At 40.6% G+C, this 288358-nt stretch overlaps 13 protein-coding genes across 19 annotated transcripts in view; 6 read left to right on the top strand and 7 right to left on the bottom strand.

Annotated features, from left to right (window-relative positions):
• Nucleotides 1-4910: 4910 nt before the first annotated feature.
• ankrd49 (ankyrin repeat domain 49) lies at nucleotides 4911-11913 on the bottom strand. Its single transcript, XM_069166690.1, has 3 exons — nucleotides 11750-11913; nucleotides 10455-10685; nucleotides 4911-9004 (listed from the first exon to the last, which is right to left on the bottom strand). The coding sequence occupies exons 2-3, from the start codon at nucleotides 10677-10679 to the stop codon at nucleotides 8528-8530; spliced, it is 702 nt and encodes a 233-aa protein (XP_069022791.1). The 5' UTR covers nucleotides 10680-10685; nucleotides 11750-11913; the 3' UTR covers nucleotides 4911-8527.
• Nucleotides 11914-15236: 3323 nt separating this feature from the next.
• LOC138209417 (G-protein coupled receptor 83-like) lies at nucleotides 15237-21183 on the top strand. Its single transcript, XM_069167992.1, has 4 exons — nucleotides 15237-15677; nucleotides 16196-16321; nucleotides 19653-19786; nucleotides 20466-21183. The coding sequence occupies exons 1-4, from the start codon at nucleotides 15237-15239 to the stop codon at nucleotides 21181-21183; spliced, it is 1419 nt and encodes a 472-aa protein (XP_069024093.1).
• Nucleotides 21184-36056: 14873 nt separating this feature from the next.
• Nucleotides 36057-42178, top strand: cdk2ap2 (cyclin dependent kinase 2 associated protein 2). Of its 2 annotated transcripts, none has more exons than XM_069167060.1 (5): nucleotides 36057-36122; nucleotides 37836-37991; nucleotides 38328-38419; nucleotides 39369-39489; nucleotides 41476-42178. In XM_069167060.1, the coding sequence occupies exons 2-5, from the start codon at nucleotides 37937-37939 to the stop codon at nucleotides 41541-41543; spliced, it is 336 nt and encodes a 111-aa protein (XP_069023161.1). In that variant the 5' UTR covers nucleotides 36057-36122; nucleotides 37836-37936; the 3' UTR covers nucleotides 41544-42178. The 2 variants fall into 2 exon arrangements, with proteins under 2 accessions (XP_069023161.1, XP_069023160.1); XM_069167059.1 differs by lacking the exon at nucleotides 36057-36122 and adding an exon at nucleotides 37471-37519.
• A 726-nt stretch (nucleotides 42179-42904) lies between these two features.
• On the bottom strand, nucleotides 42905-47604 carry aip (aryl hydrocarbon receptor interacting protein). The gene is made up of 7 exons (XM_069167058.1): nucleotides 47469-47604; nucleotides 46686-46868; nucleotides 46407-46595; nucleotides 45641-45817; nucleotides 45356-45497; nucleotides 44147-44376; nucleotides 42905-44019 (listed from the first exon to the last, which is right to left on the bottom strand). The coding sequence occupies exons 1-7, from the start codon at nucleotides 47565-47567 to the stop codon at nucleotides 44014-44016; spliced, it is 1026 nt and encodes a 341-aa protein (XP_069023159.1). The 5' UTR covers nucleotides 47568-47604; the 3' UTR covers nucleotides 42905-44013.
• Nucleotides 47605-48870: 1266 nt separating this feature from the next.
• tmem134 (transmembrane protein 134) lies at nucleotides 48871-56436 on the bottom strand. Of its 2 annotated transcripts, none has more exons than XM_069168218.1 (8): nucleotides 56350-56436; nucleotides 54614-54867; nucleotides 54454-54521; nucleotides 54259-54345; nucleotides 54089-54165; nucleotides 52867-52911; nucleotides 50977-51030; nucleotides 48871-50858 (listed from the first exon to the last, which is right to left on the bottom strand). In XM_069168218.1, the coding sequence occupies exons 2-8, from the start codon at nucleotides 54821-54823 to the stop codon at nucleotides 50776-50778; spliced, it is 624 nt and encodes a 207-aa protein (XP_069024319.1). In that variant the 5' UTR covers nucleotides 54824-54867; nucleotides 56350-56436; the 3' UTR covers nucleotides 48871-50775. The 2 variants fall into 2 exon arrangements, with proteins under 2 accessions (XP_069024319.1, XP_069024318.1); XM_069168217.1 differs by lacking the exon at nucleotides 56350-56436 and adding an exon at nucleotides 55317-55645.
• Nucleotides 56437-57235: 799 nt separating this feature from the next.
• serping1 (serpin peptidase inhibitor, clade G (C1 inhibitor), member 1) lies at nucleotides 57236-62752 on the top strand. Its single transcript, XM_069166782.1, is given in 13 exon segments — nucleotides 57236-57371; nucleotides 57656-57703; nucleotides 57866-57974; nucleotides 58068-58235; nucleotides 58398-58457; nucleotides 58460-58533; nucleotides 58535-58700; nucleotides 58942-59157; nucleotides 59938-60081; nucleotides 60218-60421; nucleotides 60513-60652; nucleotides 61707-61929; nucleotides 62228-62752. Coding segments are annotated over 12 exon segments (1800 nt in total). The 5' UTR covers nucleotides 57236-57371; the 3' UTR covers nucleotides 62476-62752.
• Nucleotides 62753-62832: 80 nt separating this feature from the next.
• doc2g (double C2-like domains, gamma) lies at nucleotides 62833-99940 on the bottom strand. Its single transcript, XM_069166783.1, has 11 exons — nucleotides 99775-99940; nucleotides 97128-97533; nucleotides 96581-96660; nucleotides 95964-96038; nucleotides 90548-90657; nucleotides 81690-81816; nucleotides 81412-81468; nucleotides 79760-79884; nucleotides 71177-71258; nucleotides 70918-71014; nucleotides 62833-66416 (listed from the first exon to the last, which is right to left on the bottom strand). The coding sequence occupies exons 2-11, from the start codon at nucleotides 97513-97515 to the stop codon at nucleotides 66277-66279; spliced, it is 1281 nt and encodes a 426-aa protein (XP_069022884.1). The 5' UTR covers nucleotides 97516-97533; nucleotides 99775-99940; the 3' UTR covers nucleotides 62833-66276.
• Nucleotides 99941-118196: 18256 nt separating this feature from the next.
• cabp4 (calcium binding protein 4) lies at nucleotides 118197-137464 on the top strand. The gene is made up of 7 exons (XM_069166752.1): nucleotides 118197-118252; nucleotides 119183-119315; nucleotides 126238-126268; nucleotides 126660-126803; nucleotides 132656-132765; nucleotides 134143-134290; nucleotides 137382-137464. Exons 1-7 carry the CDS (start codon nucleotides 118197-118199, stop codon nucleotides 137408-137410), a joined length of 651 nt encoding a protein of 216 aa, XP_069022853.1. The 3' UTR covers nucleotides 137411-137464.
• A 501-nt stretch (nucleotides 137465-137965) lies between these two features.
• Nucleotides 137966-150529, bottom strand: lonrf1 (LON peptidase N-terminal domain and ring finger 1). The gene is made up of 12 exons (XM_069167288.1): nucleotides 149778-150529; nucleotides 147130-147248; nucleotides 145881-146003; nucleotides 143570-143764; nucleotides 143238-143451; nucleotides 142943-143048; nucleotides 142693-142807; nucleotides 142462-142583; nucleotides 142164-142322; nucleotides 141775-141937; nucleotides 141422-141574; nucleotides 137966-139878 (listed from the first exon to the last, which is right to left on the bottom strand). The coding sequence occupies exons 1-12, from the start codon at nucleotides 150379-150381 to the stop codon at nucleotides 139720-139722; spliced, it is 2232 nt and encodes a 743-aa protein (XP_069023389.1). The 5' UTR covers nucleotides 150382-150529; the 3' UTR covers nucleotides 137966-139719.
• Nucleotides 150530-157808: 7279 nt separating this feature from the next.
• On the bottom strand, nucleotides 157809-237694 carry dlc1 (DLC1 Rho GTPase activating protein). Of its 4 annotated transcripts, XM_069166890.1 has the most exons (18): nucleotides 236948-237694; nucleotides 233722-235666; nucleotides 228235-228369; nucleotides 227855-227968; nucleotides 213557-213590; nucleotides 174483-174554; nucleotides 172819-172900; nucleotides 171664-171727; nucleotides 167914-169577; nucleotides 166999-167178; nucleotides 165220-165379; nucleotides 164074-164281; nucleotides 163290-163506; nucleotides 162757-162871; nucleotides 161259-161474; nucleotides 160054-160271; nucleotides 159766-159939; nucleotides 157809-159679 (listed from the first exon to the last, which is right to left on the bottom strand). In XM_069166890.1, the coding sequence occupies exons 2-18, from the start codon at nucleotides 235612-235614 to the stop codon at nucleotides 159574-159576; spliced, it is 5652 nt and encodes a 1883-aa protein (XP_069022991.1). In that variant the 5' UTR covers nucleotides 235615-235666; nucleotides 236948-237694; the 3' UTR covers nucleotides 157809-159573. The 4 variants fall into 4 exon arrangements, with proteins under 4 accessions (XP_069022991.1, XP_069022992.1, XP_069022993.1 ...); XM_069166891.1 differs by lacking the exons at nucleotides 233722-235666; nucleotides 236948-237694 and adding an exon at nucleotides 233041-233311; XM_069166892.1 differs by lacking the exons at nucleotides 213557-213590; nucleotides 227855-227968; nucleotides 228235-228369; nucleotides 233722-235666; nucleotides 236948-237694 and adding an exon at nucleotides 204259-204664.
• Nucleotides 237695-245629: 7935 nt separating this feature from the next.
• On the top strand, nucleotides 245630-255223 carry slc44a1a (solute carrier family 44 member 1a). Of its 2 annotated transcripts, none has more exons than XM_069167610.1 (16): nucleotides 245630-245878; nucleotides 246155-246241; nucleotides 247580-247722; nucleotides 248291-248427; nucleotides 248594-248687; nucleotides 249146-249315; nucleotides 249962-250051; nucleotides 250170-250312; nucleotides 250532-250718; nucleotides 251511-251679; nucleotides 251813-251969; nucleotides 252097-252180; nucleotides 252263-252400; nucleotides 252618-252854; nucleotides 253148-253234; nucleotides 253443-255223. In XM_069167610.1, exons 1-15 carry the CDS (start codon nucleotides 245855-245857, stop codon nucleotides 253229-253231), a joined length of 1944 nt encoding a protein of 647 aa, XP_069023711.1. In that variant the 5' UTR covers nucleotides 245630-245854; the 3' UTR covers nucleotides 253232-253234; nucleotides 253443-255223. The 2 variants fall into 2 exon arrangements, with proteins under 2 accessions (XP_069023711.1, XP_069023710.1); XM_069167609.1 differs by having other exon boundaries at nucleotides 245631-245878; nucleotides 253148-253222.
• Nucleotides 255224-257758: 2535 nt separating this feature from the next.
• spock3 (SPARC (osteonectin), cwcv and kazal like domains proteoglycan 3) lies at nucleotides 257759-274652 on the bottom strand. Its single transcript, XM_069167007.1, has 11 exons — nucleotides 274546-274652; nucleotides 274270-274392; nucleotides 265610-265649; nucleotides 263906-264014; nucleotides 262941-263049; nucleotides 262696-262804; nucleotides 262316-262429; nucleotides 261961-262182; nucleotides 261069-261131; nucleotides 260788-260925; nucleotides 257759-260111 (listed from the first exon to the last, which is right to left on the bottom strand). Exons 2-11 carry the CDS (start codon nucleotides 274390-274392, stop codon nucleotides 259954-259956), a joined length of 1185 nt encoding a protein of 394 aa, XP_069023108.1. The 5' UTR covers nucleotides 274546-274652; the 3' UTR covers nucleotides 257759-259953.
• Nucleotides 274653-285223: 10571 nt separating this feature from the next.
• The window catches only part of ugt8 (UDP glycosyltransferase 8), an 18784-nt gene continuing 15649 nt past the window's right edge, over nucleotides 285224-288358 (top strand). Inside the window, exon 1 of the mRNA XM_069166876.1 lies at nucleotides 285224-285404. The gene's annotated coding sequence lies outside the window, so the exon portion shown is untranslated. The remainder of the gene's footprint in view (nucleotides 285405-288358) is intronic.

Here is a 288358-nt window from a genome sequence, read left to right as displayed (position 1 = left end):
GGTTGGTGACCGAAAGAATGAGATGGCGAATGCAAGCAGCTGGAAAGAGTTTCCTCTGCAGGGAGGCCAGGCTCAGCCTTAAACATTAGGTATGAACGCTGACATTGGGGAGAGGCTTAGCTTGCGTGCAAACATGGACGAATGGAAATTATAAGACACTCCAATGAAGCCAGATTTAAACAGATGGGTTTTCAAAAATCTATATTTTCGGTTCATCTCAGATCATGTAGAGGCTGTTCTTAGCTGCTGAACAGAGAAGAGAAGAACCAGAGGATCTGAGGGACCTTCCCCATAAATCAAAATGATTTACCATGGACTGATAAAAGAACTTTAAAACGAACGTGAACGCTAATAGGCAACCACTTTACGTATGCTCTTCTTCTGGTTTTATCACTCCTGCTGCAGGATTCTGGATTAAAAGTGCAGTGGATTTATTTACATGTTTGAAGGACCAGAAGAAGACATTGCAGTTGTGTGGTTTGCTGATAAATAAGTACGCGTTAGTCTCTCTGCATAGTTCAGAGAAATAAAATTCACCTTAATTTCAAAATTTTCTTTAAACCATCAACTGCTATTTTTGTGACACTTTGCACGTGAACTTTGAAATAAAACATTTTGAAATAGGAGGGGTGAAGTCCCGAGCTGCTTCACTGATTAAATGTTAAACAATTCATCAACCACTCCTTTTTCCCCCCCAAAGTAAATAATGACATAAATACGACTAATTATTGCCTCATCATACACACATCGCAGGTGTGCTAATATTTGTGTGTCTATGTGTATGTGGTGGTGGTGTAAGGGCTAATAGTTTTGGAAACCTGCTTTTTTAGAACTTTTTTTCTGTACATGCTTTTATGTTTTTACTGCGTACGTGTTTAATTGGTGTGCCGAGGCTTTTACTGCATCACAGAGTTATGTGTTTGCACCTTGCCATCTGCTTAAAGCAGCACAAATTTCAAAATTGTCACAAAAAATGTAAATAACAGATGTGAGAACTGGGAAACAAGTCACTATAGATCTGCATATAATTATCACTCAACTGCTCTGCAGCTCTATCAAGCAGCTTTCCATTAGTTTCACCGCTCACGGTGTCACTGTATTGGCTCACCTACAGTTCTCAAAGCGTTACATTCTGCTGCAGTTGTTCACAATGAAAAAGCTCTGATAAAGTTACAGTATTTATTGTACCAAAACAGCAGGTGAACATAGTTATTGACTAAGTGGTGAACACAATGAAGCTTTTACCCCCTAAAGTGTGTATTCAAAAACTTAACATATGCACAGGTTATACAGTGATAAGGAAAGATTATTTTAACCCTTGTGTTGTCCTTGGGTCAAAATGACCCGCAGCTGTGTCCAACCAAGTTCTATTTTATTTCTATATTTTTTGGGATCATTGGTCATCATTCTTTAAATAAACCCTCCCAGCCTCCTTGTCACCAATGATCCCAAAAAATATGAAAATAAAATAGAACTTGGTTGAGCACAGCTGCGGGTCATTTTGACCAAAGGACAACACGAGGGATAATTATGCTCAAGTGCTTGTAAGGACCCATTACTGTATGTCCTGTTATATTCTAGTCCTTCATTTGAACATTGATTATTGCCACAAACATGCTCCAACCCTTTTCTCAACAAAAACCTTCGGTAATTCTACCCGAAACTATGTCGCAGTTCCCAAACAGCTCTCGATGAGAGAAAAACACTTTATCATCTTCAAGAACAAAATGTCTTCACTCTTAATGAGTCACAATGGCCCTCACAAAGACATACAAGAGCACACACGTACTCTATATCAGGTATTCACAGTGCTGCTAGTTTTTTTTTTTTTTAACAATCTCTGGACTAAAAGCACTGAAGGAAAGCATCAGGATGCTGTAATGGAAAGGCACTCGAAGAAAGAATGGCCGGGCTATTCCTAAGACCTCCAACTGCTTAATGTTCAATTAGCCCTTCATGGCATGAAGAACTGAAAGCAAACTTCCTACCTGTTTGCCACCGCAAGAAGCTCACAGGCTACGATAGCATGTTGCCAAATTCAGGTTTAATGTACAACTTATTGTACAAATTAAAGTAACCCGATGACTAACTACTAACAGACAAACTTTTCACTCAAAGCATATTTAATCAGTTTTTTGCAACTTTGAAAAGTCCCACAATTTTATTTGTATTAAAGCTATTTGTGACAAATTTCCTTGAGAGCACAGTTAACATTTTCATGATTGGAGAAAACTGAAAATATATTACACAAATTTTGACTTATTTGTTGGGAATTTTACTCACCCTATTTTTTTAAAAGAAATATCATCCTGTAATATAAACCTATGCAGAAGAAAGGCATTTGCATTTCACATTTCTGCATTCTTGCACTCCACTGTCCTCAAAATTCCAGGACCAATTTCAGGGATCAGTTATTTGCTGGGAATTCCCTCTCAAAACTTTGTTAAATTTTTTTTAGGAAATGAATAGGAAACTCTGAGGCATTATGCTGGTGGCGCTCCTGTCTTGAGTGCATGAGAACAACATGTTTAACCAGGTGTATTACCACATCATTAAGCCTGTATCACTGCATGTGCAGTGACTGTTTAATGTTCTGATGCATCTTCACTTCATTATAATAAAATGCCATTAAATAAAAGACACCTGTGGCTGCACAGCAGCAGCTTCGAAAAATGTTTCTCTGGCATTAACTCTGTGAAAGGAAAAAGGATGCATGAAACACCCCTGCAGTGCAGATTCTTTTTTTCTTTTCCATCACCTATAGACAGACTTTTGAGTCTGACCTTTGTTTTTTCCTTAGACTAAAAAGTCATTTGTTTTCCGCATTTATTACTGCACACTTGCACCCAGTACTATTTGCTGGCTGCCACCGGCTGCTGGTATAAATGTCTTTTTGTAATTAATTTACACAAAGATACATTTTGATTTGATAGGAGTTACAATAAAAAGCTGCTCAGAAACACCAGGCTGTGAGAAAAACATAAAAAAAAAAAAATCAATGCCTTTGTTCTTGAATTGATATATTTTTATGTTTAGCCTGCTGAGCTTGTGTAAAGTATAATTGATAGATAGGACAGAACAATGCTTGTGCTGTTTACTTAGTTTTACTTAATGAGTCAGTGAGAAGCCAGTAATCACTTTTTTCATACCGAGAAAGCAAACCTTGGACGCAGGTAACAATGAGCAACATATTTCAATGTTGGAAGTGTTACCTGGACAGAAAGACGAATCCAAGCAGGAGAGAGATGAATGAAAACCGTATTCAAGTTGATATGCTCCCACCCACCCTGTAAATGAGCATTCTCATTGAGACAATCAGTTTATTTCTGTGCTGTTTCATGAATACACCCAAATCTCTGACCAAGCATCACATTGTAGGCTCTTTCCAATTACAGTAAAAAGTAAAAGTTTACCCAAGTCACTGTTAGCCAATTAGTTAGTGAATAGAAAATAGTCTCAAACCATTCTGAAAACTGGTTAATTAAGTTGCTATATTTGAATGCAAATGCTGACATTTAAAGGTTCCAGCTGGTTAAATATTGTAAGAGGATTTTCTGATCTTTTTCATTTTATAAGATACATATCTTTTGACTGTTGACCTTTTGGATGAATTAAAAAAAAAAAGAGTTGAAAGACACCATGTCTCTGGTAAAAATGTATTTAATTTTTCACTTTTTCCAAATGTTTTAAAGTCCAAATGGTAAAGGAAATAAATTAAATTTGGAAATCATTTTTGAATTTCTACTCCTGATTAAAAAAAAAAACCCTATTTAAAGCATTATCAAACTGTAACAAAGTACTCTTAATAAGTCTCGAAATAGTAATCGTACAATAACAATTGGTTACTCCAGATGTCGCTGTTCAGCAGAAAATTCAACTGTCCCTTTTTTCCCCTTCAATAGAATTCAAACAAGACCAATGAGACATTTCTCATCCATTAGGCTTGCTGACATCATCAGCTAGATGTGTACATCCACATTGGGTTATAAGCTACTCATAACAAAATCATTTTCCAATCTTCCCCTGAAGACAAGTTTTCTGAAGCAGGGTGCAGTTAAACAGACTCCCTGAACTGCCTGCTCACTACTGTTATTTTATACAGTGAATCTTGTACAGTAAAAAAAAACTTTCAGCAATTGTCCACAGTATCAACATCATTCAGTGACTATTTTGTATGCATTGAGAGGGCAATAGAATTTAGAGGGATCTAGTGGCAGGAATTGAATATTATATTCATGATTATGTTTTCATTAGTGTAAAATCCACCTGAAACGAGGAGTCACTGAGATTTCATTGCCTTAAAACAAGCCCTTCATCTACGTAGGGAGTTGGTCCTTTCCGACAGAGGACGCCATGTTTCTACCGCCGTAGACTTTCCTACGCACTTGGAAGGGGAGGGTGAGGTGAGGGGTGTCAGATCACACACATTGGTCCTTTAACAATAAGGGTGGACATTTATCTCATATTCACAGGACATAAAGCATTTACTGTTGTACTTATACAACTCTTAACACGCACACACACACACACACACACACACACACACACACAGATTCGGTTACATCTCGAGGAACTCAGCAACATTAACTTAACCTCATGTGCTTTGACACCTCTTAAAAACTTTGTGCCATTCATCTCAAGATAATTTCTCTTTAAGAGAAGGATTCTGTGGCATGTTTCACAACCTCTGCTTTAAGTGCCTTGCTGAACTAGAAGAGGAAAAAAATAATGTGTGACATGGCTCCGGGTGAGGCTCTACAAAAAAAACAACAACAGTGATGCCTGCTGCGCCTTAGAAAAACTCCAAAAATAATCCTCTGAGGGAGATAGGTGTAGAAGCCAAGGCGAACACGTAATCAAAGACAGATTCTACATAATGACAACCAGAAGGGCAATCTCCTTTAATTCCTTGAGTTCCTGCATTAAAAAAGACCACTTAGTGAGCAAAGAATTGCTTCAGAGACACAGCATGCACACACAGTCCTTGTTAGTACATGAAACAACCTCTCAGCTTTGAGAGAGCCTTGTTTGAGCTCACTGTCTATTGTTTAGATAGAAGAAAGAAGCAAGGTTGCATTTCATTTCCAAGAAGACCAATAATGCAAAGAATACATTTATCCAAAGATATCACATTCATTTATTATGATGCTCGAACGGGGAACATAATCATGACACAAATGGTACCAACCTCCGAGCATTTTCACATTCTCCTGCACAATGGTCCGTTTCACATACAAATGAACGCGAGCCTCCAGTTCACGTCGGTTTTATGTGCAACATCTTTAACCCACCGTATAGCTGCAACAAATCTGGAATTACTAACATATATACTGAAAAAAATATATTATATGTTAGTAAACTGGATATCTTTTAAGTTTTGGACTGCTGATTGGATGAAACAAGACATTTCCTGATGTCACCTCGGGATGAAAATTATATCAGGCAACATTTTTCTGACTTTTAACTAGGGATCGACCGATATTTAGCATTTTTACGATTATCGGTATTTTTTGTGTTCAATCGCCGATAAAATCTATTAATTAATTAAAACTGCAAGCAGTGATGTACGGGTCCTCGCACTCCCGAAAAATTTCATATTCTAGTGGAGTCGCGAATGGGCGCGGCCAAATGGCTCGAGAGCGCCCCCTAAAGAGATGCCCCGGCGGCCATATTTACCTAAATTCACGAAATCCGGTGGACACGTGTATCGCACCTAGACGCACAAAAAAGCTACATTGCACCGTTATGTCAACTCGACAGGAAGTCCACCATTTTGAATTTAGTCGTCATTTTGACACGTTGTACTTTGTCGAACTAGTCCGAGGAATTTTGTCAGACCGACTTCAATTTAGGGTCTGTGGATTGATCACATGTTTGGGATTAAAAGTTATCAAAATAATTAGTTTTCGTCGATGTGTGCCAGTGGCGTCGTGGACAAAAAGTGACCCAAAAGTCATGCTATGGCATGTTGTTCAAAAAAATAACCGGCATTTTCAAAGTCAGAAATGACTAATGTTCTTTTTTGTAAGTCATGACAAAAGGGCAGAATTGAACCCCAAACCGTCTGGCTGAGAGGCAGCAGTGTTAACCACTGCACTACCAATCTTCCCAGGAGTTAGACAGCATTGTGACAAATCTTTGGCTCACTGCAACCTGTACCTCCACCGTCCACAAATGTTCATTCAAATGCGACCAAAATTGCCGCAGACATTCTTTGGATAGTAGATATACATGTTTTCAACGGGGTCTGCAGTGATACTAAATATCTTCCTGTAATGTGTTGTGAATGCAAAACTTTTTCAATTTCCCCAAATGTTTCAACTTCACTAAAAGTTGAATCACCATCAACAGGTGGAATCTGAACCATTGATAGTAACCTTGGTGAAGTAGAATCTTTTACCCGTTGAGTTAACCAGACTGTCGGCTGAGTCTCTGGAAGCTCAGAGTGAACTCCGTGGTACACTTTCTCCTGCCGCGACTCGCTCTCCGGCACAGAAGATAGTCCTGCGGTCAACGACCCCGACTCCCAGCTGGAAACGACCTCATGAAGACACGGGTTCGAGCCCCGCCGAGGTAATACAGCACGCATTGTTCACGGTTTACCCGCCGAGGTAACGCAACACACACGGTTTACCCGCCGAGGTAACACAACACACACGGTTTACCCGCCGAGGTAACACACGAGGTTCACGGTTTACCCGCCGAGGTAACACAACACACACGGTTTACCCGCCGAGGTAACACACGAGGTTCACGGTTTACCCGCCGAGGTAACACAACACACACGGTTTACCCGCCGAGGTAACACACGAGGTTCACAGAGGGCGAGTCCCTGTAAGGGTAAGCCACAGCTTCAAATCAAAGGTAAAAAAAAAAGTCCAAAAGAGACTTTTTTTTTTTCATTGTGTACTGGTTGAGTTGCCTCACAGTGAGAAGTAACTTGAGGCATGTCAGTTCAGAAAAAGGTCATACTCCAAAAAGTCATACTATAGCATGTCTAAAATATGGAAAAAATATCATACTATAACATGTCGTCAAAAATATGATTAAAAAAAACAAACAAGTTGTACTATAGCATGTCGGCTAAAATATGAAAAAAAAAAAGTCATATTTTGCACGACATGCTATAAGTATGACTTCCGTTCAAGTTATGGAAGCCAGCATAGTGGTGCACCTGTCAATGTTGTCGTCGCTCAGTGTGAAGGTACCAGGTTCAATTCCCACTTGGAATGTTACATGTGGAATTTGCATGTTCCTGCAAAACTAATAACCTAAAAGTAAAGTTAGTCATCCATAATATGGATGACTAACTTATGCATGTAGTCCATAATGTAAAACATTACATTCAAGCAAGAACATGCAATAAGCTGTTTCATTCTGTTCCACCTAAACATGTAGTTGATGATATATTGAGACATTCGTTCGACTTTGTCAATGGGCGTCGCCGTGACGATGCAGCAAAGTTGGATGTCTCGCCGTGACACAGGAAGTTGATGTTTAAGGTCAAGGGATGCTTGATTGGTTACATCTCATGAGTAATAGCCAATCAACGGTGAGAACTTCTCTGCTTCAGAAGAAGCTCAGGTGGCTTCAGTAGCAGAGAAGCTCCCAGCAGCTCAGAGGACTTTGTCAAAGACAGGAAATATGGCAGAAGTTAAAAAAACATGACAGTCCTCTCCGCTTAAGTTGTAAAAACACCACAATCATGTCATATTTACTTGTTCTTTTTAAAAGCTTAACGGCACACATTGTGTTTCATTAAAGTTCGTTTCAGACCGAAAGCGACTCGTCATCCCGTGTTTCTCCTACCACTGTCTGGGGGGAGGGCGGCCCCGCCCGACGGGGACCTCCTGCCCCGCCAGAACCAAACAAGATATTATGGTATGTACTGCGTCCCTATGATCCCGCTTCATTACAGCTCAGCGAGACTGGCTCGTGCATTTTTCTGTCACCGAAAGTCGCGTTAATTCCTGTGCTGCTGCTCTTCTGTTCGCTCTCTGTGTTTCATGAAGGTTTGTGTGTCGCTCTCAGACACACTGCGGCAGAGCAGAGAGGAGACGCAGGTGGACGTTACGGCAGTTTATAACAACTACGCTCGTTACGTAACTGTAAAAAAAAAAAAAAAAAAAAAAACCTAACAGAAAATTAATAAATTGGAGTGACTAATGAATGACATAATTATGACTTGTAGAATTTTTTTTTTATTGACTTTGTATTTCATGAGAAGTTCAATACGAGTCTGTAGAGCCTGAGCCTTTTTGGAGGCAACCTAGTGGCCATCAGCAGCGTTGCTGTATAGGTCACTTCCGCATCAGCCTAATTTTTCAGACCCAGAAGCTACGTCCACTTTTATATGCAGTCTATGCTTCTGACAACATTCTGACTTTTACTATGACAAAAAAGGACCGGTAGAGAAAATGACAGCGTGAATTGTTACCTGGAGCCCGAATGTATCTGGTGTGCGCTGTGCTAATGGTAAAAACGTCATCGCTTTAATGTGAGAAATTGTGTAGGGCTGTGATTTTGTTCATAATATTGGTACCACATTGACACAGTCTTCGACCATCTCAAACAGAAAGTGATGTGGGCCACTACGTCGGGCCACCTCACTGGCCGTTTCCCCGCTGCTGCTGAGGAGCCCTGGCTTCAGGTGGCGCTGAGAGAGGAGGAGCTCTAAGGTGTGCGCCGAGTCTGTTTTTGAGGGGCTTGTGTAGGAAGCGGCGAGGTGTAGTGGCGTGAGCCCACCGTTCGTCTGGGCGTTCAGCTCGGCTCCGTGCTGCAAGAGACAACTCGCCACAGCGACGCGGCTCCAGCGGCAAGCGCTGTGAAGGGGCGTCCAGCCGTCGACGGTACGAGGGTTCACGTTAGCGCCGCTGGCCAGGAGAGCCGAGACAACTTCAAAATGGCCGCTGTATGCTGCACGGTGCAATGGAGTGTAACCATCCTCGTCGCAGCAGTGCACCAGCAAAGGATCAGCAGTTAACAAACTGTGGACTGTTGACAGCTGAAAGAAAACCACGGAAATGATGAGCTTCAGAACGTTAAAAACTACTCGTCTTATTCCACGTTTTTGCTTGAGAAGCTTTTATAGCTGCAACTTCAGTGTGATCATTGCCTGTTGGCGTACTAACAATTCTCCTCTATTGAGATAAACTCTATCCTCACAAGGTCGTTTTTGCTTAAAGCTTGAATGCTTCTTGCAAGCCGTAAATACTTACTTTTAAAAGAATCATCTCAAAGAAGGATTGCAGTGAAGAAACTTCGCTCAAGCATGAGCAAGGCAGAGCAAATTGTTTACTACTGCTCTGTCCAATTGGAAAGGGTCAACACTTAAAGGGGCATTCAAGCACTTAATATTGTGCTTCTAGTATGTTGCATTTACACAACTGTTATAATAGGCTGAGTAGCGCTACCCAGCAGACTGAAATCAGCAGCTTGCCATATTCAAAGGATTAAGTTCAAGTTCACAACAGTTATAATTGACACCGGCACTCTTTTTAATCACGTTTCCTAGCACCTGCCAGTCCATAAGCTGCATGACGTTTTTTAACCAATTAACCACGGCGTACATTGTTTTTTCATAGCTTTGATACATTTGAAAGGTTTTAGGGTGCATTAAATCTCTCGAGAGGAATTTTTGCATTTGCTTACACAACTAAACGTTGCGTTAACACAGTATTCACATGGGTTGTTTTCTACAGTGGTTTATTTCTGGCTTCTTACAGTTCAAACGTAAGGTGTAAATTTTATTCAGATTTAGTAACATTACATGACCTTCTGTGTAATTAATTACCCGACTCTGATCTTGACCTCCCGACCTTTCAAAAAACAGTTGCTCTCCATTGTCCCAGATTTGTTCACTGGTGAATCTGCCTCCACAATTAGATTCATATTTAAAAACAAACAAAAAAACCCCGGTAAGATCAACTTGTTTCCTGACAAGACAACTTTGTGGACGACACTGTTAGAAGGTCCTGAATTCGTACAGCATTTCTCCGGACTGAAGCTTGTCTGTGTTTTTACGTTTTATATCTTTTTCAGCATTTCAAAAGAATCAGATTTTTAGTAATGGATAATTTTAATTCCCATTTAGTGACAGATGCCACAGTTCGCATCTGAATATTTAAAAAAAGCTCCACGAAAATCTTGCTCCGTAGACGCCCATTCAACTTCTCATGAAATACAAAATTGATCATTTTTTTTGCAGTCGTTGACGGCATTAATGGCCATCTGAAAATAATTCCATAATTAATTCTTTATTAGGCTTCAAAAAGTGGTATGCTTAGGGGCGTGTCTGGTTGGATAGACGTGCCTGGTGTGCAGTCAAAAAACTACTAAGAGAGAGCAAGTGAGGAATGATCTCAAACTCAATTAACACCCGCTGACCACCAGTGAAGCAAAACAGCTGAAGTTTGGTGGTAAATAATTAGGTGCTTGAACAAAACAGCACTTACACGATTGTTTTCCGCTGCCCACAGCACGAGCTCCTTCGGGTTTTCTTTGAGAGCTTCCTGCTTTTCCAGATACCACTCCTCACTGCGGCCTGCCTCCTCCACCTCTTCCTCCTCCTCCTCCTCCTCTTCCTTGCTTCCAGCCCACAGACTGCTGGCTCCTCGAGGGATCAAGTGTCCGTGCGTATCAAGAAGTTCAAGTTGGTTAAAATCTTCTGGAAACTCCATCACTTACTGTTTTTGTCACAGAAAACCAGGACAAACGAGACAGTGAGGAATTAGACAGATCAGAGGGACCAAAGTGACTGAGGAGAAACTAAAATCAGAGCTGGAGAAGAGGGTATTAGAAAATAGTGTGCTAATTAACGAAAACACGACAATTCAGAGCAATGTTACCATTTATCACTTCCTCCCTCCAGGTGCCCCAGGCTTTAATTTGACACTCTTGACCCCCACTGATCAACCAAATGTGCCAATTCATAATTTCTACCAAGTGTCTGGTGTAAAACATCACATCGAATGCATCTGAAATGTCCCTTAAAAAAAAACACTGAGTTGCCTCAGGATGTCTTTTTTTTTTTTTTTTCCCACTCAGTTTTAATATGATGTCTGGATTGTGTGTAAAGTCAGACTCATCCTCATAAATTACCTAATTTGAAAACTACCACCCCTCCTGTGTTGTTCCTTTGTTAACATGCAAGTTATTCACCGAAGCAGATCATTACGGGCGTGGCTGTCACTAAATGTTATAAGTATAAACAACAAACTTTTGCGCAGGTGCTGCCTCAAGAGGCAAGTATGGCTGCGCGGTTATTTTTGTCTTCCTTTTTGCTCTCTAAATGTGATTCTTACAAAGACACAAAATAAGCATTACAAGTCTTTTTTTTTGTTTTGTTCTGCCTGTTTTAACTGGCAACTGTTTGATAAATGAACAATGTTTGAGTCCATTTTTTAAACGTGAATTATTGTCCTTTGCAGGATTAATGCCATCATATGGGTCTTACTAGTGTTTTCAAACCAGTTAGGTGCAGCCTGTGTTTTTTTTTTTTTTCTGTCACGACCAACAGTTACACCCAAAAGATATATTATCATGGAGGACTGCAGGAAACAAGAAAATATTTACATTTCACAAGCTAGAATCGGATAATTTAACCCCTTTTACCATTAACACATAGCTATGAAAACAGGTAGCGATTCATCTACTACTGATTAAACACAAACGCCTTGTTTTCACTGAAAATATGAGAAAGAAAAGCATAAAATCCTCATATCTGTATGTATCTATATCATGTACATACCCCAAGTTGTGAATTTAGTCGCAGACAATGGACGCCAACAAGTCCGTTTACGTTGACTTAACGCAGCCTGCTGCACAACAGTTAAGTGTTGACAAACATTTCGTCAACATTTCTCGTGGCAAAGACGAGCAGCTTACTCGAGAGGTTTAAGAAATGCAGCTAGCACAGTTCAGCCGCACTTGTCAAAACCACCAAATCAAACCGGCTGTCGTGAAGACACACGGGAAGTGTAGTTGGTTGTCAAGTTATCGTAAAGGGAGGCACGCTGTTAAAAGACTACACTACCCATAAGTCCTCGCGGCCGTTCGCTTCTTCTGTGGCAACATTTTTGGTATTCCCAACGGCGCTTCCGCCTGTTTCAATTTTGGCCCGCAGACTCCCGAATTAAGGCTAAATATAACCATATTACATACATATCTATTTAGTAAGGCAGTATAGTCCATAGCACAGCCTGCAAATGGAGATCTCTGTTAGTGTAAGCACACAAGATGGGCTAATTTATTGGACATAGATAGATAGATAGATAGATAGATAGATAGATAGATAGATAGATAGATAGATAGATAGATAGATAGATAGATAGATAGTTACAGTTATAGATAGATAGATAGATAGATAGATAGATAGATAGATAGATGGATGGATGGATGGACGGACGGACGGACAGATGGATAGATAGATAAATAATAGATAGATAGATAGATAGATAGATAGATAGATAGATAGATAGATAGATAGATAGATAGATAGTTACAGTTATAGATAGATAGATAGATAGATAGATAGATAGATAGATAGATAGATAGATAGATAGATAGATAGATAGATAGATAGATAGATAGATAGATAGATAGATAGATAGATAGATAGTTACTTTATTAATCCCACAAGGGGAAACATGTCAACCTTATTTGCATGGAGAGTAGCTAAATCCATCATATCAAGAAGCACTACAACAACAAAAAACTGAAAAGGAAGACAAAAACTCAGACTCTAATTACTGCATTAGCAACAGGTGCACTCAGCTGGTTGGGATTAGTCTGGCATGTTTTAATCAATGTGTAATGGAACCTTTGACATATCAAAATCTTATCCACCATTTTATTGATATTTAGAAAGCTCTGATTTATTGTCACTCAATGTTGAAGTGTGCAAAAATGTGTTTCATACTGCAACAGGAAGAGACCACTTAGGGTTGCTGGTAGGCTACTTTTTCATGCAGAACCAGGTTGGCTGTTTCCAACTGTTTTCAGTCGTTGCGTAAATATAAGCGAAGCAGCTGCTGATTAGAGCCTTATATTTAGTGTTCAAATGTGAGAGTGGTATCACTCTTCTCGTGTAACTCCCTGTCAGAAAGTGCATAAAAGTATTTCCCAACATTTGGACCTATTGATTAAAAAGTGATGGAATATATTAACCCGACCACGGTAAATAAAGCATATAACAGTATAGTACAGTGTCATTTAATTGCAATTAATTGTAGTTAACCCGAGTGCCTTTGGCTGAGATGGTTAAACGTCATGACACACGACCACTGTCTGATTCAAATCCAGGCCTTGATCATCTTGATCCACAAAAAAAGCTGCATGAACATGCCAGTGCAACTGGATTTGTGCTGCGCTGCAGTTAGAGGGCGACCGATACTAATAGAACGAAAGTTACATCCATCAATTCTAACTCTATTTTCAGCTTCCCGCTGCAAGAAAGCAAGGATCAGCCAGTTGTCTAAACAGTATGTCAAGATCCTCACTCTTTTTTCCTGAGTGAGATTGGCACCCTCTTCACACATTTGGAGAGAGTATGTGGTTCCAGTGAGTATCTGAATCAGGAGTGGCAGTACTAATGAATTCCTTCTCCTACTGCACAGTGCACATACTCCTTGTACAACCGCATAATGGGAACATAAAAATGTCTGTCAAATTTATGGATTTTATTTAGTTGATCGACTGGATGCAATACAGTAGATGTTTGAACATTGCGAACAGGATGCTGCGCAACATGGCTATTGAGCGTGAGCAGGTATAATATTGGCTTTATGCCATTGGATTTTATGGATGGAAAAAATGAAATGAAAATAATCTTTTCTGTTCCTATGACAAAGAAACTGCAGTTATTGTTCCGTTCATTAAATACCAGGCTAAGGACAGAGATGTTCGCAGAATGCTGATAAAAGGTGGAAACTGACAGCAGAACTGTAACTGTTGAATATGAGTGGAAGGTCTCGCTGTGTCTCAATCCCTTTGATCAGCCATACTGCACAAAGCAGGTAAACAGAGTGGTTCACCTCTTCGGTTCAGCGGTGTAACTATTTTGGGGAGCTGTGTTGCCCATTAAGGCGTCACCAGTTTGATTAACTGTGCGATTATGTTGCACTGTGGGTGATGTGGGCAATATAGGTTTTAAGAAGGAAGAGGAATGCATGCACTAAATATCTCGTACTCGTGTTGATGCAGAAAACCTGGTGAAGCTGAGGTCCCTATGGGTTTGGCAGTCCATCCAGTACTATATCTTACTTGGTAGGTTACATATAATGTGTCTACTATAGGCACTGGACACAAACTGAATTTACATAACATATTCAAACACATGTCTGCCTGAGGGTGAATTCATCCCCAGGCTGCATTTGACTTGGCTGAGTGTACACTTAATTAAGAAAAAGGCACAACCAAGGCAGAGTGTGAAGGAAATCTGGCCACCAAATTGATTGTCTGTGGGCCAAAAAAATACCTAAACACATCCTGGCCGGTCAATCTGTCAGTCAAGCCAGACAAGAGTCTCCTTAGATTGTGTCTCAAAACATGATGTTAAATAAAAAAAATTCACACAGAGATAAATATGCACATTAAATAAATAAATACGGCTTTCAAATACATCACAATACCATAATAACTTCTAGAAATTTCACTGACTTTTTATTTCATGATTGAAGTTGAATGGCAGTTTGAGGATTCAGAGGCTTTTTGGAGTCAATCCCTAGCTGCACTCGGAGGTATTGCAAGTTTATAGCGCCTCAGCATTGGCGTCATTTTTCAGACCCGCACGCGACGTCCACCTTTATAAACAGTCTATGTTAATTACCAAGGATCCGGTGTGTTCGCAACTGAACTACAGTTTTTCTCCAAAGGGCTAAAATAACTTAAAAAAAATAAAGATCAAGACACTGTCTTTGTTTTACGCGCGGTGAAAACACCTTACCTTTGTTGGTGAAAGCTGCTTGAATACTTACACTAGTGTAAACAGATAGAGAAATAATTTCTTCAAATCCTCCAACATGGTCTCTCTCTCTCTCTCTTTAACACACACACACACACACACACACACACACACACACTACCAAACAGCAGCCGCTGTTGAGTCGCATCACACAACTTGTTGCTCATGGTTCAGCCTCTCTGCATCACTTCAGTGACACCGGTGACGGAGCGCGTGTGCAGCTCCATCAAGTTACACAAAGACTGGAGAAAAGAAAAAAAAAACCAATCATAAAATGAGAGGAGTGTGTGTTTGGTTATCGATGGTCCTCTGCATGAGCACCTCTGACAGGACAGCAGCGGGACAGAGACTTAACGACTCCTCACTTCTGGGAGATGCGGTGTTTTCTTACAAGGAGCGTTTCCTTAATGTTTCGGGACAGTTGGGTAACCGGACCTCGGGAGTTTTCCTCCTGGACTTTGACGAGGGGATGCTGGAGGACTGGCACTCTCTGGCCAGTAAGAAGAGCGGTGGAGGGCAGTCACAGGACGGCAGCGTCAAGGCGCTTCTCGTGGCAGCCTACTGTTTGATCATCGTGATCTCCCTGTTTGGGAACACACTGGTGTGCCATGTAGTGGTCAAAAACAAGCGCACTCAGTCTGCCACCAGCTTGTTTATTTTGAACCTCGCGGTGGCTGATATCTTCATCACGGTCCTCAACACACCTTTTACCCTGGTAAGATCACTTTTAACCCTGGTTGGAGATTTGACAGCTTGATGTGTGTGTGTGTGTGCTGTTCCCTTGCACTTATGGCTCATGTGAACACCACCCAATATGTTCCATAATAGGGAACTCTCAGTCTTTACAATTAAAAAAATAAATAGTAAAACTAAATTAAATCATGAATTCAATGGGGCACTGCTCCTGCTCCCTCCTCTCCACATTGCTGTATTTGAGCATTATGTAAAGGACATACATAGTGTGTGATTAAGACTGTTGACACCAAAAGATGGCGCCAATGGTGTTATCTCTGTGTGTTAGTAATCAATGCTCGAAGTCCTACTTATACTGAAACAGAAAACATATTCCCATTGGCAATTTAATATTACCTCAGAGACTTTATGAGCATTCATTTGTGTTTAATCAAGTGGTTTTAGTAATTTGACGGTATTGAAAAATGTCTTATATTGACGGCTGGATGAGGTGACACAATGTACACTACCTACACTGTGTGTGCATGTGTATTTTCTCAGGTCCGCTTCGTGAACAGTACCTGGGTGTTTGGGAGGACAATGTGTCACATCAGTCGCTTTGTACAGTACTGCTCCCTGCATGTCTCCACTCTCACTCTCACGGCCATTGCCCTGGACCGGCGACAGGTTTGTTTACATCAGGAGAGGAAGCAGCAATGCTCCTCTCTAAACGTCAGCTCGTTCACCATCAATGCTCAAAGTCCTACTCACACTGAAACAGAAAACATATTCCGGAATTATTGAGCTATTGGAGCCCAAACATGGAAGCGCTAGAGAGAAGAGGTGTTGGACATAAATCCTGAGATCTCCTTGACTTTATGGCTTTATGTTCAGTTCGGTGGTAACACAATTCTTTTTTTTTAAGTAGGGTAGCATTAAGAGCAATAAAGAGACAGACAAACTTATAAAGTGAAACCATATGATGACTAACGAGTTAGGGATAACTGCAAAAAGTAAGAAAGCTTGATGTCCAAGGAACCAAGAGGCAGTTCAAAAATATTTTAAGTAGGTATATTATCTACAGTGCTACCTTATTCTACCTCATCTTTATAATCATCTATCTCTGAACAGAGAACAAGATGTCTAACTATGTGAACTGAAATTGGTCTGGATTTCCAAAGATTGGATGAAAAGGAAGCCCGCTGCTTACTGATTTTACTGGCCAGCCTGACAACGTTGCCCAGTTTATACTTGTTGTATGTGGTGCCATTAAAAATACACAAAGCATGAATCAACTTGAAATTTAGAAAGTAGCTGCATACTCAAATATAAGCAGGTAGCTGGTCTCCCCTGCTGCGGATTCCTTTGCACTGGACCACTTGAATAAGACCAAAACAAATTCGAGCAACAGCTTTGTCTCTTAAACTGAAGATAGTTGAAATGTTTTTGAAGCCACATTTTAAACATTCTTCTTGTGTCTGAAGGTAACAGTGAAATTGACCTATTGTGTTGTGGTTATACAGAGCCACAGCACATTTGAAGCAACTGTGCAGGTTTTAAACTGAAATCTTGTTTTGTAGCAGTGTCTGAAATTTCCCTGCATGAATCAGAACAATTTAGACTTCACACAGTAAAAGCCCCCAATTAAAAAACAACAACAATGACCACTACCAAACAATCCCCACATAGGAGTACTGCACTGAATAGTAAACAGACTGTCATTCATTATTTGTGTCACTGCTGAGAGAGTGATGCAAAACTGTGATTTATGACCATTTCCTCTTAAAACAAAGTAGTGCACACATGAGCACCACATTTTCTGAGTTAATTCCTAATAAAGCCCAAATACTGTTTAGTTGCTGTTAATCGTGTGGGGATTTTAGTCAATGAGTTGCAAACTTCTCATATAGTCAAGCTCCATTTTTAAAATCAATATTCCCTGCATTGCCACAGGAACACCCCTTTGATGAAAACTCATAGGCAGACCAACAAAAGCTAAAACTTACACTTTTGATCAGAACATTTGCTTATTTTTTAAGTAATATCCAGTAGATAACAATGTAAATCACAGGTTCATAGAAACCCCTGGAGACTTGTAAATAATAAATAGCATGTCTAATAAGCATGGTTTGCAACAATGTGACATAACATAGTATTTTTCAATTGAATATGAAACAAGCAATTGCTTATTGAGTGGATATAAGTGATCAGTGATATTTTAAGTTAAATAGTGCAACGTAAGCATACACTTGTGTTTCAGTATAATTAGCATTGTCGCCTCACAGCAAAAAGGTTCCGGATTCGAATCCGGTCCTGGGCCTTTCTGTGCGGAGTTTGCATGTTCTCCCTGTGCTTGCGTGGGTTCTCTCCGGGTTCTCCGGCTTCCTCCCATCATCCAAAAACATGCACCTCAGGTCAGGTTACCTGGCGCCGCGCTAGTGGCAGCCTGCTGCAGCAGCTCCCCCCTGAGAGCCCCCCTGCTGTAGTGAAGAAATTTCCCCTCGGGGATTAATAAAGTGTATAAAATCAAAATAAATTTTTTTTTTTTTTTTTTTTTTTTTTTGCAGTAACATACTGCTGCAGCTGTTAGCACTCTGAGCACATCGAAAACATCGGTAAATCAGTATTTATGTCTGTTCTTAAAATAAGTAGAATATTCATACTCGCAGATATTGTGAAAAATATGTTATATGCAATAGAAACAGAAGAGTGAAGCTAAACTGCTGGCATAATTATAATAGAAGACAGAGTTTTGGTGAATTGAAAATACAGTATGTAGTGTGAATATGTACTCCTGGAAGTGAGGACAGGTTCTTTGTGAGTTCATGGTCATGGACTTAGTAGAAAAGGGCTGAGTTGGTGAGTCATGTTTTTGTATAAAAAAATGTTTTTCAGGCATCCTATGATATCAGAGATGTGGGTGTATACCTGAATGTCAGTGCTGTCCACACCAAGCAGTGCAAATTAAATACTGTATATTTCGACTCACACTCGCTGTCAAGATAAGAACGTAAGAAAAAAGCTGTGAGTGGAAAACAGATGTGTTTAAGGTCAGTTTAAGCCTTGAATGTCAGTGTGGCAACAACCACAGAGAATATTAATGCGGACTTCTGGAATTTTTCTCCCTATACTATAACAAATGACAATAACTTGGTCAAAATCGCCATACCACCAACTACAAAAGAAAGCCACACAGCTGTGCCAGACTGAGAGAATAAACTCCCCTGAGCACCTCCATCTCCACTCTCTTCTTTGCCCCTTCTTCCATTTACATCCATGAAGACAGTTGTCTCCCGAAAAGGTTTGTTTTAGTTAATTATTAAGGTTCGTTATGTTATTTTGATCAGTTTTTATTTTTAAAGATCTCTTGAAACCAGCTTGAACTGTGAAGTTCTGTTCGGTGGGCATTGTATATAAATCCTTTGGGGGTGAATCAAAAGAGTATGAACAGTGCGCTGCACCGTGGAAAGCAGGAGGAAGCTTTTGTTGTGTAAGTATTCCAAGTTATATTACTTGATTAGCACCTGAGTTACGTGTCTTTTTGTGGCCACTGGCATGTGTGCATTTGCAATTTAACGATGGACTTGAGCAGAGAGCGCACATAAAATGTTGTGTAAACTGGAAAAATCGGTAAAGGAAAACTTTGAAAGGCTGTGTCAATGAAGCAATGAGATGGGCGAGATGTTTTAAGGAGCATTCGTGTTTCAAGAGGGGCAGAATGTCACTGTCTTAGACCGAAGAAGGTGCATCATGGGCAGGAGCCCGTAAAACAATAATCACGTTAAAGCACACCCTCTCGTGTAATAATACTTAATTGTAATCTTTATAGTCAGTACAGCAGGAATGTTGTGTTTCCACTGTAACACCTCTGTTCATCACTAAATAGAATTCACATTCACAGTAAGCAGTCATGTCAAGACCTTCTCCCTGTGACATTTTGTTCCAGAGCAAACCAAATATAGAAGTAATCTGATGTGTAGTTTGTTTGATATTTGTGGTCATTATCTTTTCTTCTCAGCTGATTTTACATCCTTTGAGACCTCGCATGTCTCCAGCACAAGGTGGTGTCTGGGTCGCTGTTATCTGGATTATGGCCAGCTGCTTCTCCCTCCCACATGCAATCTATCAAAAACTCCTGACTTTTACATACAGGTAAAAGGATACAGAGTTGTACCTATCCATAAAGAGAAGTAACATTTTATGAGGTTTGCAACAGAGAAAGATGATTAGACTCCATTGATGTGACTTGTCTTCTTCAAGTGTAGGCTAATACAAAGACATGAACTAGGAGGTTTAGGCACAAACATTATTTGGTAAGGGAAAGATAACGATTTAAGTTAAAATCACAAATTTGTTCATGTTTGGGATCCCTCATTGCTAGTTACAATAGCAAAGAGTGAGGATTGGAAAATGAATGACATCCCTGCTTCCAAGGGGCAATACTTGTACTTCCTGCAGTCCTGCTATGATGTAGTGAAGTGCAGAATTCTAAATGTAGGGACTTATAGACTCTGTCTATGAGTCTAACTATATAACTATAGAAAATGTGAGTCAGTTTTCAAGAAAAAATGCCTCAAATTATCTTGTTCCAGCTGCTCAAATGTGAGAATTTTGTGTTTTTGGACTGTTGATTCCATTAAAGCATCTGTCTCTTTGGGCACTTGGGGGATATTATAATTTCACTACATTTTCAGACATTTTATAGACAAAACAATGAATCAATAAAAGTGGAAGGTATTCGCAGTCTTACACTAACTTGTGTCCTACGTCTGACCTTGTCTACTTTCCTCTAATCTGTCTTGCCTCCACTGTAATGACTTTCTCTCACCAGTAAGGACAAGGAGCGAAGCCTGTGTGTTCCTGACTTCCCAGAGCCTTCAGATGTCTACTGGCAGTACATTGACCTCCTGACCTTCATATTGCTTTACATGCTCCCACTTATCATCATCACTGCCTCCTACACCACAGTGGCCCGACGGCTGTGGCGCCACAATGCCATTGGTGACACCACAACCGCTCAGCACGCCACCCACAGGAGGAAGCGGCGGCGAACGTTGGCAATGTTGCTCCTGGTGGTTGCGGTGTTTGCTGTCTGCTGGTTTCCCCTTAACTGCTACGTAGTGCTGCTGTCCAGCCAGGCCATCCACTCCTCTAATGCCCTGTACTTCTGCTTTCACTGGCTGGCTATGAGCTCCACCTGCTACAACCCTTTCATCTACTGCTGTCTGAATCCCACCTTCCGCCAGGAGCTCCGGCTCCTCTTCGACAGGTGCAGGAGGAGACAGAGGGCGGTGGTCGGGTTGGAGCGCGAGGTTCACCCTGCAGTTGCTTGCGCTCCCTGTCACAGAACTGCCTGGCCCGACAACAACGAGTCTTCAAGACCAAGACGCGCTTTGTCGCACCCGGACCAGGCCTCCTTAGAGCAGAGTCACGCTTCTTCTAGTCAGTCCCACAACCTGAAAGACACACATGTGCTCTTCACTGCCAGGCAGGCCCTCACAGGGAGGACAGACATCCTCTCAGTGCAGCCCATCGTGACTGTGAGCTAACTGCAAACAGCTGCTTCAATTCAAATAAGGCTGAAATTAGTTTTGGAGATCTTTAATTCTACTTTAGGAAGACAGGAAATCTGAAAATCTCCCAGATGTTTGGCGGGGCCAACACGGGACTTCAGAAGCCGCACGGCGAGAGGAGAAGGCTTCTGTGAAAATTAGAAATTAGAAGATCATTAAATTACTTCTCCATGGTCAAATCTGGGTTTTCTCTTTTCATGGGGTCCATTTAGCAGGTGTTCTGGAGCCTTTGATTATTTCATATGACCTTCCGAAGCAGATGGAGTCTGCTCATTTTCAGATATCCTTTTTTTAGCACTAAGGGCTTTTTGTCCATTGCAATGAGTGGGGAGCAAAAAAAGAAATAAGTCTATAAGTACAAGGCTGTCTCTGCTGTAGGATGGTGTCGGTGTGTGAAAGGACATGGAAATTCAATCTATATCTCATTTAAAAAACACCTTCATCCACTGGTTTATGAACAGCCGTTCTGAAGGAGTTCGGATTTTGGCCGTCCCCTTCTTTCTATTCTGGAGCCAGAAGTGACCATATTTGGACAAGCTGGGAAGGAACGAGAGGTGGATGTGACTCAATCTGATCGCGAACCTGAGGACACCCACAGCGTAAACCTGACTTCACCACAGGCCTGTCAAAACAAGCATACCGCTTTTTGAGGCTTAATTTTGAATAAGTGCTGGATATAAATTTTTAATGGGAACTAATGGGAAGGAGGGACTTTAGCGAATGACACCGTTATGACATGTGTTAAAATTGTATTAACTTTGTATTTCATGAGAAGTTGAATCAGAGTGTATGTGCCCACATCCTTTTTGGGGCCAACCCTTCACGGCCCTTGGTGGTATTGCAGTTTAAGGTAATTCCGCATCGGCCTCATTTTTCAGACCCCAAAGCTATGACCACTTTTATATGCAGTCTATGGTTAAACCTGAAGTTACCTTGACAACTGCAAATCCTACTTTGTAGGCCACTGTTCTTGCTTGTTTTGTTTTTTTGATGTAGCATTGTCAGTTCCAGCCAACTATATAAGCACCGAGAGGTCTGAGGACTGCTCTTGTTTTTATTAACATTGATTGCGAAAAAGATGTTTTCTAAAAATCAAACAATAGATGATACAAAATACGCTAGCCATTGCAACATTCCATAGGTGCCGGTTTTTACTAAGTTCAAGGGGTTGTTTCTGATGAATTCTTTAAAATGTAAGAGCTCTCATAATGCACTTTTTAGAAACTCAAAAGTTTTAGAAACACATGAGTGAGTGAGTGAGTGAATGAGTGACTTACTACGCCACTCATTGTTCAAATTCTGCGTAATTAAGTTGACCAATTTAAAAACCCTGTTTCAGATTAAAAGGCCTCCAGCATTTCATTGACAGGGTCCTGATCCACCCTCGCAGATAGAAGGCTCTCCTCTGCTGCGATAAGATGCAAAACAACAAAAACATTATTATATAAGCTTTTTAGAAAAAAGAATAGTAACTAATTAAATTGCACATTTTTTCTTAATAACATTTTGAACACTTTAGTATCAATTATAATTTAAATACGTAACTGGTTTTGAGAAAACTAGTTATTTCCCAACACTGCTTTAAGGGTCATTGTTATTGCACAGTCTAAGCCTCTTGCCAATTGAAAATGAATTGCAAAACAATAGATACCAGTTAACATTGCAACTTTTGTCAACCTTAGGAATTTGAACATGTATTTGGTGCACAAGGTTGATAATTTCAACATAACATGCAGGCCAAACGTGACCACCTTCTTTATCGCACATTGTGGACATATTGAAATAATCGCATGCATTCAATATGTAAGCTTGAAATGACAAAATACAGTAAACATAAAATAACCAATAATGGTACAGAGGATGTCAAGTTGGTGGGAAAAATGCACATCCAGAATATTTTTGTGTTTAACTCATGTACACATTCACAACTTCAACAGTCTCTGCAAAAAGTATCACAAGTGAGCATATAGTTATACAATTGACAGCAACAATCTCTGAAACTTTCATTCAAAGACAGAATGCAACTTTTTCCATCTTTTTAATATTCATAGACAGGAGTGATGTTCGTACCCTTTGTAGGGATAACGAACGTGGTTACTTTACTTTGTGTGTGAAAGAAAGCAAACTGGGAGCACATGCAGTCATCTCATTCATCTAGAAAACTGCATTCAATAAACAACAATTGTATGCCATATTTTCATAAACATTATAGAGGTATGTTAAAAAATGTGGGTAAAAAATATGTTTCTTCAGAACATTACTGTGTTGCAACATTGTTAAATGAAATGGTTATTTAATCTTTTACTCAGGCTTCTTCACAATGCTGGTTAACATGAAGTGAAAAATGCATACTGAAAAAATATTGTTGTGAGTGTTCAGTGTTTCTTGTGAAAAACATATTTTATGCCTCAGGTAAAAATAGTTAAAAAAAAAATGTGTTCATGTGGGTGTACATGTATTTATGTATAAGAAAAACGGGGACTTTTGCAAGGTTTTTGCTCCCTGTAACTATTCAAGTGTTTGTTTACGTCATGGACAACAAAGAAAATGATCAATGTGCCAAAATAAAATCTTTGCAACTTCAAGTCTACTTTTCATGGAGTTATATTTTGTGTTTTTTTTTTTAGTGTCTACTGTTTTAAACATCTGTTAATTAAATGGCCAAAACTGCCTTGTGTAAATTTCCCTGAACATTTTGTGCTGAAATGAAACAGTTTCACATTCTGTGGTATTGCACAACTGTCTAGATTACTAAACTAGATGAGTAGGTGAAAAGGGTTTTGAAGTTTTACTCATTTTTGTGTAATTTCATTGCAATTCTTTTGTCGGTAACCTGAGTGCCTTTTATGACTAAGATTGACTACTGTGCCATGACACGCAATAGCTGCTTGATTCACATCCAATTCAGTAGACAAGAGTCAGCTTAATTTTGTATATGATTAACTGAATCAGAAGGTTGCATCCAAAAAAAATTGTTTTAATTACTAATGTAAGTGGCATTAAATACATACAACATCCACCAAATCGGTCCATAGGATTTTGGACACGTCTGTTTATGTGCACTCTTGCTCACTGAGGCCACAGAAACAGCCCTGCTGCATTGCACTTGGGCCTAGTTTCAGGTGGTGGAAGTGCAAGCCTGATTTCACCTCAGAATTGACATCAGAATTGCACTGCACCAACACATCTTTACAGAAACACCCCTTGTTGTACCAATTCACCCATCTCAGTGCATGTTGAGCCACAAAAAAAAGCACAGAAAAAAGGCCCTTTTACTGCATCCAAAGGCAAATGTGCCTGGATATGTGCTTTGACCAACTTTGCGCTGGCCTTCACACCAGGGGAATGTTGACCCTTTAAATGACTTTTGTTTGCTGTATGATTCAAACTACAGAAATACTGATGGAGTTGAGGCAATTCTATTACTAGTGTCCAACTGAAAGTTTTTGAAAAAGGATTTGACCTTATGTCTTCAGGGGAGTGAACACTAGGTACATTATTTCTATTGAACAGTTTTTTTTTCTAAACTTCATAATATATAGTTGTTTTACGGGTTACCTTTTTAGAACCAAGAAAGTGGCCATGGCAAACAAATTTTGTATCTATTCATATTGACACCACTCACTAACTCCACTCAACCACATAACTTGTTGATAATAATGAGAAAAAAATAATAGAAATACCGATAACAATAAGAACAAGTTTTTTTCTCCTTTCACACTAGACAAAGGCTTCTGCTTTCAGTTTTTGTTGCTCAGAACATACCATTAGCTATCCTATCCAGTAGTGAGACACGACAAACATTCTCGTCATTACTCTGTAACACAACGTGAATGAATTAATGAAAGCATATTTACTGTGAGATATGCTGAGGCACAATCCCACCTGTTTAAATATAATGGAGCCATATGTTGATATTGACAAATTAGAGCAGATATGTAAATTACTGCATCAACAGACCACGGTATTGAGGAGCCTCACAGCAAGCAGGAAGAAGCTATTGCACAGTCTGCACTTTACTTTTTGAAAGAGTGATTTATAACAATAAAATTTTAGTACATCAATTATTCAGTAGTAGAGAACCTCTTTCTACTTATTTGAAAACCTAAGTTAGCCTTGGTCTTTGATGCAATCCCTTCCTGGTTTACGGTTGCTCATGAAGGGATGTAATCTTTCCTACAATTTATGTTCTCTTGACCTGAACAATACAAGAAGACATCAGCCCACTGTGACAGCACGGATAAGAGAGTCGGGTAGGAAAGAGCAACTCTCCCTGCAGCATTTTAACAGCCAAACCATGAAAGATGCAGCATTTCAGCCAATGATTAAAGTACTTGAGCTGCATTATAAAACCCTCTTCTGCCAACATTAGCAGTGCAGTAACTCACAGAACTTTATGAAGAGACAAAGCAAGGACTTGTCAAAGAAAATGTCAACGCAGCCTCGATAACTCTATGGATAGATGGGCCTCCAGGTTTACTGAAGGTTACCTATCTATTACTGCTTACTGCATCACTTCGGAGTGGGAAATAAAAAGAAACGCCCCTTCGCTACAGAGACGAGCATCTCTCTGATGCTCTTTTAATGTTGGCCTTTTTCTATAATGCAAGTACTCTCTATGTTTGTTTGTCCCTCGCATATCTTGACACCCATTCCTCCCATCTGCTTCAAACTTGGTGGGTGTATTATTGATTTTCCAGGGATGTCGAATTTGGTGCGTCTGCGATGGCTTACTTGAGAAGAGAGCGAACATCAAAGCCTCACGCCTCAGAACATCACAGCAGAGCTCAGTGATTTCACTTTGACCCTCTTGAGGCTGAATTCACAGTGCACAGCCTTGCCAATGTCAAAGAAAACCCACCTGGTTGCGAACCTGACCTGGTGCACCTTTTTCAGTTTTGTACAGTGATGTTCTGCCCCTCGGAAACGTGAATGTCACTCAGAACATATCTCCAGGCTCATTGCTTCATTGTCGCAGCCGTCCTGTAACATTTTAAGGGTCTCTGTTGCTAATTTCCAGAGTTTGATACAAAATCTGACCTGCGCCCTCTGGTCATGTCCACGAAGTAATCGCCGACGCACCCGGTCCACTGCTCACAAAAATTGTAAGTAACTCAGGAACTGATGATGATCAAGAGATTCAATTAAAAAAGTATTCATCAAATTTGAAAAAAAGGGGACCGCAGCTCTGTTCAGCAGCAGGGGCGGGTTCACCGCCACATAGACGCAGTTCCATACAGCATCGCAGCGGTCGTAGTTGGGCATGTGTACCTACGTCTGCAGCGAGCTGTTCTCGTGAAAGCAACACAACAATAATACAAACAGGCAATCATACTATCAAACAGCCTATTTTCAAGAAGCGTTGCACTAGTGTCTTTAATGTGGCCATTTTAATTTAATTTTAATCAAAATTTTAAGTTAAAATAAACTTTTTTTTGTTTATGTTCCAGAAGTTCTTAGCCTGAATATTGTTAAGGAAAACAGTTGTGAACTTTTTTTGCCAAGTAAATAAAAAGTAAAAAGAAGGTTGACACAAAAAAAATGGTCACCGCACATACTCTACCAAAAATGTACCAAACTGAGCCAAAAACCGTCACCACAAAACCATGATAGAAACCGAACCGTAAATTTTGTGAACCACCCATTTTTGTTATGTTGTGGAAGGTTAGGGTTAGGGACTAGTTGTCTTCGGTTAAACCAATCCAGCACCAACCCTGTCCAAACATTAGACTTAAAAACTCTGTATCCTGTGAGAGAATTATCTTGTGGTGATAGACTTCATCAGCATTGCATGGACTCATTCGTGAAGGGCTTGAATTTAATGTGCAAAGTTCAGTTATGTAAAAATCCTGCACTATGGCTGTAAACAAAATATATTTTAAGAGTTGAGATGTCATGGCCCTGCCCCAAGACTTGAATATGATTCTGCCTGTTGCACTTAGATGTTCCTACTTTCATAAAAGAAGTGAACAGCTCTGGAAAAAAGGTCGCAAAAGTACATGGTGAACAAAGAGCTATTTGCAGAGAATGATGATTGCATATAATTAAAGAATGATGGGACAGAAGCACTGCTCTCAATTTGAGTCTGCCTGACCTTCAGTGCATTTGTCTATTATCAAAATGCCACAACCAAGTTTTATATTTTTCGTAATGATAGGAAAAATTACGGAACAAAAATTACTCTGGAAAAAGCAGCATGTTAGTTTCAAAAGTGTTTCACATTTTATCCTTTTGGTATTTGCCTCTGGACTGCAGTGCGTCATCTCCCTGTCGTTTACCTGTTGTGTACTTAAACACAGAAGCAGCAATATACACACTGCCGCAGCACACCGTCATGACACCTCACCACTTTTTTTGTCAAGGTGACAAAACAACTTGTTCACAGTTATTTTGATCTGTTTTTGTTTGCAGGAATCTGTTGTGTTTACACAACCTTAGAAATCAGCTGCAGCATGTCACAGGAACGCTCCGGTACTTAAACAAATAGAACTACAGTCCTGGCTGTCGTGTAAGGAGAGCCAAGTAGTGCCCGATACCAAATCTAAACAAGCTCCTATATTTATACTTATAAAACACGAATAATGAAAAAATAACTATCAAGTACACTATAAACGCTACATGTTTTCAGATAAGCCACTAAGGAGCCTTGAGGCCAGACCTGGGCATTGTACGGCCTGCGGGACCGGCCCGCGTGAGTTCGATGGTAAATTAGGAATCAAACGTAAATAAGTGTACATCATGCATGTGTAACCCAGGTAATGTTCAGTAGCCCAATTTACAGACGTTCCCTAAACATCTCACCTCACGAGCTAGTGGTCTGAACGTCCTGGCGTTGCATGTAGCAGAGCCCTTAGCCCAACAGCTAACACATAGCAGCTATGTAATAGCTGTTATGAAAGCCACATTTACACATTGTCTTGATGATAAAAAGTATCGAAGACCGACATTTAGTATTCACAGACAAAGCAAGAGACCATCTACTAACAATAAATAATAGTCTGATTGTCATTTATAGGCAGACTGCGTAGTGGCATCCGAGGCATATTTTACTTTCTTATTTTTTAATTATGTGTATTTCTAACTCTTAGAGACCTACCATTGACCCGATTCTTTTCTGGGTGGTGTGGATGTGGGGAGTGGTCTGGCTGCCCCGCTGTTGATTCTGAACTACTGGTTTTTGCTTTTTTGATGGCTTCCTGAAGAAATCCGAAAGTCGGTTTTACGTTGCCATTTGCATCAGCTGTTGGGGTCACCTTAAACCTTTGACCTTTCTATCTGAACTTCAACGTCATTTACCAGGCCGTAAGTTGGAATCATAAAATTCTGCTCTTAAACCGCTTACTGGAATAAAAATATCATTAAAATATGAACATACCCAACAAATATTAAATACAACTTTTATCTATTGGTTTTCTTTCTTTATAGCTGTGGATCTGCCAGAAGGTTCTGCAGCACAGCAGCAATCTGCGCACCCCAACTCCCAAAGCCTTGATTAATAAAGATTGTATTACACATTTGATTTATTCTGTCAAAAGACTCATTCTGATGGTTCACATTTAATTTATAAAACCGTGTAAAGCTTCACAAAGTCAGCATGGTTTAATCATTGGGATTGCCACTGTAAATGTAATCATATATACATTGTAAAAGTAAATAAGGGACCTGTTACTAATTCACTTGTGTTTTTTTAACCCTTAATAATTATCATCCAAATATAAATGTGATTATTTGTTGTTTTTAATTCAACGAGAGGAGCAAAGTAAAGCAGGTAAAAAGTGAAAAAGAATGTTTAATTTCAACCATTTCTCCAAAAAAATAAAATACTTCTAACTCTCTCAGAGCTGTAAGGCACCCCAAAGTTGCCAATGAGAGAAAAAAAAAAGTTTAACTGTGCATGAAATAGAAAATCAAAGCCACAATTTGTTCAGCAGACTTGTTCAGCTAGAGTTGGAGAAAGCTCATCTTATATGTGAAAGGAAAGGAACAAACACTGCAGTGTTGGGTTCCCAAGAAAGCTCTCGAATATGATGGAGGTAGTTCTTCCATCCACTCAGGCCAGCAGCAGCAACATGTGGGCCAGTGTATGATTCTAAGAAGGAAATGGAAGCAATGAAATGGAAATATATCAATTTGATTTAGCTCAGTTAGTGTGTACAGTACAAGCCTATTTGGGTTGGAAAAATGGAGTTGTACCATTTTTACAAAAAACACGTCACAGTAAGAAAAGTGCATATATTAAAACGTAATCGGGGCAGCGTGGTGGTGCAGTGGTTAGCAATGGCACCTTACAGCAGGATGGTTCATGCTTCAAACCTGCCAGTCAGCTGGGGTTTATCTGTGAGGAGTTTGCACGTACCTGCGTGTGTTTTCTCCAAGTGCTGCAGCTTCCTACAGTTCAAGGACCTGCATGCTCGGTTAAATGTGATTCGAATGTGTCAATTTGATCCTGATTAGTTATCTTTTTTTCTGTGTTGGCCCTTTGATGGCCTGGCCGCATGTAACCCTGCCTTACTAAGAAAAATGTGATCCCGTACAGGATGTAGCAGGTATAGATAATAAATGGAGTTTCAAGGTCCTTGTATTGTTCAGGTTAACTCCCTGGCTGGCTTGCTGGAACTGAAAAGAACAATTTTTCATGTTGTTAGTGTGCTCTCCCAAGACTGTGTACTGTAAAGAGAGAAAAAGACTTAGAGTTCATGATTTAATAAGTGCATGATGAATGGGCGGCCTTCATTCTAAGGCAACAAGAGTAATGATAGAGATGAATAACTATTCATTAGACACATAAGCCTAGAAGCTATACTTAACTGATAACATGGAGAAAGTTTACAACTTCTCTGTAGATATACACAGCACACATATGGATAAATTACATAATATGAGATTAGATGTTGAGTCTCGCTACAGAACTTGAATCAGAGCGTTACAAATATGCTTTCGGAATCTTTTCCAGCACCATTAATCTAAATGTGTGCAGCCCTTGTTTAATAAAACACTCTATGGCCTCAAGTGACAGTTGGCTGGGGGTAGCAGTGAAAGTGAAATGCCTGGTAAAGAAGAACCTTTTAATGGGAAAATGCATATAAATATTTTTTTGTAATTAGTGTATTTAGGCCAAAATTATACAATTTCAGATGTGTCCTCCAAGATACAGACATTCAATTCCTTATTATCAAAGGTATGAAAATGAAATTCATGATTTTTCGATAACAACACATAAAATCATCCTTAATGTATCGTGAGTGCTGTTGATAATACAGTAATTAAAGCTAAGTATCATATAGAGCAAGGAAACTGAAGCCACAAAACACCTCTGCAGTGGTGGAAAGTGCATTTACTCAAATATTATATGCCTACTTTAGTACCATTTGCAGGTACTTGTACTTCCCATATCTATGCTACATTTTAATGTTTTTATTTTAATCAGATGGTACCATAAATCTCTCATAAGAAGACAACTGTAGGTGAAAGTAAACTTAACTCTCTGACATAAAAGTTATAAATACTAGAGCTCCTCAAGGCTGTGTAAGCTGCCCCCCTAATTTTTGCATTATATATGAAATATAAGTACACAAACAACTACATCATCAAGTTTTATGATGATTGACAAAAGTTTCAGACATATAAGTCAGAGACAAAAAAGATCGTTGAGTGTTTTCACAACTTGATGGTAAAAGTTTAAAAAAAATAAAATTATAGAAATGGTATTCGATCCCAGGTCTGCGGGGGATTACAGCCCAATTTCAATCAGCAGGGAGAGCTGAGAGAATAATAACTTTCAAGAAATTTCAGTTAAAGTGTGCTCATCGAGCAAAGTGCTGTCTGGTTGGTCCCAAATCCGTGAGTGTCTTTAATGTCTGCAAAGATTCAGGTAGCTATTAAATGTATCATTTGTTTTTGTATTACAACATGGTTTGGTAACCTTTGTGTCAAATCTCAACTCCGAAACTGATTTGACAAGCCAGAAAAATAATTGGCATGCTGCCCCCATGTCCTCTCAAGGAGATAGTGAGGAGGCAGAGCCGTAAATTATCTGTGACCCAAACCACATTCTTCAAAAAGTGTCGGAGCTCATGCCTCTGCACAATAACGCAAAACTGATTGTGAGGAAACTCAAAAGTTATCTTCAAACAAATTCTTTCAATTCAGCCTTTTGAGGGCTCTTTACTTCAATAATCTTAAGCCAGCCTAGTTGTCCTTGACTTAGCTCTTTCATATAGTAGAAAAGGTCAAATAGTTATTACAAAAGTATATAACAGAACCTTCTCATTTTTTTCTTTCTTTCTTTTTTTGTCACTCATAAAAGTCACCCTACCCTAACTAAACTATTTAGCTGTATCAAAAGAATATAAGACTTCAGCTCCACCACTATCAATATGACCAATCTAATAATGTCATATCCTCTGAGAAAGTCTGAGACCTCTAAATTCAACACTGTTTTTACAATCTATTGGAGTTCTACTGTAAAGTCAAGAGTACATCCTGGGCTTTCCTGTGGAGCCACATTTGTAAAGGAAGTGGTTAACAGAACACACTGACTTTCATTTTAAAAAAATCCGGACTTTGCAGCTTTCTCATTTTCTGGCGAAAAAGGTATTAAGTGATTCATTTTTTTGCCGTTATTATGTTTCTATTTCAAAGGATCAAATTGTCATCAATTCATCAATATTTGAGTCTTAACTTCAGCTTAGTAAGATTCCATAAGTGCACAAAAATTGTAACCCTTTCTAAACACAACTTTTATTTAATGGCCTTTGTAGTAGACAGAAGGATTTACTAACTACTAACTTTTAACCAATCTCAAACAAAGTGTACAGGTCCTTGTGAAGGAGTATACTTTGCATGCCGAGGCTGGACACAACCACCAAGACAGGGGAACCTCTGAGCACCTCAAATGAGAACATCTGGGTCTCAGGAGGATATAAAATAGTATAAGCCAGAGCAAGTAGTTTTGTTTTTGATGCTTTTGATTGTTTTTATTTTAGCAGATAATACTTTAATACTATGATTTTGAATGCATGACTTTTACCTGTGGTAAGTTACACTTATTTAGTTAGCAAAAGATCTGAGTACTTTAAAGATTTTTTTTTCAAAAGAAATTGCTTTAAGCCTCATCACGTCAAGCATTCAATTCTGATGATAAGCAATCTATGATTCATCTCCGGGTAAGATATGAAAAAACTATTTTTCTGCGTTCAGATCAACCCACTGCTATTCCCGAGTGTAATATTTGATCCTGCACTATTACCCTCACGCATCTAATTTTTCTTCTTTGTACAATATTCAGGATGCTGAAATCTACAAACACTTTGGGGAATAACCAGTGTTAATGCATGTATGCATGTATTTTCACAGGAACAGGTTTACACATACCTTATTTAGCATAATGCAACTTTTACCACAAAACATCACCTATTTATTTCCCCTCCTTTTTAGCCCTGCCAGAGACAAAGAAATATCCATAAGCATGTCACTTGTGTTTTTTTAATTGGTCTCCTTCTGACAGGTCCTTTGAATTATGAACCCTACAATAGGCCATTGTACCATCTTAGCCATTTTTTTCTAATTGCATCATCTTTTAAATCATTCTAAATAGATACTGTCCAAATCTTTTTCTTCTCCTTTGTTGCAGAGAAACTATTACATCATCCCTCTTGCCCCTACAGTACCACACCTTTCTACATTTTCTTGTTTTAAGAATCCTTAAATCAGGTCCCAGCTACAGTTGTAACTCTAGTATGAGTGCAGACACTTTACTTTGCACATGCACATCTTCAGCTCTTCAGTCACTTAGATCTACATTCAGCTGCAACTGCTGCTGATATTGCTTTGGTTTGAGGTGCACAAACAGCTTATTGATTATAAGTATATTGAGGTCACCTACTAAATGACCCACATTTACTAACACACATACTTATAAGTGAGCAAGCATTGTTTGAGTTAGGGGTCACACTGCAGAAGTGTTTGAGGGCCTATTTCAGTCCAGAAAGCAGATAGTGATCCACTGGTTAGGCTCACTGCTGAACATCTACTGGCCTACGTTTTTTTTTCTCACAACCATCCCTGTAAGAGAGAATTTGTTTGTAACCCAAATCATTTTGTTAATTGAATTTTGAATGTAGTATGAGGAATTCACTCAAGAAACAGTTTTTTAGTGTTTGCATAAAAAGACACAAAACTACCTTTATAACTGCCTAATTAGGACACCAGAAAGCACCACAAACACTTACTGTCACTATTAAAGACACGATACTGGTCAGTGGGTAGAACAATTTGTATGGTTTTCGTAAAATCAACAAATTTGATCTGTTCTCACTTGAACTCAGCCGAGAAAAAAGGATCCACTGGGTTTCTACGACTTTGTTCTACCTTCTTTATTGATGTAATAGTACCAATATGAAAAGAAATTGAAGTCTTTTTAACTTTCCTTTCATTATGGAGTTTCAAAGTGAATTCTGAAATGGGGAATACTTCTTTGTCATTCTAGTTTTTAACAGAAATACATCAACGAAAGCTTTTAATCTGCCGCGAGCCCAATACCTGTTTTTAATTCATTAAAATTCATACGAATGCCGGCCTAAATGTCTCTCAGGAAAAACCTCAGAAGCCACTGCTCTGCGTTATTAATCCGGCTCTAAGTGTCTGCTCAAGTAAATTAATTTCCTTATTTCAGCTGATCTATCTTAAGACCTCATTAACTAAATGTCATATTTTAAATTAAATATTATAAATATTACATTGCCTATTATAATATTCTGATATTGAATATTGTCAGTCAAAGAGAAGAACAGAATCAAATGAACAAGAAACATATCGAATGTTTTTCTCAGTGATTGTTCTTGCTGATTGTCATTGGTTAAAAACCATGTTAAAGTATTAGTAAATACTGTAACACATTCAAACCCTTGAGAACAAGGCCTTATATGATAAATCCAATCATGTTCAAAAACCTAAGGAGTGTCCAGAATCTGCCAATAAATGTAATTTACAGTACTACGTAGAGTTAAAAAAAAAAAAAAAAGACTGACACTGCTGTCATCACTGGCACAAGGCAGGAGATTAGATGAGATTAGATGAGACCAGACTATCTAATAGATCACTTGTTGCATTTTGGGAAAGATGACACACTCATTAAACAGTGAATGATACCACAAGGGGTCAAACAAGGAGCACTGTGTTCTACTCTTTTTTCTTGTCCTTGTTCATGTCCTCTTAGCCAGGAACCATATTTTATAAACACTTGTTATAGGTCACCTGGTTAAAGCTAAGGTCGCCACATGAGGGATAGAAAAGACCTTTCTTGCAATACAGGAATAGAATCGTGACAGAAAGGCCTTTTTTTTTTATAGAAAAGAAATGTGACAGAAAGCTAGTTTCCATATGAAAGACTTTTATATCACATTTTGTGATGGACGTTTGCGTTTTCACTTTCCTTTACGTCTCCAGGACTTCCTGCAAATCATTTTTATATTAAACTTTTACATTGCAAACAGGGACATTATCAAAACAACATCGGTGGTTTGCTCGTTTGGTTAAAGATAATTTGTCTCATTTGATGTATCTTGAAAAAACACATGTCAATGAACAGCCAGTTGATCCAAGAGGCCAAACAAAAGAAGGGCGACCTAACAATCGTCTGGTTAGATCTCGCAAACGCCTATGGGTCAATCCCACACGACCACTACTACATCCCAGCGGCTATTCAAGAAATGATCACCAGCTATCTCGCAGGGATCAAACTCAGATTCCCATCAGCCTTGAACCTTCTAATAACGGCAGCAGAGGGCATAACCCGAGGCCCCACAGTGGAATTGGGCATCATCCAGCAGGTAATGCGAGGGTTCATGGACAACTTAACAATAACTATGGTGTCACATGTCCAAGCAAGATGGGTGCTGGAAACCCTGGACAACATAGCCACCTGGGCAAGGTTGTCCTTTAAGGCCAGGAAATCCAAAAGGTTGGTGATCAAGAAAGGCAGTTACCAGCAAGTTCAGCCTCCACGTTCAAGGTGAGATCATTCTATCCATTGAGGACAGCCCGTTGAAGTGTTTGGGGAAGTGGTTCAACGCGTCACTGACAGATGGAGCCAACGTTGCAGATGCTGTAAAGCAGACCGAAGGAAAGCTGAAGAAGATTGACAGGTCAGGACTGCCCGGCAAATTTAAAACCTGTCTGTACTAGCATGGCCTTCTGCCCAGTCTTCTTTGGTTCTTCACAATCTATGAGTTCCCCATGACGGCTGTAGAAGGTATCGAGAGGAAAACCAACAGGCACCTGCAGAGATGGTTGGGAATTCCCCCAATCTTCTCCTCGGTGGGTCTGTACATCCCTTCTGGGCAGCTGCAGCTCCATCTGTCATCAGTTGAGGAGGAATTCAAGGTGGCAAAATGTAGAGTCTTGTTAAGCCTAAGAGATTCCAGCAGAGACCAGGAAAAGCAAACAGGCGTCCCAACAAGATCGGGCCGTAAGTAGGCAACCAATACAGCAGGTGATTAGATAGAAAGTTCACTGAAGCCTTAATGAATCTTTTTTTTCCCACCTAAATATGCTAAATTTGTTTGACAGAAGAAATTGTAATAGATTAGTTACTGTTTATTATGTCTCTCTTAATTTGTGAAGTTCTATCTATCTATCTATCTATCTATCTATCTATCTATCTATCTATCTATCTATCTATTATCCATCTATTATCTATCTATCTATTATTTATCTATCTATCTAGTTGTCCTGTATTTTATTTTGTTAGGAACATTTAGAACCGACGTCATAGGTTCCTCTATTAACCAATCATCTTGCTCCAAAAGTAAAAAAAACAAAACAACAGTCCACTTGTTCTCTTCTGCGCAGACTCACGCACAGAGGAAGAGCCGGGGCTCACCGTTCATACAAGATTTTTTTGTCTCCTTAAAAAGGTAAAAAAAAAATATCCAACTCTATTGACTATTTTGTGGTCTTCTCAATGGCCAGAAGCGTCGTTAGCCCTTTCACCATTCACTGTCTGTACGTAGAACATCAAACGCGCCATCACGACTAATTTTTCTGCCTTTTTACTTTTTTTTTTTTTTTTGTTATGCTAACCGGCAAGAGCTAGCTAAGCCAGCTAACGTTAACAAGTGGTGGTTAGCTCGGCACCTTCCTTCGGATTTCAAGCTCACGTCAGCTTTTGTTTCGTTTAGCACCTCCGGGCTCTGCTCGTTTCACTTTGAACGCTCACGGTCAGGTGATCCGCGCTCCGAAAGGCTTCATTAGACCCCGCACACTTGAGCAAATCAAGTGAAATCCATATCTAACTTAACACGTGACCCAGATGGCTGTCAGACCCTTGAATGATGAGTGAAGACCAGTCTTGAGTGTTTTATACCATTCACAAACAACGTTAATACACCGATTTAAAAGTAGCATCACTGAGGATTTATTATAATATTTTGTGGCTCTAAAGGGATGGCTGCTACAAGATGACATGACAGGGTTGTTATGGATTGGTTTCTAGAAAAAGCAGCACTGATTTAAAATGCTTTGGATTTTAATGGATTTTCGAATCCACTCTTGTTTAAAAGTGGAATTTAAGTCCTCTTCCCATTTAATTGTGAATTTACCTAAATTAAATCTCTTGGGAGTCGTAAACAACTCTTCAGTTGCTGTCGTTAATTGTAGTTCTACTTGAGTTATTGCAGCTGGTATTTCACAACTGATCTGAGGAAGAGAAAACTGCAGCGGCATTAAGAATAAATCCTGTCGTGCATCAAGCCGGAAATCTTTACATTTAAAGTTCAAATGTTGACGTTTTAACCGTTACAAGCATTTAAGGTTCAGACGTCATGAACCACAGCAGGGACCTTGGTTGCATCTTACTCTTTAACTTGTTTTGTGCCGTCGCCGCTTTCCGTTTTAAAGGCACAAAATCGATCATGAAACTGAAATGTCAAACGCCGATTGGTCAGTCTGGTGTTGCACAAGTGAAGTCGTTGAGATTTAGCCTTGATGTTGGTAGAGCTTTCTCACATTGTTGGGAGTCACTGAATGCCCCAAGATAGGATATTATCACGACACTTTAGTCACAACATGGATATTATTGCCGTTTTAAATATTTTGCAATATGCTGGGTATTGGTGTAACATATTGCACGACACCATGATTTATTACCTTTTTTTTTTTTTAACTCAAAATGATGTGCCCAAAGGAACACTTTGTGAACATCTTTTTTGATTTCATAAAATAAAGTTTGCAGTCTGTTCATCTCACTTCAATCATTTTTATTGCAGCAAAATGGGATTGTGAAGCAGACCAATGGATCAACACTGTCATAAAGGTTGCATTCACCTGACAAATTTAATTATATCATTCAATGTCAATCCTCAGCATTCAAAATTGCAACGCAAAATATTGTGATTCTATTGTTTGATTTGATTTGATTTTTTTTCCTAACTCTCCTTTCCCATATGTAGTCAGAAGTATACAGTATACAAAGGCTTGAACATTGCTGTTAGAATTTTTTTTTTTTTTTTTAGATCGCTTTGCATCCTACAAACTGGCGGGAAAGTGCTTCCTTCCCGTTATTCTGAAGCTGCATCTGAATTTCATTTTGTTTTACTGTTATTTCTTTGTATTTATGTTCTTTGGATCAGCTCTTAGGAGCTCATCATCAACAGTAAAGCTGTATAAGCACCGGGTTGACGGGACCGAAGGAAGCAGCGTATCGTACGGGGAGCTGCCTGCTGAAATCGCCATGAGCTACAAACCCATCGCTCCGGCGCCATCTGGCTCCAACCACACTCCCCCAGGTACTCTTGAGACCGCACGGCCTTCAATGATGCGCGCGCAATTATTGGCTCGTTGTCATTTCTGTGTGTTAAGGATATAAAACATTTCACACCGTGACCACAGAAAACATGGTTTGAAAACGATAACCGGATCCGGTAGTTAAACCGGAAGAACATTAAACCGAGTGATGATGATATCGATATTTAAAAACAAAATGACCCCGGCATTTGAATTTTTACAAACCTTACAGTGTTTATTAATGACTTGTACCTCGCATAGATTAAATCAAATGTTTCAGATGGTAATTCCTCGTCATCATTTCTCTTTATGTGATACGTCTATTCTCTTTTGACCAGGCTCCTCTGTGCCGTCTCCTTCTCTCCCCTCGTCGTCTAACTTCAGGCCAGCTTTCAGTGACTTCGGCCCCCCCTCCATGGGCTTTGTTCAGGTATGTCTGTAATACACTCTGCTCGTACTTTGGTTAACACTGCTTGTTACAAACTGGGGAATGTTTCTCGATGCGATAGGGCACCTGGCATGTGATTACCAGGAGATGAGCTTGTATAATACCAGCTAAGCAAATTAATAAATAATAAAAAAAAATGATTTATTTGTCTGGAACAGAGCAAAAATGTTTCAGCCCACGCTGGGCCAAAGGTACCTCATGACTATTAATTCATATAAGAGGATTAATTGTTGCTTATTTTATGATGAACGTTTCCTTCATTTGCAGCTCATGCAACAGATCGTGTTATAATTTCGTGGAGATTTGTTCTTATGCATCCAACAAAAAGATAAAAAAAAAAAAAAAAAAAAAGGGGTCAAGACTCGGTCAACAGGAGAGTTTTTAAGTTGAATTTAAATCAGAGCATTCAAATATCCAAGAAATGATTTTAAGATATCTAAAGTCAAATTCCTTTCTGTACCAGATGTTTCTCCACATCTATGCTGTATTGAAGTGCAGTAAATATTGACTGTCAGGGAAGGCTGTTACTGAGGCAGCTGCAGATAAACATAGCGAGAGCGCTGAGGGAGCCATGGTGCATGTAAATGAAGAAAACAAAAAAAGGCACATTATTGTTGGCATAAATTGAAAGGGTGGAAAGGAGAGCTCGATTTCATTACAGTTCTGAAAGCATGACGGTGTGGAAGCGATTAAATGGCAACAGTTATGTATTATCTATCATGTGAAAGAATCAATACGTCAAAAACACTTCAACCCAGGTCATGCGCTTTTACATTAAGTTTGCATTGCGCAGTGTCCTGGAACTAAAAGTCGACATTTATAATGCTGTTTCTTTTCATTTCTGATGCAAATATTTCAGCTATGACAAGTCTTGATGGATCTTTTTATTTATTTTTTTATTTCCCCGAACATCATATGTTTGTGAACACAGCCTGTCAAAGTGTCCCAGGGGTCCACCTACAGTGAGCTTCTGTCTGTCATTGAGGAGATGAGTCGTGAGATCAGGCCTACATACGCTGGGAGCAAGAGCGCAATGGAGAGGCTAAAGAGAGGTATGTTTCACTTGTAAAAGACGCATCTGTTGTCGGAATACATTTGCGTGTTGTGAAAAGGTAAACCGAGTCCTAAAGGCGGTGCAGCACGCTGCCTGTACTCCTCTTGCTTTTACGATGTAAATGGGCGACGACGCTGGTCATCGAGTAACAGAAATAAAACAAGACTTCTGCTCTTACTCTTCAGTACAGGCAGATCTGTTCTGTAAATATTGAATTATTTGGTGTAATAAAAGTGCTTGGAGCCTGACAGACACACACACACATCCCCTCTTTCGCGGTTGAATTGCTCAGGTAGTATTCATCACCGCGATGTGCGGCGCCTATCAAATGAAACGGCACAAGTTGACCTTACCTGCATCTCCAATGGCAACGTAGCGGCCTGAGCAGGGAGTTCCTGGTCCAGCCGAACATTTTGCTGCATGTCCATTCCCCTGCTTTCTTTTTTCCTCATTTTCCCGTCAATCTCCACCGTCGAATAAAGACAGAAAACGCCCGTAGAAATCAAGACAAATGAATGATGCGTTTGCTTGTCATAGCAGTCATTCAAAAGTTATTACCAAGAGACGTCGGTCCATAAACATAACAATGACGTTTATTTCCACCATGCACTGAGCACATATTTTCTCATATTGCCAAGTCACAGTGTCCCACCATCATGGTTCCACTACGTAATTATTAAAAACGATATCGCTACTGCCAGTATTTTATGTTGTGATGCATATAAAAACATATTAGTTTCATCTGATGAAATCCTTTTTTCTCCTTGATGTACATTATAATATAAGATGATGTAAGATCTGGATAGCCTTGACTGCTATGAAAAAAAAAAAATACATGTATCCTTAAAGTAGTGAAATTACCCTAAAAATAGACCAGAATGTTTTGGGGTCAAAGTATCTTGAACTGTAATGGTTAGTTGATCAACAGAAAAAAAAAAAATCACCAACTCCTTTGATAATTGATTAAATGTTTTGAGTCATTCATAAAAAATTCTCTTGATTCCATGTACTTAAATGTGAATATTTTCTGCTTCCTTCAGTCCTCCATGATAATAAATTAAATATCTTTTAGTTGTGACTGTTGAAAGGAACAAAACAAAACATTTCAGGCTGCACCTCGGACTTTGGGAAACACTTTTATTTATTTATTTTTTTTACCATTTTCTGACATCCATCCATTATCGATACCCGTTTTATCCTGAACAGGGGAGGCTGCAGAAGATCCCAGCTCACTTTGGGCGAGGGACAGGTTGCAGGGTCAACACAAACAGACAGACAAACAAAGACCACTCGCGCGCTCATTCACCCCTAAGGGAAATTTGTAGAATCACCAAATTAACCTGCCGTGCATATTTTTGGATGGTGGGAGGAAGCCGGAGTACCCGGAGAGAACCCACGCAGGCGCAGGGAGAACATGCAAACTCCGCACAGAAAGGCTCCGGGCCGGGATCCAACTCGGAGCCTCCTCGCTGTGAAGCGACAGTGCTAACCACTGCACCACCGTGCTGCATTTTTACACATTTGTTATCAAATGAATCATAAAATGAATCAAGGAAAAAAAATAAATTGCTAGATTAATTGTTGATTGCAGCCGTAAACACTTCCGTCTTTGTAATTAAAATGCTAGTCTTTCACTGAGGCTCTTCATTAAACGGTAATTAAACGGTAATTATCCTCCTGAATGACGAATTGTATACAGATGTGGCTTCATTGGGGTCATGAGGCACGGTTTCCCCCGTTTATGGGAAATGTGCCAGCTTGAAATAAGCTGTAATTATCCGTGAACTCGACCAGCAGTTTTCTTGCTCAACAGACCTATTGTTATTTCAGCAAAAAAAAAACAAAAAAAAAACAGGTTTTGGGTGCATTAGTTTCTTCACGTTGGGGTCGACTGACGCTGAACATTTCTACATATTGATTTTTTTTTTTTTTACCTTAATCTATTTGTCCCTTTTTTAATTGACCTCATGTTTGTATTGTCCAGGTATAATCCATGCCCGTGCACTGGTCAGGGAGTGTCTTGCAGAGACTGAGAGAAGCGCCCGTACATAACCTTTTGGGAAAGTCCCCTCACCCGTCACTGTTTCCCTGCAGAAGCCTGCCCTCATCATGATCCTCACTGTATGTTTTATGACCACTTTTTATCCTCTCACCTTGAGCTTTCTTTGCTGGCTTTTTACAGAAGCATTATGTCCCTCTCGTGTCCTCTGTCCACTGCATTTGACCACATCCATTTTTCATGATGACAAACTTTCTGTGACCTCCGGGCCGAATGCAAAACCACGTTTTTTTACCTATTTTAAAAAAGAAAAAAAAAAAAGAGTGGGGCATTTCAGCAGTTTTTGTGTCAAACTCTGGGTAAAAACGTAGTAAAATGGATGGGAATGTTTCTATTACTCTTTGTTCAATAATGGCAATTGATCAAGAAAGTTGATTTCTTTTCTTTAACAATGACATCGCTGTTCAAACTTCACTGATCCTCCAGTTTCTCCAGTCTGATCTTGAATATACCCTTTTTTTTCCCATTCACCCTTGCTTTGTTTTCATCATGTCTTGTAGTACAACCACACATTAGATTCTCATTCCCATGAACTCTGTACATCAAGTCAGTTTGTTAGTATGGAAATTTTGTAAACCAGATTTTTGCAGTTCGGTATGTATATCTTAATTAAATAACAAAAAAACGATTTTGTGTTTTTTCTTTTTAATCATCTGTGAAACATTTTCAGCTTTCTATTAAATTGGTGGATACATTTTAGACTGTTATAGCTGTAGAGACACCCTTCTGTGAATTTTTTTTTTTTTTTTTTTTAAAGTTGAGGTTAAATGTTTTTTTACTGACCTCGGCAAAAGCAGTTTGACAAACAAACTGTAAACACAAAGTTCACTTGCTGGAAACCTTTCAGGGCTCGCTGTCACCAAACCCAAATTCTCAGAGTAAATGGGGTCTTGCCTTCCTCTGTAGGGAATCATTTCCGCTCGTCGCATCCTACTTGGCGTAGACTTCGGGTTAATTTGGAAACTACTGCTGCAGCCTTCAACCAAGGAGCATTGAAACTACCGGTGCTGCAAATATATTCAGGAAAAAATGTAGGATGACTTCAACGTTATCACTCTTAACCAGACATTTGATTGGTCCATCCTTGAGTCCTTGAGAGTGGTTGAGGAAACATTAATGCAAACAGTTTCTAGACTGCAAAGGAAACTGAAACTGTGAGCAAGTCTCTTTAACACCAGGCAATACTTAATCTGACAAACGCCACAACACCTGAACGCTCTGAAAGACTCGAAGAGAAACTTTTTTTTTTTTAAATTTTGAAGGATTATCCAATTGATACAAGAGGACACCGATACAAATCATCTGACTGGAGGTATCGTATTTAAAAATAAAAAATAAAAAAAAAAATACAACATGGGGGATAAACATTTATTTCAAGTTACAATTATCACACCCTCAGTAAGATCTCACCTCAGACAGGCTTGGGCTAATGATTCACTGCTTCTCATGAACAGTGGTGAGTAGCTCTTCCTAAAGCGAGTGAGGGAGATACTGTGGCGTTTTTGCCGAGTACATCTCGACAAAAACAATATAATGGCGCTATTTATTACATATGTGAAATAAGTACATCGGGGGGAAAACAAAGACAATACAAGTCCGTGTGTTTTATATAATGATTGTCACAGACAGTTCAGTTTCATGAGCCACCAACCACACGGAGCGATGCGACTGCTATGACCAGGATAGAAAAGGGGAGTCTGGCTATGCGAGGCAGAGGTCTGAATGTGAGTGTGTGTAATGTGAGTCCATGCTCGAGGAGAAAAAAAAAAAAAAAGATTTTCTGAATGGAGAGCAGCACTTCAGTCTGGAATTGGACTCTGCTGTAATCTCTCCTCGTTGATTACGAAGAATTTTAAGGATTGTCATTGACATCTTTGCACATATTTCAGATAAAAGCAACAAAACATGCTTAACCTACTTGTTACTAATACTACGGGAAACTGGTGTTTGCTGTATAAACCAGAAGGTAAGCTCGTAATGATGTGAAAAGGAAAAAGACTCTCCCCGCTGTGGATCTTGTTAAAGCTTGTGCTAAGGATAACATTCTGCGGGATGTCCACGACTGGGAGCGAGTCGTTCACTGAGAAACGTTCCGAATCTGTACGAGGTTCAAGTGAAAACTCTGTATCGAGGGTTCCCTTAAACAATGAATATGATGCACTGAATATACGGCCCTGCTGGCCAGTACAGATGTGACGTTTCCATGGGGTTTGGATTTCATTCGTGCAGCTGATAATATCGGCACGTTCTTAACAAAGCCTTCAATTTTACATTTAGAAAGAGGGAGTTGAGAAGCATAATGCAGGAATGCAGGCTGCGTTTGTGTATATGACCTGACGGTGTGTACCACGGAGAGCAGGATTGCTGAGTGTTTGGCTTGGGTTCATTGGATAAAACTAAAACCCCAGGTGCTGTTTCTCCTCCATCTTGAAATGCGTAGGCATTCTCTCGGCATAAAGAGCTTCAACCCTGTGAAGAGAATAAAGGACATAAGGTGCTTCATCAAAACGGTTTCATCACACAAGCTTCTCATTTTAACTCGGTATCTGTCCATAAAGTGGATAAAAGTAATGAACAGAACTCAAAGTGGACTGACTGTGGTGGCAGTGGCTGGCGGCGTGTTGTAGTTGAACAGGCCTTTGTAGCGACCCTTTTCCTCCTTTTCCTTGGAGCGGATCTTCCCCTCCATGAGCCTCACCTCCTTGGCCACAGACGGACCCAAAGAGGGGTCCAAATCCAACACCTTAGCAAAGTCCGCTCGCGCCTCTGTCTCATTCCACACCGCGGCGTGAGCTTTAGCCCGCTTGTAGAAGGCCTTCACGTTGTCTGTACATACAAGATCAGAGCAAACCAAGAACAGCGGTAAACGAGGCTTTCTGTACAAGATGACAAAACAAAAACAACAAAAAAAGTAGAGAGGATAGTCACGTCTAGGTTCTAATGAACCTGCAGGATCTGAAACTCTCCAAAACAACATGTCACCGAGCAACGTTACAGTACACTTGTGTGACAGACACATGAACCGTGATGCAACTCAGCTGCTGTTAGTGACTACAAACAGTTTGTGCGGGAATCACCCGGTAACCTGAATAAATGCAGTAGAACAATCCATGTAAAATCTATTACGCTAGAAATTATACTATGCAGTGAATATAGTTACTTTCTGGTGGTGCTGTAGGTCCTCTTAGGTCTTCTTAGGCAGTTTGGCATAATTATTAAAAATGTATCACTGTTTTACTGCTAAAAACTGGGCTACATTTTTCATTGTGCTAACTACAAACTACAAAAGTCGCTGTAAAAATAAACCAAAGGGGAGAGACTAGTTTTTACGAATGCGGTATGCAAGAATTTCTGATCTGCAAACCGATCTGTCCACACGAGTCGGATCCAAAAGATTTTACACTGATTCACAAAATCGCACGTGAAAGATGACGCTTTGAAGGACGATGTGATGATTTGTTCCTGTTACTACAGATGAGTGATAAAAAAAAGAATAACAACACAAAGTATAAGCAAATATTGTGGAGGACACCACAGCAGCTTCAGTGAGCTTTGGTAGAGAATCTCTGAGCTCTACTGGAGGGATTGACACTATCCAGCCGCAAGATATTCCCTCATTTGACGTGTTCGTGATGATGAAAGCAGCAGCTTTCCCCCACATTCATTTTGTTTTTGTGTTTCACTCGTTTCCTAATTTAAAATCAATCCTAAATATTGCGCTCCCTGTTTGAACTCATAAATAATGGTAATCTGTGGTAGCAGCAAAAATGTTTCACCTCTGCTTGTACCAACAACAAAGCCATACCTTCATATTTGAAGAGCAAGGCGGTGCAGTGTTCGATGACTTCGTAGTACTGGCCCTGGAGTAACTGGCACTGACAGTAGTTGAGAAGCAGCGGCGTGATCATGTGGTCCAACTTCACCCAAGCTTCATCTCCAGGATGCTCCTGAAGGAAGAAACAAAAGCCACGAATTCTTTTAATTCCAATTTACTCAAGAACTAAAAAAAAAAAGAAAAAAAAAAAAGAATTTGATATTAATATATTCTTGCTTACAGTAATGAAATACAAAGTACTGACTGACACCTAACCTTCATCTGTAGATTTTTGAGACAGGCAATGCCATTGTAGTACTTGTCTGTGGCCTCCTTAATCTGTCCCTGTTTGAAGAGCGCGTTGCCATCCCCGTGGATCTGAGGCACGAGATCAAGTTTCTCTTCATCTGTCATTGCCCACACGTCCAGCTGGAACGACCCGGGACGAAGAACCTGAGCAGAGAGAGTGCAGCGGTAAATCTGTAGTTCTTCTTCGTAACACATACAAATTCTTCAGCGTTCACACTGTATAGTTTACTTTTTGAGTTTATTAGGCACAGCAGGAGTTGGAATGGAACTGTGGGCACTTCCCCCCACCCCCAAGTAATCTACCTAATTTGTACAAATGGAGCATTTTCCTATACATTACTATAAGTTCTGTGTTCACAGCACTACTGCTAAAAACAGCAGAAAATGTAGTACTTTAAACTCCACATTCATCTAACAGCTTTAAGACACTATTTGCTAAACAATTGTCAACATTTTACAATTTTCTTACATTTTAAAGACCAAACAGCAAATCGATTGGGAAAAAAAAAAAAAATCAACAGATAATGAAATAATTGTTATTTGCAGCCCTTCTTCTTCAGTTACATTTTTTTTAAAAGGCTCTAAAGAAAATGTTTATATTTACATTTATGTTCTAATTAAAATCGCAAGTAAGAAAAAAGGTATTGCTGGCAAAACTCTGGCATTGTGTTGGTTCCATGCTTAGCCCCGACTGCAATGATGTTAAACTCTGGTTTCGCTCCATCCTGCTCACCTCCAGCAGGTCGATGCTGAAGACCAGAGGCTGTGGACTGGCTTGAAGCTGGTCCAGGTCTTTGTGGCCCAGAGAGTGGTGGGAGTGGATCTGGGCAATGCCGCAGCAGTGCCTCTGACCTTCCAGAGGATCCTTACCAGCACTTATGTTTCTCAGGGACTGGGACACGAGCGGGTACAACGATGTGTGCTGACGAAATAGGAGGCAAACAATACAAATCAGCAGTGAATAAGAACAAGACAGCCGACCTATCAAGTACAGGATTTGCTGTTCACCAACCTTGGTGTCGCAGTTAAATTCTGCAACTTCGCCTTGTCTCATGGTGATGATGACTCTTTCCCACACAGCTAGTTTAAACTTCTTGCCCAGGATGAGCTCCATGGGTTTGCTACGCCCCCCCATAGTTCTGGAGTCATCCAGTACAGTGCCATCACACAGGCTGGTGCGGTAGTGAAAGATCACCTGGTAATTAAAAACAAAAAACAATATATATATATGTATATATATATATATAAAAACACAGACAAACTACTCGGTTAAAACGACTATTGCGACACTTCGCTTTAATGGTCAGGAGATCGATGCATGCTTGTTTATCCGGAAAAAAAAAAAAAAAGAAAGAGAGAAATCTGCACTTCTCGGACGGGCCTGGAGAGCGTCGACGCTCCATTATATTCTGACCACTCATAACGACGGAAAATTGATTGACACGGTTTACCGACGAATCAGAATTCACAAACACATACCATCCTGTCCCGCCCCCTATCTTTCTATCAGATGGAAGAAAAAAAAAACGGGAAAAATGGTGCCAGGCTAAAAAAACAACAACAACACACGAACCACAGCTAATATTGTATCACCGCGAAGAAAGCCAAAAGTCGCAAGCTTGTCCTATGTACGGACGAAAGGCATTTGGCGTCACATTAATCTTAACTAATTGAGCCCGGTGCGTTAGCAAAGACACCACCGCTGGTAGCATTAGCTCACGCGCATCGTCGCATTCTTTAGACTAATTTAGAAGACAGGACTCAAAACATTCAACACGTAACACTGTAGTTTTACCTTGGTCCCATTGGGGAAGGTCGACAGCTCTCCTTTACCAGGACTGACCAATTTCTTTCTTATTCCTTCTTCGAAAAGCTGGCGTGCCTCTTCCTCCATCCTTGACCCGAGTCTGAGCTCACGACTAGTGACGATGTTTGCCGAAGGGAGGTGTTTCGTAAGACTTCGCCTCGTCCTCGGGCGTCACTGCAGAAGCGACGACGAATAACCAGAAACAGTTTTAACACCTGTTGGAGGTTATTTTTTTTTCTCACAGCAGAAAAAAAAAAAAAAAAAACATCTGCCAAGATCTTTGCAGATGTGTTATTAAGCGTATTTTAAGAACTCGCTATGGAAAAACCCAAAGAAGACATATTTCTTAAAACACATTTGAAACAACAGTAGTAATGTCAAATAATCATAAATGTAAGTAATGTAAATTTTGCAATCAAGACTGTATTTTGTTTTCCTCCTGAAGAATGTTGAGCAGTGTCAGACTAATTGTTAATTTGACCAACAAGATTGTTGTCAAAACACATCATTTCTGGATGTGTTGTAATACTTTTGTCTGGTGTGATATAGCTCTGGTTCTTTTCTAATTGTTATACTTGTATATTATACTCTGTAAACCGATTTTTTTGTTATCTTTGTAATCTCTGTCTCTTTAAATTAAAAAAACAAACCCAAAAAAACCAGCATCAACAACAACTAATACAACATGCAAAATACCCAGTTTCTTTCTAATTCATGAGAATTCACATAATCAGGTCTTAGTCCACCGCACATTGGATTTTTAGTTTTTATGGGATGGCTCGTACATTTTTTTCAAAATGCACATCTCATTCTTCATCACCAATAGTAGAACATTAACTCGATTATAATTCAGGTAGCCCACTTGTGTGTAGGTTACTTAAGTAGTATAAAAACATAATAATTAAACTGGAATGAGCCATTCTGATGCCTAATGAGTACATTTTTATGTGAATGATTATGTACTCTTACCTTCGAACAGTGGTTAGTCCAAGACTTGTTGAATATTTTAATAGCTGTATTTCTACTTTTAATTAAAGGTTGGAATACTTTTATCATTCAATAGACAGCTTCACATGGTGGTCTGGATGCACATATCTTTCTGATTGGATAGAAAGTGTGCATTAAAACTATCTGCACAAAGACTCTCAAATCTACATTCAAATCCAAATCTAGACCCAAGAAAAGCAAAAAAAACCAAGTGAATATATTTATTCTTTTTTGATCTATGTAGGGTGAGAGCACAATAAATAAAATAAACTTTGCCTCTGTATTTGGCTTTGCAAGTTTTCGACTTAGCTGCAGGTTAGACACCAGCCCAGGCTATAGTTTGCAGCAAGGCATGATGTGCGCGACATTCAACTTTTCCTAATCGGAAAACTACTCACGCAAATTAAAATATACAAACATTTTATTGTAATTTCACAGTCATTATTCACACAACATGGAAAACACAGGCAAGACCAATTTCCTGTATACAGTGCATCCGGAAAGTATTCACAGCGCTTCACTTTTTCCACATTTTGTTATGTTACAGCCTTATTCCAAAATGGATTAAATTAATGTTTTCCCTCAAAATTCTACACACAATACCCCATAATGACAAAGTGAAATAAAAAAAAATTGAAATTTTTGCAAATCTATTAAAAAAAAAAAATAATAATAAAAAAAAAAATCACATGTACATAAGTATTCACAGCCTTTGCCATTACACTCAAAATTGAGCTCAGGTGCATCCTGTTTCCACTGATCATCCTTGAGATGTTTCTACAACTTGATTGGAGTCCACCTGTGGTAAATTCAGTTGATTGGACATGATTTGGAAAAACACACACCGTCTATATAAGGTCCCACAGTTGACAGTGCATGTCAGAGCACAAACCAAGCCATGAAGTCCAAGGAATTGTCTGTAGACCTCCGAGACAGGATTGTATCGAGGCACAGATCTGGGGAAGGGTACAGAAAAATGTCTGCAGCATTGAAGGTCCCAATGAGCACAGTGGCCTCCATCATCTGTAAATGGAAGAAGTTTGGAACCACCAGGACTCTTCCTAGAATTGGCCGCCTGGCCAAACTGAGTGATCGGGGGAGAAGGGCCTTAGTCAGGGAGGTGACCAAGAACCTGATGGTCACTCTGACAGAGCTCCAGTGTTGCTCTGTGAAGAGAGGAGAACCTTCCAGAAGGACAACCTTCTCTGCAGCACTCCACCAAGCAGGCCTGTATGGTAGAGTGGCCAGACGGAAGCCACTCCTCAGTAAAAGGCACATGACAGCCCACCTGGAGTTTACCAAAAGGCACCTGAAGGACTGTCAGACCATGAGAAACTAAATTCTCTGGTCTGATGAAACAAAGATTGAACTCTTTGGCCTGAATGCCAAGCGTCAATACTGGAGGAAACCAGGCTATATATATCACCTGGCCAATACCATCCATACAGTGAAGCATGGTGGTGGCAGCATCATGCTGTGGGGATGTTTTTCAGCGGCAGGAACTGGGAGACTAGTCAGGATGGAGGGAAAGATGAATGCAGCAATGTACAGAGACATCCTTGATGAAAACCTTCTCCAGAGCGCTCTGGACTTCAGACTGGGGCGAAGGTTCATCTTCCAACAGGACAACGACCCAAAGCACACAGCCAAGATCACAACGGAGTGGCTTCAGGACAACTCTGTGAATGTCTTTGAGAGGCCCAGCCAGAGCCCAGACTTGAACCCGATTGAACATCTCTGGAGAGATCTGAAAATGGCTGTGCACCGACGCTCCCCATCCAACCTGATGGAGCTTGAGAGGTCCTGCAAAGAAGAATGGGAGAAACTGCCCAAGAATAGGTGTGCCAAGCTTATAGCATCATACTCAAAAAGACTTGAGGCTGTAATTTCTGCCAAAGGTGCTTCAACAAAGTATTGAGCAAAGGCTGTGAATACTGATGTACGTGTTATATTTTCGTTCTTTATTTTTAATAGATTTGCAAAAAATTTGAAACGAACTATTTTCACTTTGTCATTATGGGATATTGCGTGTAGAATTTTGAGGAAAAAAATGAATTTAATCCACTTTGGAATAAGGCTGTAACATAACAAAATGTGTAAAAAGTGAAGCGCTGTGAATACTTTCCGGATGCACTGTACATACAGCAATGTCAGTTCGTGTAGTGGAAACATAGCCAAGGCACTGAGTGGTTGAAGTAGCAGTGGTCATTACAATGACAAGAAAAAAAACAACCATGTGACAAAATACAATTCATTTAAACATAGACAACAAAGAAATGCAGTGGATATGTAGTGTGGCATTAAAATGTCATTTTTCAAAATAAGGTAGGTAGAACAGTTTGAAGCCTCTTCTGCCACGGACAGCACAGCTGATGTATATCACATGGTACACTGGTGGAAACACAGGGAATGACTCTGTTATTGTCACCAAAACAAACTACGTGTTTACTGGGACCAAAAGTCAAAGTAGAAAGTAAAAAACATTGTAAGAACTAAGTGATCAATTTACCTCCAGGGATGAAGAGAAGAAATCCAGGTACAAAGAAAATAGCACTGGAAACACCTGTACAGACAGTTTCATTGGTTACAACCAGTCAGTCACCAACACTACGAGTCACCAATACTAATCAATTGAACCGTACTTTAAAGCAGTAGCTTGTGAGCCACTGGTTTAGTATGTGTTGAGCATCAGTTTGTTATTATTCACATAAAATAAGCTTATTCAGCTGGTTTGGTGGAGCTCAGCTTTGTGAATAAATGTTACAGTTTACAAGAGCTACATTAAAAGTTTTAAAGGCTTCAAAGGAATAGCTCGACATTTTGGGGGTTGATATGCTTATTTGTTTTCTTCCCAGGAGTTACAGGAAAAGATTGATACTGTTTTCTTTGTAGAGCAGTTTACTATTCGTCTTGGTCCGTTTGGCTTTGCACCAAGACTGGAAACGCATGAAAATATCTAGACCAGTTGTGTCTGAGGGTCGCAATGTTAACATGCTGTCACAATGTTTGGCTTTAGTTGGCCTGAAGAAAAATAATATGATTAATTTAACTGATTTATTATAATTATCTTTGTTTTATGCTCATTGAGGTGAATAAAGTTGCAAGAAATCCAAAAGCAATAAAAAAAAAAACTAAAAAAAACACTCTTCTAAGGTGGCCAAACAGAAACCTGTGGGATGGACAGGAAGATACTGTATAACTATAAATCATCAGCACATAGATGAAACTATATATTATGATTACTAATTATGTGGCCAATACGAAGCATGTAAATGCAGACAAGAATGGAGCCCTGAAATCGTACCTTGGGGTACACCGCAGAATGGCTTCTTCAAGGAAGATATGGGGTTTACAAGTTTGACTGATAATTGGCCATCAGAAATACATGGTTTAGACAACTGTAGACCCAAACTGCATATTGTAATGTCCTCGTTGATCTTAATCGAGTGTCGGTTCAACAGAAAACTTTTAGTTTAGGAGACTGATAACGCAGTAGGCAGAATGCTATTGCATTGCAATCAATAAACATGTTCGTTCCAGTTGTAAAAGGAAACTAGCAGGACGGATTGACTTTGACGACTAGATTGAAAAAGACATCTCTATCTCAATAAAGGAAGCTGCTGCTTCTTCACCACATCCCAAACTGTGTGTGTGTGTGTGTGTGTGTGTGTGTGATGGAAAAAAAGATTTGTCTCTTCCTCTTGTTTGCATTGTGGCTCCAGAAAGACTCTTCTGTTTTCTCACTTATTTGCAAGTGATTCCTTTTTGTTTTACTTTCCACATCTAATTGACGACTCCCCTTCTCTTCTCTACCATACGAAAGCAGATACAAAGGGAATGGGGGTGACTGTCAACTGTTTGTCACACTGTATGAAAGCTGCCCTACGAGGAGATCTGGGAGAACAGTGTGTTTGATGGTTTAGCAGGTACAATATTAAGGCAAGATAATACAAAGAGCTGCTAACAACAAACAAATATTTTTAGACTCCAATAAAACACAACTGTTGTAGATAGATAGATAGATTAGTTTCATTATATAAAGGTGCATTGTAATTTGGTTGTTTCATTTCCAATTTATTCATGTTTTTTGAGTTTGTAATTTTAAATTTTAAACCCCTGATTTGTGTACGATTAGGTAACTAGTTTATTGTGCTGGTAAAAACCATTTTGTCACGTTTTTTTCATATACACTTTCATCGGACTCACAGATTGTACAAATTCAAATAATCTAAACAAGAAGTGTTCGGCTACAAAGATGTAAACAGAAGAAGAAGAGTTTGACGGACAAGTCGACAGACTCATGCTGAAGCTCAGACAGTCTTGATGGACCAATCACAGCCCAGCGAGGATTGTACACAAAAAAACAAAAATAGTCCATCTTAACGGTTTCCTTCCTTACCTGCATTTGGATTCAGCTGTATGACAATACCTGTGAAAATAAGAGCTAAAAAGAAACGATATGAAAATACATCAGTGAGGAGGGGAGACAAACCAGTGCATTTAGAGAGCGTACAGAAATACTTTTTCTTTTTTTCATTAACTCTGATTTAATCTGTGGATCCTTGTGGGAACAAAGTTCACTGTGCAAAATGCCAAGGATGTCACTGACTGACACAACACTAAGCAAACTACATGGTGTAAAATTGCAAAACTGTTTGGAGAGATGCATTTGTGTTTAAATAATGGAGCATGTTCAGAGTTTCACAAAGCGCCTTTTATATCTATAAAAGACTGTATGCTTTTTCATTTTACCTTGTTAATCTGTAATTGTGTGTTTCTTCTTAGTTAAAACCATTATACAAGGGGAAATAATAAAAAAAAAAAAACATTTACAGTGAGTGGGAGTCATTACAGCCAGTCTTTATTATTGTGAGACTACAACAGTCAAAGTCCGTCACAATTATTACTTAAAGGCCTGATCGCAATTATTTGAGCTTATTGCAATTATTTCAGCTGACTGCAATTATTTAAGATGACTGCAATTATTTTGGTTTGTTGTTAAAATCGTTTACATTTATCTGTACAGTGACAGCTAGAACACACAAGTTCTTATTCCTATCACTATTTCTACGTTCTTTACTCTGGTTTGAGGTTTGACTGCCGCTCTGTTTATGACGTCTTTTTGTTGTGCCTACCTTTTATTCTATGGTTAATTGGTACATTAGTGAAGAATTAGCACCACCAGAGTACATTGCTTATTTTGATTATTGGTACCTGTTATTGAAAGTATTTTCATCATATATTTTAGTAATAAGCTTTGTATATTAAAGTTGATATTTATGTCAAATCTGTCTGGTATAATGTATTGTTTACAAAACCTAAAAGCAAACGGAAATGTAATTTTTATTTATATGTTAAATATAAATTAATATTTATTGTTCAATGCTGTTCCTCCCCGTTGTATCATTCAATTACAATATGGGCTTATACTATAATAGTGGCATAAAATCAACAGAAGAAGACAATTAAATCAGTGAACATTATTTGGATGACAAATTGTTGCCTTACAACAATCAAGAAAAAAATTCAAAGAAAACGTGACAAAAACAGGAGAAGACTGTTCTTTTTAAGAAAGCAGTAAAAGTACGGCAGAATATTTGATAGCACACAAACAGACTCACCAACTCCCGTGATGAGGAGAAGGAATGAAGCGAGAACAACTCGTCTGTTTTTCTTCACCAGCGGATGGGACACCCACCTGTTTGCAAAGTAATTCTGTTTATTTCGGTTTCTTTGTGTGTGTGTGTGTGTGTGTGTGTGTGTGTGTGTGTGTGTGTGTGTGTTTGCTCACCCGCAGCAGTGTGCTGAAAGCTGCGTGACAGAACTCAGGGTGCTGAAGGACCACTGGGAGCTGCAGTAAGACAGGTTCGCCGGGTCACTGTGAAGAGAGCAGAGACACACTCCATCTCTGGTTTAAAGACCAGGCAGGCAGAAAAAAACAACAACCCGGTAAAGGTACATCGAGACCCGCGTCTGTAGGACCCACCTGATTTTGAAGAAGTTATTGAAAGAGGAATTGCCACTGTAGCCCAAGGCGTCTTCATTTTCCAGATTCTACAGGTGACAATGGGCAACGGGTTAAAAACAGCGAAACGACAAACAACTTAAATCCCGCAGTCGGGTGGTGTGTACGGGCGTGTGTGTACCTGATACTTCAGGTTACTGTGTTCGGGGGAGCCGGCGGCAGCAGTCGAGGGATGAGTCTGAGGTTTAGAGAAACTCAGAGGACCAAATGTCATCTCTCCCTCTCTGTCCTTGTCTTTGCCCTTCCACCCCTCGGCCTCTCCATCCGAGACAACTCCCTCCTCGTCTCCGTCCAACACAAAGGCATCGTCGATAGTGAACTGCGTTGCCATGGTGATTGCCTCTTACACCCCGAGGACCTCCTGCTTGAAGCTCACTGCGGTGCAAGAGTAGAAATCCATATTTAACCTCAGGTCTGTGAAAGAAAAGCATCTCATGGTATCTTGTAAAGTTAACATCCATTGTAAAACAAGTTTTTTTTTTTTTTTTTTTGTATGGCAGGCCAATAGTACACGACATGTTGGTAATAAACTCGATACACTTTTTTTGGACTTTAGGTTGTCTTTTTTTTTTTTTTCTACTTAGCTTGTGTATTTCTCTAAACATTTAAAGTGCGCAAACATACCTACTAAATAAACTACTGAAATTAAACGGGAAATGCAGCCATAAAATCATCACTGAGCTCCTCGACTTTACCTACATATCAGAGCGGATGGGACCAAAGCAGACTACAACAAACCGGCAGCTAACTGGCTCTTTTGTCGGACCCTGCCATTGTTTGTCCGCTTTCCGCTTCTCGATCAGATGACCAGGAGGAAAACTTACTGTCTTAAGTAAATCTTTTTTTTTTTTTTTTTTTTATCTTCTCTCCAGCGAGGCGAAACTCGACTTCAAGTTGTTTAGACACGGGTCACATTGTTGTTCACTCTGTGACAAGTCTGTCTCCAGCTTTCCTGTAAATCTTTTTGTTGTTCTCCGGAGCGAAAAAAAAAAAAAAAAAGCTTTGGTAGAAGTTTGGACTCCTTTCTTCTTTCTTTAGCACCCGGCTTTCGATTGGCCACGACTGATTCCGCCCTAAAAGCTCTCTTCTGATGTCAGCCGGCTTAATCGAGTGTCGGTTCATCGATCGGCCGCTAACTTTAGGTTACACGAAAGACTTTCAAGCAGATGAGTGTCAGTAATATAACACCTTGAAAATGTCCTTATAGTTCAAAAATGTACTCCAGTGAAACAGCAGGACTGTCAGTGATTAAAACGTCTAAAAGTAGAGAAACTGTTATTCTTTATAAACTATTATAGGTTTTAAGATGGGGATCGGGTTGAGTGGGAAACTTTATGGTTTATTTAGGCATATAGCTAATGTGAAAGTGTTAATAATAATAATAATAATAACTATCCTTATGTGTGCTGAATGTATGCTGGATATAAACAGAGGTCTTCTTTAGTGTAATCACATCGGTGATTAAGGTGTCACTTTTAAAGCAGCCACACCAACCAAATAAATGCAATAAGGTTGGTTAATTCAATTCAGTGTTATAACTACTTAACATAACCTTACAATAGTGAGGAACTGTTAGACAAATTACTCAAGAGGCTCAAGGACACAGGGGAGTCATCAATTAGATGCAGAAAGTAAAACAAAAAGGAATCACTTGCAAATAAGAGAGAAAACAGAACACTTTCACACTCTACTAAATCACGACCGTTTGCTGTCCTTGCTCCTAAATGGTGGAATGAGCTCCCCACCGACATCAGGACAGCAGAAACTCTGTACATCTTCCGCCGCAAACTAAAAACACACCTCTTCCGACTTCACCTTGAACAGTAGAACTTTAGTAGCACTTAAAATAACACTTACTGATAGCACTTTGTAGTTTGGCTTTCTTGAAGAAATTGTATTTTCTCGATTCCTGTTGTTCTGGGTTTTGTACCCCTATGGTTGAAATGCACTTATTGTAAGTCGCTTTGGATAAAAGCGTCAGCTAAATGAAATGTAATGTAAAAGAGACTTTTCGGAGCCACAATGCAAACAAGAGGAAGAGACAAATCTTTTTTTTTTTTTTTTCCATCAGGAAACCAACAATTCAACAATTGCAACATGAGCGACAGCTGGAAGAAAAAAAGAAGTCCCTTTTATCAGGGAAAAAACAGAAAAGATCGTAATGTTCCGCACAATTTCAATTAGTTCTATGAAGTGAGAGTAAAGTGAATCAAACTGGTTTGGGTCAATATCCTCTCATATGGATAAAACACTAAACTTGATAAAAAAGAAAGAAAGAAAGAAAGAAAAGTAGCTAAATTCGGTAAATCCAATAACACTGCTGAATGATGGATGTCCGCAAATGTAACACTGTTTTCTGCTAAGTTGTATCTTTCGCCCACTATGTCCTTGTCTGTACCCCACACAACCCTTGACAAAATCAAATTACGTAATACACTTCAGGCAAAAACATTTTATAATGCAAATTGGAAAGAGCTCAAGTGGAACTGCTAATCTAACTCCATCTAATCATTCCCATGTTTCACCTGTCCAGATTGAGTATAAACTAAAACCCTGATCCCAGAATAGTTGAAATATCATGTCTTTTTTTTGTCAAAATAAGTGTAATGAAGGCAAAACAAATACGAGAATACAAATCTTTGCACTTAGTATCTGTTGCCAGCATGTGAAATCATGTGATTTCCAGCAAGTCAGAGGAGCTCCATTATGCAAACAAACATCTCTGAACCATCAATCGCAGATGAGTCATTGTTAGTTGCTGTTCGGAGAAGCAGACAGTCAGAGGTGATTAATGAAGTGAGCTGTGGTCGAATGTTGGAGAAATATTACTGCTAAAAACTTGTACAATTACTGGATTTGGACACTTGCAAACTCTAGAGGTGAGTTATGCATTATTTTGCTGATGTTTTTATTTTTATTTTTTATTAATCACTTAACTGAAGTACTATTTTTTTCAGTGCACTATAATTATAAACATCTATATTTTATCTTCTGATGTTTTGGGGATTAATCTTTGATAAACTTAATGCAAGTGGAAGCTGTAGATGAACGATTTCACTTTTACAGTTTTAGTGGTGGGGAATTGCGCCACATATTGATCTTTTCTCTGGCTTGGGGCCATATTTGTTTTGAAATCTTCTCTACTTATTTCCTCCCTTTGCAGATGAAACGACAGGCCACACTCTGCCTCCTGCTGCAGCTCATTTTTGAGGTAAACCTGGGAAATGTAATCATCTCTTTATGGCTCAGGCAGAATGTTTACTTGTATCTTCCATAGACATTCATTGGTTGACAAGGGCACTTAAACCTCATCCTTTCTGACTTTTAAATTTGCTTTTCATCTGATGTTTGATATTCTATTCCTCTGGTTCAGCTTTCTTCATGTACACATCTCCTGGTGACACCGGGTTCGACTTTAGAGCTGCCCTGTCTCTCATTCCAAACGGACTTCTCTGGAGCTGATATCACCTGGAAATTCAATGGTCCTTTTACGTTACATGTTTTCACTGTATTGCAAATGTACACCCACACATATATACATATTTAATTTGATCCCTTTTTTTTTTTACATACAGGTAACGATATTAGTTATGGTGTTCAGTCACCTGGCTCAGCTACAGTTAAAAACAACGGCATGTACCTTTCCATATCCCCTGTATCTGCTGTCAATGAGGGCGAGTACGTCTGTTTGGTAAAGGATAACATTATGGAGATCATAAGAACATACAACATCACAGTTACTGGTGAGACAGTTCTCTTTGATCATTCATACATGCAAAGTCTGTTTTCAACACGATCACAGTCGAGCATTTTGAACATTTATAACATATATTTGTAATGTTTAAAAAAAAAAATGTTGCGCCGAAAAAAGTTTGAAATGTTTGTTTTTTGTTTTCTTCCTGCAGCATTGATTGGCTACACCATTAAAGTGCCTGAAGGCTCCAATGTGAACCTGCCGTGCTATTTCTCACCTTCCAGCCAAGTCAAGGCCAATGCATTGTGGTTCAAAGGGACAGACGTGGGAAGGAGAATAAAGCTGAATATTGAGAATGACTCCACAGATGGTGACAAAAAACTGGAGCTGCTTTATCCTCTTGACCAGGACCAGACCATCATACTCAAACACACCGGTATGGAGGACGCTGGAACTTATCACTGTGAATCTGCAGAGGGAGAGAAACTCAGCACTATAACCATTATTGTCGAAGGTAAGTGGCAAACTTCTCCCGTACTGCATGTTTAATAAAATAAATGCTTTTTGGAAAATATTTATGCAAGTGCTGAAACTGAATCACGCTAAATTTACATTAAAGGCTTTTCAGATTAATATTAGTGTAAATAGTAAACGTAGTAAATGAAACAGTGAACTAAATAAACATTTCACTTTCTGTTGAGGTCTTGATATAGAAGCTGTAGTTTTTGATCTTGTGTTTAATCATTTTTTTTCAGTTACTCCTACCTTTGCCCCTCACTCATGTGAAGGCTTCACCACAGCGTGGGAGCCCTGCCAGGACGAGAACAGTCGTACAGGCGAACCCACGCTGCAGGAGTCCATGACAGAGTTCGCTATGCTGCTGTATTCTCACCTCAAAGAGTTATATCCTTCTAACAACTTGCTCTTCTCTCCTGTCAGCATCAGCGGGGTGCTCTCCCATTTGTTGTTAGGTAGGAAAATTAACAACAACAACAACAACAACAACAACAACAAAAATCAAAAACTTTGGCTGCTTTTATTATTTCGTAAACTCTTAAGTGTTATCAAATTAAAGAATAAGTAAGGTGATATTTTATAACTTTTTTATTGTCAGAAATAATTAAACTGCGTGTGTTAAAGCTTATTTTGCTGTGCCTTTGACTGACTGTTGTTCAAAAGCTATCAAAAACACATCAGGAAGCTTCACTGCTGCACTGGCTGAACATGTTTCTTTAGTGAACATGGGCAATGTTGTCTGTTTTCAGTCAATCACACAGAGAATCCTGCTGCTGTAAACGTTATTAACCAAATCTGTCTTTGGAAATAGTTCCCAACAAAGCCAATACGTTATTAGTGTTTGTTTTCCCATCTGTTTTAATATGATCTAAATTAGATAATATGTTAAACATATTACATGTCATTACATAAATGATCTTTTTGTAAAATTTGGAAACAATGACTGTTTTCATATATTTACATCCTAAGAAGGAACAAACAGGCTTAAAGCTGGAGAAGTCTGGAACTATCAAGAGAATAATAGATAACGACACCCTTTAACATTCTTCAGTCAAATAAGCACTCGCACACAAGAGCCCTGCCAGGAAAAGAAAAAACTTTGATAGGACTTGGAAGTTTGATAAAAACCCTTTCTCACTTTGAAATGTCACATGTCAGACATAAATTGCAGTTCATACCACTGTAACGTGCGCCACTCTCCATGGTATGTCTTTTTTATTGTTCTGTTTCTTCAGGTGCCAGGGACAACACCCGCAGAGCCATTGAGAGGGCCGTCTGTGTGCCTCATGACTTCCACTGTGTTCATTTCCAAATGAAGAAGCTGAGAGAAAAGTTGGCCAGCTCTTTGCAAATGGCTTCTCAGATCTACTACAACCCACGTATTACTATCACAGTGAAATGCACAAAATAACCAGACAATAAACTGCAGTAAAGGAGAATGATTCAGAAATGTAGTGCAGACATAGCTGAAACAATTTCTGCAGCTCATGCTGGTTTCTCTGTTCTCTTCTTCAGAAATGAACCTGAGTGAGGCCTTTACTCAGCAGTCAATCCAGTTCTACGAAGCGGAGCCCACCAAGCTGCTGGAAACCAGTGAGGAAAACGCACAAATGATCAACAGCTGGGTGGCAAATAAAACCAAAAATAAAATCACACATTTGGTTGACTCCTTATCTCCCAGTACCCAGCTGATCCTGCTCAACGCTGTCTCCTTCAGTGGTCAGTAGTGTGTGTGTGCTGAAGTGTGAGTATGAGCAATTGGAAATAGCGGGAACTGACAAACTCTGTGTGCATACTGTATGTGCATCAGGTCAGTGGAAGGTCAAGTTTGAGCTGAAACCCAAGAAAGGACTTTTCACCAAACTGAATGGTGATATGGTGAAGGTGCCTATCCTCTATCACCAGAAATACATGACGACTATGATGTACGCTGTCGAGCTAAAGGCACAGGTAAGTGGCAGCCATCTTAAACCATTCATTCACAAAGTACACAGCTAAGAGTGTTTGTCCGAATCCTATCCAGACCGTTCTGCCACTAGATCAACACAGACAGCCACTATTTGCGAATGTTATGGAAAATACAACAGGAAACAAGTGTGTTAATATAAAAAGATAAAAAGATTGCTTTTTTTTCCATAAAATATTCAAACACATTAGGTGCAGCAATCGCACCCAGGACAGCCAAAATGTCCAAAGATAACCTGACGAGGGGGCGAGAGACCGCCTGAGATGAAGGGTACTTTAAGCTACTAAAACCCAAAGCTCAACAGTTGCCACTTGTGTCAAAATTGATTAAAATATGCATAAAAATTCCAACTAAAGTAAAACTAACAGAAATATTAGCAGCAAGTATTAAAAGTAAAAGTACTGGTTTGGTCCCTCTGACTGATTTATTATTATATATAACAGAATTCGAGGATTATTGTTGACGCATCAGTGTGTAAGCAGCATGTTGCTGTTATAGCTGCTGCAGGTGGAGCCAGTTTGAACTACGAAGGTTGACAACAAAATTCAGAGACTGCTCCTGTTGTGCGCGAACCTTGACGTGCACAGAGCACCGAGAAGCTGTAACTTCTGTGACCTGAGTTACAGAAGCTTTTTATTGTCAGTGGTCCAGGTGCATCTGCAATTCTTTACGTACCTAAACAAGGGCCTCACATCAAAGTCTGTGTCAAACATAGACCTTGGAAATGGTTCAGGAAGCCCGGAATACAATAGAACAATGACCCTGGGAAGGTGTTTTGAGTCACAGCGTATTGAAAATGCACAACTTTCTTGGCCACAATAACATAGTCCTCACTTCCAACCACATCAGGATTTGGCTTCCTGACACTTCTTTCTGTTCCCCAATAATTTATTATTGTGTTGTTTCACTCTGTGCACCATTCACGTGTAACAGGAGCAGTCTCTGAACACTTTTGATCCACCTTTCTTCTTGTCTCAATTTAATCTGAAGGGGTGCACTATGTCAAACTGTGGATTTTCTTTTATATTTTGCCAACAGGTGGCGAAGTTTGCTCTCACAGGCGACAGCAGTCTTTACATCCTGCTGCCTCGCTTCAACAAAGCGACTGACCTGCAGCAGTTGGAAGCGAGAATGACAGACACAGCTGTGCTCCAAATGATAGAGCAAATAAAAGCAACATCTCCTCAACAACTCGAGGTCACTTTGCCCCAAATCAAGCTGGATGTCCAGCCAGACATGAACATGCTTCTCAAGAAATTAGGTTTGCTCATGTTCTATGTTCTTCTCTGTCTGTCAAACTCAAATTCTTCTTTTGAAATAGGCTAAATGCCACACATGCTTTCAGATTGTATACCATGAATAGAGACATTAACCAATTTAATCCAAAGTGTTTTCTTGCAGTTAGAGTATATGAAATGTACTTCTCTAACAGGCACATTTTTAATTTTTTAATTTTATGTTGTTTCAGTCACTGAATACTTTTTACTTGGTCACAATATTGACCTTTAATAAAAACCTCTTTGCTCTAATGAGCACCCTTGCTTTTCCCCCCCTAACAGGACTGTCATCACTCTTCGAGGGTGGTAACCTGTGTGGCCTCTACGCTGAAGACGAGTTGGTTCTGGACGATGCCAAACACAGGGCCTTCCTTGCGCTGACCGAACAAGGAGTTGAGGCGGGCGCCGTCACCAGCATGTCGTTCTCTCGCTCCTTCCCATCCTTCTCTGCCCTGCGGCCCTTCGTCATGTTGCTGTGGAGTGACCAGGCTAACGTGCCGCTCTTTATTGGCAGAGTGACTGACCCATGAGAGAGAGGGAGAGAGAAAAGAGGGACAGGAAGGGAGAGTGGAGATGTAACAGGGGCAAAATGGGCAGGAAAGATGTTGTTCACAAAGTCTGCCTCAAGATCTTTTTGATAATTTCCTGAAAATTAAGTAGCTTTTTAAAAAAAAATTGACATAAAACAATGTTAGTTTAGCGTCAGTTTTTCTTCAAGTAATCAGTTTACAAAAACATCTACAGGCTCGGATCATATGGATTGTCTTCAGAGATGACGATGATGAATAAACACATATTTACACATCACATATGCCGCCTGTCTTGTGTTTTTGAACAGTAACACATAACATGGATCACATGTCATTCAAAGGAGGACAGACGACCACTGAAACAGCTTCGATTTATTTTGCGAAGTAGTTACACAAACCCACCACAGGATGGCAGCCATACTGTGCGGTTGACATTGACAGTGAATACACAGGGACTGCAAGAGTGAAATCCCATCTAATTCCCATCTCAGCCCTCCTGCATCATTACCACTGATATCAATTTAAGGAAGACAAGTGTCAAAGTTGTTCGTTAAAGCAATAGCTCGCTTGGTAAAGCATAGCAACTGAGCGAAAAAATACCCTGAATCATCGTATTCACAAACAAACAAATACACGCTGATGGTGGGAGACTGAATGGATGGCAGAGACTGTAAACACATCACCATTCAGAATGATCAGCTAAGGTTGCACTCTATTATACAAGCTGATGGTGACTGCTAAACATGCAGTTGTATTGCAGATAAAATGATTACATAAGCGAAGCGGGGTCAATAGACAAGAGTCAGAAAATGATGTGGCTGTAAACAAAACCAACAGATCCAGAGACAGGAAAGAGTAACCATCCAGCCAGTAATGTGAACTCTATTTGATCACAATCACCCATCCAAGCCACAAACAACACACTGAGTATTCCCAGAAATGCATCCCTAATGCCTGGATAACATGATAATGTTGTTTTGGTTTGATTATCTCACTGCTGACGTTCTGGGAGTTTTAATGTGCATAGAGAAAGTACAGAATAAACCCACCCTCCTTTCCCAACCCCTCTTGTTAAAGTCATTTAAGATCTAACTGAAAATGTGTTTAGTATCATGCTTTTAATGTCCAAGCCCTTTTTATGCTGAGCCTAATACACCACCGAAAGATCAATTTTTTTGCAGTCAACAATCAGACATTCACAAGGTTGTCGAAGGACACCAAGAATATGAGCAGCCAGATCGATTCAACAGTTAGAAAACTCCCGGAGGCCACTGATCGACTGTGGGTGTGCTTTTGTGGACAAGCTTTATGGCCCGGGCTGTCGTGACAGATGAACCGAGGGACGACATTAGATATGCTGTGGCAGGCATTTAGACGATTCATCGACAAGTTTTATATACCATCAATATGCAGACATGTGCATCAAGATGCATAACATCTCATAACATGTAGGTTAAAATGTGTGTGACCTAGTGTAGTTTCTCAGTATCTCGGACTCTGTGTGTCCACTGAGGGCGGGAGGGGGCTCTATTCTCTACGTCTGTATTTCTACAAACTGCACAATTTCCCTCAGCAGGAAATCCTGTGTTTGACAGACATGGATGTACAGTCCCAGTGGTCTAGTGTCTTGTCCAGAGGATAAAATACTGTACCGTACAAATGCTGCACAAGACCTGTTAAATGATGGGTGTTAAGTAATGGGATTAATGGACAATATATCACAGCAATGACTCCATCTGATGGTTAATGTTAATTTCAGCCTCAATTTTTATTCAATTTCTATTCTCTTTAGATCCTTAGACTGAGAGTTTGGCATGTAAAGCATTGGGCAGATGTTTTTACACAGATCTGTGTGTAAATTCGATGGAAGAACATGCTGCTTCATGTGTTTCTCTCTTTCACCAGACCAGGAGTTACTGTGGTAAAGTCAGTTGAACCCAGTTGTCACGCAACAAACTAAAGTTGCAAGGAGTACTTCACCAAGCAATGTCTGTCTGATGGGGGCTTAACCTTCAGCCTTTCATCTGGAAAGTCAGAAGTTATCTATCGAGATATATTCCTCTCTTAGAGTTGCTCTGTGACTGTCTGGCAGTGGAAGGAGAGAGATGGCATAGCCCTGGCACACATGACTGACAGTTTGTCAGTGTCCTTCATCCAGTAACTCTCACACCACTGAGGCCTGCGGTGGTAGCAGAGGATTTCTCTCTTGTACGCCTCTCTTGACCATTTTTTTTTTTTATATTTCTTCGCACCTCTGTGCTTCTGAAGTTGGGTGGAGACACTTTGAATGGGGCGTGATGTGAGTACAGATAAACAAACACTGCACAGACAGAAAATGTAGGCACTCATTTTCTCATAGCCCTCATGCACACACACACAGACACACAAACGCTCACACACACGTCTGCTGACACATGACTGTCTGATAGGAAGGTGGATAGACAACCACTGTCACTCAAAAGACAATGAGAAGACATAAGAACACTGAAAAGGTAAAGGTACAAATCCACCAAATGGATCATTTTGTGCTTTATAATATGGTGTGTTGTTTTGCATCAGAACGACAGCCACTAAAATAGAGACCTATCATGACCCGTCAATAACACCCCCACCCCTGTAACTATGTACCACATTATGAGTCACAGACCCTGTTTACACCTGGTATTTTCAATCGATCCTGATCCGTCCTGGAGTGACCGGATCACAAGTGGCCAGCTTTAAGATGTCTTTTCACATCTGGGATCATCATGCGTCTCGAGTGATCGGATCTCACTTTCCTTCTCTACATGCAGATAGACACGTATTACACAAAAATATTCAAGTAAATGAGCACAAGAACACAAACAGAAACGGAAGGAGATGAGTTTTAGCAACAGACATTGATCAGCCGTCTGTTAGAAATTTCTGATGTATTTCACGTTTGCAGATGTCTGAACACAGTTCAGTGAGTTTGTAATTCTCAAGGTGAACTGTCAGGACCCTCTCGGTTCAGGTATGATTACTTAATTGTTTGAAGCCTTGAGTAGCAGCCTGTGTTTTAAATCACATAACAGATGCTTCTTTGCAAAAGTTTGCAGGTAGATCAACAATTGGGGCTGCGCGAAAGAGGGGAAAAGATGAAATATTGAATGGAGGAAAAATAACACTGCTAAAAAACTGTGGCCACATGCGTCCCAGACCACCCTTGAATGTGGCCTGAGCCGATCGGATCTCAGTGCATCCTGGGTGCATTCATTCCTGAACTTTAAGCAAACCACTTGTGATCCGAACACTCAAGGAAGGATCACATTGGCTCTTGATGTCAGGTGTTTACAGGGTCAAAGGGTGCACATACTGTTGGGCACTTCCACTGAATGAATTTTGAGTACATTAATCTCAAATCTCTTCATCAAGTGTAAATTTGAATGAATATGAGCCACTTCCACAATACAGTAAGGTCTAAAGCACAATTTTGTGAGTATTGTTTTGTTACGCCACCACTTTAATGAGGACATTGTCACAATTTGGTTCACCTTGAAAAAAAATGGATTCAGATTACACCTTATCACTAATATTAGTGTGAATATTTAAATATCATACTAATACTTTGTGCTGTATTTACTGGCATTATATGACAAATTTTTACTTTTAACAATATTATTATTGCATTTTTTATTCTTTGCTGTTATCACTGCTTTACTTGGACTCGTTACTTGAACTTGTTATCAACTATCGTTCAATGACATAAATGTGTGTGTGTGTGTGTGTGGTAGTGCATATATGTCTGTGTGTGTGCTTGTATGCATGAATGTCTTGTATAATCTAGTCCGGTTTGTCACTGCTCGGGGCTCCTTGCTGTGTGAGCGTATGCCAGTACTCGACTTTCTTCCCTTTGTTTTTGAGACACTCGAACCAGTGTTTGAGTCTCTGTCCGCTTGCATTGATGCCCAGCTCCACTCCACCTGCAACCACAAAGGGAAAAGCAGAAACGGAGGAGAGTCAAGAAGTGATGGGAAATTGTCAGTTGGTGAGAAGGATGGGTGACAAAAGGAGACAGAAAGCCCGTTCATATCTGGTATTAAATCTGTCCCGGATGATCCGATCCCAAGTGGACAGCTATAAGTACGCCTCTTTTTAATGTGCAGACAAGGATAAATTTATGACATATTTTACATTCTTAAATGTCCAAACACAGTTCAGTTTTAATACACAACCTAACAAATCGGGCCTGACCCAATCACATCTGTTCAGCGTCTGATTATTCAATTATTCCATATTACTTGTTTGAGAGGGTTGGGCTCTGCTCTGCGGTGAATAACTGAACTGTGCAATGTGGTACAGTTCAGTTATTCTCCTACTTTCTGTGTCAATGGTATATCTCTATTGCTTACAAAATATTACAAAATGTTTATACTGATGAATCCAAGCATGTGTAGCAGTTCACTGTTGTAGCTGGAAAGTTTATTTTACCTACTACTTTATATATATCTTTGTGTTTTAAGCGAGTGGTTCCAAACCTCTAGAGATTATTCCCTTTCACATGTGTATCTTTCTTTCTTTTTTTTTTTTTTTTTACTTTTCTCTTTTTCATTTTTCTTTGTAAAATATTGGATATGTTTAGCCCTGGATTGGCGAGCTGTCCAGGATTTACCCAGCCGGTACCTGTTCAGGACGATGGATGGATGGATGGATGGATGGATGGATGGATGGATGGATGGATGGATAGATGGATGGACGGACGGACGGACGGATGGAATAAACCATCTGAAACATTAAGAGGGACAGCTGTCTTTGGTAGAGCTGCTTACGACTCTCCCTGGAATGTTACAAGGCACCAAAGAGGACACTAAACAGTCATTTTCATATAATTATTTACCTGAAAAATAGCAAGTAGTCACAGTTGTCAGATAAATGTAGTGGAACAAAATATTTCTGTCAGAAATATTGTGAAGTATAAACGCAGAGTGGTATTAAATGTAAAATACCTCAAAACTGCCCTTAATATATTTGAGCAAAATAAGTCTCCACAACTGGAGGCTTTTCAGAAAAAGACACATAAGTCATTTTGTTTTCTTGTTAAAATCCAATATTTAATAATATGTAATTGAGCTCAGGCACTAAGGTACTATATAACAACATCCATGCCAATAAAGATTATTTGACAGACAAACAGACGTGGGAGATGAATTCCTCCAGGCAGAGAGAAGGAGAAATTGAAAGGTATCTGGAGAATTGCAAGCAATAGAATTTCAAATGAAGAATGATTTATTAAAAGAACACCGGTGCTGGATGTGCTGAGTGCAGGGAGTAAATATGCAGAGAAACAGGATATGAGTCAGGTGAAAGTGAGTGGAGGTGATGGAGGCGTTGGAGGAGAGTCAGACTGTAAGACAGAGAAATGCAGGCGGTTGATACATCGAGGTTATTACAAAGCCATTCCCTTGGCTGTGATTGCTCAGTTAATGGAGCGTGCGGTTTTTAACAGTATTTTGGCAATGCTGAATTCGAACAGCGCCTTGGAAAATGACAGCCGCAAGGCTTGATTGTTGATCTGCAACTTATCTGAGCTCGGCATTGAACCCTGCCTGAGACTGTGCCACTGGGGGGATAGGAGCAGCCTTTCAGTGTTTCATAGCCTGGATCCTCCTGAGCTATCCTCCCAAACACAGATACGCTACTTGTAGAGCAGGCCTAAACCTGTTGACAGAGTTTCGATAGGATAATCACGCACGACACTTTATCAACCTCCACCCCTCTGACCCCACAGCACTCCCACCATCTCCGAACGAAGATCGATGGAGCGCTCCTTGAGCCTGCGGGCTGCTACTGACAAATGAATAGTCAGCCATCCTGACACTCGCCGGGCGACGGAAGAAGGATGAAGGGCAGGAGCAACAGGCCATGACACAGATAGAGGTGAGGCTGACACACAAGCTGTTAAGCAGGTGTGAACCAACACGGGCACAGGTTTAACCCTGTTCTCTCTGTGCTTAACCCAACCGGCAGATAAATCCGTGGGTGTGGTCAACCGAGCATCTAAGAGCCATAGATCTGAAGAAGTCAAAATGCATCGAACAACGTCACTGCTGAGCATCTGCATCTCCCTCTTCCTCTTCCCACAACTTTCCCATCCTTTAGGGGGGCTGCAGACAACAATTTTTCGACACGGGCACATCTTGCATACCCACATTAATTATCAGACTTATGAATTCAAAGGTCATGGTCTCATCTGTGTACATAAAAAAAACTCTATTAACACTTAACGCTGTGAACACAACCGGTACAGATGAAGCGCCAATTAAATGATCAGCAGACCTGGGAGATGTGCAAATTAGTTGCAATTGTCTAACAAAGATTTGTGACTTGCCTGTGAGACATGAATAGAAACTTTTGACTCAAGAGATTTGACTTGAAATTGTCTTGCTTCGCTTCAGGCATGACTTGATTCTCTGCTGATACCAAATCCACTTCAACTCTGAGTCCCAGTTTTGATATCAGTTTCCTGCACTAAGGTATAAAGATTTAAATGGAACTAATTGAAATTATTTTATATGTAATGTAATATGAGGCTGACACTAAAAACAGAGCCAGCGGACCTGTGGACTGTGACTAAATAAATAAAAATAACTTGTATTATGTCATTAATAAAGAAATTGTATTGACTGGCTGATCCCTGATCTGCTTCAGGTGAGTGTTGGTGCCGATACTCATTTACTGAATCAGCTCATCGCTTCTTGAGACTTGATTTGACTCGTCTCGATTAGGCATGTCACAATTACTACATAAATTATAAATAATTTTTACCAATTATTTTAATAGATCACTTTGCATAAACATTCATCTGTATAGAAACAGCTGGATGAAACTAACAGAAACGTGATATTCCCATCACTCTTTCCACATCATTTTCCATATTTAAAGGATTCACTGGTGCTCTTTTAATGACATCACGTCAGTGCACATCTGTTGACATAAACATCATTGATATAGTTGCAAAACCTAACACCACAGCACCACTGTGGCCACATTTTGGCTTCAATAAAGTTATAGGTTCTAATATTCAATTCCAATAAATGGCTCTTCGTCTTTATCAGGTGTATATGTGTTATTAATCTATGATTAGGCTTACACTTAAATAGTGCCATAAAATGAATCATAAAAGACAATTAAATCGTTATTTACAATTACTTGAATGACAATGAATTGCCAGCTAAAACTTCATCATTGTGGCAGCCCCAGTCTCAATTGACTTGAGGCTCTTTGATCTAAAAACTTAAAAACAGCTGTGGTATTAATAATGTCTCTCAGGTTTGATAGTAGCTTTTTGGAGTTGTGTTATGCTTTCTGTAAGGTTTCACAGTTTTCCTGTAAGATGACAGAGGCAATGTGAATGTAAAATATAGCACATCTAACTCAAAGTCAGAGGTTTAGATTTGATTTCTGGTGAAGATGAAGTTTCCTGTGTATCCTTATGTCCTGGTTGCTTCTTCAAGTTATCCACTTGATTTATTGCCTGAGGTTTTTTGTGCACTTGAGCCCTCAGATTTGCTCCTCATAGTTCAGTTTTCTCCTCCATGTATCTATAACATCTCACCTTTTACCATTTGACAACCGCTATATATTCTACCAAGCCTATTAGCGTGCTTGTTATTTCTCTCACTCTCTCTATTCACCATTGCACTGGGATTGCGCTCGCTCGGCCTCTTTATCATCTCGTTTTCTTTCATTCTTCTCTTGTCTCTGTCATTTTTCTCCAAGCCCCAATTAACATAACTGGCAGGCAGCTGTAGCTAAACCTGTAATGATAATGGTCAGGGGAAAGGCTGTTATCTGAGGTTGTATGTTAGACTGATGGCCTTTCCTCCCAGCAGGGCTAATAACTCACTGGGCTTATCTAAACAGCGGGTGTCTCTCTCCAACATACCCACCCACCCAGTGCCTCACACACACACATGTGCACACACACATTAGACAAATTTAAATGCTTTGATCTAGGGGCCTTCAAGCTCACTGGGTGGTAATCCATTCTCACTGTGCCTCCCCACTAGTTCTCTATCACTCCTTAAGCTCCCATGCGCTCCATTGCCATGATATACACACCAGGCCATGCCAAAGCTGTTTAGCAGTCTGATGAAGCTGCAGCCATATGATGCGCCAGGACCATGAAAGATGTAGATCCAGAGAAAAAACGTCTTCCCTTTTTATGTTTCCCCTCCGTTTCCTGCTCCACTCAAACTCTTCTTTGCTCGCTCAGTCATTCCCCTCAAGTCTCATAATTGCCCCTCATCTCCCTGCCTTTTTTTTTTTTTTAAACTCCTCTCCACCCACGCTCGGCCTGGTTTTTATGTTTTCTTCAATTGCTCCGCTTTCATTTATTTAAACAGTCTGCCACAGTCCTATTCTTTGCTGCTGCTGCTCTCCTCTCCACTCCTCCCCTCCACACTTCAGTGTTTCTTAGCCTACCTATGAAGTCGTTGCTCATTCCCAAGTCGTAGTCCCATACAGAGATCTCCAAGGTTTTCTTCGCCAGCTGGTCAAAGGGTAGTTCATATGAAAACTCCTATACAGGTGGTGCACACAAGAGCATATTTATATCAATGACTCATAAATTAAAGATTGAAAGGAATTCCTTATTTAGTACATTCTCTGATGCTGCGAGCGCATGCAGGAGGTGACAAACTTTAAGGCTTTACACTGCTCGGTAGAAGAATGACAGTCGTACCTCATTGAATTCAGGATTGAGAGTCTTTTTCTTCACCGTGGTCTTGTACTTGGACTTTTTTCCCATATCTGGCTGTAAGATTCTGAGACAGAGTGAGAAAAAAAGAGAGAAAGAGACAAAGACATCAACTCATTGTGACCTTGTGAACTTTTCTGGGCATTTTCAACCTCCAGATAAGACAGTTTTCCAAGAGTAAGATGAGAAGGTTGATAACTGTCTCATATCTTTGTTAATACAGCCAGTATCAGATCAGTTTAGCTTCCCATAAAGGCTGGGGACAGATGCAACATAGCTAACACTTCAGTTTTTGATTAACACACAAGAAACAACATGTTGGTTGAACTTTAGAGGTGGTGGAAGGTGGATCTTGTTTCCTAGAGACAGACCCAGGTTATTTGTTTCCCCGATTCCAGTCTTGATGCAAAACTAAGCTACTCGATTAATGGCTTCATATTCACCAGACAGACGTGAGTCAGCCGTCTCGTCTAAATCTTAGAAAGAACGCAAACAAGGGTATTTCTTAAAATGTCAAACTAAATCTTCAATTCAACTCTGGTTGTTGCCATATACTGTATGTACTTCCTTAGAGAAACAGAGTGAGTTCAGAGCACTACAGGACAAAAGGGTAAAATATAATAAAGATTTATACAATAGTGCTCCCTAAAATCTCCTCAAACGGGGACAAAACTTCATGGAGATCAAAATAATTAATCTCTGACTTTTCTTTATCTTCTGCCCTGTTGTGACCGTAAACCTTGCTGAACAGCAGAAACTAAGGGAGACAGAAAGTTGGCAAAATGTCTTTGAGATAATTGTGACCCAGAAGTCTTTTGAACAGAAAGAAAGAGAGACAGTAGACCATAGCAAGATCATAATCACGCCGATGTTAGAAGAGTGTATGCTCCAGCGAAGAGGCAACAGAAGGATCGCTGGAGGGCAATAGGAGTCATCATCAGCATAAATTCCAAGTCAAGATGTTCAGGCGGTGAGATATCTCACTCTTCCAGCCTCCCCATGCAAGTGACAAATCCTGGCCTGACAGCTGATGCGTGAGATGGGCTCGGGGCTGTCCCTGCAGAGCCGGAATCGAAGTGAGTGAAAAATGGAGGGATGGAGGTGGAGAAGGAACAGGAGGAGGAGGAGGGGAATTGATAGAAAGCAAGGTGGTGGCACAAAGACTTGAGCTACTGTATGTTGGCTGTCAGTGCTGGAAATGCCATTTTTCATGATATAAAGCGATCTGCTACGGTTGTAGTATCAGAAAAAAAATCCACTTCCAAGATCAGTGTCTAATGTTTCCAGTTGAGGGAAAGAATGCTTGCAAGATACATTTCAAGGATCACAAGATGATTATTTACTTACTCAACTCAAAATCACGTAAAACCATGGTATTGACTGTTTATTTTTCTTATGATATGTCTTCAGGCATATAAAAAAACACCACGTGGATATGTTAACAAAGCTAAAAACTTGTTTTTACTGCATGGGGTCTTTGATTGATTCTTTGCACAATATTAACACATAAAGTTATTGAGTGGATGAGTCAGTAAAGAATTGTTTATTTACACACTCAGCAGACATGGAGCAACATTAGCTTTCATTAGGAATTTTCAGCCACCTGTAGAAATATTCAGTCCCTTGGTTTTGCTCTTCACCAACACCTGTGTTAAATATTTACTCACTTAAGTCCAAACATTGTTCAAATGAAGGTTTGTTCAGCCACTCTGAAGGGCACTATAATCCGTGACCAGCGTGATGCCGTTTATGTAGTTCCGACAGTGGCAGAGGTTCAGCACACAACATAATGTGATGTCTACGCCTATTAAGTTGCAACAACTTAAAAACTATCCTGTGCCCAGATCCGTACATTCACGCAGGGGATTTGGGTCTTGTAATACTAAGATTGTCAATTAGTTTATCAGCTTCTTTTCACTAAAAAGCAGCTGCCTGCTGTGACTGAAGATGACAGTGATGAAAGCAGTGAGACTGAATCAGGTCATAAAGTTGTGGGTCTTAAAAACAAAAACAATGATCTGAAAAATTAAAAAATACTGAAGCTTTGAGGTAACTGCAGAGCAAAATCTCAAACCGAGAGCTGCTGAACAAAATGCATTAGAGAAAATAGTTAAGACTGCATCTAAAACTCTAAACTAAGAGAGGCTTTGCCTCTTTAAGAAAGGGAATACATTTCTGTCAACACTGAACCTCTCAAAGAACCGCTCTTTAATAATAAACTAACTATACACCTGTTATAACACCAATTATAGTGCTGTTTCAGTAAAAGCCATTTATCTACCACACAATGTCTTGTCACCAGTCACAGTCTCAGCTAAATGTTTGTTGCATTTTAAAAGGTCATTTTCACCATGAGCCACGTAATCAGCATATTTCCTCCAGAATACCTGCTGCTTACACAATAGTCTGACTGCCTTCACACAAGAGAGAAAACGGAAACTTGAAGAAAAGAGTGAATCAATTGAGAGAGGCAGCCAAACAAAGCATCTATTTGACCAGGAGCATGTGAGAGGGTAAGGTGAGAGCCCGAGGTACATCTCAGCCTGAGCTGTGCCAAATCACATTTTACATACGGAGAATTCCAATTTCTAGAACAACAAAACATTATTCGACAGCAACATTCATAATTACGACTGCATAAATAAAAATACAGGCTGTACAGCGGCAACTACACTATGCCCAAATTATCATAGCAAATTCAATGTGAAGAATAATTCATAATGCAGGAGCTGGTCCAGAGAGATATGGGAGGATTATCCCTTCAGTTTTTTTGTAACTGTTCCCTTAAAAAGTAGGTTGTTCACTGCAGAAGCGTGAACAACAGAAAACTAACTAACCATATATTTAACGGCTGTATACCTCTACCATTCAGTCACCAGCTTGCACTGACTGATAAGGTTAACAGGGGACGACAGCTGCTATTAAATACCATTTATGAGACAAACTGTTTCTTCACGTAGGGAACGACATGAGAACTCATGCTAGGAAAGCCATAAAAGGAGTGGAAAAAGGAATAGGAACACCAATCTGTGCAGATTATATAATGAAATCTAATGCAGCAACACCACTTCAGCCTCAAAATTGCAGCCAAAGCAGGTTATACACACACTAATCCATGAGAGGATACCGTCTCAGTGTCATGTTTTGGTTGGATGGAACAAACACAGGAAGTTTTTGAGTTCAAGGTAAGACAAAAGTAAGCATGGATTTCTTGTAAGTAATTTATGTTCATGATGTAACGTGATGAACTTACATAACATACATTAGGTAACGTCAATGACGGACGCAGTGTTATCGACTGGCACAAACAGCCGTAATCCTGTACACACTGTTCGTACGTTTTCTAAAGGATTGTTTTTTAACATCCATTCTTGAAAATCAAATTGTGACAACAGCAGATCCTGTCTTATTTTTGGTTATTTTTTTTAATTTTTTTTTTTTTATCTCCAATTACACTTGGGAAGAGAAAAACTATGTTAGTTATATTATGACGGCATTAAGTACACGACATAGTAAATAGCACTAGTAAAAATGTATCTACCTCGTCGGCAGGTAAATCGTGTGCCTACATTGAAATGAAATCCCGCCAGCGCCACTGACGTCACCAATGTAAAATTACTTATTTGAACTCAAACTGGAATCTTTTCCGAACTCTAACCAAGTAGTACTACACAAGTTTTGCCAAGTCAGGGAAATCAATTCTGAATGTTCTAACATAACAGTCCTTTTATTAAGAGATTGTCTCTTTGTGTGCTGTTCCTTTACTGCAGTTTCCTTGGTGAAGTTAAAACTAAAAGGACAGTTACGCTACTGAAGCCTCATATCAACTTTGGCTAAAATCCACAGAATGTGCACAGAATGAGGAAAGTGAGTGTCTCACCACGTCACAGAAATATGGGAATATGAGGAATTATTACGGCAAACAAAAACTGATCAATGTAAACATATCAGAAATGTGTTTTGGTCTTTCCACAATAGAGGCTTTTTACATATTCTGTACATGTGCATGTGAAATTAAATGAAATGTGAAGTTAAGACAGGGTTGAGCACAACCTGAAACAACAACCGCAAAAACACTGTCTTACACTGTGCATCATATATGGTGAATAGCACCTGATGTTTTTTTTTTCACCTCTCATTTGTAATTGCCCAAAATATAACTTCATGTCACAGTCACACTTGACAACTCTAACTGTTGGGAGTCATGAGACTTTGGTGCCTAACACTATCCTACCAGCAGGTTTAGCTTTGGGAGAGTCAAACAGAAGGATGAGCGCAGGCTGTGAATGAGATAAAGAAACAACAAAGCCACTACAAAGTGACATGGAGAGATGAGCGGGAAGGAGCTGGTGTTAAAAACAGGAAACAAACAGAAATATTTATGACACACAGAGGCAACAACGACAAAAAAATGTGATGGAGAAAATGAGTGACAGTTCGTAGAGAGGAGCTAAATATAAGCCTGCAGCTGAGAGGACTCGTGATTTTTAATTCACATGTGTTTGCGAGAAGAGAGAGATAGCGAAATTGCAAAGCATGGCACTGTGCTTGGTCAGCAGGAAATATCTGACATGTTTTGCACTTTTCCTTCCTTCACATGTCTTTTTTCTGACAGAATAGTATATTCTTTAGATATTTGAGGTCATATGAGAAGAGCATGGGAGAAGACTGAGGGCTCCTCTGAAAGATGTAAACGTATTTCTTCCTTAAAATTTTCATTTGTGTCTTTTAAATGGAAGACAAATTAGTTGTGAGATAATTCTGACCTTGTGTCACTTAAATGGCTTCAAAAAGATGAAAGAAAGTCAGAAAAAAGACAGATTGGAAAAAAAAAACCTTCTGGACAAATACGCACATGCACGCGCGCGCACGCGCGCACGCACGCACGCACACACACACACACACACACACACACACACACAGGCATCTACATCAGCTAAGTTACACATTTCTCAGGTGGATTCCTGCTGTTACAGCTGCAGGTCATCAACGCTCTGGCAGTGAGGTAAATCAGAAAGCCACCTCAGCAAATGAATTCCTGTTTTAACTTAATCGTTTGATATAGTCTTGGGCTGTGATTCACTCATACCAGCAACACAGTCAACCCTTTTTTTTTAAAGTCAACTTCACTATTAATTACTGTATGTTGGGTCTTTTGTGGGAGTTACAAAAGAATGCATTAAGCAGCAGATTTTCTGCAGCCCATCTACTGAACTGAGGCAAACAAGACTCCATGTGATGGGTACACAAAGTCCCCGATACGAAAACACTGAGGAGTACAAAAGGAAACTCTGGCAGACAGGCAAATGAAAAATCCAAATAAGTGAAGTGCCACAAACAAGAATCAGATCAGAGGCTTGAACAAATCATGAAAACTACAAGAGGCTGTACAAAAAGAAGCTGCCATTGCAAGTGTGCAGGACACAAGGAGGGATACACAACTTTAGGAGACAAAATGTCACAAAGTAGGTAAGGCAAAAAGGAGGATAGAGAGAAGACCAAGAGCTAGATGTATAATCTGGCTGCACATGTCGTTTATCTTTGTTCTCTAAACATTGCAACAGTATAAACGGTTAAAGTGCAAGGCACCACTTTTAAAGAACTGAAACAAATCGATCCTTTGGAGAGAAAGAAAAAGATCAATGTGTGTTTAGGACAGAAAGTTTTCTCTTTTTTTTTTTTTTTTGATTTAAGCTTGGGCAGTTTTTGTTTCTCTTGTCTGCAGTTGAGAAGACCTAGAAAATGTTTTAAAAAAAGTTTTGCTCAGTATTTCCCGCAAGTACACCTTAGAGAAAACTGTTGGAAAAAAAAAGTTTTTCATTACAGTAAATGTAGCTGCCCTTTTCATTCAGTATAAACTTCTCAGGATAAAAAAAAAAAAAAAGGCTGTGTGGATCCTTCTTTCCTTCACTGTACATTGGGTCATCCAGACCTTCATGTACGGCTGCACCCCCAGTTCTAAAGAGATACATGTACATTTTAGGGATGTGTATTTCAAGCAAAACTACTATTTGAAATTTGCTCTGAACCTTTTTTTTTTTTTTAATATCCCCCCCTTTTTCTTCCCATGTTTTTAATGTGGCTGGCAGGCAGCTTTTAAGCGCATTACCGCCGCCTTCTGACGGGAGTAACGCATTACAACTAGGCGCCGGTAAAAAAAAAAGAAGAGAAATAAGGAAGAATAAAAGTTGCATGTACTAATCGATCTTGGAGATTAAAACGACTATTTGAATATTCGAAATTCGTGACCCATCCCTAGTATATTTCTCCACAGATCTGACCAGAGACGGCAGGGTGCTGTGGAAAAGTGTGCAGAGGCTCACATAGGAACTGATGTGCACAACTCAGGAATCTCAAAGTTACGTGCAGCCCTGCATGTCAAAACAAGCTGACTGGTTGTTTTTAGCTTCCTGTCAAGACTGTGGTTCAAAAGAGAGAAAAAATTATATATAAAGATAAACGTAAGCATGGGTGAAAAAAAAACAGCCAAGCGAGCGTTTTTGACTGACAGCAATTTGCTGACATGTTGCCGGGAAACGCAGCTTTAAACCTACGTGAAGCCCAAAGGCACCATCATCCCTCAGGCCATGAACAACATCAACTTGGGTCAAAAATCAACAATCAAAAAAAAATCTAATGATTTATCATGGGAGTCTAAATGACTGTTATTCCAGTCCTCCTATTCCGGATCCCAGTTTAATCACCTGAAGAAAATGAACTCTGTTTCAGAGCCTTTAAAACTTCAGAAGCCTGGTGCTCCGACTGCCTTGAAGCCTCCCACTGCTAGAGGTGGCGTTGGTTACGGGGTTAGTTGTCCTGTGTGGGAGCTCTATCTCCCTGCACTGTCGGTGTTTAAGTGCAGCAAGCAGATCGTAGATGGAGCTGTGTGGGTTTTATCTGTCACCATTCGTGCTTCACAGGCAGGCTGGCTCAGGCGCACAGTGTCAGACACTTTGCCTCGGCCCGGTTTTGTGTTTTAGACTTTGAAGGGAACCTGCATTGGCTGACGAAAAAGTATCAATCTCACTGAGCGGTACATGAAAAAGAAGAAGCATCCACCTCCACCTGGCAGCGTGATCAACACCTTGTGCCTGTCTTAGCGACTGTCTTACATCCACTCATAAAGCCATTCATAGCTGTTGATCTGCTTGTTACTTGTTGCGCAGCATGAGGTCAATCAGGGTTATGTTGACTTTATTCCCGTTCCTAATGAAATAAAGTCCTGGAATGCAGCACATGCATGTGTGTTTCACAGGTTTGTGGGTGTTGTGCCATGCTGGTATCAAAGCAAGGCATCTGGCTATGCCCCCTCGAGCCTCAAGCTGTTTAAAGGGCAATGCATGTGCAAGGTTACGCACTGTGACGCCGGGTTCACTGAGCCGTCTGAGAGTCCTCACCTGGGTCCATACTACAGAATTTAGGTCTATGCACATTGGACAAATGGCTGATTGAATGAATGATTAAGTTAATTTAAGAAGTCAGAAGGCAGACTAAACATGTTTGGATTTTGAGTGTGCTGTTAACAGTTGTATAAGAAGAATTCAGCTCCTTTACTCAAGCAAAAGTACCAGTGCATCAATGTTGAGCTACTCCATTACAAGTAAAAGTCCTGCAGCAACATTTGTGTAAAAGAACTGGTTTGGTCCCTCTGACTAATATTTTTTTTATAAATGACATTCGATTATTAACAGTGAAGCATCAGTGTGTAAGCAGCATGTTGTTGTAGATGCTGCAGGTGGAGCAAGTTTGAACTACTTTATATACAGTTTGGTTTACACTACATCTACTACTTGATCAAATGTATTTAGATATTTTGCACCACTGCCTGTTCATCCACACTAAACTTTTGTTCTGCAATGCACAAAAGAAATGAAAAAGCTTCTCAAAGTTGAATACAATTCAAACAAATTGTGAACTCCAGAAACACTGCAAAAAAAAATTACAATTCTGTATGCACGAAGTGTGTAGCATGCAGCTGGGATAAGGCCGTTGTTTCTACCCCTTCTCAACTCGCTGACTGTGAACACTGAGTGTGGGTACGACAGCAATGCAGCCTGGACACATCAGTAAAGCTTGTTAAGCCGGATTTACAGTTTTGTCTGTGGCTTTGGGAATGTTGGTTAACATCCATCAAACTAAGAGTCACACTAAGTCCTGATTAAATCCTTCATGTTGGAGCCCATATTGATTTGGGTAGGTTTGACAGTTCTCAAGGTGGGAGTCACATTTTTCTTTGTTTTGGGACCAGATAGCTCAATCTGTAAAGAGTGATTCCCCAATTAAAGTCAACATAGAATCTGGTAAACACCCAGTGGCTTTTCTGCACAGTATACAGTAGGTACAGGTATCGTGTACAAAGTGCAAGACTGTGCTCATGATTAAATAAGACACACTGACATTACAGCCCGCTAATTAATTCAACATGCTGATCTTCAGTCCGTATCCTTAATTTTTGCAGCAATAACATCAAAACACTTCCTCCAATGTGACTTGCTAATGCAGAAAAGCTGTATATGAGTATCATTTGTAGGATACCCGGTTTGTTCATGACTGGCTGACGTGACTTACATTTTGACGAATGGGTCAGAGTATCCGTTGGAGTCCATGGCGGCCAGATGGGCACAGCGTATGACCCCAACCAGCAGGCAGCTCTTCTCTGTGTTGTAGCACAGTGACACCAGGATGCGGCCTCGCTGGGGACACAGAAAGCAACTGTTTCAGACATAGCACCTGTTTCCAGCCTGACGTCTCCCACTTCAATGAATAGACAGAGTGGAGAAACCTTCGCAACACACGTTTTTACCCAAAACAAACAAAAATAAAACAATTACCCCCTCAAGCCCTGGGCTATTTTTTGAAATTTTCTTTTGAAAAACATCTTTAGTTTTAGTCAGTAACAGCTGCTAAATTGTAAGGCCAAAGTGGACACCTTGAGCTTTATGGATAGGACACTTTGCGGAATTTTGAAACACAGTAAGTCACGGTATCCTTATCACCAGGACAGAGGGGGATTTGAAAAAGTCCCAGAGGGGTCATTTTCTTCTTCTGCACAATCAAAACTGTACGAGGTGCTATCAATAAGTTCAGAGACTTTTTCTTTTCCCTGTAAATGAAGCGCAGCACTGTGATGTGCATGGAGCAGGGACATTTGATAACTTTCATGAGTAAGTATTCCAGGTTATATTGCTTGTTCAAAATCACCTGAGTTACACACATTTTTGTGACCACTAGTACTCGTTATGGACTTGAGCATAGATTTAACATCAAATTTTGTGTTAAACTCGGGAAATCACCAACAGACACTTTTGAAATACTATAGAAAGCCTGCAGCAATGAAGCAATGAAGCAATGAGCCGGGTGAGGTGTTTTAAGTGGCATTCGCATTTCAAGAAGAGTGCATCAGGTCAGGAGTGCAACCAGGTGGGTTTTCTTTAATATTCACGGCATTGCGCACCCACCGAGAGTTTGTCCCACGGGTCAGACTGTCAACACCAGCTTCTAGTCTGATGCTCTGAGGAAAAACATTCAGGGCAAACGACTTTAACTGTGGTGTGGTAGTACTTTGTTTCTCCAACATGACAACATGCTGCAAGCGTTAAAAATGTGTGGGTTTGTCACCTGCAAAAACACAGTTGTAGCTTCCTACTCACCGACTTTTGCTTCCCGTGACTTCTTTCTGTTCCCCAAATATTTGACACAAAATTTTTAGTTGTGATTTGTTGCATTGTTTTCACTATTAAGCACCTGTTGTATGTCTGGAGGTTTTGAATTAAAGCTTGTGATTAAAGGCCTTATTGGAGCCAGGAAAAGTGACACTGCTCCCTTCTCCAGGTTGAACCATTAACTGAGTCTAATCAGAGACAAAAATCTATTAGCCTCTGTCTCTAAAATCATGAAGAGAAATGAGATAAATGACCACCAGGGAAGAGAAACACCAGACTGGCATTACTGGTGTGATTTACAAACTGTTGCTTTATGGTGTCTCGTGTGAGCCGTTTCCCTGCACATCAGTCTATGTTCATGCCACATATACTGATTAAAAATGTCTAATTAAGCCATTTTTTTCTACAGAGATGGTGACAATAGATGACATTAGAATGGCTGGACAGATAAGAGATTGTATTAGTTATAGGAGGGTAATAGGAAATTACATTGAGCCACGTTTTGGTTGAAAATTCTAATAATAAGATTGATGGTGATAAAGGGGGTAACAGTGTTACCTCCTCCTCTGCGACGACTGCTCCCTGCTCCACTGCTTGATTGTTGGTTTCTTTATTCTGAAAGGAGACAGAGACAGAGAGAGATCATGGCGATTGCCTACAAAGCCTCCAGGTGAATATCTAATAATATAATGCAGTGTTTGAAATTGATGCCTGTTGGTCTCGGAGCGAACATGCACAATGGAAATAGGACACAACATGACATACATGTCCACAGAAACCCATTTGGTATGTACTGAATGTCCACACAACGTCTCACACACAGACATAGTATATACCTGTGCAATTCTCTCCAGGCCCATATGGTAGCGCTTGTTCTCGCCCTCTCTCAGTTTCTTCAGAGCCACTCTCACCTCTCCGATGAATTCATTTCGTCCGAGTCTGTCCATGTCACATACACACAGCCTTCATGCATGAACACACACACGCACACGCACACGCACGCGCACGCACACACACACAGATGGAGAAGAGAGGCAGGTGAGTGGGTAAAAAGTTTCAGATGCCACTTGCTTTGCTCCACCTATCGTTGTGAGGCAAGCATACACCGTGCCAAATATAGCCACAGTGCATCTGAACAGTCAATCAGCTCGACCATCTGCAACACGAGACGAGTGCTCCGTGGTTGCTCATGAGCAGTCTCATGAATGAAGCTGTGTGATTGCTGAAGAGAAACAGGGTTTCCAGACAGTTTAAAATCACTTCTGCTTTGGTTTTTGCTCCATCAGACGCTAATTTGTCTTAATTGAAACATATAAGGGAAAGAAATTGTGTAAATTACGTAATCAGATTTACTTTTCTGCATTTCCCCGTAAGGACGCACTGACTTCATCGTGTATGCTGGTGGCTGACGTTTTGAATCCTGCTACGAAGTGATTTGCATAAATAAGTGATTCTTTCAAGTTTGTGCTTTCGAGGTCCCTTTAAAAGGAAAAAAAGAAAGGAGAGGTGATAGAAACTGAAGTTGAAGTTTACTTCCATGTTTGTCATACAATATACCTAGTTAAGACTTTGAGGAAGTTGTCCTATCAAGTTGATCATGATTGAACACTAAGTTATAGCCATGAGAGCAGTTTGTTTTAAAACACATACGAAGTGGCGTATTAATGTGGAAAAGCACAGAAATGGTCAACTGTTTCAATATTACTACCCGTCTTCCCTAACCAAATGCCTCACTAATTCGCAGGATGCTATGCTAACTCTATGCATGCTATGCTCATACACCAAAGTAAGACACTATCGAGCCTTAATAACAAGGTGAGAGTGTACAATATCTCACTGGGGTTATCAAATGGGCACCTCCGTTCACTGGTGTTTTGTTGAGTTCGTCAGTCCTGGTACCCCAGAACTACTCCCCTTAATACTCACACCCACCACCCCTGCTAAAACGTGGAAGCGTCATGCACATTTTCAACTTGACAGCACAGAAGATCTAAACAAACAGCACAGTTTCAAGGTGAACACCCAAGATTAATGTCACCAATTTAGTATCTGACCATATTGGTGACACCAAGAAAAGGTATGGTGTTGATTTCACAACACTGAAACAGATGTGAGGTCAAAGTGACCTTTGACTGCCAAAATCAAATAAATTCATCGTTGAGTCCAGTTTGTAGAAAATGCTCAGAAAAGTTCCTTCAAGGTGTTCTTGAAATATTGTGGTGGACAGATGACAGATGAATGGACAGACGGATAACTTCGAGCTTCAAGCTACAGCTGTCACTTACTAAACTTCAAAGTCATTTTGGGGAACAAATTTTCAACATGTGACATTTCTACTGGAAATCGTGGTCATGTTTATTGGCAACAATACTTAAACAGCTCAATCTTTTACATATATAAAATGTAATCGAGTAGAATTTCCCTGTACAACCTACAGTCTGGATCAGTTTACAACGGTCTGGTTTCCATTTTTTTTTAATTTTGTTTTGGTTTCATTCTATATTTAAAGAGGAGACAGCTGAATCAATATCTTCTTTTATATTACTACAATACTGCTTCTGTAAAATTCTTTCTTCCACAAAGCATGTTTATTCAAACTGATGGCGATGTTTGATGGCGGGTCAGTATTCCATCAGCTACAGTCTTCACAGCCCATCACCTGCTGCAATACTCCCTCTGTGCTCAGATATTCCCAGATGGACTGTCGCTGCTTGATTTCTTCCTCGCTCTTCACTCTCTCATTTTCAACCTTTCTCTTGCTCTCTCTCTCTTGACACACACACACCTTCCTCCTCTTCCTGTTCTCTTCCTGTCCCTCTGACATTTGGATGTTTGACATGCTGGTTCCGGCCTTTTACTCATAACTGATGAGTATCTCTACCAGAAGCTTCAGAATAGCTCTGACTCATGACCACAGCTGTCAGATGATTTATGTCCCTTTGCTCTGTCATACATGTCGGGTGTCTGTGATGAAAGGAAGGTTGCGGTGAAATGTGACACCAATTCTGCCCAAACTTTTGGCTTCTTCTGTGCAAAGCCTCCATTCGTTTCCCCTGCACACTCTCCCACAGTTTTCCGATTTTAGAAGTCCTATAAAAACCAAACAGACGCTCATGGAATCTGCTCAACCTGAGGTGCCAAATTTCTTGTGGATGCGTTGAAAAAAAAAACACTTATGTGTGACATCTGGGTTTTTCTTTGATGGAAAAACATAGAGCAAGAACGCCAACAAAAATTACCTTAATGATAACAAGGATGACCTTGCTGTGGTAGTTAACACAGCTGCAGTGCACATTTCAAGTTCATTAAAATGACTAAAATCAATTCAATGTATATTCTTGACAATTGAATAGATCTGGAATACAAAAAGTAAAAATTGCCAGCATCCAATCTGTTCCTCAATGGGTTTTTTTTTTTTAGGTTTTTTTTTAATCAATGTTCTTTTTTCTTTTACGAAATAACAAAATAAACAAACAAAAAATAATTTTTATGACAAGTCCACTTAGTGCATCTGAGTTTCATGTTATTACAAAACAACCAAAATCAGACTTCTTCTGAACAACGACTGTAATGACTCTTTTCATTATAAATGCAGTTTTTTCAGACTTTTCCATAGCTGGAAAATATTTGTAGTGTCTTAAAACATGAAAGAGGATAGTGATGGTGAGAGTCAAGAATTTGGAGTCTCTCATAGGGACTCCAGCTAAGTACCCAACGGGCTTATGCAAATTTATGTCATTAACTTGAGACAAGAGATTTCCCATTTTCTTTCAGTTTTTCCTGTCTTTTTACAGAGAAGTTCTGTCATTTAAATGAGTTGGTGTCACATCTAATAAGCAGAAAAAGCACTATCATACCTTACATTATAAAAGTGTCTGCTGGCGACAGTTTGAGATCAGGGTGAAATTCAGCATTGCTGAGATACATCAAAAATATCTTGATCAGCCCCAATACCAGATGACTCAGCACATCCCTAATCAAAACTACAAAATAACACAAATGTTAATATGTATTACATTTAAAAAAAAAAAAAAAAAAAAAAAAAAAGATTTGATAACAGTGTTGCACTGTGTACCCCTTTTAAAGTCTGCGTTTTGTGCCATCATCCTGTTGAAAATCAAATTAAGGTCCTACTAAACTCAAACCAAGTGGGATGGCATGTTGCTGCAGGATGTTGTGGTAGCCATCTTGGTTTATTGTTACTTTGAATACTGAATAAATCAGCAACAGCATCACTAACACACCATCACTCTTTTATCTGCTTCCCACAAAGACAGTTGGAACTTAAAATCAGAATTTTAAACTAATCACATCAAAGGCCTGATTTCCACTGGTCTAATGTCCATTGCTCGGGTTTCTTGGCCAAAGTAGTTCATCTTCTTATTGGTCTCCCTCAGTAGTGATTTCTTTTCAGCAATTTCACAACGGAAGCATGACTCACGCAGTCTCCTCCAAACAGTTGATGTTCTTCGTGTGGGATCCGTGAATGTCTGCACCAAAAGTTTGTGCCAATACATCTAGTTGATTTTGAGACAAGTTTTCACTTATCCAGTCAACTGAAGTGCTAGAGGCACTCGGGGGGGAAATCAGAGGATCACTAAACTCATTAAAATTCGTCCTCTGGGTGCTGCAGTGTCTGTAGAAATTCTATGACAATCCATGATAATTCAGTCTGGAACAAAGAGGTGGACTGACATTGCCAACTGACTCAGAGCCACGTCACATGGCTGAAACAATCCCAACAAAAACGATCACCAAATATCACCCCACAAAAATCAAAGATTAGTTTTTTTTCCCGTTCCTGAACATGTCGGTGACCTGACTATATCTCACCTGAGGCATCCGGTAGCCAGTCTCAGCCTTGCCCTCCATCCAATATCAAATCAAGTCCTAGATTTGTTCCTATCTCCCCACAGCCGAGGACAGTGCAAGTCTATTATGAAGCCAGACAGAGGCATGGGGAGATAGAGGGAAGAAATTGAGAGGAGATAGAGTACACCTGGCACTGACATCATGTTTGTACTCCTTTAACACACACACACACACACACACACACACACACACACACACACACACACACACACACACACACACACACACACACACACACACACACACACACACACACAGGATCTCTTTACACCCACCTCGGATCTCTTTACACCCGCCTTCCATCACAACGCCTCCACATGTCCCTGCCGTTTGGAAGACTGATAATTGTTTTAGTCATGAAAGTCACAGAGGACTCTTACAGAGGAGCTACTCCCCAAGGCATGCATTAACGTGCGGCTCACTTCTACTTTTTTGAGCATTAAAAAGCACATTAAAGAGTGGTGTCATTAAAATGAGGGATGGAAATTATCACTAAATTATCACTGTCACTGTTTTCAAAATCATTTGAGAGTCCGACTGCAGCAGCTGAAATTTGGACCTAATCTCACAATCATGTGGGACCCACTGCAGGAAAACAGTCTCAGTCTGTCGCATATTCAGACTTCAAAGGGGACTGATAAATCTACAGTGCAGCTTCTCACATTCAATGTATTTTCTAAAGATGTGGGACAGCTCATAAAATCAGTCAGATTTTTACCGCACATCAAATATATCTCAGATTTCTTGCAAATGCGTTGAGACAATTAGAATTTAAAGATCAGCGGCTGAATAAATATTTTGACCAAATGGAGATTCTTGCAGTTTATTCCAGTTCGCTAGACTTTTTACTGAGGACTAGAGCACCTCCGGCAGCCTGGCTGCACCAATTAAAGGATTAGCCGGTATGAGGCCAACCGTGAAGTCTGGATTGAGGACATTAGTTATTAGTTTACTCAGCTGGTTCATTCTTAATAACGGAATGGACCTCCAGTGGCCCTTAGAGATAAAGTCTGCACACTGAGGTATAGAGTCAGTGAATACAGAAGATAAAAAAAAAAGAAAACTTTGAGGGTTTTTTTCCTCAGAGACATTTCATAATTGTGTACTGAGTTGTCCCTTTTTGTATTTTGTGTCGGCATGAGGGCTATATATATTAATTTGTAGTGAAAACCAGTGAATGACAAATGAAATACATAAATAAATAAATGCACAAATTTTCCTCCACTTTGCACACTGCAGAACTCTTTTTTTCTAGCATTTGTCCTCTACTACAAAGAGCTGCGCAGCAGAATGGACTTGACACCAAAGACATTAAAGCATTTGGCTGCATTCCAGCTTTTTATCACTGTCTCTGATGAGGGTTGACATCCCAAACAGCAGAAAACTGCCTAAAGCCATAATTCTAAAAGTCTTCATTCAATCAAACTTCATATTTGGTACCATTAAGGTCGGTATTTTTCTGCAACAGTCATTAAATGCAATTATATCCAGTAATTACCTCTTTATGTAGTACTTTTTAGTGTAATTGCTGCACTGGATTCAGACTGACTTTCTCAGCAAGAGGAATTCACACTAAATTATGCATTTACATAATCAATTTCCTTCTGCCACTGCTTCAGATTTTAAAATATTCCACTGACAAAACATGGGGTGACTTTTATTGTGAAGCAGTCACTAGAAATATTATGTATTTGTCACAGGGGTTGTCACTGGTATTTATCCTGTCAGCAAATCATTTTTCACCTTTAAATACATGACTTCAATTCACCTGACATTTATGACAGGCCGATTAAATCCTATATTCAAATCATAATGCTTGTAACTATCTCAGAGGATAATATTAGCAATTACAAAAATGCTAAAAATATATTTTTGGCATTCATACATTTTTAATAATCATATGTAGATGTCAGAGTTAATTAATATTTCATGTTGACACTGTCTTATCTTGCTGGTGACACAGTAGACTAGGGATGCGTATTTCAAGCAAAACTATTATTCGAAAGTCGCTCTGAACTATTCAATTTTCCTTCTCTTCAGCTTTGGGAACTTCTGCTGGCCTGACTTTTCTAGACTATTGCTCACAGCTTCAGTTTTCTTCAGTGTTTATATTCTGAAAACCCTGTTTGCATACCAGGTTTGCACAGCCACTCTGAAGGGTGGACTAACCAGCGACCAGTGTCAGTGGTGTGGTCACATTAAAGTTAAGTCTTTTTTTTATTTTTTTATTTTTTTTTAATGTAGCTATAACAATGGTAATGGAGTTGCGGCACATATGATTTTCAATGCCAGTTGGTTGGAGGCTTCTTAAAATGTTCCTACGGCCATTTGCAACAACTAAATATGATTCCATATGGATTGTGGCCCAATCCGTAAATTCTCACAGTGAATTTGGGTCTGGTAATACCAGACTAATCATCTGGTTTACCAAATTAGAAATTTGGCCTGGAAAACTACTTATGCCTCATTGGAGCAGTGTCATTGTAGATTAGGTAACTATAAGGGATTCCTTTATCGGTCCCAACTTCTCTTGGGAGTGCTAATTGTACGTATTTTGACCATCACACCTTTCAGCGCTAATACCGACCATTATGAGCTCTGAATGACTTTTGTCATTTTGATACTCTGATTCTGCCGTTTAATGTTATGATTTATGAACGAGAGGAAAATGTAATCATCATCATTAGTAACCTGAGGTGCATTTTCATTTGCAGAGTTGTCATGAAAATCCTTCAAATATTACGGAAAATGTTGCTCTTAACTAAACCCTTAAAGCCACTTGACATGAGTCTTCATGTAACTGTGACAATAATCTGTTATGATGGCCAACTTCATCACTGCCTGTATTTATTCAGTGTAACAGTGAGACAACATCTCCATCAGGAGTATAAACTAAAGCTGGTGGAGAGCACAAACAGAGGTAAAAAAAAATAAAAATGAAAACAGGTCTGACACTCATCTATTGACAACTAATAGCAGTCCAATTAATTAATAATGTCACTTCATAACCTCAACTTAAAAACCCAATTTGCCAATGTTGTGTTTGATGCTTGCTTCCTCTGGCTTCAAGCGCCCAAAAACTTGGACCTGAAATAAACACTGCTTCGATGCAATCCTCGCTCTCACATGAAAACCCACTCTTTAAAACTGGAACATACCGTCCGAGTGCAGCGTGGCCCAATTTCACAATAAACTTTGCACTGTCCAGGCCTTCAGGCAGGTCTACAGAGAGGCTGAGTCTGGGCAGAGTCCTGCTTCTCAGCAGTGAACAGAGTGCAGGGATCAAAGAGTACAGCATCCTCTCCTCTGCGCCCTGCTGTGAGCAGCAGAGCAGGATGCAGGGCACAACCCGGTGAGTAAACATCTCTCCGGGGGTCCCTCTCCATTTCTCCCTTCTCTGACTGCTTTCTGAGGAGTAATGAGAACACAGTGTGTTCATTGACTGAGGTATTGCCTGAACACATCCAGAGAGAGTTTGAGCAGATTCTCTCTGTGTCTGTCGCTTGCTTTTTCCATTCTCCTTGCTGTCAGAGAGCGTCTCATTCACTGCCTCATTCGCTGTCTCATATTTCTCACTGTCCTCATTCCTTCGTTTTTTGGCATCCCTTTGAGTAAACTCCTCCCCATCACTCTCCCCTCTCGGCTAAGTGAATTTCCTCATTTATCACTTTCCCATCCTAAGAGCTTCCTTTTCCTAGCCAAACTTTCTGTCTCTCTTTCAACTGACCCTTGGTTTCTCTCCATCCCTCTACTCAGTCATCTTCCTCAGTCTTGGCCTCCCTACTTTCCACTTCCACACCCCTTTATCTGTCACTTGACATCATTCACGCTTTTCCTCCTGCTCTCTTTGTTGATCTTGGCAGCCTCCTCTCTCTCTCTTCATCTCGTGTTCAGCACTGGTCACACTCCAGCTCCTCCTCCTCTTCCTCATTTTGGCTGCCCAGAGCCTCCATGCTGGTTTGTGACTGTTGGCTGTGTCCTTGAACAGAGGTCAGGTGGGTTTCCTCTTGTTTGAGGGGTCTCTCCTCAAGCTGATGGTTGTGTGTCATGCGCGTGTGTTTGGGGAGCGGGAGATAAAGTGCCTACAAAAGCTCAAGGACGTGTGTTATTTATGTGTGTGTGTATTTTGTCAAAATACAGAGGAGGGGCCATGCATGTTCTTTCCTGCCAGTGATTGCCCTTGACATACACACAAGAGGATAAGTACACACCTGACGGCCTGCATTTGTGTGTGTAGTGCAGATGAGAGCTGTGTGTGTGTGTGTGTGTGTGTGTGTGTGTGTGTGTGCGTGCGTGCGTGCGGGTATGAGCTTCCGAGTCCGTGCATATGTCTGTGTCGCATTTCCTCAGGATAAACAATGCCATCCAACCCTATTACGATTGCACTGAGTAAACTGACATTGATTGCACGCAGCGCACACGTTCACAAACAAAACACACGCAGAACTCCGTCTCTGAATCACCTTGCACATGCAGGATGACACGAGTGCGTCAGTTTTTGGGCCAAGATGGCTACGTTTGACCTCAATCACTCCACTTGGAGAACACTGCGAGAAGGAGGGGGGGGGCGGAGACTCAGGGCACAGCCAACACCTGAGCAGTTACTGCAGCAACAGCAAGTGGAACAGTTGGCTGGTGACGCCTGGCTGCAGTAATGAATTATAGTACCTGGAAAAGCCCACTGGGAAGCATGGGCTGGCAGCTCACTAGAGGGTTGGAAGAATAGATCTTCATCCTCCACATAATAAACTGGTTACTGGTTGGCTGTCTGGGGAGAAAAGCTAATGGCTGGCCATTGTAAACTTCAGAGCTGAATACCTACCTGAGAGTTTTGGTGGTCATGTCGGCTGCTGTGATGCCATGATACACCAGTGTTTCATTCCAAACTGGATTCAGCGTATTCTTCAGGGTTTTTGTGCGTAGCTTGTTTGCCTGCAAGGGAAAATTAAAAGAATTATGTAAAGGAAGTCCTGGAAAGTGAAAGATCTAAAGAATAAAAGACGAGTGAGGAATGTTCAAAGGGCGATGGAGCAAGACGTTAGATCAGAATCAGAGAAAGAGAATATAAGATCATGAAAATGTAGCAAAAAGGAGAGACAAAAGATCAAGAAAAAAAGAAGGGAAGTATCATTTATGTCTGTCCCTCGGGAAATCGCAGACATCTGCTGGCTACTTTGTAGAAGAGGGAGAGGAGGCAAGGTTTCCCTCGCCTCACCTGTTCAATCTGTCTCCTCCCGTACATAATAAGACAGTCAGACCTCCAAAGCAAGCACTATGTCTAGAACGCAACACAACACAGCAGCCAATTAAACTGCACAACACAATCAACATGAAAAATGAAAGCTTTTCAGGAGAGGGAATGCCCACAAGCCCCTAATAGCTTCACCATTCCTACATTTGTCTTCAAGATATGTTCATCTTGTTTCATTTTTTTTTTTTTTCATTTAAATGTTTATAAACTCTTTTAGAAAGTGGGATTGGATGCCAACAAAAGGCAATTTGTACTGACTCCAGAGATAGAGTTTCTGCACTCACAACTGTGAGTTAGTGAGCCCTTGTAGAGCCAAAGGCAGAACTAACTGGATTTCAATAATAGGAAGTGTTTAATGAAGGACTCTAAGTACAATTTTGAAGGTGTCCTTATTTTACTCTAATACTTGCCAATTACTTTGCAGATTTTTGATTTGAAGTCTCTAAATAGTATAAGAAATAAAGTACATAAAAGGGTGAGTAATGGCACTTTGTTGTTTTCTTCTTCTCAAAAAATACCATGAAAAGATATGTTTTCTTTGGTGTACTTTCAATCAAATATGGGTTTACATCATTTGCAAATCATGGCAGCATGTTTTTATTTACATTTTAGACAGCGTCCTAACTTTTCTGGAAACGAGGTTGTACTCCTGTTTACGAACGTTTGCTAAAAAACTGCCAGCTGTTTTAGGAAAGTACTTAGCCCTTAAAAAATGAGCACAAATGTTAACAATGCATTTTTGCTAGAGCGCAAAGATGACTGAACATATTGAGAGAAGGATTAACACAGGATTTGTTTCGGTGTTCTCGTGGGATTTGTTGATAAAACATGGAATTTTGGCAGCCTTATCTTTTAATCTCTCCAAAAGCAGACAATGTGGACACAAATATTTAGACCATTTGTTACAACTAATGCATACATGTTACTGCATGAGTATTTGGCATCCAGTTATGTTACAATGCCTATAAAAAGTATTCACCCGCCTTGGATGTTTCACCCTTTTGTTGCTTTTATACTTGAAATCATGGTCAATATAATTTGGCTTTTTTGACAAGAATTTGCAAAAAGAAAACTCTTTAATATCAAAGTGAAAACAGATTTTTACAAAATAATGTCAATTCATTAAAAATATATAAGGTAAAGTAAATGATTGCATAAATACTCACCCCCTTCAAGTTAGTATTTAGTAGATGCACCTTTGGCTGCAATCACAGCACTGAGTCTGTGTGGATATGTCTTAATCAGGCTAGCACATCTGGACACTGCAATTGTTCTCCATTCTTCCTTGCAAAACAGCTCAAGCTCCGTCAGGTTGCTCGGGGATCGGGCGTGAACAGCTCTTTTCAAGTCCAGCCACAAATTCTCAATTGGATTGAGATCTGGGCTTTGACTTGGCCACTCCAGAACATTCACCTTGTTGTCTTTGAACCATTTCTGTGTAGGTTTGTATGCTTGGGGCCGTTGTCTTGCTAGAAAATAAATCTTCTCCCAAGTTGTAGTTCTCTTGCAGACTGAGTCAGATTATCCTCCAGGGTTTGGCTATATTTTTCTGCATTCATGTTCCCCTCTACCTTTACAAGCCTTCCAGGGCCTGCTGTTAAGAAGCATCCCCAGAGCATGATGCTGCCACCACCATGCTTCACGGTGGAGATGGTGTGTTTGTGGTGATGTCCATTGTTTGGTGTTCGCCAAACATAGCGTCGAGTCCGATGGCCAAAAAGCTCAATTTTTGTCTTATCAGACCAAAGAACCTACTTCCAATTGACCTTGGAGTCTCCCACATGCCTTTGGGCGAATTCCAGGCGAGATTTCATATGAGCTCTTTTCAACAGTGGCTTTCCCTTTGTCATCTCCCATACAGCTTCGACTGGTGAAGAACCCAGGCAACAGTTGTTGTATGTACAGTCTCTCCCATCTGCGCCACTGAAGCTTTTAACTCCGTCAGAGTGGTCGTGGGTGTCTTGATGGCCTCCCTCACCAGTCTCCTTCTTGCCCGGTCACTCAGTTTGTGAGGGCGGCCAGCTCTAGGCAGATTTACACAAGTGCCATACTCCTTCCATTTCACAATGATGGATTTAACTGAACTCTGTGGGATTTCCAGGGAGTTGGAAACCTTTTTGTAGCCATCTCCTGACTTATACTTTTCAATGATCTTTTCTCTGAGTTGCTTGGAGTGTTCTTTAGTCTTCATGTTGCAATTGTAGCAGGAATACTGATGAACCAGAGACTGGACCTCCCAGACAGGTGTTTTTATACTACAATCACTTGACACACATCAACTGCACTCAGGTGATCTCCAATTTAACTAATTGTGACACTGCTGGCATCAACTAGCTGCACCTCCATTGAATTAGGTCAGTCACTTTAAAGGGGGTGAATATTTATGCAAACACTTATTTTACACTATACATTTTTAATTAATTGACATTAGTTTGTAAAAATCTGTTTTCACTTTGACATGAAAGAAGCTTTTTTTTTTGCAAATTCTTGGCAAAAAAGCCAAATTATATTCAGAATGATTTCATGTATAAAAGCAACAAAAGGGTGAAACATCCAAGGCATTGTATATCTAAAAGACAAGTGTTTGTAATTGTATTTTTGATATTTACTGCTATTAACACAAATTTTGAATAGATATATCTCTCATGGAGCATTTTAACATTGTGTTGTTGCTAAATGTATTTATTTGAAAGGATCTGCTGGCTATGCAAAATTGTGCTGTGTGTACACTCTGCATGTTCAGCCGGAAGAGAAAGTGTACACTCCTCTCTACTGCTGCTCATGTCTGAAGCTTCAGCGTCAAACACCTCAGCTCTCATTCTTTTTCTTTCTGCCACTGTCAGCCTCTTGCCTCGGGGCCAGATCCTGAACCATCCCTGCCATCTTCTTTTCTCTCGGTCTGTTTTTGTTCCCACACCCTATTGTTCTGCCTGTGCCGCCTTCCCTCTCCTTCCCTGTCCTCTCATTGCTGTCCCCTTTTGTACTTTCATTTTTCTGCAGGAAACTTGTGGCTTATCGACAACAGCCAGCCCACCAGACCTCGGTCCATCGAGGGAACAAGTGTTTTCGATTCATGTTTTTTGTTTGATTCATGGATGTGCAGTAGGAGACGTGTACATGTGGACTTGCAGCGGTGTTGCACAGCTGTATACGTGCCAGCACAACTGAACAGAGCAGCTACATCTCTCAAATCACTATGAGCCATTTTTGACTGAATTGGGTTGGTTTTCTGAGCACATCATCTTAGCACATGCTCCATATACAAACATTTAAAACACCAGCTCCCTCTCCCTTCCCTCTGTCACTCCCTGCCTCCATGTTCCCTTTATACTGGTGGTTTTGCATCTGTTTCTAAATGTTTTATCTCAGCCCTCCATCTGGCCATCACTCTCTTCCTCCTTCTCTCCATCTGTCTGCATGGATCTTTTTATTTATTTCACACTCCCTCTCACTCCAGCCCGACTTCCCGGAGCTGTGAATTCTCCAAGCATCTCCGTTAGGCTTGGGCAGATGAAAATACGAAAGACCATCACAGAGGCACCAAGAGATACTGTGTCTGTGCATGTTTGTGCATGAGACAGAGAGAAAGCAGAGAGAAGGCAGAGATCGGACGGGAGGGAGGGAGGGAGGGATGGCAGGAGCTTCTCTGTGTGACTAAATCCTTAGCATGTGTCTGCATACTCACAAGGTCATGCACCGCGTGTTACAGTGTGTGTCACAAGACGGCATGCTTGACTGTATCCTGGCTAAAGAGCGTGTTGGCGGATGTGAGACGGGGGCGGGGGTCGGAGGGGGGAGGGGGGGCATGTGTCTCTGTTCTCCATATTTTAAATATACTCTAAACCTTTTTGCGTTTGGATTAGTCATCGCAAAGCTCACATACTGAGTCTGAATGTGGACAAGAGAAGATGTGTGAGCGCTCGTCTATCATCCTCACTTCTACACGTGCACGCTCTCACTTTTCAAGTGACGTGGCCCCCGTCTGGTGGGTTTAACAAACAGTGTTACATGGCTACTTACTTACTCATTGACGCTTTCTCTGCGCCCCACCACCACCACCGCTACCGTCCCTCTCCCCCATCAACACTTGCCTGTTGACGTGAGCCGTGTAACAATCCTCCCTGTTTCCATGACAACCACCTGCTGCTGTCCTCCCCTCATCTGTCTCTCCTTCCCTCCCTCCCTCCCTCCCTCCCTCCCTCCCGGTCTCCACTGCCCCCCCTCACTCCCCCCTCTTCCTCCCTCTCAGTTGTCTCCCCTCTCGCTCCACACACTGTTGGTATTTCAAGGTCAAAGAGGGTCACATGCAGATAGTGAGATAGAGACAGAGATAGGGCTGGGAAGTGAGAAAAGGAGTGATAACAATGGGAAAGGAAGACGGACAGAGGAAGGCTGGAGGACAAAAATCCCTCAGACGTTGTTATTGTTAGCACCTTAGACCTCAGACGTTTGCCTTGCTCAACCTGTCTTGCCTCTGTGTCCTCCCCTGCACTTATCATAACCTCATTTCGTGTCAACCTTGAGCCAAAATGGCCGACAACAGGTTGCATTCTGGGGTTAGCGTTGTGGCGAGCATTATCGTGCTGCTTGAGCTGAAAACAAGACAAGAGCGGTGCAGCAGACCAGAACGTGTTTGTGCTCGATAAAGTACAGCAGTGGACAAGCCACATTAAACAGCAACCGACTGAAATGCTTTCTGCTCAACTGCTTGAAACAACACACTAAATTAGTGTCATGCAACATTTCTTGCAAGACTGTTTTGATCTTTTCATGGTGTCTGATGAACAAGAATCAACAAAGATTTGTATCTACAGAAAGTAAATGATGATTGTTGTTGTTGTTGTTGTTTTGTGAATAAATCATCTTTTTTTTTTTTTTTTAGTTACGGTTACGGTGTGAGTTTAATGACAGAGTATCAGCATCTGGGAAAGCCCAGAGTGGTAGCATGTTACATTAATTGCCATCGAGGTAAGGTTGGAGCACTGACCTTGCTAGCCCCGGGGAGAAGATGAAGCTTGACGTATGGATCAGCCAGCCCGTTAGAGTCCATGGCTTTCAGTCCCTGTGGGACACAAGCAGATACACACATGTGCAAACACACACACATACTGTAGTGTCAAAGGTGACGTCATCATGCCCTCAAACACTTCACACCACTGACAGGGTCAGAAAAAGACAGCGAATATGACAGACCTCTTCTACTGTAGTTACATCTCAATAGCGCTTCTGGGTGTTTCTTTCTATGCCAGTATTTTCTACCCTCCTCGACTCCTTTGTGTTGTCCTCAAGGGAACTGTTCAGCGAGATTTACATAATTAACGTCATGTGACAGTCCGCAATGCAAGGCTTGTGTCCTTGTACGGTGGCCATTCCAAGATGTTTCTGCAAAAGCAACCTAGCAACATTATCCAGCGTTTCGTAGTGCCGTGAGATGATTTTGTCTTGAACTGACAAGCAGCGAAGGGTGTACGGCGAACGTGTTTCTCTAAAAAACGCAAAAGCATTACAGGAGAATTGTTTTCATTGGGCCTTCAAGGAGCATTATGCAACCGCACACAAGCAAACAGTCTGTTTATATGAAGAAAGTATTAAAATTGTGTGTACCTTTGCCTTGTTAATAGTACAATGAAGACAGTTGTTCTCTTGATCAAAGAGCAGGGTGAAGTCCAATGTTCCCAGGTAGGCTAAAAAAAAAAAAAAAAAAAAAAAAAAAAAAAAAACGGCAATTATTGTCAGTAAGAGGCCCAGATACAGACACACAGTCAAAAGCTCTGAGTCATATTTGTAGCAGATGGCCTCTTAAAAACATGAAGCTGCCTAATATGAATTGATCTGTCTTGTTTTATTACTCTTTGGGAATGAGCAGAAACTCCCCCAATTGCAACATTGTGTAATAAATCATGAGAGGCACTGTGTCACACAAAGTGGGAGTGACAAACACTTTTGGGGAAAATGCTTGACTCGACAATTACTCTGCAGGCATATGTTGGGCTTCTAAGGAAACAGGCAGAAACTCAAATTGAGCAAAACAAGCTGACGCTTCACTCCAAAGTTGTTTTTATGCTGTATTGTTTAGTAATTTCCACATGAATGAGCGTATAGGACTGTAAACATTGATCCCTAAACTTTGTTCACCCTCCTCAGAACTCACTGTCTTCATCGTCCGAGTCGACCACCTCCTCTCTGTCTCCGTCATTGTCCACTCTTCTCTCCCCATCCTTGAATCCTACACCCGTCTCCCCATTGAAAGTCTCTTCTTTCAGGATCTTCTTCTCCCTGGGAGGCGGTGGCGTGCAGGGGTAGTCGTGGAAACGTGGGAAGAAGTCTGATATCTGTGGGATGGGGAGGATGGGCCCCGGGCACACGTTAATGGCAAAGTGCTCCTGCATAGAGATCTTGACCGGCGAGGGCGGGGGCGGAGCAGTGGAGTGGGGCGTCGCCGAGGGGGAGGAGGCGGATGGGGAAGGGGTGGAATTGGAGGAAGGGGGGATGGCCAGGTGGGAGGTGGAGGGCGGGGGTGGGGGTTTGGAGACACTCATGTGGACTGTCAAACAGGACTGTGGGATGAAAATGAAGGGGTGAGCCGGAGGGAGAAAGAAATGAACGAGGTGAGAAAGATAAAGAGAGTAAGAGTCATATCCTCAGCCTCCTGTGAGTTTGCAACTTTCTACTTTCTGTGAGTTCACACAGCAGCAGGGGTCAACTCTTTTCAAGGCTGGAATTCACGACACATCTGAAAACAACCTGGATAAAACTGAAAAAATTGTTCTCTTTCCGTCCACTGATGCAATCCCGACTTCTCAAAAGCCAAAATAGCCAAACCTTTGACACTTCAAGTGTGACTCACACATTGTGTCAGCGCACCAAGTCTGTGCTCAGAATGAATATTCAAATGTAGTGCTGCAAAGTATGAACAAGTGATGTCACTTGTGTATCTGCACTTCACTCTAATCCTTCCCTTATCTCTCTCTTTCACTCCTCTCTCTCTCATCTGCAAGTCCCCTGAGCAACATTTACATAATACCATTTGAAGTCTTTCTCATTCCTTAGCATATTTGTCACTAAATGAAGCATAATAATTGTTACCAAAATCCATCCTCGTTAAGCCAAATGCTATCATTTCCTATTTCCTTCATAATGATTGAGAAAGACTGAAGATATGTTCTCTCATGTACTCCCACAGCGCTTCTGTGTCTTTAATATTTCAAGACCTAGTTTGATTTGATTGGTCACAGACACAAACTTCAAACATAAATGTGGCAATGTTCCCTTTGTTTACTGGTGCTGTCCCAGATCAAACTGTTAAAGATAAAAATAACTAGATCATAAAAAACAGATTTGGTCTTCACTTCACAAAATATACAGACAGTAAGAAAAATACCAGATCCACTTTATAAACAAGCAGCTTCACATAATGACAACAAAAGCACCACGGCTAAACATTTCTACAACTGCAGGTCATTTGAGGATGCATGTCACTTGTCATCCTCCCATATGTTACATGTCTCCTTCATGTCACTACTGGTTAGTGGCAACCGATGACCTCTGTTCTTTAATGTCTAAATGCAGTTTGTGTTTCTCCTGTTGCGGGGGAGTTCAAGACGGCACTCTTTCTCGAATGAAATAGTTTCCTCTCCGTTTCATGACTGATGCGTCTTCTGTGGATACAAATCTTGACACTCTTTGGTCCTCTGTTATTTCAGTGCAAATTCACATATCAAAGTGTTAACTCTACTTTTGAACACATTTTCATATTGATAAATTAATTAATAATAATAAAAAAACAAAAAAAACAATGAAGCTCACATAGCTCAAACTGACATCTTCAATTTGGCTGTTTTGTCTAACCTAAAGATATTTTATTTAGATGAATAAAAAGTTTGGAAATGGAGAAATGATTGGTATTTTGATTAAAAATTACTTCAAATCTGCGATACTGTAAATCCATGATGAAAATTTTGATTATTTTTCTATTTACTGGCACTACAAGGATTAATTGATTTGTTGTTTCAGTCATTGGTAACTTCAAGTCTCTTTTACAGTTGACAGTGTTCAGGCTGTATAATTTATCTTTACAAAAATATCATATTGGATAAGTTGTGTCCTTTTTCTATGATGTGTTGAAATGATCTGTCTGTATGTTGGCGTGGAGAGTTTGCACACTGCCAGTAGATTTAGCCTTTAAATTGAAAATGTTTTAGTTGTATGTAGAAGCCACACAAAAATCATCAATAGAACAAAACAGGTATAAAAAAAATACTTGTTGTTTTACATTGTGTTCATCAGTATTGCTGTAAAATCATCTCTAGTGCATAATAAAACATGTTGACTCTTTCGGTCATGTTCACATACATGTGAATATACAGATGTACCATGTCAATTTTTTTGATATACATTCATATCAACACGGAACGAGACTTAACTCAGTTATAAACTTGCATTTCCAAGAACACATGCCATCTTCTTTACCATACTATATAAGTTACAGTACAGTAACACTCCCTCTCTCTCTCTCACACACACATGTGTTTTAAGACCCTCAGCCCAAAACTGCCTGCTCGCATCATCAATACCTACACTCATTCATACACTCGCACCGCTCTTATGTAACAACACCCAAATATTCACTGCCTGGGTGCCCTCATACAAATGATCACTTGCAGCATGTTGCTTACAAACTCATCCGCTCCAGCCCTTTTACATACTGAGACAGCGCACAATAGACCACATGTGCACACACACTTACGGACATTCATGCACAAATATAGCCACCCACAAAAAAAAAAGAAAAAACGTACCCAGGGACAGTCTTCATCTGTGCCGGCACTCCATCTTGCCTGTTTTCACGTCTTCTGTCTCTCACACACTGTGGAGCATGCAGACCAGCTTTGAGTCAATATATCCCTCTGTACTCTCTCCCTCTCTCTCCTTCTGTCTCCGACTCTGTTCATCGTTCGCTCTCCTCTCCTCCTCTCCTCTGTCCCTCCCTCTTTGCCTTCCCCTTTAGTTGTGACGTATCCAGTTAAAATCCCCATCAGTTGTTTTTAGACTGTGCACATAGTACCGTCAGTCACTTTCGCTGCAGTGGGGAGATTTAAGGAAACCTGGTGAAAAAGGTGTGTGTTCGTCTGTGGAGGTGTGGAGGTGTGTGTGTGTGTGTGTGTGTGTGTGTTCATCTGTGGAGATGTGTGTGTGTGCGTGTGTGCGTGTGTGTGTGTGTGTATGTGTGTGGAGGGGAGAGGAGGTGTTTTTGTGGTGGATGAGGTTTTTTATTATGGGTGCAAGAGGAGAGCGACGGAGAGAGGGAGAGTGACAGACAGACCGGCCAAGCAAGACAGAAAGACAGACGAGGAGACAAACTGACATCATATAGACAAACACAAAGCGACACCAGCAAAAACAAACACACACAGAGGCATATATATATAAATATATATATATTATATATATATATGCACACATAGACACAGTACATGGAAAGCAAAATGGGTGTGAAAACACTGGACGCTGACATAAGGAAATATTGCTCTCGGATGAAAAAGGAAAAAAAAAAATATTACAAGGACAGAAAAAGGAAATTAAATTCAACATGTTGACTGAGCTCAACAAAGCACACTGCCAAACCATTAAATCACACTGCCAGATTACTTTGTGTTGGCTAGTGCTATGGCCAGTATCAGACAAGCAGGCGTGTGTTTGAAAGTGTGTGGGGTTGTGTTTGACTGCATGCATCCAACTGTAGCAGCCCTTATAGTAACGGCTGCCACCTGCCACAGTAATAAAATTAATCAAAGACAGCGATGCATCAATATCACACTTATATAGGATGTCACTGAGCCAAATTACTCATGGACAAAAGAATGAGTGGATGAATGACAATACACGGAGGGGATGCATGACTGTGAGAGATTAAAAGAGAAACATATAGTTAAAACCCTACCGTTCTGTTTGGGTTTTTAAAACACAACATTGTTTTCACACATTCATACTTCATAACATATTTATAGATTTTGATCTTTTACCTGTGATTTATGTTGACAGTACTTTTTACACATCTCTAAATCCTAAATAACTCTTGTGGATTACTGTTTTGGTGAGTTTTATCACAGCCAAGACGTTTGACAGGGCTTTAGACCTGTCTGTCATCTACTAATTCCAAATAGAACTCACCATGTAGGATCACATAGAGAAGATGTTTTAGTCTATGCTGACTTCTAGGCAATAGTCCATGTACCATATGAAATGTATTATTTGGTAAAATAATAATGATGTATGGTCAAATTTTGTCACCTTCATCAAAGTACCACTTTATATCAGGTTTTAATCAATTCCAAAAAAAAAGAAACAAATTTTGAGGGAAAATACATTTTGCAACTATTAGGATAATACAACAATGGGTTCCATAGGAAAGGAAGCCAATTTCTCTAAAACACAAGTTAAGGGGGCGAAAAAAGAAAACAGAAAAAGTGTGAGAGTAGAGAACAAAGGTGGAAAACAACTTCAAAGGAAAGCTGCTTTGATCGTAGCACAGAGCAGAGAGAGATATTTCAAAACCAAATGTATAGCTGGGCTGGGTGTAAAATGCCAGAGGACTTTTAATTTGAAACTAAAGCTTTTAATTTGAAATGGATACAGGAAGTCACAACATTTGGCCGACCAGTGCTTTCATTACTTGGTCACTCAGTGACAGACATTTACATTAATAGGGCTGGCCCTGTTGTTGCAGTCCAACCTAAAGTGACCCCTCAGTTGCTTTTCATTCAGAGTGCGCCCACTAGTGGCCACAGAAATATTGTAGAGAGTAATGAAGAGAGGTGACTAAGTTTTACAGCCTGAACGTGTACATAGTGGAGGAGTTTGAGTTCACTGGATAGGTTGACAAAACACTTTCACATGGGCGAGCGCTGTTCGTTTCCCAATGGCGGGGCTTGAGGTGGTAAGGGGTGGGTTGAACGGGGAAAGGCGGGGATGATTCTCCTTAGTACCAAAATGACCAAAATGCCTACCCTATGTTAACCTGCCATTCTCCTTTTCATCCCCTAGAAGAGGGTTTTTCAAACTGCAGCCTGCAGTTCAGGAACACCCTGTTTAAAGTTTTCTGTGGTCCACAAGAAGATGCCTGTCAGGATACCGTTTCACTTTTTTTTTTTTACCTTTAACAAATATCGACATCGACCTGCTATAAGCACCTTATGTCTGTTTGGAATTATTGTGATAGTATCATAAACAGGCTCATACTGTTTTATGCCGGTGATTAGTTTGTTCTATGTACTAATATATCTACATTGTAGCCATCGATGAACAAAATATTCTGTGTGGCACTCGAGCTTCCAGTGATCTTTCTATCTCTCGTTGTTATTTGAACAGCCCTGCCCAATAGTAGCAGAGACAGTGCAGGAGAACATGGGTTGTTTAGTAAGTCTATCTGTTGTTAATTAAGTTTGCCTGACTCATTGATCATGTATCTGACTGAGGTTTGTGTAAGTTAGAATCTATGGCCGCGCCCATGACTCTGAGGTACTGTACCAGCAGCCTACCGTGCTGTGTATCGACAAATCACATTGTATTGATAAATGCGCCAATGGATCCATCCCCTCTGTTAAACAACAACAAATCACCTGCTGGCTAAACCTGACCAGGTTGTTGTGCCCTAATCTTAACCGAACAGAAGTAAACTTGCTGATAGCTCAGCTGTACATCAGGAAACACTTCTATGAGTTGAATTCAGAGGGTGGGGACAAACATAATCATTAAAAAGATGATCAAAAACAAGACTGATTAATTAAATTAATGGTCAACTAGGGGGAAAAGGGGGTATGTGAAGGCATGTGCTCATCCATTTGTGAACACTTACATTTACTTTGGGCATCTCATTACTATCAGCATTACCTCATCAATATTGCGTTAACAGACCATTACACTGTATATTCATTAATTTGCAAAAAGAACATGGGGGCTAAATGATTTGAAATAAGATAAATGAATACTCAGTGTACCGATGCCAAACCATCTATCTGTAAATAGGTGCTTTAGACATGGGCCACAAGCCGTAAGTGCTTGAAATTGATGCAGAACACAAGTGCTGCTGAAGTACACCAGTGCCTGGTCACATAGACAAGAAGATGAGAGTGCTCTCATGGTCTTCACGGTGTTGGTTTCTACAGAGCGGCTCATTCTTTAGTGAGGATGGAAAAGCTCATGTGTGCATAGGCGAACGCTCTCCCCTCCCACAGTAGCAGTTATCAGACAGCTACAGAGCGCTCACAACTGACCTGCCGACCACCTAAACTCTCAGATGCTCTCCATGTGGCTGGGATACCCAAGAAATGGTGCACTCCACCGGGAGAGCTCTTACCAAACGCTTAGGTCGTGGATGATTTAAAATGAATTACAGATTTCTAATGTGCTTTTGCAGGGTTAGTTAAACACAAAATATGTTCTCTAAATTACCCTTAGGGAAATAGCTACAACTGCAGTCCTCTTTTTGACATTCTTTTAGGAGATTTAGATATTTGTTAGGCTGAACACAGTATTTTCAAACTCAACCAACAAAAATATATCACTTTCGGCAAAGGCAGGTCACCAGTCTATCACAGGGCCAACACATAGAGACAGACGGTAACAAAAACCATTCACACCTAAGAGACATTTGTAGATGCACCAATTAACCTGAGGTGCATGTTTTTGGATGTTGGGAGGAAGCTGGAGTACCCGGAGAGAACCCACGCGGGCACAGGGAGAACATCCAAACTCTGCACAGAAAGGCTCAGGCCTGGATTTGATCCCGGAACCTTTTTTGCTGCGAGGCAACAATGCTAACCACTATGCCTCCATGAAAGTACCCTTTAAATCAATACATTTTCTATGCCGTTCCTGTGTCTGACTTCCTGCCCCACTGATCTGCTCTGCGCAGTTTGATTTGGCTTCTGTCAAAACTGGACTATGCACATATTTATTTTAGCAAAGCAGATTGGCGAGCAGGTTCTGGGTCACTTCTGAAACCCGTCGCAGTGACGAAATCACAAGCATTGTTTAAAATGACTGCGATAAGCTCCAGTGGCCATCTCAGAGCCGGAATACACCGCCGGTGGCAAATATGGTGAAAGGATTTTGTTGGTTTGCTCACACGAAAATATTCATCGAAAACATTCGACAGCAATGACTCTACACCTCCGGAAACACCTTGTCACCATCTCTGGTTTCAACAGTTTCCATGGGAAATGCAAAATTTTCAAACAAGAATCTTTGTCCAAATAATAACAATTTAGAGATTGTAAAATCTATACATATTTATTCAATTTGAGACTTTAGCATTTAAAGCTGAGAGGAAAGATGATAATTAAACTGAGAGGATGTTCTTTGAAGTCAACTCAAAATGTACTCAATATTATCTGAATGTGAAGGCTGAAAACATCATAACCACCGATCGGTGATGCGGTCAGTGAGGTAAATCAGTGTATTCGACAGGCTCCGGTTCAGTTGACGCAGTTAATCATTCACGGTGTCACGGAATTGTCTGGTTTACCATGTGCAGGCCCGTCCTGAGCAAGAAACAATCAATTGTGCTTGAAGAATTAAGTCTGGCGCTGCTGCATTGATCTTTGTCAGAGGTAAACATTAGGTAGCCTGTCAGATGGATATTTAACACAATGGCATTGTCCATGAGCTGACAAAAGTAAAGAAGAGTGAGTGGCATCCAAAGGCAAAATAAAGAAAATTGAGATCCAAATGATAAGTAAGAAGTGTGATGATGAAAAAGTATGAATGGAGACTTTGTTCAAATAAAATCACAAAACCTACCTCAATGACAAATACCTCTAAAAAAAAAAAGCAAAGAAAAACAAAATCGATGAACAAACCCATGAAGCTTCCACGCATGCCTCAGCCTCCATATCTGCATGATTAAAGCGTTCCACATTACTCATGTAAATAATAAACATCGACAATGAGCAAGGAAGAGATTGGTTGGAGGGAGAGACTGCTATGAGCGTAGGAGCATTCATCCAGTCCTTCTGCATGGCAAGATAATCTCCTCCCATTACTACAGCACAAAGCAGTGCAGGTTTTCCATTAAGTGTACAACCACAGCCTCTCCAGCCTCTCAGCCAGCCATTAGCTCTGAGATTGAGTAAACCTCTCTTTACATAGTGTAGCACCAGCGCATGCTGAATTTTTCAACATTCGGCACCGCACAGGACGAGAAATTGCATAAATCTTCTGATAAAGATCAAAAGAGCTGCTCCTACACTCGCCCTTGAAAGTATGAGCAGACACATCTCGAATTCCTATGGTACTTCTTTGCCTCTTGTACAAAATGCAGTGCAGCATGTGAAGAGCCTGTACGTGAAGCCAAAATTACAATGCAGTTCTCTAAAGAATTCATGCATAAATATCCGTGGTGTATCTTCCAGTTGGTTCCAGTGGTCGCACAGATAATGGGCTGCAGAGTCTGTGATTAAAAAACCCTACAACTCTGAATCCGTGACTCTCATCCATCCATGACTATCCATGTCGTAATTCAAATTACTGGAAAACCTACAGAGTGTGGAGCTTACAGGACAACTCTTTGTTTTGGGTTATTACAGTGTGATCCTTCTTCATCACCACAACTTCACGCATGAAAGACAGACAGGTAACGCCAGCTCGAGTCCGTCCCTCCTACACTGTGGAAAGATTAATGTCAAATCGTGTCGTTTTTTTACAACCCACAGTAAAGTCACACATCACATACCGAGTACTGACTGGTTCCTCACTGCTTCATGATTATCTAACAACTACATAGCCTTTCTGAGCGCATGGAATAAAGTGAAGGATCATGACACTTTTCTATAACATTTTATAAAGTGTTACCAAGACAAGTCAAGCAGTTTCAGCTACACAGCTCCATTATCCTACCATAGTATTACCACGCCTACATTCACTTCATGAATGGATCAGATCTGGACACACACCATTATATAATGTTTCCAGTCGTTGGATCTTAATGGGAGTAGACCTTAAGGATCATTTTGAATCTGTTGGGGCAGCCATTAACCAATCAGCATTGACCACAATATGATGTATACTGTACACAGAAACTCACTAAACTGTAAACAACAGAGACCCTCCCACAAAGTGAGCAGAGTGTAATGCAATGCAATGCCCGTAAATGACCTTTGCAGACTATATAGATACAAGGACGCATTGTTGTTGCTCCAGTTTTAATACTGTGATATTTATTAGCATTGCTACAACTGTTTGGATCGCTTCATGTTGCTCTACAGCCACAGTCCTTTTTGGAACTACAATTTTAAACAAAAGTTTGACTTCAACTTCTTCGCACTGAGCCGCACCCATTGGTTGCTGATTGGTCTGCTCTTCGGTGTGTCTAAAGGAACCTTCATGTGAACAGGGTTTCCAGACTATAAATACAGCAAAGAGTGAAGCTGTGAGCAATAGGCAGGCGGAGTCAGGACAACATTGGCCACCATATGACCAAAACAAAAAGGAATACAGCAGTAACCGTGGTGTATTTTATTCCTTCTGAACTCAACATATCATTTGTAAGAAGAATGTGTTATTTCTTCTCCCTGTAGGTGAAGCACTGTTTCACTGTCTTATAGGGAAGCAGCCACAGGATGTCTCCTGATGACGGCCAGATGTGAATGATGCCAGTTTTCCTTGAGTGTCTGACAGACTGTTTGAGTGACATTTGAATTCTGCTCAAGAATAGTTCAGAGGCAGTCATGGCATCTCAAATCGACATCAGTCACAGGAAAATGAATGAATTTAATAGGCAGCGTGATGTTGGCGAGTGCATTTATTAACAGGTGGGTAGTTGTTGATGTTCCCTCGGGGCGGCAGTTGGTGTCACAGGTGCTGCTCACGCTCCACATCACTCTGCTTCGGGGAGAATCATTGGTCGCGTCGGCAGAGAGTGCTGTCCTGTCAAGGTGCATTATTCTTGTCATCATGTGCTACGTCCCCAAACCCGGGTCTCGCATGGCTTCTGGTCTAGCAGAAGAAGCTCCTCCCTTAGTCTTTGTTTTATTTGCTCTCACCTCTAACACCCATCGCTGCCATCATCTGTCGCCAACATCACCTTTGACTTTCGCCATTCCCTCATTTTATCAGTCCTTCCTACACTCTCTTTTTCACTCTGAGGGTTGTTTTGAAACCGGCGGATCCCATTAACCCTATCTGTGATTTGTCCTTAACTCTGACACGCAGGGTCGACCACCAAAAGAACAGGTGTGGGTTTTTTAATCTATATTGAAAACAATGTCACTGAGCAACTTTTCGTTTTCTAATATTTTGTGACAGGCCAAGCCAGCAATGCAAAAGGAAGAATGACCTCTGTCAAATAACATGACAGATTGACAGAATGATATTCCCTCAGGTTAAATGTGTTATTTTATTTTTTGTTTGTTTTATACCTCTCCTCTTGCTCTTTTGGAGTTGATGTGCTCTCTATGAGAAAATACACAGTGGGTCTCTCTGGCATTTAGCTTTGTTGTTGTTTTGGTGGCAACTCTCTTTTCATACCATGAGTCATTGTGCAGTTTGGAGTTAAAGGAGGTTCGCGGTTAACCTTTTTCTTGTTTTATCTCTCACGAGATTGAATTACTCTCCTGCTGACGCTGATCTCCTACCAGCCTTCTGTTCCAACTCTGAAGTAAAACTCAGCACTAACACAGTCACATTATTTGCCACTGACCCAATTACATCCCGCATAGATCTTGTGATACATATTTCTCTCCTCTCTCTCTTTCGCTCGCTCTGCCTTGTTCGCCCTTTTCTTATTTTTCCTCTGCTCCCTTTGATGAATGGCTTTGCTTTTTAGGACAAATGACAACTCAGTGATTAATTGTGTTTGCTCTTTCACTCTTACTCATTCTCACCTTTCACCATTTCAATTTCTGCTTCTCACCCTGTAACTACAAAAAAATCTATCTTCACCTGGTTTTGCCCGATCAGCATATTCCCATAAATAAAACAAGGGGGAGGGAGGTTGAGGTGAAGCAGGGATGGTGGAGGGAAGTGTGGCCTACAGCAGGGCAGTGGGCATGTGCGAAATGGAGGGATGAATGAATAGAGAGTGAAGGGGAGAGATGAGCCAACTGCTCCAGATCAGGAGTGTGAAGGTGACTGCAGAGAATAAGTCCGAGAAGAAATGGAGATGAAAAAACGACAGACAGAAGACGAGAGAGAATATTCAAAAAACAAAAAACAGGGAAACAGAGAAGATTTGGTACGAAACTGACAATTAAAAAAGTCAACTGTGTGTAAATGTCAGAGCAACTTTCACAGCACAAAATGAAATTCATAAACAAAACACCTTCAGAACTGCAAATCCCTTCACGATTTGAAGAAAACCGGCCCCCTCTATCCAACAGTAAAAGCAGCGTATATGCAGTCCATGAAATCAGAGTGATCACCCGGGCAGCAGATGAAGTAAAACGGGGACAAATTGAGATAGCAGTGATTGGAGCGAGGTGTGCATCCAGTGCCCCGTGGCAGGATGTCATGGTGTGTTTAATGAGCCAACAGTGCAGGCAATTAGTTCCTGATATGACATTATCGGTCACCAATAAATGAACACATCATTAACCACAAGACCCCTTCAATCGCCTCTCTTCTTCTGTCAACTCCTTTTGCTCTCATAAAAAAGGCCTGTTTTCTTCAACACACATTTTCTTAAATTAGTCAACACAATGTTCTGTTTTCTTTTCTTATCAAAATCTACACAAACATCGAAATAAGTAGATTTACAATGACTCCCAAACTAACATACACTATGAGTGTTTTAGCACCCTCTAAAGGACCAACATGTCCTGTTACCAAGACAACAGAACATTTTATTTGCCAACATATACCGTTGGGGAGTGCCAGCGACAGACGTGTTGGACCTTTTGTTGTGATGGTAACAAAACAAAAAAACATGTGGTTAACATTGCAAAACAGTCACAGTTTGGTTTGCTTTAGTAAAAGACTATGATCAGGGTTAAAATATGTCTGCTTCGTAACTTGAGGTACTTACAAGGTAACACATTACGTTAGTTAACTCACATATGTAATTCAAAACAATTCAGTACTGTCTTTTGGTTTCACATACAAGAACAGCCATCTCTTGGGTGAAAGCCCATTTGAGATTCATCCAACCATGTGTGGACTCCGTCATGTGTTATACTACATCAGCTGACTCCTTCGCTTGTTTCCGTCATAATAACTAAAGCCACTTGAGGTCACGTGCGCTGTTTTTACTGTATTTGATAAATGATAACAAATTTGTACAGAAAGTATCTGCAGAATGTTCAGTAAAACCATATTTCATGTGTTTTCCCAACAAAACCTGCTTGTAATCTATATTCCATTTCACTATTTTGTCGTTATGTTTGGTCGACTCAGATCATCTCAGGTAAGATTGTGGTCTTCATTTCAAATTGAGCATGTCAACTGACGTGAGGAACAAAACATGTAATGTTTGTCTTAAACCAAAACCCTGATCAGTTCCTCAGTTTCCCTCAAAACATTACTGCAACGTTAATGGCATTTCTGAAAAACAGTTGGAAAACATTGAAAATTTCCTGGTAGGGCCACATCAGCATTTCCAACATTTGGCTGCATGCTGTGAAAAATTGCACCACTGCCTTTGGCCAATCCAGACCGAGCAAACTACAAAAGCTGATTTCGACCTAAGTCAACAATTCAAAAGTCTGCACTCCATCGGGAGCTGACTGGTGCATGAAATGCACATTATTGCACTCACTTGTCTTTTCCTGTGAAGGTAAGGGGTGAAGTAAGTTTCCACTTCTTCAAAAAAAAGCATAGCGCTAAATAAGGGCTTTGGTTGGACGCACTAAGCATATTTGAGCGTGGCGAGTGTCTGATCGCAGTGGAATAGGCTCCTTACCAGTTTCCCACTGCAGCACTGCCTCAATGGGCAAAGAACAGAGGAAGGAGGGGGAGAGATAGACAAAATGAGAAAGCAGAAAAATGGGAGCGTAAGCACAAAATGAGATTACGCTTTACCTGCAGTTTTTGTTTTCTTATGAGCACAACAAAGTGTCTTTGTTATATTTACAGCACAATCGACCACCATTTTAAAATGAAGTTCCTGTCCTCGTGATGATTTTGTGAAATTACACCACATTTTTCACAGAAGGTTTTGTCCATTGAAGTGAGACGAAGTTCAGTTACTGACCACTGCAGAGCAAAGCAAAATGTCAAGGAGAGAAACAACAGACTGTATTTAGACAGTTACACCTCTCTCTAAGGCGCAAGCTGTGTTTACATTTATCAAAATTTCTTTTAAAACAGTTGATGCCCACCAGATTTCCTACTGAAGTTATTGAAGATAACTCTGATCTTGTGTTGGGGTTAAAGCTAAGGTGTCCTTTCAGGAAGAATAGCTAGCATGTTTGTGATATATTGGCAGTCAATACAAAGTGCAGCGTTTAAGAGGCAATGGCCCACGGGGTCCTGAAATCCCTTTAAATCCTTTGCCTGACTTAACTAACAAACAGCAGTCAATCAGTGGACTCAGTCAGTTAGGAAATGGAAGGATGGATACTACAAAGAGAAAAAGATTGTCCCTCATCCTATGTACTGTATAGGCTCCTCTCTCTCTCACACACACACACACACACACACACACACACACACACACACACACACACACACACACAGCTTTATAAACCGTCTTTAGCTTAAACTTCAAAAAGGGAATTCACTGTCATTTTCCATTAAACATCCCATGCGTCAGTATATGGACTTATTACTTCAGGCTGAAATGGATATCTACATTTTCTTCATCTGTCAGTTAATTATCCTCTCAAAACATGATTTTTTTTTTTTTCCCCTCCTATTTTCCCTTCAGCTGCTTAAATTGGTTACTTTTTTCACGCTTTCTGTCCCATATATTCTCTATCAGCTTGCTCTAATACTTGAATTTATCCAATGAATACCAGCTACAACATCTCGTCATTGGGACACTTAGTCAGAGCCCAGCCAGTTATTTTATACATACAGTACTTCCACCAAATTCTGCATAACATCTGTAGTAGCTTTATGAAATATCCCAATGACATGGTTTTATATGGAAAGGTCGAGTTGTGCTCCCCCAGACTTTTCCATTTTACCTCTATTTTGTCAGGAGGTGATATTCACAGAAGTCACATCAAAGTTAAACATTGACACATTTTTTTCTGAGTGGAGGTTTTCCTGGCTGCCTTCATATCTGCCCTGTTTGTTATTTGTGTCCTGGGGTGGCATTCCTCTGGCAAAAGAGAGAACCCCGGAGATTGACTTCCCAAAACTAGAGCCGAGATCCTGGCGTCACATCCTGGTTAGCCGCCATTCCAAAAGTTTCGGGAGGTCAACCTAATTCCTCACTGAGTCTTTAATCAGTCTTTCTGCAGAAACAAGTTATTTTCTAGGCTTATTTTCTGTATTCTAAGAGTTATCCAAGTAAGACAATAACTTTGTGAGCAAACAAAATACTCTCATGATAATTAAATAATTCATGATAGTTAATAAAGTAACTACCTAACCTAACCTAACCTCCTCCAGTGCAGCAGCAGGGGTACCTATGGTTTACATCATGAATATTCACTAATACTTTCTTCAAAGTTTATTTTCCACATGTATTTTCCTGTCCTGCTGTTATTACAGACATGTCTGAACAAACCTCAGCCCACTCATTTGTCGAGTTGTGATGTTTAACTTGGTTTAGGGCTCATCGGGTTATGGCAACAGACAGGAACAACAGAAATACAGCAATATTAAATAAGCAAAAATATTATAGATTTTTTTTTTTACCAGTATCATCATCTTTTCTACACATAAGATCATTTTGTGACCTGACAAATCTGATTTCACTCTTATTTCACGCTGCAGTTTGTCTGAACGAACACAACAGGATTTATTGGTGGAGTTCAACACTTGAATTATACCTTTAAGTGTGATATTCATTGAGATCTACATAATACAGAGAAAAGTAATATTTTAGATCACACTCAGAAACTATCTACCACATGGTACTGTTGCCCCTAACTGTGGTATAAAATGGTCTCCTGTCTGCTGCCATTAAGCTTTGCAAGTTTCAGACTGACGCAGATATAATTTTCCCATTCAGGTCCCACGCTGTTTTGATGGCTAATGTACTTGCACCTGTCTGACTGCATACAAGTATGCTGGTCTTAAAATGACAGATCAGCACATTGTTGGCGCACTGCTGCTCAAGGCAGCGGAAAGCCATTGCAAGACTGCCGCTGGCAAAGTATTTTACAGTTGTTTTAAGGGCACATTATTAGTAAGAGTAATACGAGCCTACACTGGCTCCTACACGCATACACTGCTTGTTACATACACCGAGACTCACAGCAGCTCACAAACATGCAACAGATTAACAATAAAAAAGATTGTGCACATTGATTTGCACACGAGCAGATCCGCTTCCTCTGTGGAAAAGCTTCTTTACTGTCCTACTTGACAAATCTGCCATTATAAGAGCAATCCACCATCAAGGTACAAGCACTCCTGGCTCCTAAGGGAAATGGAAATGTCATGTTACAGCCCACACACACAGCTGGAAATTATTAAAAGACTTAAGTACAACCCTCATGAACCACGAGCTTTACTTTGTTCTCAGATTACCAGCTGTTTAAAAAGCAGAAGTGAATTTGAACTCACCCTAAATGCACTTGCACTTTGGATTATGCGCTTAGATCATTAAATTAAAACAATTTGCGTTCATAGTCTGGTCATACAGGTATAAATTTAGTCTCTTTGTCAGTCACTGTGCTCATGTCTGTGGTTCATTTTCAGACAGAGATCTACTCACAGCTGCATCACTTTATCCTGTTAAATGCTTTCTCAGTCAAGTTAAACAAATCCTTAATAAAACCTTTAATTTGCTTAGTCTCTCACTGTATGAGTGAGACACTGCTTATCTATGAAACATAACGTAAGGATGGACCCACAGATTGGTCGATCACAGTCAGAAAGATTTATTGATTTTGCACCATGACTCTGAAGTCATTCTAACCAAACCAGACTAAAATAAAATATTAATCGATCCAGATAAGTAAAATGGCTTATCTGCAGTAACACAATATCATTGCCCTTTTTGTTCTTGAGGACCAAGGCAGCCAGTTGCATCTCTAATCCCGCCATATTTAGATGGATAATCACCTTTCATTATATAATCCTCAGGTTAGGTAAGACTTCATACAGCTCATACTTCATCTGCATCTGTCATCCAAGGCAAGGAAGAAGAGCAATCAGAGTAAGTAAAATAGAATATAAAATCCCTTTTCTTTTATCTTCTTCTAGTGGCTGGAGAAGGTGCACCTATGCATATGTGAATTTTGCTGTGCTACTGATTTAGAGTGAAGTGTGAACTTGTTTTTACTGTAGAGTGTTTAATAATTCAAAACATCTTTCTTTAGCTATGGTTCATTTGTAGTGAGCCAGCCTTGCACAGAACATGTTTAAGGCAGCCCACTCACGCTCTAATGAGACTGACAGGCATTTCCTTTCTGCTTTTGTAATATTTAATTATCCGGATCCTGACTATATTTTGCTGTACAAGTCAACAGATGGCCAGCCCTCTGTTTGCATTTGTTTTGGTTCAATATTTGTGCCCTTGTTGCTTGTTACAATGCAATCACATCAACAGACATATTCAGCTCCACCGTGTGATTATCAGGCCGGCCTCCAGAAATACAAGACGGAGCAGGTTGTAATTAGACAAGAATTATACAAAGCAGTGAGGAGTTTTTGCCAAATGAAGAGGCAGGAATAGACGTGTGTGAATAAGAAAAAGATCTCATTTTCGTCCTCTGTTCCCTATCTGCACCACTACTGAAGGCGACAGACTCATTTCAGAGCCATAACATGAAATCAGCGCTGGGGGGGTGGAGGGATGTGATGGAGAGGAAGTGGCGGTGAGGTGTTAAGATAGGTTAAGATAAGATGGAGTGCCAGACCTGATTGCATTACTATCGGTTGTTTATGGATCAGACACAGACTTGTTTGGCCCTGTGGGATTGATTGTCTTCTGGCTGAACACCAGGTGAATAGAAAGATTATTCGAAAACAAAGAGAAAATAGCGGGCTGGTGCAGAGAAGGATGAAGCCTCACAACCTGAGTGGCGCTATGTGCGTTTTTTTGTCTGAGAATTTGTATTCATGTCTTTTCCTGTCTGTCAAGGAGGTTCATTTTTGGTCCAGTTTACTTTCTCCTTAAATGAAGGAGTATCTTTAAAACTACTAAACAGATTTACATAAATTTGGTCCTAATTCCGACAATTCTCTGCAAACATAGTGGGCAACATTTTAAAATTGGATTTTTGCAGCTCCAGAGTGAATGATTTCACTTTAATCATTGTAAGTTCAGTCTGAAGATCTCAAGTCTATCTTGAAAGATGTGAGCTTACTGTACCACAGCCCACTTCTCATCCTTGCTTGGGGCTGGCAGCTTAAGGCTACACAATCCACCACAAAGATGTCTTCGATCCATCTTAACTGTCCTTTGTGAGTCTGACAATGTTATGGTGGCAATAGATTGGCCTTGTAGATTCTGATTTCTCTGATGCTGATTGGATCTGAATAAGCCTGAAACAACAGATTGTTTTTGATTAAAATAATTGCTTACACTCACTGTAGAAGCATGGCAGTGCAACAAACATGCTTCGTGGAAGAGGACCCACTCCTTATGTAGAGATACACACTGGTCCTATAATCTGTACCAGATTTTGCGTATTAAATATTTCATTGAACCCCCAAAAAAGCTGTCTGTGATTTTTTTTTAAATGTCATTTAAAACTGATTGCCAAATTCCTGACACATGACACATGAAAAACAGCAGCATTTATTTTTTCTTTAAAATGTCTTCACAACATTCTTTAGCTGCTGTGTGAATTATCGCCTTTCTGTTGGAAGCTGCCTGAGGTCTCACCTTCCCTAACTTCAACCGAGTCATTTTTGGCCAGAACCTTAACAACAGCCGTGGCAAAACAGATCAGGAACACGCAAACAAACTATCGTCTGATGATGGGATTTTCAGATCAGAAAACACTGGATTAAATTTAAAACTATTCCGTACAAACTTTGTTGAGCAATTGTTTCCAAACTAACGCATATGAACATAATGAGACCAAATTTGCTACGGTGCTGCAGGTAGAATATGAATGGCCATAATGGCATCCTTGAACAAAGTCCTACTGTTAGCAATCAGCATGATGTGTATGTGCTGCAGATTCACATCCAGATACAGACAAATTATTTTCTCTTATCAAAATAAGTGATTAAAAGGCTCATCGAGCTCCGGTGGAAAAAATACCATCTCTGAGTGTTTGCTATTTATTGCCTGTTTTTGTGTCTGTGTGTGTTCTCTATGTGGGTCATGTTTGTATGAGATATACAATGAATCTCAGCGCCCTTCACCCTAGTGGGTCTTGTGAAATATATTTAGCATTCCTATTTAGTGTTTAACCCTTAACGCTCTAGGCAGGCCCATTCAGCTCCTGCCACAACGGCACATCTCTCAAGTGGAGCCTGCTCTCCATCATCAGCTGTGTTAGTTTTGTTTGTTTTTGCCCAGTCCACCTGGCCCTCAATTTCATTACTTCAATTAGCGTGCTTAGGATCTAAAATTGCTTGTGTTGGCTCAGTGATTGACAGCAATTGGCCACTTAGGGAGGAGAGCTGTAGACACACAAAGTGCTGCTCAATGGCTTGTGCAGTGAAACTCGCATGAGTACAGGCTATGCCTGTGGGTGTGCGTGTGTTTGTTTACCCTGATGGGAGTTGTGCTCACTGAAGATGTGAGCAATTCTTCAGGCAAACAATGTGAGACCATCTCTACAGAAAATTCAGATATCTTTCTTTACCCACATGTGCAATGTGGGTAAAGAAGTGTGCGTGTGTGAGTGTTAATGCGTGTGTGTGTGTGTGTGTGTGTGTGTGTGTGTGTGTGTGAGTGAGAGTTTGTGTGTCTGTGCATACTTGCAAATACATGAGCAAGGTTTTGTAAACACTATGAACTTATCTTTCATGCAAAGCAGAATTTATTTTCCGCAGCATACATTTACATAAACAAATGTTTACAATGCTGCGGGTATAAAATACATAGTAGATAAATATTATAAATATCGTCCACTTAAAGAATCCCGTGACTGTTCCACACCCTCCCCACCCGAACAGCGTCACATGCTCTAAGCGTGTTGCAATCAGCATGTATCCCATGCACGCTGATTGTGTGATAACCTGACAGACAGGCAATCACTACTCAGTCACGGCACGTTTTTCCCAACCCGGTGGGAGCGGGAAATGTGGCTTGTTTGGCAGAAGCACATTAAACAGCCGAACATAATTTAGAGGGCTGGCTGGTGGACATGTCTCTTCTCATTACAACGCTCGTGATGTACGCTGCCCTAAGCAGCGACTGCTGGAGCAGATCTTTGGTTTCTATAGAGCACCGTCTCTGTGTCATGTGAGATGGTGGAGTGAGGCGTTGTGTTTATAGCACATCAGTGTCAAATATGGCCGTTCATCATCACGCGCTGATACCCACAACCGCAGAGGTCCATGACAGAACATTAATCTGTCTCTCAAACGGACGGCCATAAGTCTTCTCCCCCCCTCCTCCTCCTTCACAAGTCCTACACCTATGATTGTCATTCTCTCCCTCTTCCTCTTCTTGAGCTTCCTTTAACTCACACTCATGTATTACACTTCTGTCCCCATGCTTCCTCTCTACACCTTTGTTTTATTCATATCACCTGTCTTAACCTTTGTGCCTACACTTTCCTGTCTGTTTTATGGTTATTTCATTGTTTGGGTGTGAGTCCTGTGATTGACTGGATTAATTTCAGCTGGGACAGGCTCCTGCCTCCACCCCAACCATAGCTAACAGAATGTTTGGGTGTCCTATTGCCCACATTCATTTGCATTCAGTTGGACTGGAGTGATTCTTCCTCCCTCCAGCTCAAAATATGTTCGTTAAACCCCTAAGTTCTATGGGGAGCTTTTGCATCTTTAAGCTCCATGTTTTGGTCGATTTACTTGGATCACTCTCACAGTTCTCATCAACTTATTTTGAGACAATTTTCAGCATCAAAGCTCTGACAATACGGCTGAATGCTCGACCACTAAATAACCGAGAGAGAGTTTCCGATTAGCCAGAGAACATGGCGGGATATTTAGAAGCTCAAGTGACACGTAGTTCTTTCAGATGTTGGTGGAGAAGGAAGTAGAGCTAAAAGGAGAGTGAATGTTGGACTTAAAATAATGAGGTTGCCAGAGACACGACTACAAATTGATGCTACAAAGCTTTGAGTGTGACAGATGTGTAAATAGGCAACTGTTTGCTCGTGCATAGGTGTAGTGCTGCTGGAGTGCACTCGAACTAATTTGTTTTCTAAGTAAGGAGTTTAGAGTTCTGTTGAACAAATTGAAATTCATAGACATTTTTTTACGTGCTTGAAGATCCAATCTTCTCTAAAGCACATGTCATGCAAGAGAGCCTATGAAAACAAATTAAATAATCAAAGTTTTCATATTGATTTTTAAGGTGTATTGAATGATTTACGATACCAACTCAAAGCCTCTTTTTGATCCACTACTGTTTGCCTTGTTAATTTTACTTCAGTACGTGTTAACTTAGCATCTGAAATAGTCAGAACAACTTAACTGTACAACAAACAGCACTACACCCCTGCTCACATGTGAAACATTCAACTGTTATTTTTTTTTTGTTCTAAAATCCGTTCTTGTCATTTTGTAGTGAACCCTCCTCTTTTGAGACTTTACTGTTTATACGACATTTATTGGAGATAAAGTTTCGCTGAATTTCAGGAGCAGGACCACGCCTCAGCCACTCCCCCACTTCTGGCCACACTCCTATAAATATCCACCCACTCTAAACCTCGGCCTGTTCACATTTTCTGCATCCCACGCTCCCTCCCTCTTGTTAAACCTCTTCACTTATGGTTATCATGTCCCATAGCCTTTATCCTTCCGTCCCACATGGAGATCTCGGGGATCTGCAAGGCCCGGGAGCCACAGTGGATCCTCGACTAAGCCTTCCCCAAACCGCAAAACTATCACCCCGGCTTAATCTCCCCCAATCAATGAAGGTTCGCCCATAGCCGAGGCGGGGTCCTAGCTAGTGAATTTTCTTTTTACTCACATTATGAAATGTATAATTTGACATTTGCATTTGTCTTTTAGCAGGATGTCTGTGAAGAGCGCAAAGGGAGGACCAGAAAGCAGACCATCCTCTGCTGCCAGGTCAGTGTAGAAAATTAATTAGGATTGAATACAATTAAAGAGTCAAATTTACAGTTTAACGAAAACCTCTGCCAAGTGTACATGTAAACTTGAAGCCTTTAAACATATAGAAGCTGCAAAATATTTTAGAATTCCAATTATTACTATTATTTCTTATGCAGTAGCAAGTGAATTCAGTAACAGGTAGAGAAACTCATTATGTTTGCAATGTGTTTACAGCATTTGAATATTTTTGGGGATAGTCCGTGAAACTTTTAAAAATTCAACAATTGTCTCCTGTTGCTACTGCTGTCTTTTAACAGTCCATCTTCACTCCCTTAATCAGATGGCATATCTTTATTTCATCCTCCTAAGTTCAATGTTGTTGATTGTTAGTTGTTTGGTAGAATAAATGTAAAAATATTCATATGAATTACAGAACGCTTTGTTTGATAAACTCTTCTTACTCTCCTAGCATGTCTCCACGACCAGGGAGGGGTGCAGCAGCTGGAAGATTACCCACTCCAGGGAGATTCAAAAACAAGGCCCTTCAGCTCAGCCTTTCCAAGAAATTCTGGTTATTATCCGTCTCTGTTTTCTAACCAACATTGATTAAGACAAGGGGAGTGGGCTGTGTAGAGCTGTGCACCCAATTAGTGTCATCGAACGCTACAACAGCTGAAAAACAAGCCTTCAGAATTTCAACCAATTGTCCAAAGTAACACTGCCGTTCTTTCATGTTCTGGTGACTGATGTAACCACTGATGGCAGCTGATTGGACTGAAGCTGAGCAATCACTTCAAGGAAGGCTTCATGAGCACCTTTTTCAGAATCTTATGTAAAAGACACTTAGGTTTGTTTGTTAAACTAAGTTAGTAATGGAAATTATAGGCTTGGCTTTGATGTTGATGACTGCTCTCAATAATCGGCATGGAAATGCACGCTCCACAGCTCAAAGTCCCCAACGCCCAAAGGGAAGGGCTCTGTTGAGGTGGACGATGGTCTGCGCAGTAAAAGGAGCCTCAGCAACAGCTCAGCGGTGGCTGCTGCCTACATCTCCTACCTCAATAAACTTTTTGGACAGGTCAGTTCAACAGCACAGCACCACTTACATGTACGCACACACAAGAAGGCATGCATGCTGATACAGCCATGACACACTTGTTGGACATTAAGAGGGAAAAGACAGAGGTGCAGTTTTAATAAAATAATATTTAAAAAAAAAAAACATCATCAGGAGCAGGTAAAGGTGTCAGGAAAAAACAGCTAATAAATAGCAGGTGTACCTGCTGATTGTTAAGTTGTATTAATTATTCTGATGACGTCACAGACTTATGTCAATGTATGTCATCATCCGATGTTCACCAAACTGCTTCACGACAACTTCCAGAGAGACTATCCAATCAAGAAAAGCATCTGAATTAGTATGTCAAGACAGAGAAGAGGTCCAGGTGGTATAATGCACATAATAGTCTACAAGGAGACTGCTATTAGTCGAGATGAGGTTCTCTAACATTAAAGAAATAGTAATTTAAACCCAAACATACAGTGGCTGTTTAAGACAAAAGACACAGTGAGAGAAATTAACTTCAAATTTAGAAATACAGCAAATACAGACACATATAAAAAACGAAAAAAAAAAAAAGGCGAAAAGGAAAATGCTACCAGACGCGGGCTCAATTTCAATAAGCAACCCCTATTGTGATTTATAATGTTTTTTATAAGGGTTTCCTTAAATTTATTGTTTTAATTTTTTTCAGGTCAGAAAGTTACCATTTAAACATTGAATATGTGGCCAATATATTTTTAAATATGTTTCTTCGTTGTGAAGAGAAAAGAGCTCACAGCCCAGGCCTTGAGCTCACCAGCTGCTCATTGTAATGTCTGATGAACTTTGCTCTCAGAGTTGACATATAATATTTGTTGCTTCCAGTTTGCCTGAAAGTAAAACCTGTGTGTTTTTTGGTTTCCTTATATGCACATAAATTCTCACATTTAAATAAAAATCCATAAATCTAAACTTAAATGATCAGAGGCATTGTGTTCAGTGTTAAGTTGTATTTTTAATGTACATCACAGATTGGATAATAATACGTAATATACATTAAAATATATTCAACATTTAAATTGTGTGTCTTTTTACTGTTTGTAGCCTTGATATAGACCCGACTGTCTCTGGTCATTTAGTTTACTGATTTGTCCCGGCTGGTCATCTCAACAGCTGAGCTGTTAGCTGCTTAGATGACTAATCCTCCTGTGACCCAGAGGCCATTCTTCCAGCTAAACTATGACATTAGCGTGGTCATATGGTGGAATAAACAGTGGTTTCTAAGAATTTTTGGAAGGTGTAGGAAAATGATGGTGTCCTGCTAATAAAGGTTAGACATTTTTTTTTTTGTTGAAAAAAACACAATCAAACCACATAGTTTGTCTTTTAATTCGGAGGGACCAATTGCATTCTGATGATTGTTTTATTCAAACGTTTAATGGTCTATATGGCTATATTTTTTTCTCATACTAACAATGTTTTGTTATGTGTCCAGTGTGTGTGTGTGTGTGTGTGTGTGTGTGTGTGTGTGTGTGTGTGTGTGTGTGTGTGTGTGTTTGCGTGTGTGGGGACATGCTTTGAGCTGTATTTGTAATTGTTGGCATTAAGCAGTTAATCAAAATATAAGGAGCTTTTAATAATCAGACTATTTTTATTTTCACTTGTTAAAAGGTTAGGAACGACTGCCTATTATGTGATTATATATTCAACAATGTCTTAACTGTATTCAATTTTGTACATTGTCCATGAGCATGTTAAAGATGAAAAGTTGGAAGAGGGTGGCAGGGAAGGGTTGATAAAATAGAGGTTTACACAATGAGTCACAGCTGAAGGAAACAACATGAGGCTTTAAAGTTGCACAGAATTGAGCAGGGAAATTGAACCATTTGTTGAGCTGATTAGGAAGTAACTATCGATTGAAAATACAAACTCTGGTTGCAGCTGTTTGCAGTGAAGTATCCCAAAATGAAGGCTCGGTTTCCGATACTATCCAGTAATTACTGTTGTGGAATAGGTCCAATAACTACAGAGTCAATGTCATTTCCAGGCTGTATGCATTCAAACATAAAATCAGGACTGTGGACACTACCTCATCTTCTAAGCCTTAAAAAAAAAAAAAAAAAAAAAAAAAAAAAAAAAAAAAAAAAGTCTCTTTAATGGAAGTCACTCCAATAATTTCACAAATGATTTGCTGCCGGGACACTGGGCTGACTTCCATTAATGCTCCGCTTGGCTCAAGTTAAGTATTGGCTCTGTTTATGATTGATACCATGATCCCAGATCTGTGCAGGGCATCACAGAATATCTGGGAAAATTACAGCTGGAAGTGAGCCAACAAACAATGCAGCCCATCTTACCCATTTCTATTAAAAACATTTGCTGATGTATACACGGAGCACCATGTACTGTACTGTAATATATATAGCATGATTTATTATAGTGTATATTCAGCCCTGGAACCAGGATCAGTGAAGAAACAGAAAGTAATGGGAAATGGAGGATAATTACAAGGACTTATTCTATGTACTGTTTAAATTGAAAAACTAAAACTTCTTATTTTACAAAAGACTTAAGACTTACAAAAGACGGAATTATGTCCTGAGCTGTTAGCATATTTAAAAATGATTTCTTACTCAGGGTTGTTCAGTATCCATTCGGGTTTTGTAGTCAGAATTTGAAAAACAGCCTTAACATTTCATTTTTATCAAGAAAATACAAATATTAAAAAGTGCCTGACTGGTCCAAATGAGTCTTTTCAGTAAGTGCTCCAAAATGATAAACCACGGATGCCATGAATGTATTAAGGAGAACTGGCAACTGGATTCAGGATGATGATAAATCAATTGAATTAAAATTGCACAGTCGGTGCGTGGGCCAAAAAAGTTTTCAAGTTTGCTTAAGGCTTATCACGACTTCACCTCAGCCAAAAGCCTGATGATATCCACGCATATTATTTTAAGATGACGAACTCACCTTACTCTGCCTTTGATTGGCTTACACTGATATCCTTATCCTAACCTTAACCATTAATGCTGTCAAGCACATGCATGGGTCAAATTAGGTGTCTGAGTTGGACAATTGCTCCCTAACCTAATCCTGACCCTCCCATAACATAACAAACAATCATGACCATGATCACACGCTAACTTTACCATGTTTTTTTTTGCAAACATGTTATCAAAGACTAAATAACCTGTAACATATTAGTTGCTTCTTGAACCACAGAAACAATTTTTTTTTTTTTAACCCAAACCATGACCTTTTCCTGGACCTATTTCTTTTAGAAGCTACTGAGAAATTATGTCTTGTCAGATCAGAAATACTTCCATGTATCATTCTAGAGGGAAAATTGGATGTATTTTGTCATCGAATTTGGAGGACATGTTGTCATAATGTTTGAATTATGAGGGAGGAAGGCCTCAGACCTTGTCCCAACTTATACATTTTTAGTCCCCTATATCTTTGTTATATTTTGTTTTTGTCTTTATTATGTTCCTTGAAAGTATGTTATGTTTAAAGGCATTTTAAGGGCAATTATTATCAATTTTGAAAAGAACCATGTAACCATGACCCTCGTGAGATCTTATTACAAAGCAGAGCAAAAGGCTTCTGCATAAATGCTTTCATCACAGGAGAAGGATTTACTCTAAAAGATAACAGTGAAATTTACACCAAGGGGAGTTGTGTGCCTATGAACATTTAATGATGTTTCTTAACCAGATTACTTAATAGCTGATGGGACTGTTTCATTGTTTTAAAGCAATTTATGGGAAATTAATACCATTTCACTGTGACCTTGGGCTACTGGACACTTTCACATCCTTCCCTGACTTATTACCTCACCTGCCATGACTGCTCTGCTTTGTTTTACTGTGACAGTCTGTAGCTTGAATTTACTAAGAGCCATGTTGAAGACACTGTTTAAGTTGATGCCTGGACACTGAGAGACCCTGCAGCCTTTGTAATCTCAACACAAGTATTAAAACCCCCTTTGCCAAGGTTCAATGTCAGCCCCTATCAATCCAACTGAAGAAGAGGTTGAGAGGGAGAAATAGCAGAATAAAAACAACATACATTCACATGTCTGATAGATCCAGACGAAGGCAGCTCAAGTTCAAGTGAAATGAACTGTTCTCATCAATGGGTACTTACTCTGTGCATACTGTTCTTGTACTGTGGTTTATAAGTGCCTTTTCAGGCTAATGATCAAAATTGTCGTATCAACGTACCTCTCTCGTGTACATGCGTGATGCTTACAAAGCAGTGGGCTGCTCAACAGACCATGTGAAGGCAGGCAGAATTAAATTAACTGTTAATGGGCTCATTCTGACAAATGAATTGAGAGTCTGCATGGCATGCTGTCTAATCCTTTCTGGATGAAAAAAAAAAAAAAAAAAATCCAATTAATGTGTTGACCTTGCTATGTAAATATGCCCTCGAAAGGCTGGAGGATCCTGTGCAGGGTAAACAGCGGTGCGGTTGGGTTTTATGCCACAACAAAAATCATAATAAAACCTAAAAGGTTCATATAAATCATGAGTCTTTTAGTATTTCAGACAGAGTACACATTAAAACATAACTCTTGATGCAATTGTGTCTTGGCTTGGATCTGAGTTTCAACTCTATTGGCAATATTATACAGTGAATAATCATTTGAACGTCTGCCATACAGTGCAGCTTCCAAATAAACCGTGGGTGCCTCTCCTTTTCCTAATGCTATTGTGGATTGAACAGGATGACCTTGTATGACTTGTGTATTAGCCACTCTGAAGGCCAACATCTATTAGAAGAAACATTTTGCTCTTCTCTTTGAATTCCGGTTCCAGATCTGATTTGCCTTTTTATCTCTCACCATACCAGCAGGAAAAAGAAAAACTATAAGTGAAAAAATTGATTTCCCTTAATGAAAGTAGCAATAAGATGATGAAAATAGACACTTGATGAAAGGCAAAGGTCCGTCAGAAAGTGCAAAATCATAGAAGAAAGGTTTGCGTAGGCATTAAAGAAATTCAAGTATCAAAAGGTAGAGTACTTTGAAACTGAAAGCAATTAATTCAAGGTTGTCCATCTCTTCCATATGACATGCACAACAATGCAGCTTGCTTTAGGAGGTTTTTCATGTAAAACATTATGACAATAATTGCTATTGGCATCCAGTAAATGTAATGAAGTTGTAAAAAAATCCCTCAGAGAGCCTGACAGAATAAAATAACCTAGAAAAAGCAACTGTACGGATGATTTGCCACTTCAAAGTCTACTGGTGTCTCTTTATCTCAGTTTTTCAATTCTATTAAGCCTAAGTGTTTTTCCGTACAGCATCAAAGCAAGGAAAATCAAGTCCGCAGCAAATTTGTGCACATCCGTGCTCGCAGTAATCGGAGGTTTTATAAGGGTCTGTGTCAGTCCTGTTTCTTTGAACTTATAGATGTCCTCAGGCTTGCAGCATCTTGGTGCCATCTCCATATGTCAGGCTCAATTGCTCTATAATATGACAACTGAGTAAGCATGTTTCTTGCTTCCTTTGTGGATGGATCATTCAGTTGAAGAGTTGAACATTGTTAGCAAGCCCTTGAGTGAAGATGCTGTGGGCACGAGCATGATTTAAAAATTATACACAAGCTTATTTCTAAAGACAAAGTGCTTGTATAGGATGATTAATTTAATTTCAGTGTGATCTTTCAATATCCAGCTTTTACGTATGCAAATTGTAATCAGCACGTTTACAAACATTAATTAGAGCAGCATTTTGTTTACTGGGACATGTGATGTGCCATGATTGTTTTGTAATGTTTTATTTTAACAAAACTGCTAAATGAGCCCCTTAATGGCTAACATAGTGTTTGAGAGATCCATGCAAAGCTCCCCAGTCCCTAGACCCATCCTTTTAAAACAATGTTTCTTGCCTAAGGATAAATATTAGTAACATACGGCAACTGATTGCCAAATAATAATGTAGATGAAGAATATAATGTGTTTTTATAAAGTCAGTCTGTGGCCAGACATATCAACATCTTGCTTTTGTAAGCCCTCAGCAACCCTAAATTTTACTGTCATCCATTACACTTAATGACTCTATGGAGATTTTGTTCGTAGCCCCAAGCTTTGCCTCTCTTCTTTGCAAATACACGAGTAAAGGAAAAAAGAGGGAGGAAGGGAGGGAAAGATCACCCTGAGCAAAATGTCAACACAAGCCAGAGAATACTGAATATTTCACACACGTGTGTATGCAAATTACATGTCTTGTATCTAGGTAGGCAAGTGTATCTGAATATCTGTGTCGTGGTTTATTTATCTCAGTTTCTTTTGTGACAAGGTTTGTGCTCCTCACTGTCATATGGTTGTGCGTGGGTGTGTACTGGTATGCGCACAGACTGATCTTATGCTGCATCTCCCTTAGGATGCTGCAGATGTAGAGTGTGCATCTGTGCGTGTACATGCGTTACCCATGTTGTGGGGATATAATTCTGTATATCCAGTCACATTGTGGGAACCCGCCTCCCTTATGTTGACAAAAAGTAAGTCCCCATAAGATCACTAGACTTTATCATAAAGATTGGGTTTAAGTTATGCTGGTAACAGTAGTTATGGTTAGTGTAGGTCTGACTGTCTGTGTGTGTGTGTGTGTGTGTGTGTGTGTGTGTGTGTGTGTGTGTGTGTGTGTGTGTGTGTGTGTGTGTGTGTGTGTGCATGTGCATATAAATCTGTTGGAATGTGTGGTATTGTGTGGTTTTGCAAATTAGATAGACATGTCGCCGGGTGAAATCCCATTAGAGTTTACTGTCAGCATGCAGCGGTGTTGACATGATATGCATGTTGTCTTAATTTGGTAGTCAGAAACAGATTATCACTGGGATATTCTTCCGGAGAATTCCCTGATTTAAAGCCAACCTGATTTTACACCCTGTGTTCCGATACTGTTGTCATTTTTTCCACCGTCTCTCTGTTCTCTGTGCTGCAGGAGAGAGAGCTGATGCCGGAGGAGCTGGATGGTAAGATGTTGTTGATGGAGTAATTACGATGCTGGCACATGATAAATCACGAGTCAATGCAGAGCTTTATCAATCGCATTGATATATTCTCCCGTTAAGCTTGCTCCTTGTCGTGATTCATGTAAGAGATTGGACGTTTCTCAGATCGCCTTGAAATGTTGTCTGCCAATGACTAAGAGCTACAAAATCATTTTGACCAACATAACTTTCTGTTTCTGGCTGCAGTTGTGTTTGCTGCAGTCAACAACTTACAGGCTAGTTAAAACTTGCAACTGTCAGTTTCTGCACACGCCGTGTATATTTGTGAGTGTGTGTTTCACTCTTGGGGAAAACACTTTACCCTACTTTACGGTTTGTTACAGTTAAAGTAATTTGTTTGTGTGTCTGTCAGAGCTGCAGGAGGCCTTTAAGGAATTTGACTATGATGCAGATGGTTTCATCCATTACAAAGACATCGCAGACTGCATGAGGACCATGGGCTACATGCCTACAGAGATGGAGCTCATCGAGATCATCCAGCAAATCAAAATGAAATGTAAGTATTTATCTGTCTGGCAGTGGCCGATGGATTCCAAGTCTTCCTCTGAGGTTAAAGCATGTGTTCATGATTGATGGGTCCTTCTGAGGTGAGCAGGTGTGAATGTGTGAGTAATGTGTCAGCGTGTGTTGCACAAACCCAGGCGCCTGTGTTCTCTCCTATGAGTCCTTGAGGAATTGATCTTTGTCTTTGGAGTTGGGGACGTTCATGATGTTTTAGCAGACTGATTAATGGCCCTCGCTGCAGGTGCAGGGGTGTATGAGTGTTAGTCTCCATATACAAATGTGTGTTTAGACTCAACGTTCCTCTCTATGCTCTTAATGCTGGGTTTGCCTCTGCTTTCTTTCCTGAAAGATCAAGTACAGATATGTGTGTGGTTGGTGTTCAAGTGAATCATCATTTCAATTGAATTCTGGATTTTCGCCAGTTTTTAGAACACCTACTTGTTGTCGGACCGAGGCCTGCAAATCTAAACTAAGTTTCTGCCAAGATTTTGTATAAACCCTTGCTGGACACACAGGAATTAGAGACATGAAACATTTTATGGTTGTGACACTTTCAAATATTCTGATTAAGGGTGTTTTATTATATAAATTATTCAGATAACATATTATCATTATATTTGATGTTGTATGCATTCACGCACAATATCAACTATGCAAGAAGCACACACAAACTACTTTTTTTTTCCAAGTTGCTCTCCTGGCAACAATTCCAGTCAAAAAAAACAAAAAAACAACACCTCTTCATCAAAATTACACATTTAGGAGTTTTTTGCGAGAGAAAAATCCCTTTATGCCATAAAGTGGCTTAGATGTAACTCTACACCTTTGCCTTCAATCAGTTTGAGCAGATCTATGAATGTGCAAATAGTCCCCACGTCTATCTCCACCCACCCCTACGCTGCTCGCCTGCAGCTCCAGCTGGTAGCTCGATGACGGAAAGCGCCGCCCAGCAGTTTGACTCAGATTGGTTCCCTGGCAGTCTGAATCCCTGTTTTTGAGACCATTGCTCTACGAGTTCTGCAGTGGAAATGCTCAGCCACGATGTTGGCTGTTTATTTCGTTCATATATCTTCTAGCATATAAAAAGCAACACATGGATCAACAAGGTTAAACTTGGTTTTCATTGCCGGGGTATTTTAAATGTTTATGTGTTTCCCATTTCAGCAGTTTTCTGTTTCTTTAAAAACAAGAAACAGCACATAAGATTTTTATTTTTTTTACAAATGAAATGTTGGATTCATGTGCAACAAACTGCAGCCTTGCTCTATTCCAAAACAACCAACTTCTTTGTCTGGTATGACCAGCAGCTTATGGTAACTAATGTCAGTTAATGTTAGAAAACTTTACACAGATATTTCTGTGTAACTGATGTTATTGAGTCTCTCCCAACTTAATAAGGACTGTTTACTATTTTTACTAAGTTACATCATATTTTAGCACAAATCTTTGTAATTCTCAATACACAATCTGTGGTTACATCCCAGTTCCGTTAACTGCATTCATCTTTTCTTTGCATTTTATGTCCTCCTACTAAATATACATGAGAAGTCGGAAGGAAAAGATGCAAAGAGGAAGGATACAAGAAAAAACGTTTTTTATTTTTTTTTTTTTAGAAACGAGAGGTCCTTTGATTGAAACCATGATAGGAAACAACATCTGTTTCTAAAGACGGCAGCACCGCTGGATCAGGTGTTAGTCTGATCTGAGAACTCCGTGGCAACTTTTTTGTTTGGTTTAGAGTTTGTATTTGCCCAAGTGAGTACTGTTCAAATACTAATCAGCATGCAGAGCAACTACTGCTGCAGTTATTATACAATGACAATAAAGTGTCTAATGTTTTATGAATATGATTTTTACTCCATTTCAGAATTTGTTTCCATACCATCAGTCACATCAGAAGGATACAACTGACATACAGCAGCCTCAGCCTCCTGCATGAGTGACCAAACAAACATCTGAAAATGTTTGGTCACTTGTGGAAAATGTGAACTGCTAATGTCGGGCCAGCTGCATCGTCAAACAGTCAGCTGCAGTACATAAACAGCATAAACTTACCAGCAAATGCCCCTTCAGTCCATTGACATGCTGTTGTGGTCCTTGCTCTCCAGTACCACTGATTACAAAACGATAACTGGCCCTGACTTGGACGGCAAGCTCTGACACTACGGTCTCTTATTCCCAGCTGGTGTTCAGAAACAACAGCTTCTGTCAATCAAACATAGAAACCAAAACACTGAGGGGAAAAAAGAGCATTTCTAACATTTCCACAAAACCTTCTTTACTTCTTTTCATTAATAGAAAAACAAAGTGACATTATTTTTACCAGGAAAAAAAGGAAGACTACATGTGAATTCAGTTGAACTAAAGCATTATTTACCTCCACAAATATTTCTTTACTCTCTTGTGAAGTATGGTATCCATCCTTCCGGACAGTTTTGATTTTAATTGCCCAGTTTTCTAATGAATAATGTCCATATGTCAATAAAAGGCTCTGTGGGAGATTGGTTTTTGTAAGGAATGTTGTTGTTGAAGTACTGTAAGAAAAATATTTCTTCGATAGCAAATAAAACCAAACATTGCAAGGATCCTAATTAATAAGTAATTTATTGATTAATTGTTTATGGCCGAATAAATCTTTTCACCAAGTGTGTGAAAAGTACATAAGTCATTTTAATATTTGTTGTCTCAGAGACTTCTGCTTGTGCTTGCTTTGAAAAATAGTTTTAAGTAGAAGAATTGTAACTTAGTATTGAGCTCCGAGGAAAATAACATGGATGAAGAGCTAAAAACTGGACTTTGATTTCACAGCGTAACTAAGCTGCTTCATCACATTGGATACAGTGAGGCCGTGTTTTTCTGCTGTAATCCTCAGGGACCAGAGTGCAGCTGGTTTCCTGTCCTACCAGTTAGTTAATTAGATTCACCTGGTATCCCAGGTGTAAATAATTTCCTGATTAGACAGTTAGGATGACAACCGCAAGGGATCTTGAAATGTCTATATCAACCTCACACAGAGGCTCCATAAATGTCTCCATCCGATGTCCACCTTTACAAAAAGTACCGTGGACACAAAGAACTACTGCTAACGTCTGCACAAACATATTTCGAATGTCAAGATTTTCAAAAATATCAAATACATTGAAATGTATTACATGAAAAGATGTATTAATAACTCATTGAGTTACACTTAATGCAAAATTGCAGCCATTAAAAAGGGTGACTCTGAAGCTTATCACACCAGAAACTCAATATGTAACAGGAACAAGACACACCATTTGTTAAAAAACAGTGTAGAAAATCATTTTACATCTAAAAGGGAAACCTGAAGAGAAATATTAAACACATCAGGCCTTCAGTGGTTGTTCCTATATTTCATATTTCATGCCATTTTACACAGTATAACATGAATTATCCATAAGTTTGATGACGCATTGGCTCAGTCAATAAGGTATTTTGGGTTCAGACATTCCTTGCTTGTTGTCTGTTGAGTAATCTCTATAGAGACATTGTAAAAAAAAAATACAGTCCATAACAACCATTACACTATCAATTAATGAAATAATAATAATAATCTCCCAAGACTTGTAGCAGAATTTTTTTTATCGTGGTGATAATAGACTGACCCATTTAAATCACATCAATTCTTCAAGGCAGTGTCAGGATTCCCCCCAGACTGCTGTCCACCAAGGGTAAAGCCAGTCAACTAAAAAAATATATATTTCACTTTGTGGCAAGTCTGAAAATCTTTCATTAACTCAAAATTCATAGAATTAGTTGCCAGGAGTGGGCTTTTATTTCAGAATCCTGCAGCTGTTGTTGTTATTAGTAGGTGACAGTTTGAGCCATTAGTTTCACGATTCAGAACCATTTAGAGGGCATTTCCTCCCCGCAGAGTTTTTTGTAGTTTGATTCTCTCTCAACGGTCCTGAGACTCAGAGCACTGATTCAATTTCTGAACCACAAAGTGACCGCATGGCTTTATTGAAACAGTCTTTCACTTGTGCCAAGACCCAGATAATGAAAACAGACCGAGCCTATTGGTCTATACTATCAAATAAGCCTGTCTTTTGTCAAACAAATAACATGAGCCATCCTTTTGTATCAGTCTGTTTGGATAATTACCATGGGGATCAAACAAAACAAAACTGGTTCTTACTGGGTTGAAGAAAGCATAATGAGCACATGGCTGAGTGCACAGATATATCATCCATGCTCTGAGGATTTTCATAAAGTTTTCACAGCAAGAAGCTAAATTCAGGACAGGACAGGTATACAAGAGCTACTATATTTACTTAAGTACTGGGCTTAATTAGTTTAAACTTCACAATATGTCGGATGGAAATATTGCACCTTTTACTCAACGTCATCGACAGTTTATTTACATGCTGAAAAATAACATTAGCTCAGACAAATAATACATTGGCATAAAATAAACCAGTGCTGACAGTGTGCAAAGGTTCACGACCTTGTTCAAGTGCTGGAAAAACATTTTGAATTGTATGGGATATTGATGATGGCTGCATTCCACTCAGGTCAGGGCTTTTTGGAAAACTAAATGGAACTGAGCCATCATTAACACACCTGTGAGCAGTAAAGCCGTCAACAGTATCGCAAGCGTTTCTTTTTTTAAATTGTCGTCGACAGGAAAAATGCTTCTTGGGACGCAGAATTTTTCAGTCTAGCTGGGAAAATTTGGCAGCAATGCTGAGCAGCAGCACCATGTTCAGCTCTGTCAATACAACTGTCATGACAAGTCATAATGTCACAGGAAAAAAAGAAGACGACAAAAGAAGAATTTGCTTTGGGACGATTTAGGGGGATGGTTGGATCCCTTCTGTGCTGTAAAATTACTAAATTTGGAAATCTTTGCTGTAAGTTATTTGACATTTTCTCATTTGTGGCTCAAGAGTGAATGCTTTTGAGGCTGTAGCCGCCCATTGTCACACTAAAAATTAAAATTAAATATGCAAGGAAGCTTTAGTTTAATAGAATGTGGTCAGGATGTTGAGCAAAGCAGAAAATTTTAGTTAGCTATTGCTGGTAAGGAGGGTGAAAACTTATGTCAGGTTTGTCTGAAATTCCTTTTTGGAGATGATCTCTTATTGCAAAGTGGTATTAAACCTAAGCCAATTACTTCTGTTTGCCTTGAAAAATGTTTTATTGTTAGGTAACTAACAATACAATTTTCAAGTTCCGGCTGTGCAACAGTTTCTTCCCCTTCCTATTGAGGAACAGACTCTGTTTAATAGACCACTTTTTAAGGTCTCCAGCTGCAGGTAAACACACAGCAGGGAAATTTGCATTCTTTCAGAGGAAGTGGGGGTGAACCTTGGGAACACCTCCAGCCAATCAGAGTGTCTGTTCATGAATAATGCAAATTGTATGTAAATGAGTTTGGAAACAGCCTGCTGGAGGATAGGGCTGTTTCAGAAACTAGGCCATGAGGAAAGATGAACTTGGAGAAATCTAAAAGAATGTTGGTGTAAAAACTCCATTAAATAAAAAAAATTTAAAATATAAAAATGTGTGAAAAGGCCTTCCAGAGCTATAAAACTGTATTTGGTGGTGAGATAAAAGGAGCTACAATCACTGAAACTCCAGAACATGTTCCAAATTAAGAGTCTAGATCAATGCTTAAACTATGGCAAAGAAAATCAGTTAATGCAGTATAAAATTTTGGATCCGAATTTTCTTTCCAGCATTGTCACTGAAAAGGTAAATAGCAAGAACCCCATTTTAATATCCTCTATGGGAAGCATTTACACCTCAGGGAGGCACAGAAGTTACTACTCGTCCTGTGCATGTGGCTGTCTGCATACGTGTGTGTGTCCTGTCGTTCTGCAGGGGGTGGGCACGTAGACTTTGATGATTTCTGCACATTAATGGGGCCAAGGATGCTGGCTGAGACAGCTCATATGGTCGGGCTGAAGGAGCTCCGCTGTGCCTTCAAACAGGTAAGAGGTCACCGGCTAAAACCTGTGAGGAAGCACGACTTCAAGTGAATTGGCCCTGGTTCTGACAGCACTTTGAAGTGTGCAACAGGACCTTTCTTTAGAAAGTGTCAAGGGTGTATGAATCTTACTTGTAAACAAGTCAGAGGGAAAAGCTAGCTGGCCATGAAAGTAGATGAAAAGGTTTTAAGACGAAAGAAAACTATTCATATTGATCAGGTTTTCCTGCCATCCAGAGCCCCACGTTTTATTTTCTACACTTAGTTTTCTCAGCTGCTAATTTTTTCTCACTAAACGATTATATTCTGTGGCCTTATTGGTGCTTCACTGATGAAACATCTATTGAGCTCCTGCCTTTGACGTCAATATAGGAGCAGGTACACAAGGGCTCAAGGCTCTGGTGTGATGTCGTCTCTTGACAGAGCAAAACAAATGAGGCGATCATGTTATTTATAAGCACAGCTTCACACACCTGCGTTCATCCCTTTAACACATTGCTGCATGACAGGGTTTTTTTTTAATGGTTACAGCGCTAATAATCTCTTCTTAATGATTACAGCTCCAAACATATCCGAGTGTACAATATACCACTGAGATTCATTTATCTGTATTATAAATTTGGTTAGGCTACTTTCTCTCTGTTTTAAAAAATGAAGAAGAAATTGGACATCAGCTGTCTGAGAAATGATTTACTACATTACTGTATTTATTAATGAGAGAATGTGAAATGTCCTTTCTATGTGGAAATCCCACACAGTGTAAAGTTGTTAATCTCAAAAGCACTTTGTTTTAAGAATGCAAAGTTTCATGAAATGGTCATCTGTCTTTGTAGCTTCCCGTGCGTCATCGTCATTAATTACAGTTAAAGGTCACAAATTCACGTGATCTGGTGTTTCAATCTATTTGTAGAGAATAATGAATGAGCTCTCCTCTCCTCTATGACTTCTGAACAGAAACATCGGGAACTTCAGAGCACAGTGTACTCTCTGAACAAATGAGCATTAATTTTCAACAGATTCCAGCTCACTTCAAAAGGCTTTCTCAGTTAACTAACGCCTCATGAGTCAGCATTGAACCATCTGCAGACTCAAGCTGTGTCAGACTTCCAGGGACCTCATGCATCCGTTCTGTAATCATATACTGTAAAAGTGAAACTGTATTTGACATCTGTGTTAGACATTTTCATTTCTTTACATTGTGCTGTATTTATCCGTTTTTGTTTTTTTTATCAAAGTAAAATTTTATGTTGAGCTTAACTTCTCTGTTCCTTGTGTCAACTTTAATTCTCTTAACATATAAGATCTATTTATTTGTCTTTCCTTGCCCACCACATGTTTGTGTCCCCACCTCCTTTCTCTTCACTGACCCCACACGTTGCAGTTTGACTGTGATGGTGATGGAAAGATCACTTTTGATGAGCTGAAGGAGGGCATGAAGACCCTCCTTGGGGAGAAGCTGAAGAAAGGCGAGCTGGAGGAGATCCTCAGCGACATTGACCTAAACAAAGATGGCAACATTGACTTTGATGGTGAGCGCCTGGGGACTTGTAGGGGGGTGATGTGTAGGAGGGGATAGACTCCAAGTACAATAATGATTATCAGCCGGGGGTACCAGAAACACCTGCTTTTATCAGGGGATATGTAAATAGGTCTGAACAACCATCTATAGCATATATATATAAAAACTTTAAACTATGCTTTAGTTTAGTTTAGTTTTAGTTTGTTTTATGCTGGCCCCACACTGTAGGGTAATTGGGCCGATTCTGGGTCCGATTCATCCTTCCCAACAAATATCAAACATATTTATGTCTAAAATAATGCAAGTGTCTCGGCAATGACTGTGGATCACACCCAGAAAAACAATAGTATTAATATAAAATACCATCTTCAAGGTTGGAAAATTGCTCAAATTGACTACATTTCTAATATCATCAGGTTTCAACCCACCTGTGTCCAAATTTTGTTAATGTTAGTTTGTGACAGTACCTTGAACTAGCCGTGTTTGAGACAAACAATAAAGCTTTACTTTGAACTCACCTCCAGCTGACAGTGAAGAATATGTAGGTTAAGCCATCCTGGTCCCGACTTCTTAGCCATGACTTTTTTCCTCCTATTTTGTTTTTCGGTGCAAAACGTAGCACACACACACACACCTGATAAACACCTGACGATGATGGTCGGCTGCCGTGTTTGTTTTGCTCTGAAGTCTCGTTGGATTACGCGAGATTCTGTGAGACTTCCAGGCCTCCATCGTGCTTCTTGACTTTGAATCGTTTTTTTGTGTGCATTTTTTTTTTTCTTTTTTTTTTTTAACCTGTCATTATGTCTGTGGTCTCACATTTTTAAAGTTGGTTATAACTACTGTGCACCAGGCAATGAAGAGCAAAAAAAAAATAAAAAAAAAAATAAAAAAAGACAGTCAAATAGAATACAAATTGCCGTAATGCTTCTCTTAGTAAATTTAAAATAATTAGAAACCCAAGCTCAGTCAGCTGTCATGATGTTGCAGTTGAGCATGTGATTTAGCCTGCAAGCTGAGATTGAAATAGATGGCTAAAGGTAATGGGGGGGGGGGTTGAAAGTTTGACAGTCAATGGGACGAACACGTCCTCATACCTAAATGAGAAGAGCTCCTTCGCCAAGATGATGCGCATGTGAAATGGTTGTAGTTTAGGTTTAGTTTAGTTTAGGTTAAAAACATGGTTAAATATGTCTGTTATGTAAGTTGACCATCTATAATATTGCCAACAATATAATCCACAAGCTTTCAATATCCTTGCTAATTGCCTTTTACTAACAATAATCCGTAAATTACATGTAGGCTACGTAACGTAAAGGTATGTTACATGCATGACGTGAATTCAATTTGTTTTGATTCTTGGAAGTGAAAATAAGTCCATGATAAAAAAAAAAAAAAAAGATTAAAAAAAAGTTTTGCACACAAACAGGTTCCTCCCGTCCAACCACCTTCTGCCTCGTCAGACTTTGCCACCCCTTACACTACCTCACCTGACTTCGTCCTTTGCTCCTGTCATAATTACTATGGCCACTAGAGGTCGCAATAAATGTAAACAGAGTTTCTTGCACAGACAACCTATACCCCCCTAATAAACGGTTTTAGTTCAAAAGTAACAACAACTTTGATCATTCAATTTTATGAAAAATACATTGTAGCAAAATCAACGTAATTTATAGCATCAGGTACAATTCACTAACATTGCAGTAATTTATAAATTATAAACAAACAAAAAAACATTTAATACTGAGAGGGGGCTCATATGGGGCTGTGACAAATAAGGTTGTGGTTGTAGTCATCCGTGTGAGGAAGAGCAAACGAGGAAAGACAGTTATTCTTGTTGGGATGGGTGGATGATGAAGGGGACTGAAGGAGGGTGGGGGGAAAAGGTGACATGGGAAAGCAGGCATGGTTAAGTCAAGGTGGGTTGACTGGAGGGGCCAATCAAATCTAATCAGCAGTGCATTAAGCCAATCAATATACATGTCAGGACACCTGTCACATGCTACCGCACAAAGAACAGACACCTCCAGACAGCTCAAGGACTCTGCAGAAATGACATTACCATTTCTTACACAAAGAAACAATACAATGGCACACGATCACACACACACACACACACACACGTGTCAATGTGCACATGTGCAGGTGTCATCTTCACAACATGCTTGCTGGTGTGATTATAGGCTGCAGCACACCATGCGGTGAGACATGTGATCCTGTTTGTCTTGTCTCAGCAGTCCAATCAATTACAGTTATTGGGAACATATGAATAGGCGTGTCAGGCTCAAAAAGGATCAATAAGCAGGTGCTCCTTATTATCATCAATTAGTCTCCAGGGCAGCGTTTGAGTGCATCTGTCCAGCGCAGCCACACGTGCAGAATTTCCTCCCTGGCAGCTGCATCCTCAGCACCTACACCGGGGCTATCACAACGTTCCTGTGGCACGTCAAATTCAAATGTTACGATGGCTATGGCAGCGCTCAAGACGTGATAAAACTGGGTTAATCTGGAATTAAGTTGTATCAATCAACAGATTCACACCTGAAGCCTTTTACAGGAAAGCACCTCAGCTAGAAAACAGGAAATAGAAGACACAATTGATGAGATGGGTTTCGTGAAAACCCACCTCAAGCTATCTGCACCTGGCTTTTATAGTCTTGATCGGTGGATCCACAATAATTTAAATGGTGATCTGAAACAAGTGGCAATCAACTGATTGCTTTGTACAAGAGATGAACAAACAGAGTTCCTAGCCTAAGATCTATGTCTGAGTTTAATCCTTGTTCAGAAAACCGGTCACGTATATCTTTTAAAATGAAAAATATGAAACTGTCATGATTGAATTATTAACCGAAATGCTCCTGTGCCTTTCCTCCAGTTTTGCCTTTGACACATCACCCCGTCAATGCTTCAATTTTTCATTAACTTTATAATGATGGAAACATTTCGGTCATTACATCACACCGTGAGCTCTGTTGGCTTCCATTGCAATTCCATGTGAGCTGAGAACAATGTGACTGCATCCCATGATGTCTTCTTATGATGTCAGTGTCATTAGTCCTTATCAGTGGATCTGCTGCTGTCTCTGTCTCCCCCTGCAGAGTTTGTTATGATGCTGTCTGCACGATGACCTCTGATGGAAGAAGATGGAGCTGGATTCATTAGCTGGGAACCCTTAACTCATGACAACTGTTTACTTCTCACTACTTTTCCTCAGACACTGTGTGTATGACATGTCAGACTATAAAAACATAATCAAGTTCAAGAGATCTCTTTATATTTTCAGAATAAAAGTTGAGGCTGAATAAGTGCAGTGGGTAAAAAGGTGAGTTATGAAACACTTGACTGTATGTAGTCAATAATGCTGCACTGTCGCCCCCTTGTGGCACAGAAATGTAAAGAATCGGGTTGTTGTTTTTTAACCCACTGGTTTCCTACTGGTGTTTTATCTTTGTATTTCCTGTGGAACTGAAACCTGAGTGATGGCTGCATATTTGAGCAACTGTTTCTCACAAAGTTATGACAACTTTGGTTGTTTTACAGTGGAGATTTTATTTATTGGGTTAAAGTTAATCCTTTGGTGAAAAAAGGTGTTGATATTGAAAACTCCAATACACTGATTTGGTTTATTTCTCAAACTCTTCTATCAAATATGTATAGAAATAAATAAACAGTGAGGCTGCTGTTGAAAAATGTGCATTTATTATTGAAAATCGATAACTTAAATCGTCTCGAACGGAAAAAAAAAAAGCAAGATCTGTCCAAAACGCCTCTGTACAAAGGGTTTACTGAGAACAGCCGTGTGTAATTTTTTTCAGATTTCTTCCAGATATTGTGAACACATGGTAGCTTAAACTAACTGAAAGAAAAACATATACATTTAAAACTTCCTTCACGTTATGGCAAAAAAAAAAAAAGGGAACGGTAACCACTGTTATTAAAATCACAACACTAAATGGTGTAAGGCAAATGTAGTCCCATGACTGAAGCACTGCAGGTACCGTCCTCTCTCTCCTCCAAGCAGACAGAGACCAGACAATGCTAACCCATTTGCTGTATACATGCCGTTTTTTTCTGGTTTTGATTTGTCATAATATTGCAAAGTCCCCCTCAGGATTTCTTATACAAACACATGGTCAGAATGTACAAATATATTTCTACTCATAAATTAAGTCATTTTAAGTTAATTCACTGGGAAGCTGAATTTTTTTGGTTTAAAGGAGAGACAAGTAAAACAAGAACAGAACCACTTAATCTTTAACATTTTCAATGTAAAGTCCTGACACTCCAGCAGTGTCTCTGACAAACGAAACGTTTGTAAGATAGGGCTTACGAATTCAGAGTTTACTGTGAACCAACCAGAGAAGAGAAAGCAGGGACAACCCCCGAGGCCCTCGCAGGAAGAAGTGGTTGAAAAACACAGAAACAAAATGAGGTTACAAGTTCACAGGTTGCTCGTAACTCCGTTTAGGAGGAACAAAATGGAAAATATTTGCATGAAAATCTGGAAGAAACTAAAAAGTAAAATTAAAATGGGAAGATACATGAAGGCTATCTGCCACTCTGCAGAGGAAGCAATGTAAGTTGTGCATGGTTATTATGTGAGAGAAGTAACTTAGAGGAAATCCTTTTATCCGTGTTTGTTACACATACACCAGCCTTCAGTTCAACCTGATGTTGCACAGATCTCTTCACAATGCTTCCTCTAACCCAACTGGATGACATCTTTGACAGACTTTAAAAGTTCTGTATAAATACTGTATAATTATTGGTTTTTTTCTTGAAATCACTTTTTGGGCTTTCAGCATTTAGGATTTTGTTCCACAGAATCACTCCATCTCTCCTCAACATACACACAAATCTGACAGCCAGGAGACAAAAACTTCCTTTCACGTGTCTCACAAGAGATGATGCAACACAAAAAAAAAACACACTGGACTCTTTTCACCTCAGTTCCATTTGTACAAACCATTTAAAAAAAAGGGACACTCAATAGTGGTTGTTACACACACTACTTGGTCGTCTTCAATGGCATCAGCCCAGTATGAACTAAGTGCAATAGTAACTGCTCCTCTAATTTCTCCAGGATCATTCAGGATGTTCTTTCGAAAGTCAACTGCATTAAGAACAAGAGCAGACGGGAATAGTTGTCTTTTTTTGATCATTTCAAACAAAAGCTGTGTCATTGTAGTATCCCTGAGGTGGTTTGGCCAGATCTCTGGTTTTAGTGATCAGCATTTCAAGGATGTTGCAGCTTTGAGCTGATCTTGTGTTAGTTCAAGACAAAGATCTGTAAATGGGGAGTTTGGTAGCTGCAAAAAGAAAAATAATATGAACAACTTGCAGTACAAAGAAAAAGTGGTGAGATGTAGACAGAAGTTTTTTTTGTTTTTTAAATGTCACTTCAAAGTCCGAAGAGTGCTGTGTTGAGGGGAAGCTCTAGCTGTTGGGGATGCTCTGCAGATATGTGAGGATGTGCTGGATCTTCACTAGGCGTTCTTTGAGGCTGGACATGGAGAGGACCGAGAGCTGGTACCGAGGGTCGATGGGCAGGACAGCCAGCAGCCACCAGCAGCACGCCGGACCATTTGGAGTTGCCTAGAAGACAGAAAGAAGAGTGTAAACAGCTCGAACAATTTTTTTTTCAGCCTAATTTCAGACAATTAAAGACATTATAATTTAAGAAATAATAAACATTTTAAATATTCTGGTATTGAGAAATAGCTTTTCAATTCCTCCAGATCTTGACTGTGCCACCATAAAATATGAGATCATGATCTTTTCTTACCCTTTTGTATTGAGCAAAAATAATTCCCCAGAAATCAAAACCTCCTCTTAGTTTTTGGCCACTGTTCTTGTTCCTCTTAGAGATGCCTCACTGTTCTCCAGTCTGCTCTGTTTAGCTGTGATTTGTCACAGCTATAATGAAATCTATTCACCAGTAACATTGCTTCAAACTGATTTATAGATACAAAATATTGATTTTTAAATTCACTTTTATCCAGCAAATTATTTACAACGGCCTTTCGCTGCTTGTCGGTGCCTCTATTCAGTATGTTTAATACGCGAGTACTTCCACTTACATGACTGACAATTAAATTAAGTACTCAGTCCGACAACTTTGGAATGAGTTAAATCATAAAAGGCCATTTTCAGTAATCTGCACAAAGAATGCAAAGCTGCGTCTGAGGTACACGGCTGACAAACAAATCACTGTGTCTGGGAGTTAGGGACCTTCAGCCAATTACAAAATGTGCTTAACACTCAGACAGATTTGAAGTGAATGGGTTACTATGTCTGTGCTACGTTTCACTTTGAGGTAAGTGCCCTGACCATTGACCAAAAAACTGCCCTGTGACAAACACGTTCAGAAATAACATACAGCGCCCAAAGTCCCAGTTGCTGCTCTGCTCTTTTGGTGTGTGTATGTGTGTGCACACGTGGTAGAGTCGGGGATTCTTTCCTTGACATGGTTCTGACGCAACAGGGCCAGCGGGATTAGGTACATTAAGCTTTTTAGCCTATATTGTCGATAGACCCCGCCCTCTGGTTGTCCTAAGAATGGAGCTCTAATCCCTTTGGCGTTACGGGATGAAAGCCGAAGCCACAGCTGAGCACACACACACACACACACACACACACACACACACACACACACACACACACACACACAACAACAACAACAGTGTTCCGGTATTAAGACCTGCGTCAGGTGAGTCACTGGCACTGTGGGAGTCCCCTGAAGGCCAGTGTGTCATGAGATGATCTGATTTTAGACTTAGAACTTTCAGTGTCTTGTTTTACCAGTCTAAGTAATCCAAGCTTTACAAACCCTGCAGTGTGTTAAAGAAAATGATTAGTTTAGCCAGGTTCATCAGATACCAGAACTGATAATAAGAATAATTCAGATTCTGCCTGACCATCATCTTGGAGCTATACTAGACAAACTACATTAAAAACATCACTAATAATGTTTAAGTTCATGCAGGGGAACTACTGCAGGTATCACAGCCAAAGCCAACGTAAACAAATATCCAGCAGAAGAGGCTTAATGATCACTGCAAATGTATTTGTTGTGTAATTTAAGATATTTAGGAACATACAGTTGGCAGGGATGGGAAAATCTGTGCCTGATGTGTACCTGGATGTCAGCTTCTCGTTCTGGCATTGGTCCAAAGTGCTGCAGGATCTGGTTGTGGAAGCGGATCTTGAGGTTCTGGAACCAGACTCTGGCCTGCTCATACACTGCATCATGAAGCTCCTGTAGTCTCTCCAGTTCATCACTGTCCTCCACCTAACAACGACAATTAATCAGATGATGCATCAGAAACCTTTGGGCTGGCTCAACTCACAATAACCGACTTTTCCAGTGATGAATTATCGATAGATGATAATGCATAAAGTGAAACTCTACCCCGAATCAACGGCTTTATAACAGGACTTAACGATCAACAAAGGTAGCATCGTTTAAATGACGGTCATTGTGGTTCTTACTCTGCTATCCTCCAGGTGCTCGATGTTAGCAGTGCTGTAACCATCCTTCATTCCTCGGTTCAGGACCCGGAAGCGTTTCCCTCCGATGGTGTCCACTACTGAGCGTCCGTCAGGGAGGAAATGGACACTTCTGATGATCAGCATGCAGCCGTTGTCTACAAACCTGCAGGGACAGACACAACGGTTTATTGAGACAGTGCGGTCATGGCAGATTGTTGCGGTCTTCATTAGCCATACATAATGAGTTACAAGACCTGCTGCGTACAGTAACAGGAAACTGAAAATCCAGGAAGACTGAGAGCAACGGCTTTAATAACTAATGTTGTATAAAGTGCTCTATATAGCAATCCATACACAACCCTACCAAATGTCTGTGCTTGCGTTCTTACCCTTTCTCGGGATCACTGATACACATCCCAAACTGCCGCGTGCCCGTTTCCATGCAGCGGCGAATCATGAGACGGTAACGTGGCTCGAAGACGTGCAGGGGACAAGGCACAGTGGGGTAGGCCATGGTACACACAAAGATAGGCACATTCTTCGTCAGGCTGCAGAGATGGAAACAAACAGAAAAGCAAGTTAGAACATTTAAGCCTCTTTAAATCTTTTGCATAAAGTAACATTGATAACGATGATCGGAATGAACCGCACGAGAAGCAGAAATGAATGAATGGAAAGGCTGCTTACTCAGAAAGCTCTCTGGTCTCCTCCAGATGAGTTTTAGTTCTCTCTGCAGACTCCTGACTCAAATACTGTTTGATCAGCGTGTCCAAGACAGTGGTCACCATGTACCTCCTACATGCCAGATGCTGGAGAGAGAGCGGGATAGGAGTTATTATTCAAACGGGAAGAAGGGAATGACCATTTTATTTAGTACAATGGCTCCAGAGATAAGACGTGCCAAGATCGGTCGCTCACCTCTTTCAGACTCTCTTTACAGAGGGGACACTGGGGTGTGTGGTCCAAGCAGCGTTCCAGGCAGTTTTTACAGAAGGTGTGGCCACATGGTGTCGTCACAGGCTCATAAAACAATCTGTGTTGATCAGAATGACGCCACAATCAGCTGTTTGTTCTGAGTGCCAACAGGGGGAACGTTTCAGTCGTATTTTCAAGTACTGATATGAGCCGGCAGTAAGCGTGTACATGTGGTGTACTACTGTGTCCTTACCTCATGCAGAGCGAACACTCCAAGTCATTGGGGTCCATCAGATTCTCAGGAACACTTCTGCAGGTTTTAGCTTTGCCTGTCTGTTGTTTGGAGCCTTTTGCCACCCCTTAATTCAACCAGGGAGAGGAAAACATCTCATCACCTTCATCATTACATGCTGTTCTTTCTCAGTCACCAGCTCACATTTAAACGGCGTGGCAACAGAAGCAGAAAGGAATAAATTTGAGCAGGAAAGTAACCTACAGAAGAGAAGGAATGAACAGAAAGAAGTACACTGGATGATCCGGTAACTCACATTGTTTTTTATGTTTGCTATTTCCATCTTCCACAACGTAGTGTTCTGTGTCTGACACTGACAACTTCCTCTTCAGTAAAGTCCCCTTTTCCTGGTCGCCAAGTTGCGGAGCAGAGCAAACTCTCTTCAGCCCCTCATCACCACAGCCAGAGCCATGCATTCGTAAGGAATGAGCTCGGCTCAGACCGGAGCGCTGCAGACTTTCCCAGCGTTTCTAGGTAGGGACAAAAAACGTAAAGTAAGAAGGAGATGGTGCTTCCTCAACTGCCAATTTGTCGAATTGAAATGATCCATTAACAAACTGTGTGATTTCAGTGTGCGTGTGCTGGTACCTCCTGGTTGTCCAGATGGTGTGCGGATGCGGCACGGACCTGGTGTTGGTGTGGCCTTTGGACGGGGCTCTGCGGTTGAGCTTGGGCATCTGTCGCAAGGGTTTTACTGCGCAAGTGAGGCAATGCGTTGTGCGTCGTTTCCCTCAGGCCGACCTTGACATTCTCATCAGCCGGGGAGAGCAGGTCACACAAGATCTGTAAAAAGCATTGAGTCTGTCATCAAAATGGAACCTAATCCTGGCGAACTAAGGAACCCGATTTTCACACGGGTTAGGCGGTTATGAAAAAGGGCAAGTTAGTGTACAACATGGAGGATGGTGTCCCCTATCCGTTGTCATAAATCATAGGATAACAATGAAGTCTAATGAAGTATAAAATTAAATCTAACAACCAGACACTGGCTTCAAACTACATACTGCTCGATATCACATGTTAAACTTTGACCCACGCAGTGCATAGTTTAGCATTTAGCAGCCATGGCTCCCAGATGAAGAGATATCAGCCTGTGAATAAGTCTTTAGAAGTATTCACATTTGAGTGGCAAAATATGTTTTAAATGTGTTGAGGATGTTAGATGTTGCAATACATATTATGTAGAGTTTTCTTCGCTGTGCCTGTTTCCAGGGTTTCTACAAAGAAAAGCAGAAAACTAGGTTTTTTTTTAGGTTCCATAGAGACAGTGGGTGTCAAAAGGGAACTACAGAGTTTTTGTTCTCTATGCACAATGAGGTTATTGAATTACAGAATGCAGGAAATAAAATTTTATAACCATGACCACAAAAATCGGAGTCCTTTTTTCCTTAATAAGTGCATATTTTTTTATATCAGTTATCTGAAGGGCATTTTCAGAAGAAATCGAAAGTAAGAGAAGATCAACTTCTCAATAAAGCTGGTGAAGTTAGATGCTCCGGTCAGAACTGTGACGATTTTAGTTCCATTATTTTGTTATTTAATTGTTTTTACTCTTATTTATAAAAAAAAAAAAAAAAAAAAAAAAATCTTATGTCCAGCATTATTTGAATGTTTTGTCATGTCTTAGTGAGGGCAATGAGGATGGAGGCTGTTCATTAACATGCTGTTTTCATTATTTTGGTATTAAGTAGGCTGTTGAAAAGTAAGATTACAGACTGCATAAACCTGATTTGACTCGGTCACTAATGCAGATTAATATCTAGATTTAGAAATGTCTTTTCCACTTCAGGAGTTTAAGGAATTTAGACACGCTGCCAATACAAACAGCAACCCTTAAAAACGTGTCTAATCAATTTGACACCATTTCTACCAAGTGAAAACATGATATATCAATAATTTAGAAATGATTACACTCAACTTTATCAGTTGATTTGTTATCAAAAAGATAAAAAAAACAAAAAAACTGTGTTGTTACTCTAAAAAGGGATTATGTAGCACTACAACAGTCAGCTACATGTGACTTATATAACTACAATGTTCTGTCCATTAAGTGGTACTAACATCATTACAGGCACAGTCACAAGACCTGACCCCATAACAAATTATGCAATATCATGACAGATAATCCCACAAAAATGAAAAGAATGTCTGGTGTTTATGACAGGTAGATGTGTGGAGTTTCAAAGATGAAATCAGATGTGATCAGAATCTGAAATCATGTGTTTGATGTGCATCCACTGTCTTTCAAAGAGGTACCGATCCCAAATCATCACCTTCAGAGAAGAATTAGCAGCAAATGTTTATCATTTCCAAATACATTTAACTGCAGTTGATTGGGTTTTTTTTTCTCTTAAAGGACAAGACATTTCTTTTCTTACGTTCTTTTTTCAATTTAAGTTGATCCATATCAATGACCAGAATAATACGGCCATTTTAAATCATCTCTGTCAGTAGAGTATATTGCACAATGTAAAACCTTTTAAAAGCACAGCACTGCAAGAAGTCCTTTTATTAGCCTATAAAACATTGCCTCCACTATGTTTCCTATCAAATGGTTTATTTAGTAATAAGTGGTATTTTAGGATGCATGCCGTGACCAGAGAGCATTAAATCAATGTAGTATAACAGCAGATGCTGTATGTAAAATCACAACAAATGTCTTTGTGCAATAAAGATAATGACGGGAGAACTTTATGTTCCCGCCTGTCCATAATAACTCCTTAAAAACAATTATACAACAGAACGAATTTCACTTTGGCTTTCACTGTACTGAGGACAGCTCCTCCAGCTTGCTTGAATCAACACAAGTGACCTGGCCTTAACTGACCGCCCTCAGGATGATGACAGAGACTAATATTTATTTTTTCCACATCGCCAGCAGACTATTCAGAATTCTCACCTTTTCTACTTGTCTTTTAGCACTGGGGAAGTCCTCATCAACAGCCAGGCAGTGGAGGAAGACTTGGAGAGACTCGTCCACTTGTCCCATCTGATGCAGCACCATAGCTTTCCTAAACAAAACCTGAGAGGGAAGAATAAAAGAGAGAGATATATTACTACTGTATCAGCATGTTTGTTTAAGTTATGCACTCTCGTGCTTAGTCCCTGTAACTAATGTGTGTACACAAACAATCCACTTTAATATCATTTTGCCGATAATTCAAAGTGCTAATGCATTGCAGGCAATATAAGAAAACACTAAATTCATCAATCTTTTTTTTTTTTAAACTATAGACGCAGGTTTTTATAAATAAATATTTTAACGACTATAAATCAATATGAAGTTAACAATTTACCAATGATTTTGCATGACATACACCACAAATAAATATCATTTCCTGTGTTAAAGCCTCCTGTCTGCGATGTAAGAGTCATTAACGGCTTTGACCTTAATCACTGCATTCTCGGTTGCGGTCTAGAAAACGACATTAGTCAGGATAGTCTTTTGTGACATACTTACGCGAAGAGAAGTTCATTTATACAACACTCCACATAACAAAGGGTTGTTAAAAATATGCCTATTAAACAAAACAAACAAGATCACCAAGAACTAAATATTCTCTGACTATGAGTCAGTGAAGTCAGCTGCCAATGCTATGAATCCAGTTTCATTCTATAACAAAGTGGACAAATAACAAAACAAGGTATTTGGAAACTGCTCTACAATTTGCAGGACATTAACTTGTGACTGTAATCCAATAACACGAATCAGGCGCTGCTTGTGTCTGGCTTTGAAGGCCACAGTCTTAAAATACACCGTTTCTTAGTAATGGCTGGCTGACCAATATATCGGACCAGACTGACAAACAGTTGAACAAATGCTCGACTATTGTGATTAAGAGGCAGTTGCGTGATCTTGCAGTCACAACCTGCCGATGACGCCGTCTCTGTGACACAAATTGCCTGGCCCTGGATTTAGTGTAATCACAGAATAAAAATGTACAATACCAACTTGAATTTATCCGACATTATTCCTTTCTAACTTGGACTCATGGTTGTAATCCCGCTTCAACCACATAAAGCACTTTGTGATTTAGTTTAGAAAGTGCTGTAAAAACAAGGTTTATTGTTTGTATCTAATACAAATGATTTGATTTATTTTATTCCTACAGAGTAACAAACTACTGCAGTATCAGCGAGTGACCTACTTCGGCAGAACAACTGGACCCGGGACAAACTTCTGTGTCCTCCAAAGCCAGACGGTACTGCTTGAGAGCCGTGTACGCCTCCGCTCGAGACAGCCGTGCCACCGCTGTCCTATCTGGGTCTAATTGGAGAAGGGAAAAGAACAAACTCGATTGAAATTGTTTCTATTTTAACATTTTCCACACTAGAGAGCAGAGCATGCAAATTATTCAATTTCTGGTTTATATAATACATAGCACAAGTAATATTAAAGTCATCACAGTTATTAAATTGTCTGTCCTTTACTCGGCCAACCTGTAACTTTTTCAAGTAGGTAGTGTTTACCTCAACAGAAAGTAATACATTACATGATCACATGGTTACAACACCAAATTATATATTAGCTGTGTCAGTGAATGATCTGCAAACAGTATGAAGGAAAAAATAAGTTGCATAAGCCCAAAAAAGCAGCAAGAGATCAGTGGATTTTCTAATACTTTTCGAAAAGTAGTTTGGATTAAAAAGAAAGAAGAGATTCAAATCCAGACATGTATTTTAACCACACCCTGAAGCATTATGAAAGCAGATGTTTTTGTGTTGTTGTTGGTGGTGGTTTATATAATAGTGCCATTTATGTGGACTATTAAGAAGTCTAAAACAGCTCTAAACACCTTCACAAATGCCTAAATGATATGAAACGGGGCCATGCATTTCTTTGGACGTAGGCCAGATTAAAAACTGACTTGTTGGAATTTGTTGTGAAATGGTCTCCGTCTTTTGAAGCAATCTGACCTCTGGGCGTTACTGACTGATGAATTCTGTTAGTAGAGTTGTTAACCTGCATTCCATCAAAAGTTCAGTTCAACTTTCTTAATGGCCTGATTTGCTATTTTTCAGATAACACACACAGTCAATCCCAGTAATGTTTCACCTTTCATTGAGACACATTAGGGTTTAGCTCATTTTTCTGATGTGACGGACGCTAATGTGAATAAGGCCGTAGGTGGTTTGTCTACTCAGTAGACCATCAGAGAAGCACCCCTAAAATGTCTGGACGTTTCTGTCCTGCTTCTCGTATCGTCTGCAGCTCTGTGGCCCAGCACCGTCAAAGGCAGGTGATGTGACTCAATCCCACAGCGGTGTCAGTCTGCGGCCTCAGCACAATGTCAAGTGACTTTCTTTACTTGTCCAAAGATGATACGAGTTAACCTAACCGTGTGACGTGTGCCCTTTAGTTTACACAGTTCACTGCGTTTGTGAGTCCTCCTGAGAAATACGATGCAGGAACACAGAAGGCCGAGCCGCCACATTTTAAAGACGGACGATGTCTCTTTACAGACTGCCAACACTCGATCTCATTATATGTAGAGGCAACAAATTACAGTTAAACATCTAGATGGGGTGGGCAGCACATCCGGCTCATTTTCAATATTGATTGATCTGTAATTTATTTTCTCGATTTATCATTTTATCATTAAAATGACAGAAAACTGTGAGCATGCCCTTAATAATTACCCAGAGCTCAAGGTGATGTCTTCAAATAATAAAAATCCACAACTCCAAAATACTTGTTATCAGAAGGCCAGAAGAAAAAAACAAAACACCCACTATGCGAGAGGCTGAAAAGCAGGCACGTGGTTGCTTTAAAAGATCACCCAAAACTGATTAAAAAAATAATAGATTATCAAAATCTTGATTCTTTTTGTTTTAATTATTGGATTAATCCTTTCAAAAGGTTCTTTTAACATGGTCTTTATGTCCTGCTGGTAACGATCTACCATACCCACAATACACGCCATCATTTTAGGTTGTATGAATAGGAAGTAGGGAATGAGGAGAGACGATGAAGGCAGTTTCCAACTCCACTGGATCAGTTATAGGTTATGCTCTTTAATTAGGGAACAATCTTTAAATGGTTAAAAGAAGCTTCTTCTTTTTTTTCCCTTTCATTTTACTTCACCCACACTGGGTTTTCCTGTCAATACTTATATTTGCACCTCGAAAACTTCCAGCCACAAACCTCCAACATCAATAAAACATGTTGAGTACTAGTCATGGGCACATGATGTAACTCAGTTTCTCATTACGAGACGTTACAAAACCTAATTGGTCCAGTGCTGGTCCAGTGTTTGGACCAGCAGACTTCCCCCTGCCCCGCAAATGGTGACTTCATCATTATTTTAAACATTTATGAAACCGCGGCAAGTCACAGCCATGACAGAAACCAAAATACAGACGCCCCCCCCCCTCCCCCCTTTTTGATAAGTTACAAAACCTTCTCCAGCAAGTGTCACGACCTGCCTTATGCAACTTGCACCGGTCCGCGCATGCCCAGCTGGTTAAAATTTCGTAAGCGGAGCCCAGCAGGTTGCAGGGCAGCCAATAAGGAGGAGACTGGCACCAGTGTTACGCATGGGGTGTCGGTAACGGCTTTCAAAAATGTTGGTCAGTAAGACCTCGCTTGTACTTATCCCCTCTGGGCTCGTTTACAACAAACATTTACCCCGTATCAAGAGCCAGAGTGTCGTTTGTTACGCAGTGCTGTTGCGCTTGGTTAAATAACGCCTCGTAACACGCCGAATTCCTATCCGGCTCACTGAGCCTGCGCAGTAGGCGCACGCCTCCCCCCCAAACACGACATGCATGTAACGTAGCGCTTAACAACACTCACCTGACTGGATGATATCGGTTGCTAATGACACAGCTTCTTGGTAGCTTTTTCTCAGACACAACGAGTCCACTTCGCTTAACGTTTTCGACGTTTTCAACTCCTCGGGGAACCATTTCTCTAACAGTCCGCACAGAATTACATTCGCTTTCTCCGCGCCGCTCACGGGCCCACTGCACAGCTTGCATTTGGAAAGCAGCCGTCGGTTTAAACATCTTTTACAGTACGAGTGTCCGCAGGCTACGGTCACAGGTTCACCTAAAAAGCTATGACAGTTGGGACAGTCGAAGACATCGTACCCGGAGCCGTCTCCCGAGTCTTGAGTCTGGCCCGAGGATGCCTCCGGCCCACCCGCTTTCGTCTTAAAGTTGCGGAGGATACAATCCACAAAAGGGCTTAATTGTTCGGGTCGTACAGGACCGTACTGCAGAGCCACTGAAATCCAGTCAATGGCTTCTTTGAGGCAGTTTTCAGATGCCAGAGCGTTGGCTTTCTGTAGTAGAAGTTGATGGTGGTCCTCCTCTTCGGGGACGTTGTCCCAGTCAGCGCCAATGAAGAAGGCGCTCATCTCCTCCGGTGTGTCCGCCGCTTGCTGCTGGAGCGACATTGTAGCGTTTAAAAATAGGAAACAAAATGTTATGAAGCTTTAGGTTTTCTTCCGTCTGCGTGTCTGTACATTTCTATAGCTGCCGAGGTCCTTGACACTATAGTGAACGCACTTTCCCACAGATACCCGTTTGTTACATAAAAAAAAAAAAAAGAAAAAGAAAAAAAAGCAAAGCACCGTCATGTGACCAACAGGCTCGTCTCGTGATTGGTCAGGACGTCTCGGTTACAAAACCTGCGCTGGAAAGTTTCATAACTGCGGAAGGGACGCAGCTAAGTTCACTGATAGTATGTACCCGATCTCTGCGCTCCCATTGAAACACGTGCTGCCCTTCAATCCCCTCAAACTTGAACAATTAAACACAATAAAAACGTAGCCGATAATACCACCAATTTTTTTTTTTACACGTTTAGAAACAAGCTGGAGTGTTTGAAATCTGCCAGGAAACCAGACAACACATTCATAACTGCTTGTGTGCAAGTTTACATTTTTTTGCAGTTAATTGCCCTAATCTTTTTTTAATTTCCACTTTCAGTCACAACTTTTTCAGTGGCCTGCTTAGTTTCTCCTGTTGTGTAATAAAACATTTACTGTTTGTATTAGCACATTTTGCAAAAAGGACAAAACAATGCAACACTGCCATGGATTTCATTATTGACTGCGAAGGAGTGCATCACATTATATTTGCAAAACACTCAACTTTTAAGTAACAACAAAATAATTAATTAATAATATAAAATATAAATATATATATATAAATATACAATTAATAATAATAAATTGCATGCCATTCTATCTTAATTTCTTTATTTTCATCCTCTGCCTGCATCACACTTCAATAAATCTTAGGGTCATAACGATTTTGACTCAGAGCACAAACAAAATCTAAAGGGATGGGGACTTAGAAAAAGCCATTTCCACACTATATAAAACTTTTTGCACATTTCATGTAGGGATTACATTAAATTATATCCTATTCGGATGTCTCCACAAGTATGACCCAAGGATCTGAAATGCCCATGCTTTACAAATGTGAGTTTTAATAATTGATTGTGACAGTAAATCTTTTCCACAATGCAAGTAATTCACTTCATGAAGCCTAACCCTTACACACTCCTCTCTTGAGGAGTGGCGGACACACTGACGTACGGCAGCAGCAGGCTGAAGTGGCCATAACTCACTAGATTCAAAGTGCCTCCTGATTGGATGGTCGGCTGTCAATGTTCTGATTGGCTAATCAGCGGGCAACGTGCTGATTGGCTGGTCAGCTCAGGCTTAAAAACAGGGTCAAAATTAGTGTTTTTGTAGCTCGTGTCTGTAATTTGAAGGTGGGAAATTTGTGCGTCCGTAACTTCAGGGTCACACACAAAAGTAGGAAATTTGTGTTTCCATCTTAAAGAGTTTGTACAGGTCACAAAACCTTTTTGCACATGTGTAAATGATATCTGTCTGCACAAAATTTGTTTGCACATACACAAAATATGTTTACAGCTGCAAAACAGTTTCACACATTCACAGATTTGAATTTGTGAGAAAAGTTTTCTTTTACAAGCTTACGCATGCAAAAAAAAAAGAAAAATTGTGCACACAAAACGTGAAATACAAGTGCAGACTGTGAAATTATTTGTGAACATCATTTCACAAGCACAAAATCTTTATGACTCTAATTTGATCCCATACTGATGCTTCAGAGCCCCTCATCACAGGCCAGGAAAGCCATTCTCACCTGAAGATAAATACTGCACGCATGTGCGCCCCACATAGGTTATGATGATACTCTATTTGTGTGTCAATGAAAACTAAAGCAGTTTATTTGTCCATTAACACTATACTGATCCGTATCACGGGCGTCCTAATGCATTATAGTCTAGAGCATGGACTCATTAAAAATCTATTATTTAATTTAAATCTGCTTTTTTGATAGCCAATATCCGTACTTTCTGCCTCAAAGCAGAAAGAGAGTCCACCTTTTCAAATCCAGTATTGATTGACACAAGAGATGCTCTCTGCAGATATGCTGTCATAACATGTCGTCCTAACTGTCACCTCCTGTCCTCTCATCTCCTGAAGTCCAAAGGTAATAGCCTTGTGTCAAAAATGCATAAAGGAAAAAGGCAAAAGCAAATTACCTTACAAGAGCACGTGATGTCTAAATGATCCATCTTGAGATGGAGGTCAAACATTTTGTTCTTGCATTCAGTGGCCCTGGCCGCTGCAGAAAATATTTGAAGGGGGCCAGTGGAAATCTTGAGGTAGCAAACTGACAAGGTTGTACAATATAGAGGGATATCAGGGACACAAGGTAATACTTAAAAACACTGTGGTGTATATTAGATTGAAAACTTTTAAATTCCTTGGCTGAGCTTGTGAATATCAAATCATGATACTCTTTAGTATCACACTTGTTTTTTGTGCCAAACTCAAATATGTTATTTGGTGATTATCTTGCAATTTTATATTCTCCAGATCTCCACAAAGTTTGATTCACCTGGAGTCATTATAAGTATCTATGAGAGAATCAATCTTAGAATCCATCAGCTATTGGCCTGATAACGATTTAGCCTCTGAGGGTAATGGACAATATTTTGGGGACTCCGGTGGAGCCAGCGGATTTCCAGGCCAAGACTTCCTCTTCCATGTTCTGGTGGTTATTTACAGTCTGATTAGCAACTTTAGACACAAGAATAGAGATGGAATTGAGAGATGATGTCTTCTGTACAGTTTAAACTGTTAATAGTTTGAAATCATCACGATAAAATCTAAGTTTTATCCAAATTGCAACTGGATTTTTAGTTTCTTGAAGACATTTATTCCTTGTAATCTGAAAAGGATTCTTAAATTTTGACATACCAGAGGGGAGGTCCTTTTTGTGGGAAAATTAAACCCTGAGAGTCGTTGAGAGTTGTTGAGGTCACGTGGGATCCACCCGGCCATCCTGTGGATCGTTAAGGTCATAATAGAGTGAAGGTGTGTTTCTGGTCCTAGGGTCACCTGGCCATCATGTGGGTCGTTAGGGTCCTGGTGTGAATGGTATGTTTTCATTAGTGTATAATCACCTGAATGAAAAGCCCTTCATATCTACACAGGGAGCAGGTCCTCTTCCACAGAGCCCACCATGTTTCACCACCGTGTTTCTATGGTAACCCAGAAAGGTCATATTAAACAGTTGCTGTAGAGAGGGCCTTTTGCATTTTTCGTGAGTTTCACAAATTCTACAGATTCTCCCACTTGGAAGAAGAGGATAAGTTAATGGGTAATTCAGTTAGTTGCAATGTGCAACCTCAACGCTATGCCTCTAAATCCAACACACTGCTCCTTTAAAGTGCTTTCAAACTGATTGTTATGGTGATATTCATATTAAAGATAGGGGTCACCTGAGCCAGCCCCACGAGCTTTATCAACAAGGACAAATTTAAGGCTAATTTTAAAAGCAGGGAGGGTGTTTGCTTCCTGAACCCAATCTACAGCTTGTTCCACAAAAGAGGAGCCTGATAGCTGAAAGCTTTGCCTCCCATCTGTGGAAAATATTTGAAAGCACAAGTAATCCTATATCCTATATCCTATATCCTGATAGGGAAGTGTTTTTACCACCGCTGCTTCCCAATAATTTTTTTATTGTTTTATTAATGAATGTAGTGCTCTACTGGTTAGAAGAAATGGAAATACTTTGCAAAATGTAGTCGAGGCTGTATGAGGACGACCTCAGTGTTAACTGGAGGGGCTATTGAACGGTATACTGTGGAGAGACACTGACTTCTAGTGGTCAGTATGATGTTACTCTAATGGACACGCAAAAGGGGTTATAGAATGTTTTTTATATCGTTAATTCTTTCCCTCATGAATTTAAATAAAAATATATTCTATACAATGACTATACAGCTGTTAATTTCTGTGTTTTGATACAAAACCATCATGTAGGAAAGAAACAAACATAAAAATAAATATTTGCAGGTATTAGCAAATACTGAAAAGAAGAAGTGACAGGAGATGAGAGCTCATATAAACGACCAATTTATGCTCAGGGTTTGTCTCATGTATGTTTTTATCATTAATTCATGTTGTCCACCAGCTCTATGACCACTTGAAAGACTTTACTCTGATTCATATTTTTACGAAAATGTATTCTGAAATTCAGGTTTAAAAAGAAGATTGCATATGTAAATCATGGAACAGTACGAGCATTTAGTAATTGTGTGTAATCTATGAAGTGTAAATCTATATAAAGCATAAAATATTTGGCATTAATATGTTTTAGTGCCTTAGCATGTTATATTAATTTTACGTGATAAATGTAGTGTAAACTGCAGACAACACAGGGTGAAGAGTGCAGAGAAGTCTGTTGTTGGGAACAAACTAATTGTATGATGTACAACCATCAGAGGGCAGTGTTGAGCTGTGATCACAGACTGTATATAAAAAGGCTGTGTTATGCACACATAACGGATTTACGGCCAATTCAAACACCTGGTGTTTGGCCCATGACAATTCATCACGAAAACAGGAAGATGTGTTTCTTGCCTTTAGCTCTTGTGCAGGTTGAAGATTAAATCTTTAAAGGATGCCAAAACATCTGCACCTTAAACAGAGAGGGATGTCAGAGGTGCTCAAACCTTGAATGTTGATGCAACAACTTAGACCGATTGGGAAAAACACATATATAATGACAACAATACCTAAAAACGTGAATAATTTGCTCTTTCCTTAACTCTGACAATGCAAGTATTTAAATCTTGCTCATTGGCTTCAGTAAAAGTGTGAATGCAGCCTGTGTCTAAACTGATGATACTGAGCTGAGATAAAGAGATGATCATCTCTTTATCATTACCTTCACAAAAGAGGTTGTGTTTTCTATACAGTGTTTTTGTTTGTCAGCAGAATTATGGGAAGACTACCGTGCTGAATTTCATGAGACTTGGAGGAAAGGAGTGTCATGAGCCAACGAAGAACCCATTAAATTTGTGAGCACATCTCAATCACTGTTTAGGGTTAGGTCACTTTTATTCACATTGCAAGACAGCATTTTACTAAATGCCATACATCTCATGAAATAAGCAAGTTTAGAAGTATGATTATGCAACGTTCCATGTTCAAGTGTATCAGTAATCCTCTGGGATACATATGTACTTGCTCAGTCTTAATACAGCAGGAAGTATGGAGCACTCGCGGTCAGTGGTTTCATAGTGGAGAACTGCAACTGGTACAGCAGCTGAAATTTGAGCCTTCAGCTCAGAACAAGTGCATTTTGACATTATTTCGATAATTGTGGAAATATTTGTAATCATATGTAGCAGTTGTAGATTTGCATATCATAGAGGAGTGACCTACTGGCCTCTGTGGAGGACATACTCTCAAGTGATTAGGTCACTACAGTAAAACTTGCATACCAATGTGGGTCCGTGTTTGGAACCTTTTCCAGTATGAACACTGACCCTGTTGGGACCAGTAATCATCATGGGAACCAAAACCTGGTCTTAATGTTAGCAAACGTCATTTCTAAGGCCCTGGTTAAGGTTAGGGTTAAGGCAGTGAATTGAGGTTAGGTTCAGGTTATGGTTTGGGTTAGGCTCTCCATCCTGAATGTTAGTAAGTCCTAACACAGATAGCTTGTGTGTGTGTGTGTGTGTGTGTGTGTGTGTGTGTGTGTGTGTGTGTGTGTGTGTGTGTGTTTGTTTGCGTAGTCATTACCAGCAGTACACATTTTGTTCAAACACTAATGTTCTAAAGAACAAAAAGCAGGATTCTGTTCTTGTCTCTGCTCAAAATCTTTGCCGCCAGCCTGTGAATGTCTGAAATATTGAGATATGCTGAGGAATGATGAGGTCAACTGTGGAAACACTGTGGGATTAAACTCTCCTTCTTTTCCGTGTTGACTCTTCAAATATGGCTTTATCGCAATGACATACCATTTCTGTTGGTACAACAGTACTTCAAGTCTTCCATCAGAACATCCCAGTCTTCACAGATATACTGTATGTGACCCGCAGTTCTTCCATGAAATTTTGCATGTCTGTGGATGATGCAAGAAATAAAACAATCAGTAATAAGCAGGTTAGCTTGTATGGTGTTGAAGGTTTTATGCACAGGACAGGCTTTCCAGAGGTGCAATGAAGGCAGATTGTGTTGTTACATCCTTATCATAAGGACAAGGACTGCCTGTGCTAATATTATTCTCCACTTTATGTAATAGAGAATTAAATAATGAAAAAAAAAAAAACACACCTGGCACGGGCAGAGCAACAACCTTTACACTGTTCTGATACAAACTGACCGCAGTATTTTTTTGATAAATGCCTGACAAACAGGAAGAAGAGCACACACACTCTGAAGAATGCACACGTTCATATTCATTTATCAATGTGGGAAACGTTCAGTGCTTCATTCTCAAATAGCGGTGCAGGAATGCAGCCCTGCTGCTGACTCTTGCTCAGCCTTATCTGGGCCTGCACAATCTGCCAGAGGTGTTCTCAAGAGAAATGTACACACAAGTACGTGCAAAAACACAGCAGCATTAAGAGTGTGACAGCAAAAAAAACACACACACAGGAGAAGAGAAATGGAGAGTCAGAGAGAGAGAATGACTTTGCCTGTTGAGGTTATGTTTTTTTAGACAAGGTGTGAAGACAAATCTGTTGGATGTACATGACAAATTCAAAGGCACACATTGGTTACGGGTGTGTGACCCTTTCGGGGTCTCTGGTTAATCTCAAGTTTGCGTTGCCCTCAGAAAAAAAAAAAAGTGAGCGTGAGTATGGCAGCATAAAATGTAAACACATCGTTTTGGCTGTGGGCCTTCCCAGTCAAGTTAACACTTGCTCCTGCCGTCACACTGTACGTGTATGGAAAGTACTCGTCCTCGAGCTGTGGAAACACACAGTCCAGCTTTATGGATCGTAGTAATTCCAGTGTTTGGATAAGAGCGATGCATGAACCAAACACATACAGCACATGGGAAAGACACTTTTCATAAAGGGGTACATCGCCCCCCCCCCCCCTCCACTCTTCATCGCGGCATGACTGCCCTTCTCCGTGTTGAGTCTGACTCGGTCTAGACCAGGCCAGCTGTGGTACAACAGACCCCATTGTCTTCTGCTATATGAAACTGTTACGTAAGAAACAAGACAAGGTGTGAAATCACCATCTACCAAGTCCAATCATGGAGTTATTGGTGTGGAATGAAGGCAGGACACGGAGAGATGTGGATGTGGCGATGAGGGGAAGTGGAGAGGGAAATCCAGAGCAGGTCTGGCTCTGAGAAGGTGTAATTACCTGGAACAAACTGTAGTGTAAACAAGTGACTGTAGAGATTAGGAGGGATTTAAAGAGCAAAACCAGAGCAAAGCCACAACTTCACGGTCTGAGAAGTTGCATATGGTGTGGTCTCCATGTATACTCATTATTACGCAACATACACACACGCACACACATAATTATTATTTTAATACATTTAATAGTGCACTTTGATTAACCTGTACAGAAATAATATTAATAAAAAAGATAAAACATTTTTTTCTGTAACACAAAGCTTAACATGTACAATAAAATAAAATAAAATGATATGATACAAAACAAACATATATCTGAGGTATAAATATATTTGCTTTAAATTAACTGTCATTGTCATGCGTTATTATTTGGCAGAGACACAGTCGCAAGGTACAAACACTTATGATACTAACAATGGCTTAGTGAATTAATCATACAACTCGACATGAACAATGCACACCCTCAGATTGAAGCACGAGTGTCATGAATTAACAAGGTCGACTGTTATGAGGACCGAAATCTTTTTTAAACTTCCTTAAAAACACTGACACGACAGTACAGAGAAAGAAGCTTACACAAAGATAGTTTTCCTTCCTTTTTAAAATCGCACATTCAGTCTGCCCTCTTCTTTACAGTAAAACCTGTAAAATCTCCACCTTTATAAAAGGACCATTTTTTTTTTCTCTGTTTTTATTCTCTTCTTTATAGGACCAGCTGGAGGCTTCTGTTGCAGGTTAGAGCAGTGAACTGTGTTTTCTGTTCACATGTACGTCAAAGCAGTTGTAAAATTCAGTCCTTATTTAAAACAATGTTTTTCAATATACATGTGATGTCTGGCCTACAACTATTATAAAAAAAAAACTGTGCTGTGCTCTAAACAAAACAACCTCTAACACATGAAACAGTGGGATTTCTTTCAGCTTTTTCTTAATTTGGTCCATTTAATCTGTTGGTCTTACATTTTTTTTGTCTGCGTGAGACTTCCTTACAACCTCCTACTCATCTTTAAAGTCTTTGAATAGTTCTCTTTTGGCACTATGTTGCTTTACTAGCATAGAAACTATATTTTCTTCTGCATCTCCAAGAATAAAGACAACTTCCATATGAAGTTCATGACACATTGAGGCTAACGGAATTAAAGTTTTCTTGAGGAAATTAGGAGACATCTATTTGTGCGTCAGTAAATGAGGTCCTTACTTGAATCTCTCTTTTCTAGTTGGTGAGCCAGCCACCACAACTCATCAGTCTCTACTTATGAAACACTAAAACCCTCCGTGCTATCAGCTACCTGTCATCTCACTATTTCCTGTCTATTGTCTCCACTCAGTCTGCATTTTACCAGCACATTCACATCTTTCCCCACCCATGGATTCATCAATCAGCTGACCACAATAATGTCTACTATTCCTACTGTGCTTTGCTGTAACAGAAAAAGGGACAGAGGTAACACGAGACGGACACCAACCATTACTGTGTGGACAGAATACTATTATGTACACATTATTCTGTGACTGGAGAACCAGCACGACAAATATGTTTTAACTATTTGTTGCTTCGCGCACGTACGCGCACACACACACACACACACACACACACACACACACACACACACGTCGAATCCCGCTTGCTTCTCAGAAGCAATAGCACCCTTTGGATAAAGTTTATACCATGCACCCTGTATCAGCAACATCACGTCGTCTGGCCCAGATAAATGTTTGTGTGACTAGAGACTTCCTGGCAGCATGCTGAGAGTCCCAACAGAACAGTTTTAAATGTAACATCAGTGGCCGAAAAAGTCCTTCAATCCAGGATCCAGAGTTTGTCCTTTTAAATACGAGTAGAAAGAGGCTCGGACCCCGTCGACCTCTCTGCTGAAATGACTCTTTTCACTCCAAGAATCTGTCGGTGTCCAAATGTCACACTGCTTTCTCATTTGTCCACGGACACGGACACGGTGAATGAGTCTCGTATCCGCGCCACCTCAGCAGCGCACAAGTGTCCGTACAGTTTATTGTACCACTCTGGGAAACGACCCCTGAAAAGAAGAAAGACACGTGGCATTGGCTCACTGGCTTACTATGATTCATAATTCTTGTTTGGTCCTGTAAATGATTCACTCACCTGCAGTCGATTCTGGAAACGTGTGTGAGTCTGGATTTGTTGGATCCGCAGGGCTCGATGAAGTAGCGTGAAGTGAGGACGTTGGCTCGTACACCAACCACCGGCGCCCCTTCATGGTCCACAGACGTGCACACAAGTGCACACGCTCCCTTCGGCAGGTCTGTTATCCATGTTCTGGTAGAAAGTGTCAAGAGTTCAGATTAGGAACAAAATATAGTGATCAAGAAAACTGTGGAAAGGAAAAGACAAAGATATGAGACACGGACGAGCAGAAGGAAAATGGTCTACCTGAGCACCAGGTGGTCTCTGGTTGGATGTGGAGCCATGGTGTTCCTGACATAGTGGTAGACCTCCGTCCTCTCGTCGAGGGTCTCCACTACTCGGCTCTCGAGCAGGTCCTCGTCCCAGTGTCCCTGCTCACGCAGCACCCGCGTCAAAATGTCCTCGGGACTTGCAGGAACCTCAACAGTCACTTTCCAGAGCCGCAGTGGAAACCCATCGTGCACCTTATAAAATCAAATATGGAAAGACCCATTTAACTCGCATACAGTTTTACATTTCATGTCGTTATTTGAAAGCAGAAAGATGACAGGAAATTGGAGGCAGTGAAAAAATTCGGGGAATAACATGCAACAAAGCATGTTATTTTCATAGATAAGTATGAACTTCAAGTGTCTTATACATGTGTTTGGGGGCTTCCTGTAGGATATCTAATTGTATCAGTCATGTCATATTATAAAAATTAACTGTGGTAATCCAGCTGTGATTTCATGCACAACGGTCGGGCTGTGTTTCAAAACATCCCTTTGCCCTTTAGCCAAGTCAGCTGCTTCATTCTGCCATCAGATGATGAAGAGCACACACAGTCTTCGCCTTGTGACTTTCAAACTGGAGACCAGATAACCTCATCCAGGCCCCATGCACACTAGCCACAGGAAATGTAGGCCTGGGATAATGGGGGAGGTTGTGTGTGTGTGTGTGTGTGTGTGTGTGTGTGTGTGTGTGTGTGTGTGTGTGTGTGTGTGTGTGTGTGTGTGTGTGTGTGTGTGTGTGTGTGTGTGTGTGTGTGTGTGTGTGTGTGTGTGTGTCTGTCTGTCTGTCTGTCTGTCGAGCTGATGTCATTCTGGGATGGAGTCCAGTGCTGGGATAGGAACGAGAAGCCAAGGGCCAGGCCACTTTCACACGGATGTGTTTCTATACAGGAAACCCTAACTGCTGGTTTTCCACTCGGTATTTAGAGAAGCAGGAGAGAGGCGAGGCTTAACGCGAAGACAGGAAACAGAGATGGTGTGTGTGCCTCATGCATGGTGGCTTGTTTACACATAAAGACAGTTTGACTGACAATGTGCTTTTTCCTTTTCAATGATACATTTTTCCTGAATCCAATTACTTTCGCTTTGTGGCATATTTAGCGTTGCTTTCACCCGTTGCCACAAACAAACGCTGAAAGCAGCCACATAGAAAAAGACGGTATGAAATGACGGTAGACCTACCTTCCTGCAGGCCAGCTCGGCGTGCTCGGGCGTAGAGCAGCTGTCATAACCTTTGAACTTGTCTTTGGCCTCTTTGAGGAGACTGTCCAGGCTGTCCTGCAGGTAGGCCCTGTAGCCTCCTTGCCCGGCGTCTTCCCCCATGAGCTCCTCCAAGCGTTGCGGCAGCAGAGCCTGCTCCACGTAGGAGTTCCTGCAGCGATTCATTTCATCTGGGATCTGTGACAAAAGAGGAGGAAGGAGGGTCAGAACATTTACTCAAGTCTTTTTCTTCTCCAATGTGTTGCAGGGGCCATTAGCAGGTAGGGTGTATGACGGCTAAATGTGTTTGATTTGACAGATTCGGTTCACCTTCCTTATTTGTGAGAAGCATCAGTAAATATTTACCACAATATTGTTCCATGTAAAACCGAGAGACGTAAGGGAGATAAAACTTGGTGGACAGCCTCACAGTTTAAAGCTGCCCTCCACTCAATATTATTTCACTTGAATGTCTGAGCTTCACTGAGCAAAACACATTTTTTATGGGAAAAATGTGTTATTATTCAAAGCGGGTCAAATTTCACAGGTCTTAAATCCTGTCTGGACAAGTGATCAGCGCCGGGTCTCTGGACGTCATGCTTTGATTTGGTCAGGCATCTCTATCTTTATTACATAATCCCCTTAATCAATGGAAAACTGTATTAAGTGTGACCTGGATAAGGATGCCAAACACATCCTGTTTCATCTCCCTGTTCATTGTTTATCTCATTTATTTGTACTTGCCATCTTTCAAGTTTAATTGGATCCTAACTATATTATGTTGTGAGATTGTCATTAGATAAGAGAAGGCTGGCTCACACGGAAGTTACTTCATTGGACATCTTCCATTTATAAACCTCCAAAAGCAAATACCAATTTCATTAAAGAAAATAATTTAGGATATAATTGAGTTTAGTTGTGTGATGTGATGATGAGAGGAAGCCAGGAAGCTCCCACACAATCTAATAAAACTTGTAATGATATTAATGACCCACTGTATGTGGGCTTTATGCATATACTGGAGGAGGTTGGAAAAGATGGTACAAGGCTTTAGACTCAATGTCATTGTAATTGGATCAGTTATGCTGCAGTTTGCTGATTATTTCCTGTTGTGTCCAGTCGAGTGGTCTCCATGTGGAGGCACTGAACCTCACTGACTGAGACGGATTCATGGATTTGGGACATTTGTTTGACTATACTTTAGTTTAACTTTCTCCACATATGTTTGAGGAGGGTATAAATGGACAGAGGCACAAAGTAAAGTCGAACAGAGAGGCCTTCAAAACAGGGGCCCAGTTGACACATTTACTTTATGTAATCATAATAATGGTTGAACAGACGACAGCATGAAATGGATCAACCAGTTATGCAACCGGGACGACGTTTGTTTACAGGACAAACACAGGGACACAAGGTATGTGTGGTGGTGGCACGGTGCAGTTAGAGCACACGGTCATTTTCAGTATCGTGAACCACTGACCCTGAAGAGTTTCCTGCACTCCTGGATCATGTGTGCCAGGCCATGAGTGGCAGCCAGGTTCTCGTTCAGGTCCCTCTGGTCCGGCTTTCCCAGCGTCTGCTTCCGGTTCATCACCCTTTGACAAAGAAGGGGGGAAAAAACAAGTATATGCATGACAATATGAATTACAGCATCCATCATGTATACAGTGTGGAAACAAAGAGTTACGCTATATGCAGCATAGCGCATGCGCGCGCGCGCACACACACACACACACACACACACACACACACACACAGGTGCCATATGTGTTTCTTGATGAGGTTAAGATATATTTGGAGCCTTTCTATTTCCTCTGTCTCTCTCCCTTCCTCTGCTCTCCTGCTTTGTTCTCTTCCTTCTGCTTCTCTGGCCTCCATCTCGAGTATCCTCCTCTTTGGTTTCTTGTGGCCCTTTCCCGTTTTTAAAATGCACAGCATACGACACGTTATGTAAGCTGCTACGACACTAACTGTGCCAGTAAAAGGCGCTGGCATCCTAAAACAGACACGCACCTCGGCGAGGAGCTCTCCTTGCGGCGCAGGGTGTTGAGGTGGAAGAGGGACGGGGCCAGACAGACGGCCAGGTTGGTGGGAGTCATCTGGTTCTCGGCCACGCTGGCCGTCACGTCACTCAGCAGACACAGCAGCGTCCGCAGTGCCTCTCGGTTCTCATCCGGCAGCAGCAGCACGGCAGCACGAGCAGCCTGGAGACGGAGCTCCTTCGGCATGTCTGGAGAAGAAGATGGAATTTGTCAAGGATGCGGATCACAGCTATTACCCGCCATCATGCCACATCATTTCTTTTTTTTTGTTGTTGTTTTTTTTGCATCTTTTGGTTAATTCAGGAAGCAGATTCTGCAGGACTTCCCTTCGCCTGCCAAGAATGAGTTACGACGGGATCTGCGCGGACCTAAGTGTGTTACATAAGCTTATATGGATGTGTACACTATATGCCACATGTTCATACTTCATGCGCAGGACTGGCTTTGTTTCCCCTAAATATGAACATCTTCTAATGCAATAGGAAACGAATCCCATGTTAACAGAGGATTCATGGTATCACATTCAGTATGTCACGTTATTCCGCAGGTATTTCCTGCTCGTCTGTTTGATTTATTTGAATGCTTTTACAGTGTCTTGCTTTGCTGCAGGCAAGAATCTACAGCTCCAAAACAGTACCATCACATGTATCCCTTCGTGCAGGCTTCTGACAGATGTGCAGCTGCATGTGTGAATATTGTGCAGCTGCATGTGGACGTATTAGTGACATTGTTATGTATGTTTTGGGGATTCTTACACTGATAGATCTGCAGGAAGGTCTCAGACAGTTTGCTAGTCAGCAGGGGTTCTGGTAAATCTCTGAAGTACTGCTTCAGCATGTCGGCGACGTCATAAGCCGACTGGCCCCCGTAGCTGACTCCTCCCCCGTCTGCGCCGCTCGCCTCGTTCATCTGACGAAGAGCTTGGATACGAGACTTCACTCCCGATTTCCTGAAAAGACCCACCTGGACAGAGAAACGAAGAGAGGCAGCGTTACATCACTCATACATACAGAAACCTGATAAGTCAGCTTTGAACTATAATTCCCTCATTATTCTCAGTGTCACCGTGAGTGCAATGTTTGATCTTATTAATCGAGCATATCAAAAATGATTCATTTCGCGAAATCACGCACACAGAAATCTCTTTTAAAGTGACAGGCTGTTACGGTTGGAAAATAAGATTCTTGACAAATCCAGAGCTTACAGTCAATATAGTTACGTCACAAAAGATTCTTTTGACTGCATTTACAAGAAACTCCCAGTAGACAGTTTTGTGCTGAATGCTGTATAAGACGCTGTTTGAAATGGCAGTGTTGGGGAGGAAAGGAGAAAAAAGGCTTCGGATTGTCCAGTTGGAATATTTTCCCATCAGCTTCCAAACAGAGGCGCCTTGTCCGGCTTTGAAAAGAACACCGTCGCTCTCTTTTTTATTTTTCCCTCCATTACTAGCTGTTTTCTACCTTTCTTTTCCTTCTGCACAAACACTTTCAAACTTTTTGCCAGTTGACTTTCCAGCTGCACACTTTGACTCTCCCCAAGCCTCCAGGCTTCAGCGTACGTGCGACATGGAGATGACAAAAAAGGGGGAAACATAGAAACTGTATACACATACAGACTAAGTGGGTATCATGCTTTTTCCGATTCACTGCTCCGCCTTACGTAACATCCAGTAAAAAAAAAAAAAAAAAAAAGTATGGATGAATACTCGACTGATTGCAGATGTCCTGAAATTGAGATATTACGCAACTCAAGCCGCTTCAAAAACTTTTTCCATTAGCTGAAGGAACTAAAAATGGTACGTCGAGCTAAAACCAAAAGCCTCGCATGAAATTTGACTTTGTACTAAATGTTGTATTTTGTGTATGGCCCATGTGTGTGTATTTGTGTGTAGTTTATGTTACCTGGTCGAGGCACTGGTTACGCAAGTAGCGCATGGCCTGCTGAATTCCTTGCGGGAGGGGCTGGCCGGTCCGCTGGACGATGACTTGCAGTGGCACACCGAACACATTCCTGTCTTTGTAGTCGCGCACCTTGATCCGCTTCATAAACTTTGGCACAGCCCTGCAGCATGCACACAAGAAAAGAAAACTCTATGACTTTTAATCTTTATGCAGTCCAACAACTTAACGACATTTTTTTCACTCTTATGTCACAACCGTGGAGGTTAATTAGCTCTGTGAAAACAGAAAAAACAAAAGACAATCAAATTGTTGACACACAAAATTGATTTGTCGCAGCCTCAGACATGTTTCAAGTGGATTTAACATAAACTCTTTGAGAGTAAATCAAATTGCTACAGAATTAGTCTTGCTACTTAAAAGTGTCTGTGATATGTGTGGAAGGAGGAAATCAAGAGGCTTGTCTCCAGGTTTATGAGGGGTGAAGGGGACAATAGAGGAGGGGAGCGGGGTGTAATCCACGGTGTCAAAGGGGGAGGAACCCACTGCTTTATATATCCGCAAGCAGTGTCTGTCTCACTATCATGTGAATGTGCGTGCATGCACCCGGGTGCCCGTGAACAGCGAGTCTATAAACTGCAAACCTGGAGTTGAAACATGCAACCCTGACCGTTTCACAAGAATGTGCTCACAGATTTATGGCTGCGCATCTATCTGCATGTCTTTGAGTGCGTTTAGCACAGAGACGCTGTGCGTGACTCAGGACAAGCACGTCTTTGTAAGAGCTGCTGTTCACAAGACTCGCAGTGCTTCTCAGAACCACAGTTTGGGGGGGGGGAATGAAAAAAGGAGCATATTATGATCCCAGACAGAATTCTGAATATTTATGGGTCTCCAGCATCCAACAGTTGGACTCTGTCTTTTAGTGAGCCACAACCTGTCATAAGACTGCCATAATGCCTTCTATTTCTGTCCGTGTCAGGCCATGGGGGGAAGGAAAAACACAACGAACTGAGAATTTTTCAGTTTTGGTGAAAAAACAGGCAACTGTATACATGTTTGGTTCGCAGCTATTTTACACAATAATGTCTTATAGTAGAGATTTTGTAAAGAATGTCTCGTAATACATGTTCTGCTAGACAAACTAAAGTCTTGTGTTTCCCTTGCATTTTGCGCAACTTTAAGTTCAGGGCCTTTCTATCAAATGCTCTTTCTAATGGACTTTTCCCCGGGATCAGATGTGAGAAAAAAATACCAACATGCAGGACTGCAGACGAAATAATTCAGCAGCATTAAGGCCTGGAGCCACTGTGAAATGTCCAAATTAGATACGATAAGTAGGACATTGACTGCTATTGGATAATTGTGAGCAGTGTATAACGTGAGGGCAGACCTACATCCTAGAAGTGGTATGGAATATAGTTCAGAACGGTATTTGTTGTTGGCAGCTTTTTCAAGCCTCCAGCTCAACACCTTGTGTGTGAACAGCCATGATTGCCCCGTTGAGAAAAAGACAATGTACGCCCCTTCCCAGCAATTATGGGCCTGGGAAAAGAATGTGAAACCCAACCTCTCTGGACAGCCGTCACCGTACTATACAACAACCTGCAGATGGAGGGGATTGGGAGAAGGGTAGGATTGAGGGGTAGTAGCTGCCTTGAATGGATATATTTTAACAGGAACAATTTGCTAGATGAAGATGTCAACAAAAACGCCTTCTCCTCCATGAACAAAACCTGCAATTCCATTGCATAACCCTCCACTTTACACAGGTCTACTTACCAACTGAAGCCATGTTTGTTTGTAGGGGTGTGTTTCTCCAGCAGAGCAGTGAGCTGCAGGAGGGAGAGCTTCTGGAGCAGATTCATCTGTAGCACAGACTGGCAGCTAATCTGGAGCTGGGCGGAGGCCAAGCTGGGCCGATGGGAGTTCTGGAAGCTCGGCCAGCGCAGCTTCTGCGGTCTGGAGTGAATTGAGAGAGAAGGATGGAGCACAAATTGAGATGTGAGGAGAGGAGTGATGATTGAAAAATAGCAGTTTAAGTCTCGGGATCTGTGTCATGCCGTTTGTGTATACATAAACAAAGAAAATAACACAGGGCCACACACAGCATTTATAGTTGTACGCACAGACCGATCAGTTTAGGGATTACAAGGACTGTGTACATCAATCAAGAGATTGTCTAAAAGCCTAAAAACCGCCGAACGTAATTCTGCCTGTGAATTCCTGAAAGCACAGAAACGGTCTCCATGGAGAACTAACAGCATTCCAGAGTATTCAGCAGCATTATGTAAAGAGAGAACTCTCAGTGTGTCCCCTTGTTTATTCCTCGCTGTCACCTTTTATGGAGAACCCCTCTTTTGTTTCTACCTGTTTGAGTTTTACATAAGAAGAGCATGAGCCTATTCGGAAGCAGCAGGCTGAATTTGAGATCTCTATCTTAAAGGAGCAGTTCACACAAATATGAAAAAGTAACAAAAAAAAGTTATGTAAAAAAAAAAAAGAAAAGGTATCTACAGAATGGTTGACGGTGTGGCTTTTGGATTCTGTATAATACATGTTGCTGTTTAAATGGATGAATGCGTGCCTTCATTTTATTGGGGTGGAGGCACAAATCCCAAAACCATGATTAGACACCATGAACTGACCCTTTATTGGTTATAATGCATTAACATAGTTTGGATTTGCTTCACTGACCTGCTGGTTCGAGTTAGAGACGCTCCGACACCAGAATCTCTTCTCTCCCTCATCCCCTCCTCTCCCTCGCCCAGGGGGTTTCCTGTGCTGTCTTGGTCACTTCCGTTCTCCGTCTCCTCCAGTCGGTTCTGCAGAGGAGAGGACGGGCACGGGGAGGCCGAGTCCAGAGCTGAATCGGAATCTCCTTCCTCCTCTTCGTCCTCCTCCTCCTCTTCCTCCTCCTCGCCGGTCACAGCCTCGGACCAGGCGTTAACAAAACGCTGCAGGCCGCTGACATGTTGAAGCACTTCCTCTAATTTGCGCTCATCCCCCTCTTCCTCCTCTCCTTCCTCTCTCTCAGCGTATGGGACGTTGTCATAAAAACTGAGCCGGCTGTCGACGGAGCCTGAAGAGCCGCGACGCTGACGTCTACTTTGACGCCCCCTCAAGATCACAGAGTTTCCGTTACCGTTCCCGTTGTTATTGCGTGAACTCCCATCCTGCAGGGCTTTGGGGAAGGTTCCAGGCTTGTGGCCCTCTGGTAAATAGAAGAAGATCATGCCGTCCTCTTCCTCCTCTTCTTCTGCTTGTCTGCTATTGTCTTTAACAGTGCAGTTGTTCCTGCGGTTCTGCTCGTCTACCGTCATCCCATTACTCGCTTGGCAGGGGACGGGCAGGGCAGATTTGGGTGGAGGTGTTGGCTGTCGACCTGAAGCTTGTTGGAGAATGCTGAAAGGATCAAAACCCTCCAAATACATTCCTCCTCTCTTGCTGGAGCCGGCTGCTGTGCTGTGGCTGCGAGCTCGTGTCACTGGACTCGGTGTGCTCACGGCACTTCCACTGCTTGCCTCCGACTGGCTGCTCCCAGTGCTCCCAGTGCTCCCGTTGCTGGTCTGAGTGGAGTAAGACACGGAGCGGTTCCGGTTAAGCGTCATAGTCTGAGTGGGATTGCGGTGGTGAATTAGGTTCTCGTTGAGGTTGATACTGGAGATGTCGACACAGTTGAGCCTCCGCAGTTTGTCATCATCTAGACCCTCTTTAATGACAGGGCCACTGATTTCTATTTTCCCACCACTGCTGTTCCCCTTCTTCTTCCTCTTGGACGAGGTGCCGCTGCGAAGCCGCAGACTCTCCATCCTTTTGAGGAAGCTCTTCGCTCTTGATCGTGTACTTTTGCCACTGTCACCACCTCGATCCAGACTTCCTCCGATTCCTACCATCCCTGTTTTCACATCAAAGGTGAACTGTCTGAGGGCTTCCAGAGGCGATGGAGGCAACCCATCGGACAGAGAGTCCTCATTAGCACATCCTGACCCGCCGGTGCCCGAGGAGGAGCACATGCTAGCTACCGAGCTGGCACGGGTGGCACCAGCGGGTGCAGCGTCATTTACCAGGCCGGCACCATGGCTCTTCTCTTCTCTTCCTCCACTCCCACTGCTGTGGATGGAGCCCACTTCAGGCTGTTCACTGAGGTCAGTCAGCACACTCTCTGAACTGTTGCCTTCACGCAGGGCAAGCTTGCCTTTCTGGGATACTTGGTCCTTGGGAAACGGGGGCTGGACAGCATCTGTGGGCAACGCTGAGAAAACCTCCAGTTCCTCCATGCGGGACCAGCGCTTGCTGTCCCTCTGGAAGGTCCAGCGGCCACTGATGGCACAAGGCTCGTCCTCATCCGAGTCCTCACTCTGAATAGGGGGCGAAGGAAGGGAAAGAAATAGCAAGAAGAGAAGGAAAAAAGAGCGGGAGGGAAAGGAACAGTTAGAGGACATTATGCACGGCTGTGTTTTCCACTTCTTTTCCACATTCCTCCCCTCGGATACAGGAAACTTTCTAGAGTTATTGAATATATTTTAAAATTGTTCTAATTTTAAACTACGTTAAATATAATTATATAAAATGGGGGTCAAATACACAAGACCTTTTAGGTAAGGTCTGAAGAATTCCAGTGACATAATAAGTAAGCAGTTATCTGAACTGAGATCTTGACGTTATGCGTATGACATGATGAAGTAAAGATATTCATGTCCAGTCTGTAAACACATCTCACTTACTTCCTGACTGCTTGGACAATACATGCAATAATCACAGAATAAAATGGCCCTTTCGGAGTCTCATTTTATGTACATGCACCTTACTGAAATACACACACCTCCCCCACATTGGTTAATCTATCTTAGGCCCTGAAGGGAGTTGAGGAAATTCCATTATGACCCCTATAGCTCACAATGCAGCCAGCCAGACAGGGGTCAACCCCCACCTCCACACACACCCCACAGTCTTTACATCCACTGTCTGTATGCTTGTATGTTCACACACATTCAGAGTAACACTACTGTCAGTTTTTCGTCTTCCCCTGTTGTGAATAACCAAAGCTCATAAAACCAAACCACAGGCCACAATTTAACCACCCCCCTAGCCTCATTTTTTAAAACCTACCTATTGTATAATCTGAACTCAGAAGAACACAAAACCTTTTTTAAACTGTCCAAATAAAGCTACTTTACTAAGATGCCCAAAAATGTACACTTTGAATTCAACAATCCAGAAATAGAATGATTAAATCAAGCAAAATAGTTGTTTTACAGCTTGTGTGTCATTTTCCCTCCTCACAAAGGGTACATGATATAATGATATATGGAGCATATATCATTATACATATCATCTACAGTATGTGCTGCAGTGGAAACATAATGTATTCAAATACAGTTCTAATAAAAATTAACAATTAGTGGGATTTTTCGCTGCCACAAACAGAGCTTTTCTTAAAAAGACTGATTTAGGGAGGACAAAAGATATTTTTATGATAATTTTGTAAAACACTGTGACTTGTTTCTCCACATTTTGCTGGAGACAGGAAGATGGAGATTTAAGAGAGGGAATGTGAAGACACGAGGAGATCAATGCATTCCTAAGCTGTCTGGGTGTGGGGCTAGGCTGGGGTGGGTGGCTGTGGTCCCATAAGAGTAGAGGAGTCAAAGAGGCAAATAACCTCTTTGGCTCCTCCATTCTTCTCTGTTGACTCCTGAAATGAAAGGTGACACAGAAAGGGTCATCCTGATGAATACCGTCACACATGGAACAAGGATGAGAGTATGTAGCCCTTAAGGCCATGAGGGAATTAAGGTTGATTTATGTAAAAAGGAGCACAAAGTGACAGTGTCTTTCAGTTTAGAGTCTAGTTTACTTGGAACGCTGGTCTGACGTGTAACGCTGGGATTTTTACAGAATTATCCTCCTTTCTTCAAAGAGGAGGAACACTTTTCAAGAGGCTGGCTTTCTTGAAAGAGAAATTTAAGACGGCTTTAATGTGAGGGAACTTTCTCTGAAAAAAAACAAAAACACTTCTTACTATACCACCGCAATCAGCTCGCGTGCATGATTACGGACAAGAGCTGTATAATGGCTCGTTGCTGCAAGAGTATCAGAAAAGCAGCGTTCTAAATCCTTGTACGTGAGCCTGCAGTGTGAGGCCATATACAAGAAAAGAAGGTGAGCATACTTTAAGTGGGGGAGGTCCTGTAGAATGCAACCCCTTCATTTAGACATTAAAGCTATCCTCCCTCCCCTTAGGGTCCTCACAGCCCACTTGATATAGAAATAAACCCAACAGGTGCCTTCTCATTAAAGAAGATGAGAGAAAACACAGGTTTGCCCTGTGGCTAAGGGTGAACTGATAGTTGAGGTGAGGAAATGTAATTGTGAATGAGGAGGTGTGCAAAGGGACTTTTTTTTTAGAGAGTAGGGCATGTCCAAGTGTGAGTGAGCACTTACTCTTTTTCTTTGCGGTGATATCTCCAGTCTCATTAGAGCGCACTTGTTGAGGGTGTTCAGTCTCCTGCATACACAAACACACAAAATTGGTTACATTTAAAAATAAATGGGCTGTATTCTGAGCTCTTCACTTTCACTAAAACAAAACTTTTGACACAGAGAGGATGTGTAACGGAAGAAGGGATGAAACGAGACAAAAACAGAACAGTGGAAGAGAAAGACAGAGGGGGAGCTCAGTCGGGCTAATGAGCTGCTGAAGGATAATCCCTGCATGAACAGGAAGAGAATGAGAGGGAGACGGAAAAGGAGAGAGCGAGAAGAATGAAATCTGCTGGAGTGGCGACGAAAACCTGGGGAGGGGACAGAAAGCTCCCCCCCCCCCCAGCAGCCACCTGGAGAAGGGGAGCGAAGGGAGGTGGTGGTGGGGTCCACCCTCTGGAGAGCTCTTAGAGCATATCATGTAACAATGGAGAGATGAAGTGATGGGGACTGAAGGATAGTTGGGGCTGTGGGGAAGGGGTGAGAGGCTGCCAAGAGATGAGACACAGAGATGATAGCTTCCAGATGTATGGAGGGACACCTGCTGTGGTTTATTACTGAAAGTAAGAATTTGATGAAGGAGCTGACTCCATTAAAAAGCCTTTAGACTCCTTCTCAAATGCTAACTATTATAGCAGGGACACTAATTAAAATGCAAACCTGGTCTTCTCTATTTAGCTCTTTTCATATACATAAACCAATGCAAAAGAGGTGAAACTTCAAAGCTTTAAAACTTGCTTTAGCAAAAAAAGAAAAGAAAAAAGAAATGGTTCATGTAAAGAGCATTGCGTGACTTTAGCATCCAGCACAGAGAAGTAGGAGTGAGATATGAGCTTGGCAGGAAGATACAAAGGACTCTAATGAGTCAGCCTCAAAGAGAGGAGAAAATAAATAGAGAGGAAGGTAGGGACATAGTGAAACAAGGTGCTTATCGTGTGATTCTTTTATCTCATCTGTAACTTTCCAAAGCATGCCTCCTTTTGAAGTCATGCCCTTATGGTTTAGTTTGAGGGAAAACAAGAGATAGTACAGAAAAGAAGGAAAGGAACAGGAAGAATACCTGCACAGACCATGAAAAGAAGGAGAAAATACATATGAAAGTTCAGTATGACTCACCTGCAGAGAGCCTCAATAGCATCCCGATCCAGGAAGTCGTGGTCTCTTGTGACTGAAGAAATGTCAATGGGAAACTGGACATCTAAACAGAGAGAGACAGGCGGGTTAGTGTGGGCATCTGCCTGCCATTGATTGGATCAATGTGTTCAGATAAACCTAAAGATACAACCCCTAACCTAAAACACACCTACCCACTCAAACACCCACCTTCTGCCCCTCCTTCCCATCCATACAGCCTTGATGAAAAGCTAAAAGAGGAAGTAGCGTCTTAGCCGACCAAACAAACACAGCTGCAGCTTTCAGAGCTGGCAGGCATGGGGGATATGGAGCGCAGGGGGAGAGAACAGGGGATTGATTGAAGAATGACAATAGGTACTCCACCACTGCTCAGAGGTCCCACTTCCTTTTCTGCTTCTTGTTCTTTCTCTCTGGTCTACCTCAATAACAGGATCACTTGTTCCCCCGTTCACTGCACTGGTAAAGTGCCTTAAAAATAAAGATGCTAAGGATTGGGGGACAGATACTAAAATGTTGCAGGAATGTTTCGACCCAAACAAATTTGGGAATCTTGCATCTAAAGGGGCAATGATGACTAAAAAAAGAGAATGCTACTACGTGGATGCTACCACCTTTAACATACTGTACTGAAACAGGCCTATCAGGCTGCTTATCTTCAGTGGGACGATAGTCTTGACAGCACAGACACTGCAGATTCCCCCATGGATACAAGGGAGGGAAAATTGTGTCAACACAGAGATTCCTCCTCGGTGTGGAGACGGCTGAGGGCGGCTACGGTAAAACATCTGCACACTGATTGACTGTTTTGCACTTTTTTGTGTTGCCCTTTATGTATGTATAGAAGGTATCATCACCTGTACAGAGACACAATGAATGCTCCGTTCCGATAGGAAACTCTTCATGGTTAAGTGGAAACAGGCAATGACCTGCTGACAATGGCAGCTTGGTCCTGCTTTCAACATCCCGTAATTACATAAAGGCAACTGGCATGCCCAGGGTATGCCATAGTATAGTAAAGAGTAGCTACATGGAGTGTAAAGAATGTTTGATGTATTTTGGTGAGTGTGTATTTAAAGCTCAAAGGTCAGGCGTAGCATTCAACCATTTGTCATTGTATGAGTAACTTTAGAGGGGAGAAATAAAATATTGTTTGATCCCAAAGAGTAACTATATTAGTTACATTATAATCATAGCATAGTTAACATTTGGAATATAGCAGTGTGCTGAGGGCTGTACGGCTTCAACCCCCCCACACACTCCTCAGAAATGTAATGCTGTGTGTGGTGTGTATGCATGCACAGGCACAAGTGTGCATGTTGGTGTTTTGTGTTGCTGACAAAAGACATAGCGAGGGTGAGCATAGTGTACAATTAAAATAGAATGACATTAAAAAGCTTCCGCATTCATTTGATATAAGTTAAATTATGCCAAATATTTTGTATTTGGATGATTTCAATGTGTTTTAGTTCAGCAGAAGGACAGAAACTGATGTATTTTTTTGGGGGGATGGTGGTGAAATAAACAGCTTTTGATGTCTAACTCACAATTTAATTTGTACAACTTATTATACAATCATTTCTAGCTTGTCACACCAAAACCTCTAATCTGTTTTGTACCTGTTTTGAGGTGTGTCCTATGTTTCTTACCTTCATAAAGCTGGGCGTACTGAGGGAAACCCGCAGCCCGGAGCCAGGTACAGGCCTCTTTAGCTTCGATCTCTACAGAGGAAAAAAGGAAAAGTAAAAAAGCGTGTTAGGTGCTGAGGAAGACTCTTCACAAATTAAACCAAACAGTGTGCAAAGGCTATTTATTATCACTAAAGGGTAAATTAAACAACCTTTGCAAAAGTTATTCTGTCAAAACATCACTGTGAGACAAAACTCTGGAACTGACCACTGCAGCATGCTGGCAGCTTATCAAACATCATCTCCTTGACCTTTTTAGCTATCTCACACTTGGCCACTCTCCACTCACGTGCCTCTAAAGCTAAAGCTCAAAGCATCAATCGTGCAAATTGTGTTAACCCCCTCACACGCCAAGGGTGAACCACTTAAGCTCCTTAACCAGGTAAGGCAGTGGTCTTTGTTGTTTACGCAGACATCTCTGATAGAAACTGCTGCAGAGCCTATTCACATATGACAACTGGTCCCATCGACATGCCAGTAGTATGTCAGTGTGAGACTTTTTTTTTCTACGTTTTCAAAAGGCCTGTGTCTGTGTTGACCACAAGCCTAAGGAACCTCTGTTGGTTAATATGTCTGTAGTCCAACATGTTCACAACACTTCACCAACTCTGACCAACAAACTCTTTCATAACTCCCTTTGAACACAAAGTGTGACATTTGGGCTTCTTATGCTAAGGACTATGACTGAATGTTGATGTTCACAGTGTGTCAGAGGAACCATGGGGACATCTCCCAATTATCTGCGAAAGCCCTTTAGATGACATATGCCAAATGGCTGCCCGCACTTCGGGCTCCTCAAGTGCTTCATTTCCCTTCACCACCAGCAGTTTGAAGAGAGGAGATAGAAACTCAAGGCCTGAAGGAGCTGACTTTACAATGTCCTCTTTAGTGGAGTGACAGCACATACAAATGTAGCACAACCTTGAGAAAAACTTGTTAACAAAACTAATGGGACAAAGGAGGGAAAATACACTGCTAAGCTATGGATGCAAGTGCCAACATACCGTAGAATGACTGCGAGACATGGAGGTGAAATACTTGACAATGCAATAACTGTGGGTGAAGTCTTAAATCCTGGAAGGACAGTTACACGTTTTTATTTCAAACTCCTTGTTTGTTACAGTTATATTAGGAGCCCATATGTTTGGCTTTGTGTGATTTAACTAATAGTAGCCACCAGTAAAGAAAGAGATGGCAAGTCAAGAGTATTTTATCTTTAAATCTTCAGTTAAGCGGTTCCACCTCATTACAAAGCTAAATTACACCAATTGTTATTTTTTTTTTCCCCCTTAAGCTCAAGAACAAGAAAATTGTTGTGCCTAAAAAAAAGAGACTTTATCTTTGGGGATAATACTGAGATTAGTGTGTATTAAATAATGGGAAACAAATGAAACAATAGCAACTCAGAACTGAGTTTCTTTTAAATGACAAAAGAAATGTTTTCCATAAAATACTGTCTAGACAGACAGAGTCCAAAAGCAGACAGTTGCTGTGATGGGTCTGGTAAACAGTATACCAGCATTTACATACCAACAACAAGCCCAGACGGCAGACAAACCCACTAACAACAAGGTGTGACACGACCAAGAAAGGGTCTCCCCTCTGCCACTGCAGGGGCCAGCGGCTCCTCAAGCAACTACTGCGACACCGAAGTGTCAAATATAACATTAACAACTATGTTTCACCAATATTTTCATTGACAAACTAGCTCTAACTTTCCTTGTGGATGTGAAATGGCATTTCTTGGTGTGTTTGAGTGTGTATGTGTGTTTAGCCTGGTATTTTTGGAGTGTAGTGAACCCAGAGGTACGTAGGAACCCAAATGTAATTATACTAATATTCTTGTGAGCCGGCACTGCTTAGGGCAGGAGATTCTTGTGCTTGCATATGTATCAGTGTGTGTGTGTGTGTGTGTGTGTGTGTGTGTGTGTGTGTGTGTGTGTGTGTGTGTGTGTGTGTGTGTGTGTGTGTGTGTGTGCGCGTGCACAAGCAAGGCTGTGTGTGTTTGCAGAGACCAACCTCATGTTTAAAGACAAACCACTCAAAAGACAGTAAAGCTATTGAAATGCAAATTAGACATACAAACACATGGTTAGCTTTCCACCCCCCAAATCCCATAAAAAGAGCCACGGGATCCAATAAGTGCCTTTGGTGGGAGGCTATCCAGTGACACACCCCATTGGGCTAGAATGTGTGTCAAATCAACTTTACAGTGACATAATGTGAACTCAGTGTGGCGAGGAAACAAAATAATGACACCAGCATTCACCACGCAGACGAATCAGACTGAATAATATTTGTCATCGCACCACATTGTGTCTCCGTTCAGGGTGAAGCAAGAATATTTTTATGGCTTTTGTTTGTCTGCAGGAAGTGGACAGGGGCATGGGGCACCTGGCACAAACAACCTAACAATGGAGCCGCACACACATACATACATGCATCGGGAATAAGAAAAAAACAAACATGTATCAACAAAGCAAAAGGAGTTAACAAGAACATTCCAGTCATCAAAATGTCATCATACAACACCCGGCCCAATCCTTTACATTCGTGTTTGCTTCAATAACTTGAGATTGAAGGGTATGTTTTATGTTTTTCTCTTCCCTCACTTTTCACCCCAGTTCACCAGCCCTCACCAGGGAACTACCTCACTTCCTCTTCCTGCTTCCCTCACAGGAAGAGAGCGGAGCGGCGCTGCAGTGGCTACCAACCACTTGGCTGTTCAGGCCCTGCCTTCATTTGTTCCTGGCCAGATAATAGGCAGCGAGGCAGCCAAGACAAACACTGGCTCCGGTGATTGTATGTGTTTACCAAACGCCCTCATGGTTAAAGATGGCTATAAAGCCCTACATGACAAATCTCTGACAGCACGTGCTTAGAACTTAAATATGACGGCAACAAAAGGTCAATCAACGAGTTAACCTCATGTAGAAAAGTGAGTTTCATCCCCTTGATAATGAAGGTAGTGTTTAGTCTGTGTGTGCCCAGTTGGCTGAAGTACAACAGATAACGGAGTCAGTTTCAAAGCCAACGAAAGCCCTCCAAGTCCTGGCAAACATTTCATTATGTGCAGTATAATTTCTGGAGCAGCACATTCAGTACACATTCCTTTTCATGTTTAGATTTATTTTTTTTTTTTAACATGCAAGTGCAGATAATTATAGTTGCACACCAGCCCTCAAAGACTCTGTCGGACATTTTTACCCCAGTCACTTTAGGCCATGAGCATTTGGAGCAACAGAAGATATCATCGGTGTATAATTTCTTAACAGCAAAGGATAACCTTATGCAAACCCTTTTCCGGTTTGATCATAGTTTTAACATCACTAGTTGCTGCAAGGTTGGATGGAGATAGACAGATAAACAAACTGGCATTTGGAAAGATTTGTAAGTTTAGACCAGACCAGATTGTCCTGCTGACGGGGGTCACACAGGATGTGGCTAAAGCTGAACTGGCTGCCTTTAGACAACAATTACATCAAATAAATGTTACATATGCTGATTTATAATCAACAGTAGATGTATTTTTCTGGACAGAAACTGAGAGACATCCTCTGAGCTCGAATTAAAGTTAGCCTCACATTAGTTCTGGCTGATGTGAATGAGCAAAAACACAGGGAGACACACTCTCTCAGTGGGAAAGAAAGATGACAATCATTATCTTCAGATAACACGACTCATAAAAGCCAAACTGATGCTTATAGAGATTTCATATGGATCATGTATGGCTTTTCTTCTAGACTTTGGCCAAAAGCTCATCGGGTGAGCAGCTAGTCAGAGTAAAGCTTCACCCACTGCCAGCCAGATCACAACTTCTAAAATTATCCATCGTGGTCTTTCCTTTGCTTCCCCCCCCCCCCCGCTCTCATCTGCTACACTGTGTCTGCTTAATTCAACCCTGCTTGCCTCTTCTCTCCCTTCCGGTGGCAGGAAATTCTCACAATTGCCGGCCACAGCTTCCCTCCATCCCAGGAGGTAACGGGGTCTGGCTCTGAATGCTCAGCTCCAGTGGGAGTTTGTCAGCAGCTACAGCAAACAAAGGATGCTGCTCCCCACCTCAAAGGCTCTGCAACGCCAACTGGAGGTCAAGAGTCTGAACAGTTATCTCTGACGTTTGGGTCTTTGAAGCAGGCAGATTGAGAAGAATGCTTGGCCAACAACTGTTGTGAATTGAGACGGCTTATCTGGAATTACCCGATCATTGCTGGGTCTCGAAGTGCCGACTGTAAAACAACCCAGGAGGCAGTCATGAGGTTCTTATCAACTCCAGCTCTGAGTGGGTCATTCTGAAGGAGCTGCAAAGTGGGTCTAGACAGGTGATGTGATGAAACAGGCCGGACTTTGTGGCTCAGCTGTAATCTGCAGCACGCAAAGCCAGGAGCCTGAATGCTGCCAGGTTTCATCCATCACCTCAGCAATGACGACGAGGAGCTCCTGGTGTGTTCATGGACTTGCAGAGCATGTTTTTGATTCAATCATGATCTAAACTATTTAATGACTGACCACAATCTCAACTGGTGTAGGTATGAAAACACCCAGAACAGCTGGAGATAACAGCTTTTTCAGCGTGACCAATACAAAATCCCTCCTATGCTCCAGTACTGGAATGCAAAGATGGTTGATAACAGATTTTTTTTTTTTCCTGATGGGTATCATGTTTTCTGATTCCACTGCAGAGACAGCTGGTGCTTGCAGAGAGGGTCTGGCTGTTAGCTAAAGTGATACGGTGCCAGGAATATGACCATCTGGCTGACCTCAAGCTCTAGCCCTCTCTCTCTCTCTCTCTCTCTCTCTCTCTCTCTCACACACACACACACGCGCACACACACACACACACAAAAGAATAATGAAGTTACTACCATGGTCCATTCCAGTTATCTACCACCAGCTGGCGCAGGCATGAAGGCACGGAGGAACAGATCCACCAACACATACACATGCAAACACACAGCTGGCCCATATGGATCATCGCAGGGCTAACCCAAAAGGCCCCTGTGCTCCTCCTGATGACAGATTTACGCTCACAGGGAGGGCTCTGGCCCTGGATCAGGTGACCAGGCATATTCAAACCCTCTGATAAGGTTTCCACAGCCAAATGACAGCTTACCTGCCAGGATAACAAGCCATTAACAATCAGATCCCAGGACAGCCCGGTACCCTCAGCACAAGGAAGGTGAGAGCAAAAATGAACATGTGTCTCCTCACAGGACATGAAGAAACCAGCTGGATGTAAATCTTTCAGATAAGGCCTCAGCTCACTTCCTGTTTCACAGAGCATGCAGATGAAGCGTGCTTCCTTCATTTGCTCTTCTCACAGAACAGCCCCAAACACCTACTAAACTGTCTCATCCCATTTATAAGTAAAAGAAAGGAAGAACCAGTGTTATTCCTGTTATTTCTGTGACTGGATCCCTCTTCTGTTGCCATGAGTGTGCGTGTGGAAGTATGGTGTCAGTGTTATAGTAGCTCCAGGTTAGTAGTAACTATAAGTAATGTTCATTCAGCTTACATCATGATGGCTGGATGTGCATGGAGCACGTTGTTAATGGTTTTATGGCTCAACTGAACCTCTCTGAGCTCTTATCTGTTCCAGACCTGATAAGAAACCATATGCTGGAACAAACTATTGAATGACAAAGGGCCAAAGCCCACAAATCAAGCCTGCCAGAACAGAGTTGAAAACAGGATTTTAGACAGCCACAACACATCCCCTCGAACTACCCCACTCGCAAAAGGTCGGCAGTCAGGCAAAAGGCGCAGGCAGTTAAACACACTGGACGCACTGAGATGGCAGAAGTGTCGCGGACTTTGTACTATACCTTCGGATAATCTGAAAATACACTAAATACGATTTAGACTGAACATTCCAGTTCAAGACCCTGTTTCCCCTCAAGTTTCATTTAATCCAATCCTATACATCAAGTAAACGCCGCTCTGCTGGGAGATTCCATGGACTCTGTGCGTAGAAGAGATTTTACACAAGATTTTTATCAAGTGTGGAGAGCTTCCCTCACAGAATGCTCCCGGGTTTTGTTTAACGTGTACTTTTCCCAAGTTACGCATTTTGAGAATTGTGAGCAGGAGTGGGGACGCGGAGTGTAGCCTACGTGACAAGCGGGGGGATTTCTTATCTGACAGCCTGCAGCGTTGTGCCTCAAAGACGATTTAAGGAATGTTTTATATGGAGGCAAAATTCCGGCAAAAATCCAGAACTTTAGATAGATTCAAATAAACACATTGTTGGCTGCTGCTTAGAATATCCAAACCAGAGCTCTGAATCTCCTGGATAAACAGGAAACCGCTTTGAATGTATGGACAATTTTTTTTTAAAATAAACTGAAAACCATCCAAAAATAATTCATTCACAACATTAAGCCTGGATGAATGAAATTAACTTACGTGTAAGGATCATTTTTCAATGTCTGGGTTGCGACCAACTTCACCATATAACCGCACTCCTGACCGCTCCTCGGCAGGTTACCACCGTCCAGTCAAATCAACTCCACAGTTAGGACCAAGTCCGCATGATAAATCCAGAGCGCAGGAAACTTAAATTACAGTCGGTTGCAAATGTCCCCTGAGCGTTGCGCAAGACGGTAAATCCATGTTTTTAATTTGATTTAGCAGCGATAGAAATAATTCTACAGTCTTCAAATCCTGCCGACACTGTGCGTCCCTGAATGAAGCGGTCCCAGGCAGGAATGTGAATGGAGAGTAGTGTGATTCAAGCTTTAGGAATGGGCAAGTCTGCCGTGGCTCCACCCCCACCCGCCCTGCTGCTCCCCACCTGACAAGGAGCTGAAGACACTCACTCAGGTCACCCTCAGTAGCTCATCGTGTCTAGGGAAGACATTTACATCGATCATAATTGTGTGTCAAAGCGCACTAATTAGGACACAGAAACTGCAACGAGATCTATGTGGTAACATCTGTTACACATTGTGTGATTTAATTTAATTTACCTTTTAATAAAATATATTTTACAAACATTACGTTTATACAAAATTGAAAGTGATTAACTGGCCTCCCCAGGAGTCCACTGTGTTCACTTAAGTGGCTCTGTCGCGCGTCTACCACTCCCCATTTGACTGCTGGTTGGTAACCAGTTTGCATATCATTAGAAACGAGTGGAGACAACTGTGAGATGCTCTTTTGTGACACGAGATTAGTCTGAAAAGCGCAAGTGGTGCCATGAAAAGACCACTGTTCCAGGTATGGTAATGCCTTTGCTCCCGCCCGTGTCTCTGGCGCGCTTGGCGTGCATACACCACACTCAGATTGACTGCAATAACAACACATTTCAAGTAATAAATTCAGTTCAGGTCTAAGGACACATTAGTTATTTATGATGGGTTATTTCAAAACCAAGCTACGGTTTTTAAAATGTTCTCCTCTATCTAGACTTTTCCCCTCAGTTTTCCAACATCTCCTGAACTACGTCAGCCAGCTCGTGCTATTCCCATGGTAACTCACAGACTTGAGGTGGTGCAAAAAGGGAAAGCCAGACGAGCACCATGTGGCAGGGAAATACGTGTCATGCAAAGCTTGGACTGCTAGAGGGGGGAAAGGATGATGCAGAAAATCCTGGCAAACTACAAAGTGTTGTTGGCTGCTATACCAGCCTCAGCTGAGGAGTCACAAGTGATTCAACCAAAAAAGATCCTGCCAGAGAGCATGTCATACTGTCCAACAGAGTCGCACCTCATATGCAACCAATGCATGAGCTCGTGGGAATAACTTGGAATTTTCTGCCAACAGTTTTCAGTAGCCTACAAGTATTTTGATACCTGAGTCTCAAAAGGAGGCTATAATGTTTCTTTTTCCAAATATGTATTTGTCTCGTCCCAATGTTGAATGTTTTTGTGGGGTCCTATAGACAAAAGGCCTCTGTAAAAAACATAGGCAACGTATTTAAGACTTTTCCATTCTTCCACACTTTTTTCTTACTTATAAACATACATTTAGAACTGATGGTTTGTTTTAAAAGGACTCTGTTGGGAGTCTCTGCAACCCAAGCTGTAAAACCTGCAAAAATATAATGTATTTTTAATGTGCTACTGTATATACTATGTGTGATTGATGTCAACAATACTTATTGTGCGGCACTATTCCTTCAAAATGTACAATGTCTGTTTGGATTTTTTTGTTATTTCAGTTGTGTCATGGCTTGTTCAAAAAGGTCAAACAGAATTAGACCTCATTGATGATTGATTGACTCCAAACAAACTGAGTATGTTCATGATGTAAGGATGACACAGCCCACTGCGCATTTCTTTTTCTGCTGACTTTTAGGCAAACAAATGATATACATATAGTTAATGCAATGCCAATTTCTGATAAAAATCATAACAATATTTTTTTATGCTGACTTGTGTACTTTGTCTCTTCCATATTTGAAAAGAGGAACAATTGTTCATTTTGCAATTATTTCTAAACACATTTCTACTCGCATCTGGTCTGGAACGTCAAGATGCCGCCATTACAGTGGCAGCCTGTTGCAGCAATTTCTGGAATTTCTATTGTTGATTTTGCTGCAACAACACAACAATTTGTCTCGTGGGATCAATAAAGTATATCTATAGTATATGTGGAAACCCAAAACAATGGGAAGTGAAGCCAATGCCAACAAAACACAACCCTTACACAATCAGTGTGACAAAACCTCATCGCACTATGAAAAAGACTCCTGATTATGATCAGGAAATATTTGATCAAAGACTAAATGAACATCACTACCAATCTGATACAACATCCAACATCATCTTTCAATACTTTGGAGCTTTCAGTGCTGAAAGCTACAGACACATTTAGGCTGTTACTCAAAGAGATAGCCTAAATGTGCTAAAACACAAGCATACAAACTATGCAAACAGATAAGCGCTATCATCAGTATATAAATATTAAAATAGTGAGTCAACGGAAATATATAGGCTATTGTGAACTCATAAATTGAAGAAAATCTCATGTGATTTAAATCTAAATCTGTAACTTGATAGGGAGAAAGATAATTATGGTCTGTTAGTGTGTGTTCGAGAGAGAAGCAGGGCGAGAGATGGAGGATAACGATAGAAAGAGAGAGAAGCAAAGAGAGGAAGGAGAGATGAAGAGAGATTACCAAACAAGGCCAAATCCCTGAGACACAAAACCCGACCACCCAGAGGCTGCATCCAAAACCCCAACCCAAAGCTCCACGGGGCTGAGATGGGTCAGCAACCCTGCTCAGAGATGAGGGGCGGTTCACACTCTCAAGTTGTCTTGTGGCCAGTGCCTGTTCATGAACGTGTGCGGTAAAGAGAGAGAAAGAGATCAGACTAGCAGACTGCCGCTGCTGCCAGTTGCTTTGGGGCAAATGAGTGTGTCTCTTCAGAGTGTCTATACACGCTTGTTTGGTTTATGATTCAGATACAGATCAAAAACACACGAGTATAATAAGGGCTTTGGACAAAAGATAGGAAATGAGGATATGCTTCAGTGTTACAGCAGACAGAGACGAGGGATTAGAGGCAGCATTACATATAACTATTCCTTAGAAAAGGAATAAAACCTTTAACTTTAAGGTGTGGAAGTTTCAGTGGATTACCTTGTGTTTCATAGTGGATTGTACTCATGTCTCATGAGGGTTTAAATTATTACTTGAAACCAGGTGTAAAAACAAAACACACCATAAACATTTAATTTGAATAAAAATGTCCTTGTATGTCCCATCACCTGTTTGCTGCTGGACTGTTAAGTGAAGCTACTTTTGTAAATTGTAAACTTTACAGTGTCACCTCTGACCCCGACACACAGAGGGGAGTGGCTGAAAGAGGAAAACACAGCAAATAAGCTCTAAAAATGACAAAAAGAATGACTTTAAAAAGATTTTAATCAAATAGATAAGCAGAAATAAGATGAAAACAATAGTAAGATTTCAAGACAGAAAACAGTAAAATTGAAAGAAAGATGCAGAATCGAGATGAAAGATTTTCTCAGCCTCAGGGTCCTCTCCTCTGGGCTTGCCTTGGGGTTTACGCTTTCTTCTTCTGCCATTTCTAAGCTGAAACAGCGAGGCCAAGTGAGGGTCAGCGGATGGACGTGTCAGTCCAACACACACACACAAACACCCAAGGCCGTGTCAACAAAGACTCACAAAAGAGATAATCAAATTATGGGTCGGCAAAGGTCATGGCGGCCCTCCTGAAATAAAGATCCTAACATGTAAAATGTGTGTATGTAAATAACTGAACACAAGTTTACAGTTTTTTTCAATTGTGGTTGAGAATTTCAGATAATAGGGACATAAAGACGTGTTTCACAACCCGTGGGTTGGACATTAAATGGCCACTAACAGGGAAGATAGGAGCATTTCTGTATTTATTACAATGAAAATGTGTTATTTGTCCATTTATTCATAGGCAAGCTAGCGGAACATTTTCATTTCGAATCTATAGACCTGCCATTATTCTTGAAACTGAATCTCCAATGACAAGCCTGTGTCCTCTGCCTCTTACTGATGCAGGTTGAGATAATGAGTTTAACTGGAATGTGTGTGTGAGTGTATGTGTGTGTGTGTGTGTGTGTGTGTGTGTGTGTGTGTGTGTGTGTGTGTGTGTGTGTGTGTGTGTGTGTGTGTGTGAGAGAGAAACAGACAGGGTGGAGGTGGGCTGGATAATCTTTTCATAACAGGAATCTCCAGAAATAGCTCATCCACAGTTGGATCAGCCCAATAAGACACTGATATGAGAGAGAGAGAGAGAGAGAGAGAGAGAGAGAGAGAGAGACAGAGAGAGAGAGAGAGAGAGAGAGAGAGAGAGAGAGAGAGAGAGAGAGCATATACCTCCCTGCACACAATGGCGAAGAGGAAGTGCAAGGAGACAGAGGCTTGGACCAGCACTCACACAAACATGCACACAAACAAAGGAAGTGTGAAGCAGACAGTGGACCAAATGCCTCGCCAATACCCTCTCCGGGCTTTGATGGACTGACCACCATCACAATAGAGGCAGGAGGCTGACACACACACTTAAACAAACAATGGATTGCGTTCTACTGCCGACTAATACCGTGTACGTTTCATCTATAGTGTGGCTTTTAAAAAAACCTTTTATGGTGGATCCGTTTATCAGTCAAGTTTAATTTGTCTATTACAGCAGCAAGAGTGTATTTAGATTATAGCACAAGTAAAATGAACAATAGAGGGAGGACTGCTGTAGATTTGTATTGTGGAGAGATAATGGGCTTTTAAGTGGTATAGTTGTTGCGGTTTAGGATGAATGTCCACTTACATGCATATACTCACAATTATTTTAGAGCGAGTAAAAACAAAATGTCCACACAGCATCTAAGATTTTAACTGACTAAATTGATTGAAAATGAAAAAGCATAATTTCTCACATACAATGAAACGAACCAACAAAGTACGTTCGAGGTTGCTTGTATAATGCAACAAGTCCTCCAACCCACACCACCGTACAGGTTGTTGGTTCCTCCCTCTGAAACACAGCCCACAGGCATGTTTCCTAAATTAAAGCCCCCGGTTAGGTTTAGGGACAAAAAACACTTGGTTTGGGTTCAGGAAAGAAAACGGTTTGGGATAAAATGGGGACTTGAACAGTGTTGCATGTCAAAGTTAGAACTTCCTGACCATGGTCGTCATGGCAACACTCGACAAGTTTTTTTTTTTTAAACTGTCCCAACTCGAACAGCATCAACGTTTTTTTTTTTTTTGCACTCAAGTCTGATGTTGTATCGAACCATCCACCCAAGGAGGAACAAGGAAAGACTCACATTATATAGACATCCTCTGAACCACTTCATTTGTTATTTAGATTGTTATTTATGTATACAACCTCTAAAGGTTGTTTAACTTTAAAATGTAGCTGTGACTAGTGGTAAGCTGCTTGAACAAAAAGCCATTGGGGTTGTTTTTTCAAGGATGACCGTCTCAGATTATGACCTTCTTTTTAAAACAAGATTGATTGTAAATACTCACCATAACATTAATTGTCCCTCATGAAACACCAACGATTAAACAATATAGACGACACATACTGCAGACCGAGTTTGTGCACTTCTATTGAGAACATACATAATCACGTACACTACACACCAAACGCACACACGCCGGCTCGCTTTTACCGCGTGATCAGAAACTCCTGTGTATGTGGGGTAGGACACACTGTTCCAAGCCTCTTGCAAAATGTTTCTCCTCAAACTGAACATAATGAACTGGCACATTAAATGTAGTCTGGGGATTAACACCTCAAACCCACAGATTAGTCAAATCCGGTTTTAACAGATCCACTTGGTTCCTTGTATCCAAGACTTAATCCGGGACCCCTTTTTTGATTGGGTGCCATTGTGTTGCCCAGAGTATAATACCAGATTAGATCCATCTAACATCTTTGAATAATAAACAATGAACTGTATACATTTGGAATTTGAGCGTAATTGACTTCCATTCAAACCAAATCAGACTGAATGTTATTTACATCTCTTATCGAGACGAAAACATTGGCTACATGTTAAGATATGAAACGTGCGGTTGAGTTTAGAAGTTACATCAAACATCGGTCTGGAACGTGGTTTGGTAATTTAAAACGATGCAAAAATACATCTTTCATAATATCAACCCTCGACTGCCCCGATGTGGCCGACACTGTCAACCACATCAAAAACAGATAGGTCACATTTATTTCACTCATTTTCATGAAGTCTCACGGTGGCCAATGTCTGCTGAAATTTTTTTTTTTTTTTTTAAAGTCAGCCGTGTGTAAATCTTGTGCTTTAGGAGCCTCTGACATCTTAAAGGAGTTAAATCACTGTTTCCCTGTAAAGCACTTCCATATGCGGTCTTGACTCAACCTTGGCTTTCAGACAATGGCAGTGAGAATTATTCGCCTACACTAATGTGTAAATGCTAAAGCAAACAGTGTGTGACTTATCATATATACACACACACACTTCTATACAAAACGCACACATCTAGAATAAATATGCTCTTCCATTTGTTCTTTCTATATCCAGGTTCAGTGTAGTAAAACAAAGTGACAAACATCCTGAAGAATTTCACTGATCAGCAGCCTTCTCTTAGAACACACAGACGCACGCCCCTACCCCCCACACATACACACACACACACACACACACACACACACACACACACACACACACACACACACACACACACACACACACACACACACAGAGTTCCAGATTATTGCTAATATTTTTCTTATTAGTCGAGCTTGGGAAAAGCAGATTAGTGGTATAGTTCGCTTTAGAGCAAGTGAGTGTGGGGGGGAGGGGGGGCAGAGGAAGAGCAGAGCGAGGGGGCAATTTTAAATGGTTTAGAAAATAGAGAAAGAGACACTAATAAAATAAAAATGACATTTAAAGTTAATTTAGGAGGAAAACAGAGTAAACAGGTTAAAAGTTGAAATAATGCTGATAAGATGAGATGCAGAAAAAAAACCCAGAAGAAAACCAAGACTGAGAAAACACGATAAACAATAGTCTGTTATCATTTCATGTCATTCTGCAACATTTAAAATGAAAGGAAACACCTATTCCAACTTCAACTTTCCTTGAAAACTGCTGTGGTCTTCCCCCTAAACACTGACTAATTATTGCCATTAATCTTAAAGCTAAGACTGAAAAACAATGTTTTATGGCAAAGTGTAGTTACTGGCGTAAAATGAACGAAGCACTCTGGCCTCATTTATTTCTACAGCCTCTAAGACTGGTGAAAGAGCATTTAATCACATAAAGAGTTACTGTGTGAGTGACCGCATTTTCTAAGAATTACAAGAGGTGGAGGTCTGCCTGGGAAACCAACAGGAATACTTAGGGAGTGGTTAATGATGCCAACCATATGGCTGTGAAACGAACACACATTGTGAGCTTTGCTGTAATGCTTGGAAATTTCCAGAATTTCTTTTCCAAACCGAGTGAGGTAAAATAATGACTCTGGGATTTACATGTGTTCTACATTTTCCAAACTGAACAAACTAATAGCAATAAGATTAAGTGGTTTTCATCCAATATGAATTTAATGTTTACAAACTAGAGAAGAAAATAAAATCACCCCTGGCTTCCTCTTTTGCCTTGGAGATAAAAAAAAAAAAAAAAAAAAAAAAAAAAAAATTCAATTTAAAGAGCAATTGGTCTTATTTCCAGGGAACAGTATGTAGATCCCACATACAGTGTCTTTGCCCTTTGGCAACATAGAAAAGTAATCCTCAAAGTCCTCAGAAAAATGGAAAATTGAGCATCTTCAACTCCATCTGCCGATCTTGTAATACCATCAGCAGCAATAACTCAAGGTTTCAGAGCAGCTACTAAATACCCCTTCAGGTAGTTTTTTTTGTCAATGAGATCTTGCCTGCTTTGATGGGTACCATGTGTGTACGCCCAAAGGCAGTTGGGTGGACTCATTAAAGCAAAGACAGGTTTGAAACATCATGCTGGTGAGCTACAAAAATGCATTGACAAGGGCCATAAGAATGTAAGGTTTGCTGATAAAATAATCATAATGAAGTGCTCTGAATAGGAGCAGAGTTGGCGCATACTCGGAGGAGTTGGCACAGTTGTCCACCGTATGCCAACTAACTTTCAGCAGCAATGAATCATAGGGCTTTGGGTGCAAGGTTAAAGCTGCTGTGAGATTGAAATGAGCCCTGCAGCATTTGTGGAAGTTTAAATGTGACTGAGTGAAGAAAAAGGTGGGAGTGGAGGCTGTTTGATATGATATTAGGAAGATGAAGAAATATGACATCACGGTAAAAAAACAACAAAAAAAAAAAAACAGGTTCATGTGTAAGTGTCTGTGTGGATATGTGCCCAAGTTTTATAAATGTTTTTGTGAGTAGTATGTTATTATCTTTTAAATATATCACTGTGTCCTGCATGTGCATGTCCATACTGAGGTGTCCAAAAGCACCTCTGACAATAGAAAGTGCACAACTCTCTTCCCTTTTCCTGTTTTTGAATTTTGTCTTGGAGTCCTAAGCGTGTCGAGCGAAGACCAAATTCCAGAGTACCACATATCCATTCTCCCTCTCTCTCTCTCTGTGCATAGTCTGCCATTGAGTAACACAGGAAGTTGATGCTTTCGTCTTCCCTGCTCTGACCCGTGACCTCGTTTGAACCCTAAGCTCTAGCGAGCCACGTGACGAACCATACAGACATCATGGCTGTCACGACAAACACAAACCAGGTTCAGCCGGTAGATTATCACTGATCCAGAGGCTTCTTTAGTAAAAGTGCAGCAAGTAGATTTACATTTTGGAAATTCCCAGCGTCTTAGTGCTGTGTCAATTTTACGAAGATAAAATGAGTGAGGGTGCTACAGCAGATCAAGGAGAGATGGTATAAAGGACAGAGTCACCATGACACAACTACAACTTACAAACTAAGAGACACTAGAGTAACTGAAACTTGCATATTAACACAAATACATGTCTTCCTCTTCCTCCAGGTGAAACTTGATTGAAGCGCTTTTTTTTTTTTCTCTCATTTTGCTTTGTGTGCAAGTAATGTTCTGCCCTTCAGCTCTGGGCTGCCAGATCACATCAGCCGAGGGATATCAACTCATTCCTCAAGTGACAACCTTGACCTACAAAACTTAAGATGGACATGGGATTCACAAGACAAATGCCTCGCACATGCAGGAATAAAGGAGATTCAGGCAGAAATAGTTTTGTGGGTGCCCCTGAGCAAACCTGTGTGTGTACAGATGTTTATTCGCATGCTTGACATATTTTTCAGGTGGCCTTCAGTAAGCGTTGACCAACAAAGAAGGTTTTTGATGTGACTATGAATGACCTTATTTCAGATGGAAAATGTGAATGTTTGTCTTTATGAATAGCTGGCCCAAATCCAGTGCACCGGAATTTAGGAAATCTGGTGTATTAAGCAATCATTTAAACAAATAAACAGGAGGACATTTATGTATGTGTTTAGCTGTAAAATGAGGGGACAGCACCCCTGTATATATGCAGTAGACAGGAAGTTGTTATAAATGGACTGAGCTGTTTCTTCTTCTCAAAAAATGAAAACGCGACAGCTTGGATGCAGAGTCAAGTGCTATATCAGCCAAAATAAAAATCAACTAAGTATTTTATTAGTTTTGTGGATAAATTCTCCTTCTGAAATAAGGTCTCCAGTGTTTGTGTTTCCTTCTACTTATGTCAAATATAAGATATAAATGGGTACTGCCTTAGTCACTGGTACATTGTCTCAAGTCCCTTAGATACGCTCAAACACTTTATGTGATTAGCCCTAATGCCTTGAGCCCTCACTCTCCCACTCTTTCTCTCTCGGTCCTACACATAGACACAGTCGGTTTATTTACTTTAGGAGCTAATGGACAGCACTAATGTCTTTAAATGGTGGGGAGTTTGGGTGATGAACAGGAGCCACAGCCGGACCTGTGACTCCCCCCGCGTCCCTCTGCTCCTCATCGGTCCCTGGAGGATGATAGCTCAACTCATGAGTACCGAGGGGGACTAATACCATCCAGCTGGAGGTTGGCAGCAGCGACACAGCCTCCATATGTCCAACAGATTGGGTTCCGGCTCTCATAGCTGACCTTTCCTCTGCTTACCCACTACCCTCATCTTCCCATGACCGAAGGAACATAAGTGGACAGGAAACGTAAAACGGGGATACTGGAGAAACGCTCTGAGTGACAATGTCAACAAAGGGTTAATGGCCCAAATCAACATAGCAGAGGCATGAGAATGAAATATTATGTTAGTAATGGATGTGATGACAAGCAGTAGGCCAGTACACCTTACTGTAATGTTGATGTGCACTGGTGGCAACTGTGGTAGTTCTTTCTGGCAGCCAGCTTCAATAGGAGCCGGCTAAAGCTCGATCCCTATGTTACAATAGGGTTCGTAGTAGTCGTTGGTGCTAATATCACCTACAATCCTTGATTTTCAATACCAATCTTGATACCACAGCAACAACAAACAAAAAAATGAACCAATGAAATTAGTGTTTCAACCTGAACTTTTCTATTTGAAAATAAGATTTCAGGCACATGACAAGTGTTTCCCCCTTTTGTGTGTTTATATTCTGTCTTTTGGTCATCTATAACTTGTTCCTGCTCATTTGAGTCAAACACTAAAATGAGGCTGATGAGAGTAATGCCATTAGTTACGCAGGTATTATAAACTCAAGTAAAGGCCAAATTACGATTCTGATGTGTTGGATGAAAAGTCACCATTTATCCAGTCGGTATCAAGTTTCTGTACAAACTGACTGCCTCTTCCAAGTGTCATGATAATACATTCAATAGCAGAGTCATGTCATGTCGAGACAAAACAAAACAGAAAATGTCAACCTCATGATCTTGCTTTAGGAAAAGTCTGGCAGTCCTTTTCTTAAAATGCAAATATTTCAGGATTTCATTGAAAGGAAAACCACATGATGCTCGAGCAAGTCACAAACAACTGTAATTTTTTTTTTTACAAACAATGATCCCTATTTTCTCAGAGGACAATGGAGTTCTTGTGTCAAGTTGGTATAGCCACAGGGAGGTCAAACCATGTCGTTGTCTGAAGAAAGAAATGTTCCAGGCATTAAGAACCATAAAAACAAGACAAAATTCCCCTTTTCTTCCACACTTTTAGTGCCAATGGCTGCAAGGCAATGAGGCAAGAAAAAGGAGACGCAAATAAAGTGAAGAGACCACTGGGTTACTGCTTTCTGCCTTTATTCAACCGCCGGTTTCAAATTCGATCTTTGAAAAATGTCGTGCTCAAAGGAGCTTTAGACAGCCAGGCTTTTCTAGCTCACGTTTCATTGTGTGCATATTGTAAGGGCCACTCAAGTGGTTCACATGACAGCTACATTGACCCTGCAGAAAAACAGACAAAGACAATAAAAGACCCAAAATGTTTACCATTCATTAAGTTTCAAATGAAAGCTATTTGAGAAAGGGACAGACGTACACACAAAGAACCTCCGTGATAGAAAAAAAACAAAAACCTCGCGGGTCTAAAGTCACCTCAGGCAAAATCAGACAAATGTTTGGTAACATTCCAAGAGTGCTTTCTCAGAACATTACAGACCTGCTGCTGTGTTTTATAACCAGTACATGAAAATGACTGTCTTGTAGGAAGCAGATGGAAGCTGAGAGACCTGTCGGGGTAGTTAGCCCAAGAAATGCTGGACACACATTGTGTTCGCTGACCCTGACCTCAACCACATACACACGAAAGACATTAAGTTGTCAAAGTGTCACTTAGCCAACATGCTAATGCTAAGCGCCCCAGTGCTTCTATTATTACCAGCTGTAAAGAGTTAAAATAGAGGTTGGCCTGGACATGGAGGGTGACGACACTTAGCCACTGGCCTTGTGTTCCCCCATTCAGGTTGACCAAGGGGTTAGGGTCCCTAAGTGACTACAAGGTGAAAGGTCACTGGCAACACCTCTTGATCAGCTGGAGAATGGGGCATTTAGTGGCTGATCAGTCCAAAGAGAGTTTATAATGAAGCTCCACCGAGGTCTCCGCTGGGACAGGAAGCAAGACAGAAAATGAGGTGTTGGAGAGACCATGTCAGCAGGAGATCAGCTGCTTATTTCATGACTTTACAGGAGGAAATAAAAAACAAATGGTTGCTATAGATGCAGAGGATTTTATAGAGCTCATACAATGCTGTATGAACTCGTTACCACCCAGAACACAACTTGTGATCGATCACAATGTTGCCCGAAAAAACTTTTTCCTTTGAGACAATGACTGAGAATCTTCATAGACTTTTCGGAGAAGGCTTTAAAAGCCCAGCAACGGCCTGAAGGCATCTCTCCCCAGAAGGTGGCCAGAACAGTAGATGCATTTTTCTTGGTGCTCTTCATTGCTCCAGACCTCGAACTAATTTATTTCTGGCTGATGATCAGATTATTCCCAGAATGCTTAAGTCTCAGATTCAGGTAACTATTTTGTGGATTTACCATTAATGGTTTTGCCCAACAAGTACATTTAAAGAAAAGCCACGGCCATAACATATACAGCACTCCTGATCGTGTTGAATCTTACAAAGCACCTTGGGGAAAGTGTAAATGAAGGGGGACATTCCATTTTTTGTCTGCGATATGGTCTCAACTGTCAGGGATCTTCAAGCTCTCCAACACAATGACAAAAGCAGAATGGAAAGTATGAGGCGATGGAGGGTGAAGAATGTCCTTGCCCGAGGACCCAGAGTGTCTGTCTGTAGGCCTCATCATAAATAAAAAGTAGCAGTCACTTTCCAGCATGAGACAGAGGTGGTACGTAAGGCGACCTTCCTTGAATGCCATTCTGGTTTCTGGAAATCCGTCTGTAATCAATTTCCTTCCCAAGTTTTTTTTGGCACATCCTCCTACTCTTCGTATCTATCTTCACTCCCATTTCCTTTTGGATATAACTAGTGTTTTTCCTGGATACACCACACAGAAATTCCAGAAATAGTGTCAAAATACTGGCAACAACAGAAGTCTGGGTTTGCAATTGACATTATTAAGTGTACAAAAGGGATTGACGGTCCTCAATTTTCTATAAGATTGCTTAAAATATTTAATGTGCAAGACAAATCTACAGATACACACCGATGACCACGCAAGTGTCTAACCTCAGAGTTGACTGCACAAATAGTATACATTTCATTGATGTGCCAAAAAAGCTGAAAACATACTGTCAGCATCGTCAGCAGTATTGATTGGTGGAGTACAATTACAGATGAATAAACCTCTCCTACTCTTCCTTTCCTTTAGCTAAACTGTCTCCAGTGATAAGCAGTTTTGGATCAGGTTTTTCCCCCTTTGGAAAAACATGATAATTCCATTAAGTCCCAATATCAATGTAGATGTCATGCTCCAAGAGCTCCTGCCACTCATTCAGTCTTGTGATCTTTTTGGAAAAGAGAGAAATATACTCTGAAAATAAGATCAAAATCTCCATATTTGAAATTAGCTGTATAAATGAATTAAATGATAAAACCTTTCCTGAATTTGTCAGGCAGGTCAATGGGATACTCAAGCGGAAAACTGGATGACGGAAACATCTTGTGCTTTGGACAGGAGTAACACGTGAGGAAATGTTCCAGTATGTTAGGGTTACTGTGAAATCTGGGACAACATCCTGACCGCTGTCTGATCATTTCTAAGTACATTACGTTTAATCAGTTGCTACTCTTGTCACACTGTTCTGTCAACATAATTAGTCATCTTCCTTCGGGTCCTGGGATACTCAAACTTGACAATTGAGATTACTGTCTCCTCACCGTCACACAAACAGTGAGGGACATCTGCCAGTGTTTTTCAATCAGTAGAACTATTTTGCATGTATAGGTATCTAGGGTAACATTTGTAAACATTGCAGATAGTATTAACTATGAATTCTCTGTTGGACATTATGAATTGTGAGTCATTGCCATTAACTCTATCTCGTTCTGATAAATAGTCAAAATAGAAGAGCACATTTGAAAGGTCAAAAATGAGGCCAACAGGATTATCCCAAAATCTCCTGTGAACTGACTCAGTAAATTAAAGATGGCTAGCCCACTAAGACCAGTTAGAGCTGCTAAAAGCAGCAGACACACAGGAAATGAAGGCCCACTGGAGAGTAAACAAACAACATACCCTGAGATCAGGCACCCCAAGAGGCAGTTAAGTCGCCAGAGATGAGACCATTTTAATGGGGCACTAAAACTTATTTTAAGTACCCATCTGGAAGAAATTCTTCCAGAATGTGGCTGCTTTACAGCTAATGACCAGTGACGAATCGTCACGCCATCATCTTCCTCTCGTCTCACATCACAAGTCATCACTAACAAAGACAGATTGGAAAACTCTGAGCTTTTAAGATACAGACAGCCTTACATACCGAGTATTGTCATTTCAAATATGCAGAAACACGGACATTAGTGTCCGTGCACTGTTACTCAGATGTATAACTCTGACCTCTGCCTCCCATCTTCCCTCATACCTCACAGGTGATGACAGATGGATGTGCATGGAAGAGATGCCCGAACCTCTTTGGATGCAGACACACTCAAAGTGTTATCTTCACAGCGAATTCATCATCCTGAAATTCCCAGTGTGTTTTCAGCATATACGAGCAAATACTGGTGTCCTCTAAAAGAACAATTCCATGGGTCTTTTGTACAAGCAGTATATTATAACTCGCAGTTATGTTATAAAATGAAGTGACCTCTAGTTGTCATATAAATAACGACAAACTCTGTCGAGAAGTTTTTTAAAACCCCATATATTGCTGCCATGATGACAAAGGTTGCATAACTTTAGGGAAGTCGTAACTTAAACGCATAACACGGTTCATTTGAACCCGAACCATTACCTTTCCCTTGCCAGGTGTTTTTTTTTGACTCAACCAAAACCAGGGGAGCTAATTTAGGAAACACTGCTGTGGGTCATATTTGATGGGAGAAACAAACCACCTATATGGGCTGTTGACAGACACTGTTTTCAGCATTTTACCTAAGATGTAGATACACATGAATGTATACCTATTATGTGCACACGTGTGTTTATTACAGCATGTTCTCCCTGCGCCTGCGTCGGTTCTCTCTGGGTACTCCGGCTTCCTCCCACCATCCAAAAACATGCATCTCAGGTTAACTGGTGATTTTACAAAAAAAATGCCCATTGGTGTGAATGAGAGCGTGAATGGTCTTTGTTTCCGTCTGTCTCTATGTGTTGACCCTGTGAGAGACTGGCGAACTGTCCAGGGTGGACCCCGCCTTCGCCCAAAATTGAGCTGGGATATGCTCCAGCCCCGCGTGACGTAAATATCAGTTTCAAGCGATTATCAAACCACAAATCAGTGACACCCTTTCAAGCCATGAAATTTATCGACTAAAAACACAACTGTGCTTTTATATATATTTTTATTCTACAACAAATGTTTGTGTTTGCAGGCATACAACACAGTATGTTTCATTTTGATTCATGTAAGGACAATTGAACCTCATGACAGATTTATCTCAAATTCTCTCCCGACTTCCTCATGACAACCCTGTAACACAGCACCACTAATCAACCTTGCAGTATTGATTAAAGCTGGGAAGGAAGGCACACTTTACACAGTGACTCAAACTAGTGAAGAACGTTCTGTCTCTGCCAACAAAGCCGGACTGATCCGAACAGCACTCACATATTTCTGCTGATGGAGGGAGGAAAGGTGTAGGAGTGGAGTGGTCTGAAAGACTGCGGTGTGAAATCAGACATTCTCGAGTGCCGAGGCAGGAGTGAATTCCACAATGTGTGCAAATATTTGTGCAAACCACTTTGGGAATCCCAAGTTTTGCCAAATCAGGAGTTCTGTGAGTGTCAGCTCTGCAAGGATCTACTCTCCGCCGGCACACAATGTCAATGTAGACACCCGAAATAGCAAGATCATTGTTCCAGCTCAGTTATATTTGGCTGTTTGTGTCTGTCAAGTGTGGGAGACTGTAGGAGTGGAGCATGGGACAATGAGAAGTCAAGAGTGTGCATCAAGAGGGCTACTTGTGATCCTGCTGAAAAGTACTCGACATCCCACTTGAGTCATGACTCGGGCTAGAGAAACAGAAATCATGGAAAAAGGCCGATTAGGATTCAGCTCACAAAACAGCAGATTGAAACTGCAGTGACATGTCCTTAACGCTGAGCGCTCAGATCTGGTTTAAGGCCGATTCTGTGCTGAGTGGCCTAAATAACAGCAAGAAAATATTTACTAGGAAAAAAAAGCATCTCTATGTGTGATGTTATATCTTAAAGATAAAAGACACATTGATTTGCAAGTTCAAGAGCTGCCCATGATCAAACAACTCTTCTTCAGACTTTTATGAAACAGAGACCCAATTAAATATTGCTCGATCAGTAAAACAGAGGGAGGTCTGGTGAAGCGAGAGTCAACAGTGGCACTGAGCATTTTTATGTGTTAAAAGGAGAAAGTGAGAAGAGACTGAATGAGAGGGAGCACGGTAGAACAAGCAAAGTAAACAAGTGGCATGAGCTTGCTGGAGTCACTGAGTTTAGCAAAACATTCCAGAGTCTTCGAAACAAGCGGCCTTGTGAGGCAGAAACAAGTGGGCTTTAAATCACTGAACAGGAACAGCGTTGAAGGACTCTAATTCAATCATAAATATCTCAAGAGGGCTCACGCTGTCACACCGACATGTCAAGGTAAGTGACTACCAGTCACCTATATAACAGCAGGACAATCAGTCAGAGCAGCTTGACTAAACCTAATAAACTGGAAGAGAAGAATATGATTCACTGACATGAGAACGTGGGAGCAGAAGTCATGTAGATGCAAATATAGTGATCATTTATTGCGTTGAAGAAATTGAAAGGCCTTGGAAACCTTGCAAACAGTGGAACGTATTCTACATGTACTTCCAATCTATCCAAAGCTGACATAATGTTATTTATAATGTTGATATGTCGAAATCAGATCCTTAACATTTCTGCTAAGGATGACAGACTAAAGCCACACCATCACTCATCACTCATACAGTGGCTGGGCCAAACTTAAGTCTAAGAAACTTTGAATTAATAGCCACGTCACCCTTAATATGTACATTTCAATGCTTTTAGAAATGAAATAAAACACAGCATTGCAATCTGAAATTAGTTCCACGAAGCACAGGAGGCAGAAAGACTTGAAAATCCATCATTTAAAATGTGAAAACGGAAAAAGTTAGATAAAAGGTAAAGCCAGGCCGATTTTATTGGCCAACACTGGCCTGTCACAGAAATATATGCGACGGCGTATATGTTGGCCGATTAGATTTGTTTTATCAATCCAGTATTGTTAAAAGCTCCTCAAAAAAGTAGTGAGTGCACCTTGAGGAGGAGTTATTTTCTCAAACTGATGGCTCCAAAGTCAAAAATTCACTTTAACGTCAAGCTAACACAGAAGAAGAAATAGCATGTAATCAAAATCATAATAATCTCTATAAAAGCTCTGCAAAAAAAAATATTAGGCTAAATTTACATGAGGATTGTTTAGTCAAAATACTTTGTCAAAGATCAAAAATGAATCGTCATGCTTTACAAACACAACAATTACACAGTTAGCCGTTAATATTAGTACAAAATATCCATTTATAAAGTCTTGACTTTGGCTGCAAACAGAATTTGTATATCTTCCTTATCTGACAAAAAGCAAAACACAGAAACGTTCAGCGACAGGAAAAGATGGGCAATGAGGTATGTTCCTGGTCTACTGTATTCAGTCCCATAGTCATGTCTACTCGGACGTGACTGCAATCCTATAGTGTACACAAGCATGCGAACCCAGTAAAAGAGTGTGCATGCTTTTAGGTATTCTCTGACTTAATCATACTTACACCCCCACAGAGACAAACATTGTGCTTTTATGACTCTGTCAGTTGTTCAAATGCGCCACACTTCACTCATGAGACACACGTGGAATTCAATAAAACAGAGATGACAGGAAACCATGTTTTTGGCCTACTTTTTCATATCCTCATGACTAGGATGTGATGCATGCACAGAAGTAGACAGTGGAGCAGTTGATGAAATAATAAGGAGGTGCTATTTATAGACACACAAATTGAGCAGCTTGGCCTAAATGCGAATGCATCCTGAAACGTGACGCTCCGAGGAGGGAATCGGAGCCTTGAAGGAACAACAAAAGCTGTTTAACTCAATGAGTGAATTTAGGTTTTCAAATTAAGCATATAGAGCGATCACACACCAGATCATCAGATCTGCGGTGGGAAAGTAAAGAGTCCTAGAAAACATTATTAGAGGGTTGTCGCCTTCAGACACTTTGACATCATGATAAAAGGTCATGGGTACAAAAGCTCTGTTTTTAGGGATTGGAAATGTGCTGTGAGATCTAACCAGGCTTGAAACACATGCTGAGAGCAAGAACACAAACAATTGTTGCTAAGACAATTATTGTAAATATCACAGCCCAACCAACGGCTGAGGAGGACGAGTTAAAGATCAACCTCGTTTCAGTCTTGTATTTTATATGCTCTTTGTCTTGTAACTGGTGCAGAGCTTAATAAAACAAAAGCATTTCATATTTGTGTTTATTGGCAGCTAATGCTGCCGTTTCAAGCTGAATTAGTGATTCAACTTTCCATTCTTGCTGTGAAAGTATCTTGTTGAAGCTAATTTGTTACATGGTTGCATGCTGCGCTTTCATTCAAACAGATCTCTGCTGATGTCACAGTGGTGTAACCCTTCTGACTTCCTCTTTGGGCGGCCTTCAAGCGTGAAATGGTCCCTGTTGGGTCCCTGTCGAGTCCCTATAGTGCCACAATAGGACCCGAACATCTGTGTGCTTTAACAGTGGGCAGGACCTGAGCAGACCGGAACAGGTCTATGGACCTCCCACTGGCCAACCCTTAAGCCCTGCACAAAAGCCTGGTTACCACTTAACAATAACACATCCATGCACAAGTAGGAGTACAAAGACACAAATACACACTCGCACTCAAACACTGGCACCTAAATATACTAAATCATCAATGAGACTTGTGCCTGTTGTACTCGTGTATTCTGATAAAAAAAAAAAAAAAAAAAAAATGTCATAACCTTGATGTCTCTCCCAGCTGCAGTACAGTTTTGACAGTGCTGTTTCCAGCATGTTGAAAAACCTTGACTGCTAGCTCTGTGGAGTCATTTGGTCCAAACCACGTTGGTCCAGTTGGTTACATGTCGACACATTGCCAGTTTAATTTGGTACAAGGCAAGTTTCTGTCTGCCTCTGCTGGAGTCGTCTTTTTGAGGTTGAAGCGATGTCGCTGGTGGTGGGGTAATGCAGATTTTAAAGTGCAGTTATATTTGGTTCATTCACTTTAGCATTCAGTTATGGCTCTAATAAGACTTGGCACAAGCATGCACAGTAGTTCTTTTACTTCTATCAATTGAGCTGGTGAATACACTCTTTAAAATGTCACACGGAGCTCTTAAAAAACACATTTTTGTTGAACATTTTACAACAAATAACCGACTAGATTTCACCAGGGGACACGGTAGTGATGAACGTGCTGGGTGACAAGATCACTGGAAACCACATCAACATCTGTTTGAATGCTATTAAATACTGACATGTAGGCTTTTGCAATGATTCATTGTTTACACATAAAGAAGTTAAATTTAGGAATATATTACAGGAACTAGGAATATACTGTCAGAAAGTAACTGCAAACTAAGGTTCCTGACACTGCATTTCAGAAACACTCAAGGCAGATGATGCATAGCGCATTTCAATGCAAAAACCTGAGTCTCTCCACCTTCCACACAACAATGACGGTTTCCTCTTCGGAAGAGACAAGTGAATTTAACAGCCCACCTCAGAACTGTCAGGATGTCAAGGCTGGAACAGAAAGTGAACTCCTCTGAAAGGGAGTGAAAGGAACTGCTTGAGGTTTTGTCCTTGTGCCCATGTTCACAAGAATACAGACAAAAGTCCTGTTTTTTTGTGACACAAGTGAATATTAGAAGGTAAAGCTCTGGATGAACATTTGGCTGTATTAACCCTTGTTCTTAATAGGAAATTCAATAATTGCAATGGTTGCTGTGTTCATGCAAAAGGGAGAAAAAAAACCCTCAATAAGTGTAACTATTGGACTAATATTACAGAAATACAACAGCTACACACATCTTCAAACTCATTTGAGTGTCCTCAAACTTGAATCAGAGCAAAGTAGCCAAGCTGAAAATCTTCATCCAAAGAACATTTCCATAGCTTCAAAACTACTGCTAAACAACTAGCTTAGCCCCTTTCTTAAAAGCACAATTAGTCCAAAAGATAATAAACTTGATGAGACGGTTTTCGTGAAATGGCTTCAGTCATTAAATGGTACAACAGAGACCAAGATCATATATTTATTTCTATCTTCTTAGGAGCAGTGTGTTTGATTTAGAAGCATTGAAGAAGCCCTATTTACTATGTAGATATGAAGGGCTCTTTCTAAGGTAACAACAACACAACTGTTCTTAGTTTCAGATGATTATACACTGATGAAAACATCATCAATATTATATTCCATTTCGTCCAATAAATCCCCCTAAATCCTTCACACTGAACCCGAAGGAAAATTTTTCTCAATCTTCTCACCCTTATTTAGATATTTGTTGAAACATTCTAAGCCAAGAAAAAAATAACCAACCTAATACTCTTGTTAACTCCCTTCACATGACTGAAAACGGATTTATTGACTAATCTCTGGGTGTTATGCAACAGCATTAGTCCAGGAGCATTATGATAGCCATAGTAAATTATCCATCCAACAATCCATGATTACATTACACTGCAAGGCCACAGAAGTGGTATGTCATTATAAATGAGATTTGACACAAAATGAGAATTTCCTGTGGACATATCCTCTGAAGAGACTGTTACACAATATCCAGGTCACATAAATGGTTTTAGCGCACAGTGAGCACATACAGAAGTGTCTGCTGGGAAAAAAGGAACATGTCAGCATAAGTGACATCTTCATGTGCTGAGTGCTGCTGATATACTTTAGTGGGCAGTTTCTGGACACTCTGTACTGAGTGCTCTTGTCTTTGACCGACACTCACAGTTTGTTTATTAATGTTCACACACCGCCAATCCTTAAAAACACATCATCAAATACCAAGAAGTGAATACCTGAAGAGCTCCATTTATGAAGGGGTTGAGGAAATGAATGATTGATGCGCAACAGTCCAGATCATTTCACAATTTCTTATGTACTACATTACATGGTATCTATTTGTAATTGAATCTTTGTACAATATCTTTGAACTAAAATTAGGTTAACTAATGTTACTTTCTGTACAACTAATATTCTGTGAACTATACGATTTTCCGTGAGACATTAATGAACGGGCTAAAGAAAATATTTTTGCAGGAAGGCATGATGACACATTCATTCTCTCTGATTTAAGGGGGGTCTTGAGGACAATAGCCTGATGAAATGATGATCTTTCTGATGACATGTGCAGAGACTTGAGTGGCAGCTGGGCTTTATCAGTTGATAAACTCAGTGTTCTTGAGTCCATCTTTTCATGGTTAAATATGTCATGTGATCATTGAGGATGACAAGGGTGGGAAACGTCAACAAGGCTATTGAGTTTCACAATGTGTGATGCTACGAGGGACTGACATGAAGTCCTTGGGAGCATGACACGAGTGTTATTAGCTAGTGTACATGCATCATCAAGGATCACATACCAGAATCGTGTCATCGTCACATGTTATAGTAAATAAATATCAAGTTACAGCATTGTGGCTTACTGTTTCAAGACACATCAGAACCACTAGCTGTCAAAGAGGTCGATTAGGTGTGGAATATTTTTACAGGGTGAATTTCAGAGTCATATTTATAAGGTGTACTTTCGCATTGCAAGGCATATATGAGTTATACAGAAGTATAAAGTACAGGTTAAATAGAATGATTCTGGGTAATTTCCACACTGAGTGTCATCAGTGGTTAATGGCATGTGAAGCCCTTGTGGTTACAAACACACACCAATCTTTTGGTACAGTGCATTATGTTCTTGGACTTTATGGCCATAAACACATGCATGTTGACACCCAGTCAGAATGATTCAATTACACATGCGTTTGTTGTTAAAAAAAAAAAAGCCTCAGCATTCTGCCTGCATCTTGGGGGGGGGGGGAGAAAAAAAAAAAAGCAATTGGTGTTACACCAGGGGAAGCTGTAATTGGATCCTGCCATAATTCATTGGCCCACTTTTCAATTCTTCCCTCTTTCATGTAGGACAGTGAGATATGTGGCAACAGACTGATACATCCTGGACAGTGTTTGTCAGTGGATATTCATCACCTGCTGCTCTGTACTTCAATGGAGAGGTGAGGCCACAGGTTTCTGACCTCTGGGTTCATTGGGGGAAAATGGTGCCCCTCCCCCCCTCTCCTGCCACCTCTTTGAAAAGAGACACACCAGCACTGACCTGGAAGATGTTGAGATTTCAATCCAACAATCCTGTCAGATGTGACCCTAAAAGATGACTTCACATGACTTTAAAACACTTTGAAGTGGCCTGAACTTGTAGTTGATATCAGCCATCTGAAGCCAGAATTCCTGAAGAGCATCTCTGTGAATCCATTCTCTCCGCTGGTGCTCTTATATGATAGAGAACGATCTGTATTATTTAAAGGCAAGCTTGCCAGAGTTGCAAGTCTATCCTAATGGACTCAGTCCTGCGTGTGACCAGCTCATTAGTTATACATGTGACAAACCAGGTCTCAAGCAACTGTGGAGGAAGCTGGCAGGAGAGAACATGACAACACTGCTCTTTTAAAGTCTAAGCATAAACAGAAAAATGCATTCATGTACACATGCTTACAACAGAGAAAATATGAACAAAAATCTTGTAGAAATCATCACAACAATAGACTAAGAAGCATCAGAACTATCTAGGGGCTGCTCCACTGAGCTTCAGCATCTCCACCCATCCATTAAATCCTAGTGTTCTGTTCTATTGATCTGTTTGTCAGAAACACAGCTGACTTTACAGAAGCCTTGCAGTAAATCCTGTCTTCTCTCTGAGACAATGACAAAGCAGTTTTTGTCGCATACTGTTGTGTATCTTGTCAAAGAATCTGAAACTCCACATGCCAAATGACAGGCGTATGTTCTGGGAAGAAAAAAAACATACATATATGCACAAACATACATACAAAACCCAGGCAGGAAAAGATGCACACACTGTATAAACACCTCCACACATCTAACTGCTACCTTAGTCATTGCCTCTGCCACTCACCTGCCAGTCGACCCTCTCGTACAGGCTTGCTGAGCATGTCTAGGGCTTTGGAGGTGGAGGACCTGATGTGGTCACTGAAGGACCTCTGCAGCAGCAGCAGCCTCATAGAGCGAGACATGCTGATAAGCATCCACCTAAACTTTGCTACGTCAGACTCCTACCTTGTCCCTGCACCTGTTCCTGATCAGGTCAATTTCTGTACGTTTGTCTCTTGTCAATTCCACTTCTTTCTACTATTCTTTTAACTTTAACTATATCTATGGCAAAGCATCATATAATTTTTTTCAAACATTCTACATCTATCTGGCTCTCTGTCCTCTCTAGTGCTCTGATTGCTGCCTCCTTCTCTTTCTGCCTCCGTTCTGTTCGAGTCTGGACTGTACACTCCCGTCTGCTGCAGCAAGCATCAGTGCGGTAGCTGCTGGGACACATCCAGCCAGTGCTGCAACGCTCTCATATTCTATTCTGCCAGTGTGTGTGCGTATATGTGTGTGTAAGTGTGAGTAAGTGCTTTCTGACAGAAGCTCGAGTGCTCTCTGTGAATATCTGAATGGTTTCGAGTCACGACTCGTATTTCATCTCACGTCTTTTATTTGATTTTGTCTTTCTTCCTCTTCACATCCACTCTGTTTACACCTGCCCTTCCCTGTCTAGACACAGAGAGCATCAATGCCAGTTATATAAGCCATGGCCAAAGCAGCGTGCTTGTTATGAAGTTCCACCTGTCCTTGTCAACAAGCAGCCAAAGACATCTCATAACTAAGATGAGATACGAGATAATAAACAGATGCACTTGACTCACTCAGACAGAGCTGCAGGACAATTAAATGATTGCCAGTAATAGTTTATCAAAAGGACAGCAAGATGTAAGAGTGAAATGATATTGGGGCTTTAACCTGCTCTTAGTTTTCATGCACCACAGAAACCTCTGTTATTACCACAACTAAAAATCCCTTTCCTAAGCAGCTCCGCCCATGACATGACTTTACTGTAAATATATTATTGACAAACACACATATAAACTTGAGCTCAAGTAAATACTATTGGTTACTGAGAAATGTGCATGTACTGTACACCTTATGTAAGAAAACTTAAGCTAATGAGATGGAAAAAAAAACCCACAATGGAATCCATTACTTACACTGCAGCTGAGTTGATTGGATAATGCCGATTTAGCTTCTTTTGAGCAAGCACAGCTCACTTGTAACTGTGAGAAAACTTAGTCATTGGCTCCTGAATGAAAACAACCAACCAGACACCTTCGTAGCTGTAGTCATACATATATAGGAATGCACCTTCCAATTAAGTTAAAACATTTTTTTTTTAATTTTTTTTTTATATCATTTAACATTTTGTGCTTTTAAGCTTTCTTTATGTCAGTTTACTGTTTTTGGCTTTATACTCAAATACTTTTATTCAGTCTTACTGCTTTTATTATGGTCATTTCCAGCTACAACAGGAAGCCATCTTTAGCTACAGCTACAGCAGACAAGAGAAATGTAGTGACTCACCAGTGGTCACAGTGAATCATTTAGCAGCCCAAAAACCACATATTTTCCTCTGGAGTTGGTGGAAACACAAGAGATAGCTAAAAGGAGAGTGAATGTGTGATTTACATTCGGAGAGACGACTACAAATTAACACTAATGACTGCTGGATGAGTAAATAATTTTTTTTATAGCACACGCAAGGATAATTGTTTGATTTACTGTTCTGCAAATAGCCCCCAAACATTATTTCCCTGCATTTTAGTTCAATAAAAATATATTTATCACAATTTAATTGAACTTAAAAATACTATAAATCTGTGTGCGTCTTTTACACTCATTAAGCTCATATGTTTGTGACAAGTTTAGGTTACACATTACCTGAGTGAGTGGATATTTGTAGTGTGCGCGCTGCCCTCCATTACATTCCACACTAAGCTCACACTTCAGCAAAATCAGCCAGTTGTGCTGATTGCTGCAGCAAGTGAAGGTAATGTACCCAGCATTGGCTTATTGCAGTCTGCTGATAGCATTGTGCTCATCACGGCCAATTGACTTTACGGTCACCCAAGGTTTACTGGGACTGATAAGGCCAGATTCCCGCGTCTTTACTTTTTTCACAACCTTTTAGTCGGCGCTTTTGCAACTGTGGAATGACCTCTTAAACAACATTGTAAAAGGGGATTAGGAGGCGATACAGAAAAACAAACCTTCTATAAACGTATCACATTTTTCCCATTCTCGCTCACACACCTGGTCAGCTCACATGCCATAGGAATCCAATTTTTGTTTTCATGCAAGTATGCGAGTGTGTGCTCAATCCGAGACGCTCGAATGCAAACCTTCTGGGTCAGTATTGGTATCACAACAACATATCGATGTGCTTTCCTTCTCTGTCGCCCGTATACCTGCGATAAGGGGGCGATACACAGACTGTAACCTGGATATGAGGGAAAATGTCCTGAAGGTGGGAGGGAGGGGACAGCGAAAACAATGGAGGCCTCATACCGCAGGAAGGAAAAGTCTTGCCAAGTGCCCCCTCTGTCAAACAAGTGTACAGCGTGCCAGGAGTATGTACCTCCACCTAAACTCCACAGAGCAGAGGCAGGACAGGGTTACATGCCAACATACTGACCCAGAAATGGAGACAGGGAAGTCCAGAGAGAGAGAGAGAGAGAGAGAGAGAGAGAGAGAGAGAGAGAGAGAGAGAGAGAGAGAGACAGACAGAGAGATAGAGAGAGAGAGTGAGGGAGAAGGGTGGGGGGGGGGGGGGACTGGGAGGACTTCAAACAGTGTATATAAACAGAATGTGAGAGTCTCCAATCAAAATGTCTGAAAAACAATGGGCTTCTCAAACACAGACAAAAATGTGTCTGTTAGTTGAAGCATGTACACATGGGTGTGCCCGAGTGTGACTGTAATTGTGTGCAAGTCCCTTTGATGTGACCACCAGCTTGAGGTCTCCTTCTGCTATCAAACACACACTCCCTCACGCTGCCTGTCCTACTTTCCTACAACTCCACTCTCGCCATCTGACACCTCACCACCTCATGTGCCTATTTGCACCAGATAATTCAAGGTTTAAAAATGACGTTTCCAGCAAGATATACAACAACCTGAAACCGCACGATATCGTAACAGAAAATATCTGATATATACTTCAGTATTTCCCGCCAACTGGTATCTCTGTCTCCTTCATGTTGCAGACAACCTTTCTCCCTGACAACCAAACAAGGGGAATAAACCAGCCAGGGAGTGACAGAGCCTGCTGAGCCAGGGCTGATTCATTAGTCTGAAGACAGCACGGGTATCTCACACCATCATCACTGGGAGATTTACAATCCCCTGGTGAAGGATGAAAGTTCTGGCTGCAGCATTTCAGATGAACAATAGATTTAAAGAGGTATAAACATGAGAGTATCGAGAGGGACCTGCAGAAAAAAACCACTCATTTCTTACTTAGTTACCTTCCAACATCTTCTTCTTCTTAGACAAAGGTATTTGTGGCAAAACAGAGCAAAACAATTACAAAGCTTTGAAACCTCATATTGCCAAGTATTGTGTCCATAAACAATTTGGCATCTGACCATTTATCCAGAGTCAACGTCTAGTGCAACTGCAGAAAGTAGTTTGTCCTTAACGTAGCCAGGCAGAATAAACAGTGTGAGTGTGGACGTCTGGATGTTCTTTTCTTTAGCATGACAAAAACCTTTCCCTAACCTTAACTTGGTGTTGACGTATCTTTACCATAATTTACTTGCCATTACCCGATCAAACCATGCTGTTGCCATATGCAGATATTGCCATTCTCCAAAATGAGAATTTTGGACATAAAGTCTGATTGTCATTGCACGAGATTGGAGGTTTGGTAGAAACCTCCAATATCAAATTATTATTTTTTTTTTTTTCAAATGTATAGCACATCCTGCTCACAACAATAGCAAAAAGACAAATAATACTGTAAACATATCAGCTGGAAATAAAAGTTAAATCCATGCAAGAAGAATCAGTTATATAATCTTCTACCTATAACTTCTACCATGAAATAAACATGTAGTTTCTCTCCATCCATACAGTGACAGTTACACACCAGGGTTTCATATGCAAAGGAAAAGCATGATGGCCTATTTTCTATAAAAAGCAACACATAATTTTCATGTGCAGTGGATAATGCATCAGACAGCAATCTGTTTAAAAGCTAAACTCACAATCGTGACACAATGCTTCTTCAGGCTTCTTTCTTTAGGACAGGGGAGACTTTTGTTATTGTAACTCAGGGAGTTCAGCGAGCTGAGTTCCTGTTGTAAATTCCCCTTCATGCTGCGGTTTCCTGTTCAGAGTACCACAGCTAAGGAGATGGATGCCCAAAGAGAGAGCTCTCTGAACTTTGCCTCAAATAAACTAGTGATACTTTTGTTTCTAAATTACACTTTTACAGTCTTTGAAAAAATATTTCAAGAGCAAGACAATTATTGTCATTCAGGATGATTCAAGAGGCTATCTGACTCAACAGCCCAACAAAACAACATGTATAAACATCGAACCTTTTCCAAACGCTTTCAAGTTCAAAACCATCAAATACATCCATGCATGATATAGGCTTGTAAATATATAGCCCTTTTAACATGAACTGTGATGTGTAAAAAAATAAATCATATCATGTAAATAACAACAATATAAAAGGTGGCGGTATTGCTGCTTAACACAGGTTGCCACCTGCCCCCGTGTGTGGTCTGCGGTCACTACTGCCTATCAAATTCATGTCAGAGGAGATGACAGTTCAGGGTGAGACACTCTACCTTCACCCGAAAAGAATTCTCTCTTCGGTGTGGGAGTTTTTTGCGTTCGGTATAAAAGATTGGTATGTCAATTAAGCCCAAAAAGCAGCAAACGTTTGTTGTTCGTCCACCCTTGCTTCCATCATGAAATTTTACCATGGTAGAGAGACTAAGTCGATGCTAGGGTACTTGTCCCAAAGCAGTAAAAGTTACATTGAGACCTTACTCGTGTTGTTAAAGCTTTGTTATCATGGCATTGGATTTGACATTACTTTCTCTGTTAGGAAGCATCAAAGAAGCAGGCATACAGCTCATCTAACTGTGTTTGAGTCAACAGATAATAAAAGAAAAGCAGAAATAGAAATATTTACTTTCAAGGGAAACAGTTAAGACATCTGTAGATGTATTCTGAGATAGAAACTGGATGAACTCCAGTTTGTTACAGTACCGTTCTCCACACAGGAAGCAAGGGAGAGTGTGTCAAATGGGAGGAGAGGGGACAACTCCAGCATACTATATTTGTATGAGATTTTATTCAAGGAAGACTTCAATATCGTGAGAAATAAACCTCCTTGCATTTTTTTTTACCAGAGTTAGATGAGAGGATCAAGTCTTTAAATCCGTATACTGAATATATAGCTAGAAATAGCGGGTGGAGACATCAGGTGAAAGGAAGCAGCCAAAAGGATAATTTATACACTAACATTTATTTTGCGTAAGGATTTAAAAAAAATTTAAATTAAATAAAATGAAACGTCGATAGATCATTTTTACCAACGAAGTTTCCCTTCAATTCAGTCTAAGCTAAGCAAACTAATAACGAAACTGACAGAAACAGAAAACTCTCAATGTGAAAACATAAACTATTTACTGTGACAGCACACTCTAGTGTCGTTATTTTAAGAGAGTGGATGCACCATCAGTGGGGATTTTTAAAAGTGTATAATAGTGTATGATTAATTGTGGGATCCCCAGAGGTCACTGCTCGGGTCAGATTTCGTTTTGTCTTTCAAAGACAGCTGCATTTAAAAACAGCTTTAACTACCAGTAACCTCACTGGAGTTCTAAGTAGGAGAGAAAGTGACGAACATGGAAACAAAGGATACAAGAGAAAAGGAGACAAAAAAAGAAAGAGCCAGACAGAAATAGCGAGACGAGTTAGTCACAGAAATCACCAACATTCGAATGTCAGGGAGCTCCTCCCATACAGGATCCCACCGAGGATACGACATCACATCCAGTTTTCCCAGATTTCCTTTCACCCACCTGAAGCCGAGGCAAGGGAGGCTGGGAGTCCAGGTAAAAGGACAGTCTCTAACTTTGCGGTGGGTCGGAGGCCCATCATTGTGTTGTGTATTTCCACTGGTTTATATTTAGAATGAGCGAGGCACAGCATGGAGACTCTAAACTCAACTACAATCAAGGACAAAAACAGACGGACCGTTCTTGGAAACAGGAATCTCTGAAGTGTAGTGTTGACAAGCTCAAATGGTAAGAGAGAGTGAGAAAGAGGGACACAGAGACAGTTAGATACTCAATAGTCTATATTCTTACAATGCATACATAAGTTCAAACATTGACGCACTGATACCAGCCAGCTAATGAAATTTGCACACAACCAGTGTCAGGTGCTGCCAAGATCATTTAACAGATCATAATCAGATCTAAAACTGGACCAACGAAGGTTGAGCTCGTGTGTTAAAGTAATAATCTCAAAGAATCTAATAAAGGTCTAACATAAGGGCACCAGCGCTCTTACATTGACCTCAATAGCAGCTCGTGAAACGTACTTTTTTAATATCAATTCTATGAAATCCATTTGAGGAAAAAGAAAATGACATTACACATTATAGTACCAACCCAGATTGATGTCTGTAGCTACAATTTATTGATATCCTCTATTTGCGTCCAATGGAAGCTATCGCTAAATGCTCCAATGTTTGCCCATGTTCACTAAACTCCTCCCATGGGATTAGTAGCCTACATGCTAGTGAGCTGGCTGCGCACGGAGAAGTCTACAGTTATTGCAGCTCTCACAACTCAAAAATAAGTTTAAGAGCGAAATAAGGCGTTTAAATGTAAGAAATACCAAAGTTGATGCCAAAGTTGAACCTGTGTACGGTGTTGGTTCAGTATTTAAAATGTATTTAAAATGAAAATGTGTTGATGTGGATGTAGCCTAGGTATCAACATTTGGGTACCAAATGACACGGCATTTCTTGATGGTAATTTAGTTGTTGCCATAATAGTATCAAAATTTTGGTATCCAGCCCTACACAGTGGTGATTGAGACTGTGGTCCACTGATAAAAACCCCTCTTGCATTTGAAGTATTACAAACTGAACAAACAGGGTGTTCATGATGACATTTCCAGCATCGAATACAAAATCAACACAATAATTTGTCCACCAAAAACGAGATCATTTCAAATGAATATGAACCCCTTTCCTCCTTTTTTCTCTCACATCTTAATCCTTCTTTTGTTGTGTTTTCACTCACACAAAGTAAACCAGTCAACTTCCTGGATAAAAGGATGCGAGGTCAAAGAACTAAACAAGCTGCCTTCTGAAGATAAACAGACCGATTTGGAGACTTGTCTTTAAATTTCCTCCACATGCTGTAAATCTGCCTCCTGCATGAAAATCGTGGCAATGAATAAGTAAACAAAATGAAAATTGATTTGTTTTGTGCTCTTTACATCTAATTTAATGTTTCTTTGATTTCAACAACATTACTTAAACATCACATCTCTCATCCCGTCACATTCATAATCTCTTTAACCCCATCCAACCAAAGATAACGATGGTCACGCAAACTTGTAGCATGACTGTCCTTATCATCTTCTGATGGTATGATTTATGTCTCCTCATGTCATTCCAGTGCACTGGTGCTCTGCAGGCCGTGCAAAGATGGGGCTGTTAGTGGCATCACAGGAATTGTAACTCCTGTAGCAGCACATTGTCTCTGTATAAAAGAAAACCGTAACACTGACTTCTAAGGTACACCGAGCGCCGCAGGGAGGTCATCAACGGTGCCATTACAGAGCGCGGGCTGTGGAAACTTCTTGTTGACCACTGGTGTGCTTCCACTGCCACAGAGATAGTAAAATTAACCATGAATGAGCTGTCTTTCATGGCAGTGCAGCAGGAGCCTTTAGGGCCTGGTGTGTGATGTAACACTGTCACAAATGTGTCATTCCCAGGGGCTTAAATGATGGTGATACGGAGGGGCTTTGAAGTGTCACAATGAACACTGGGCTTTGTGCTCCCCCAAAACTCTGCCAACTCCCAGCGTACCCCCATCCCCCCTCCAGTCCTGGGTTCCATCACACAGACGTAGAGATGGAGGTTACATAACTCGCTTACTGGGAGTCCGAATGATTTAAATGAAGAAAAATGACCAGGAATGTCTGACCCCTTTGAAGCTGACTCTGTGGATTTTTGGCAGCTTTAGCCTTCTTGTAAAAAACAAAATTGTATGTATGTAGATAACATACACACACACTGGGACAAACATGCTGACAGCTTCTGCACATTTCCCATGAAAGGTTCTCAGACAGTTGCGGTAATTAGAGAGAGAGACAGAGCAAGCGTGAGTGAGGACTCCCATCAGGCTTTGAGACAGCGGGGGGCGATATGAAAGCGTCGTCCGCACGTTGAACCACCTCTCTGGTATTGTTTACCAGCAGACTGTCGACAGGGGGGTGTTTAATGAACACCGCTCCCCTGCTGTCTGTCTTAAAGTAGGTCTGTATAGCCATAGTTTCCTGATGACCCTGTGCATTATCAGCAGACTGCTGGCAGAGAGGTTAGAGCCAGAATGGGCAGAGCAGTCACTACAGATTTAGTTTGTTCTTTGGATCGATTAATAATAATGTGTACAAAGTGGATGACGGCAAGCACAGCAAAGTAATGCCATAAGATGTCAATACAAAGAAGCCTGTTCATCAGGGAAAGTCTTGAGGATTGATACCTGTGAGACTGATAATGGACGACACAAATCAAAGGGAGAAAAACTCCAAGGACATCCATTTGGATGGTTTTACGTATGTCAGGCATTACATGTTTTTTAACGAAACTTTCTTTTAACACAGAGGAAGGTGAAATGAGGGCAAAATGTAAATAAGAGAAAGGTTCAAAAGTTTTGGGCACCAGAATTGACATCCAGTCTCGCTCTTATCTTACAAAGGCGACAGGCTTGATGTTTTAGTAGATGAGTCTTGGTTGTTATCTACATTCACGTCCAGTGTCTCATTGAACCAGAGCCTGTCCTCCTCCACTCAACCACTCCCTCCATCTCCTCCCAGTCTTCTGTGGCCCCATGATGTGTGCACTGCAAAAGGTTATCAATCAGAAATTGTCTTCTCACACACCAGCCAAGGACCAGACGCCACCCCCCCCCACACACACACACACCAACTCTCATGACAAAAAAACATAAGCAAAAACTAAATGCTATCACGAGTGCCAAGATTCTCACCTTGCCAGCCATAAACTAAACACATAAGAATGAAGAAAGACAGCAGGAACTTACCGGCTTTTTCTTTTTCGGGAACAACAGAGGTGCTCTGTGAAGGAGAAGAGAAAAAAAAGATTATAGCTCAGAGAGCTTTGTTATGATGCATTTTCATGATGTTTGATGCCATGCAGTGATTCATTCTCAGAAAGTAAAATCCCTCCTTTTCTAGCACTCTTTAAACATTCAACAAGGTGCTTCTTTCATGAAATGTGGAAGATTAAACTATCAAGGAACAGTATTCATCATTCTATGATGTCATGATGATGGCATATTTGATCCCTTTGTGTTTTCTCCCTTATTCTATGGACAAATACTGATTTAAGAGACAGAATCTACACAAGATTAAATAAAATTCACTGGATAATTTTTAAATCAGTACGCTTATTCCTGAGCTTATATTCCATTTATCATATACACTGAGCTCGTCGAACAAAAGCGAGCAGTTAAATGTTAGCTCAGGGGCTAGCCCCTAGCATCGGTGTGTGAACAAAGTGAACCAGAGAGCGGTTAGTTTACACGGTGGCCCAAAGTTGCTGGTGTTCCACTAACAGAGAATAAATTCTTATGTTTAAAGTCGCAACTGACCTGTAAAAGTTTTACTTTTTGCTAACAGCCTTCTGTTGCCCAAAAGCCACATTACATCAACACCAAAACCAAAAAGGTGCTTCAGAATAAAAAAGTGTGGTTCCGCCTTGATTCAGTTCATCATAACAGCACTTTATTTACATTTATTCTAAAAACACAGTACTTTATTTAACAGGTTGAAAACTTCTATATTGACCTACTGACCCCTAAATGCAGTGTACGGTTACACCAATATGACAATCGAACAAAGGAACACCAGAGACTCATAGACATCAGGAATGTGGCTGCTAAAACTTCATGTGCATACTTTTCTGATGTGCACACATTTTAAGAAACGGTCACCACAGATAAAGAACTCACCAGAGACGTCTGAACAAATATCACATCATTACAAGTTAGAGTCAACACACTCTCCTCTGAGTCAATGTTGATTCAGCTCTCATGCCAGTAGTCTGGTAAGACATTACCGATAAAATGACAACATATTTTTTTAGCATAGGGGACTCCCATCATTCTGCACACTTAATATTTCCTTTTTTGGGTTTGTTGCAGGTTTTTTGAAAATACTGCTGCATCAACACGGGGGTCTATGTCAGTCTATAAGTCTATGTGTGTGTGTGTGTGTGTGTGTGTGTGTGTGTGTGTGTGTCTGTGTGGAGGGCAGCAGTCAGTTGGAATGCAAAGGTCTTTCTGGCCACTGACTTTTGACCTTGGGGTCCCTGGCTGATCTCCACACCCTGAACTGTTTTAATCCACACTCCCCTAGAAGAGATCAGACCGGGTGAGAAGGATAATTCTTAGACTTCACTCTCTTTGTCCACCTTTTATTCTGTGTGCAAAAAAATGCCAATATAAACCTGTCCTCCCGATACTTCAATTAATTTGTATTTTCCCTCTCGGGCATAATTAAAGCGCTTTAACGGTGTCCTGCTGAGACTACTCTGACCTTTTCCACTTCACCCTAAAATGCCTAAAATGACATACCCATATTAAAATGGCTGTGGCTGCTCAACCACACAGAGAATATGCATGAATAAGGTCTTTCCAGAAAGAACTCAGAAGTCAGTTAACAAACATGTTTACATTCTAAAAAGCTATCAACGGCTTTGTCTGTAAACTTGAAAACTTTTCGGTTATAAACAAACTAATGAAGACCACCATCCTAAAGGACACACGGGAACCAAATGTTATTCTGAGTCACTGAAAGTATCGTTCCCTCATCAATGAGGGCTAAACTGCTCACGGCCTAGCTTCCAAATGTTCCAAATTATTTTGGGATATCTTTCCACAAGCATTAGGTTAGGTTAGGTAGTTACTTTATTAATCCCCGAGGGGAAATTTTTTAACAATTACATAACATTACATAACATAACAATATCCAGAATTGCACAATAACTACCTTTAAACTGGGGGTTAGTTGGCTTGGCCGTGCGTATGTCTGGCATTATGTATTCAACGGGCCAGCGAAGAAATGTCTCACCAGACACCAGATTTGAAAACTCTGTATACTGTGAAAATGGTATGGGTTTAATTAGCACTAATAATGATGTGTTTAATCAGCATTTGTGTGAACTTATTTTACAAGGGCTTAAATATAACGGACATTCATCTATATGTAAAAGTCCTACACTATAGTAACTATAAAATCTGCTTCACTCATAGTGTATAATTTCTATAACACACCTAGTGTATGTTTGGGAAACATGCTCCTTTACAGATATACAAAATCACAAATCTTCTCCGCTAACACATAAATTGTAATTTATACCAATTTGGCATCATCACTAATATAATTATTGACCTGACAGTAAAATCTTATCTACACACCTTGCATGAGGTATTATTTTGACACTGAGGTAATACTTTTTACTGGCATTACAAATATCTTGCTGTGGATTTCTATTATTTCCTCATTTCTGTCCACTCTGACTAAACACTAACCTTTACAAATCAACTCAAAGACTTGCAGCTCTGGGGGATTTCTTATTTTATTAATTGTACAAGTGTGATAAGCAGGAAAGACTTTAAAATGACAGCACGACTTTCATTATTATTCACTTTTACTTTCACAATCATACTGTGGAGTACGTTCAAATAAAAGAGAGAAACCTGATTAATTGTGAAAAAGCAAAAATGTGATAAGCCCTCTGCTTCTCAAATATCAAGGGGTCTTATGTTTTATGAACAAGCACCTCAGGTATGCCACGGTCTGGTGAGAATGAATACAAAGGCTGCTCTCATAGATGAGTTTGTTTTTGCTAACGTGTTGGTAGATCAACGCTGGATAAATGTTGTCTTGGTCCCAATCTGCCTTTCTCACATTTTTCCAAAGCCGGCAGGTGAGCTGTCTGCACGCATGCTTTATATAACATCCACACAGCTCTAGCACAAGACCTGGGTCTGGTGAGATGTGTTTATAAGCGTGTGTGTATATGTATACATGTATTTAAGTATGTGCATATTGTGGGGGCAAAAACACAATTTAGTCATGTTTTAGAGACAATGCTGGTAGAACTCCCTCTGTGGATAAATATCTTTTTACAATTTATTGCTGAATAATGACCCTAAAAAAGATACAAGGGAGAAGCTGAAGCCAAAGACTCCCACTCACTCCTCTATCACTAAATCACCAGCACAAACAGAACAACAACAGTGAGGTGAAATCAGAGACAGATTTATATTCAGCTGCTGTTTCAGCTGTTGCACAGCAAGTAATATTAGCTCTGCTTTTTCAGCCACAGCAGTGTAGTCGCTGCATTCCCCTGAGTGCAAAACACCGTGAACGGTATGAGATTCTCTCAAGACAACACCGACAAACTGCTTTCATGCTTTGCTTTGTTCTCAGTTGAAAATACATTATCACTGTTGGCAAACAGGTCAGATCCAGTGTATTTTTTCACAATACACTTTTACAAGCAATTTCAGTTAAGAGATCACTATTGGTTTTTGTTTTCATTTCACCTCATTCAATTAAAATGAGTGTGTTTTAGTTTATTAAATATGATTTGCCTTTTTATGTATTTTTCCTAGTGTCAACACATAATAAAAGTACAAAACCAGCACTTTATTGACCTTATTTCTGTGTAGCAAAATAATTTGTCAAACTTTTATTGTCAAAAATCGAAAAACACGAGTGAGCCGAACTGTTGTATTGACTGTATTCACTACAATGAACATGGATACTGTAGTTTATTCCAGGTCAGTTCTACACACACACACACACACACACACACACACACACACACACACACACTGCTGCTATAAATCTTCAGTTTGCCAAATGTATGATAAGATGAAGAAAGTCCTTGAACAATCTATTCACGCAGTGACTGGCTCTGGTAATACCAGGTTAAGAATGAATGGGCTTGGGTCTGATCATTATAGAGATTAAATGCATTTCTGGTTTTGTTCCTTGAGGATAATTGCCAGTAAAATAATTCTCAGCTAAAACCAGCCTTGCCTTTTAATTCTGCTGTGATACATACAAATATAGCATCACACTGTGTGCCATCTTTAAACAGCACAGCATCAGTTCATGTGTGGATTCCTATCAAAGATTACCTACTTGAAATTGCACCACAGTGGTGTTTAAAAACCCGATATTTAGTCATTTCTTCAACACGCAACTCTAAAAAGACTGGCCTTGAATAATGGAATCAGTATGGGAGGTCTGTGTGGCTTCTCTGCTCAGCAGTAACAAGACATTTCAGTTCACCAGTGTGCACCCTTCCTATTGTATAAACACCACACCATGGGTTCCTTTCAATGACCCATGAAGTCACTTACACACGGTCTAAATCTCACCTTCACACAATGTCGTGTTTTCCCTCATAATAGCAATTACAGATTAATAAATTGGGGTAAGCGACCACAGACAATAACAAGAATGTGAATGAATGGGTACTAGTAAGTGCCAGTGTTTTCACAGCACCACGGTCACATATTTTCTTGATGTTTGCCTGCGCTCCCCCTGGCATGCCACAGTGCAGGTTGTCCAGGCCGTGTCAAGTGTCCACTGGGGAGCTGTAGGCTGCAGAGCACACAAGCGTCAGCTGCCTCATTTACTGCCACTAATTTACTGGAAGTGGCTTGTGTTGGGGCATGGGGAGGGGGGGGGGGGGGTGGTATGTGCTTGTGTGTGCCAGCATGTGTGTCTGCATGATTATCCACAGTAGGGTTATTATTGTCATTACTGTAGCTAGCAGTTAAGTAAAGTAGTTTTGCCAACAAAGATCTTGGAAGAAAAACGGAGTGTTTTCTAGGTATTTCAACTACTTTGATTGCAGAACTTTGACAAAGCAAACTGATAATTCAGCTCAAGTGTTGCATTTCTGATGGTATCATAAGTGTTGACAAGTGAAAATTAACAAGTACATTTCTTGAAGTTTTTACTCTATCTGTGCCAATATTATATCAGAATTGAAATAAGCTTTTATACCTTACTTTGACAAATATTTTTTTACCAAACCAAGCTTTGTCTGAAAAGAATAGTATCAATTCCGCATTATTTTCACAACCCCCCCACCCCCATATCCAGTTTTCCAAGTTATAAACAATAAACTATCTAAACCCTATCAGACATGTTAGTTTTATTATTGAATAAAAAAAAGTTGTATTCAGAGAAAAGAAAAGTTCAAATCTGACCAGATAAAAATGAGAGCTTTTGGTTCTTGGCAGTTTTTTTTTTTAAACCTGGTGCCATGGGAACATGGTGGTTTGTATTTTAAGAAATAATTTACGATCAATCCCCAGCACTAGTAACATATATTATTTTGTTTTCCAGAAATGGCCCCTGCACTGTGTGTGGCAATATGTACATGCTTTTCCGTGTGAACGAGTAAGTCAGAGATGTTAAGCAAGCCATTGGCATGTGGCTCTTGCACAACAAACCCAAGGAGTCTACCAAGCCTGTTTCAACCCCACCACCAGCCTCTCATCACCACCCCCCTGTCCAGCACTGCAGCTGTAGTACGTGTGTGTGTGTGTGTGTGTGTGTGTGTGTGTGTGTGTGTGTGTGTGTGTGTGTGTGTGACCACCCATGGTCTGTGCAGGCCAAGGATTAGGGGGCTCAGACTAACCCAAAACTTTTTCTCCACCACTTAAAGCAAAAGGCAAAATTGGTGCAGATGGCTTATGGTCAGGTAAGCTAGCGTCTCCAGCACAAGATGTGTGTGAGGAGAGACGTGTGTGAGTGTACGTGCACGCCCGTCCAGGACCCTTGGAGATGTTATCTGGAGCTCATTTCTGTTTTTTTGACTGGCATGAATGTGCTCTTTCTGCCCTGCATTTACAAAGGAATTTATTTTCCATGCTCTGTCGACCCAGGAGTGCACGTGTGCTGGGAAACGTGGGAAACAATTTCATTTTAGCCTTCTTCTTGAGGAAAAGTCAAACCCCACACCCATCATACTTTCTCATTTTTCCCCTGCATCCCCCTTCTACATTTTAATAGTCTCCATATGTCACACTTGGAGTGTGTCAACAGGAAGTGATATGGTGACTTGGTGTAATGATGCGTTGGAACATTTCCTGCAGAAAACGTATATTTGGCTCCAGATGTTGCATTTAACAGCTTTTCGAAAAGAAAACATCTGTTAACGAAATTTGGTGATGCTTGAAAATGTCTCTTACCTTTATTGACATGTATTACACTAAAAGCACAGGTCAAATCTATAGCAGGGAAAAGTGCACACTCAATCTTTAGTTGTGTTCGGAAGTTCATGATTTTACCATACACTCTGTGTACACACAATGTGACTGACAACTGAGACCTTGTTCCCTAATTCAACCTTGAGTCCCGAGTCATGTTCTCTATCGGGTGATGTCAACAGAGAGAGTCTGAGATGCACACACAGATTTGTCATTGTTTACACGAGTAAGGCAGAGGGACGGGCTTCTGGTTTTGGGCATGTTCTGGGGGGATGTAGTGCACGACCCCTGGAGCATAAACTGTGAACTGGCTCTTAGAATCCAACACTGGGCAAGACTATAATTCTTGACTTGTCAGTAATGGCAGACAAACTGGTCATTACCACACTCCACTTCTCAGGTCATTCTTACACGTAGGTCACCTTTTTCCATGTACAGATATAAATAGGACTGCACACCGAACTTGGATACTTTTATGGCAGCAACCACATTGCCTTGACAACATAAAGTATTAAAAATGCCTTGTCAATCAGTACTACATTTTGATACCTAGGCAACATCCACACTAAGTTTTCCTTTTAAAACGCATAACTTTTACTCACTATCCACTGGACTAAATCTCATCAGCGTCAGTGCCAGTGACGCCAAATACAAAATGAGACATCCGCTATTTTGAAGTCATTTGGGTTAAGAGAAAAAAAGAAAAAAGGATAACGTGGAGCAAAGGTAGGCAGCTTAATGTAAGTGTGTTGAGAGAAGAAATAACCACACTAAAGGCCGATGTATGAAAATGAAGAGAATATACTGATGCAATTTGTTTCCCTTCTTGTGGTTCTCTAAATAAAACAGTTTTAGCCAGAAAAAGGAGCTCAGTAGCCCACAGAAATATATCAAACTCTTAAATAGGTAATTAATCAACCCATGAATCCGACAAAAATGGGTTGTTTGTTTAGTGAATGTGTTACTGAGTAGCTCCATAAATGGTTTGAAAAATGAAGGATGAATAGCACGTCAATCCTTGCTTAAACCACGAAACAGTTTTATTCACATCGTTCCCCCTCGCTACACTCATTAAGAGACAAAATGTGTCACCTGTTCCTGTTCGCTGCGTTGAATTTGTGGCTTATGGAGCAAAGTTAATAGGGATAAGCTTCAGATCCCAACTGCAACAACAATGCGAGGCTGTGGATTAGCTGCTGACATTTGGGCGAAAGCAGAGAGTGGGTTAACAAGAAGGATTAGACAGTCGTCTGCAGAAGACTGTGGTGGCCCCGTAGCAGGACTGTGGCAGAAACATTGCTTACTGACTTAGCAGCAGGACGAGTGGGCGACACCTTCCTGGGTCACAGTTTTGTAACATCTATGAAGAATGCATACCCTACTTAACTATGCACTATACAGGACATTTCCTTCAGCCAAACCAGGTCAGTGGAGCCTCGCTGCGTGACCTAAATATAAACTCTGCGCAGGTACATTTTGCGCCACAAGATATTTGGCTATAAATACAAAATAAACACACTTAATGAGATGAACAAATTCCTTCATCCAGACATGAAACCTGAGGGCGGAGATGATTAATTGAGCAAGACACTCAAGTGTATTTTGACTGAGTTGATGTAACTTCAAGGCAAACATGAATGAGGACGCACGTTCAAAACAAAAATGTGAACACATGCTTGAGCCGAATGTCCCAATTAAAACCTTAAACCACACGCCTGAATAAATGTGGCTGCACCTGGTGTTACAGTGCATTCCTGCGTACATATGTGCGCGTGTTCTATGCGTTTCTAAGAGTGCATTCAGTTTGTTTGTTCCTTCTCTGATTTATGGCGCTTCATTATCAGCAGGCTGCAGGGGTGTTTCCAGATGCTTGCATTTTCCAGTCATCCTGAAGATTTACTGTCAACAAGTACCATCATCGAGCAACTATTCCCTGTGCTTTTTTACTGTCTCCTTTACGTAATGGATTAACGTTCTGCTTCATTGACTCAGTGGATGCCTTTAATACAAGCAGCTAGTACTCATCAGCAAAACATAGCGGAGTGATGATTTAATGTTGGATGTAGAAGTATGATTCATTTAAGTAAAAAAAAAAAATGAAAAAAAGAAACAAAATCCATATGGAGACGATAAATCACTGGTGATTAAGTTGATGTCATTTAGGCGCCGTGCCACAGTATGTTGTAATAAAAACAAAGAGAGTTGCCATTGAGCACAGGGTGTGAACACAGATTTATGTGATATTTCACGTACACAAAGATGTTAAAATTTTTAAAAAAAAAACTCTGTGAAATGATTAAGCGCATAATAGCTCAAATACATTTCGACCAAATGTTCGGTATGCACACCGCATCAGGCTGATACATGTGGGCGCTGTCAATAAATATAATGATGGAAGAGTTTGGCTCTGCATTCTGTTCGATTTTAATTTCTGTGTTCTATGTTAATCCAGTGTATCCTTCTCTCGTCCGCTGGAGTGCTTTATGCAGCGGCCATAGCCTTGAATCGACAGGAAAAACAAGATTTCCTTGTGGGGGTTGAGTTTATTTTCTACATCCTGCTCCAACCATAAGCCTTTTCTTTTTTCTTACCCTCTTTTTGTAAACCCCAGTGGGTCTGTGCTTCTCCCCTTGTTACAGCTGTGCTCAGCAGAGGAGTGACCTTGGGGACAATGACACTACACAAAGCGGCTAGCTTGGCCATGACCACCACTGGCAGCCCGTGTCAGACTGAATGGTGGTTGCTTTCATAGCTCGCTGACTCATTATGGCCTACTACAGTCTTTAAATCAACTATGTGGGTGGAATTTAGGCAAACATATCTGTGCTTGTGGCACGTTGTGTTGACTATTGAACAGGGATAGGAGTGCGACAGAGTGGGAGCAAATGTAAAAAATAAATAAAAGGCAGTGAAAGTAGCAGAAAAGTACATCTTTTATCTGACTGAGACATCGAGAAGGTGTAGTTTCGATGAAGGATGTTTGGGGACTGTGAGGCTGCCAAACCGGAACACGGAGGAAGGACAGAGCAGAGATCTGCTAGTGACCTTAGCACGCAAACCACAGGCACGTCTATTGTCCAAATGGACCGCAGACAGATAAAGAACTATATTCATACATAATCTACTGACAGGGAATAAAGTCTTCCCGTCATTCTGAAATAAAAATATCTCTCAATCAATCATCTCCCCCCTCCCCCCCCTGAAAACATCCCTGGACCGGATTGGAAGTTTGGTACTTCCAGGATTCACTGGCAGCGAAACCACCAGAGGAGGTGACAGAAGCTGTATTTGGAGTCTGTTGCTGCGGTGACAGAATACAGATCCAAACAATGGGGTTAAAGGGTGCCCTTTTAAGGAATGTTTACCAAAGACGGAGAGGATGAAGGCTGGTACGGGGCAGCACCTTCGCTGTCACCATATGCACGTCATACAAAACACCCCCCCTGTGCTAAATTTAACAGACCGCCACGGGCTTTGTTCAGGAGCTTCTTGATGTCTTCAGGGGCTTCTGATCATATGTCTTGCTGCCGGGAACAGCCAGCACAGAAGGTGACTGATATGTTGTTTCCGACTGTAACATTCAGAGGAAGGTGGTCAGCTGTCTCCACCCGCCTCTGTGGCTTGGCACATCCTCCGCTGCTACGGGGCTCTAAAAATAGAGTCGCATAACAAATGGCTCACAAACTGTGCACGGCTTCATTTGGTAACGACAGATTACACTCACGGTGTGCACAAATTAATGATGGCTAGACTAATAAATATGCCAGTGCTTCAAAGGCTAAATATATATACATATTTTTTTAGGTAAAAGCATTTAAAAATGAACTAAAATTATCAACACAATGTAAAGGAGCAGTTTTGAAGTTATGTCAGTTACGCCCCAAGAATTTTTGTCCGCGGGAGTTAGCACGCTAACCAGCGAGCCTCGGCTCGTCCCGTCTTGTAATACTCAGATGTTGCTAAAAACTCAAAAAGGCAAGCGATAATGTAAACTAGAGGCTTAACTACTTGCCTTTTTAAAAAAAAAAATTTTCCATCGATCCACCGCTAGGTCATTACAATATAACTTTATTATCATCAGTTACAAAAAAAAAAAGAAAGGGACCAAAGTCAGACATACGGCACCTTTGATGATTAAAATCACTGAAGCTAGAACAAACTCCATAAAGAATATATTCAAGGTAGAGAAGCAAACCCTTCTGTGTGGGAAAGTAAACAAGAGACAACTAACAACTGTTGATTTGCTTCAGTAATTGTTTCGCTGCAAAAGTTGCCACCGCTCGATGGTTTGAGATTGTGCAGCATTAATATTTTAAACTTTCTACTGTCTTTGTATAACGGGACTGTAAACGAAAATGCCTTTGGATTTTAGACAGTTGGCGAAAACGAGATGCGAAGATGTCAGCTTGACCTTTGAAATACTGCCTGACATTTTTTGGGTCTATTTTCTGATTTTTTTTTCAAACCAAATAATGGAAAAAAAAAATGAATCGGGTTAAAAACGATAAGTACATTAAACAATAATGAAAATAATCATGAGCTGCAGCCATCGATACATACGCATACAGCTACATCAACTGACCCACATCAGTCTATAAAGCAAATAAAACCCACCTGTTGCAACACAACAATTCAGGCCAAACGACAGTGCAAGACACCTGCCACACTAAGCTGGTAATAGAAACCTGCCAACAAAAACACTCCGAGTAAAGAATAGCAGCTCCAGCACAAGAAAAAAAACAAAAACAACAAAAAAAACACCTGCTGTGGCACAACATCCTCTGGTCTCGATGTTATCTCCACATTTGATGCAACATTAACAGCCACCTGCTGAAGGCTAACAATAGCCACCAGCTAAGCCAGCAAGGAGCCAGGAATGTACTCGCAAGAACCCAATGGCTTATCCACGACAGTGAGCGCACGACACTGTGAAGGCCGAGTGAACGTCCACCCGTCGCAAACATACCGAACGACCACGTGGCACCACTTCGCATTCATCACGGGTACATAAAAGACAGAAGCACGAGGGCGTGCTTGGTGCAATCGCAGCGAAGTGTTGCTCTGCGTGTCCAGATGAAGATGGAAGGAATGCAAATGCGAAATGATAAACACTTCGTGATTCACAGGGAATTCTAGAAGTAGAACCGCTGTCGAAACGCGTGCGCGCGCGCGGGCACGGTGCCAGTCTTCTGCAGGCGTTTAACAAGACAGACGAGACAGTCACATTTCTTTCCCCTAACTTTCTAGATCGGCATGATTTGGAGATCCACATCTGGTGGTGATCCAGATTTCATAGAGCTCTAGTTCTTATAGTAGGACATAATGAAGTGGATAAATTCACAGTGCAATAATGTGACTGTGCGCATATTTTACTTCGTCATATTTAAGATTTCAAAATTTGACCCTCACACTGGTCTTCCGCATGATCCTATTTACCGGAGTACTTTATATGCAGTGCAGTGTCAAGGTCATGTTGCAATTGGTCTTCTTGACTTCTTATTGTGTATGGTTGCAATTTCTGTGTATATGCTACACCATTGTTTGCTAATAAGATATATGTTGTTTGCTGTAGCCTGTGTAAACATGGAAATGCCTTTTTGACAGGACTGATGTTGAGATACATTAGAGGCAACACATTTAGGCCTGTTTAAACAATTGTGAACATTGACAGTGCAACGTTTACTTAAAGTGTATGACTTAATTGTTTGGATCTGTCTATTTACTGAGTATGGGGTGAATAAAATAATGAGGGCATCTTCTAATTTAATGTAATCCTAAAGCCCTTTGATAAACCCCATTATTGTGGAGCTTGTAATGTTTAGCCCGTGTCAGAGGGGTGATAATTAAACGTGATCATAATTTCAATGCCTTTTGTGGTGGTGTATTTGTTGTACTATAAGCAGTTCTGGTAATTCAGTCACCCAATGCAGAGCATAATCTATATAAGCTGTCATGGATGCAGAATAATGGTTTAATACCAGGAGAGACGATGAGGTTATTTCCTATTATATCATAGGATTACATACAACTAAAGAGTGCCCATTATGTATGGTGTTATTTAAAACCATAATAAATAATCATTATATTCTGTTCCTTTCAGTATATAATAATATATTGTATCTTTAATATTAACTCATCATCTTGCAAAAACTCCAACAGTCAAGTCTAGTTGAATTGAAGCTTTCACCTCAACCCTGGTTCCTCTCTTCTCACACCTGCCTTGTGTTTACATCATTTAAAGGATTTGTATTGTCTAGCTAAAAAGATTAAGGGGGCGTCACAACATTTTAGGTCTGAAAGGACTCAACTGCCCCCTGCAACTATTAACTACTGAGAATCCCCTTCGTGAAGTCATCATCTCTTCGGCCTTAATCAATCACCCCACGGGGCCTCCACTGTAAAAAGCCTTCTATTAGGCGCAGTGAAAGCACTGTTTACCAAGGCTTAGTGAGTTACCTTGGGTTACTGCAGGAATGGAGGTTGTGGAAACAGTTGGCCACAGACTTAATATATGACACAACACAGAGTAAGTTGATCTGTGCCTCTTAAATGATCTATTCCTCTGTCGTGTGACAGCAGAAAAGTTGTGCCGTGCAGTAAGACACTGGAACGTCAATACAAAACTGAAACAGATAAATCAGGAATGTGAAACATGCATTTTATGAAGGAGTTCTGACATCTGTAAAAGCTGTAGTGATAAGGGGACTGTTTTGCAACGGAGACAGTTTGTTTGACGTGTAGGGTTATCCTTTTATGCATCACTACATCACGAGATAAAGTGTCTTGGAGCAGTTAACATCAGTTTTTTTTGCATTTCCATTCGAGTGCAGGCAATGGACAAGGCAAGGCTGACAAAATCATTAAGTGAGCAAGCAAGGGGTTTAAAGACACACGTCTCACTTGAAGCGTGTCCCCTCCTTGCCCCCCCTCCCTCTCCCCCCTCCGACCCTGGCTTTTCACCTCCAAGACCCCCCTTCTGACCCCTTTGTTGGGGTGAAGGGGTCTAGAGCTTTGGAACCAGCTAATTATAGAGTTTTAACGGCTGCTTGGCTAAGCCCTAGGAGATGAGGGACATTCCTACAATCGAGAGATTCACTCGATGAGTGCGTGTGTGAGTGTGTGTGCCCTTAATGTTGATGCTTTTAGTTACTTTCCACAAAAAACAGTAGAAGGTAAAAACTTTTTTTTAAATACTTAAAAATGATAACAGCCACAGCTGATTATGTTGTTAACACATAATATAAAATTATATATTTCTCATGAAGTAGCTAGTTTAATTTTACAGTTAAATAAATGTGAGTTTCAGTTTCACCTTCAGCTTCTTCCCACAAATTCATCTGCTTGCTGTTTGGAAAACCAGGAGCAGACAAAGAAAGGTATTCAAAGCAGATTTTTGGATGACTTTTAAATATCATAAAACATGTCTGGAGAGGCTAGAAATAGAGGCTAGGATCGGTAGAAGTAGACTCATCTTGTATAACCTCACCGCTCACCACCCCACCAGTCCGTGTGAACACTCTCTGCCAGTATGTCGGTTCCCACATCCAGAAAGGTTAAGAGTGAGTTTCGAGCCCATTGAGCACTCATCCAAGGGCCAGTGGCTTCGATTCTACTAATACAATCAGTGTTATTGTGTCAGCTTGTGTCTTGTTGGTTATGCAGGCCTCATGCCTAAAATTTCAGACTAGTGACACAAGTGCCACCAAGTTTCTCAAAAGGTAACACTAGTGCCAGATTTGGCAAATAGTCAAGCACAGTAGGACTCAATATGTTACCAATTGTTTACTAGCATTATAATAATAGACTCATGCAAGCATTGCGGTAGCAACGTAGGACATATACAGTATGCTCATAGTTGTCCTGTTTGCTTATGGCGAGATCTCTGACTAACCTTTCTAAAGTGATGTTGGACCACAGCTATGATGTTTGTTTCTCTAAACATCTTGTTTATTTTGCAGTCACTCCAGTGCAATGTATAGAATGAAAAAAACACTCGGATCTTAAAGGAAATTTGTCACAACATGTGATCAATGACTGTCAGCCGAGAGCCCTCTTTTGATGTACACTGTACACACTTACCCCACTCTTAGGTTTTGCTCCGAGGGCTGGTACAGATCCTGTGGAAAAGGCTGCAGGAGGTTGTGGATGTGAGGGGACTTGGGATGCTGCTGGCATGGATGCTAAATCAAAATCCTGTAGAAAACAAACATGACAATATAGGTATTGAAGAAAACAATGTATTCCTCCATATGACGAGGAAAATAGCTTGATAGATGCAAAGCACAGTGCACATTTAATTATCAGTTGAATGATGCTCAGTGTCCATTCATACTGTAAACTGTGGTCCATGTGTTGTTGTGTTTCAATTAAAAGTTGATGTGCACTTGAAGTAAAGACACATTTTAAATACAGCAGAAAGTACAGTCAAATCCAGCAAGGTGTCAAAGTTATGCGTGTACCAGCAGATGTCGTCGGTGGAGGGTGGGGGTGCTGTCCTTTGAGGAGGTGGCACTGAGGGCATTCTCAATTTCCTGGTCCAACTGGTCCAGCTTCATCAGCAGCAGCACCATTGAGTCCAGACGAGCATGATCACGCTAAATAATCAGTAAAGGGAAAATATAGTCATTTCAAAAAGCTCCTAAGAAAATAAAGACCAACTCTTGCAGCATTATATTTGTGGCCCTAAAAATAAGTATGATCTCGTTATTGTGGGGGTGCTCACACACTCATGCAGACCTTCAATACACAAAAGATTTCTACAAAATTATCAATTTAGATAGCATTCACTATATCCACATTTATCACAAGAACAGGTACCAAAGAAAAAAAAATGCTTGCTAAAATGTGCACACTTTAGTGGTGAAATGACTATTAGGAATCAACAAATCATAAAAAAAAAAACTAAAAACTAAAAAAAGCTGTTCTCTAAATAAATTAAATAATCAACCAAGGTCCATGTTTAGCAGCAGGAATTAGGATAAGAGGTCGTTCAAGAGCAGGATCATCCTCCCGCTTTCCGCCAGCATCCTCCTCAGTGCCTTGCTCTGGACGGTTCTGGTGACCTCACTACAGTCTAGCGACATGTCCTACTCTGTGGCAAGCAGGACTAAGAGAGCAGTTCTTCTCCACAGTAGCTGATGACATACCATGTTGCATGGCTTCCTTTCATCTTCACCAAGGTTGTGTCACGGGGTAAGACTCAATCATACATTTAGGCCATACAGTGCTTCCCACAGGTTGAGATTTTACTTGCAGTTGTAAGTGGCACAGTTTGTGACCGATTGTAGACTCATGTAGTTTACAGAGTGTAACCCAGCTTAACTTCTGTATAGGGAATTAAAAGATGTTCCCTACATGCAGACTACAGGTAAATGGTACAATTTACAGATGTTGCCTAAATGCCTCACGCACAGGCTAACAGTTAACGCTGGTTAAGCCAGTTACCTAACTAAGCAGTTCAGTTACTGGAGGCCAATTGTCTAAGGATAACTGGTTGCATTGGGATTTTTCTTCACGTTGTTACCTCTCTGTCACCAGTGAAAGAAATTACAAAACGGACACTAATCTGATCAGAATCCAAAAGGACAGGTGCTTGAGTACCACCGGGGGTCCATCTGTGTACACTTCTGCCTCTAGAGAAACGTTATCTCCCTTACCACCTCTCGATTATCAGAGGATGAGAAAGGGAGCAGAGCAGTGCAGCTAGATGCCAAAAAACATCATTCCATATTTATATATTTATTTTCACGGAAAAATGTGCAGTGTATTAGATAAGCTGATGAGTCGGTGTGGGGATGCTTATTTGACAGAAATGACCGAAACATACTTAAAAAACAACTTCCCATTTCTTCGGATTTTCTCTATCATTTAATCAGTTTTTAAAAAATAAAGGAGAATGCAGCTTGTAACTCAAACATTCTTGGCAGAGGAATGAGAGCTTTATTTTCACCTACATAAAGGTCAACCAAGTGATCTTGATCCATAATATACTTCAATATAAATGAAAATATGATTTAAAGGAAAAATTGCAGAAAACTTATAATGAATACTAATTTGTGACAAACAGTTAAAGCCAAACTGACTCAGTTCATCTAAACTATCTCATACTAAAAGAACTGAGAAACTCTGTAAACTTTGCTCATTTTGATTTTGCTCAGTTCTCTTTCATCTTCCTTTATAACCGCTGCAGACTCTTTCACCCTCGGTTCCTCCTGTCTCTTCTTTTACTTTCTGCACTTGAAATAGTCTTGTTTTACACACTGTGTGCATCTCTTTGGTATCATCTCCACCATTAATTTCCGACTTAATATTTTCTGTGAGGTCCTCCAATCTGCAGTGTTCATTGACAAATGCTGACACTGTGATAACAAGCCTCACACTGACCCCAGGTGGTTCGACTCCAGTAAAACAAGCTGAGTGTTGAACAATCCGGCCCCGTCTGTCCTCTGCCATCTCTCACTCCTGTTTCTTCTTAGAAGTTCCAAAACTTGTAAAATCCCTTTCTGCAGTTCTTAACTCAGTATGTTTTCATTTCCTCCTGCCTGTCTTTTATCTTGGCACCGGGTGTGGTTCCCTGTCTGAGGTTGGTTCTCATCTGACAAGAACCCCAAGAAATTTCCCGGCTGGCCCATTAGTCCCAAACATACCTTGTTACAATCCCCACAAACAGACCTTGTTAAAGACTTAATGAGGGGTGAGCTCATGAGACACACAGGGACTGTGATTGTGTGTTTGAGCGAGGGTACAAAGGCGTGTCAACAGGTGGATGTGAGGCAGGTTTTCATGTGTTGTGTCTGGTCTTAGGTGTAATACCGAACAGAGAGATCCCATTGGGTAATGTAGGATAAAGTAAATACTTTCTACACATCATAAACATGTCTCATGAAGAGGTTCGTATAGCTGAAACTTGTTAAATCAAGTTTACAATGAGCGTGTAAGGGATGACAGCATTCACATGACATGAAATGTGAGTAACGCTTACATGAGTGAGGTTGTACAGGCGTATAGATGCTGGATAGATTCAGCACAATCAGCCTCAGCCCTCCGCCTGGCTTCCAGCTCCAGCCTTAATAACGTCTTATGACTTGTGCTTACATCTATTTTCCAGTTAGTACCCAATTAGCTTGTCAAAATCACTTCCTGTTGGGTTTGCAGAGAGCGCATTGACGGCCATGCGTGTAATGGAAATGCATCTCACACTGATGCACTCTGGCATTCCCAGCTAGCAGCAGCGCACATCGCTGTGTTCTGTCTCCTTGGCAGAGTATCACAATGAAACATTGTACCGTGGTAAGACAATGACATCTTCACGAGGCCTCACTGAATGAACAAAAGCATCTGGCTCGGGATGGCAATAACAACCGCAAAATGGCAGAGTAAAAACAAGTGCAGTGCAACTTCAGTCGCCTCGGAGAGGCAACACTTTTCAGGGCATTTTGGTGGTTTGTGTGTTCTCAGATGGTTTCATTTCTGTCATTCCCATTTTTGAGGTTTCTGTTACATTCCTCTCAACTTCCTGTTTTTTGAGATGGGATGTGGTTCCCACACTGTTTGAACTCTTACATCCCTCCTACCCCTTTCTTTGCTCTCTTTTCAAACCCCCTCTTTCACCCAGTCTGCATCCTATTTCTCAGGCCTGTCCATTGAACAGAGTTTCTTTCTCTGCTGCCATAAACATTGTGTGTTATAATATCAAAATACTGTGCACACACTCTGTTTAATGAAGTTATTTTGTTCATAAACAGCAACCAAAAGATGCACATTTAATTACCAAATACAGACAGAGAGGCAGAAAGAGAAAGAGGGAGCACTGCGGGGTGATGTTGCCAAGTTGTCTGCTGCCAGATAAACGATTGTTGAGCCAGTTTGGCCCTGAGGTCAGGATAAAGCCTTGTTGCTAAAACAAATAAACACAGCAACAAAGCCCAATATCAGGTTAATCTCGAGCCATTATGCAAACCAGATGGGTTCATTTTACAAACTCAATCTGCAGCAACAACAACATGGCCCACCGGGGACATAATCATTAGTTAGTACAATATCTTGACAGAGATCATTCCAGGTTGCTGCTGCCATTGTCCACTAAGGGATAATAACATCAGTGCTGTAATTCTCTTCTATTCTATTCTATGATATTCAAGGGTTTGGGCCTTTTATTTATACAACATCTTGACAGTGGTTACTACATGTAACCACTCTAGGGGATAGCAATGTTAATTTTAACGGCATAATTTCATTTTTGTCATCATGACCTTCTCCACGGTACATTTTCTGCAGTGAATTGGCAACATAAAGTATGTCAATACACCCCATGATGAAAACCCTTTGGTGCTGTCAAAGAGGCCAGCCTTTGCCATATGGTGGATGGATTGCCTTGGCGCCTTCTACTTTTATGGCTGAAATCCACAACTTTTTTACTTCCAAGACCCAGCTTTTTTGGATATTCAGAGTCATGCTAAGATTGAAACTGGAGCCGGGGATAGATGCTGCACTGGTTTTCCATGTCCCAATGCTAGACTGTGACCTCTTATTTTTGGCAGCTGATGGAGTGATGTCAACATTAGTCACGACAAAGAGTCGCTCCAAAGCCACTACGCAATTCGTATAGAAATAATGCAATGATAACAGCTGAAAATCTTTAGGAATACAGATCTGATAGGCTTTTCAGGGACAAAGATAAAACCAGAATGTATGACACATCAAACACTCAGCATCACAGCTGAGTGCTTAGGCTTTACATCCAATGCTATTTTACCATACGTCTGTTTTTTCTACTGTCATAAAGGGGCTGTGAGAGTCTATATTACACTACACAGCCCACGACACTGTTCATGACATCATATCACAGGAACACTTAAACTGATAATGTTGTTGTTTTTTTGTAAAAATTTACAGTGGAAATATTCACAGTGATAAATGATTAACAGAACTAAAGCTGATTTATTTTAGCTAACAGTTATTTTAATGTATGAATACAAATTTCAGTGTTTACTGTTTACAGCCTCCCTGTGAAATCACCATTGGTCTGCACATTTTAGCAAACAACTAATTTTAGCAACCCTTTTGTGAACTACTTTAACTCCTTCTGATAGCATCCACACATGGAGGAGTAGTAACAATATAACACGTCTTTAAAAGGAAACTTGTATATAATTATTGCACTGTTAAAGTAGTTTTAAAATAATGTCTATAACTCGTACAATAACACTGGACAAATTTACAACTTTGAATACAACTCAAGCTCAGGATGTTCATATAAAACTCACCGTTGTCCCAGTTTACAAGACTGGGATCGACTTCAACTTGAATGTAGCACAAGAATTTAAGCACTCACAATATGGTACTTGTCCAAACAACATGCCTGCTTAATGGGTCCTGTGGAGTAAATAGTGGATATATTGTCGCCCTTCTAAAAGGGATAATACTGCAATTACTAATAGGCAATACTGTGTCAATTCTCTGACCGCTGCTTTGCTCCAATGAACCCAAATCTATGAACTGACTATTAAATTTTTTGCCACACTACTGTCTGTACTAAACAAGCACACCGGTTAGGAGTGTGTCAATAGCACAACAAAGTGTTTGCTAGAGAAATCAGTTTCAGTAATTTTCCCTACAGATTTCTTGAGCCTCCCCTCTGTGTCCATGGTCTCCATGCCCTTATAGGACCTTGTTCTGCAATGAGCGGTTGAGAAAGAGTAAAACATTTCACAGATCCCCCCACACTCACAGATCTGTAAGCATGTGAGAGTGAAGTCATTGTTTTCCAATACACTTGCCAGAGTGTGGGACAAAAATGATTTGTAGGCCATTATGAGCCTGTTTATTTTCAAAAAGAAGTTCATCTGGGGTGCTGAAGTGCCAGAACTACAATTACAACACAGAAACAAACACACTAAGCATGTCAAACTGCATCCCTTCTATATGGAGATCATATTTAGTCTTACCTTTCTCATGCGTACTTTGACCACGTTGTCGTCTTTCTGATCTCCGGGCTCATTTGTTCCATTTAAAACCGAAGTGGCCAGTTGTGTATCGCTCTGTATGGCCTCATCCGACTCCTGCATCCTAGAAACTGTGGCTCCCGGTCCGCGGTGTTCCCTGTGACCATCTGCCACCTCAGAAGCAGGTGACTCACCGAAGCAACGGCCAGAGGCTTGGTTGCCATGGCATCCGTCGTTGACCTCTGTAGAGCAGGTTGGCAGGTTTTGCGTGAGTGGTTCAGGAGCCTCCTCTTTATCATCCAAACAAGAGATCTGAGCAGCTGGATTTTGGGTAACATTTATATCCTGTGAAGAGGTGTCACCTGCCTCAACAAGGCTGATCTCTGGGATAGTGTCCAGTTTTGAACAGCTGGTTTCTGTCTGATTAGGTGTAGGTACATCCTCACCAACAGTCAACTTTTCAGGTAATAAGCTTTGATCAATAGTTTCCATGGGCTGACTTACAGAAGGTTCCACATACACGTCTGCACACTGAGTAGTATTTGTCTGTGTGGGATCTCCTCCCGTACATCCAGTCGTCTGTCGTTCAGATGACACGTTGCTGTTCACTGTCAAAGACGAACACTGATTTTTGACACTAATACCAAATGACTCAGCAGGCCCATGCCTGACTTGTGCTGCTTTCTCTTTGCTTTCTGCTTGTGCACTATCCTCTTCCTGTGGTCTGTTCACTGCTGTTGCATCGACATTCTGCTGTTCCAGTGTCTGGTAGGATATTTCACAACCGTGACCCTGATCCAATCCTTCTGCGTCACGCTGCTTTCCTCCTTGAGCGTCTCTTCGCTGATGGTTACGTCTTGTATTTTCATTTAGAGTGTCAGGGTCATTCCGTTCATCTTTCTTTTCAGCAGAATCTGCACTCCAGCTTTCGGTTATTCCTTTGTCACATTCTCCGTCAACCATTAAAGTCACAACTGGTTCCACAGTTTTGTTAGCCAGTGGCATCGCATTACCACCTTCCATCTTCTCAGCCAGACCGTGCAGCACACTAACAGGTAAGCTTGCACAAGCTCGGTCAGAAGTGGAACTCTTCCCTTCCTTAACATCTGGGTGGTCAGTTTGAGGTTCCAGTCGGGCAGCCGATGACCAGTTTAGTATGCCCTCAGAGATTTCAGGACGTCTGCTGTAACCCTCTGTATGGCTCTCCTTTGTCTCCTGATGGTCTGGATGTTTGCCAGGCTGTTCACCAACAGATTTACACAATGGAGGTCCATTGTGTGACGAGATAGAGATGTATTGTTGCTCTTCACGAGAGATATGTGGACTTTTAAAGACATTATCGTCATCACAGATGTTGTGGCTTTGGCTACGTTCTGTGCCAGTGTGACTTTCATCGTTGATAGTTTTCTCACTCAGACTGCTGCTATCAGTTGCACAAGAAATATTTGCACTATACATGCCAATGTTTGACTTGCAGAGAATCTCTCCAGAATTCTCAGTATTTGTGGTTGGGAGACGCTCTGATTCAGAGGCCCTTTGGGGACTGTCAGCACCCACTACCTCGTGAGAGCCTCGACTTGACTCCTGCAAATCCAGTGGAACTTTTCCATTGTTTTCCATTAGCTTCATATGTTCTGATTCAGTATCATCATTCACAAGAGAAGCTGTCCCCTCAAGTGTCTGAGCCAGGTCGCCTGTAGGCAGTTGGTGGCAGCCCTCTGGCATGGAGGCACACCTCGTCCGTCTACCTTGTTTGGAAGCCCCTGAGCCCATCCAAAGCCCCTCGTTGTCAACCCCATGACAGCAGACCAGATCCAGATCATCATAGCTGTACTGTAATCCTGACGGGTGAGTCACATGCTCCTCCCAACTTCTTTTCCGTATGGCTACCGGCATGGTGGAGAGCCAGTGCTATCCCATAGAGCTGGTTTAAAGTGGAGAACCAGATCTGCAGCAATTGAGAAGAGAAATGGGGATAAGAAATGGCCAGTGCTCCTGAGTTTACAGTAAATGAATGTGCAGATGACAATATGGTAAATAATCTTTCACTTCTCAAGTAAACAGCTAGGGAGTAGTGAGTGGCAGTTCAAGATGGGTGTAATTACACTGCATTCACAAATCCGTGGAAAGTATAAACCCAGCTGGGTCCGTATAAGATGTCAGGATCTGCTGTTATGCTGATTTAACATGAGAAACGGATATCTTTTCAGGCAGAGCTGTTCCAAATTTCACATTAGAGCTTTCCAGCTAAACTAAACCCCCTTGACCTATACCAGTTGTTTTGTCTTTAAGTGTGAAGAAACTTCCTGGAAAAAAGCCAAGAAAGCCAGGAATCTAAAACATCAAGATAACCATCGAAATAAATGAAGATTCCCCTGTCCGTGTTTACTTTGCAAGATCTTTAAACAGAAAACTCCTGTAACTGTCTAAAAGTGGTCTGAAAAAATCAGGGTGTTAGTTAACTGTCACTCTGCACCTTACCCATACACCCACAAAAATGAGAGAGGCACAACTAAAGGGAACTAAATGACAGTCAGTGCTCCTCAACAGCACAGAGCCCAACATTATCAACATACATACTGGCAATCTTATCACATGAATCCACCCAAGATGGTGTATGTTATGACACAACTGTTTTTCTCCTTCTTTCCCCTGCTCTTCTGTTCTGGGTCTGAATGTACAGAAGCAGAGGAACACAGGGACTCAATGAACAGCAAGTACTCTGTTCAAGCTGCACATCTGATACACATCATGACAGCAGAATAAGATGTTTAGTTGATAGAAAATCCATAATATGCCTCCTGTATCGTACACTACAGTATGTAACAAGACTTGTTTTTATACTATATGATTCCAATGCAATTTCATTATTGCTGTTTGTACGTAGCTACAGTCTGCAAAAATAACAGATTATTCAAAAACGTTTTGAAATCAGCAAGAATTTTGCAAAGTGTGTCACTGAGCTGCTTCTTCAATGACTTAAAGAACAGAAGTCATATTAAAATTTGATGTCTGATGTGTTTCTTCCTGTACTTGACCAACTGTTTTTGTAAGATATAAAGCTACAATGATCTGGCTGTCATCTGAACACTTTGGCATGAACCTCTACTGCAAAAGTAAAATTCCAAAAGCCAGATGCTCCCTGTTTTTGCCCTTGAATTAACAGCTGACAACCAAACTGACATCTCCATACAATTCAGATATTTAATGGTGGAGTAATGATGTTTACTTCTTGTAAATTCTCCAGTGATGACCGTATTTTACAATATAATCCGGTAGCTGAATATATAATCCAAAAAACAGGTTGTAGATCCAGTATTTGCTCCGAGTGCAGTTATCCAGAGAGATTTCTGCAAGCTGCCTTTTCAATCATCCGCCAAAAGCGTTCTTTCCACATTTGGGAAATATGAATCCAACTCTTTCTCAGTAACTTGACGTATGTTCGTACATTTAATGAGCAGTCCTTAGGCTCAGTCTCTGCAAGGCATTTTCTAGTCTTCACTCAGTATCCTCGCTGTAAAACCGTTGGACAGGCGGTGAAGCCTCCGAAGGCAGGCAGAAAGCCGGGAAGCAATGAAAAGTCCATGGACAACTTCCATCTTGATCACATTAGGGTTTTTGCTGACGCTGAATGCTGAAGAGTCAGGGTGGCGTAAGAGGGGCCGAGTTTTCTTTCCCCCACTCCACCCCTGCTCTCCTCCGTTCTAGCCCCTTTCTCATCAGGTCCCCTCCCTGCTGGTTTTGACAGGGAGTCTGAGTCACATCCTTGGAGCCCCATCCCCCGTCTCACAACTCACCAAGCACTCCGTACACATTTATTCACGCCTCCCTCCTCTATGTACGCTCTAGTTTAAAAACGTCTTTACATCTTCTCCTCACTAACGGCTTTCTTTCCTCTTCTCAGTGGACGTTTTCTTCATTCTTCTTTCGCTCGCTGTTTCCCTAAGCTGGACAAGGCTCCCACCAGTTGGTTTTGATTAGTAACAGACAGGCTGCCTCGTAAGACTTCTGGCTGTGAGCCAAGAGAGATTGCGCTAATGTTTTGGCAGTTATATCTGAAGCATGTTTTTTTTTTAAAAAAAGACAAATTTATCTATGGCCAGTATTTTTAACTAAACACCCTGGCACGAATACATTTTTTTTTTTTTTTTTTTTTTTTTTTAAGTCTTAACGGATACATTTTAAAAACATGCTTTCAGTATTTATGGTCAGTAATAAATGTATGACAGTTGGGACAACTTTAAAAGTGTTGTTAACTTGATATTGTTGTTTTAAAGGAAAATAAAAAACACTAAGGACCCAAATGCCAGTAATTCATTTCCTAATATAGTAATTTCTCAGAAGCACTAAGCAGGAAGAAAAGGAAAAGCTGGAGATTAAAAAGACTTGATGCCATTAAGATCAACTGTTAATCAGCAGATTTTTAAACTTGAAATTGGGGTTATAAAACAAGTTAAATATCTCCAAAGACTTTCATTGGTAGAGCCTGGATGCAGTCAAAAACCACAGTGACCCCAAAGACACTGACAGCACTTTTTTGCACAGCTTGAACATTCTAAGGATTCTGGCTACACTCACTATGATGTCATCGAAGTACTTCGTAAAGTCATGTCACCTAATTTTACAGAAAGTGCGACTGGATTTTCAGTGTAATAAAGAGCAATGCACCAAACCAACAGGGACAACACGAGCACGAGAGGAAACTAGGATGAAGCCCCCTCCGTCTACCCGTTCAACCCCATCCTCTAACCTCTGGGTCATCCAGATGTGAGGTGGGGCTCTGGATGAGTCTTTTCTTAGGGGCTGCACTGGGAAACTGTGTGCTCTGACATTAATGTTGGCTCTCCGGGGACACAGATGGTCGTACTCAAGGGGAAAGCGTCCAAGCTCAACAAGACTCCTCTGGAGTATGTCACACGATGCAGCACTGTAATGAAATGCAGATTTTTTTTACGGTCACAGTAGCCTCCATGTGGATACGGCTTGTGATTGAAGTGCAGAGGCCGACACAGAGCATGACTCAAGCTATCCACTCATTATCTCCTGCGGACATCCAACGCGGGCCTATAATTTAAAAGGCTAGGCCTCCTCCTGCCAATCAGACCACCTTCCACAGCCACAGGGCAACTGGTCTGCGTCACGATCTGATCCATCAGTGACACCAAGAAAACACATGTTCAATCAGCAACATGTGTGAACCTCTGATGGCCATCAGCAATGTCTCGTTATGTCTGGTTGCGTGTGAGCTGAAGCATTAAAATTGGAACATTAAAACAAAATGTAGCTTGAACCAGACTCCACAGCCACTCATGCAGTGCAGCGAGACACAGTGGTGCTTCGAGCTAAACACAAGCCTGTTAACATACACAGTGACAATGCGAATATGCTAATGTTCGACAGGCAAACTGTTTGAAGTGTTCTCCTTTTGATTAAGTTTTAATAATTGCTAATTAGCACTGTATACAAAGTAGAAGTGAGAATGATATTTTATATCACGATAGTTACATATTAGGTATTCGGTCATAAACCACAGTGCTGGACAAAATATAATAAAAATGCAGTCCAGGATAATCACCATAGTTATTACTATTCATCCAAAGTTTTTTGGTGGTTCATTTGAAAACCATCCCGTCATTAATTCAAAGATAAACTTTAAAAAGCTGTGTTTTTGGGGGGGCGTCTCCGTTTGATTGACAGCCCTGTGGTGCAGTCAGGTTTCCTACTGGGACGTAGTATCGTCGGGTTTCCGATCAGACAGAGTCAGATCCACTGCTTGCTCCTCCCCAGCGTGTCTAAATATGGTCACTTCTGGTCACAAACCGCTCCGAACTAGCAAGATGGCAACGCCAACATCACTGCTGGTTGCCGCTTGAATGGCACAAGAGAAAAAGTCAAGAGGATCATCAACCTATTCTGGATACATTACATTTAAATATCTGTGCAATGTTAATATCTCGATGTTGAGATGTTATCCAGGATAAGTGAAAAAATTATGGGGGAAAAGGAAAAGGCAAGACATGGTGAAAATAGTTAGTCTAACAAGTAGGTGTTGAGATATTTCAGCCTGGAGTGACCAACGGACAGACTGACGTCATCATCCCTGAAGCCATGTAATCAATGTGATCATTTATTTGCCTTAAGAGTCATTATTTCAGGTCAAACTTTCAGTCCCACATCAGAAAGGATGAGCATGACCGTTCTAAGAGGCATGCAACGTTGTGGGTCACATGTCTGGAGCAGTCACATACATGGTTAAGAAAGAGCCATTCATGATTCACCCTATAATCCCCCACTGTTCAACCCCTCGGATTCTTAAGTGGTGCAGTGAGGGCCCAAAGGAAACAACCTCACATTCCTCGCTGATATAGTTTATTATTGGAAAAATAAGCCAGTCTAAATCATGACCATTGAAGAACATGGTGTGTTTGCCCATGTCGGAAAATGTAGGCGACGCTTACATAGAAAAAAAAAAACACTGTCCCTCCCATAACTGAGTCATTTTGAGTCCTTGCATATACAAAGACTGCTTTGAGTAGATTTTGTTGGACTTTTTTTTAAGGCTTTTTTAAATAACTTTTTTTTTCTCCTTTGCTCGCCCAGTAGTTATAAAAATGGATCTATGGTTCATTTACACTAAAAAGAAAACTAAACAAAATGCCAGATTCTCATCTGAAAATCTAAAAATAACATCAACAAACCAGACCAAGATCCTTACAGTCCTTTCCTGTCACTTGCTGTGCCCTGTGGTTAACAACTCCTTTTCAAAAGCCTGGAGTCACGTTGGTTTAAATAACTGTGTTTGAGGCCTGGGTGGGATCTTGAGCAATCGCAATATTCTTCAATGAAACATCCCAAAGTAGATGATGCAACTTACAGTAAGAGCATGTAGAAAGCCAGCTGAGGGCTGCATTGCTGTCCTAATTAAAAACATAATTATGTTCATTTTGACTCTCTTCGCTTTTGTGGGTCTAAAAGACAAAGACGTCGTGGGAGAGACCAAGGGGGCCTTGGCCACTGATCCTGGGTCACAGTGTGACTGTTACCGTGGGAACAGGAAGTACAAGTTATTGAGGATACAGACCATAACAGGCTAAAATAATCTAATCTTCTTTGGGATAGGGTGTGTGTGTGTGTGTGTGTGTGTGTGTGTGTGTGTGTGTGTGTGTGTGTGTGTGTGTGTGTGTGTGTGTGTGTGCGCGCGCGCGCGCATGATGCACAGAGAACATTCCATTTGTGTGTGACAGTGTTTGTATGTGTCTGTGTGCAACTGTTGTAGAATAACTTGTTGTTTGGCTTGTCAAATTAAATTAGACAGATCTGGACCTTATATTTTTTATGACAACAGTGGAAAATATACACATTAGTGTTCACTGTGCACCATCTGGTCTTTGTTGTTTTGATGGTCTTGTGTGGTTAAAAGGTTTATATGATCAGCATGGCCAGTTAGTCCTTAGACAACACTAATACATTATCATTTAAACAAATGTTTAAAAATAAATCAATCTCCATCCGCACAGTGGTCATAGCACCGTTTCACAACTAATCTCTGCCCAAACTAACACAACTAAAAAAAAAAAAAACAACAACCTATCAGTTGATATCATTTGCATTTTTCTCTATAATGTTTTAAGGTCTGGAACTTCCAAAGGGAAGTGCTCAGAGATGGCTTATGTAGTAATTTGGCGCTATATAAATACAATAAAATTGAATATCACATGACCATTCTGGGGATGCCATCCAAAATTGGTGATACACCGTATTTGGTGACCCATCAGATTCTGTGACCCGGACTGTTGGTTTGGTTGGCTAGGTTTAGGCATGAGTAGGGAGAAGGCTCGGATAAAAATATTAGAGAAGGTCACTGAATATGTTGGTTCACCAAACACAGCGACATCGGCGCTCCACTGTCGCAAATCATTCCAGTGTACCTTGTCTCCTGAAATCAACTGCACAACAGCTGCTTAGGTAGACAACACCTGAAGTTTGTTATCCATGTTGAATTAACTACCAGGACTTGAGGCAGGTGTCATGTTTTTTTTTTTTTCTCCAGAGAAGGGTCACGTGATAGCGGTGTGATGACTCAGGGTGGGGAACACATACTGGCTGTTAATACTCAAATCAAGAGGTGAACGTGGAACGTGGTCACATCATCATTTTCTGAAGTCTCTGTTTCTGCCCAACCAGACGGGAACACAACCCCAGAGTTCAAACTGAATTCTGGTCTGAAGTGTTTTATATCTTCCCAGAACTCAATACACACTAGTATCCTGTTTTTAATATGTATATACAATATATATGCTCCATATATGCTGTGCCATTGATAAATAAATAAAATACATGTTTTTTATTCTAACTGAATTTATATATATATATATATATATATATATATATATATATATATATATATTTTTTTTTTTTTTTTTTTTTTAAAAAGGATACAAACGTAAACAACCCTTTCCAAACAAGACCGTGACAGCACCACAAAATGGAGATTTCAATTTCTCAGAAAATCCCAGTGAGAAAATGTGAATCTTAAATGGTGACCTCATTCTGGACAAGCAGGCATAAACAAAAACTCCAATGAAGAAAAGCCATTCTTTCTGAGGTGTGGTTCTTATCCTTAATTCAGGATTTAAGGATGTGTTGCATGCTCTACAGATTGTGCAACTTTTTGCAAGAATGATTCATAATTTTGGGCTATAGAGATAAAAACTGACTTGATTTTCCTTCTAAAACCTTTTTTTTTTTTTTTTTTTCAGTTTGCAGTCGAACATCTCAACATCCTGTTTGGGCAGTAAGTTCATCCCAGGAAGAAAAAAAAAAACATCCCACTTTTGTTAGGATATGTCAGAGAGTCAGGGACACAATTTACCTGCATCTCAACATGGATCAAAGCCTGGCAAGGTGGCAACAACAGCTGGATTCCATTTGTTTACTCTGGCTCCAACATATGGCCCATAACCCTATAACCATCTGCATCCGAGCACATTCCTCTATAGCCTTAAACTGTGTAGAGGAATGCACTCAGACATACCTACAATTACACATAGCCCTCCTACACCTACACAAGCCTATATTACAAACATGCAGCCGTGTAGAAAAATAAAATCGGCCTAATTTACCAAAATGTGCTCGACTTTGCTCGTTTCCGACCATTTTTGAAAGTCGGGGCTCAAATTCAGATTTGTGCTTAATGTTATCCAACAGAAAACTACACATATTCCTCATGAAAAGTCAGGATCTGACTTCACTGCTTCATCTTGGAAGATTCATTTGAAGTAATTTTAGAAGTGTTTGCATAAAAAAATGTTGTTGTTTTTTTTACAAAGGTTGATACAGTGTAGATACTCCTAAATATTTACCATTTAGACTTTATCACATCCTCCCAACAAGCTTGACATTTTTCTAACGTCTTGATTCTTGGAAGTATCTGAGGACAGAGAAACATAATATTTATCCTCTTGTCTTGCTGTTTATGAGGAATGAATCTGGAGCTCGGACCAGACCCTGCGAGGGCCAAGATGGTGACGTACTACATCTACCCCCTTCCTCCTCCTCCCACCCTGAATCCTGCTAAACATATGCAGCCCTGGCGTTGATTCCTCCTGTACAGGTCCAGGAAAACGTGTTGTCCTTGGACACCGTTGCCACAGCAGCATCAGCAGGAAATACTTGAGACCGAGAGTAAGAAGATGAGGGGGCCAGGAGCCGTTTCATGAGGAGAGACCTCTGGATGGTACTGTTTCCGCTCCGTGTTCGTTTGCACTTTGGGTCCAAATGTAACCTCTTACATACATTCATCACATATGCTGGTTCTATATCAAGTTCTGCATTTCATTACTGTTATCTTTTCTGATCCGTAAACAGGCTCAATCAGCGATGTTAGCAAGTATGTAGAAAATGTTCGCGACTGGACCTTCATGCAGTAAAGCTGGATAAGATCGCCACTTTTAAATATTCCCCTTCCCTTACAGTCTCAGTATGCAATGCAGTACAAATGTTTATAGAGCAATAAGACACAAGACAAGTCTTTAGGAAACTGTTTGACATTCCAGCCCACTCAGGAGGCCTACAGATCAGGAGACCTTCACTAGGAGGAGAAGAACATTCTTGGAAGGTGATGCATCCATTTAAAGATGCTCCTTGTATTTGAGTAAATATGAATCTTGCCAGCAGTCACCAGTGGCAACATTTTTTTTTAAATATGGGGGAAAAAAAAAAAAAACATAAAAAAAACATCTGCTGCTGTGAAAGAAACAATAATGGACAAAGAGGTCTCCATCCATCATCTATACCCGGTGTAGGGAAAGGTCGCCAGTCCATCGCAGGGCCGACACATATACACAGAAACAAAGACCATCCGCGCTCTCATTCACGAATTAACCTGACATGCATGTCTTTACGTGGCCTTGTAAATCTGTGTGCCTGTGGGAAGCTCCTACCTCAGCCAGCGAGGTTGCACAGTGGGTGATCAGAGGGGCCATCAGCTGGAGGGGCCTCGGTGGTCTCAGTTACAGAGGCCATCTCCACTCATGAGCCCCGAGCAAGATAAAGCAGCAGGCAGCTGAGCTACCCACGTTTGTCCGTAATTAATCAAGAGATTAGCATTTGGTGGAAGAAACTGGCTGACTGCCGGAGGCCACAAACATTTCTGAATGTGAGCTGGTACACATGCCAGTGTTTGATTGCAGGTTTTTAGCATGAAGCAGGATTTTAAGCACATAATCAGACAAATTAGCAGGTGGGAAAAGAAATCAGATGTAAAGGTGGTCTAAATTATGTGGAGCATGACAGTGCAAGTCATCAGCCACTGCCAGTGTGAAACTGACTTTCAAGGCAAACACAACATGCAGCAAGAGACACAGGTAAAGTCTTTAAAGATACATTATCCAAGTTCAACAAGCAGGCCGTTTGTACGTGATTACGCGGGAGGAGCAAAACGTATACATCTGTCACAAGAAGAAGAAGAAAATTCACCTGAAGGTTAAAAGTCACGAACATGACTCACCTCTGTCCCGACCACGGGGTGGCAAACTTGTCAAACTCACTTCTTCTGCATGAGGTTCGTTTTCTGTCTGCGATGCTTCAGTCGTCGTGTAATAGTTAGATGTCCTGCCACTGAGAGAGACCTGCGTGGACCCAACTATTCATCTGCAATTACTGACAGACAACAGTTACTCCATAACTCCAGCATACGGCGCCAAATTCCACGTGTGAGTCCCACACCCACGAGCACATAACACACCAGTCAACCGGCCGCTGTGCTGCATTCAAGGCACCATGTAACTTTGAAAGTCCATTATGGAATCAACTACAATCTGGTTTATACATGTATATCGAGCCTATTACAGATACGGAAAGCATTATAACTCATAGATATATCAAAAGAGTTGCTGCAGGCTTTGTTTTTTTTTTTTTTTTTTTTTTTTGTTTTTTTTTTGCGATTATGTTACTCAACTGACAGAGGAAAGACGAAAAAAAAAAAAAAAAAGTTCTCATCCACAAACCGGTTTCAGTTCTTGGACTTTTTTATTTTTTTTTTATCTAATCTTAGATTTTTGATGAGATAATAAGTCAAATAAAATATTCGTCAAAAAAAGTAACTAAAGCCATCCAATAATTGTCGTGGAAAAAGTACAGTATTTCCTACTGAGATGTAGAAAGTAGCATCGAAGGGAAATACTCAATTAAAGTAGCATACACGTATCTCAAAGCTGTACTTAAGCACAGTACCTACAAAACATGAATGTTAGGGATAGGATATCTGCAGTTTTAACTAAGTGGCAAAAAAAAAAAAAAGGCTGAATAAAAATGTTATGAGAACTTTTTCCATCATGATTGAAAAACTAGAAATTCGGATATTTTTGATTTCCCCCTGAACGCAGCACACCAAATTTGACTTCTTTCTTCCGCATTTACCTGTCGCTCCAAGGACTTCTGCAATTGGGCGGCTGTCGAAGAAACGAACACGGCATAAACAAATCTATACAGATTTCATGTTCTTCTTCCGGCCATCGAGCGAAAGAATTGATAAAGGAAAAAGGGAAATGAGCGGAAGAAACGGAAAAGCCGAATGAAGTAAAAAAAAAAAAAAACACTTCAAGTTTTGTTGAAGTTGTAACTCTCCTCGTTCACAATGGGATGTTGTGGCAGCACAGAGGTAAGCTGGCTAAAAGCGGCTAATTTATAGTTTGAAAACCGGAACAGGAGAAGATGTTTGAATGCTGTGTGAAACTGTTAACGTCACTTCTTCAGCAGGAGCAGCTGCTTCTTTTACGACTGCAGCAACAACAACAACAACAACAACAACAACAGTAGCTGCTTGTTTTGTTCTGCAGGGTGTCGCAGCAGCAGGGAAGCTGCTTCAGAGCTCTCTGAACGCAAACAGCTGTGAGGATAACAGCTCCCGTCTTATGTCTCATTTATGCCTTGGCAGAGTAAACGGGACTGGAAACCGCTGGAGGAGCGCAGCTGCACGGATATACCATGGCTCATCGTATTTACGCTGTTTTGCATTGGGATGGTAAGTCTGCAGGTCTAAAGTCAAAACTAATGCCAGCCTTCGCGGGGATACTAAAGATTTGGGTTTCTGCTGCTGAACTGCTGTGTTGTTACGAGAGCAAAGCAGGAGAGGGAGTTTCATAAAGGTAGAAATTAAAGCAGGGTTCTCTTGACATGTACTCGACATAAAGTCGATGTTATGAGGACAGGAATCATTGCTGGGCTGTTGTTGGACTGCATCGCTTTATTGTACTTGATACATTTAACAATGGAGTGTATTTCTGCATGACTGTGCATGACATGCTTGCATGTTATATTATCCAGTTGATGAGTTGGAGATCAGTGAAGTGGTTTTTTTTGTTTTTGTTTTTTTAAATTAAAACAGCACTGCAAACAAAAAAACAACAACAACAACAACAAAAATCGAGGTTCAGTTTATACTGCCTTAAATTCATGGCTGTGTTTGTTATACTAAGAGGTGTTTTTAACATTTATAGTCAGCCCTTATTGGTATTCTTTGGGTGGACACACTCATTGAACCTTTTAGAGGGCGGCTCTCATTTACAATGATGCCAAGATTGCACGTGAAAGAAAAACAAACAAACAAACAAACGAACAACAACAGAGATTCGTGTATAATCCACAAAATCAGGTAAAGCAGTCGCACACAGGCAGTGGCAGGTTATCAGTTAGAGGACGGAGAGTATTCAGTTTTGGGTCACATTGCAGGAGATTACATGAGTTTGTGGGACTGACACTAAAAACAGTCTTTCCAAGCTCAAGGTACCTGAAGAGCTAGCTGGTCATTGGTTGGGGTTAGAAGTGGAACAGAGTCCCAGTACAGTTCATATTCTTCATTTCTCACTATATTACAATGTGTTACAACAGCACCCCAAACTACAACCCTTCAGAAGAATCCTAAAGTTGAATCAACACCTTTGAACTAAAACTGAACGATGATACCTTTATGCAGGGAGGAGTTACTGCAATAGTTAGTTACGATGGGTATATTAGAAAAGTGTAGTGCAGGTTATAAACACGTGTAAGAAATATAAGACGTTTGGTGACTCTTAGACCAGCAGTGACAAACAAGGTAAAGAGTTAAATAACAACTAGATTGAAATAAGATTTAAAAAAAAAAAAACATGGTATAACAATCAAAACTGTTAATAAGCAAAATCAAAGAGGAGGACGTTATTTATTAATATGACAAATTAAAAATACTGTTTTTGTTCTCGACTTTGTCACAGCTAACCTATTGAAAGTGACTGCTCGGTGCCATTTGCTTATCGATATACTAAATGTTTTCTTTTACCCGTTGATAGTTAATATTAACTTTAGAAATGTGTGTCGTCTGCAGGCATGTATTTGTGGCTTTTCCATCGCAACAGGAGGTGCCTCCAGGATGATGTCAGGATATGACAGTTATGGCAACACCTGTGGTCGGAATAACACCAAAATCGAGGGAGTCCCCCTCAGTGGCCGGGACATGACGGAGAACAAGTGAGTCGGATTTGTTTACAAAAGACTTAACATGTGGCGTAGAGGTTTATTCACATCTCTCTCAGCGATACAGATACATGCTCACGTCGTCACCTGCTACTTAAACTCTTCATATTCCTGGGTGAATAGTTGATTAGCATATCTCCCTTTAGATAATTTGCCCAAAGACCGTCTAAGTTAATGGGATATTTTTATCATTTGCCTTTGAAGTCTTTGATTATATTCCTCCTTTCTGGGCTGTGTCTTTCCATCAGCATGCAGCTTTCAGGCCCAGTTTTACCGAAACAATGGGTCATGCTTTATTGATGGGCTGATTGCCCATGGAGGCTTTGAATAAAAGGCGTTTCTGCCACAAAGAAGGATCTGTCCGCCGGGATTGCAAATGTCACCATCTTCCATTTTCGGCTCAAGACAGAACAGTCCCGACTGGCGCAGTAATGACCGAACATACTGATATTCTCATCAGAGGGAAAGGTGTTTCTTATTTTGGAGTAAATGGTGTGGCAGCACTTTTATATTGAGCACTTCATTAATAATAAATCCCATCATTTTTCTTTCTTTCTTTTAGGTATGTTTTCTTTCTAGACCCTTGCAACCTTGACTTAATTAACAGGAAGATCAAGTCCGTTGCCCTGTGTGTCTCCAGATGTCCAGCGACTGAGCTGAAGACATACAGCGACTTAAAGCAGTTTGCTCTGAATAATGGTGAGAAAAATGCACAAATATTTTAGAGAGAACGTGGTTCACTTTATTAACTGAGGGTTTATTGATATTTATGACATGAATGCAATCATACTTACTCGCAGACAGATTTTGAAATATTTCACCGAAGCTGAACTTGTAATGTATTTTTTGGTTATCCCGTTGTCAGGCTCTCATCTCTGCTCCTATGATATTTCTGCTACAAGATACCCAAGCCATGGAGAGAGGTTCACAAAATGTCCAAAACTCCCCATTCTGCCAAGGTAATCAATTATATCCTTTAAAATTTAGAATTTAAAACTAGCTCGTAAACGAGACACTTATTTCTCAATTTTTCCCCAACTTTTTAAGAAGCCAATCTAAGTCGAACGTGTCGAGAGTTTAGTGAAACAGATGTGGTCACGGTATGTTTCAACTAGCTCAGCAAGTAACAGTGATGTTTATGTCTGTTGTGTTTAAGGGGGAAAGTGGTATGTTTTTCAGCATTAATGTACTTTCCATTTTATAATGAATTTTGGAATCATTTCACTTTAATTCAGCCACTCATACTTCATTTGATTTAGAAGTTATATTTACCGTAGCCTTACTTACACGTACACATTCCAGGACCAGAAAAGGATCGAATAGATAATAGAGATACAGACAGTGTGCCATCGTCCATAGCTATCTGCCTCATTAGAAATAAATGAAGCTGAATTCTTCCTCTTTTTCATGTTTGTAGTAAGGCGGTCCCGCTGCTCCGCCGCTGTATTCCTGTGGATCTCAGCTGCTACGCTGAGTTTGCCCAGGCGTTTGTCACGTTTGTCACTGACAACACGGTACTGCGTCGGGTCATCGGAGGGGTGATGGCCAGCAAGGAGATCATCATGGGCCTGTGTGTGCTGGCTTTAGGTATAACGCATGTTTGCGTCTAATGTACAACATGAATGTGGATATTTTAGGTGATTAATGGGTTCATTTTATTCCAAAGAAAACCTGCTGGTATGTTTTGATGTTGTCTGCTGCCCCACTGCACAGCTTTACTTTCTCATGGGGAATCAGTGGGAAGGAAACTGACAGGAGGAGAAGCTATTTTTGTCATTAAAATAAAAACAGGAAATGTCTGAGTAGTTACAGCCATTGTATACTTTGAAGTTCAGCCCACAGACATTTATTTAAGGTCTGCTCTAACTCCTCCCCTTGGTACAGGAAAACAGACAGAACTGATCCCGTGACAGTTTTATACATATTTCGTCTCAATTATTTGATCTGCCCGGTTTGGGTAATGTGGTTGTCAAGGCGATATGATTTAAAGCAGGGCATTCTTTTCTTTTCTGGGATGTTTTGGCTTTTCTCTTTTCTCACTTTCTTGTTTTACTGTTTTAACGAAGTGCAAACAGCTTTAAGTGCATTGAGGTTTATTTATGTTGCAGCATTTTTAAACTTCTTTTTATTCATCCACAAAATGAAATAACCACTTTTGAACGACTTGAATGGACTTTTTTTGTTTTACTTGTTTTACTTACCCATGTGATGCACTGTGTTTTCTCTGATGCAGTTCTCTCCTTGATCATGATGGCTGTTATTCGTTACATCTCCAAAGTCCTGGTGTGGATTCTAACAGTTCTGGTCATCATCGGCTCTATCGGTAACCTCTTTTATTCTCGCACTCTGTATTAATAAAACAAGTATATTGTGTTTTGTGTTCAGTTTATATTTAGATTGTTTCTGCTGACGCTGCACATGTGCATGTGATCGTTTTACAGGCGGGACAGGCGTTCTGTGGTACCTGTACGTAGACCACAGGAACGCTCTTAATAATAACACCACATCAGTCTTTGGGAGAGAGGTGGCCTCAGACAATGTGAAGGCCTTGCTTGTGTTTTCAATTGGCGCTACAATTTTCACGGTATGTCTGCATGCACACCTCTGTATGTGGCCGTGCTTTTGTACATGAAAACAGTCTGTATTGTGTATAATCCGGAGTTTTGACTCGACTCTTTTTTGTGCCATTTGTTTCCCAGTGTGACAGAAAATATCCGCATGTTTAAATTCTATCCTCAAACAGGAGCAGCTCCTTTTAATGATCGCAGTTGATTACAAAATGAATGACCCTGTCACCCTTCAGGTTGTACTCCTGCTGGTGATGTTCATCTTGAGGAAGCGTGTGGCTCTGACCATCTCCCTGTTCCATGTGGCGGGTAAAGTGTTCATCCATCTTCCCCTGCTGGTCCTGCAGCCTTTCTGGACCTTCCTCTGCCTCATGCTCTTCTGGGTCTACTGGATCGCTGTGCTCCTCTCCCTCGGGACCACAGGTCAGGCGAAGGGCTCGTTTGCTAATTTGTTTCCGTGAATGTTTAACATATTCACAATTCAGAATGCTTTTGCGTCTGTTTGTATTTGGTCCACAACAGTGTCATTGCAACACACAGTTGTGTTAGAGACACTGCTCCCAAACAAGCAGAATAATAAGTTGTGGCATTTTGTTTTTGCTCCGTGGCATGACTGAACTCCCACATCGGAAATTGTGTGCCAGTCTCGTGATTTGGAGAATGGACTCAAAGAACAGCTTCTCTCTTCATCTCCCACTTCTCTTTTGTACAGTTGATTTTTAAGAAGAATTTAAAACAAAAGGCCCATACAAGAGAGGGCATAACGTCACATTTTCTTGCTTTTGTTGTTTGCTGTTTTTTAAGATGGTTTGTATTAAAAACCAACACACCATCAAGTCAAGCATTGCCAATGTAATTGTGTTGGTTAGATTAGTTTAATGGAATGGTTGCATTTATTTTAAAAATAAATTATACTTTGATCTTCCTGAGTTAAAAAAAAAAAAAAAGGATTGCTTTGGAGGGAAGGGAATTCATCAAATATGCTATATTTGGAGTGCATGTTAGTTAGTGCCCAGTAGAGTTTAGACATTACCTGCAATGATGTGCTGTAGACATCATAAAACAATTGAAGAAGTGATGAAAAAGTGAGGCACGATGCACAAAAACAACCAGAAAAGTAGCGAGTGGTGTAACATGGATGCAAAGGTTTGGTGTCTATTTACTTGTAAAATACCACATTTGAAACGTTGAACCAGAAATTGTATTTCCTCACAGGGACGCCAGTAAAGAACAACTCTACAAGTGCGGTTGAATATCACATGCAGGGGCCTCTTCAGTACATGGTGTGGTATCACGCTGTGGGTCTTATCTGGATCAGTGAGTTCATTCTTGCCTTCCAGCAGATGACCATCGCTGGTGCTGTTGTCACCTACTATTTCACTAGGTACGACAATAACTATTTGAATTTTATCGCATGAAAAGCTTCATTTGCTGTCTTGTTTATTTTTATTCAGTTTAGATGCCGTGTGATTGATTGATTTCATTAATGTCTTCTTAATGTATGTGATTAACTTTAGGAATAAATCCCAGATGCCCGCAACACCCATCCTTTCTTCCATGATCCGTACCATCCGCTACCACCTGGGTACTCTGGCCAAAGGCTCCTTCATCATCACGCTTGTCAAGATCCCTCGGCTCATCCTAACATACATCCACAGCCAGCTCAAAGGAAAAGTAATCTACAACATTACTTTTGTATAAGTTTACAATTTTGACCTATATGTTTTTGTTTTTTTATAGATTTTTACCGACATTGTTGTTGATATTGTTTAACCGGTGTAAATCTCTTTATTTCTCATAGGAAAACGCCTGTGCTCGTTGCATGCTGAAAGCCTGTGTCTGCTGTTTGTGGTGTCTCGAGAAGTGTTTAGCATACTTGAATCAAGTAAGTAATGTCATGTTGGTGAAGTGTGTACAGTGTACACGAGAGTGTTTACGGTCTAAATTTCCATGTCACATCCTTTCAGAACGCTTACACTGCAACAGCCATCAACAGCACCAGTTTCTGCAGCTCGGCCCGTGACGCTTTCATCATCCTGGTGGAGAATGCGCTCCGAGTGGCCGCCATTAACACTGTGGGCGACTTCATCCTCTTCTTAGGAAAGGTACCGCACTGATACATATTCTGACGCATTGTCCCCTGAAACCGTTTCGGGATCTTTTAATGTGTGGTAGTCCAAAATTTTTTACCTTGAAGTGTCTCAAATCAACATGTTACGTTATCAGCTTACAAGGTGGTGCTACTATACATTTGCTTGTGCTGCCCCCAAGTGGCCAAGACGGTGTTATGTTTTCTAACCTGCCCTTTGTCTACAATGTCAGGTTCTTGTAGTGTCCTGCACGGGTTTTGCCGGCATCCTGGCTCTGAACTACCAGAGAGAGTACACGGTGTGGGTGCTGCCTCTCCTCATCGCCTGTATGTTTGCCTTCCTGGTGGCCCACTGCTTCCTCTCTGTGTTTGAGAATGTGGTCGATGTCCTCTTCCTCTGCTTCGCTGTGGACACAAAGTATAACGATGGCAGTCCTGGGCGCGAGTACTACATGGAGAAGTCCTTAATGGTGAGACAGGAGATTGTCCTCTACATAGGGGTTATTGCTATTTTTCTGCAGTGATTTAATTTTCTAAACGTTGAGCTTTATTTGAACCGAGTTGTTGGAGTAAGTCTAATTTCTTTACTGTGAGAATCAAATACATAATTGAAAATAATTAGAGCATTTTGGCCTGTAGTCCCAGTGCTTTCTTGTTCTTTACCATGCCCCTTTTAATTTCTTAGCAAGTTACAGGAACCATATTTATTTAAGTAAATTGAGATTTAAATATTTTTTCAATAACAATGTGTTTCCCTTCTCAGGAATTTGTTGAGAACAGTAAGAAAATGGGTCGGTACAAGCCAGATGATGGAGATGGACGGGAGATGAAGTCTATGGTAAAATAAATGGTGAAATATTTGCAGTCCTACCAGTGTGGTGTAACCTGGTATATTTCAAATAGAAAGCAAATACTGACTTGTGAAATGTGTAATAATACATTTTAAACTGGATTCATCCCTTTTAGCTTATAAAAAGCTGCAACTGTTGCTTAATACGATGCTTTTTTTGTTTTTGAATGATGGCTGATGACAGAGTGGGTCATTTCTTGTCTTGCAGGCACGTGGAGCTACTTTCGCTTGACCAAGTGTCAGAAACCACTAAAAATCCTCAGAATCTTAACTCAGAGCAGCTTTACACTACAGGGACATCAGTAAGATAACAAAGCTGTTTGTACAGAAGCTTTGACTAAAGATGCACTGGGTCTTACTGCTTATTTTTTAAGAAAGAGCATTTACAAATTTAATGTATGACACTAATCATTGTCATATGGCAAACACTCTTTTTTTTACCTCATAGACTTGAGTTTTCTCTTTTATTCCATTTTAAAATAATATGAATGATTTAACATGGTTTAACATGTTCGGTTTTCTTTTTTTACAAAAGTAAGGTTCGCTGCCGTTTGAAAGGTTGAGTGTACATTTACAAAAAGATATCTAACTTTGTTTTGTTTAAAATCATGTTTTTGACTTGATAATGTCTGATTGATAATGGTTTTAATAGCTGTCACATTAAGTTCAAATACTGTACAATGGAAAAATAATTAAGTATTTCATATATTCAGGGCATTCAGGTGCAGTGGTTAGCATTGTCACCTTTGCAGGTTAGATTTCTGTGTGGACTTTGCATGTTCTTCCTGTACCTGCGTGGGTTCTCTCCGGGTACTCCAGCTTCCTCCCACCATCCAAAAACACTCAGGTTAATTGGTGATTAAAAAAAAAATTGCCCTTAGGTCTGAATGGCAGCTTGAATGGTCTTTGTTTCTGTCTGTCTCTGTGTGTTGGCCCTGTGATAGACTGGTGACACGTCCAGGATCTACCCCGCCTTCGCCCAAAGTGAGCTGGGATAGGCTCCCCTGTAAAGCGGGTATAGATAATGGATGGATGGATATTTCATACATTCTAAAAGGTGTTGTACATATCATTATACCCTCCTTGTTATTATTCAAAAACTTAAATTTATTAAAGAAATTAAATGAAAGTAAGTGAATTGAGTAAAGAAGGCCTGATTTTTTTTTGTAGGAATGATCCATAAGCAAAAATTTAAAAAAAGAACATAAGATTTAAAAAAGGAGTAGTAACCAGTTTTTTCAAGAGATTTCATCGTTAAACAAAACACAAATTTAGGAAATATAAATATTACGGATTTCCTGTGCCTTCTATTCTCCTAAACAGGAATATAAATAACAAAAAAGTAACTGAGAATAAACTGTTAGACAATGAAGCACTAATATAAACAAACAGGGAGGTAGCTTTGCTCTAAATATTCAGCTGGGTGCTTACTTTAACCACCGGAGGGCAGCAAATCCTATAAAATGGATGACATTTCCCACTTGCAAATTCTCAGGAGGTGAAATGCCCTCTAAAAATAATGAGCACAAAATCACTTATAAGTAGTAGTGTTCTCCAAATCCACTTACAGAAAATAAATGATGAGGACCTTTTGATTTGATCTCTTTTTACACACCAGTTCATATTTCATGATGTCATTTTTATTTGATTGAGAACAGATGAAACTTAAATGAAATACAGTTTTGATTTGATTTGTTACAACTGAATTGAATATGTTTCTCCACATATATTTCCTGTATTTTTGGCAGTATATCAAGAAAATGTTTTTAACATATATTTTAAATATGTGCTGTCTCTCAGACAGTGAGACAATGTGTTGTACATGTTACAATATATAGACATTATTCTAAAATAAATAAAGATGCCTATAATTAGCAGTTTTTACCTTTCAAATTTACAGGCAAATAATTGAAGTTAGGACACTTTGTAGATTAAATATGTCATTACCATTGAAGCAGACCATTCTGCAATAAATCTGTTTTCCCCTGAGTGTGTCCTTAGTTTATTGATGTATAGATTACTGGCTCATCCCCTCCAAAAGTGGAAAATCAAGCCACTAAGCAGTTAGAAGGTATTGATGGGAAAGCTCTCTGCACTGCAGGCCACCTCCATAAAACACAGGAATCCAGAGAAAAACAGCTCGATGGTGGATGGTAAGTCACTGTGAAGTGAGTTCTGTAACACAGACAGCACACTAACCATTCCTGGAAGCCTGTTGATAAACTTGATAAAAAAGAAAACACAGATTTACAGGTTTTGTTTTGGAATTGATGAATAATTATGATCCTCATGTGAGTTGATTGATGCAAATGAATCACTTTTCCCTCGTTATTACAGCTACACCCTCTCACATTTTACAAATATTATGAGGTAAGATGATAGAGATGAGACTTTTTTTTTAATTAGAAAATATTTTAGTGACTGGAATGTTTTTAAAATTAATATTTTTAATGCATCAAGTATTCTCTGGGGTTAACTTTAAAATTCATCATAGCTTCTCTGAATGATTTTATTCATATTTTTAAAACCTTTATTTCACCATACTCTTAAGTATACATGGATTTTATTGATTTATCTATAAAACGCTCACTGTATATCATCCTATAGTGTTCCCAGGACTGGCAGTGTATGAAGTACACTTTGACAGAAAATCTAATTCAGCTGGTAAATAGTGAACAACCATTAAACCTGCTCAGTCCCCCTCCTGTATGGATGTGTATTGTTTGTGCTGACTCAGGCACAGTAACATGAGTCCTTTTACGTGTGTGTGTGTGTGTGTGTGTATTTGCCAGAGTATGTATAGACCAAAAGTGAATTAACCATTACAGTGAGCCACACTGCCTCCTCAGCTTGCCCTGAAGGCTTAGCTCAGGCGTTTTCTGTTGTGCCTGTATTAACAAGGTCTGAACAATGAAGAGAGCCCACAGTACATGAAAACAAAGAGTAAGGCTACAGAAGGCAGTGACAGGGATCATATAATTACCAGAGGAAAGGAACACACCCATAAGTTTGGAGCCTAACTGCTGTACTATTTTATTGATATTCATTTAAACAGTGTTATGCAAAAGGTTTCTGCTCTTTAGATGTTTGAGCTCGACCAATAGTAGCAACTAAAAGTTAGGATGTCTCCACTTTAACTGTTTTGAATTTGTCTTTTTATTTAAAACTCTGTATCATGTGAGTCCCATATTTGAAAGTGCAACACTAAATCACTGAAGTCCCCCCTGTAATTTGAACCACCAAACCGTGTAAAAGTCAGTAAATGATAACATTACTGCCCATTAGTTACATACAGTAAACAGAAATCATTCCTTTGCCTAAACTTCATTAGCTTCTGTCATTTTTTAACCGCGACAGTTTAGTATGGTGAGCCTTTCCGAGCACAGTGTTTTGTAGTTCAGCCTGTAGGCACAGAAAAACTCCTCCACTTCAACTGGGATGGGTATAATACCTTAAATATCACTAAGCTAGGTTGTGATTCCACCTGATACAACAGCTACACCTCATCATGCACCCGAGCGGAAGTGATAAAAGAACCTGCGTCACAGAGTACAGCTTATCCAAGAAATCTGATTTCCGAAAATCAAAAGTGCTTCCTGCAATTTGAGGCACTTCCCACCAGCTCTCAGTCGTTCTGTCTTCCCATACACAGGCAGATCACTTTTTATTGTTCAACAGTCTCCAACAACAGGCTCTGGTGTGTGGTAATGAGTCACAGAGATGGTATCTGGCCACATTTCATGGTCAGCACATACAGGCAGAGGGGAAAGTGTGTGAAAATGAACATTTGATATTTACCCAGTGACTTTCCTATTTGGAGCTACTGACAGGTTCTGTTGCCAACACACACACACACATTTACCTATTGTGTGAGTTCCTGTAGCCTGCTTACACTGGAATGTACTGAATAAAACACACACACACACACACACACGCTATTCTCACAGCAAAGAACAGGGAAGCAAGTTTTTTCCAGGTCAGTGAACATGTTTCCTTTAATGTACGTATTTTGCTCGACATGTGTTTACGTTTCCTTGTGTGTGTGCTGTATGTATGCGTGCATGCGTGCTTGGTGCGGGTTTGATGTGGCTTGTAAAATATTCACCTGATTTTCTCCTACATTATGCAGTAATGTTCCTGCACGCAGAACTCTTTGCCTGCAAACAAGCAGAGTTAGTCACTGCTGGCTGCTGTCAGCTTTTCTTTCCCCGTACATTTATGTCATGCATAAACATTTTACCTCATGGCAGATGTTGTGTCACTCTTTCTCCCCTTAAACAGCAGCTGTACAGCTTAAACAGGTGTGAGAGATAATGGACTTGTGGTGTGTTTTCTCAGTTCCCACATTCTTTAAATGTCCTCAGCTTTTATAGCACGCACACCTTATCAGATTGTCCGTCTTTTCCTAAATAAGCACATAAAAAGAGAACCGAAACATTCAGAAACAGAAACGTCGTCACGAGGAAACAAGAGTTTGCGGTGTTTCAAATCTGTCCTCCAAGTAACACCTGTGACGACGCAGACGTTGGTCAATATAGCTTTTATTTCAGCAAATCATACATACACTGTAAAAAATGCATCTGTATCATAACCTTTAAACACTATCAGAGCTGTGATGACAGTGTGTGATTGGCTGAGAGTGGCTACAGTGTCTGAGGTCAACAAAATGATTTGCATGTCATCACACCTATGAAAGAGCACACTTTGAGAGTGAAATGTCTTCCAGTTCATAATGTGAATTGAAATTCCAAGTTAGAAGGAATAAGGGGAGAAAAACAAAACAAAAAAAGAGAGAGAAGGGAGAAAATAATTTTTTTAAAAAGTACGATTGGACGGTTAGATGGCACTTTTCAGATCTTAACATGGAATTTCAACAGATATTTGATTAAAAATGAAGCCAAATGACAAATTATTCATTGAAAATGAACATATGAGCTCAGCTGATCCCAGATCTGCATAAACAGTCACAAGACTTATCAACAATACACACATCTGGGATCAGATTCAGATTTCAACCCTGACAGATATACACTGTAAGTACTTAGAGCAGATCAGGTACAAACCAAGCTTTTGAAACAAAGTAAAAGCAAACACTGTAAGATGATCATTGTCTTTTCATATAAAGCTGTCTAAACCAAAGCTTCTTCTAGCCAGTGTATAATATATAAAACATCTTCAAATCCAGCATAATCTAAGTGTCTGTATGCCTTAGCTGCAAAGCATCGCTGTGCTTCTCTACATTCTAGCTATCCTATGGAACAAATCAAAAGATCGGAAGTATGGCCTATGTAACACCATCCTATAAGCAACCCAAAACACATGCCATACCGAAAACTGAGTAGTATGCAGGCTTAGCGGTACAGCCACTCGTATGGAGTGTAATGATGAGTTGAAGTCAGTCCAGCAAGCATGCTTCTCCCACTATTACCACGATCTGTCCTTCCCAGTAAAAGGCACACCTCACCCTCCGTCCCCGACCCAATATTTTCAACAGGTCTGCATGGCTCTGCGGTTTCATTACTGTGCAAAAGATTTGTTCTGTTTCACTGTGTGCTCAAATCACGTGAAGTCCGAGACTCATATCTGAAAATGAAAAAAAAAAAACATCAACACATTTTCTTCTGAATTCTGAAGTTTTCTTTGAGCTCGCTGACCTATTAAAGGTCAGCAAACATTTTTATCACACAGATTTGTGGCTTGAGCGGTTCATAACTAGGCAAGTGGAGTTTTCATCTGTACATGCTGGAGGGTAAATGTTCAACCCGGAGCTCATTTATATTTTGAGTTCCACAAAGGTTTAGCCTCTGGTTCTGTAGACTGAAACAACATCACGCAGTATTGGACATGCTAAGACAAATCTGTTTCATCTTCTGTATTCATCCTACAATGGATTAGAAAAATAGATAACAATAATACCCCCCCCCCCCCCACCAACACCACCGGCCAAAGAATAATTTGTCTTTCCTTGTTGCTGAGCCTTTGAGATGATTTGACTTGATTTGTGTTTCAGTGAAAACAGCTAGCATGTCGGTTCTGATTGTTATCCAGCTCACATTGTTTTTTTTTGTTGTTGCCTTAATTCTCCTAATGAAGCATTTCTAACTCTTATCTTGTTTTTCCACACAGTTACAGTCACAGTTACAAATCAAGATCAAAAGAAACCTATAGAGTGCAATATTCTCTTATCTACATCATCAACATCCCACCTATACACAGAGACATTTGATAAGGATTGAAGAGGTGGGGGAGGCGGGGGGAGAGGAAGAAGATGAGGGTATGAAGAAAGGGGGAAATCTCTTTAACATTGCGCCGTAGGCATCAACACACTCAGGCATCAGAGTGCTGCACAAGGACAGGACACACTGGAGGACATGGACTGTCCAATGAAGGGGAAGGTCTTTGCACACGTGACCAAATCCAAAGCAATGGACTGGTTGTTCGATTAGTCCTTGTAATATTCTCTGGTTGGCTGACACACAAGTGAACAAGTGCCATGAACCACTCATATTTTATACTTAAACAGGAATAGAAATCATAAACGTTTTCCAGGAATATTGATTTTTTGTTTTTTTTCTTTTTTACTTATGAACAAACAATACACGGAGAGTAGTCCATAGGCTGTTAGTACGATTAAGTATCCGCCTGGGGAGTCACCTAGAAACGTGCAGTTTGACCAAACAAAGTTTTCTCTTTTTTTCTTTTTTTCTTTTTTTTTACAATTACGACAGATATTCATCGATGTCGTCGTCATCATCCTCATCCTCGTCGTCCTCGTCGTCGAAACCTGCCTGGTCATTGAGGATAAAAGAGTCTTCGTCGTCGTCGGCGAACAGGGAGTCTCCACTGCCGAGGTCTCCGGAAGACTCCAAAACTACCCCTAGGAGTGGAGAAAAAAACTCAGTCTTACACTAAAAGCACTTGTGTGACATTTTGGGAGATGCACTTATTCACCTTGTTGTAAAGAGTTAAATGAGTAGATCTATGGTCTCGTATCTGGACGCTAAATATGAAGCTACAACTTGTGATGGATGACAAGACTCCCAGAATTCACTGCACCTGACCAAGAACGAGATCAGCACTAAATCCCAACTAAAACCTCCAACTGTCAATTGTTTGACACTTTTTTTTTTGTACAGCCTAAGCAAATGAGATATAACATGTTGATTAGTGAGCTTTAAAAGAAATAGCAGGCGAATTTTGTTATCTTTGGACAAAACCAGTCTTTAGGCTAGGCTGGTTGCTGGTTGCTAACCAGTTGCTCGCCATAGCTTCCTACATAACGTGTCGACATCAGAGCGGTACACATATTCTCATCCAATTCTCAGAAAGGTAGTGAAAAGGCATTTTGTGTAACAATGTTATGATACTAATAGGTAGCGTATGTTGTGTCAGATAGCAGATTTCACGACTTATGTGTAAAATAATGGGATTTGACACTGATATCTGAATTTACAGTATTTCCTCCATTCAATCTATCTGAACTCCAAATCGTGCTGAATCTCCTTATTTCCCTCCACGAATACAGACGCTTTTCTCTTTTGTGTATTGCGTACCGCAGTCTGCAGGGCCATGGGTGCGTGAGCTGGCCACCTCGTTGCCATAGCGATCCACACACCAGCACTGGCCGCTGCTGCTGTGACACTGGTGGGACCTGTAGTAACCTTCCTCATCACAGGATGGCAGATACTGACCTGCAGATTCCAGCCAAAACACGTAGACGCACACCGTGAGTTATGTGTGTGTGTGTGTGCGTGTGTGTGTGTGTGTGTGTGTGTGTGTGTGTGTGTGTGCGCGCGTGCGCGTGCACTTGTGATTTTGTGTGTGTGTGTCTCACCGAGTAACTTCTTTCCCGCCTGCTTTTTGTTGATACTGGACAGCTCTGCTTTACATGGGGAATCTGAAAGGAACAGACAAGAGACTTTGAATTGCAGAAGTCTGCTTTTCTGGGACTGCAGCTGTTTGTGTAGGAGCCTTGCTTCCGTATTATATTTCTGTGCTTCTTGCTTTCGTCATGATGTTTGTTATCCTGCTGTCTTTGTTCTCACAAGTTTACTTCCAGGGAATCATCCATATTCACTGTTCCTTTATTACCAAAAAAACACATTTTTTTTCATTCCTGGTCTCACAAATGGGGTTTTAAGCAGTTTATTGTGCTGTATTGTGTTGTTTTTCATCGTGCAGAGTGCAGTAATAATCTGTACTTCCAATGGAATAAAAAGTCTCTCATATTTCTGTATATTATAGTTTAGTATAATACTATTGTAGCTTTGTATTCTGTCTGTACAAATTTGTGACAAAAAAAGTTTTGGTTCGTTACAACTTGAGTCTTGTTTCCAATTTCGGGTAGCAGGTCGAAGTTAAACTAAAACCGGTGTCTGTTAATTGCGATGGATGTTTAAAATGGACAGTTGGACTCATAATTCTTTTGTTTTTATTTATTGTCTTCTCCAAATAAGGTTTAGCAGACTTGAGGTTGTTTTTAAAACTGTCATGATTGTCTGCTCGTGTTTCTTTCGCTATCTAAGATCTCAGCGTTTAATTTGGTGACAACAACAAAGAATACAACAAAAGTAAAAACAGATTGACGTATAAAACTGGAATATACCTCTAAGTGTTGCCTCACCTACATCAAAATCCTCTTGCTGCATGACATATGACATTTGCATGTTTGCTCAGTTGTGGATGCATATTAAGTGTTTGTATTTGCGCTCGTGCAGACACCGTACCTGTGTACCTCTGGAAGCCTGTGCACCACTCAGAGCTGGTTATAACTTTGTCGGGGTGTGAGTCGCACGATTCAAAGAAAGCATCGGAGCATGGCTCGTTCCTGTCCAGATAGAGGCTCTTGACCTCTGACTGGTCCAGCTGCAGGTCAAAGTTTGTGTCCAGCCGGGAGAACATCCAGCCCAGAGGGTCCTTACAAATAGGTGATGCCCCGACTTCAAACTCTGTGGGTGAAGATCAAAGAGAGGTAAGGGTGAATCTAGGAAGATATTTCTGTGTAAGAAATAATGTGATAAAATTTTTTTTGTAGAAATGTCGCATGCCATTATTTCTCCATGCTAATGCCATGTGACTCACTGTTCTTCTCTGGCTTCTGGATCTTGACTCTCTTGTGGTTGCCATTCTCATGCAGCACTCTGAACCAGTCTCTCAGGCGACTCACCACCTCCTTCAGATCCGACTCACTGCACACTGAGGAATGATAATAATGCTTGTGATTAATAATGGTAAAGGGATGCATTAGTTTCTCCCTTCTTCCTCACGAAAAGTTTTAGTCAGGGTCAGCTAAGGCAAAGCTGCTTTGGAACTTTCAGTGTCATGAAGACACTTCAGCAGGACAGGAGCTTTAAACATGGACTTAAACACCCTGGAAAGCTTTTTAATTAAGGAGAAATTACTGTTTCTTGTTCAATGTATCCTATCTTGCAGTGTACATTAATGTTTGCGAAACTGTGTACCTTTCTTCTCTGCAGAACTCTGCTCAGGCTGAGAGGGACAAGGACACATGCCAGCGCACTTCACAGTAATCTTCTTTCCTGTGATGCACGCCTGGTAGTCTAACTTACACTGATCGACAGAGACAGAAGGGATCAGACAGAAGAGGAAGCAAAATCAGGATGTATGTCTCACCCAGAGGAAACAAAGAAAATGTGACTTATGGATGAGACTTGAAGCTACTGTGTGTTTGTGTGTGTGCACGTACCTTGGTGGAGTAGGTATGGCCATCAGTTCCACAAACAGGGGCGGGATGAACCACAGGGCAGGGTTTGCACTTTGACCCTGGGCTCTGGTACAGATTGGCATCTTTGAAACTAGGCAGGAGATTGAAAAGACTTACTTTCTACACACACGCACTTGAACCTCTGACTGCATGCATATGGAAAGATTTCAAATCAAGTATCATTTGAAACTGTACCCTTCAAACACCAACACGATGCATCCTCCCAGCACCCTTCGTAACTAATGTTTTCTAAGCATTACGAATCTGTGATGAATTGACTTGTTCTTACACCAATTTCAGAAATGAGACAAGGATTTAGGATTTGTGTGTGATTATTTTCTGATGTGCTTCCACTGTGTAGTGGGAATTGCGTCGTTGCTAAGAATGGGAAATGAGGTCAGTATGGTGTTACTGTCCCCTTTCCAGTCTGCAGTGTCCCAGACACAAACACACACACATACACATAGAAAGCCCATTCATATCACTTGGCAGGACTTCGTGTCCGTTGTAAAGCAGTGCCAGTGCCGAGGTAACTGGACCAAACAGTAATGTCACACAACAGTCACCAGAGAGCCGAGCAACCGGTAGACCAGCTGGAGAAAAAAAAAAAGACAAACAGCTGCCTCTCTGGTGTTGCTGTTCAGCATGCAGCATAAATAAGTAAGCAGGCAAAAAAACAGGTAGGAGAAAAGAAGAGAAGTTAAGTAAGTAAGGGATTTCATTTGCTCCCAATTCACTGTCATTCCTGGTGCATTTGTGTCGCATGGAAACATGTACATGCAAAGTTCAAGGACAGCTTTGAAACAGGCATGTTTGGTAAGACATGCATGTTTCAAACACCAAGTGTGTGAGTGCGTGTGCACATGCGTGTGTGTGTGTGTGTGTGTGTGTGTGTGTGTGTGTGTGTGTGTGTGCGCGCGTCCGTCCGAGTGTGTGTGTGTTCTTACCTAACTCTCCTTTGGCTGACACAAGTGGCAGTTTTATAATCCTCAGCCACACACACCTTGTGGCGACTGCATTTGATCTTCAGACAGGGATCTTGGGCTGGATCAAGGCCTAAAAACACAAACATGAGAAATAGAAGGATTTTTTTTAAATGTGTGTTTACAGTATGTTTACTCCATATGTGTGTGTGACTACAACACAACTTCCCTATTTACAAATCCCATTAGCACGAACAGAGAGAAAGGTTACATTTCCCTGAAATACTAGATCAATGGTTCTTAGTTAAACCATGTGATTCTTTTTTGATTTTTTTTTTTAAATCCAATTAATCTGGCTGTGGGTTTATGTGTGTGTTTTTCTGGTTGCTATCTCTTCAGTCACCGTATACTAGCAATGACTCTCTCACGCTGAACTCAAAGTCACAATACTGTTAAGTATTCTTACAGCTAAAAACAGATGGAACTGCTTTCAGAGGCTACTTCTGATCTTACATCAGCCTGCACAGGGTGCCATTCGTGTGTGCTCTTGCTGAGATCCTCAAACTGATCTCCTGTCAGATCCCGTGGCTGAAAGCCATATATGGCTTTGAAGGTGAGCGCTGATTTTAGATCTGAGTCCCAAGCAGTGGGTATGATCTTTGTTGGTAGAGACAAGCTAGCTGTTTCTGACCCCATGTCAGCCTTCGGTGAGGCACCCATGTGCAGCATTTAAGGCCCCTGGCTGGTCTCAGAACAGTTTGTGAATGACCTCTGCTCTAAAGAACCTTACTGTAATCCCTGAGCAGCTTTGGCAGATTATCCTGCCTCCATCCTCAAACGCACTATCTAATGCTATTGTTTCCCTGACACGTCTGTGTATGCGTGTTTGAGGATACAGTGATAAGTGAGAGTGAATATGTTCGTGTCCTGGTGTGCCTGGACGTCAGTATGACTTTATAGCTGTCAGTAATACAATGAGGAATAAGATGAATGAAGAACAGAAGATGATTCTGTTGTTTAGGTTATTGTAATTAAAAGAACTGATGCACCAAAAAAAACAAGAGATTTATATGTAGCGAGAGGACAGTAAGACATTTTAAAACATTTTATAGTTTTTTTTGCTCAAAGTTCGTGAACCAGGAAAGACAAAAACACAGCTTCTAACATTTCAATATTTTGGCAAAATATATTTCTACCACTGTTTATATTTCACCCAGTCTCCACCAATCAGTGGTACAGAGTACATTTCATCCTGTATACATTAAACAATTGAATCTGTTTGTTAAAACATTTTCTAAATACTTGTGTGCAGGACCTCTTTAAAATTTTCATAACTTTAGATCACAAAGCACAATTACTATAGAACATAGATTATATTTACATATTTACAAAATCTGCATATTTGATCACATTTGATCTCTGAATGATGTTCCAGCAACCTAGAAACTAAATGGTTGTAACTCTGTGGTCATGATTTGATATTGTGCTCAAATTATTTTTTAGCTCTAATATTAATATGAAATAATTTGTAGGTTTTAACCACAAATTATGATCACCACTGACCACTGTATTTTTATGTATATCCTAAAATAGACTCCAAACTTGTAATATTTATATTGTTAAAATAACATATTTACAGCCACTCTTAATGTTTTCTAGGTTTTTTTTGGCTTGTTTTATCGCACAGCTCACAGCACAACCACTTCACTCTTTCTCATTCACACCCACCTTGATCGAAGGGCTTGGATGGAGTCCACGTTCCAGGCTCCTGTAAGATGGTTAATCAATAAAGAAAATCATGAAAACATTGGTCAAGTGACTTCTAAAGTAAGAATACATGACAGATAGATGACTAGTCCTCGTAAACGGACCACTATTAAGAAGTGATACAAACCTCCACTTCCTTTAGCAGAAAGCATTACAGAGACAGAGAGTCAGGAATTAGTTTTGATTAGGTCTTTCTTTTTGAGTGGAAACTTTGCATAATGAAATAGGCACATGGACATCAGGGAAACACACCATTATGTATAAACTGGTGGCGCATGCACTTAGTCAAGATAACATTGATGCTATGACAGCAGTTCTCTGCAGTAATGTGCATAGAAGGGGCCCGTATCTCTTTTGTGTACGTGCATATGCTGCTCATCATATTCCATTACATCACTGAACTGGATTTTGTTTATATACTATATATGGCATATACACACACAGCAGAGAGAGGATTTCACATCAGCCAAACAGACTGAACAGTTTCAATATGTCAAAAGAACATTTCAAGGACATAGGTTATGAAAATGCAGTTTTGAAGTGGATTTTAATAACTATGTTGAGCTTTTAAAGATGGAAATAACATATGTGGCAGTTTAAAGTTCAATGAAGGCAAAAGGCTTTGAGAAAAGTAAAGTTAAGTTTCATGCAAGGCTACAATTTTTTATTTTAACCATCTGCCATTAAGCTTTACATTGCATATTAAAGCACATGTAATCTGTCTTTTTGCAATATAATTTAGTGTAAGACACATCCAACTCTGTTCTTCATTTAAAAACTCGTTCGTTTTACACCTTTTGTCAGGCGAAGCCAGCAAAAGCTAAAGAAAAAAAAAATCATTTGAATATGCTATAAGTTACAAAATATTGCTTTTACAAATTGGACTTTAAATGCAGTCAAACAGGTAATACATTAGAATAGGAACTGAAACATGGCTTAAAATGGGCAACCTGTGTGAAATGTTAACTAAACGAGTTGAGGGGAAAACTAAAAAATAATTCTTATGTGGTCTGTATATGGAGAGCCTACTGCCTTGTCAAGTTTTTAAAAATTCAAATATTCTGAATATTAGTTATTTGAAACATTATTTTTTGAAGTAATAAAACATGTCACAAAACAATGACAAAACATTACAATTTTCCTAGATGTAGTGAAGTGACTGAGTTCATTGCCTGTGAATGTGTCCCAACAGTGTAAATAAGGAGTGTGTAGAGGTAAGTGCTTTGCTGCTTTTAATAGATGGACAAGGAGGAGACACACCCAGCAGGTGCTGGCTTGTGATGCAAATGTCGAAGGAGCTTAAATAGTGAAAGATATAGTGAGCTGCGATCTCACTGGCTGGTCTGCTCTTCTGTCTTTGGGCATCCCTTCAAAGCCAACACTGCACTGTGTTCTCCCTGATTCTGTCACAACAATAACCTCTTCTTTGTTTTCTCACCTGTCTCCTCTCTGTTGTGTTTATCATCCAACGCTCGGCCACACTCGCGTATAACCCCACTCTTGATTTTGCCTGTCGCAAGACTTGGATTTAGTCCCTGGAGATTTACTTGAGTGTCACCATGACCACAACAAACTTAACGCTCAAAATGGTCGGTAGAGACCCGGGAATATATTACACCCTGTCTAACTTCATTCATCAACTATCTATACCTGCTTCTTCCTGTAAAGGGTCACAGCCCCAGATCCTGTCCAATTCATTAACTTAATTCAAGCTATTTCCTTTGACAAAAATCTACTGTCAAGATTAATACAAAGCATTTCTAATGTTTCGATCCAGCAAATGTATCTTCCCCAAACTTAGGCTAACAACAATGTCAACAGATTTTGTCCCCACAGCAGATAGACAAGCCATTTTGAATGGAAAATGCATTCACCCCAAATCAATTAATAACTAGAGAAAAAAATGATGTATTTTAATTTTCTCAGCTCACTCTTTTTACCATCTCTCTTTTCTCATATTTCTCTCTCTGCCCAAAGATTGAGACAACAATGTGTGATTGTTACAAATTTACTTTGAGGATAAAAAAGGAAAATCAAACTGCAGTGGAATGAAAAATCTTTGCAGAGTTTCAATAAGCAACAACTCAAGCCTTTGCGTGCGTGTAATGTGTGTGTGTGTGTGTGTGTGTGTGTGTGTGTGTGTGTGTGTGTGTGTGTGTGTGTGTGTGTGTGTGTTGAATCACTGGGTTATATATTTATTTTTTGTACAGTTCAGTCATTTCTTTGGACCCAACTACCTCTCACTCTCACATGCACAGAGCAGATTTATTGTACTATAGTTATATGTTTTGGGTATTCACCATTTACAGAGATATGTGATATGCTGCTGGTTCAGACAGGAGAGAGATGAATTGTGAATAGTCCACGACACCAGAAGAATAAGAAGTAAAGAACATGCAAAACTAAATGTGATTAAAAAACAAAGGCCCATTTTGAAACTTCTGTGAACTCTGACAACCAGCCAAGGACAACTGTATTTTACAGGAAATCCTTTAAAAAAAACAGTAGCAGTGACAGCTGCAGTAGTGGCAGTAAAAGTAATGGTATCATAAGTTAAAGTTAAACATTGGAGCACTGTCAGGGGAGGAAGTTTGGGAATTTACTTTGAGAAAGTTGCAGTACTACAGTCTACTGTGCTGTACTGACAGCGAGTATGTACTTCAGATTGTCTTCAGTTGTTGCATCAGATATTACATTACTTTTATCTGTTAAGTCCTTGGCTTGATACATTTTCAGTGTTAGAAATATTCAGTGTAACCTCAAAGTTGAACAGATGCGTTATCTTACGACAGCACTTGTATTTTTAGTTATCTTGCAGCAGATTTTTAAAAAGCTTTTTTTGCTTGAAGAAGCTTAAGTAAGTTTTCAACTCTGACTTGTTTGACACACTGAGATGCAGTTTTAGTGATGTATGTTTACTATATTGTCACCCATGAATGAAACGGTCACTGTGGCAGAGCTGCTGACCTCCAATTCATGACTTTGATGCTGTTTCTTTCAAATGCTGTAGCTTGACTCAAATATTTGTTATGAACTGTTGATGAAACCTAAGCAATTAATTCTGTTTTCTTGTAGCACATCAGTGCAGTTAATTTGGAATTATTTACTCTTTAATGCATTTATGCAGTGTTGCCCCAAGATCCCTGTTATTTTTTTTATTTTTTTTAAAAAGCACGACTTTAACTGCCAGGCTGTCTCCCTCTGTCTCACTTCCTTGCTTGCTACGAGGTGAACAATTCTTTTTCTTTCTCAGCTCTAATTCATTTCTCCTTCTTGTCCTTCATCGCTGATCCTTCTGACCCTCAGCATCTTCACTACAGTCTCTTACTCATTACATTCTCTTTCTCTTTACCATCTACCCCTAAATAGGGCCGTCGTAAAAGGATAGTCTGTTTCTCATGATTAGGATTCCACACGGTACTTTAATATCTTATGAGGAAAACCACATACTGAAAGCTTGGCAAAAAGAAAAAGCCAAATAGTGAGGTATTTGTTTCTGTTCAGGATGGGTCCCCTCTAGCACTGCAGACCAGAGAGACTGAATAATGAGAACATTGCATTATGGGGGCCAGGCCCTCCAGACCAGTCAAGACAACAAAAGTGCTTGCGGTCTGATTCCTTAATGGAATCACCAGACGCATGCAAACACAGACACACACACACATACACACACACGTAAGTGCACATGTTCACGCACACACACACACACACACACGTAAGTGCACATGTTCACGCACACACACACACACACACACACACACACACACACACACACACACACACACACACACACACACACACACACACACACACAGCTCTATAAACAAACTTATCAGAACAGCACTGACTGTAGTGCCAGAATCTGTCAGCACTACAAAACATCAAATAACTGGATGAATGCACTTCACCGCACATGCAACCAGCCACCCACTTTTCTAAAAAAAACACAAAAGCAAAAGAAACCACACTGAAAACCCCAAATTCAACAATAGGTTTAATGGCCTCCTGAGTGCACTCTAAAATAGCAACTTTTTAGTTTATCTCTCCATTTTTTTTCCACCTCTATTCCTCTCTCTCCCTCGCAGCTACAGCAGCAGTGTTTTGTTTTTTTTCCCATGTACACAAATACAAACACAACAGTTGTCAGCCAATGGCGTCCTCAGAACCATTGATCTAATTTGCTGCTGTGCATTTATTTTCTGTGGTTTTATCTGCATGTCTATAGAAAAAGGTTCTGGTTAATATGATGTTGCTGACGACCACTTTTCTCACCCTTTCTTCAGGTTTACACAGATCTCATTTCAGCCCTCCTAATTGCATCCTAATGGCCTCCTTTACCCCTCCTTGCTCCTCACTCCCTTCCCGCCGCCGTCCAACAGGAGAAATATGTGCATGTTTTCACTGTACTGCCTCTGCTTGTCTTGCTCAAGCTTGTCGCATGCATGCACGCACAAACACACACAAATCCACACTAAGGTGCTCTGAAGTGGAAAAAGCCTCAAGCTCTGTACCTTCCCTACATCATTCACACTCCACGACACAAACAACACAGGACAGACGCACACAACAAAAACACAAAGAGAGGAGAGGAGAGGAGGGGAGGGGAGGGGAGGAGAGGAGAGGAGAGGAGAGGAGAGGAGAGGAGAGGAGAGGAGAGGAGAGGAGAGGAGAGGAGAAGAGGGGAGGGGAGGGGAGGGGAGGGGAGGGGAGAGGAGAGGAGAGGAGAGAAGGGGAGGGGAGGGGAGGAGAGGAGAGGAGAGGAGAGGAGAGGAGAGGAGAGGAGAGGAGAGGAGAGGAGAGCAGAGCAGAGGAGAGGAGGAAAACGTAAAATCTGCTCTAATGAGGCTGAGATATTTGTGTGTACAAGTGTCTTGTACGTCATCACACATCGTTAATCGTGTTTTTCCTCCCATTGTTAAAATTATCGTACTCCTCTGCTTATCTCTTTACTCAGTGCCAGCGCTGTAAGCTCGCCAAGGTCCAGCGAGAGGAGCAGAATGTCAGAAAACTGAGATGGCACCAGCTCAGCAAAGACAGCCGCGGGCCCCTTCAGCCATCCTAATAGGACTTACAGTAAATCAGTGGCCGAGATCCTATCGAGTGCACTTAGCATAAGACCCAGTCTTGCTGAAAGATGAAAGCAACAGCACATGCTTAACATGTAAAATTTAACTCACGGTAAGGCAAAGTCTAGAGTAGGATACCAGTACATCAGCTGTAATGGGAATATTCCTGCAGTTTAAAATGGAAGAATTGTAATTATGACCAATACTGTCCTTTTCACACTGCCTTAGGGGAGCACTTACAGCTCTGCGTACAAATAAGGACTTTCATCCCAAACTAAGACACTCACACTTCTGTATAAACTAATAGAATAATAATCCAATCGTAGGTAGGTTTGGATGTCAGGAGTCATTCTAAAAAAGAGACTTAGGGTTCACCTGCTGTTTGTAAATCAGCCCCGTCTCCTAAATTGTAAATCCATTGCAAAACTTGTGTGTAAAGTCCTTACAAAGTTTTAAAATAACTGTTTAAAGACATCTATCAATAGATTCAATATAACAGCTAATCTGTTGTAAAAAAACAAAACAAATAAATACAGTGTGCTTGGTTTATGCATATGTGTGTCAGGGTTAATTACAAGTGAGAAGGAAATGTTAAATTAAGATCATCTAAATTATGCTATTGGTGTTTCATTCTAATGTTAGTGAAATTATATTTAGATCATTTTAAAACTCCCCAGTATAAATTGTCACTAAGAGGTATTTTAATGTTTCATTTCAGGTGTGTCGACCCATAGGGCACGTATCAGCCAAGTGACATTAGCTTTGTCCCTCGGTTAAGTTGACCAGCTGTGCGGTAGGGGTAACTATCAGATAAAAAACAAGAAAACAATCACTACCAAAAGACCAGTTTGTGAGATCCGGTCAGTTTTAATCTAATAATGAATGGTGAAACCAGTGCCATTTCATTAAAAAGTTAATGGCTGAATCAAGAAGATTGATCTTTTCACCCCCTGTAGAGAAATAGTATGTAGGTCATGTGTCTCAGAAGTACAGTTGACATTATCTTTGTGCGCACTGAGAGCGGTATGTGTCATGACAATCAGTTGCAGCCTTCCCGAGCTAACCCCTCGAGCTGTAACCTCTATATAGTAGGCAATGTATAGGCAGCACGTTAAAGTATTGAGATACATGTGTTCCATTATGCATGACTGTATCAATCAGACTGGTGTCACTTCTTTTGCAGAAATAGACAGATTCAGCAATCAAACTGCAGAAGCATTTTCCACATTATATTTTTCTCGCCATATTTGAAAACTGCTCTATAAACCCAAAAGGCTTAACTTAAAACCCTTATAAATATTCGCTGTAACTACAAATATGTAGCATGTAAGGTATAATTACAGATGTGTTTGTTTTTTTAAAAAGGTTTTGATGGGCCTTGATTTTTATTGTGGGCAACAAACTCTTTACTACTTGAAACATAAAGGTGATAAAAGTCTAATTGACTGCAAAACATGAAAAAAGAAAGATGAATATGTTCGGCTTGACTGGCACTGCTTCTTTTGTTATTTCGACAAATACCTTCACATACTGTAAGGATACATTCCTGCATGCTAAAAGAATGCAAAAGATAATCTGGGACGCAGCAGCCCTAAAACAGGAAATGAAAGGCACGCACATATATAGTATACGGAGCACATAGGGCTTTTGCACTCCACCACTAACTATAATGCCTGAGCCTAAAGATAAAACACAGACATGAATGTGCACAGAGCCTTTAGTTCACCGTCAATCATCTATCTATCTGTCTGTCTGTCTGTCTGTCTGTCTGTCTGTCTGTCTATCAGTATCAGAGGTAAAAGCAAAAGTCAGTTCAGCTAAAATAGCCCAGCAATTGCCTAATCACATATCTCTCAGGTGTTTGATCCAGACACCCTCTTTGCCTAATCCAAATCCCATCCAATAGGTGGACCTGAGGTGTATCACATGGGTCCACCTGAGCTGATGGCTTCACATTGTTATGTGTGAAAGTAAGATAGAAGTTCCCTATAAAAAATATTTAAAAAGACAGCTCTTGCCCTTACCCTTATAATGTCACTCCTGGTTTTGCCTCTCCCTCTCTGATATAAAATATATCAAGAAGTCAGAAAATAATTCATACTGCATGTCTTCAGCATGGAGGTACAACCACTCATCAAAGTTTGACTGTATCTTTTCTGATTCAGGGAGTTAGCCCTGTTGTTTGTGAATGTATCATCAAGCTATATACAGATCCTCTACAAAAAAAAAAGCCTGTTTCTCATAATGCATGTGTGTGTAGATATGAGCACACATGCTTATTTTTGTATAGTTGGATGTGTGTGAGAGTACAAGCTAAAGCATGCACAAATCATTTCTGGTTGTGTGGAGCCATTTAATCTGTGGCTAGAGGCAAGATATCATTTTAGCAAATACACGTCACTTAAAGCCCATATTACAGTAGAGAAAAGACAAACACTTTGCATTGACTGCTTCTCCTTTCTGTAGTTTGTGACAGTCATTATTTCCCGAACAACAGTGACTTCCAGTTTTTTATCTGTAAAATTCCACTGGCATGTATTTTATTCCAACTTTTGTATTTTATTCCATTTTTGTTGCCCAAAAAAATGTGCCGTTAAGGTCACAATACTCTAAAATCAAACATTTTCATACTGAAAAGTTGGGGTTTAATAGACGTACTGATTCTGTGTGACACTGTAAAGCATTCCAGTAATTATCTGTAGCAACTTGGCAGCACTGCTGCATGATCAGAGGCTTTATTGTATGTGCCATGACAATCACCAGCAGCATTAAGTGCCCTAAGTGGCCTTATAAACATGTCAAAGTAATGCTGGCTGACAGCACCTTGTTCAAGTCACCTAGTGAAGACACTCACCAGCAGCAGCTTAATCAACCAGATCAGTTCAAACAAAATCACTGCGAACTCTCTTTGAAAGAGGAGACTGTGGGGAGACACAGATGTACACAATGTAAGACACCTTGGAACCACAGTGAGTCTCTGGGTTTAAAGTGGACTTTTATTAGGCTATTTGGGACTTGCTTGTGTGCTTTTGCTGCAATATTAGAATAGTAGCTATCATACACACTAAAATACAAACTAAATTTAAAAAAAAAACAACACTACTTCGTCTATACCTCGTGACAGGTGTTCTTCCTCACCAAGCAGCACAGCTAGGCCTCACTGTTGCGGACTCCCTCCTTCTACCTGCCCATAATTAGGCCCCTTTCTGGGACTACGTGGTGCTTCGAAGACAGCTATGTGCCGCTTTGTTTCGCAGAGGCCCGGGCTATCTCTGTTGAACAGGGACTGCTATCGCGGAAACGCACTCACAGGCAAGGATCATCCTCCCAGTGTCGTTATTAGTGTATTTACTGTCTCAGTGGAGCGGGTGATGAACGTGTGACAAGCACCACAACGGGCCCCGTGACGCGTCGCTTGGACACAACAAAAATGAGGAGCGCATGATCACAAACCAATGAGGATGGCTATAGGAAGAAAGGAGGGTTGGAGGGGGTGTAAATGAGATTATGTGGAGGGAAAAGGCGATAATAATATAAGCCAGAAACATCACTTACGTCTCTGAATTTATCCCATCTCCCAGTGAGCCACTTATCATCCAAAAAATTGCCGCTGTCCGAACGAGCACAGACGCGTCCAAAGGCGACGGCGCACACACACAGCAAGGCGACGCTCAGCATCTGCGGACACACAACAACAGCACGGAGAGGACATTGGATCGGGCTGTAGGGCACCGCAAATCAGGCTAAAAACAAACAGTTCAGTCTGCTTCTCATCCGCGAGGAACCCTGGATGTCCGCACTGAAAAGATTGACACGGAGGGTTTTTCCTACCTTGTCGCATCAGCTGCTCTTCTGACTGTATGTGCTCGCTGCCGTTTTTAGTCACTAGTGATAGCAGCGCTCTCCTCTCTCTCTGTCTCTCCGCACCGGCGGTCTGTGCGCAGCAGAAAACAGGAGCGCGCATGGCACCGTGCGCGTCCCCTGCGCTCCATCCGTCTTTTCCTTTTTTTTCTGTCTCCTCTCAGTGCAGAGGAAACATGATGGTTTGCTGCTATCGGGCCGCCTGAATAGTGTTTTCCACTGATTACCTCCAGTGAAAAACAAGTTTGTAGTCATATTTAAGACGTAGGAACGTTTCACTAATGGAAAAAAACAGCAGAAATAAAACAAAACAAACTAATTACCAACTGAAAATAACAGTAAAATCAGATAAAGTGGCAAAACAAATGTATGTGGACAAAAAAAGGTTGTTTGTTTTCCCACAAGAAATAGCTACTGTTTGTGGACCAGATCTCCGGTGTAACTTTGTGTCACATGAGAGCTGGTCAGCTGGTTTGTACTGTAGTGACTCATGAGAGAGTTTCACTCACATTCCTGGCAGACATGAGCTCAGGACTGTAAATTGATACTACAAGATAACATGGTCTCCATAAGAAATGCATTTAAATGGCCCACTGTGGATGATTTGTGGAGGTGGGTGGAACCACCCCTGTTAGGTTAGTTCTTTCTGGGACATGCAAAAGCCCAAAAACATTCCTCAGAGTGGTGGTGTGTGACTGAAGGTATTTCAAGAGGGAACATTTGCAGTTGGCACACTTTTGTGTTTAAAACGAGGGATCATACGGTGGCTTTGCTCCTGCAGTTTAAGGATAGACATGTAGATGGGTGACAAACTATGGAGAAAAAAAATTGTTCCGGTGAGGTGTTGTGTTACTTTAAGCATCCAGAATGGCTCCTTAGATTCTTCAAGTCTCTGAAGCTGTACTGAAATGTAACACCATGTTCCCATAAGGCATTGCCTCATTGGGTGTTTTGAAGATGGATGTTCAAAGAAATCTGGTAACTGCAAAGGCTGTAATTCTGATTCACTTCACTTGCCTTTTCCTAAACCATTCAGTGACCCCTTGTACCTTGTATGGAAGCACATATTTTTTAATGTTTCTTTACTTAATTATTCAGTCTTTTTCCTTTAATTTGTAAACTTTTCTGAAGTTCAAAAGAGAATGAGATGGACAGAAAAGAGGAGGATTTGAAAAGACAAAGACAAAAATTTTGCGAGCATGCAGAGGGCGAGAAATTTAGAGAGTATTATTAGAGGAGAGAGGCCTGCTAGTCAGGTGGGTCATGGCATTATTATGCACAGTTGCTGTAGAAACCAACCTTGACCTCAGCTTTGCATTTCCATCTTTGTAAGAGGCTATGAAAAAAGGCAAGCGTGTGTGTGTTTGTGTGTTTGTGTGTGGGTATGTGGGTATGTGGAAGAAAATGATGACAGAGTGCAGACATTTGAAAGTCAAATGAGAAAGCAGGCCTGACTGCATCAGAGAGACACACACACAAGTGTATCATGTGGCGTACACACAATTGAGAGGCTAAATGGTCAACCGCATAAGCACACACAGGTACAGACACGTAAAAAAATGTTTGAAGCAAACTCTGTGCTTATTCCAACAGGAAATGTGCAGCATGTAAACAGGAAGCTGGTAGTAGAGAAGTTATTGTGGCTGAAAGAGCTGAAACCAAAATGAACAAAGCACAGTTCAATGAAGGCCAACGCCTCGATCTTCATTGAACTGTGCTTTGTACATTTTGATCAACAACGGGTGACTAGATCTTATGACCAAATATTTTATCTTCTACTTATAATGGCTTATTGTTAGCTTGTGTTTTATGCCATTTGTGCAAATGGAAGCTGTAAAAGAGGAGTTGTGTGTGTGTGTGTGTGTGTGTGTGTGTGTGTGTGTGTGTGTGTGTGTGTGTGTGTGCGCGTGTGTGCGTGTGCGTGTGCGCGTGCGCGTGCATGCGTGTGTCTTAGAGCCCAGGGGGTTCATAAATTATTCAGTCTTAGACATTAAAGATGTATATGTGGTCAGAGACATATGCAGGAGAGACACACAGAGTGGTCTCTCTGACACACACACACACACACACACACACACACACACACACACACACACACACACACACACACGCGCACATTACACACATACATGCAAACACACGCAGACTTGAGTTGTTTCTTATTGAAACTCTGCAAATATTTTTCATTCCACTGCAGTTTGATTTTCCTTTTTTATCCTCAAAGTAAATTTGTAACAATCACAGAGAGAGAAATAGGAGAAAAGAGAGATGGTGAAAAGAGTGAGCTGAGAATTTTTGAATTTTTTTTGACACAAAACAACATCATGTGTGAGTGTACGAGTCTGTGTGTGTTAGTATTTGGACTGGAGAGGCATGAAACGTGTCTCAAGGAGCAGATATTTCACAGTTCAGTGACTCTGTCACTGTGCACCTGCTCACTGAGACGGTGGGAGGGAGAGCAGGAGAGCGGGAGAGGGGAGAGGGTGGTGAGGTGAGGAGGTTTTGGGTAAAAAGGAATCCAAAATACATTGAGAGAATTAGAGTAAGCATGCCTGAGGAATTTATACGGTAGGATTTAAAAAAAAAACAACCCTCCCATTCAATATAACATAACATTGTGTTTTAGTGAAGAGTGCCACTTTGTGTTCTATCAGACAATAACATATTCCTAAAAGTATGTGGATGTCCAAAATGACACTGACATGTGAGTGTTTGAAGAACTATGAACCATATGTTGCTAAATCAGCCTCCTCTCCTGGGAAGGTTTTCTAAAGGAGTGGGACCTGGAGGAATTTTCTTCCTTTTAGCCACATGAGGTAGGGTTGGGAGATAAAGCCTGGCTCTCAGGTGGTGTTCCAGTTCATCCTAAAAGTGCTTGATGATTTTGAGGTCAGCGCCTGCAAACCCAGTTAATTCTACTGTGCCAGACTGGGGTTCCTTATCAGACTCTTTTAGTGCATGGAGACATCACTATGTTAAACAGTCTTCCTCAATCTGTTGCCATAAATTTAAAGTCTACCCCAACTCAAAAATGTGTTTTTCTATTTGTTCCTATTAACTGTTTGAGCTTCATTGTGCAGAACGATGTATGTGCACAGTTTAAAATTACAATTACAATCAACTGTTGAAGGAAAAACAGCAAAAAAAAAATGGGCGGGGTCAAAATATGCCACTTATTCAACCGCATGATGTGGAAAACTTGAAACCTCCAGTGTTTGGACATGGACAAAAATACTTTACAGTAAAGTAAAAGACATCTTGTATCCAGCAGTTAAGCTTTAGAAATTAAATATACTTACATATTCATAGATTCAAAGAGTAGACGAGGAGTATTTTTCCGCAATAATGGAAATTTCTTTGTGGAAAAAAACAAACCATATCGGAAACCAATACATATTCAAAGTAGAGTATTTATTATACATATTAGATACAAGAAGAGTTTGCAATAATCTAAAGTTTCTGGGCCTTTCCCACAGAAGGCAGTTCAACATATCACAACTTTTCGTACTGTATGTTGCATCATTGGGATTTCCCTTAATTGGTCCAAGTCCATGAAAAATAAGCCCATTCTTATATGCTTTAATGTAATTAGTGTGACTCCAATAATATTGTGATTAATTAAATTACAATCAATAGTCTCTTTTCTCTGTTTTTCTCTCTGTTTCTTTCCATCATGATGGGAGAGGAAAGGGAATAAGAAAAAACTGAAGTTCAGAGAGACTCAGGTGTCTCCAAATCTTTAATTGGATTTGTAGAATGTCTTTTCTCCAGTGAAATGAAACATATGGGTTGAGTTGGTATTGCAACAACTGTTTCATGACATTTGTTCAAAGGGAAAGCAGTGATGATGTGTGTGTGAGCATATATATTTCAGGTCTCTGAAGCAATTAATGTGTTTTGTGCAGAACGTTGTGTTTGTGGGTGTGTACATATGGATATGTAGCTGTATGTAAGTGAATTTGCTTTGAACATGACTGTGTGTGTGTGTTTGAAAGAGAGAACACAGAGGTGGGGTGAGGGGAGTGCTATCTTGCAAAGCAGCCGTTTTGAGCATAGCTGGGACTATAAGGTCAGTGTTTTAGCCCGAGGATGAAAAGCTAATAGCAGAGTAATGACAGAGAAGGAAACTGCAAACAGAAGATAAGGCAGACAGGCTGAGGCTGATTACAGAGCCGGTGAGCTGTAGCAAAAGAGAGGAAAAGAAGCTAAAGAGAGAGAAATAGTGAGGGGGTGTATAGAATATGTACAAGTCATGCTGTATGTGCTTTTGTTTTCCAAATGCATCCAGCTGTAATTTTTCCTTTCGAGTTAGCATTTATATATTGATGCGTCCATTTTCCCACAATGGAAAATGTATCTACAGTGCCAATTTTTAAATCAGGGGATCTGAGAGTAGATCTTTGATTTGTATGAGACAGTCACGTGAGACATATTAACATTGGTGCAAATACAGAGTTCCTTTGTATTTAGTTTAGGGAATCAACATAAATACAAATTAGAAAAGACTTATAGAAAAAGTAGTTGATAGCAGAATTATATTCCTTAGTCTGTATAATATTTATGAAAGCACACTGCTGATCTGTGGTTTTGGTGTTTGTTCGCCCACTTGTGGTGATTATCACACATTACACTAAACAGAAAAGATTTGCAACCTTATATTTACATACACTTATATTATTCAACTGAAACTAGACCTTTAAATACAGATATAAAATTGGGCTCTGAATCAAGTCCATACAAACAAAATTACAGCAACAGAAATCCCCACTTCTGTCCCACAGGCAGGTCAGTGTGAAGGGTAAACTGCAGAAAGGCTCCGGATCAGCCGACAAATAAAGAACTGCTCAAACATATTTTGTGCAAGACATAATAACAGTCTGCCTAAGTAAATTCCTTCAGATCGAGCTTCTTTTTATGAATAAGAAATACATTACATACGATTGTTATTACCCGCACAAACGTGCAGACAAAAATATTATAGATTAAATGACACGATGCACCAGTGCAATCCAGTACATACAAACACACATATTTATGAAGCTTGTATGTTCACTTCTGTTCACACTGTGTTGAAGAAGTGTTGGTTCAATACGATACATTTGACGTAGTGGACTTTATGTATGTTGAGGTGTTTCTAATGTTTTGTCAGCCTTTTACATCATTCTTCTCACATGATGCAATCTAAGGCAACATCCCTTATTACAGTATTGGACATTTCAAAGTAGATTAAAAATATCAAACAGTGTCATCCAAAATTAATCTAGTAAGATTCACCAAGATTGGATTTATTGCAGGCAGGCCTGTTTTAATGGATTGCATTGCAGCACATAGTTGTACTAATTATCGTCCTATTCAGTGTACATGCATTGCTTCTTGCAACTCTGCTATCTATTGCGCAGTAGACAGTCTTGAGATTCCCATCCCTGTCCCTTAAACCTACCCAAAAGACATGCAAATGCACAAACCTCCATGAATCTTCTTTCTCTGCTTTCCTGACATCCAAGAAACTTCTTATTTTTTATAAAAGCTTATTGAGACAGCTTCCCTTTCATTTAATTCACTTAATCTCTTATTGTAATTGCAGGTACCTTGTTCCAGAGCAACAACACTGGTGCACAAGATTGTCTTTCTGGGTCTAAAAACATTTAATGTTCTTTAAGTCTATCGATATGTTTAACAGAATTGCCAGTCTAGTTTCAAAGACTACTTGTTTCTAGACTCCTGTTTGTCTGTAAATCATGTACAATCATGTCTATGGTCAGAGCTCAACAGTACTTCAGTCAAGATTATCTTCTGTATTCCACCATGTCATTGTTAAAAGGGTTGTTAGAGATTTTGGTTTGGCAAATTCCCTTTTTTTTTAAAATATGTACCGCCCCATTAGTGGGTTTATGAAACAGCTCATCCAGTTTTTCCACTATAGGATTCATCCTAACCCACCCAGCTTCCTCTTTCATACACCTCCTCTGCCTGTGTATTCTGACATTACATTGAAAACCTGAGTACACAAGGCTGTGAGAGGATTCAGCCCTGCAGACCTCCAGCTGATGCTCCAGGAGTTAGTCATTTTTTTCACATTCTGCCATGACCAGATGCTTGGCTGTCCTTTCCCTGTGCTGACCAGGTCATCACTTCACACAGTGGTGACTATACCGGCTCCAGGCCTCCCAAACTGAGAAAAGACCTTCCGGCTCCAGGCAGAGCACATAATTTACCTCTCACACTCTGTCAGAGAAATCTCACCTTCCATGTCACAGGTACCTCAGTCAAAGTTTCTCCCTCTCTGCACTTTGTTTTTGCGCAACTTCCCCCCTTTTCTTTAGCTTTTTTATGCATTTCCTTTCAAGTTATTTACTGCATATGGATACTGTAGTCTCAATGGACACTTTATTAGGTACACCTCAAACAAACGCGGTGTAATACTGTACTTACTTTAAACATGGTTACGTTTTTGTTTGGTCCTGTTTTTAATCAGTGTTGATTAAACTGTAATTATGAAGGATGTAGTTTGTAGAGTAGCCATACTTGATGAACTAGCAGGTAAGTGTACATAAGCCAGGCTCATGCTGAACATAGTGAATATAATTTTAATGTTTTAAGGACATTATTGGATCTTAAATTCATTGCTTTGCATTTCACATATTTCTCTTTCCACTGTCAGTGGCATTACATTTGGTCAGCCATATAAGTATATTATTATCAAGTTTACACAAGAAGCTGAAAGAAACGCAAGCTTTGCTCAGTCTCCTAAGCAGGTAAACGGATGGAGCTGGCAAAAACTCACTGAAAAAACTAAGCAAACCACAAACATTGGTCCAAATACCATATGACTATCTGACAATTGAAAAGAGGAGAGACAGGCTTATTGATACAGACAGGAGCGCCGATTGGCTGATGAAACACACAAAAAAGACAGAGAAGACAGGAGGTATATCAGGGTGAGTGATTACATAACAAAACAACAAACATCCCAAACTAAAAAGGAAGAACCATTACAATAAGGATTTTTTTTTGTATGTACTTGATTTATGTGTTTAATTTCTTCTTTCTTCCTTTGCTTCTGAAAATGTGATATCCTTGTGAGAGCTCTATGTTTCTTCTATGCTTGTTATCTGTATTTTCACATGACTGAGATGAACCCAATGGCTGGTCAACATCAGAGTCAAAGCAGAAAAGAGTAGGTTCATGAGCATGTTTAAAAATCTCATTATTTAAATGGGAACTTTCTGTACTGTAATTACTCTAGGTCTGATACGATATGAATTCCATTCAAACAACAGAGGCACTTGTGACGCACGGTGTTCCTTGCTTGCCATGCAGAGTTCTAATCAGCATTACCATGACTATCATCACTTTATCTGCATACAACAGAAGTGTACATCGTAAGTCTTATCAAGCAGTACAAGCAGCTATTGTCAGTCACTATAGAGGATATGAGATCGAAAGCATGGTAGAATATTACAGTCAAATACTGAAACACCTTCATATTCTCATAGACTATCATACAGATATTACTTATTGTCATTTAGTCTCAGTAACTTTCCTATATTGTTTTTTTTACTCTGTATTCACAGGCACGTGTGACATGACATAAGACAGAGCCCTCTGACAGTTTTGCAGATTCTACATCTACAACTGATTGAAAAGATCCCCTCATATATTGCTAAGAAGAGATAAATCTGAGATTCATTGTGTGCTACAAAGGATTTCCTAGTTATGAATATATTAGAATTGGTATGTCACAAACACTTTTGTTCAAACAAACAAAGGCATCTGCTCACTTGATTGCAATATTATAGTTTGTCCACTTGGGAGCAGCGCAGGACATAAAGCACACAGTCTCCTCAAATTTAGTCTGGATTATAAAACAAAAATCTACAAAAAAAAAAAAAAAAAAATGAAAAGAAAAGAAACATATTGCCGCCCTCTGTACCACAGTGTTTTTCAGTTATTTTATTGTGGCGATGTGTCCCCTGTTTTTTCAGACAGACTGGCACAAACTAAAATTTAACACAAGCTTTTTTTTGTTTAGTGTGTTCATTTCTGGTACAGAAACTCATAGACATGCACTACATTTTTGGTCCATAGGTGTAATTTGTATTGCCCAGCCCTGTACAATCCAAACTCCATTTGCTTCCTCTTCATTGCCCTTATTACTGCTCTCTCTATGTGCTTGTTGCTCCTTGCCATTTTTCTCCCCAAGCTCTCTGTGCAGCTTTTGACTTCTTTCTAAACAGGCCTCACAACAGTGCCCTTCCCTTCTCTCTTTTTCTTTTCTCATACACAGACACGCACAATGGCCACCGCAACTCTCCACAGGAGACTTCTACCTGGCTCTGTAGATTGAGTGTCCCAGGGTGTTTAACTATTGATATGGAGCTCAGGTAGCACACCTGATATCTGGGGAGGGGGGACGGGGGGGAAAGGGGATGAGGGAGGGGGAGAGGCAGAAGGCAGAAAGACAATAGCACTGGAGGAGTGAGGGGCAGGGTGGGGTGGGGATGGGGAGTGGGGGGGGGGGGGATGAAAAGAGAGAGTGAAACGGAGAGAAATAGTGTGCAGGGGCAAACATGATGAGGGACAGAGGAGGCAGGAGCCAGACAAATGGCAAGCAAGCAGTCACATATGCGCCAAATCCACATACAAGCACTCTTTGGATTGGAGGACTAAGTAGATGCTCAGACCCAGCAGGCAATCGCTGACTTACATGTTGTGATGACTCAGGACGTAGATGAGGAAATGGGATGGAGAGGGCAGTGAATGTATCGAAAGAAATGAGCAGTGTGTGTGTGTGTGTGTGTGTGTGTGTGTGTGTGTGTGTGTGTGTGTGTGTGTGTGTGTGTGTGGAAGGCAGATGCTTAAACAAATGGATCACTGTTAGAGAAGAAACATCCATTTGTGTTTACACACATTGTGGCCCTGCTTCCCAATGCCCCCCTCCACTCCCCCACCGCCCACATTCCCTTCTGTTTAAGTGTGTTTGCATGTATGTGTTTACCGTGTAAACAGACCTGACTCTTTGTGCAACAGTTAAGTTCCACGGTCAGCATAATCACGATGAATTCACCCCTTAAATTCTTTATTGCCACCTCTTTTCTGCCTGATAAGCATCTGTCCTTTCTTGACTGTTTGCAGGTGGGGAGTTCACCCAACCCCGTCCTTTTTCTAACTGCAATAGACAGCTGTCTCTATCAGTGTGTGAGATGTTGTATTCCACGTTAATTTAAGCTGGTATTGTTTGGAAATTTTGTAGAATATGTTGCTGTTCTAGTAAATACAACACACACACTCAACTAACTGGTGCAGATGTGGTGATGAAGTGCCTCTGCTCAACAGTTTATGGTGAATAATCAACAATTCCAGCACCCTCAGGAACTTTATCCGGGCCTCAATCATCAGCCGGTTAGAGCTACCACCACCCAAAAGGTGAGAAGCTGAAATAGACAAATAGACCAATTTTTAACATGTTTTATTGAAGTGTTTTCATTTGATGCTACTTTAAACTTCTACTCCACCACATTTAAGAGTAAAATATTGTACTTTCTTCACTAAATAATAGACTATTTGACAGCTTTAGTTACTTTAAAGGTTAAGATTGACACAAAGTATAGTATGAGAAGCTTATTAAAATACAACACATTTTTATTGTAACAGATTCAACCAGTGGTTTCCAACCTTTTTGTCTTCTGGTGTCCTATGAACAGCAGTGTGTAGTCAGGATCACATTTCAGATGTCTATGAGTTGTTAACAGCTTTATGATATTGCATTTTTTTTCCCCTCAAATTTTCTCACGTGGTATCATTTTAGTAAATGTTTAAACAAGCCAAAGATCAATGATTAGAGAAAAAGCCCATAAACAGAAAATAGGTTTCTCTCCCAGTATCTGACTATCCCTCACATTTGTCAGCTGACATGTGTTCCCATAAAACAGGATATAAAGTAGTTCAAACTGACTCTGCCTCCTACTGACACACTGATGCTTCAGTATTAATCATCTCATGATGTCATGCATAATAAAATATTAGTCACAAGCACAACGTTAATACTTACTTAGATACGGAATATATTTTGCTTCTAATACAATGTACTTTTACTTTAGTAAGATGTTTCATGCAGGGCCTTTACTTTTACCAGTATTTTTTTTACACTGCGGTCTTAAAACTTTTGATGTACCTTTGATTGGTTAACTCAGAAAATGGTACCATAATATCTGATTTTCGACATTATTCTGTATAATATCAACTCAATACAAGCTCAAGTAAATATAAATAGTAAATAAAAATGGATTCTGCCTCATTTCATAATGATCAACACTCAATTTAATTCCAGGAATAGGGCTGCTGTCGGATAATGAAAGCAGTAGTTGGCCCTCTTTATCACTCTAAACCTGTGACAGCCACACTCTTTCCAAAATTGACAGCATCAACACAGGTGGAGTCACCTGCAACACAGGCCCAGAAGTAGGCTACCTGTATGTAACACCCCCACCCTTAATTTGCTTTAACTTAACAGCCACTCACGGCCAGCTTTCCCCCTTTCCGACACTCCCTTTCTCTCCATCTTGAAGCACGGTTAGTCCCGCCCCCCCCCTCCCGCCCCCCCCCTCTCCTCCCCTGTGATAGGGACTGCGAGATTAATGCTCCATCCGCGCGTCTTCAACTGTCTTGGACACATTTTTTTTTTTTTACTTTGCGGGCATTTTTTCCCCCCCCTCCCCAAAGTCCCGACCACAGTTTGTGTTCTGTGTCCCCGGCTCATAATCAGGACTAGCTTTACTGCAGTTTCATCTCTCTTTTTTTTTTTTCCTGAGCTGCATTGAAGTCTCAAGGTAAGGCCAACACAGGCGAAATAAGTGCGTGTCACACAACAGGTGTAACGTAACCTCAGACTGGTTCCCTCCACTGAACTGCGCGTTTCGGTGCTTCTCTTTTACGTATATAGTTTTGTGAAATAAGTTGATCATGTCGAGATTGAATGCGGCGAACTTTTCCGTGCCGTTTGGCTGTTGTTACTGTCTGCTCAGCTCGGACAGTCGAGCAGTCCGCCGACACGCAGGTGTGGCAGGGCTGCTTTGTTGGGTTTTCGCCCTCTGTGAATTTTACACAGTCTACATGATAGATTAGGAAACCATTCATTTGTAAATTCAAAGGTGGATTGACTCTGGTATTATTTTATTTGCTGTGGCTTTTATATGTTTTGTTTGAACTTACTTTGACAGGCTATTTCTCCACAGCAGTATCCTTTGTTTGACCTTTTCCATCCATGACTAATCCAGAGACATTTTCCTGGATGTTTTTTTTTTACTGGCATTAAACTTGTATGCAACACTTTATATTTCCATTACAGCTGTTGGGAGGTCACAAATGAATTGCACACCTCTAATGTCCTTCATGACCTGAAAGCCAGGGATTTTAAATCCTATTTGAAGTGTCTCTCTTTATTTATTTTTTTCCTAATGAGAGTACCAACACCAGGGCACCTGTTCGGCCAACCATCGTTGCACCGCCACAAAGCAATGTTTTTCAAAAAAGAAAACCAAACTTTGAATGTGCAGGCCGGAGGTCAGTAGGTCAGCCTTGCTTTAGGATACACAACTCACTGCCAAACATGTCAGCATCAATCTGACTTGGATGTTGATTGTGATTAACTTCATCCTCCAGGAATTCTTTGTAGTTTTGCTCCAACACTCCGACTGTCTTTGTGTCATGCGGTGTGCCTTTACCCAAAGCTAACCTCTTTTCAGAAGGTATAAAAGGATAAACCAAGCGAGACTGAGGCAGCCTGCCATATCTAAGAAAGTGTGTACTCGGGTATTAAGGTTGTCAATCTCACTGTCATAACAAATGTCATCACAAAGAAATGTTACTACCTCGAGCTGAATGTTTTATATGAGGGTATTGAGGCATGAATGCTTTTACTTTTTATTTTTTTTATGTTACCACCACATCTCTGTTTACCACTCTAACCAGTCTTCACATTCATAGGTGCTTTCTTACACGGGAAGATATATTACTGAGATAGTGACGTTGTTGCTTTATTGTCTCTGCCCTGTTCTTTATTTGTTTATTTTGGTGTAACAACGATTAAGACGGAAAAAGACAAAGCCCGTCCGACCTGTTAGTTCGAGGTAAATGTTTGTGGTGGCGTGGAGGAAGATAGCAATGACATGTCAGGAAAAGTGTCAAGGTGAGCAAGAAGAGCGTATAGGAGTAAATAGAAGATTGGATTTCTCTCAGGTCTGTAGTTACATTGAAAAGCACCACAGACCGACCTTTCATATGAGTAAATCCTCATATGCTGAAGGCCTTGTAGTCCGTTGTGCAATGATATTATTCTTGCCTGTTGACAGAGAAGACTAATCTTCACTGAAGATATTTACATGTTGGCTTTATCAAATGCTGATGACATTTTAAGAGATAAGGGCAAGCAGAGAGACATGTTGCCATTATAAATAGCATCTCATGCTTTGGCATGGGAAGTTTTTTTTTCCCCACTTTAATTTGTTTTCACTAAAATTCGAGGCCTAAAGGCTCTTGACCTTATGGTTTAACTTATCTGTGAAGTGCTCTGGTGCCGCCTTTGTTCTGAAGGTTCAAAGTATGCAGATATCACGTGACTGTCATTAATGTTCTGTAGACTTCATGTCCATTTTCACTTTTCCGAGTATTGCTTTGTTGCCAACATTGATATGCAGCCTCTCGGCCCTGCTGCAGTCTGTGCAGGAATGTTATTATCAGGTTCAACCTGTGATATGATAAAAATTTCATGCCAGTTCTTGATTTCATCACACTTACACAGCTTTTGGCAAGTTACACATCGGTCTCCAGTCTGTAGTCACCAGTGAACTCTGCAAAATTACTTCAAAGCTAACTCGATCTTGTGACTGAAGGCCAATTTGTCTGTTTACAGTTTTTTTTTTTTTTTTTTTTTTTTTTTCATTTTTTAAAATTCAAGTATTACTAACCTTGAATCTTTTGCAGCTAACACACCTTGATTCCTTTATCTCGCTCCACTTAAAAGATATGAGGCTAAGAAAAGAGCTTGGGCTGACTTGTGTTTGACTTAATATCAGTTGTTGGACATCACATCTCCCCTCTTAACAGGGTGCATTGAGCTAATGAACCCCCACTGTGGCAAGGCTGCTCCTCCCGCTGTGCTAAATCAAGAAAATCTTAAGTCTACATGAGGTTATTAGAGAGTGTTAATCACTTTATAATTACCATCTTGTGTCACTGAATGGGTGAAAATTATTCATGCTGAAGCTGGAAATGCTTTGATTTTCTGTAATACACAACAGAAAGCTGTAATACCAGCTAATAAAGTTAAGACGAATACAGCGTTATGGTAGAAGTTCATAACTATTTACATTTTGGGATTTGTTACACAAAACCTGCCAATTGTGTTGTTTTCTTTCTCAGTTCCACTCATGTTTTGCTTTGAATCTAAAGAAAAGATAACTTGGCAACAATTTTGCACAGCTCACTGGTCTGTGGGAGTTTGTATATATCTATTTTATATAATGGATTTAACTCTAACTTAAATCCGTAGTAATATAAATACGATGTTCAATCTAAATAAAACATGAATTGCAGATTATACTCAGCCATAACTGTGCACATTTGTATTATTTCATGATATGTTAGCTGGTTTGATAAATATCATATAACAGTATCAACATTACATTGATATATCTACCAGCTCTCACCTGTTCATTTTTTTTACTCACTATTAAAAGCTTTCTTCACAAACTTTGAAATAAATACCGCTATCGTTTTAGCTTTT

Source organism: Embiotoca jacksoni, unplaced genomic scaffold (assembly GCF_022577435.1).
Source record: "Embiotoca jacksoni isolate LCO1_2020_lvr unplaced genomic scaffold, fEmbJac1.0.p SCAF_4, whole genome shotgun sequence".
NCBI lineage: Eukaryota > Metazoa > Chordata > Actinopteri > Embiotocidae > Embiotoca > Embiotoca jacksoni.
The sequence above is the reverse complement of the archived record's forward strand: the minus strand, read 5'-3'. Positions and strand labels throughout refer to the sequence as shown.

Coding starts and splice junctions, on each gene's coding strand:
- ankrd49 (XM_069166690.1), bottom strand. CDS start 10,679: ATGGAGTTTCCAGAAGATTTTAACCAACTTGAACTTCTTGATACGCAC. Junction 9,005..10,454: donor GGGCAGCGGAAAACAATCGT/GTAAGTGCTGTT, acceptor GTTTTCTTTCAG/CTGTCAACAGTCCACAGTTT.
- LOC138209417 (XM_069167992.1), top strand. CDS start 15,237: ATGAGAGGAGTGTGTGTTTGGTTATCGATGGTCCTCTGCATGAGCACC. Junction 15,678..16,195: donor TCAACACACCTTTTACCCTG/GTAAGATCACTT, acceptor GTATTTTCTCAG/GTCCGCTTCGTGAACAGTAC. Junction 19,787..20,465: donor CTCCTGACTTTTACATACAG/GTAAAAGGATAC, acceptor TTCTCTCACCAG/TAAGGACAAGGAGCGAAGCC.
- cdk2ap2 (XM_069167059.1), top strand. CDS start 37,498: ATGGATCAACACTGTCATAAAG. Junction 37,520..37,835: donor GGATCAACACTGTCATAAAG/GTTGCATTCACC, acceptor TCTTTGGATCAG/CTCTTAGGAGCTCATCATCA. Junction 38,420..39,368: donor CCTCCATGGGCTTTGTTCAG/GTATGTCTGTAA, acceptor TTGTGAACACAG/CCTGTCAAAGTGTCCCAGGG.
- aip (XM_069167058.1), bottom strand. CDS start 47,567: ATGGAGGAAGAGGCACGCCAGCTTTTCGAAGAAGGAATAAGAAAGAAA. Junction 46,596..46,685: donor AATTTAACTGCGACACCAAG/GTTGGTGAACAG, acceptor CTATTTCGTCAG/CACACATCGTTGTACCCGCT. Junction 45,498..45,640: donor TCAAAAATCTACAGATGAAG/GTTAGGTGTCAG, acceptor TTCTTCCTTCAG/GAGCATCCTGGAGATGAAGC.
- tmem134 (XM_069168218.1), bottom strand. CDS start 54,823: ATGGCAACGCAGTTCACTATCGACGATGCCTTTGTGTTGGACGGAGAC. Junction 54,346..54,453: donor AATAACTTCTTCAAAATCAG/GTGGGTCCTACA, acceptor CTCTCTTCACAG/TGACCCGGCGAACCTGTCTT. Junction 52,912..54,088: donor TCTCCTCATCACGGGAGTTG/GTGAGTCTGTTT, acceptor GTTTCTTTTTAG/CTCTTATTTTCACAGGTATT.
- doc2g (XM_069166783.1), bottom strand. CDS start 97,515: ATGAGTGTCTCCAAACCCCCACCCCCGCCCTCCACCTCCCACCTGGCC. Junction 81,817..90,547: donor ATGACCACCAAAACTCTCAG/GTAGGTATTCAG, acceptor TCATGCATGAAG/GCTGTGTGTATGTGACATGG. Junction 66,417..70,917: donor AATGAGCAACGACTTCATAG/GTAGGCTAAGAA, acceptor TTGTGGTTGCAG/GTGGAGTGGAGCTGGGCATC.
- cabp4 (XM_069166752.1), top strand. CDS start 118,197: ATGTCTGTGAAGAGCGCAAAGGGAGGACCAGAAAGCAGACCATCCTCT. Junction 119,316..126,237: donor TCAATAAACTTTTTGGACAG/GTCAGTTCAACA, acceptor TCTGTGCTGCAG/GAGAGAGAGCTGATGCCGGA. Junction 132,766..134,142: donor TCCGCTGTGCCTTCAAACAG/GTAAGAGGTCAC, acceptor CACACGTTGCAG/TTTGACTGTGATGGTGATGG.
- lonrf1 (XM_069167288.1), bottom strand. CDS start 150,381: ATGTCGCTCCAGCAGCAAGCGGCGGACACACCGGAGGAGATGAGCGCC. Junction 143,049..143,237: donor TAGCAAACATAAAAAACAAT/GTGAGTTACCGG, acceptor GGTTGAATTAAG/GGGTGGCAAAAGGCTCCAAA. Junction 142,323..142,461: donor GAGACCAGAGAGCTTTCTGA/GTAAGCAGCCTT, acceptor CCATCTCTGCAG/CCTGACGAAGAATGTGCCTA.
- dlc1 (XM_069166890.1), bottom strand. CDS start 235,614: ATGCCGGTAGCCATACGGAAAAGAAGTTGGGAGGAGCATGTGACTCAC. Junction 172,901..174,482: donor GTACGCCCAGCTTTATGAAG/GTAAGAAACATA, acceptor CTCTCTGTTTAG/ATGTCCAGTTTCCCATTGAC. Junction 160,272..161,258: donor CCGAGCTGGCCTGCAGGAAG/GTAGGTCTACCG, acceptor TGATTTTATAAG/GTGCACGATGGGTTTCCACT.
- slc44a1a (XM_069167609.1), top strand. CDS start 245,855: ATGGGATGTTGTGGCAGCACAGAG. Junction 252,401..252,617: donor TCATCCTCTTCTTAGGAAAG/GTACCGCACTGA, acceptor CTACAATGTCAG/GTTCTTGTAGTGTCCTGCAC. Junction 252,855..253,147: donor ACATGGAGAAGTCCTTAATG/GTGAGACAGGAG, acceptor TTCCCTTCTCAG/GAATTTGTTGAGAACAGTAA.
- spock3 (XM_069167007.1), bottom strand. CDS start 274,392: ATGCTGAGCGTCGCCTTGCTGTGTGTGTGCGCCGTCGCCTTTGGACGC. Junction 262,183..262,315: donor CCAGAAGCCAGAGAAGAACA/GTGAGTCACATG, acceptor CTTCACCCACAG/AGTTTGAAGTCGGGGCATCA. Junction 260,112..260,787: donor CCATGGCCCTGCAGACTGCG/GTACGCAATACA, acceptor CTCCACTCCTAG/GGGTAGTTTTGGAGTCTTCC.